Raw genomic sequence first — 271,784 nt, forward strand, 5'->3', positions numbered from 1 at the left:
CAGATCTCCCACCAAACTAATTTATGTCTCAGTGTGCTCTCAGAGGCCCTTTTGTTTATTCTGGAAGCAAACCTCCCTGAGCTTCAGTGCTTCTCCCCGTCTTGCCCGCCTTCCCCCAATCCTTCCCTGCCCCAGACTCTGAATCCCCACTGTGGCTGGCTTACCATCATTTCCCAGGAGGGCTCCTGGCCAGACTTTGAGCCTCCCCAAGTCTTCTGAAGCCTAGAGAGCATGGAGGACCTCAGGACAGTGATCTGATCCTCTACATTGTGGAATTCTACACACCACAGCTCCTGCTATCCAAGAGTGCCCTGTCAGCCACGGAATTGTTAGGAGCAAGAAGCTAAGATCAGAAAATGACAAGTCAATAGACTTGAGCATCTGTCCTTTAAAGTCTTTATAAAATGCCATAAATATCCAACCTCCAGGAAGGAAACAGGAGGCACTGGAAACAGGGATTTATGGGCAAAAATGGAATTGGCAGGCAACCTCTCAGAGAAGCAGCCTTGCTCTGTGTGTGTCCATAGACCATTGGGCTCAGGGGCAGCATGAAGCCATCCCCCAAAACCCAGAGAGTCCTCTTCCCGATGACACAGCATAAGGAGGCTTCACCCAGCAACTCCTTGTGCCAAGCGCCCTGGTGCCGGGGATGTGGCCGGGAAATCAATCGCTTGTTAGTCAAGTCCCTGCCTGTGGGAGCTCAGAATCCAAAGAAATAAATAATAGGCCAGAAAAGGAAGCGAGATCACACACTAATATGAAAGTTAATGCATGAACTTTTTACAATCCTCTCGATAAGCTTTAATTCCATTAACCTGTTCGAGCTTCCCAGGAACAGGTAAGTCTTGAAGGGCAGCTAGGAGGATCACTTTGTTGTCAGATAAAAACTGAGGCTCAGAGAGGAAATGATTTATTCTAGTTACCACCAGGATAAACTTGGGGTTTTATGAGACAGGCGTGTGCATACTCAGTTGTGTCCGCGACCCTACGGCGTTTAGCCTGCCAGGTCCCTCTGTTCAAGGGATTCTGCAGGAAAGAGTAGTGGAGTGGGCTGCCATTTCCTCCTCCTCAAGGGTATCTTCCCCACCCAGGGATCGAATCTGTGTCTCCTGCGCCTCCTGCATTGCAGGCGGATTCTTTACCGTTTGAGCTGTCGTGGAAGCCCAGGGTTACTGGGCACAAAGAAAGCTGCTTGAAGGCAGGGGACTCGGAATCGTCCAGGTCTCATCCACAGCACCTACTAGAGTGACAGTAACAACAAAAGCAATAATAATAACAAGACATAGGGCTGGCTGCCTTATGATCCTAGGGGTAAGTAGCGTGCAAGAAGGCGGAGAAGGCAGTGAAAACTGTCTCTCTCAAACCTTTCAGGACCAGAGCGTTGCTCCCTCTCCCCTAATCCTGGTCCCCGAGTCCCTCCCAGAGCCTTCGTTAGGAGGTGGGAAAAGATGTTGCCATAGGTCACCGAGGACACCATCCGTTCCCTCATTGGCCGAGGCCGAAAAAAGATCGTCCTCCCATTCGCTAGAAGGCAAACCCCGAAAAACCCATTGGCTGCCGAGTCCGCGGGCCTCCGTCGTTCTGGGGGCGGGCCGAGGTAGCTGGACTGGGAGCGGGTGTGTTGGGGGGTGGGGGGGGGCTCGCCGTTGCCCCGGTTACGCCGAGGCACGTGTGCAGTCCCGGAAGCGGCTCCGGGAAGCTGCCCAGCGCGCGCAGCCGGAGGAAGCGCAGCCCCGGTCCGGTCGGGTCGGGTCCGGCTGGGCCATGGAGCCGTTACCTGAGCCCGCGTCCGGGCCCCGACCCAGGCCCCACCGTCTTCTGCTTCTTTCCCTGCTATTGCTGCTGCTGCTGCTACTGCCGGCCCCGGAGCTGGGCCCCAGGCAGGCCCGAGCCGAGGACACCGACTGGGTTCGACTGCCCAGCAAATGCGAAGGTGAGGGGGCGGGGCCCGTGGGGAGTATCCTGCTGCGGGGCGGGGCTTGCGGAGAAGGGTTGGGGGAGGGACCGTCCCGGGCTCTGAGCGGGTCTCCACTCCTGGAGCCTCCTCTGTGCCTGGCACTGTGCTGGACGCTGGGAACGCAGGGGCGACCGAGAGATCAGGTCTCGGTGCACCTGGAGCTCAGAAATCGGTGAAAACAAGCAGTCATAGTGGGGGTGGTAGGTGCCATGAGAGAGGAGGCGCCGGGCTTTGGGGGCTGGGTGAGGAGCATCTAAATCTAGACCCTAGATGCGGGGAAAGACTTCCTCCTGGAAGCCCTGAGTGGTTAGGAGTTAGTCGAGTGAAGAGAAGCGAAGTCACAGATGCAGAGGCCTACAGGCAAAGGACAAATTTGAGGAACTGAAAAGATTCACATGACCGGTCTTGGGGGAAGAACTTGAGACGCTCCCCTTGTGCCCTGACCACAGCCGGCTGTGTGTCACCGGCCGTCTCCTCCACTAGCCGTGAGCTCCTCCAGGGCAAGGGACCTTGTCTCAGGTAGCTGTTCACACACAGGCATGAGTGAACGTGGGTGAAGCTGGGGGTGCTGTGGGTGTGTGTGGAGGAAGGAAGAGGGTCTGAGACCTAAGGGGTCACTTTAGGAGAAAAAGAACCTGGGGGAACTTGGTGAGAGAGGGAGATTTTAGGGATATGGGAAGAGAGTGAATCCCAAAGACAGAGAGGTGGAAGTGTGGCACTTGTGTGTGTGAGAGAGAAACAGAGATACGGAGGGAGAGAGATGGGGAGAGAGAGAAGCGTGCCAGCACACACACCAGCCAAGGGCCTGCCTTTTTTTTTCTCCTCTCCTTTTCTCAGTTTTGTCCTCAGACCGTTACACGCACTCCTACGTTCTGTCCTCACCTCTCTTAACCCCAGCCCCTCACCCCTGAAAGCTGGCTATAAACCAGTTGCATCCTAATTCAAAGCCTGTAGCCAGCCAGATATTTCCTGAGTGCTGGGAAGTGTGGGTGGTTTGGGAGGCATAATCCTTCCATTTGAGAGATTAAAGGTGATCTTCAGAGATGAGCTGACCTCACTGGTCAGCCTTCCAGTATGGGTTCTAGCCTGTACTTTCTCCCTCACTCTCTGGAACAGACAGTCACAGGGTTATAATGCCTTCCTTTCACTCTTCTGGCCACAGCTAAGATCTTTTGGGGATTTCACTTCCCCTTCTCATTTTCTATCTTATTCTGATGCCGAAGAGCCCTTATCGTTTCTCTTATTGTTCTCACAGCCTAAGAAGCTCACACTTCTTTTCCATAGGAGACTCATAAAAGCATAGAGCTGGCAAAAATCTTTAGATCATTCTAATCCAACCTGATTTTGTAGGTAATTGATAAAGAATAAAAGGGATGGCTTTTCAGTCACGGGATGGCTTAACCTAAGTGTATTTTTACTTTTATTTATCACTGTGACACCTTAGTTGTTAAGTGCTGACTGGCCCACAAAACCTGCCTTTGGCTTAGTAGCCTGAGTGGAAGAGGCCTTGGCAGAGGAACTGCCCAGAAAGAAGTGGGTGGATGTTCATGGGGATCTGGGGTCTATGCCATGAGTCTCCTCTAAGTCTGGTTTTGGGTGGGATCCCCAGAGGGGGTCTTGAAGAGGTAAGGTTTGGAAGAGTTGAGAAGCAAGGTTGTACTTGATGGATATAAGAGAAATGGATTGATGGGTTCCAACCCCCCGGGCCTGGCATACTACATATTGAGCACCTGGGAGAGGTGGAGCACTGGAGTCAGAAAAATGATGAGCTCGCACAGAATGCAGGACAGAAGAGGCTGGGAGCCAGGGAGGTGAGACACCCTTAGTTCATCCCAGACTCTGAGATCAATGGCTGACATTTTGGAATCTTTGTGTGTTCCAAGTTCTCCAAGCCATCTATTAATGCATATGTTATAAAATTTCACCAAGCAGGCCTGCAGGGGATTTGTTTGTTTCAGTGGTAAATTGGTTTTCTATCCAACTCTGCTGTTGTTGTTAAAACAATGCTGTTGACATTTAGCCTACAGATCATATTCCGTTCGGAGACATCAGAAGCTGCTCGATCACAAGCAGTCTCTCCGGGCAGTATTTATCAAGTATCCAGCACATACCAAGTCCCAAAATAGAGGAATAAGGAAGAAATCCAGCCCATGATCCTCACTTTGAGTGCCCTTGTAGTCTAATTGGAGAGTCACATGAGATGATCAAGGCCCTTGGTGAGAGCATGGTCCTACAGAGTCTCAGGATGAAATCAAGAGCAGGTGGGACTCATCCAGAAGGGCTTCCTGGGGGAGCAGGCTTTTAAGATGAGGTGGAGAGAAAGGACAGACAAGCCCTAAAGCCCTAGAGGGCAGCAGGCACTTCCCTAAGGCCCCAAGCAGTGCACACTTTCCGTGGTAGCACTCCTTATGCAACGGTAATTATTTGTTTACACTTCTTTCTGCTCCATTAGACTGAGTATCTGGGAGGGAGGGACCTTGTTTTCCTCTCTGTATCCCCAGGCAGTGCCTGACACAAAGGAGTTGCTTAATAACTATTTGAAGAAGAGTAAGAGGAAATGAGAAAATAAATGTACAAAAACAGTAGAAACAGGCCTGTGGGGGGAAATGGAGCAAATTAACTTGGTAGGACTAGAGAACTGGTGTTGAAATAACATATGAAATCAAGAAATAAAACAGCCATAAAAGACATCCTGGGAACAATTGGGGAATTTGAACATGAAGTGAGTATTAGATGAGATAGGAATTGTTAAATTTTCCAAGAATGGTGATTGTTTTATGATTAGTAGGGGAAGGTCCTTGTTTTCAGGAAGTGCTCGATGACTTGTTTAGGAGCAAAGATCATGATGTCTTGCAGCTTATTTTCAAAATGGTTTATCAAAAACTGTGTTTATCAAAAAAACTGTGTTTATCAAAAACTGTTGACATCTATTATTATCACATTGCTTTATATTATAAATCGGAAATAGTGGTAAATCACTGTTTGTTTTTTTTTTTTACTAATAGCTCTTTTTGTTCTCTTTTTCTTTTTAAATTTATTTTTATTCTTTTTGACTAACAACTCTTGACTGTGAGTGTAAGGTATATGGTTATTCATTGTACTCTTTCAGCTTTTCTATATATTTGAAATTCTTTTCAGTGACATAAATGATTGTGGGGGTGGGGGGCAGGAAGGGGCTGGGAGAAATGGAGGCAGTAGGATAAGGGCCCAGAGATGACAGGGGGCAGTGGATCTTGGAGCCTCCTTTCACCCACTGAACTCTACTGCTGGTCTGCCCACTGAACTCTACTGCTGGTCTGGTGCTGACTCCTTTCTCTGCCCCAAGCATCAACTCAACCCTGGAGAGGTGTCCGCTTGGGTCTGTTTTGCTGGGAGCCAGCTCCCTGCAAAGACTCAGATGCATTCAGTAGGTGGTGCTGTGTCTTCTTCCCCCAGTGTGTAAATACGTCGCTGTGGAGCTGAAGTCAGCCTTTGAGGAAACTGGCAAGACCAAGGAGGTGATCGACACAGGCTATGGCATCCTGGACCGGAAGGCCTCAGGCGTCAAATATACCAAGTCGTAAGTAGAGGAGAGGGCAAGGGGCAGCAGCCTGCTCTGCTTTGTTCCTTGAGGCATCAGCATCTTGAAGGTCCCTCTCCCTTCCCGCTAGGCAGACCCACCAAAAGGAGGCGGCTCTAACTGAGACCCAGGTTTGCCTACTGCTTCTCCCCTGAACTGATTGTATGGCCTTCCTAAATCCCCAAGTGCCTCTGGGCTTCACATTCTTCATCTGTAAAAGCAAGACTATTGGACTTCATCAGTGACTCCCAGTGATTGGAATTTATGGACCAGTCTTTAAAAATATAGGATTGCTGGGAAATTCCCTGGTGGTCCAGTGGTTAGGGCTGGACATTTTTTTACTGCCATGGCCCAGGTTCAATCCCTGGTCAGGGAACTAAGATCCTGCAAGCCGCTCAGTGCAGCCAGAAAAAACAGGCTTACCAACTTTTAATCTTGCTAGGTATAAATACTAAAAACAAACCAAAAAGCTTTTCCATCAACTATGATCATCCTTTCAAAATGAAACAATATCTCGACATCAAATATCCATACATTTTGCTTTATTTTTTTTTTTAATCTAGCTAATCATTTAACTTTATATTTAAAACAACAACAACAACTTTCTTCTCCTAGAGCTGTTAAAATTGTGTCTCTCTGGTCTGTGTTCCAGCATTTCAGAGCCCCCCCGATGACCTATCTCCCTCCCAGCTCTGCCTTCCCGTTGATGAGCCGTGCAGGTGCCGGGGTAGCAGGGCTGGAGGGCTGGACCCCTAACCCGCAGGGTGGAGGAGGGGAGCTCAGGCAGGGACTGTGTTGTGCTGCTGTCTCGGCAGGGACTTAAGGTTAATCGAAGTCACGGAGACCATTTGCAAGCGGCTCCTGGACTACAGCCTGCACAAGGAGAGGACCGGCAGCAACCGATTCGCTAAGGTTGGCTTTGTATACGCCCTTCCTCCCCGCTGGGCCCGGGCTTCAGGGCTCAGTGTGTCCCCTGGTCTGGGTGCCATCGGAAGATCATGCCCTGGGAGCTTCCCTTCTCAGCAGCTCCCTGTTCTTTATCCACTGCTGTTTTCATCCCTCCAATCCTGAGCAGCCTAACTTTTCAGTGCGGGTGGGCACATATTTGATGTCTGGGCCTGCCCCCTGGGGTCCTGCCTCAGCCTAGGACAGAAACGCTCCCAGGTGGCAGCCCCCTGGGGGCCAGAGCACTTTGTGCGGGGAGAACTCAGGATGCGCAGAACTGTGGGAGTTTAGAGGAGATGTCAGAAAACTCTTGGGGAGGGGGTGATGACTGCCATGTCCCTTCTCTGGGTCCACGGGGGCCCTACCTGGACCTCTATCATGATGCCTTTATGACATTTATTGCACTCACCATGTACATGAATGCTTCTTTCACTGGAGATGAGCTTCCTTGCAGCAAGGCCCATGTTTCCTTTTTTTTTTTTTTTCCCTTGTGCCATTTACTTTTCTATCCGCAAAAGAAAGGTGCATGAAAAAGGTGTGAAAAAATAAAGTGACTCAGTTTAAGTTCTGATCCAAAATGAGATGTGCGATGGGAAAACAGGTCCGTACAACAGCAATCATGCCCTGGCCCAGGGTTTTAAAGTCCCATCAAAAACTGGATGTCTTCCCTTTCCTCTTCTTTCCCTCTTGCCTCATCTCACACATTCTGCCTGAAGACTGTGTCACATGGATGCAGCGGCTCAGAAGTCAATACACCTGTGTGAGCTCACCACTCATACACAGAATCTACCAGCCACACAATTCCCAGGGTGTGGCTTGACAATAAACTGACAATAAGCTCTCTTCTGTGGCTGAATGATGCCAGGGCTCCTGGACATTGATAAAATGTCATCCTACCCACCTATCTCCACACCCCTCCCTGTATACCTGTTGCCATGTGTCTTTCCAAAAGGATCCAGAGGGGGCTGTGGGGGGTCTGGAGGCTCATATGTCTCTTGTCACTCCTGTAAGAGCACATGTTTCTTTATCTCTGCATCTTCTATGTCTGGTAGAAGAGCTGTCTCCCACATTTCTCCACCTAAGTACCCTTCTAGCAAAGGAGATCCTTCAGAAACCCTTGGGAAACCTAGAGGAATACTTCTAAGCCACACAAGTCCTAGGTTTTACCTTTATAATTTATATTAACATTGTACTTGGTAATATACCCATGTTTAATGTAACAATGTTTAAATTTACTTTCTAGAGCGAAAAAATTAGAAGCAGCCTGACCATGCGCTAGTAGGGGAGTGGTTAAGTAAGTTGGCCATTCAGTGGACTCTTAGGCAAACTGTACAATGAAGAATGAGGTAGTTCTTTATGAGTTGAACTAAAATCACCTCCAAAGTATAGTTGTTTAGTCACTAAGTTGTGTCCCACTCTTTTGCAACCCTATGGACTATAGCCCTCCAGGCTCCTCTGTCCATGAGATTTCCCAGGCAAGAATAGTGGAGTGTGTAGCCGTTTCCTTCTCCAGGGGATCTTCCTGACCCAGGGATGGAACCTGAGTTTCCTGCATTGGCAGGCAGATTCTTTACCACTGAGCCACCCGGGAAGCCCTCTCCAAAGGATATTATTAAGTAAAAAAATGCATGGTGCAGAATAGTGTGTATGATACATACATACAGCTGCTTGTATGGGGGTGGAGGAGAAGCTATTTTTGTGTGCGTAGTGGCTTATATCCGCATGTGTGGTCTCTGGGAGACAGAAGAAACAGGTAGTGTGTTGTCTCTGTGGAGAAGACCTAGGTGGCTGGCAGAAATAATTTCATACAGAACCAAGAGTCTTCCCTGCCTTGCCGGTGCTTCTTTCCAGCAAGGAAGGATACAAGTGGGAAGAACCAGAAGCAGGGAGAGGCCTGGACACGGGGGAGGCCACAGTGAGGGGAAAGAGACAAGGCCAGTTTATTATCCTGGAAAGGAGTATTTGCTCAAAGGGTCCCGAGAGCAACCTTTCCAAAAGGAGGAGGTGTGGGGAGGCAGGACAGGCTGTGTGTGTTGAGGGGTTGTGGGACACAGGCCTCAAAGAGGGGAGGGGAAGGTGAGGATGAGCGCGAGAAGCCAGAAAGGATCCTGACCTTGAGCGGGGTTCCCTGGGTCTCCAGCCCCACCAGGAGAGGCGCAGGGCAGGGAGGGGAAGGGTCTCTCCCTCTCACATCCCATCGCGTCTTCCAGGGCATGTCAGAGACCTTCGAGACACTACACAACCTGGTGCACAAAGGGGTCAAGGTGGTGATGGACATCCCCTACGAGCTGTGGAACGAGACCTCGGCAGAGGTGGCTGACCTCAAGAAGCAGGTAGGGGCCCCACCGCCCCCAGGGTTCGGTGGGGGCGGGTCCTCGGTTGACGAGGGCCACCGGGAGCCGGGGGACTGTGGTCAAGCCATCTCACCCCGCCTCTGGCTGCAGCCTCCTCGCCGGAGTCACAGCCACTAGCCCCGTGGGTGGCGAGACGAGGCTCAGGCTCTCCCGGGTCCTCCGGGAGGGGTCAGGGCCGGGCTTTGCCGACATGAGGCCTTGCGGTTAACAGTGCGACGTCCTGGTAGAAGAGTTTGAGGAGGTGATCGAGGACTGGTACAGGAACCACCAGGAGGAAGACCTGACTCAGTTCCTCTGCGCCAACCACGTGCTGAAGGGCAAGGACGCCAGTGAGTCCGAGGGCCCTCCCTTCCCCGCTATTGTTCGCTCCCCTTCTGGGGAGGTGGGTGAGGAGAGGATGGAAAAGAAATAAGAAATGGGGGCGTTGTAGCCTCCGTCCTCAGGGAACTGGATAGTACAGGGCGGGGTCAGGGCCTGGTGCCTCAGATGCCCCCTAGATGGGCCGGGGGGCCCACAGTGAGGCAGAGCTGGGGCCAGATCCCATCACCGCCCCCAGGGGCTCTGCAGCCCCAGCTCCTCACCCAGCCAGCCAGCCTGTTGAGGGTGTCTCTCCTCCTCCCCACAGGCTGCCTGGCAGAGCAGTGGTCTGGCAAGAAGGGGGACACAGCTGCCCTGGGAGGCAAGAAATCCAAGAAGAAGAGCAGCCGGGCCAAGGCCCTGGGCGGCGGCGGCAGCAAACAGAGGAAGGAGCTGGGCGGCCTCGAGGGAGACCCCAGCCCCGAGGAGGACGAGGGCATCCAGAAGGCTTCCCCGCTCACACACAGCGCCCCAGATGAGCTCTGAGCCTAACCTAGCGGCTCCTGCTGACCGAGAGCCTGAGCTGGGAGCCGAAGGGTCTGGGGCCCCTGGCTCCCGCAGACGGAGCAGCGCGGGGCCTCAGCGGTGCCTGCCTGGCGGGTGCCGCCTCCTGCCGTGGAAACTCCAGCCCCAGGAGAACTTGGATCAGCTGCGGGCAGCCAGGCCGGCCTCTTCCCTCTGCCCAGCGTTCCTCTCCCGACCCAGACTCCAGGCGGGCCCCGTGATCTCAGGACTGCCGAGGACTCCGGTGTGAACTCCGGTGGGCAGGTGTCGAGCTGGACCCGGGACTGGGGCTCCAGAGCCCCCCACCCCCTCGCTCCTCCAGCACCAGCTCCTCCTCTCCGCATCCCCTCTTCCTGTGGACACCTTGTGCTCTGCCCGGCCCTCCCCTGGGGCTCACAGAGTAAAAACCTTTCAGCCTTTTTCATTCAGATTTCTGAGTCCCCTTCAGCTGCTCAGAGGGGCCGGAGCCCCCTGCCACTCTTTCCTGCCCCCTGCTCCCACCTTGGGCTGAGGATGGGAGGCTGTTCCTGAAACCTGCCAGCCGTGGGGAAAGCAGGCGCAGGGAGGGCCCCGGGGCTGTGGCTGGGGTGAGGGCCGGGCCTCGGGTGTGGGGTGGGCATCGTGCCCCGGCCCTGGCCCTCAGCTGCCTGTGGTCTCCCTGAGCTGCTCAGGCCTGGAGTGCCGCCCTCTCTCCTTCCCGGCCTCCCGCCTCCCCTCTCCCCTCCTAGGCCTTCCCGTTGGTTGTGTAAAGTGAGCCCACTGACCCCACCAGCCCCAGCCCCTCCTCTCCACCTGCCTCTTGGCTTCTGGCCTCTTGGTCTTGACTCTTGTTCCCTGATGACCACACCTGACCACTCTGCGCTCCCTAGCCCTTGTGCTAGGAACCCACAGGGAAGGACGGCCAAGCCCCCAACAACACCGGTTACACCATGTTCTCTGGGAGCAGGGGACGAACAGCAAGGCTGGCCTCTGAGGAGAAGGGGTGGGAGGCACCTCCCGGTCTGTCCTGAGGGCAGAGATCGGTGGTGGCGTCAGAAGCAATAGTGGTGACGGCTGCGGGTAGTCCGTGCTTTAACCCTACAGGTTCCCCAGACTCCAGCTTCTGGCAAAAACGCTCTGGGGTCCCCTCCCCAGGGCTGGGGACAGCCAGGCCACAGAGAGTGGAGCAGACTGGAAGCTGCTGCTGCGCTGAGTCATGAGGCTTGGAACAGGCCCTGATAGGATGATTCTTTGTGGTCTAGTGACCCCCCGCCCCCAACTGCGGTGCGGAGACTGTCCCCATGTTGGAGGGGCTGTGGGCAGAGAAGCCACTCTAGACTCTGGTCCCATCCTGGACTCTGTTCTGAGTGTAGATGACTGGGGAGGGGTCAGGCATTGGAACTCAGGGCTAGGGAACCATTTGTAACCCCCTGGACTGTCTACAATTTGGTGGCCGTCTCTATTCCGCAGCTCCAGTGCTTGGCTTAATTTTGTCCCCAGAGCTTCATTGTCCTGTGAATAGGATGAGACAAAGACCAGGAGCCCAATCCCAGGCCTAGGCCGGGACTGGAGGGAGGGCAGCATGGTGACTGCTCTGCTCTTTGACCTGTGGCTGCTGGAGGATGAGTGCCCTCACCCACACCCCGCACCCCCCCACCCCCCTGTCCCCACAAGGCCAGGCATGTTGCACACTCTAGTTCTCCACCCACCCACCCACCCACCCTCCCCAGCAGGCAGCGTCTCCCTGGCTCAGCCTAGGAAAGAAAGAGCAGGATCCACTTCCCAGGTTTTCCTTTCCCTCTCCCCACCACACATACCAGCCTTTCTGAGCTTAACTATAGCCTCCCACTTTCCCACACCCCTTCTCTCCATAAGGTGAGGGGTCTGGCTGAGCTTGAGTGAACCTGATCTCAGTCCCCTTAGTAGAAACCCAATCAGAATGGTTTCTACCCTCACGTGGACCTAAAAGTCACTTGGATGCTTGTCAGACAGATGTCTGGGTGCCGCTCAGACTTGCCAGTCTGGGGATCTAGGAGTCGGCATGGCTCTTAGGAGGAGATCGGCTGGAACTCACTTCACCAGAAGGAATTTGGATGTTGTGTTAAGAGGGGCCGGGACCTCAGTGAAGCCACACTGGAAGGAAGTCTTGTCCTCAGAAACATGAATTGTCAGCACCTCAGAGAGGATGTCCGTCATCCAGAACCTCAAAGGCTAATGGACTAGCCACAAGTCCAGTTTGTTCAAGTTCAACGACAGTCAAGTCTCAGGGGATGGGGCTCTATAGGCTCAGAAGTGGCTGCATCAGGGCCCCTGTGTATTTGTTTGAAGGCACAGCTCCTAGGAGGCAGGCTCCTCTTTATTTCCAAGTCCCTGGGTGGTGTTTCCCTGCAACATCTTTTTGCAACTTAGTGGTGCTTTTCACACCTTTGACTCCCCTCTGTTAGACAGTTGTTTTAATAAAAGTTTTGTTAGAATAAGACACTTGACTGCCAGAATTCCTGCCAGAAAATGATAAATAGACAAGCCCCTGAGGTTTGGAGTTTTGAGTGGAAAGCCCTTAAATGCAGAAACTTTGTGCAGTTCACAGCTTGTCCACATGTCAGAGCAGCCCTAAATCACTTTAGTTCACAAGTACAAGCAAAATTCCTCTTCTTAGTCTTTGATCCTGAAAGAAAAGCACATTTTTTTTTCTTGAAAGATGCACAGTCCATGCCTAACTGGTTTAAGGATGGACTCTATGTACTAATCCTAGCGGCAGAGCCAGCAGAATCCCTCTTGACCATCCCCTGATGGCCTGGTTTGTACTATTAAGGAATTTCACTGGAACAATAATAATATAGTAGCCACTGTTTTTTTGAATGCATATTATAAGCACCACTCTACATGCTTTTACATAATTAACTCATTTAATGCAGCTGTGATCTACACAAGGCCATGGAGTTTTAAACACATTATTGAAGAATAATAAAATATACAAAGTACATATATCAAAATGTAGAGTTCAATGAGTTTTTATGAACTGAATACCAAAATCAACCAGCAGGAAGATCACAAAACACTATTACCAGCATCCCCACACATTCTACAAAAAGAAGAGGGATTTTGGTCTACTTTGTTCACTGCTCGATCCCCAGTGGTTAATACAGCCCCAGGCACGAGTAGCTGCTTCCCCCCAGCTCCCTGCCACCCTGCAGGGCTCATGGGATCTTAGTTCCTCCACCAGGGATGGAACCCAAGCCCTCGGCAATGAAAGCTCAGAGTCCTAACCACTGGACTGCTGGGGAATTCCCAGAGTAGCTATTTAATAAAATATCTGTTGAATGAGTGGAGCACAGAAAGTTCAAATAACTTGCCCAGACCACACATTTAGGAAGTGAGCCAACCAGGTTATGAACCCAGAAAGAATGGCTTCAGTGTCCTGTGGTACAGCCTCTGACAGAGCTTTGCAGCCACAGCTGGTTGGCTCATCCACCCTCCTGCCCTTCACCTGGCTCTCCAGAAGGCAGACCGGTTGCTGTCCAGTGGTCTATTTATGTCTTCAGAGTTTAAGGCTGGACATGCAGTTAAAAGTGAATTAACCTTCAAGTCTTTCTCCCTGTTCAAAATTTACAGTTGTGTGTATAGCTTAAAGGCAGCTCAGGGGGCTTCCCTGGTGGCTCAGTGGTAAAGAATCCGCCTGCATGTGCAGGGGAGACAGGTTCGATTCCTGATCTGGGAAGATCCCACATGCTGTGGAGCAACTAAGCCCCTGCACCACAGCTACTGAGCCTGTGCTCTGGAGCTCAGGAGCCGCAACTACTGAGCCCTCGTAATAAAGTGCTGAAGCCTGAGTCCCCTAGAGGCAGTGCTCCAGAACAAGAGAAACCACCACGGTGAGAAGGCCCTGCACTGCAACTGGAGAAAAGCCAGCAATGAAGACCCAGCGCAGCCAAAAATAAATATTATGTCTTTAAAAAGGCAGCTTGACCCTTATTGCTGCCCTCAAGGGCTGACTTCTTACAATTTCTTTAAAAGGAATCCAATTTTACTCATTCTTTCTTTAAAAGTGTATTCTTCACCTATTAAACTTCCACTAAAATGGCTGTGATTCTCTACTGGGAGCTGTAACTGCACCCGAAGATGGGAGTAGTTGACCAACTGCATCACCAGCTCCAGGGGTGGTAACATCTCCTAACATCATCACTTTTCTAAAGTAGAAAAGGTTCTCTGTCTGAAAAAAAAAAAGCAAGACACTCAAAAGCCTGGTGTTATTTTTTAATTTATATGTATTTATTTATTTGTTTTTGGCTGCATCGGGTCTTTGTTGCTGTATGTGGGCTTTCTCTAGTTGCAGGGCTCAGGCTTCTCACTGTGGTGGTTTCTCGTTTCAGAGCATGGGCTCTAAGGTGTGTAGGTTTCAGTAGCTGTGGTTCACTGGCTTAGCTGCCCAGCAGCACGTGGAATATTCCTGGACCAGGGATTGAACCCACATCCCATGAGTTGGCAGGCAGATTCTCAACCACTGGGCCAGCAGAGAAGTCCCCAGGTGTTATTTTGTTAGAACTGCTCACCAAAGTGGTCTTGGTATTTTATTATTCCTTTCATCAACATGTGACAGCACGTGCCCAGTCACCTGTTTCTGGGAGCAGTATGTTACCAGGGCTCAAACGTATGTCATTTTCACATGGGAGAGCAGCTCAGTGAGTTTCCTGGTGGTCCATAGGTAGGACTCTGAACTGCCACTGCCAAGGGCCCGGGTTCAATCCCTGGTTAGGGAACTAAGATCCCACAAGCTGCAAAAAACTAAACAACAAAACAAACAAACAGAAAATAATAATTTTAAAAAATCAAAAAAAAAAAAAAATCCAGATCAGTGAGATCAATATATTCATAAGAGATTTTACTGGAGGTTAGCACATTGATGAAATACTCATAGATGCACTAAGCTTAACAGTAATGTAGCCACCATCAATTAGTGTTACCACCCACCAATATAGGGACCAATTTTACACTTACCTGATGGGACTTTATTAAAGCAGATTGAGTCTTACATCATATATTGAAAAGGCTAAGAAAGGATCCACTGTGATAAAAATCCATTAGCAGACTTCATGTGGGCATCACAGTGGTCAATCTGGGTTGTCAACAGAGAAGATTTCTTTTCAGCAGCTTGAACTAGAGTTTGGAAATTGATATCCCTCCTCTGAACAATGAATTTCTACCTGTTCTAAATCAAAACAAAGACATCCAGAATGTCTTCCATTTGTAGTTACTGTATATAATTCCAACCCTAAGATTTTAATGTGTCCTTAAATAGGTATAGTCTTAGAGTTTGTTCCATTACAGCCATATTCCCAACCTAGAATCTCTTTTTAAACATATTATACATTTGGGGGGGATTCCCAGGTGGCTCAGTGGTAAAGAATTCACCTGTCAATGCAGGAGCCTCAAGAGGCGCAGGTTTGATCCCTGGGTCAGGAAGATCTCTGGAGGAGGAAATGGCAACCCACTCCAGTATTCTTGCCTAGAGAATCCCATTCTTATTTTCAGCTGAGTCAAACTATAAATTGGTTTATATTCTATGACTTTCCCTTCCTCGGCCCAGGGCCTCAGATTTGGGTTATCTAAAATTCACAGTGACTAACCAAGTAAAATAAAAGGCAGTTTTGATATATTTCAGTGGGCAGAGGACATGGACAAATAATTTAGCAATGAAGGACTGCAATTACTTGGTACATTTTGGTGGTAATTAAAGAAGATTACAACAATTAGGTATAATTTTCTACCCAGTGAGATATCCATGAATAATATCTTCATGTAGAGAAGCATTGAAACAAATATTTGTTTTGGGTGACAGTATCAATTAATAGAAAAATTCCATTTGGAAAATGATTCCATCATAACCATCTACATGTTCACTCTTTTGAAAAATTATGAGCGCATTTTAAATGTTCATAACATGGGGAATGATTAAACAAGTCACAGCACATCCTCTCAGTGTAGCCAAAAATGATGCTTAAGGCTCAGTAATTTATGGTCAAGAGAGGAAAGTATGCTTTTGACAGTTAAAAGTAAAAAGAAAGAAAGCAAAAAGGTCCATGAAATTTTACATGTACTCTGATCTTGACTTTTTAAAAAATGCCTCTGAATGAGAAAAAAATCAAATAATTACTAACTTCAGGACAAAAATCTTATCTTTGAAATGAAAAGTATATTTAGAAGCTATAATTTTTAATAAAGAAACTATATATTTAAAAAACCCCAAATTTACTATCAGCATCCATATTATATTTTTAAAAATTCTATTATAAACTCCCCAGTACAATGTCTTTCTAAGCATGTGGCCAAAGATCTATTTGTAGCGTGGTGTGAGCACAAGACTCCACTACCTGCAAATGGGCAGGCTCATTTGAGGTCCTTTGTGTGCTGATATTTCCTGTTGAAAGGTAAGAATGATTACATATCTTTGGGGTTCCTCCAGCTGCAGGATTATATAGATGGTAGAAGTGGGAGGGGAGTGGAGGGTCTTTCGGCTCTTTATTTCCTTGCTGTGTGCTGGCCGCTCTCTAGCTGCAGCATGTGAGCTTCTCATTGTGGCAGCTCCCCTTACTGCGGGGCACAGGCTCTGGGTGAGTGGGCTCTGGTTGTGGCTGAAGGAGGAAACAGAACAGGCTCTATCTTGAAAGCTGGACTTCATTTGGGGCCGGACTGTGGACTTTGAGCTATATGCCCAGTATCTATGGAAATGACATACCAACAGGAAAACTAGGCCCCCATCGCCTAAAAGAACACCCTAATTATCTGTGTAACCGAATAGAATCATACATTCTATTATGCTTAATGGGGTATGACCACAGGCCTATTGATAATTGTCCATTGTTAACTACCTAGGCTTAAGGCTTCTGTATCAAGGGTTAACTTTGACTGTATCTTTCTTTTTCCTTTGTTCAGACTAGTTTCAGGAAATTTGGGGGAGGTGGGTTTGGGCATGTACGCTTAGGGTATACAAGGTTTTCACAAAAACTGGTCAGGGTCCTTGGCTAAGAGGAGACTCTGCCTTGGGCCCGCTGGTGTCATAAACTGCACTCCACTGTCTGCATTGTCCTTCTGAGTGAATTTGTTTCCAGGAATGACTACAACATGGCCCAGGGGCTTAGTTGCCCTGAGGCATGTGCGGTCTTCCCAGATCAGAGATTGAACCAGTGTCCCTTGCATTGCTAGGTGGACTCTTTTCAGTATATGTGCTGCCGAAGCGAGCACTGCAAGGTGCATTCTTAATCATTAGAAGCCCCATCCTGGCTCTTTCTGAAGCCAGAAGAACAAACCCAGGTGGGGAAGGCTGTTCTTGCAGTCTTGAGGTTCCCTGGGTAGCATCATTTTTCTGGGCACCATCCATCTCAGTGCAGGGTCTTGTCCCAGGAAGAGACCTTCTGCTTTGGGAAGGAAGGGTGAATGTACACTAATCAAGGCAAAAGATCAATTTATGAAATGCCAATGAACAATGTGATAGCAAGAGCCCTGGACACTCCCAGCCCTGACCCTGGACTTCCCACTCTGTAGGCACCTCCATAGAAAGCAGTTGGTCTTTAGAAGGGCGCGTGGTGGGAGAGGAATTTTAATCAGAATGCATCTCAGGCGTTTAGAAAAGGCTTGATGCCTCACCTGCAGGATAGAGGAGCGCCTGGCCCCAGCCGGGTGGAATTGAGCCAGAACCTCTCCTGGACTCGAATGGCCGACCCAGCATTATCCCCCTTCCTTCCTTCCCTAGCTGACCAGGCCCTCCTTCAGCTGGACAGTCCTTGTTTAGATATGCTAATACCTTTTTTTCTCCCCCTGCAACGAACGGTTCAGCCCTGGGCGCTCAACTCCGCGGACTCAAGTTTCTTTCCAGCCTGGGGCGAGGGTGGAGCGGGCTTTCTCACTGCTACCCTTCTCCTGCCCCGCCTCCCCGGCCCTCCAGCGACCCGGGTTGAGTGGGCCGGGGCCTTGGGAGGGTCCTTTACCGCCGAGGGATGGTCCGGAGGGCCGGATCTTCAGGCAGGCGGGTAGGGCTCATCCAGGATTGCCAGGCCGCGCCCTCCCCGCGGCCCCGGGCCGGGAGCCCAGCAGGGGCGTGTCCGCGCGCTCACCTGCCATTGGGCAGGTGGGGCGGCCGGCGCTCCGGCAGGGGCCGCGTTATAAATGCGGCCCCTGCCGGAGCCGGTGGCGGCGGCGGCGGAGCCAGACGTGTCGAAGGATGGTGGACAGCGTGTACCGGACCCGCTCCCTGGGGGTGGCGGCTGAAGGGCTCCCGGACCAGTACGCGGACGGAGAGGCGGCGCGCGTGTGGCAGCTCTACATCGGGGACACCCGCAGCCGCACCGCGGAGTACAAGGCCTGGCTGCTCCAGCTACTGCGCCAGCACGGCTGCCAGCGGGTGCTCGACGTGGCCTGCGGCACCGGGTGAGCGCGGCGGGGCCCCGGGGCCGCAGTGAACGCGAGCGGGGCGCGGGCAGGGGACCCGGGAGAGCGGGTACCCGGGGCACCGAGCGGATGGGGTCGGCTTGGCCGGGGCAGCCGGGCCGCAGGACCACGGGCGGGCACGTCGGGGCAGCCTCCTCCGCCGTCCCGGGAGCCGGGGCTGGGGCGCGACGCCAGGGCGGGGAATGAGTGTTTGCCCAGGCAGAACGGGCAGGACGGGGCCGAGGAGACCCAAGATGAGAGCGAGGGTGTGGGCACAGCGGATGGGGAAGGCGGGTCCGCCAGGGCGGCGGCCCAAGGACCGGGCTTTGGGGCCAGCCTCACATAAGGTCGAATCTGGCTCCAGCGGCAGCGTTCACACTTAACACTTGTTCAACGGGATGTGTTTCTGCCACATCAGTTTTTAAAATCCTTACAAAACCCCGTTTGGTAAGTAGTGATAGCTATTTACAGTTGCAGAAATTTGGCCTCAGAGAGGTAAAGGTGGAACAAAGATGTGGACCCAGGTTGGCTAAGGTCTGGCTTGTGCTCTGAACCACCATCTGGCAGTTCCCTGGTGGCCTAATGGTTAGGACTCTGAGGTTTCACTGGCCAGGGCCTGGGTTCAATAGCTGGTGGGGGAACTGAGATCCTGCAAGCCTCATGGGACTGCCAAAAACAAAAAGAAAAAGACCCACCATGCTACACTACCTCCTGTGCTCCAGTTACTTAACTTGCAGGAGCTTCAGTTTCCCCATCTCTCAAATAGGGATAACACCACCTACCTTACTGGATTGCCATGAGGATTTTTTTTTTTTTAATTACTTATTTTTGCTGTACTGAGTCTTCACTGTGGGGCACAGACTTCTCTCGCTGCAGTATGTGGGATCTTAGTTTCCCTACCAGGGATCCAGCCTGGGACCCCTGCATTGGGAGTGCAGAGTCTTATCCACCGAACCATCAGGGAAGTCCCTGGATTGCCATAAGGATTAACGCACATTTGTACAATACCTGACTTGGTGCTGAGAAACAAAAAAGAAAAGTAACCACCGGGTGATAAGAAACAGATTTGCCAGGTCACTTGAGGTCAGTGGAGAGAGCCTGGGGATAGGAAACAGAGGAGTGGACTCTGAAGAGTGGAGGGGACAAGAGTGTCCAGCACAGGGCCTCCTCTTTGCCTTTCCAGGCCCCCCTGACTGCCCCTCTCTGACTGTCATTCCTGGTCCTGCCCAGAGTGGACTCCATCATGCTGGTGGAAGAGGGCTTCAATGTGACAAGTGTGGATGCCAGTGACAAGATGCTGAAGTATGCTCTCAAGGAGCGCTGGAACCGGAGGCACGATCCTGCCTTTGACAAGTGGGGTACGTGGGTCCAGCCAGGTGTCCTCAGTTCTCCCTACCCTGGGTTCCTTTATCAATTGTGGTGGGGAGCTGTTTTCCTCAAAGGAAGAAATCACTGTCATTTCCCTGAAAAGGGAGCCTTACACACCATAATGAGGGACTAGTTTTAATTATGTTTAGAGTGTCCTGTGAAAGTCGCTCAGTTCGTGTTCGACTGTTTGTGACCCCATGGACTATACAGTCCATGGAATTCTCCAGGCCAGAATACTAGAGTGGGTAGCCATTCCCTTCTCCAGGGGATCTTCCCAGCCCTGGGATTGAACCTAGGTCTCGCACATTGCAGGCAGGTTTTTTTTTTTTTTTTTATCAACTGAGCCACCAGGAAAGCCCATCTTGGACAGTGGGCAGTGTGCTGTCCGCCCAAATAAAAACCCATGAACACAGAGCCCTCCTTCCCAACCATGGCTTCCTCTCCCCTGGGCCCCTCGTCCCCTTCACCCTCCATGTCCATAATGATCTCCTCCCCCTGACTGGATGGGGAGTCCCTATGTGTGTCTTGAAGGGGAAACTGAGGCACGACTGCCCTTGGTGGAGGTGGGTGCCTCCCTGATCCCTCTTCCCCTCCCTGGCCCCCAGTCATTGAAGAAGCTAACTGGATGACTCTAGACAAAGACGTGCCCCAGCCACCAGGGGGTGGCTTCGATGCTGTCATTTGCCTTGGAAACAGTTTTGCCCACTTGCCAGACTGCAAAGGTGAGAGAGAGGGTGGCCTGGGAGTGGAACCTGCTTTGAACTATACCCTTTCCAGACCCCTGGGGAGGAGAAAGACGGGAGGGATACTGGGACTGGGGGCCCTGAGCAGACGCAGCCTCTCTGTTCCCGCCTGGTTCAGGGGACCAGAGTGAGCACCGGCTGGCCCTGAGTAACATCGCGAGCATGGTGCGGTCAGGGGGCGTGCTGGTCATTGATCACCGCAACTACGACCACATCCTCAGCACAGGTTGCGCACCTCCGGGAAAAAACATCTACTATAAGGTGGGGCCCCCTGGGCAGGGCAGGCCCGGGGCGGGAGGTGTGGTCCTGGGGTCCCGGCCTCGTGGTAGTTGCAGAGGTTGACACAGCTGCCAACACTGCCTGCAGAGTGACTTGACCAAGGACATCACGACGTCAGTGCTGACCGTGAACAACAAGGCCCACATGGTGACCCTGGATTACACGGTGCAGGTGCCGGGGACTGGCCAGAGCGGTTCTCCTGGCTTGAGGTACTGACTTGGCGAAGTGGGGGTGGGGGGCGGGGTGGGGCTGGGGGAGGGTGCCAAGACCACCAGTCCTCACGGCGGGTCCGGGGCTCTGTTGCAGTAAGTTCCGGCTCTCCTACTACCCTCACTGCCTGGCGTCCTTTACCGAGTTGCTTCGAACAGCCTTCGGGGGCAAGTGCCAGCACAGCGTCCTGGGTGACTTCAAACCTTACAAGCCGGGCCAGGCCTACATTCCCTGCTATTTCATCCACGTGCTCAAGAAGATGGCCTGAGCGAGGCCTTGGCTCCCACACTCAGCCCCAGAGCTGCCAGGCTCTGTCTGGGGAGGAGGGGACCGGTGGCTCCACTCCGAGTGCGGCCCCTTCAGTGCGGATCCTGGGGGTGTGGGGAGGGGCAGACTGCCGCTGGGCTCAGGAGGATGGAAGGCTGAACAATACAGTCTGTGCCTGTTCAGGTCCTGTTCCCCTTGTGTTCACGTCGGAAGGATGAGGCTCTGGGGTTTTGCGCCTCCACAGCCCTGCTCGTCCCCACACCGACCTTTCAGACTGCAACTCCAGCAGGGGGCAGCACACACTTTATTTTCAGGCCCAAATGGGGCTTCCCTGGTGGCTCAGATGGTGAAGAACCCGCCTGCAATGCGGGAGATTTGGGTTTTGATCCCTGGGTTGGGAAGACATCCCTGGAGAAGGGAACGGCTACCCGCTCCAGTATTCTGGCCTGGAGAATTCCGTGGACAGAGGAGTCTGGCAGGCTCCTGTGTCCAATGGGTCACAAAGAATCGGACACAACTGAGAGATTTCCACAGTTCCCACCGGGGCTTCCCTCAGGGCCTGACCCCTCCTCCTGAGCAAAGGGGCCTGAGGGTTGGAGCTGGCCCGGAGGGCGGACAGGTCCGAAGAGGGTGCGTCCTGAGCTCTCCTGGGGCTCCCGATGGCACTTAGCACCCAGGGGGTTGCCCGGAGGTAGGCAGCATTCAGGTGGGCGGGTGGTGGCGTTTGGTCTCTCAGGGCTCCGTGAGCCCCTGTGGGCAGGTCCCAGGCAGCAGGGGGCTCCTAGCAGGCGGCAAACTTGCGTTGGATGCGCTTGTACCGGAGCAGCTCGTGCTCGCTGACCGAGGGCTGCAGCCGGGCTGCGGCCTGCAGCAGGTCCTCCATGGTGAGCAGCAGGGCTGAGCTCCCGGGCTCCAGGCCTGGGGTTGACAAGGGGAGGTGAGGACAGCTGGGGCACGGATGCTGTGGTCTCTGCCCGAGCAGGGGAGCACCCTGGGTAGGCACCTTCTTGCCCGGAGTCCCCCAGGGGTCAATAGACCCTCCTCTGAAATCCAGAAGCAGGCCTCATGCCCACTAGGTTTCTGGTTGACCTCTGGGCCGGGGGAGCGGCTCACCTTCCTCCAGGTCCCGAACTCGGCGTTTGAGGGCAGCTGTCATGGCGTCGGAGCATAAGGAGTAGAGGTCGGCGCCCGTCAGCTGGGGCGGGCAGTGGTCGAGGACGTCCACCAGGCTCACAGAGGGCTCCAGCCTGAACCTGTTGTAGGGATACAGGAGAGAAAGAGTCCTACTTGGCTTCCCCGACTCCATCAGAAGGCATCTCTGACCAGCTTATTGAGGGCTTTGCACTCATATTCTATCCATCCCATGGCCCAAGCCCCTGGGGGCGGGGGAGGTCTCCCTCTAATGGGGCATACTTGCGTGTGATGGCGCTCAGAACACGGAGCTGGGAGGCGCGGTCCTCGTTCACCCCCACAAACACCAGCTTGTCAAACCTTTAGGGAGATAGGTGGGTGTCAGGGAGCCTGGCGTGAGGGTGGAGAGGCACAGACAGGGGTCGCGGGACAAGCCCAGAGGGGCCTGGTGGAAGTGAGAGGGACGGGGTGCACACCTGCCGGGCCGCAGGAGGGCGGGGTCCAGCAGGTCTGGTCTGTTGGTGGCTCCGATCACGAACACATCCTGGGTGCTGTGAAGCCCGTCCAGCTCGGCCAGGAGCTGTGACACCACCCTGTGAAGGAGGGAGTGAGAACGAGAGTGCTCGGGGCATCCTCACCCTCTCCCCTCCACCGGGTGCCCCTCTGTCTGATCGTGCCCTGTGGACCCTGCCACCCTGGCCCCCATCTCCTCAAAACCCCACACCCAACTCCACGGCCCCTTTTAGCTTCTGCTACATGATCACAGAACCAGAAGGGCAGGAACTCTTTGGGCGGCAAAGACCAGTGCAACCTGTCTCACATCCCTCCGTCTTGGACCCTAGAATCCTGGCTCAGACCCCCACCTGTCCATCACACCTCCAGAGTCTCCACTTCGCCCCCGATTTGGGGCCAAGGAGTCCAGTTCATCAAAGAAGATGATGCAGGGAGCTGCGGCCCTGGCCCGGGCAAACACTGAGGAGAGAGGGGCCCATAGGACGGGGTGGGGGTTAGATGTCAGGAGATGGGGAGGGCAACCCAGGTTGACAGCTGATCACTAGCACTTCAGGTGGAGGCCCCTCCAGGCAGGAACCTGACCTGGAGAGAGGAGGACTAGCCAGCAGCCTGAGGGCTCTTCCTCCGCCCCCACCCACTCACCTTCCCGTACATTCTCCTCGCTTTGGCCCACGTACATGTTGATGAGCTCGGGCCCTTTCACGCTGTGGGAGGTGATAGGAGAGGGTGAGACTCCTCAAGACGCAGAAACACACAACTGACCTCCTGGCCACACCTCCTACTCCCCAGCCAGTCGCAGACCCCAGTCCACCCACCCTCCTGGCCAGGCCCAGTTGCCACCTGAGGAAGGTGAGGCTGCACTCCGTGGCCACCGCCTTGGCCAGGAGGGTCTTGCCCGTGCCAGGGGGTCCGTGGAGCAGAAGGCCGGAGCGCCTTAGGCCCAGGCTGAGCAGCTCAGGGTGCTCCAGAGGAAGCTGAATCGTCTCTAGAATCTCCTTCTTCACCTCCTGTAGCCCGCCCACGTCGTGCCAGGACACCGAGGGGATCTAGGAGACGGGAAGGGCGTGGCTGGGCACCAGCTGGTGGAGGGCGCTCCGGTCCCACCCCCATGGGCCTCGAGTGTCTACCCTGGGGGCTCCGATGGCCTGGGAGTGAGCGGCCTGCAGCTGCTCCAGCGCCTGCCCGAAGTCCTCAGCCAGGAGAGGGAAGCCCGCCGCACACAGCTCCCCCTCATCCTCCTCACTCAAACCGCCGGCCCAGCTGCAAAGAGAAACCCAGGGAGGCCTGTGGAGGACCAGCCCTGAGGCCTCCTTCCCACCGCGGGCCTCACTTTCCTCCCTCCCTTTCCACCCCCCTGCCTGCGCCTCTTGCCCCTCCTGCGCCCAGCTTCTTTACCCTGAGTTCTTGATCCTGCTGCAGGCTGCCCGGCTGCTGTGGGTCAAAAGGGCATAGAGATCCCCCACCACAAAGCCCTGGGGACGCACAGGAGAGCACACGTCAGCAGGGCACAGTAGGCCGGCACCCTCGGGGGGAGGGAGGGGAGGTCCCCTGGCTGGTGCCAAGGCCCAGCGCTGAGGCCTCGGGTTTTCTACCCTCACCTGCGTGGCAGCAGGACTGCCCCCCAACAGAGAGCGCAGGGAGGCCGGCGCCCTGTCGGGGGTACTCACCGCACACCGCCGCGCCAGCTGCGCCAAGTTCACCTCTTGGCCCAGGGGGAGGTGGGCGGTGAGGGCCCGGAGGATGCTGAGCCGCTGCGCCTCCGCTAGCACGGGCACCTCCAGCTCATGGGGAAACGCCGTCTGCACGTCCGCGGGCAGGTCCTGGGCCCGGCTGGTGGTGGCCACGACCAGCAGGGGAGGGCAGCTGTGGACAGGGAGCGGGTCCTGAGGGTGGGAAGGTGGCCGGCAGCCCCTGAGTGCAGCCTCGTCCCGAGGCTGGTGCAGGAGGGTGGCTGGGGGGCAGGGATGGGAGAGGGAGATGGGAGCCCCAAAGCTTCCCAGATGGGGCATCCCCCTACACACAGGGAGCTCAATGAGGGCAGAGGCTGTGCTTCAGCGTTCCCCAAGAAACAGCCCATGGCTCAGTCAGTAAAGAATCTGCCTACAATGCAAGAGAATGCGGGTGCAATCCCTGGGTTGGGAAGATCCCCTGGAAAAGGGAATGGCAACCCACTCCAGTATTCTTGCCTGGAGAATCCCATGGACAGAGGAGCCTGGTGGGCTACAGTCCATGGGGTCGCAGAGTTGGACATGATCGAGCAACTAAGCACATATAAGAAGTAACAGGGCCCGCACCCTCCTCCCTCTGGGCACCCCATCCCCTCAGCTCAGGGCTGCCTGGAGAGCCGCCAGGTGGCTGTCTGAGAAGCCACTGAGGGAGTGGGGGAGAGTGCTGGACCCCCCTCCTTTCTCCGCTCAGCGCTGGATGCTACCTGGAGAGCGGGTCTTCATCCAGCAGGAGGTGACGCAGCGTGGCCACCACCCGGGCGTCCTCGCCTAGTCCATCACGGTCCCGGCCCAGCAGGTCCACGGCTGTCAGCAAAAGAACCACTGGCCGGCAACACCGGGCCCGGGAGAAAGTGGCCTGCAGTTTTGTCTCCACAGCACCGCTACTGTCTGCACAGAGGCTGGAGCAGGGCACCTGGGGAGGGGGTCCCGATGGGCCTGTGAGCAAGGCAAGGGGCAGGCCTGACCGGGGCAGGAGAATGGGGGGAGGGGTCAGAAGGTACAAGCCGTCTTTTAGGAGGGTGGGGACGGGGGCAGAAGGTAACACTGGCCAAGCCCTAACTCTTTTCCCTAACCACATTCCCTGGACTGCCCACCAAAACCTTGGTGTGTCCTCTTTTTAAAATTATTAATTTTATTTTTGGCTGCACTGGGTCTTCCTTGCTGTGCATGGGCTTTCTTTGCAGCGAGTGGGGGCTACTCTCTAGTTGCAGCATGCAGGTTTCTCATTGCGGTGGCTTCTCTTGTTGCAGAGCTCGGGCTCCAGGGCACGTGGGTTTCAGTAGTTGTGGTGCAGGGGCTTAGCTGCTCTGCAGCATGTGGAGTCTTCCTGGATCAGGGATCAAACTTGTGCCCCCTTCACTGGCAGACAGATTCTTAACCACCGGACCACCAAGGAAGTCCCAGAGTGTCCTTCTTGAGAGCATCTCTTGGTAGCTCAGCATCACAGCACTATGCCTGATCCACTGGCCCAATGGGCTGAAGTGGTAGAGCCTAGCTAGTGGTCAGAGGGGAGAGGGAGACTACGGGCTGCAGAGGAGATGGAGTTGGGGGTCTACTCTCTAGGACCCTCACCTTCAATAAGTGGAGCCCAAGGCGGCTGCAGGCGGCAGTGACTGCAGTGGTCTTCCCACTGCCTGGGGGGCCCCGTAGAAGGACACTGCCAGTCCCTGTCAGCAGGGCACCCCTGCAACCGGAGAACAGACGTTTGCTTCCTCCATCCTGCCCAGAAGGGAGTCCCCAGTGACACAGGCATCCTTGGGTCCAGAAAGCAGACACTCTCCTTGAGGCACCCCTCCCCGCCAGGGCCACCACTACATGGTGAGGCCGTATTTCCCATACCATCAGTGGAATTCTGGCAGGGACCTGGGGCATATTCAGCAGACTAAATTCTTTTTGTCATCAGTGAAGCCTTGGCTGTTCTGTTTGGTCTGGATTGTATGGAGGGAATTAGGGAGGGGTCTGTGACTACACGTGGGCCAGTGGCATAAGGACCTTGTCTTTCAGGGCCCAGGTGGTGAAGGTTGGGATGACTAGCGGGCTCCCCAAGGGAAGGGCAGCCTCAGAGACAAATGACCATGGGGGAAAGCCTCCCTCCACAGCTGACCTTGGAGGGCAGAGGTTACTCCAGAAAAGAAGTCTGGGAATTTGCTTATGGGCGGGACATGGGCTAGTGGCCTGGGCCCGATGGTTGGAGGGAGGCCCACCCAATCCCACCATGGCCAGGGCATCAGGCACTGCTTGTCTGGCCTGCTGCTCCTCTGGGGATGCTCCAGGCAGGCTTCTCTCACACCGAGGCTGCAGCCTCCTCACTCACCCTGGCTGGAGGCGAGGCTTCAGGGCAGCACAGAGCTCGGTCACCAAGGCCTCCAGGCCTGGAGGAGACAAGCTGCTCCAGGGAGTGGAGTCCCCTGAAGGAAGCCTTGGAACGAGGCTCAGGGTAGAACCCACCTGTGAAAGGTGGGAGGAAGCTTTAGTTTCTAGAAGTTCTTTTTGATTTACTTTATTGAAGTATGGTTGATTTACAATGTGGTGTTATTTTCTACCATACGGCACAGTGATTCAGTTATACACGTACATAAAAGTTTGCATCTACTAATCCCGAACTCCCACTCCATGCCTTCCCCAACTCCTTCCCCCTTGGCAGCCACAAGTTTGTTCTCTGGAAGTTCTTTCTGCTCCTTTCCCCAGGTCAACCCCCACCGCCAGGGCCTCACCAAGTACAAGGAGGTATGGGTGGTGTCGGCTAAGTAGGCTCTGTCTTGCCCATCTGGAGCCTCCCCAACTGTTTTCTTCACTTTAAAAAACATCTCTTGCCACCTGCAGGGAAAGAGGCCCAGTGAACCCCAGATCCAGAGCCCCCATCCACCCCTCCTTAAGGGCAAGGCGCTGCCTCAATCAGAGGTCTGCTGCAGGGACAAATGGAAGAGCAGCACAAAGAAATGCCCCCCAGATGTGGCAGAGGTGGGGAGGAAGCGGGGGATGTGGTGGTAAAGGAAAGCAGGTGGTCTTCTTTATCTCTCTGACGGGATCATACACATTTTGAGAGCAGGAGCTGTGCCTGTCCTTGGCTTCCCTCATACCAACATCACCTTGACGGTGTGTTTCTCCTGCCTACTCACCCCAACGGGAGAAGCCACTGCCGCACCAAGCAGTGACCATCTGACCGTGTTCACTAGCTTGAGAACACAGACTCTCCCTCAAATATGCACCCACCAAAAAAAAAAAAAAAAAAAGTACCACCAAGGCCACCCAAAACCTAAGAAAGAGTCCTCAGCTCTTACTCAGTCACCCACAAGATCTAATTGCAAGCAGATTCCTTCATAATGACATTTAGTGATTAATGATTCTCTATGTGGGCTGTACATTAGAATTATCTGTGAAACTTAAAAAAAAAACAAAAACCCAACATCTCTCACATACTGTGATTCTATTCAGTAGAGGAGTGGTTGCCAGAAGCAGAGGGAAGGAGGGAATGGGGAGTGACTGCTGGTGGGTGGGGGTTTCTTTCTGGGGTGAGGAAAATGTTTTGGAATTAGTGATGTTGATGGCACAACCCTGTGAATATACTAAAAGCCGCTGAATTATATACCTTAAAAGTGTGAATTTTATGGTATGTGAACTATATCTGAATTTTACAATGAACATTTTCCTTTCTTTGGGGAAAAAAAAAAAAAAAAGACTGCACAGGCTCTAGCCTCACCCTGATTCTGCTCTAATAGGTCTGGGGTGGGGCTCAGGCATTTTTATTTTTCAAAAGCTCCCAGCCATAACCAGGGCTGTGTAGTCACTGGGTAGTGTTAGAGTGAGTTAGGCTTACTTAACCTACTAAGGGGGCGAGGGTAGCAGACAGCAATTACTGGTCCAGTTTTCCAGATAGAGAGAGGAACTACTCCCATCTTTAAGCCTCAGGCAGCACGGCGATGGCAGAGCCTGGGCCTCTTTCAGGTCTAACTGGGGTACAAATTCCTTTGCTGTGTCCCACAGTCACACAGCTGCTCCCTCTGGCAGAAGAGAAGGGTGGGGGTGGGAACGCCTTCACGTGGAAGAGGAGGCATATTAGGTTAGGAACTACCACCAGAGGCGCTGACTGTGATAACTGGAACATAAGGAAAGCTGTCCCACTGGTTTTTTCTGTTTGTTTGGTTGGCTGCACTGTGTGGTTGGTGGCGTCTTAGTTCCCCAACCGAGGACTGAGCCCAGCCCTGGCAATGAAAACAGTGAGTCCTTACCACTGGACCCCCAGGGAATTCCCTGTCTTACTGCTCTTCATTATAAATAAGTGTTGTTAGCTGCTCAGGCATGTCCGACTCAGTGGGACCCCAAGGACTGTAGCTCGCCAGGCTCCTCTGTCCATGGGATTCTCCAGGCAGCAATACTGGAGTGGGCTGCCATTCCCATCTCCAAGGGAATCGAACCCATCTTCCCAACCCAGGAATCGAACCCAGATCTCCCGCATTGCAGGCAGATTCTTTCCTGTCTGAGCCACCAGGGAAGCCCATAAATAAGTGATGGGTGGGCCTACAACCTAGACTCTCAATCAAGCTGAACCACCTCAGATGCATCTGGCAGCCAGTGGAATCCAAGGAGGAAGAGCACTGGGGCAGGGAGGGGGGAGGGAGACACGCCCACCTCTCCCCCAACAATCCCCCATCCCCACCGCCCCACTCTCCGTCCATGGAGCGTGGATGGGCCACCTCAGCGAGGTGAGCCAGACCTCTGGAACATATCTGGACACTGCTGGGGGACACGGGGTTGCATTCCTGAGAGCCAGACAGCAGACAGTGGTGCTTGATCCCCGTGCCCGGCCTGGTGTGGGAGGTGGCGCAGAGGGGAGTAGGATAGGTTGCACCACCCCCAGTGGACTTCCGTGCCAGGGATCAGGGGAGCCTCCGTCCAGGGAGCCTCTTATCAAGTCCAGGCAGTTAGGGGGTACAGCACTCATCTCTGTCCTTGGACCCATCTGCCCACCCGGCCCTGCCTTTCCAAACCCACCCAGAGGTAAGAACTACGTGCTCAGCACCCAGAGGAGGGAGGCAGGTCTCCAAGGGGCCGATATGGTGGAGGTCCAGGAACAGAACTGGCTTGCTAGTCTATTTCAGGAGGGTTGAGTGCCTGTTTTCCTTTCAAAGTACAAAGGGTGGGCATTCTGCAGCTTTCCTACAGAGAGCTAGCTCATAGACAGTTGCTCTATTTAAGATGGACTTCCCAGGTGGCAGAGTGGTAAAGAATTTGCCTGCCAATGCAGGAGATGCAAGAGACATGGGTTCAATCCATGGGTCAGGAAATCCCCTGGAGCAGGAAATGGCAACCTATTCCAGTATTCTTGCCTGGAAAAGTTCATGGACAGAAGAGTCTGGTGGGCTACAGTCCAGGGGGTCACCAAGAGCCAGACACGACTGAGCACACACACGCACAAGATGTAAAACAGAAGTGGGAAGGACAGAGAGCAGCTGGGCATTCTCCACCAGGCTCCAGTTGTAAATTTGATGGGAAAGCTCAAAGAAGCACCCTGGAGCACCAAATGGAATTACACATGGCACCACCAGGCCCCTCCTCTGGGTACCACAGCCCTGAAATTGGAGAGACTGAGCACTGGCCAGAACCAAGCTCTGAATGTTGACCAAAGCTAAATTAGGTACTCCAAACAAGGCACTGCTCTCTTAGCAGAGGACCCTGGCTGGCTTGGCCTGAGACCCCGGGCATGATGGCTCTTGTGCCCAAGTTTCTGCAGAGTGGTCCCACCACCTCACTGGAAATTTCCTGGAAAGTTGGGTTAGTGTCTTCTTCCTCTAATAAATCCTTATAGGAAATCCATCTGGGGGTAGGAAGCTACACATTTTCCCCCTTCACATAAAGCCAAGCAGTCTCTGAATTCTGAATTTTTTTTGGTTGCATCATGTGGTATCTTAGTTCCCCCATCAGGGATCGAACCTGCTCACCCTGCATTGGGAGTGCAGTCTTAACCACGGGAAGTCTTTGCCTTACCATTTCATATGCAGTCTCTGCAGTCAGAATCAACAGGAGGAGGAGAAAGGTTGGCCTCCTTGTTTTGGGTCCCTGGCTCAGTTACACTCTCTTTCTCACTCTCTGTTGAGGATATGGAAAGACAGCAGGCCTCTCAAGGGCAAATCCCTTCCTCTCCTGTCTTGGGAGACAAGACTGAAAAGCATGTGCACATTCTATCCATTACAGCAGAAACCATGATGGTACTGGGGCTCCTCCGGCTCAGTGTACGGGAGGTGTGGCCCAAACAACACTGGTTGAGAATGGAAAGCAGGGCTTCCCTGATGGCTCAGTGGTAAACAATCCACCTGCCAATGCAAGAGACACGCATCTGATCCCTGGTGAGGGAAAATCCCATATGCCGTGGAGCAACTAAGCCCATGTGCTACAACTATTGAGCCCGTGCTCCAGAGCTGGGGAGCCACAACTACTGAAGTCTACATGCCCCAGAACGTGTGCTCTGCAACAAGAGAAGCCGCTGCAATGAGAAGTTAGTGCACCTTGAGAGTAGCCCCCACTTTCTCCAACTCGACAAAAGTCCACACAGTAATGAAGTCCCAGCACAGCCAAAATATAAAATAAATAAATAAACAAATAAAACTATTTTAAAAAGAATGGAAAGCAGGGGGGACTTCCCTGGAGATTCAGTGGTTAAAACGCTGAGCTTCCACTGCAAGGGCTGTGAGTTCAATCCCTGGTTGGGGGAGTTCCCCATGCCACGAGGTGCAGCCAAAAAAAAAAAAAAGAAAGTGAGGAATCCCACCTTGGACTAGGCCATTAAACCATTCTTAGTGCTTTACTATACCTAGGACCACCGATCAATTTGAGGATAAACAGCTCCCAAAGCCAGCAGGCAGTGGCTCTTAATTCTCTTTTCAGTCACACGCCTATTTGAGAACATGAAGAGAGTAGGTACCTTCTCTCCCGAAAAACATGCATGACAACAACAAAATGTTCTTATGCACAGAATTATTCCATTCAACTTGAGGACTCCTTGCACGCAGATTAAGAACCCCAGCTGCTGGAGAGTAGCCAGCTCCATACCTGGGCAGTTTCTCTGGGCTTCCTTCCAGGATCTCTACTTGCCCAACTGTTGGCACACACAGGACATCCCCTTCCTGGACTGCCCTGTAACACAGCGGTAGGCCTGGTCAGCTCACAATGGGGGTTAATGGCAGGCGCCTGACATATCCCCACATGCCCCACCCTCTCAACCGGCAGACTGTTTCTCGGGGGCCTACTGCCCACCCAGAGATCCCAAGCAGTTGTCCAGAGAACAAGCCTGACCTAGAAAGAGCTTTGGAATACGGCAGAGAGGGGATCAGAGACCAGAGAGAGGGGCAAAGCAGGATCCTGGCTTTTTGGGGGCCTCCTCAAATCAAAGTGGTTTCTCAATCTAGAATGTCTGGATTTACCCTCCTGGCCCAGATTTCTCTTGTCTGACACACCAGGAGGCTTCTAGCCACCATACTGCCTTAAACCGCGGCTTTTTAAAATCAGAGGCTTTCTGGTATCTGAATCTCAGGCCTGGGATAGGAGGAGTTCATTGAGGGTGGTGTGCTACCCTCCTGTAAGGGGGAAGCGGCTAACCTGGGTGTCTGAAAGTGCCGGTAAAGGACATGGTCATAGTTCCCATTAGTGCTGTAGTGAGGAGACGACACAATTTCGATGTGTAACTCTTTGGCAAACGGAGGCCCAGGCAGCACTGAGCAGCTTCCTTTGTCTTCAGGGGTGCTGGAGCCCTCCAAATACCTCTATGAGAGAAATAACCACCGCCTTAGAACCTTCTCCCAAGGACTCAGGCTCTGCCCAGTCTCTTAGCAACCAACACTTCTACTTCCATCCTTTATCCTTCCCATAACCACAAGGGTTGTGGGACAGAAGACCTAAGAGAGTAGAGCTGAAGACCTTTATCTTCCTTAGAAAACAGAAACCTCTCCTAATGGGCACCTGGAAGAGACTTCTGACTCTGACTTTCCTGACTCTAGCTCCAAAAAGTTCAGTGATGATAACCCTTCTGTGACACCTTTATACTGGCCCAGAGCCAGTGAAATGGTAAAGACATTTAATTCCCACCAGCCATTTGAGTGACACCAGGCAACTACTGGGAATATTAATTGGACATTAGCGAGGACACTGAATTCAGGCTCCAGTTAGAGGACATGATCTCACTGAAGCTGAAAGGGCTGGGTCAGGTGAATGAGCTCCTGTCTGAGAGCTCCAGTATTTTTCCTCCATTTAGAAGGAAAGCCACACCTGACTCCCATTCATGCATATCTTTTATCTCTTCTTGATGTCCCACAGCACTAACTAGCTATGCCAGCATTACCTAATATAACTTTCTACAGTGATAGAAATGTTCTATACTTACATGTGGCTACTCAACACTCAACATGTAACGAAAGCAATCAAACAACTGAATTTTTTACTTTACTTACTTTCAGTTGATTTAAAGAACCACCCAGGGGCTAGCAGCTTTCGTACTGGTCAGTGTAGGCCTAAATCATACATCCAGGTGCTTAATTAAATAGTAGACTATATTTGTCCCCCTGAACACAATTATCTTTTATTTTTCCCCCCACAATTATGTTCTTGAAGTAAGTTCCTTAAAGGTAGAAAGCAAAAACTCCTCTTGGATGTATTTAATCTAATATTAAAATTAAACACAAAGCACTAAGGGTAATAAAAAGCCCTTCCCTTCAAGGACAATATACAATTGAGAATTAGAGTATGTGATCATAACAAAACTATAAAATAAAAGCTTTCTGAAAGGTACAAAATGCTATAGGAAGAAGCAATGTTAAATTTGTGTGAGATTTTGCAAGGCTTTAAGAAGCAGGTGGTATCTGTAGAAGGGCCTTGAAGGAGGAGGAGGTTAACGCAATAGGAAGGAACTTGAAGTCAAGGACAGCATGAGCAAAAGATGGAGGTATGATCTTCCATACTACCCAATACAATACTGGAGGTGTGTGCATGCATTCTCAGTCATGTCCAACTTCCACCAGGCTCCTCTGTCCATTGGATTTTACAAGCAAGAATAGGAGTGGGTAGCCATTTCCTCCTCCAAGGGATCTTCCTGATCCAGGGATCAAACCCAGGCCTCCTGCATTGGCAGGTGGATTTGCTGCTACTTGGGAAGCCCAGAATGTTTGTTGGATACATTGCAACAATTTAACAAATAACTGATTAGATTTCGTAGATTACTACACATGATAATTTGGTTGTAATTCTCACCTTTCACCTGAATAGTGAAAGCCTTTCCCTTGCACCAACATGTTTTAATTGTGGAGAATGGATAAATAAGGCTAAGAGGTGTTAAGGGAAAACTCCAAGCTCTAAGGAGTAAAGGATCCAAATTTTACAGCTCTCATCTTCCAATTCAGTTAAGGCAAAGAAGAGATAAAGAGAAGGAAGCATTCCTGATCTCAGTCCTGTATCCTACCTGGATTTTGAGCTCTCCCACGTCCAGGGGATCACAGCCGAGATTAAAAGCCAGAGTGGCAGGCACGAGGGCCAGTCCGTCAGCGAGAGGCTCTCCCGGCTGCCCAGATCCGGCTCCCAGTCTTTCAGAGAGGTCCCAGCGAGGCTCTAGGACTTGGACTGTGGCCAAATGTGGCTGGGAAGTGTTCGATGACTCTCCAGCCCGGGTCACCCACACCCATTCACCCTGGAAGAGGCCGAGGCTGCGGAGACAGCTCCGGCTAACCCCCAGTGCATCTCCAGTCCCTCCCAGAACGCCCCGTAGTCGCCGGACTGTGCCAGAGGCCGCGAAGGAAGACACCACCGGCGGGAGAGGGAGCCGGCTGCTGTTCTCAGCCTCTGGACCCAGTTTGGCCCGCCCACGGAGCTCAGTCACAGCTAGCCGCGTCCCTGGACCCAGCAACCCTTGCAACGCCGGCCGCGTCTCCAGCACCCGCGGTCCGGGCACAGGCAGGGTCTCTCCGCGCCTCACTAGCAACGGCCCGACTCTCGGTCCGAGTCCGGGCCCAGATGAAGTGCCAAGCAGCGCCCAGCCCAGCGACGGGGGCCGCCGCACCGGCCGCGCCCGCACCCACGCCCCGGATCCCAGAGCCAGGAGCTGCAGCAGCGCGCGGCTAACCAGCAGCTGCGGGGGCCCCGGGCCCTGCTCTTCGGTGCCCGCGCCGGGTCCCTCCAGGGCGGCCACCAGCAGCGCCGGACCCGCCGGGCTCTCCCCTGCAGGCCTCAGCGCCAGTACTAGGCCCAGCCCTGCTGCAGGCCACGGGCCCCCGGGCGGCAGCAGCACCGTCAACGGGGGTGTCTCGGTCGGGAAGGGCTCCAGGACTCGCAAGACTGCCAGCGCCATGGTGACAGGAGACCAAAGAGCACAGAGAAGCAGGGCGCCTTCCTGAGCGTGAGAGAAAGACGTCCAGGCGACTCACACGCCGCTTCCGCTTCCGGCAGGGGCGGCCCTAGGGAAGTGGGCGGGGCGTCGGGTGCAAGGGCGTGCTCCAGGAGGGTGAGCTGCGCCTTCGATCGATCCGAAAGGTGTGCCTCGGTGGCAGTAACACAGTCACTGTGGCCGGGTAGTCTACGCACACTGCTTGTGAGACGCGTGTACAGGGATTTACCTTCCGCGCCTGCCTGGGGAGAAACGTCCGTCAACTAACCTCCCCGCCGGCATGTCCTCAACAGTTTACTGAATGATCAGTGAACGATCCTTGTGCCCTGGACCAAACTTGGCCCGCTGCTGGGAGCTGTGGGTGGAGTGTTTAGGAAGGTGTCCACTCGTGGAACTGTAGGCATTGAGGTTTGGAGGTTTGCGGGAAGGTGGCAGGAGGGAGTGGTAGGGTTATGTGTCTCAGACAGGCTTTTGGATGTGGAGCGGCTGCTGGCTAAATTACTGCAAGTGATTCATGTAGCCCTTTAGGGCTTTGGTGCTGCCACACCTGTTCCAACACATCCTACACAAAACCCACGTTCCAGTGTTTCTTGTCCTGCTTATTGTCCTGTTCATTCTGCTCCCACCAAGCTCGAAAGAAAGACAAAGCAGCTTCCCTTTCTCATCTCTCCAAAACTAGATGCTCTCTCCCCCCAATCCTTGTAGACTGGAGATCCATTCCTATTTCCACCCTAGGGAGGAGCAGACAGCAGAGCAGGCAGAAGAGAGAGATTCAAGGCTTCAGTCATGAGTACCAGACCAACAGCTTGTTTCTCATCTGGGCTGTTACTTAACAGTCCTGCCTTGTCCCCACCTCCACTGCTCTGTATAGACACCTGGACACTAGTTGGCCACACTTCCAGTTATTAACAGTATACTTGCATTTAGATTCAATGGATTGGGGGATTCCCTGGCAGTCCAGGGGTTAGGACTGAGTGCTTCCATTGCAGGGGTCACAGGTTTGATCCCTGGCCAGGAAACTAAGATCACACATGCTGCTCAGTGTGACCGAAAACTAAAAAGAATCAATGGATTGGTTGGTGGCAATCTCCTCTTTCTGGACCTTGCATTCTCTTCCTTGCCTTCTCTGCCCAACTTTCTGCTTTCCTTCATCTTGAGGCAGTCTTCTACTTTGTACATTTTACATTCCTGAAAATTTCCTGAAAATCTGAGAGGTGAATATAAGATGTACATATTGTAAGTTATTTCTATCCCTAGAAAGACAAGAAAAAATATATATATTTAATGTTTGATTATAGTTCCTGGAGGTACCTCTAGTCCTAAACCTGAAATTGCCTAGTTGTACATCTTTAAAACAGCATGCTTTCCTGATAGCTCAGTTGGTAAAGAATCCACCTGCAGTGCAGGAGACCCCGGTTTGATTCCTGGGTCGGGAAGATCCACTGGAGAAGGGATAGGCTACCCAATAAGTATTCTTGGGCTTCCCTTCTGGCTCAGCCAGTAAAGAATCCACCTGCAATGTGGGAGACCTGGATTTGATCCCTGAGTTGGGAAGATCCCCTGGAGAAGGGAGAGGCTGCCCACTCCAGTATTCTAGCCTGGAGAATTCCATGGACTGTATAGTCTGTGGGGTCCCAAAGATTTGGACTCAACTAAGTGACTTTCACTTTCAAGAATGTACTAGGTACCTGAATTCACAAGGATGAGTGTTCCCATTTCACGGAGAGAGGAGCCTGGCAGGCTACAGTTCATGGGGTCTCATAGAGTTGGACATGACTGAGTGACTAACACTTTCACACTTTCTTAGGGGTTTTCCTGGTAGCTCAGAGAGTAAAGAGTCTGCCTGTAATGTAGGAGACCCAGGTTTGATCCCTGGATCAGGAAGATCCCCTGGAGAAAGGAAATGGCAACCCACTCTAGTATTCTTGCCTGGAAAATCCCATGGAGGTTAAAAAAAAAAGAAAGAAAGAAAATCCCATGGACCAGTGGAGCCTGGCAGGCTACAGTCCATGGGGTCGCAAAGAGAAGGACACAATTGAGCAACTTCACTTTGAAACTGTTACGTGTCTCTGTCCCCTGTCTCTCAGAAGACCCAAGGACTGAGAGGATGGTGGAGTGATTCCAAAGAGAATATGTCTCCTTTACACAGTATCAGACAAGCTATGGTGTTCTTTGAGGTCTTGTGAATGGGTAAATATATCTGGTATCCTGCCTGGGTTGGCATCCACATAGATGCAAATATCCATTTACAGATAAACGTGCTTTTCTCTCAGGTTTTTCCCTGAGCAAATAATGGTTAGCATGTCGTCCACTCTGCATTACCTTGATATCATCATTAGTCAATGAAAGTCAAATAATTGCTTCTGTAAGACAGCTAGCAGCCTAGATTTGTTGCCTTTACTTCCATACCTCTTGCTCACTCTTTAACCCACTATAATCTTCCTTCCATTCTTCTGAAACTTTCCTGCAAAGATCATCTGTACCCTTTTTAAAAATAATTTTATTTGTTTATTTTTGTCTGTGCTGGGTTGTTGCTGCGTGGGTTTTCTCTAGTTGTGGCAAATAGGGGCTACTCGCTGGTTGAGAGTGCAGGCTCATTGAGGTGGCTTCTCTTGCTGCGGAGCTGTGGAGCATGGGCTCTAGGGTGTGGGTTTCAGTGGTCGCAGCTCACCGGCGTTAGTGTGGGCTCAGTAGTTGTGGGCTTAGTTGGCCCGTGGCATGTGGAATCTTCTCAGACCAGGGATTGCACTTGTGTCCCCTGCATTGGCTGGTGGATTTTTAACCACAGAGAAGCCCTGATGCTGTTCGATCTTTTTTTTTTTGCTGTTCGATCTTGATCAACCTTTCTCTGGAATTTGACATTACTGACCAATCCTCTAATACTTCCTTTGTCATTATGACACACAGTTTCCTCTCACGTCTCTGATGGCTTTCAGAAGTCATCCTGAGCTCCTCCTTTTACCACTCTCTTTGCAATCGGATTACCCACCAAATCCTGTTAGTTCTACACGTTTCCCAATGTTGTCATTTCTTCTCCATGCCTATACTGCCTTATAACACCGCTCTCCTGGGCAAGGACCATAGGCTTATTCTCGAGCCTTCCTCAGGTTCTTCATGTAGTCAACCCGCTGCTGGAGTTGACTTTCTGAAACGTTCCTCCAGCCACCTCTAGTTTGGTGTAATTTATTACATTGTATCTTAATCATAGGTTTATACAGGGCTGTGAACTTTACCAGACTGTGAACTCCTTTAGGACACTGGCTTAGGGGGAGTAAGGGATATATTTCTCGAGACGCTCAGGAATGAGGTAGCATGTCCACTGCGTTCCCAAGTGCTCGTGTCTAGCTGGTTCCCCAACCCTAGGACAGCTGCAGTAGGAACGGGGATGCCATTCTCAAAGCTGGAACAAATCCTGGATTCTCATCTCATTTCACCCCGGTCCCTTCCTGCCAGGCTTCCCCTTTGATCCTCCTCAAGCCTCCTCTAGGAAACAGGCCCTCGAGGACTCCTGGGAGCTCTCTCCAATTTTGCGTAGGCAATCAGTGTCACGTTACCCTGATGAAGAAAGGTACCCTTCATTTTAGGGCTTCTTTCCTTCAATTCGGACTGGGCGGAGTCGCAGTGGGGAAAGAGTGAGACCACTTTAGAGCGGAATGAGCTGCGAAGAATGGCCGAATCCAACGCACACCAGACGCCGAAGTGCGGCACTCGGTGCAAAGCCCGGGCTTCCCTTGACCCCCGCCTCTCACGCTAAGCTCGACCCCCTTTAGGGCGGGACCTCCCACTCCAGCCAATTCTGGGAGTCGAACCCTGGCGGTTTGTACTCTTCCTTTCCAATGAGAAAAAAAAGAAGCCGCTTGCTTCCAGCCACCAATCGGGAGAGGCGGCGCCTGGTTGTCAGGCAGGTTTGTAAGAGTTCGGGCCAATTGGAACACAGACACCGCTCGACCCGGGCGCAGCGCGCAGGCGGTGGCGAAGAGACGCCGAGCGGGCCGAGTGCGGCCGAGCAAAGCCGGAGCCGGAGCGGGGCCGCAGGAGCCGGGCAGGGTCCGGACGGGCCGAGATGCCCTATAAACTGAAGAAGGAGAAGGTGAGCGTGGTCCTTTTCCCCGCGCCTCCGCCTCGGGGGCCTGCGTGGAACTCTGGGAGGGGCCCGAGCCAGGCCCGGGACAGCCCCAGACCGACCCTCCCGTCCGGCCCCCGCAGGACTCCCGGGGGCCAGCCCTCCATCCCCGCTGCTCGTCGCACCCCCAGCCTTTGCCGCAGCTGAGAAAGCTCCCACCCTTGTCCGGGATAGAGTCCGCCCCACATGCACCTCCCTTCCTCTCTCCACCGACCCCCGGCCCAGGGTAACCTCCTCCCTCCAGATCCTGCCTCGCTCCCAGGTCACTCTCCTGCTTTTTCTCCCCCCATCACTTCCCCATCCCCCACCCGTTTGCCGTTTGGGACAGCCGCTTATTTGAGACAGCACCTCCCTCCAGAACTAGCCCCCCCTCTTCAGCTCCGCGCAGCCCCTTCTCGACCCTCCTCTTCTCACCCGTCTGGGCCTGGGCCTGGGCCTGCCTTCTCCACCGTCCCTTACAGCCACCTTCTCCCTGCCCGCCAAGCTCCTTGACCTAGAACAGCTCTGCTTTTCTCTCTCCTCCACCGAATCTGGCCTAGGCCCCTCCCTCTAGTTCTTCCTTCACACACAAACTTGTAAACCAGGACCGAGCCCTTCCTTCTGCTGATGGGACCTTGGAAGTCAGGGTGTCTGAGCTCCTTCAGTGCAGTCCCTCATGATACAGATGAGGAGACTGAGGCCTCGACCCCGGGGGCAGGGGAAGGGACTGGGCCAAGGTCACACAGCCTCCTGGAGGCCCATCTGTAGTATCAGGTCTCCTGACTTAAAGGCCTCCTCTGTACCAAAGCCTTGCTAACAGACATCAGCCCACTCCCAGGTTCATCCTGAACCAGTCACCTCTCATCATCTGGGCAGGCCCCTCCCCTTATTCCTAATTGAGGATAACCTTTGCATTTTTCCTTTTTTGGACCAGTGCTGGGTTTCTGTCTTTCCAGGACCATACTATCCTCAAATTGGGATTCTGCCCTCACAGACAGATTAGCTTTTCTTCTTACCCCACAGGCGAGCCACCCCCGGACACCCTTGCTTTTTGTCTGGTGTCCTGACACAGGCCATTTCTTGATGTTGCCTTCTTTCACCTTCCTCCTCTACCTCCGAACTGCCTTCCCATCTTCTTTATTCCTGTCTTTCTGTACCCTCTATTTCCTGCTGTTGCTGAGGTCTGACTCAGAGGTGTGGTTCCTTTGAGGTACAGACTCACACAGAGGATGCTAGGATACCAGTTCCAGCCTCCCCCAGCTTCTTCTGTTCCCCGGGGCTGGCCCCTTGTGGTGGGCGCCAGCTCTGGCCTGGTGTTCTCTTCACCCACTTTATGACCCCAGAGGTGTCTTGCTTTCCTTTGCCCTCTGATTGGCTGGATTGCTGCTTGTGCCATCTCTGACCTTATCAATTAAACTCCTTATCCTGGGGCCGATGGAGATTTGCTAGGCGGCTCTGATTCTGGATTGTCCCCGTAACCTCTCAGGGCCTGAGATTCTGACTGTTGGGTTATTAATGGTATAGAAGGCACTGTACCTCCTAGGGAGCTGAGCTGGGCAGGTTTGGGTGCCCCACCCAGGCCCCATGCCCTTGGGAAGTGTGCATGCTGAGGTGGTTTGGGCAGCTTAGCTGTAGGTGATACACACACAAGTCAGCCACACCAGGGGCTGAAGGGCTTCTACGAGAAATGTGGAGAGGGATGAAATTCAGAGGAAGCTGATGAGTTCCTTGCCAAGCTGTAGTTTGTTTTTTTGTTTTTTTAATTTTTACTTTTTGGTCATTCTGCCCAGCGTGTGGGATCTTAGTTATCCTACCAGGGATCAAACCTGAGCCTTTTGCACTGGAAGCACAGAGTGTTAACCATTGGACTGCAAGGCACGTCCCTGATCTGTAATTTTTAGTCTAATGGAACAGATATTGTCCCATCCACAGAAAGCCTTTATCTACTAGAGGACTGAGAAGAAAATTTCTTAAGACTTTCTAGGACCACAGGTGTAAGTGTTTGGTTGGGAAAGAGTATGAGAAGGATCGGGGTGCATGGGGCCAGGCACCTCTGATCCCCTTTAAGGTGTAACTTTCTACTTTTGGTTTCCAATTGCATTTGGCCTCCTTCTATGGTTGACAAGTCCTGACAATGTGGCTGGGGTTTGCCTAAGTGGGGTGGGGACAGAGAGGAGAGGGGGATGGAGGATCTGTATTGCTCATCTGTCGTTTCTTCCCTTTCTCCTTTATCTCTGCTGGTCCCATTCTTGGCCAAACCTCATGGCCTCTTTCCTGAAGCCCATTGCAAACCCTTAGTTGGGGGTGAGCCCTCCCTTCTCCCTTGGATTTGCAGAACACTTGGTAGGTTACTTATGGCCTTTTTGTGTTCCCTTGGACTGGAACTATGGACATGTCTTTTCTTCCCCCTGTGACAATAACTCAGCTCCATTTTGGTTTGGCATCTCCCTTGTATACCTTAGGCACTCAATGTATGAGTGCTGATTCAACCCTTGGGGAGATTTGCATCCCTCCTCTTCCCTCACATTCTGATCTAGGACTTCTGTCTTTTTGGTTGCTGGGTGGAGGTGTCCCCACTCCCTCCCACTTTCTTGTTCATAATAATAGTAATAACATTGACTAACATTTCATTTTTCATGTGCCAGACACTGTGCTAAAGGGAACTAGGGGGACTTCCCTGGTGGTCCGGTGGTTAAGACTGCAGGCTTCCACTGCAGGGGGTGTGGGTTCAATCCCTGGTCCGGGAACTAAGATCCTGCATGCCGTGCTGTGCAGTCAAAAAATTAAAAAATAAAAGCATTTAATAAGCAGAGGGAATCAGGTACTTTGATTGTTGGCACTTAATAGATGAGGAAACAGGCTTGGCGAGGCTAGGTAACTAGCCCATGATTGTGTAGCTAGAAAGAGCTGGGCTGGGAACACATGGTTGGCTGTAAACCACAGCGCCGTGTGGCACTGGACGGCTGGGCTGGGCTGAAGCATGTGCACTTTGCCTATTGTCCTGCAGGAGCCAGGAGCAAGGGTGGAGGCCTGGTTCCCACTGCCCACCACCCTTCAGCACACCCCCCCAAGCAGCCGGGGTCTCTCTTTGGCACATTCCCTGAGAAAGATGTCTGAGCGCTGCAGGGTGGGTGGAGGGGTACAAAAAGGAACGAGGAGCCCATGGTCAAGGAGAGAAGTGAGATGTGTGTGCACATGGGTCAGCTGTGTCCGAGAAGCCTATGACTGGGGTGTGTGCAGACGGTCGCCCCAGTGTTGCATCCTGCAGGTACCCCCCTCATCCTTTTCCTCTACACCCCTCCCTGGCCCCTTGGTGAGGGGTGAGGGTGCCCAGCCTGGTCAGGGGTCACGGAGAGGGTGCTCAGCCGCCTAGAGCACATGCATGGCTCCTTCATGACTGGAGCTGCTCCACGGCTAGGAACAGCTCCCTGCCTCCCCACCCCCAGGAAGCCTTCCCCCTGCTCCAGCCCACGCAGCGCTCGCTTCTCCCTGAAATCCTTTAGCCCCCATCGGCATAATCACTGGGTTTAACACTTCTCACTGAAGGGGCTCAGGTGCTCAGGAGTCGCAGGATCTCAGAGCTCGAAGTGGTTTCTGAGGTCCCCCAGTCCCATCTGCCTTTAAGGCTCGGGTTCCTCTTGCATCGTGCCTGGGAGGAGGCCTCAGCGCACCCCTGCTTGAGTGCTGTCAGGTGGGGAGCTGCCGCCTCCCTAGGCAGCAGGTTTCTGCAGATGCTCCAGGAGAAAAATCTTCCTCGTTTGTAGTCTCAGCCTGTCTTCCTGACACCTTAGCCGGTGCTCTTAGGGCTTCTGGATCCACGTAGAACAAGTTGCATCTTTAGTCCTCATGGCAGGCCCTTCATTTATTTGTGAGGATCACTCTAGCTCCCCCACCCACCAGGACTCCTCCCTCCCATTGTTAACTCTCCCAGTTCCTGCAGCTGTCGCTCTCAGGACATGCTTTTGAATGTACTCCCAGTATGGGTTGTATTTCCCTCCTGAACAAAACCTAGCATTTGTCTTTGTCCCTCCCAAAGTCTGAGGCTCCCGACTGAACTAGAGCCTCCAGGATGGCTCCGTCAGTGCCAAGGACAGGCACTCTGCACGGGTCTGCTAACCGGACGGCAGGTCATATGAGCTGCCATGGCAGCCACAGCACATGGATGATTTGTGTTGAGCTTGCAGTCGAACCGAAATCCCCAGGTCTTTTTCCCATTTTCCCTATCCTGTTCTCTGGGCACTTGCTTTTTTTGGCCTGGAGCATAGGAAGAGATGCTGGGCAGGCCAGGGCTCTGAGCCGGCAGCCAGGTTCCCAAGGGAGACTTCAGACTAGTGCATGCTCTTCATAGCCCTTCAGGGCCTTACCCCCATCCCTGTCCTTGTGCTTGTCCACCAAGGCCTTCTTGGGACGATCCCCAAACCTGTGTGCATCCTTGGGCCCCACTGATTATGCCAGTAGCAGTTACTAGTCTGGGTACTGTTTGTGATATCCAGAAAATGCTTCCTGGTCTTCCCAGATAGCCTCGGGGGTAGAGTGATGACCAGTCCCTCTAGCCTGAGAGCCTTAGGCCCGCTCTGCCCACTTTAGCCAGAAGCGTCTGAGCAGCTTGTTCCAGGATGCGTTTCCCTTGAGCCTCCTCGCCCTGGTTCTTACTTGACAGAGGCCCTGACTCATACACCAGTCCTGTGAGGTGAAGAAGCATGATCATGCTGTATTATTGTGTGTTGGAGTTATCTTTCTAACCAGATTCTAAACTCATTGGTGCCCTTGAGGGACTGGTCCCTCTTGGTGTACCCCAAACCCCACCCTACTCCCCCAGGTTTAAGGTATGTGCTCAGGGGTCCTGACTCATTGATTCAGTTGGATAATTGGATAAGACTGAAGGGATGTGGATAGGGCCTCCCCCTGCCTCATCAACTACTAACTCTCCATCTCCTCCTCTCAGGAGCCCCCCAAGCTTGCCAAAGGCGCAGCCAAGCCCAGCAGCTCGAGCAAGGATGGTGGAGGCGAGAGCACGGAGGAGGTAATGAACGTGGGCACTGCCCTAGTTATGCTGCAGGCAGCAGCTCCAGCTGCGTGATGGCCAGTGGGATGAGGGGTCCCTGGGGGGGGCCGGAGGTTATCGGGCAGAAGGGAAGGAGGGGCTGGCCAGACCACCCTCAGGCAGCATTTTGCTTTGGCTGCTGTGGACCAAAGACGCCCTCCAGTTTTCCTGACTCCCCAGGCATTTTTATGAAAGTCAGTTCTCTGTCTACCAAAGGGTCGAGAAATCCTTTTCTTTTAGGGCAAAAAGCTGGGGGGATACTGAGTTCTGGGGAGGAGGGGGAAGTGCACAGATGCTCAGTGGGGCGGCGAGTGACTTCAGCGTGGCTCTGGATGAGACCGGGGGTGGGGAGTGGCTAGTGTCCCTGAGTCAGGCAGGGCTGGGCCTGCTGCCCTTGGTGCTGATCAGATGGGAGCTGCCGAAGGATAGTCATGAGCAGAGGTCAGCGCAGCCTGGCAATCTAGGGCCATAAAGTAATAAATGGCAAGCTGTGCGCGCACAGGATGGGGGAGGGACTTAAGGAAGTCTGGAGTGTGTCCGTGGAAGTTTGGGAAGTGTGCTCAGTGGGATGCTTAGATGCTGAACGGCCCTGGGAGGACACCCTGGGTGTCCGTGAAACCCAGAAGCCAGCGATCCTTGTTACTGTGCTTCCCGCCTCCTGTGCTAAGCTGTTCAGAGGGATGGAGATGAACAGGAAATGGAGCTCCCTAATTCCAGGCAGGTCTTAGGGGTTGGGGTGGCAGGTGGAGAGGAGATGGACTAAAAAGTGTTTGGTTGGGCTTAACTGTGGCCCTTGATTCTTCTGGATACTCCTGGTCCCTGTCACTTCCCAAAGAGGGCCAAGCACTTTTTACACCTGCGACCATCATTTTTCGCTTCACTGGAGTGGCGGGAGGCAGCTGGGAAGGTTTGCCCCACCTTACAGAGGTGGGAGTTGAGGACCACAGAGGAGGAATTCTCCTTCCTCTGCACTTACCCTGGCATCCGGACACGTCTCTCGGCTTGTCCTTGTCACCCGGTGCTGGACAAGCAGTGGCTTGTCCCCAGATGTGTTTCCCCTACCACACTATGAAAGCAGCTGGCTTCCTCCTCTGTGTGCTGGGGCCCTTGGTTCACAGGAGGTCACCTGGAGATGCTTTTGTTGGGGGGGGGGGGGCGCCTTCTCTAGGCTCAGTTTCCCCTTCAGGAGCCATGACACATGGGACCTGCAGGGAATGTGGTCAGAGCCTGCAACTGACTCCAAAATGGTGTGAGAGACTTAGAAAAGGATTAAAATACATATTTATTTGGCTGCACGGGGTCTTAGTTGCAGCATGCAGGATCTAATTCCCTGACCAGGAATGGAACCCAAGGCCCCCTGCTTTGGGAGCAAGGAGTCTTAGTCACTGGACCACAGGGAAGTCCCAGAAACAGGATTTAAAGGAACAGAATGGAGTAGCACGGGGGCAGCTCCCACCTTCTGCCTGACCCACTCCTGCTCGTTCAGTTACTGGACAGACTGGCCATCGTTTTCTGGAAGCAGCCCTCCTGGACCACCCATCCCCATCCCCGTGCCCAGGGCATCAGGGCTTCATTTTTTTTTTTTTTTTTTGTTTGCATCAGGGCTTCTATGTCACCCCACGGCAGCGCTTAACCACAGCGGTAATGAAACAGTTCCTGGGAATTCTTTGTGTATCAGTTGTCTCCTGTGCTAGCCTGTGAGCTCCAAGAGGCTGTTGTTCACGCCAAAGGGCCTGGCATACGAGAGGCACCAGCATTTGAATGCATTCATGAGTGCGTGAGCAAGCACATCAGCTTCAAGTTAGACCTGGAAGGAGCCTGAGAGGCTAACCATCTTCTTTCATAGGTAGGGAAATGAAGGTCCAAGCAAGTTAAGAAAGAGCTGAGACTAGCTGCTGTGATTCCTCTGCTGCCCTCTGGAAAAGGAGAGTGTTGCCTTCACCTCGGCCTCTGTTTTGTGAAACGGAGCCTCACCTGTCTGAGGCAGCTGCAGGAATTCTGCTTTGTGAATCTGCAGAAATGCACGAGGGTGGTCTTAGGCAGAGGGATGGTGGAATGGTTGGGGACCAGGCCTTGAGGCCCAGGACATTAGACGCTGTTTGACATAGTCCTTCTCTTTCTCTCTCTTTTTTGGCCATGCTGCCTGGCTTATGAGATTTTAGTTCCCCAACCAGGGATTGAACCCAGGCCCTCAGCAGTGAGAGAGCAGAATCCTAACCACTGGACCACCAGGGGAGTTCCCAGGCACAGTCCTTCTCTTGCCCGTTTTTTAATCCTGAACTTTGGGCTCTTACAGTCAAACTTACCCTGTGTCAAACAGTTGCCAGTCTTTCCAGTTAATCCTAATAATAGTTCTAGCAGCCAATGTGTATTGCGTTGAGCAGGTACTTGTGTATAGTTTCCTAGGGCAGCCATAACTAGTTACCGCCAACTGGGTGGCTTAAAATAACAGACATTTACTGTCTCAGCTCTGGAGGCCGGAAGTCTGGAATCAGGTGTCAGCAGGCCACGCTCCTCTGAGGGTCTAGGGAAGACTCTCTTCCGTGCTTTTCTCTTAGCTTCTGGTGGTTTTTTTCTGTCCGTGGTGTTCCTCAGCTCATGTACTCAGTTGGGTCTGACTCTTTGCTCTCCCATGAGCTATAGCCCATTGGGTTCTTCTGTCCATGGGATTTCCCAGGCAAGAATACTAGGGTGGGTTGCCATTTCGTCCTCCAGGGGATCTTCCCGACCCAGGGATCAAACCTGCATCTCTTGCATCTCCTGCGCTGGAGGCAGATTCATTACCACTGAGGCACCTGGGAAGCCCTTGGCTTGCAGGTGCATCGATCTCTGACTCCGCCTTCACTCAGCATTCTCCCCTGTGCCTCTGTTGTTATCATTGAGTCACTCAGTCACGTCTGACTCTTTGCGACCCGTGGACTGTAGCCTACCAGGCTCCTCTGTCCATGGGATTTCCCGGGCAGGAATACTGAAGTGGATTGCCATTTCCTTCTCCAGGGGATCTTCCCAGCCCAGGGATTGAGCCCGCGTCTCCTGCGTTGGCAGGCAGATTATTACCACTGAACCTCCAGGGAAGGTGCCACTATGTCTGTGTCCAAATTTCCCTTTTAATAGGATACCAGTCATGTTGGATTTAAGGCCCACCCTAATCCAATGTGACCTCATTTTAACTTGATTACATCTGCAAAGATCCTGTTGCCAAATAAGGTCACATTCACAGATGTTGATGTGAATTTTGGGGGGACCCAGCACACTTTGACCTAGGCAGGGTGCTAATTACTTTGCATGCACTTGATCTTATAATCTTCTCATTTAATCTTTACAGCACTCCCCTGAGGGCATCTGTTATCATCCTAAGCTCCATTTTACAGACAAAACTGAGGCTGAGTGATGTTAAGTAGCTTGTACTTAGCAATAAAACAGCAGAGCTGGAATTCAACCCAGGTCTGTGTGGCTTGGGAGCCAGTCCGCCTGTGTTCTTAATGACCATCTGATAGGCTGGTGAAGAATCTTAGAATGGAAAGTAGTCTTGAGAGATCAGGTCAGACCTGCTGCAAGCCAGGGGTCTTTCCTGGTCTGTCTTTGGAGAGAGAGTTCAGTGCTGTGGACTCTTCTATGCGCTGTGCCCTGTCTTGAGTTTTGGGAGCAGGGACAAAGGGAGGCGGAAATAATCTGAGTCTCCTCCACTTCAGCCTGACACCCCTATAGACAGAGTGGCCTAAAAACATTTTTGGTCCTATCAGGCCTTTTACTGAAAAACTCCTATTGTCATCTCATTGCTCACAATTTCAAATTCCCACCCTCAGCCCTCGTGGGCTGGCCCTGCCCTCTTCGTCCAACCCCCCTAGACTTCCCACCTTCCAATGTTATGAGCCTTTAATGGCTTGTGGCCCTTATTGATGTCATCCCATTAGTCTGGGGGCTTCCCTGGTGGCTCAGATGGTAAGGAATCTGCCTGCAATGCAATGCTGGAGACCTGGGTTCAATCCCTGGGTGGGGAAGATCCCCTGGAGGAGGGCATGGTTGCCCACTCTAGTATTCTTACCTAGAGAATTCCATGGACAGAGGCAGCTGGTGGGCTACAGTCCATGGGGTTGCCAAGAGTTGGACATGACTGAGCAACTAACACGCACATTAGCCTGGACTGCTTTTTTCCCTCTCCTTTCATTCTTTTTATTTTTAAAATTTTTATTTTATTTATTTGACTGCACCGGGTCTTAATTGTGGCTTGCAGGATCTAGTTCCCTGATCAGGGATCAAACCTAGACACCCTCGTTGGGAGTGTGGAGCCTTAGCCACTGGACCACCAGGAAAGTCCCCTCTCCTTTCATTCTCTGCCTGAACCTGTGTTTATCCCTAAGAGCCAAAGCAAAAGTCACCTCTTCAGGGATGGCTTCCCTAATTCTTTAGGCCGCCTTTGTCACTCAGCCCTCTGTGTTCCCAAATCTTTTGCCGCTCTCTGGTTCTGCATTGCCCATGTGCTAATGATTGCTTCCTTGTCTGTCTTGCCAACTGAACTGTGAGCGCTTTGAGGGCAAGGGCCCTACTTTATTCCCCTTTTCATCTCTAATGCGTAGCGTGACTCGTGAATAAATGAAGGAAGGACTGCATTAAGCACAGGTGGGTAGAGCTAGCTCTTGGTGTCAGTACAGGAGAGAATACCTCTCTGATTTCCAGGGTTTTAAACTACAGTGATCTTCATTCAGCCAGTTAATTCACCGTGCAAAAGCTATAACATTAATCTTTCATTTTTCACTGATAATTTTATCTTTCATCTTTCTCCTATAATACCTTCTATAGTACTTAAATTATATTTCTATGTGCCAGTTTATGTTTAAATATATGGGTTTAATGATTACCGGTGCCTGCGTTAGGATCAGCTTGAAATGGGATTGGTTCAGAGTGGGCAAGTATGGTTGCAGTCTCCTGAGTTGTGGGTATGATGTTTCAATTCACGGCCCCATTGGATTTCTGGAGGCCTGCATCCAGGAAGGCTTCCTGAAGCTTGAATCCTGTTGTGAGTTTAGAAGTGGGAGGAGGGGACGTCCCTGGTGGTCTACAGATCAGTGAAGTTGCTCAGTCATGTCCAATTTCTTTACGACCCCATGGACTATAGCCTACCAGGCTCCTCCATCCATAGAATTTTCCAGGCAAGAGTACTGGAGTGGGTTGCCATTTCCTTCTCCAGGGGATCTTTCCAACCCAGGGATTGAACCCAGGTCTCCCACATTATAGGCAGACACTTTACTGTCTGAGCCACCAGGTGGTCTACTGGTTATGAATCTGCCTTGCGATGCAGGGGCCGCAGGTTGGATCCCTGGTAGGGGAAGTAAGATCCCACATGGCCATGGGACAATTAAGCCTGCTCCCCGCCCATGTGCCACAACGAGAGTCCGTGTCCTGCAACAAGATCCGGCACTGTGAAATAAATAAATATTAAAAAAAGGAAAAGAAATGGAAAGGAAGGCTCTTCAGGCAGAGGTGACAGCCACTGCAGAGCCTCAGGAGTGGGAGCGGGCAGGTCACCAGTGTGCCGTTGGGCAGTGTCCACCCATACTTTGACAGCTGCAGAAGGTTCTCCTGGAGACGCCCCTGCCTCTCATCTCCGGCCCAGGTCAGTGAAGGAGACATCGGATGCTAGAGCCTTTAGGAGAAAGGGTTGAGCATTAATGAGTTCCTGGCACACACCCATACTCCCTCTGACAAGTATGTTTCCTAGACCAGGACTTTGCTGGCCAGACCAGCTGTCTCTCAGTTGCTCCTTGTATCTGGGGCCTGGGAGCCAATGGTCTTTATAAAACCAGGGTGGCCCATTGGGGTGGGGACAGGGAAGGGCAGGCCAAGCTGGCTCAGCGGCTCTCTGGCCACCCCAGCCTTCAGTCCCTGAAGGAAGGGACCTCAGGCATCAACTCATTGGGTGGTTTTTTTAAAACTATGATTTTCAGCCATGCAACGTCTGTTTTCTCAAAACCTTACTTGGAGAATGTTTGGCAAACTGCTGATCTAGTCCAACCCTCTGCTCGTTAGCAGAGAAAATTGAGGTCTTGCTTTTCCCTTTTTGGGAAGAATGCCTCCTTTCTCTGGATGTCCCCTCAGTCAGAGGTTCATGCAGATGTGGGTTTCTGCATCTTATCTGGGCGGATGGAGAGAGATGTCTTATTCCTGAGTCTCACTCCTCAGCTGCCGCCGAGCCCATCACTGTCATCTCCTCAATGTTTCTCCTTCCTGCTCTGCAGGGCTTTGTTGGGAGGGTCCCCGGTGGGCACAGGAGGGGCCTGTGGGGATGGGCCTGGGCTTGGCCCCCCCATCTATCAAACAACCAGTCGTCTGCTGAATCCCTGCTAGGTGCCAGTGCTGAGGAGACCCAGAGGCATACAAACCAGCGTCCTGGCTTTAAAGGGGCTTGCTTTCTAGTGAGGGGATGACACGTACACAGCGAGCAAGAGCTGTCACTGGGCATGATCACAGAGCCAGTGGAACAGGCAAGCAGTGTCAGGAGGTCGGGGGCAGAGGGGGGACAAGCACGGCCTGGAGTGATTGGAGAAGGCTTTTTGGAAGAAGGTGGGTCTTTTCAAATATTTATTTGGCTGTGCCAGGACTTAGTTGCAGCTCTCGGGATCTTTAGTTGTGGCACGTGGAATCTAGTCCCTTGGCCAAGGATTGAACCGTGGCCCCGTGCGTTGAGAGCATAGAGTCTTAACCACTGGACCACCAGGGAAGTCCCTCTAAGGAACGTTTGAAGTGCTCGTTTCAGGGATTTCCAAGGATGGGAAATGATAAAAGTATTAATAGAGAAGATACTACTTATAGGACACTTCCATGTGCCTTATACTGTTCATTACAGCCCTGTAAGGTCAGTCCTGTCGCTATCCCCACTTTACAAATGAGGCACAGAGAGGCTGTGACCTCCTGGAGGTGGTGTTGTTGTTCAGTGGCTAAATTGTGTTCAACTCTCTGAGACCCCCTGAACTGCAGCACGCTAGGCTTCCCTGTCCTTCACCACCTCCTAGAGTTTGCTCAAATTCATGTCCATTGAGTCAGTGATGCCATCCAACCATCTCATCCTCTGTCATCCCCTTCTCCTCCTGCCCTCAATCTTTCCCAGCATCAGGGTCTTTTCCAGTGAGTCAGCTCTTTGCATCAGGTGGCCAAAATATTAGAGCTTCAGCTTCAGCATCAGTCCTTCCAATGGATATTCAGGGTTGATTTCCTTTAGGATGGACTGGTTTGATCTCCTTGCAGTCCAAGGGACTCTCAAGAATCTTCTCCAGCACAACAGTTTGAAAGCATGAGTTCATCGGTGCTCAGCCTTCTTTATGATCCAACTCTCACATCCATACATGACTACTGGAAAAACCATAGCTTTGACTAGATGGACCTTTGTCAGCAAAATGATGTCTCTGCTTTTTAATGGGCTGTCTAGATTTGTCATAGCTTTTCTTCCAAGGAGTAACCGTCTTTTAATTTCATGGCTGCAGTCCATCTGTAGTGGACTTTCTTGGAGCCCAAGAAAATAAAATCTGTCACTGTTTCCACTGTTTCCTCATCTATTTGCCATGAAGTGGTGGGACCAGATGCCATGAAATTAGTTTTTTGAATGTTGAGTTTTAAACCAGCTTTTTCACTTTCATCTTTCACCCACATCGAGAGGTTCTTTAGTTCCTCCTTGCTTTCTATCATTAGAGTGGTATCATCTGCATGTCTGAGATTGTTGATATTTCTCCTGGCAGTCTTGATTCCAGCTTGTGAGTCAATTAGCCAGGCATTTCACATGCTGTACTCTGCATATAAGTTAAATAAGTAGGGTGACAATATAGAGACCTGATGTACTCCTTTCCCAATTTGGAACCAGTCCATTGTTCCATGTCCAGTTCTAACTGTTGCTTCTTGACCTGCATACAGGTTTCTCAGGATGCAGGAAAGGCAGTCTGGTATTCCCATCTCTTGAAGAGTTTTCCATAGTTGGTTGTGATCCACACAGTCAAAGGGCTTCCTTGGTGACTCAGTTGGTAAGGAATCCACCTGCAATACTGAAGACATGGATTTGATCCCTGGGTCAGAAAGATCCCCTGGAAAAGGGCATGGCAACCCAAACTAGTATTCTTGCCTGGAGAATCCCGTGGATTGAGGAGGCTGGTGAGCTACAATCCATCGGGTCTTAAAGAGTCAGACGTGACTGAAGCAACTGAACATGTATGCATGCACACAGTCAAAGGCTTTAGTGTAGTCAGTGAAGCAGAAGTAGATATTTTGTTTTGAATTCCCTTGCTTTTTATATGAGCCAACAAATGTTGGCAATTTGATCCCTGGTTCCTCTGCCTTTTCTAAATCCAGTTTGAACATCTGGATGTTCTCGGTTCATGTATTGTTGAATCCCGGCTTGAAGTATTTTGAGCATTAACCTTCCTAGCATGTGAAATGAGCGTAATTGTATGGTAGTTTGAAGATTCTTTGACATTGCCTTTCTTTGAGATTGGAATGAAAACTGACTTTTTCCAGTCCTGTGGCCACTGCTGAGTTTTCCAAATTTACTGGCATATTGACTGTAGTACTTTCACAGCATCATCTTTTAAGATTTGAAATACATCAGCTGGAATTCCATCACCTCCACTTGCTTTGTTTGTACTAATGCTTCCTAAGGCCCACTTGACTTCACTGGACTTCGAGGATGTCCAGCTCTAGGTGAGTGGCCACACCATCGTGGTTATCTGGGTCATTAAGACCTTTTTTGTCCAGTTCTTCTGTGTATTCTTGCCACCTCTTAAGCTCTTCTGATTCAAGCTCTTCTGATTCTGTTCAGTCCTTACAGTTCTGTCCTTTATTGTGCTCATCTTTGCATGAAATGTTCCCTTGGTATCTCCAGTTTTCTTGGAGAGATCTCTAGTCTTTCCCATTCTCTTGTTTTCCTCTGTTTCTTTGCGTTACTCACTCAAGAAGGCTTTCTTATTTCTCCTTGCTGTTCTCTGGAACTCTGCACTCAGTTGGGTGTATCTTTCCCTTTCTCCTTTGCGTTTGGCTTCTCTTCTTTTCTCAGCTATTTGTAAGGCCTCCTCAGACAGCCACTTTGCCTGCTTGCATTTCTTTTTCTTGAGATGGTTTGGTCACCACCTCCTGTACGATGTTACAAACCTCCATCCATAGTTTTTCAGGCAATCTGTCTACCAGATATAATCCATTGAGTCTGTTCCTCACCTCCACTGTATAATTGTAAGGGATTTGATTTAGGTCATATCTGAATGGTCTAGTTGTTTCCCCTACTTTCTTCAACTTAAGCCTGAATTTTGCAATACGGAGTTCATGATCTGAGCCACAGTCAGCTGCAGGTCTTGTTTTTGCTGACTGTATAGAGCTTCTCCACCTACAGCTGCAAAGAATATAATCAGTCTGATTTCGGTATTGACCGTCTGTTTTTGATGGTCCTGTATTGACCGTCTGTATTGATGGTCCTGAAGGTTACCGAGCTAATAAACAGTACAGTCAGGGGTCAGACCCACGTCTTTGCTCTTGACCATCAAGCTCCGCAGATAAGGATTTGGCTGTTCCTGCAACAAAGAAACGGAGGTCTGAAGTGGGGAAAGTCCGAGGCACATCAGGCTCTGGCCCTGCTGGCCTTCTGCCTCTCTCCCCCATCCTCCACCGAGGTGTGATCCGTCCTCCACGTACAGGAAGAGAGACCCCAGACTCCGAGGAGCCTTGCACTCTCTAACCAGAATCATGCTGGCTCGGTGTAGTTCTGGCAAGTGCGGTATTTGGTGGCCGCTCTTGCCCCACTTCTTTGGGTCCCCTGGTCAGATTGGTGTCTGGGGTTCGTTTCAGGAGGAGGAGAGGGCCAGGTGGCTGAAGCGGCCGTGAGCTGCACTGGACTCACCGCCTGCCCCGGGCTGGGCCCCGCACTCGCCTCCTGCCTCTGATCCCGAGATAGGTCACAAGCTCGAGATAATTGTTTTTATAAAAAATTCAAGAGCACACAAAGCATAACGTTTGTCTTCCTCCTTGCCCCTTATTGCAGAGAATTTCATATTCTCCTGTTCTTTAAGTATAATTTAAAAAAGTTTTTTTTTTGTTTGTTTGTTTTTTGGCTATGCTACATGTGGGATCTTAGTTCCCCAACCAGGGATTGAACCCGTGGCCCCTGCAGTGGAAGGGCAGGAAGCTTGGAGTCCTGACCACTGGACCACCAGGGAATTCCGCCCATTCTTATTTTATGAAGTGCGAGTTTGTGGAGGGGGCTGCAGAGGAGGCGGGGATGGCGGTGTGAGGACAGGAGCACAGCTTTCCTGTGGAGTGGATCCCCAACCGGACGTGACCTCACTCCCATGGTCCCCCCCCAGTCTCTTCTCTGGTGGGGGCAGGGGCTGTCCTGTGGCTGAGTCTCCCCTCTCCCAGCAGGGGGTGCACTTGTGGGTGAACAGCCCTGCAGACCATGTGGGTGCGTGCTTCTGAAGATGGGCTTCATGGGGCTCTGACTCTCGTGTTCAGGAGGAAATAAAGAAATAGCTTTAGGAAATTAGCTGTCTTATAAAAGCAGTGTCAGCCTATAAAAAAAAAATTAGAAGAGTAGGAAAAAGTCATCTCTAAATCTGCCATCACAGGAGATAGTCATGAACACAGTACGCTTGGTCTTTCTCTTTCTTAACTGGGTTTTGGGTTCTGTGCATGTGTTCTAATGTAGGTGAGCTCATTTTGTATATACAGGTTTGCATTCTGCTTATTTAACTCAGCATAGGGAGCAATAGGGAGCAGTTTTCTCTCATTCTATAGTTTTAGGCTTTTTGTTTTACTTTTAATTTTTATCAATATGGTAATAGTTCAGAAAGTCAGATAGTATACTCTTTATATATGTATGTATATTTTTAATTAAAAAAAATTATCTGGCCACGTTGCATGGCATGTGGGGTCTTAGTTCCCTAACCAGGGTTTGAACCTGCGCCCCCTGCACTGGAAGCACAGTGTCTTAACCACTGGACTGCCAGGAAGTCCCAGATAGCGCTCTTGGGCTTATAATGAGCAGGGAAGCCCTGTCCCTGGTCCTTCTTGTCCTGTTGTGGCAGCCACATTCAACTCCTAACTTTTTCCTTGGAGGTTGACTTTTCTACTCCAAATAACTTTTTTACTGCTCTTTAAAAAAAGTTTTCGAGATTCAGGTATCTCTTGACTTCCTAATGTGGAAAATTAAGGCCCCAGTGTCTTACACCTCTGTGCACAATTTTCCCCTCCTCTCAAAATACTTACCATCCATTTTGGGTAAATTACTATGACTGTGTAAATATTTTTCACAGCTGAACCACGTATGATTACATTGAGTACGTAGTTTTCATAAACATAATTTTAACTCTATGATTTCCATGTATTCATTTATGTATTTGCCATTATATGACCATAAAAAGTATGTTCCTACTAAACCTTTTTTTATATTTAAGATTTTTCATTTTTAAAATTTCCACTCCCTTAAAAATTTTTTTTATTTATATGGCTGTGCTTAGTTGTGGCTTGTGGGATCTAGTTCCCTGACCAGGGATAGAACCCGGGCCCTCTGCATTAGGAGTGTGGAGTCTTAGGCACTAGACCACCAGGGAAGTCCCTATTTAGAATTTTTCTTAAACTGCATTTCTAGAAGTTAAACTGCTGAGACATGAGAAGGAATTTATTTCTTTTAACTTTTAACTAGAGAATGTCACAGATTCGGTAAATGATAAAATACCGTAATCTCCAATGTACTGCTTGATGAATTTTTACCTATATTTGTGCTATGAACCACCTCCCCGATCCAGTCAAGATACAGAATGTTTCCATTAGTCGAAAGGTTCCTCATGCACCTTCTCAGTCACTTCCCGCATCTCCCTCCCCTCCCCGACACGCACACACCACTGGCATCTCCACCCAGGCAGGCAAGCCACGGGTCTCACTTCTGTCACCATCAGTCCGTCAGTTAGCTTTGCCTCTTGAAGAACACAGGTGAGTGTTCTGAAGGCTCTTCGTGCATAGGCAGTGGGCATCACTTTGGATGACATGGCTTCTAGGCCACTCACTCCCCTCCAGGGCCACATGCCGAAGTTCCCTGTGACTCTGGCCTTGACCCCTTCAGGGCAGGAGGCAGCTGTTTGCTGCTCAGGCCTGTAGAGGCATAAATGGACTCGAGGCAGGGGGATGCTGTGGGGGGCGTGGTGGATGTGGGGCAATGGACCGGGCCGGGGGTGGGAAGCAGAGCTGGGTGAGTGGACTTCAGTGAAACGCTCCTTTGACCAGGCCCAGCCCCAGCCGCAGCCCCAGCCCCAGCCACAACCCCAGCCACCGTCATCCAACAAGCGTCCCAGCAACAGCACGCCGCCCCCCACGCAGCTCAGCAAGATCAAGTACTCGGGGGGCCCCCAGATTGTCAAGAAGGAGCGACGACAGAGCTCCTCCCGCTTCAACCTCAGCAAGAACCGGGAGCTGCAGAAGCTTCCTGCCCTGAAAGGTAGTCGGGGAAGGTCGGGGGGGCTGGGGATCAGGCCGAGGGGACAGTGGGCGTCGGCAGAATGGAAGTTTGGGGGTATTTGGGGGGGTGGATGTTTTAGAGGATGGGAGGGGGTCGCGCTGGGGTGCCAGGGGGGCGGGATGGCAGCAGGAAGGGGGAGGGGCAGGCCCTGCGGGGCGAGCGGGGCAGGGCAGTGCAGGACCACGGAGGAGGCCTGACCGTGGCCCCCTCGCCGCCCCAGACTCGCCCACCCAGGAGCGGGAGGAGCTGTTCATCCAGAAGCTGCGCCAGTGCTGCGTCCTCTTCGACTTTGTGTCAGACCCACTCAGTGACCTCAAGTTCAAGGAGGTGAAGCGGGCGGGACTCAACGAGATGGTGGAGTACATCACCCACAGCCGTGATGTCGTCACCGAGGCCATTTACCCCGAGGCCGTCACCATGGTGGGCGCTGGGGAAGGGGAAGGCGGGCGGGGCGGGGGCCCTGGAGAAGCGCAGACGGAGCCCTCACCCGGGCCCTCCCTACCCGTCAGTTTTCAGTGAACCTCTTTCGGACGCTGCCACCTTCATCGAATCCCACCGGGGCCGAGTTTGACCCCGAGGAAGATGAGCCCACCCTGGAGGCCGCCTGGCCGCATCTCCAGGTACCAGGGCAAGGGGGTCCGGGGCCTCGCTGTGGGCATTGGGGTGCTCTGAGCCCCGCAGCAAGGGGGCGCTCCCAGTCCTGGGGGAATGCCCCTAAGTGATATTCCTTTTCCCCCCCGCAGCTCGTCTATGAGTTTTTCTTACGTTTTCTCGAGTCTCCTGATTTCCAGCCAAACATAGCCAAGAAGTACATTGACCAAAAGTTTGTCCTTGCTGTGAGTCCCTGAGGTTCCTGCCTTCCCCTCCCTCCAGTCCATGAACTCTAGCCCCTCATCCCGACTCATCCCAGCTGCTTCTGCTGAATATCGGTACTGTATTGGGTTTCAGCTGTGTCTACTGCAAACTGACTCGGGGGGTGTTCAAAGAAGCTTCCAGCATAATGGCAGAAAACACAAAAGCAGCAGAGTTACTGTTCACCGCCCCGCGCCCCTCCGCGATGGGGCATGCAGGGTGCATACCCAGACATGACCTGGGGACAGCAGTAGCATAGAATCACTGTTCCCAGGGGCCTGGCCCCACGCACCCTCTTTGACCTCAGAGAACCTCTGGGCTTCCCCTGGCCAGGACCTGGGCCACCTAGCCCCGGCCTTCCCCCCCGCTGCAGCCTCACTGCCCCCTCTCCTCCTGCCTGCTCCCAGCTCCTGGACCTGTTTGACAGTGAGGACCCTAGAGAGCGGGACTTCCTCAAGACCATCTTGCATCGCATCTATGGCAAGTTTTTGGGGCTCCGGGCTTATATCCGTAGGCAGATCAACCACATCTTCTACAGGTGAGGCCAGGAGCTGGGGCTCAGGAGCAAAGCAAGCCCCCCACTAAGGTGGAGGTGGGAGAAGGGTGGTAGGCGGGACTTGCAGAAGGGCGGAGGGGTATGAGGTTATCAAGAGAGCCTCTGTTCCTCCCTCAGGTTCATCTATGAGACGGAGCATCACAATGGGATTGCTGAGCTCCTGGAGATCCTGGGCAGGTGAGAGGCAGGGCGGGGGCCCACAGGTCTGGACAAGGTCGGGCAGGGGAAACAGGTGCATTGAGCTTGGCCATGGCCCTTTGGTCCTAACAACCCTCCTTTCCCTCCCAGCATCATCAACGGCTTTGCCTTGCCCCTGAAGGAAGAGCACAAAATGTTCCTCATCCGGGTTCTTCTTCCCCTTCACAAGGTCAAGTCCCTAAGTGTCTACCACCCTCAGGTGAGCTGCCTTCCTCCTGGTGTTCACTGGCCCTGGGGGCAGAGACAAGAGGGAGGGGGAAGCATTCTGGCTGCGATGCAGCGGCAGAGGGAACAAGGGCGGCATTCCTGTCTGCCTCCCCTTCTGTTCTGAGGCCTAGGCTGTTACCGACCTCTGTGACCTTCTGAACCCTCACATCACCTCCTTTCTTCCTCAACCTCCCACAGCTGGCATACTGCGTGGTGCAGTTCCTGGAGAAGGAGAGCAGCCTCACTGAGCCGGTAACTATCCCCCTGGGCCCGGGGTCCACCTCTCCCTGTCATCAGTCCTTGCCAGTGGGTAGCTTTTGAGCAGCGCCGGAAGCAGGTGCTGAGGAGGGATGTAACCCAACAGGTGACATGGTTTCCTCTCTAAAGGAGCAGGAAAAACCTTTGTACACCCAGATCCAAGCTGGAGAAACAGCAGCACTTAGCCAAGGCCACCCAAGCTGTGCCCACCAGGGTCGGCGGGGAGAGGGCAGGAAGGCTTCCTGGAGAAGCAGGCAGGGGTTAAGGGTGAGTTTTAGTCCGGGTCCTCCTCTCCTCGCAGGTGATTGTAGGCCTCCTCAAGTTCTGGCCCAAGACCCACAGCCCCAAGGAAGTGATGTTTCTGAATGAGCTAGAGGAGATCCTGGATGTCATTGAGCCTTCAGAGTTCAGCAAAGTGATGGAGCCTCTGTTCCGCCAGCTTGCCAAGTGTGTCTCCAGCCCCCATTTCCAGGTGAGACCCAGGCCCAGAAAATCCCAGCCCCGGCCTCCAAGAAGACCGGGGCAGGGCTTCAACCTAGTGAACCATGTCCCCACTAAGTCCCGCCGGTCCCCACCAGGTGGCGGAGCGTGCCCTCTATTACTGGAACAACGAGTACATCATGAGCCTGATAAGTGACAACGCCGCCCGAGTCCTCCCCATCATGTTCCCCGCGCTCTACAGGAACTCCAAGAGCCACTGGAACAAGTAGGGAGCTGGGGTGGCACTGGGCAGTGAGGATCTGGTTTTGGAATGTGGGAGGGTGGGGGTGGACTCAAGAGCCAGTGGTCTCACCTGGTCCCTCAGTGAGCCGGGGGACTGCTCACTGCATATTAACAGGGCCGTGAGGGACTGACTGGGGAGAAAAGATACCCACGTGGGAGATCTGTGCCACCCAGCAGCAGATTAGTGGCCTCTATCGCATCTCTTCTTGAGGTCAGATATTCTGCAGCTTTGGAGAGTTAATTCCATGTTGTGAGAAGCTGATGTGATCCTCTTAGAATGTATTAAATCCCAGCATCGTAAAAAAGCTTTCCTGCTAAAAGCAAGTGCGCTGGGAGGCCATTAGTGCTGGGTGGAAGAGTGGGAAGTAATGGGGAAGAGTGGGCTCTTGGAGTGTGGGATTCAGGCAAGGATGGACAGGCAGACCCGTATTTGTAAAGGGCCTGAAATGCCAGTCTCAAGTCACATGATCTGTCCAGAGCAATGAGCTTATAGCATGCAGAGGCTGGTGGGATGGGAGGAGTCCACTGGAAAGCTCTCAGCAGAGAGTGAGTTGGGGCCCTGGCACAATAAGGGGAGTGCCTCCCTTATCTACCTTTCTTCCTGGCCACAGGACAATCCACGGGCTGATCTACAATGCCCTGAAGCTGTTTATGGAGATGAATCAGAAGCTGTTTGATGACTGCACGCAACAGTACAAGGCTGAAAAGCAGAAGTGAGCGTCTCCTGGGGGGTGTTCATCTTCCACACCCAGCCCCCCTGCTTCTCTCTCAAGCCCATCCAAATCCTGTCTTTGCTCCCACCCCAGGGGCCGGTTTCGAATGAAGGAGAGAGAAGAGATGTGGCAAAAGATTGAGGAGCTGGCCCGACTTAATCCCCAGGTGAGCTGGTTCTGCCATCGCCCTGCACCAAGAGGTCCCCGACTGGGGGGTGGGGGAGGGACGTTTGAGGAGGGCGGGGAAGCGGACAGGGTCACATACCACCCAGGTGGCTCTGGCCACTTGCCTGGCTCCTTTCCTCCCAGTATCCCATGTTCCGAGCGCCTCCCCCTCTGCCTCCCGTGTACTCGATGGAGACTGAGACCCCCACGGCAGAGGACATCCAGCTTCTGAAGAGGACGGTGGAGACAGAGGCCGTGCAGGTAGGAGCACAAAGACAAGACAGCCCTGGGAGGGAGAGGAGGCCGGAGCTGCAGAGCTGAGGACTAAGGGGAGGAAAAAGGTGGGGTTACATGGTTGTCATGCCCTGCCCTCTGCACATCCACACACAGATGCTGAAGGACATCAAGAAGGAGAAAGTGCTGCTCCGGCGGAAGTCCGAGCTGCCCCAGGACGTGTACACCATCAAGGCGCTGGAGGCGCACAAGCGGGCAGAAGAGTTCCTAACTGCCAGCCAGGAGACCCTCTGACCTCCTCGCCTCCCGCTGCAGGGCCATGGCCCACTCGGCCCTGGGACGCTGCCCCAGCCCTCCTCCACCCTCTGCTCCCCACTGGCTGACTTGGGGCAAGGCAGGGCCTCTCTGCTGTGGGAAGGGGGTGGGACGCGGCCCTGGAAGCAGGGGCACCGAGTGGCCCCTCTTCTCCCCCAAAGGTGTTCATGCCTCCCTGCGCCTAGTACAGACAGGCTGGGCACGGCGGTGCTTGGCGCTCAGATGACATGGGGATGCCTGGCCCCCTCCTGCTCCTCACCCCACAGCTACCTGAGGCTGCTCTGAGAAATACACATGGGAATAATGTGCTCCTCTTCCCCTCAGGCCCAGGTGCCCCCTCGTCGTCTCCCTCCCCGTCAAGCCTGTAGGGGGCAGCAGGAGACGATTCTCACCAAAGTTATGTCAAGCCCCACTGGCCCCTGGAATGAATTAGCCAGAGGGGAGCCAACCCCCAACAGCCCAAATAGGCCCCCAGCCCCAGAGGCGTGCAGGCTGATGGGGCTGCATTATTTCCTCTTACCCCCTGCCTGACCGAGACAGCGTGGGAGGGCAAAAGGAGAAAAGCATATAGGCTCTGGACCACAGCTGATGAATAGAGGGCCCAAAGGGACCGAGAGAAGGGGATGAACAGACACCCGACCCTATGCCCCTCTCCGATGAGCAGCAACCCTGGGATCACTGACATGGAAGGGACCACCCCGGGGCTGACTGCTTTCCTGTGCTGTTGGTCCCCAAAGCTAAGAAGAAGGAAGCAGGGAGCAGTGCTCCAAGCATGGCTCCCCCCAACACCTATTTATTTCCTTGTTTGTGTTGATGCTGGGCAGGTCCTCATTTGTCCCTTTAAGGTACCTTTGAGGGGTGAGGGGCTGGGGAGGGCCAGACCCAGGTTCCAAGGGCACAGGCAGTGCAGCTTTTGGCTGTGTACATAGGGTGCTTTATTCTCCACAGAGTGATACATGCTAAGGTGGGTTGGGCTTGGGCCGATGTCCCCATATGTACAGAACTGAATAAAGTGGGTCTCTGAGAAGAAGTCTGATTTGCCTTGATGTGGAGGGGAGCCGGGGAGGATGGAGATGGAGTGACAACCAGGGTATGTTCAGTCCTGTGCTGGTTCTGGCCTGGAATGCAGGGAGTTACGGCAGCTCTCAGGGTGGTCACTTCCAGGCAGGGGCAGCCTGCCGGGCTTGGAGGGCCTTCTGTACCACATCTTCCCACTGGGCATCTGATATCTCACGAGCCCAGGCAGGAACCCCTGGTGCAGGCAGGCTTATGCCAGCCATCGTCCTTTTCACCAGCTCTACATGTTCTGAAATCACAGGCAGAGACCAGTTAGTGGGTAGGAACGATGGGACCAGCTCCCCTCTCCATTCGTTGAATTAACTCAGAGATTCTGGACTAGTAAGGTCACTGAATTTGTCCGGTTATTCCTAAGGAAGCCTGCACATCCTCCAAGTCTAAAAGAATAGCATTTCACCTGGATTCTGAAGTCCACAGAATCTTAGATTACAAACTATTCATTTAGGAGCAGGATGTTCCTCTGAGACGTCCCTCTGTTGGCATTAGCCAGTCCCCTTCTTCCATAATTATGCCAGAGTAAAAGAATGATCTCTTTTACCTGGGTCCATGGGAATAGAGCTGTGGTTGTTCAATGCTGTAGCTCCCTGCTCATCTTCGTCCTCACTTTCTAGCGGTGGGTCCGGCAAATGAAGCCCCAGGGCCTGCATAACCAGAGAAGACAGTTCAGGGTCAGTTCTTCAGGGACTTCAGCTCCACCTGCTCAGGAACAATGCCTCCTCCACATACCTGGATCCGATCCTGGATATCAGCAACTACATCTTCTCCATCCCCCACTGGTGCTAGTTCCACCTCCTCTTGTTCAGGATCTTGGTTCAGAGGCTGGTAGGAGTAGCCAGCTGGTCCTGCCCCTGTTTCCTCTTGTTCTTCCTCTGGTTCCTCACTGCTCCAATCCCCAGTGCCTTCCGTGGGGCCCTGATGTGGCCCGAGTTCCTCAGTCTGATTGGGGAAGATACGTTCAGGACCCATGGTGTCTCCCCCTAGAACTACTGCTGCCATCGGGCAGGGGCTGCAAGAACAGGGAGGCAGGAGAACACGGATTGGATGAAATTAAATCCACCTTCAGCCTCTCAACCAGCTCCTGGTGGCCTCCTGCTAAAGTCCACAAACATTTAAACGCCTCGAGTTTCCTGCACTACATACCACCCAGCCTGTCCTGGCCCCTCACCTCTTAAACCCACTCTTATCCCTAACCGAGGCCCACCCGCCTTTCTCTGCCAATTCTTTTTTTTTTCTCTGCCAATTCTTAAATAGCAGCCCAACCGGAGGCCATGCCACCTCCCAAAAGACACCCCTTCGAGAACGTCCCCTCCCCCCAATCCACTTAGGAACTCCGGGTCGCCAAACAAGATACCTCGGACTAGGCATACCCGCCCCCTTCTCTCCCCTCCAAGGGCGTCCCCTCTGTACCGCCTGACAAACGCCCTTCGGGCCCCTGAGGCTCCCTTCAAATGGCCCGAGTTGCGGCGTTCCCCACCCGCCCCACCGATTCTCCGCACTGGTGTTTCCGCGCGCCTTACCCGCTCAGAGCCCGCGACCGAACCCGCACCTTCACTTCCGGCGAGGCAGGACGTGCGGGGGAGGGGGGGGGCGGGTGCCCAGACTTCCAGCCCCGCCCCACGCTCGTGATTGACGGGAGCTTGGACGAAGAGCCCGCCCCTTGCCCCGCCTCCACCACCTTCTCCCAGACCCAGGACTACATTACCCAGTAAAGCCCGGGATCTTTGACACGTATCTGCACATCACCTCCTCTGGCCACTGCCCACTCTTCGGCAGCTCCGGGCCCACCGGAATCCCGTGGACTACAAGTCCCGGTACGCTTCGAGCAGTCAGCTCGGACTGCACGTGCGCATCCAGCTGCCCGCCGGAAGGACACAGCCTGGCTGTGTTTATCTCGTTGGGGACGGAGTCGTCGGTTGGCGCGCAACGGGTTCTAGGCTGCAGGCAGCGCGAGGACCCGCGGCCCCGCCCCGGCCCGGCCTGGCAGGTAGCCCGGGGTGGGCTGAGGGACAAAGAAAATTGTAGGGGCTGGGGACGCCCCTGCCTAGCGCTGGGGTCTTGGGGGAGGGGCCTGAGAGTGATGCGGTGGGGGCTGGGAGGGAGCTGGGGGATGATGGGAAAGGAAAGTGTTAATTGGGAGAGAAAGGCCAGGGGAGGGTGGTGAGGGAACCGGTGGGGGACACCTGGTAGCTGCAGGAGGCCCTGAAGGAAACTGGGAAGAAGATCGAGTTATGAAGGGAACAGGGAGGCTGAGGATAATGGAAGAGAAGGGCGGGGGTGTCTGGCGTTGTGGGGGAGGGGAGGTTGGGATGACTGGAAGGCGATAGGGAGAGCGTCATATACAGGGAGGAATATCTCAGGCGGAAAGGGGTCAATGAATATTAGCTTTTTATTCCCCCTTAGTGGAAGAGCAAAAATGAAGGGCTGTCACGGTGAAGCTTGGAGTTGTAGGGGAAGGAAGAAGAAAAAAAAAAAAATGCAGAGCTCTCAGGAGATCAAGAAGGGCCAGAAACTGGGAGTGAAAATTGCACGAGAATAGGAGGGGAGGGCAGGTTCGTGAGGGGGATTGAAGATGCTTGAGAATGCGGCAGTGATGGAGGACGGGAGAGACCGGGAATTAGAGGAGCCTCTGAGACCCTGGGGGCTTGTTCTCCCTGAGCTTTTGTCTTTTTGGAGGAGAAGCCATGGGGTTTTTCCTCCACCTCTGCACTGAATCGCTTCTCTCTTGCCCTCTGAATGCTCTAACTTGATCTAGCTGAAGGGGAAGGTGGAGTCTATGAGGGAAGATGAAGGTCTCCCATTCTTAAGCCCGTCAACCTCCTTCCTATCTGTTCCCCTAAGCTCAGATCCAAGAGCTTTTGGATTGAGAACAGGAGTAAGGAGAGTGGTTTCCTGCTGGGGCTATTTCAGGTTTGGCAGAGTAGCTATTTAAAGCGTGGGGTTGGGGGTTGAGGGAGGTTGGGTAAGGGTGGAGGACTGGCAAGCCAGCTGAAGCCCATATGTCTTTCTTGCGAGGGGCCGCCATACTTGAGCTTTTTGGGTGCCTGAGGTTCTGCCTGGCGCTTCCCTCTCCAGGACTTCTTGAACAGGGAGCAGATGATCCACCCAAACCTATCAGGTGCCGTAGGAGACCTGCCTGATAGAGCCTTCAAATGTACCCATTATCACTAGGTTGGCGGGTTGTCTTTAAGAGACCATGACTTCTCATGCCTGGATCTTTTTCTTGTCCTGGCCAAGAGCATTTTTGCTTTCCTTTTCCTTTCCATTGCACACCCCTACCCCTCTCCTGTTTCAGGGACCCAAATAGGAGAAGAACTGCTAGAAACAGCTTGTTCTCTGTCACAGTGGGCAAGTTGGGCAAATGGCAAGAGGAGAGAACGCCTCCACCCCACCCCCACGCCTCAGTCCCCAGCAGACACATACCTTTCTGGCTTAAGTTCTTGGCAGGATACCAGGTACAGCTGTCAAAGGGACTCCTCGTGCCCGTGAGGGGCCCTAGATGACCCCGATGACAACTGCTCAGCTTGACAAGCGCCCCCGAAGAGGGGCTAGCCATCCATGGAGGTCCCTGTCCTGGATCAATCCCACCCCATCCTGGATCGAGGGACCGTTCCACTCTAAAAGCCTAAAAGCTTTTCTGCGTGGAGGCACTCGTGCCAGCTTTCAATGGACAGTCTGGGGCTGGCTGGGCTATTAATAGCTCTGAGTATTTTGAGATCCCTCTCCCCACCTCAGAGCACAGAGATTCTTAGAGAGGTGGCAGTAAGCAGAGCAGGGCCAGGGAGACAGGAGAACTCACTGACCTGGGAAGAGGGCTCGGAGCTCGGGCCAGGCCAGGGAACAGCATACAGCCTCCGTGGGGAGGGGCGACCATGCTGAGCCCTAGTTCAGCAGTCTGAGCTGGTAGGCAGGTCAGAGTGGCCCCACCCTTCGCTGTTGGAGAACACAGGGCCAGGGCTAGCTCCCTGACCTCGGCGGCTCCCCTGGGGCAGAGCCAGCCACCTGAGCTGCGGAGGGGTGGTGTGGGAGGGCCACCAGGGTGACGCTTACGGGCAAGGGCTAGTCCGGGCAGAGTCACGGTGAGCCAGGCAAAGGCCCCGCCTGAGGAGCCCGTGGCCCCAACTTGTGTGCAGGTAGCGGAGGCAGCAGGCCGTGCCGGGGGGGCATGTTGCTGTAACCAGAGGCCCAGGGGATGTTACGGTGGACGGTGCACCTAGAGGGCGGGCCCCGCAGGGTGAACCATGCCGCTGTGGCCGTGGGGCACCGGGTATACTCCTTCGGGGGTTACTGCTCAGGCGAAGACTATGAGACGCTGCGCCAGATTGATGTGCACATCTTCAACGCCGGTAAGCAAACTCGGGGACCGCCCCTGGGTGCCCGCATCGGGGAGGGCAGTGGGCGGTGGGTGCCCCACATCAGGGAGCGCAGGGGGTGGCTGAGTGAGGTTCGATGGTGGTTCCCCATGGCCAAAGAGGGTGGGGGAAGCCAACGTGGTTGGGGAACAGGTGGACGGCCTGAAGGGAGGCTCCCAGGGCTGAGCAGAGCTGTGCCCGCAGTGTCCTTGCGTTGGACAAAGCTGCCCCCGGTGAGGCCCGCCGCCCGCGGGCAGGCTCCCGTGGTACCCTACATGCGATATGGACACTCAACCGTCCTCATCGATGACACAGTCTTCCTTTGGGGCGGGCGGAATGACACCGAAGGGGCCTGCAATGTGCTCTATGCCTTTGACGTCAGTGAGTATGGGTCTCAAGAGTGGTTGTGTTCTGCCAGATGGTGCCTCAGGGGGCCTGGGAAGGGTGTGTGCTGAGGGGGCTGGGAGTGAGGTGCCCCCGAGTCTAGGAGGGAGGGTTAGCTTACTTACCGGGCCCACTCTCTGCCCTCTTCAGATACTCACAAGTGGTCAACACCCCGAGTGTCAGGAGCGGTTCCTGGGGCCCGGGATGGACATTCGGCTTGTGTCCTGGGCAAGACCATGTACATTTTTGGGGGCTATGAGCAGCTGGTAGGTCTGGAAGCAACCAGAGGTTTAGGGTGGGGATGAGGAGGAGGAAGGGGAATTGAAGGTGGTGGAATGGGAGGCTTTGGTTTGCTTGCAGGTTCTGAGGTGAGGGGCTTGGAGGGTGGGGGAGTGACCCCTGCCCCTCTCTTTTATTCCTTCCTTCACTTCCTTTCTCATCCCTACCAGGCTGACTGCTTTTCCAATGACATCCACAAGCTGGATACCAGCACCATGACGTGGACCCTGATCTGTACAAAGGTCTGCCCTTTTTCCTCTCTTCCAGACACCTATCCTCAATTTAAGAAACCATAGGGAGCTCAAACTGAAAGCTGACCCCTTCTCCGTGCCATCTTTGCTCCTGCCCAGGGCAACCCTGCACGCTGGAGGGACTTCCACTCGGCCACAATGCTGGGCAGTCACATGTATGTCTTTGGGGGCCGGGCCGACCGTTTTGGGCCATTCCATTCCAACAATGAGATTTACTGCAACCGCATCCGTGTCTTTGACACGAGGACTGAGGCCTGGCTGGACTGTCCACCCACCCCAGTGCTACCCGAGGGGCGCCGGAGCCACTCAGCCTGTGAGTGTCTGTTAGGTCCCCGTGAGTCCCTGTCCCCCCGAATTGCTCCCACACTATTGACACACCTCTCTCCTCCCAGTTGGCTACAACGGGGAGCTGTACATTTTTGGTGGCTATAACGCAAGGCTGAACCGGCACTTCCATGACCTCTGGAAGTTTAATCCTGGTAAAGAGCACTGCCTTTAAGGGGGAAGGAACAGGGTGCCATGGAGGTGGGGTGTAAAAGAAAAGAATAATCCTGAGTAGGTGAGGGGTGGAGTGGGGAGGATATCTGGACCAGCAAGCACTGAACCTCCATTTAAACTCCTCTTCAGTGTCGTTTACTTGGAAGAAGATTGAACCGAAGGGCAAGGGGCCATGTCCCCGCCGGCGCCAGTGCTGCTGTATTGTTGGTGACAAGATTGTCCTCTTTGGGGGCACCAGGTCAGGAGGAGAGAAGGGAGGGCTCCAGGAAGGGCCAGAGCCCTTGGGAGTCAAACGACTCCCATGGGAGATATTTGAGCAAGAGAGTCTCGTGGGTAGCCTTTGCTCCGTCCTTCATTTCTCTTTTTGATCCTACAGTCCGTCTCCAGAGGAAGGTCTGGGGGATGAATTCGACCTCATAGATCATTCTGACTTACACATTTTGGACTTCAGTAAGTACACTTATTCCCAAAGTGCTTCTGCCATCAGGGTCCCTGTCTTTGGATGGTGATATCCAGGACTGGACCCTTTCCTTGGCTTTGACCATCTCCCTCTCCCATAATTCCTCCTTTAAAGGCCCTAGTCTGAAGACTCTGTGCAAACTGGCTGTGATTCAGTACAACCTGGACCAGTCCTGTTTGCCCCATGACATCAGGTACAGTGAATGGTTGGAAGGGAGGGATTAGTTGAGGGTGAGTGGGCAGCACAGGCATGACCTGATTGACTCAGTCTAAGTGTGGAGGAGAGAGATTTTGTTCTGTAGTCTACTTGTGCAGAGGGTGCTGGACGAAAATAAAACAAAACTGTCAGCTGAATAAATTATAGCGAAAAACAATCCAGTTTTCAAACCAAGCTCAGAAGCATCACTTCCTGAGACCTGAGCTTACACAATTATTTCTGTTAACGTGCTGAAGAAGTTTGATTAAATCTTAGAACCTGAGAAAAAAGACAAGTTTAGGAGTCTCTGGATCACATCAATTCCAGAAATAAGGGCGGTTTTTTCTAGCCACTTTGAATTCTATTCTTAGGTCTAAATCAAGCACTGGAAGCTACTTTGTATATAATTGTACTCTTCTGGATCATTCTGTGACACTTTCCTCTCCTTGTATCAGTTCAGCTTAACTCCTCTTGCTGAGGTTCTGTGTGTTCAGTATTCAGTATTGATACTCAGGTGATAGAGGATACAAGGCTGAACAGGTGGGTCCCAGGTTGGCCCAGGATTGACACATGTCTTAAGTGCCTAATACCAAGTAGACTGCAGCCTTGGTATAAGGAGGTACTTGGTGAAATTTTGTAGAATGACCATTGTCAAAAAGAGAGGAACTGAATCTTAATATGGTGGGATGGGTGGGTGGGGGCTTTATGAGGATGGGAGTTGAGAACAAAACCCCGCATTCCTGGTGGGAGGAGGGGCTTCCTGGTTGGATCTGAGCAGAGGAGGAAAGGTAGGTTGGGAAGTTTCATTGAGACGTATACATAGATGGTTTTCTCCAGGTGTTGGGCGTAAGACTATCGATAGATAAACAAAAACAGGAAGTCCACAGGAGCTTGCAGGTGGATGAGTGGGTGGTAGTGGATTTGGTGGTGGGTGGGACCTGATTGTTAAACCTAACAGGGCTGTAAGGAAGAGGTGGCTGTGGGTGGCTGAACTTTAGAAAGTTGAAGGGACTGGTGTGTTCATTGCTCTGTTTGAGCAATTCTGGATTTGGGGACGGAGGCTCCCGCTTCTCTACTTTCTGCCTGTCAACTTTGGCCTTCCAGGTGGGAGCTGAATGCCATGACCACCAACAGCAATATCAGTCGCCCCATCGTCTCCTCCCATGGGTAGGAGGATGTCTCTGCCACCTTCCTTCCTGAGCCTGCTGTTGTCTTCACTGCCCCTGCCCATCTCTGCCCCTGCCCATCTCTTCCCCCGCCTGCCCCTTTGAACCTTGGACTTGGTATACCTCCGCGTGGAGTTGTTGGACTAGAGGTGTTTTCTGTGCTGTGAACTTAGTGGGGAGCTGTAGCAGGAAGGGCTAGGTCCCTTCCTCCTTGGGCCGAGGGCCCCTTCCCCTTGGTGCTCTGTCCGGTTCACCTCCCTCCAACTGCTCCTGGGTTCTGCTCTGCCCCAGGTCAGCCACAGGCTGCTGGGAAGTGACGGGAATGGGAAGGAGGGAGAAGCAAGCAGTGTGTGAGCCTCAGGAGCTTCCCCTCCCCACTCCCTTTTCCACCTGTTCCCCCCTGCTTGAGCCATGGGCATTGATTGCGAGCTGAAAGGATTTGCAGCTGTTGGCATGAAATCTCCTTCTCCCTGACCTGGGGAGGCGAGGACCAGCAGATAATCCCATCCTTCCTTGAGCTGTTGCTGTACCCTGACACTCTCAGCCAGCTCAAATTTTATACAAATGAATTAAAAATCTCCAAACGTGTGATCTCTTTTTTGTGGAATACGACAGGGATGGCAGGAGTTTACAGTGGGGGCAGGGTGCTGAGGCTCTGGCTTCTCAGCCAAGAGCATTAGGAAACCAAATACCACCACGACCTGGCCGGAGTTTCTCCGGTGTGGAGTGTAGCGCGACGTTATGTCGGTGGGTCGCCCTTTTCCGCGTAGGGAGGGTACCCCGGCCGCCCATCAGCAGCCCGCTCGGCCCCGCCCAGTGGTGGGCGGGATCTGCGCTGCTGACACCAAGCCTTCCGGAAGGGGCAGGCCGGGAGCCTCCGTGGCGGAAGTAACGACATTAGTCTTCGATACGCCGCTCAAGCCATGCCAAGAGCAAGGTCCCGTGACGGGGCGGCTGCAGGATCTCCCAGCAGGGCTCAGGATGGCGGAGAGGACGACGGGGGCCTGCAGAATGGTGAGGGCACGGTGCCGGGACGAGGGGCAGCGCTGAGGGCCGGGAGAGGGGCTCCGCGTCTGGTGCGGGCTCACCCTGAGACTGCCAAGTTGTCTGAAAGACGCAGACACCGGGAGCGCCCCCCAACGCACTAGAAAGTGGGAAGTAAGGATACTTACTGAGTAGTTTTTTAAACTTCACAGAGGGTTTTTCGCAGGGAGAAAACTTATGTTCCAAAGCAGAGTCAGAAGGGCATTGATTATTGGGGAACGCTTAGTAGGTGAAGATTCAACAAATTTCGCCGACATTATTGAACATCTGTTGTACGCTGGTATAGTTCTAGATGTTGGAGATACAACAGTGAATAAAGCAGCCCAAAACTCCTCTCATGAAGCTTACTTTTTGGGGGGTTAAAAAAAAAGCACGGAGACATAAGAAATTGCATATTTTTAAAGGATAAATTTTATGGTATGTGAATTTAGTATACTACAGTTTTTGAGAAAGGTGATTAGAGCTTTGAAGAGAAAACGGGAGGTGTTATGGTTTTAAGTAATCACAGAAGACCTCACTGAATAGATGGCATTTGAGAAACCCTGCGAAGAAGGTGAGGGAGCAAGCAATATAGCTGGTGAAAGTGTTACAGGCAGAGGCAAAGTCAGGTGCAGAGGAACTGAGATGCGAGTATACCTTCTTGCTTAGGAACTGCTTGGAGGCCAGTTGACTGGAGAGGAGTAGGAAAGATAGTAGAAGAGATCAGGGACAAAATGGAATAGGTCACATGGGATCTTCAGGCCATTACAAAGCCTGGAGCTTTTAGTCTTGAGTAAGATGGAAGCCATTGGGGAGTACTGAGTCTGTAGTAAGTGATCTAAAAATTATATATGTGGAAATGAGGTGGGAGTGATAAGATCAATTTGCCTCTTTTTTGGAAAGAAAACTATTTTATTATTTAAAGAACTTAAAGTGAAAACTTCCTGTGTCTAGGAGTTTCCTTTTTAAAAAAAACAGTTTTTATTGGAGTATAGTTGATTTACGATACTGTGTTAGTTTTAGGGGTACAGCAAAGTGAATCAGTTATACATATATCGACTTTTTTGAATTCTTTTCTGTATGGGTCATTACAGAGTATTGACTAGCGTTCCCTGTGCTATACAGTTGGTTCTTATTAGTTATCTCTTTTCTATATAATAGTTACATGTCAATCGCAGTCTGCCAATTTACCCCCTATCCCAGGTTTGCCTTTTAGGCACCTCTCCCATGGTCAGTGAACATGAACTTGGGCAAACTCAGAGAAACAGAGACAGGGAGGCCTGGCGTGCTGCAATCCATGGGGTTGTAAAGAGTCAGACACGACTTAGCGGCTGAACACCAACAACTGAGGCCGAAGTTGAGAGATAGCTTTGAAAGCAGTGAGACTGGTGGTTGGGCGAGCAGTAAGGAGGCTAGAGCACTAAGTGAGGTGAGATGTTGAGCATAAACTGAACCAGAATAAGGGTAGCTGAGCAACGAATGGAGACAAAGGTCTTTGTGGGAAAACCTGTGAAAGAGAAATTTAAAAGAGAAGGGGAGCGCTGCGGCGGCGCGCCCGGGTCCGCCGGCCAGTCCGAGTGCGCGCCCTGAGTCGCGCGCCGCTAAAAAAAAAAAAAAAGAGAAGGGGAAAAAGAAGAGACTGTGGGTTAGTCCATCTCCAGCCTTATGTGTACACCTTCCTTAGCAAGGTGAGGCTCCAGATAGCTGGGACAGTTGGGGTGTTAGGTGTCAGTGGAGCACCATTACAACCTGTGTGGCCTGGAGCCTGCAGCAATTGGTCTGAAGGGGATATTGGAAAGGGTCACTTACCTAAGGAAAGAGGATGGGGCGATGTCTCTGCAGCAGTGGCGGATGCTGAGCTGAGTTGCAGTCCCCCCTCCCCCCAACCCGCACTTTCCTTTCACAGACACGTCTCACATGTCATTTGAGGAGCTGTTGGAATTGCAGAGTCAAGTGGGGACTAAAGCCTACAAACAATTGGTAACAGGAAGCAGGACTAAGAAGCAGAGTTCTAGACCACCTGTCCCAAAAGCATGTGTTGCAGATAAGCACAGGTGAGGAGCAAGGCCTTTGCCGGGAGTTGGAGGGAAAGACACCTACTTGAGTAGGTGTCTGCTTTCTCGGGTGGCAGGTGGGAGGCCTTTAATGAGACTGGAGTTCCCTTGAGCTGTCCTTCACTCTCTCCACAGGCCTCTGGAGATGTCAGCCAAGGTCCGGGTGCCATTTTTGCGACAGGTTGTCCCCGTCAGTAAGAAGGTGAGGAGGAGGCAGTGAGCATTTTCTCAGTGAAAGGAGATGGAACTGTTGTCTTACATTCTCTGTTCTCTGCAAAGGTAGCCCGGGACCCCCGCTTTGATGATCTGTCAGGGGAGTATAATCCTGAGGTGTTCGATAAAACATATCAATTCCTAGATGACATCCGAGCCAGAGAGAAAGAGGTGAGCAGCATGGTTTGGAGAAAGAAATGGCAACCCACTCTAGTATTCTTGCCTGGAGAATCCCAGGGACGGGGGAGCCTGGTGGGCTACAGTCCACAGGGTCGCAAAGAGTCGGACACAACTGAGCAACTTCTCTCACTCACTCAGAAATAATAGTAGTAGGGAGTTGTTTATAACCATTCTCATATCCTTAATGAGACTGTGGGGTCTATGGGGTCACACAGAGTCGGACACGACTGAAGTGACTTAGCGGCAGCATGGTTTGTGGGGATTCCAGGAGGGACTGGAGCACAGGTTAGAGAGGCAGAGGGGAGCAGGGCGAATCAGTTTACTAGTTGTGTGATCACTGGCAAGATACTTAACCTCTTCACTTCAGTTGCCTTATCACAAAAAGCTAATAGTTCCATTTCATAGTGTTAATGTGAGTTAACGTATGTGAACCTCTTAGAATGATGCTTGGCACAAAGTTTCAGCTAACATGTACAGAATGCTAACCGTCATACTCATTTTCCAATGTGGAGCTGGTGAAAAAGCAGCTGAAGAAGCGCCGTTCAGGGGAGGAGCATGAGAAACTACAGCAGCTGCTTCAGCGAATGGTGAGAAGGTCAGAATATGGGGTGGGAGGTGATTCACAGTCCCTCTATTCACCTGTCTCACCCCTCTCATCTCGGCTCCTCAGGAGCAGCAAGAAATGGCACAGAAGGAGCGAAAGCGGCAGCAGGAGCTACACCTGGCCTTGAAGCAGGAGCGGCGGGCTCAGGCCCAGCAAGGCCATCGGCCATACTTCCTAAAGAAATGTGAGTGGGGCACAGCTATGACCCGCGAGTCACAGGGACAGAGGTTGGGCGGCCATAGTGACCGGATACTGTGTTGGGGTCCTGGAGCTGCCTAAGGGAGGCATGAAGGCTGGATCCCATGGTAATTTAGAGGAAAGTACACCTGGAGAAGGAAATGGCAACCCACTCCAGTATTCTTGCCTGGAGAATCCCATAGACAGAGGAGCCTGGTGGGCTACAGTCCACGGGGTCGCAAAGAGTCGGACACGACTGAGCAACTTCACTCACTCACTCAGAAATAATAGTAGTAGGGAGTTGTTTATAACCATTCTCATATCCCTAATGAGACTGTGGGCAGGGAGTGTCACTTATCTTTGCCACACCCCCTCATATGTTGGGTTGGGCACCAAGGAGGAGCTCATGGTTGAATTGAGCAAGAGTGGAGTTGTGGAAGTCAGCTTGCTTTTACACGCCAGTGAACTCCTGACGAGTCACATATCCCTGCATAGTGGTTGAGAGTTACTGACCTGGGGCAAGGGGAGGCAGGGAGACTTCATCCTTTGCTTACTGACTTTCTTTCTCCTTGTCCTCTAGCTGAGCAGCGCCAGTTGGTCCTGGCTGAGAAGTTTAAGGAGCTGAAACGAAGCAAGAAGCTAGAGAGCTTCTTGAGTCGAAAGAGGCGCCGAAATGCAGGCAAGGACAGACGGCATCTCCCTTTGAGCAAAGAGTAGTAAGGAGCCGTGCTCAGCTCTGCTGCTGCCCCAGTGAGAAGTGCATCTGTGGGGACACCTGTGGGCTTGGCCTGTTCTGGTTCTTTCCCATTCAAGGGCGAGTGTCACAGCTGCCTTGGAACTCGACTAGCTCAGAGATGACTCAAAGCCTCTTGGACTGCCTGAGGGCTGAAAAGGAAGAGCAGCTGAGCCTTCTGCCATGCCACACTTCCTCTGCTTGCATCTGGGTCATCGTCCTTGTGTCCTTCTCCCATCCTTGCCTTAATGATTCTGATATAGAAGGAAAAGGACCTTGAGGCTGGTTGAAGGCCATAGAGTCTGTGAGTGGCTCCCAGGACTGGGACTTCATGCAGGAGCCAGTTCATAAACACTTCTGTGTCTCATCTTTTTATCCTGCTGCTTTTGTGGGTGGCCTAGAACTACTGTTTCAGGGGCCACATGTGGGTGGGCAGTAAACCTAAGGGTCCTACAAAGTGGGAAGTCAGATCAAAGCCCCTTCCTCCTTCAGCCCGACAGATGACACCATCATTCAAAGAGGGACCCAATCCCACAGCTCATCTTCTTAGCTTTGGTTTTGGATGCAAGGGGAGGTAGGAGGTGGGGACAGAAAGTGTCCCTGGTGATAGGTAAGTGCAGCTGGCTCTCAGTATTGTTTGGGTGGAGAATTCATACTGCCTGTGGACTGGGATATTTTCACGCTACAAGTCAGTTTAAAGTGGTCTCTGGTTGGGAGTGCCTCCAGGTACCTGGCAGAAGCAAATGCATTCCTCTCTCTTTTTAAAATACTTACTTTGGTTGTGTTGGGTCTTAGTTGCTGTTCACAGGGTCTTTGTTTCAGCACGCAGATTCTTAGTTGCAGTATGCAGAATCTTGTTTCCTGGCCAGGTCGAACTTGGGAGAGGGGAGTCTTAGCCCCTGGATCACCAGGGAATTCCCAAAATGCATTTCTTTCTTGAGGATTGTACTTTAAACCCAGACTTCAAGGAATTCCTCCAGATAAAATTTCAAGGAATATGAGCTTACAGTGAAAACAAGGTACAAAAGGAAAAAACAAGGCATAAGTAAGAGTCATTAGGAATAACAGGCAACAGAACCAGACCAGCAAAGTCTGAGAGTTTGGAAATGTAAAATACAAAAATATAAAATGTCTTATTTATGTTCAAAGAAGAGCTATGACTGATGAAAAAATGTATCAAGACAAAATTGGTTTGATTTAAAAATTTTTTTTAATGAAAAATACACTATTTGACATTAGAAACTTCATGGTTTAGCAGCAGATCAGGCACACCTAGAGGGAAGATGAAATGGAAGTAGATGTGAGGAAGCTACATAGATGGAGCCTCAGGGACAGAGAAGTGGAAACTAAGGAAAGAGGTTAAAGAAGTTGGAGGATAGAGTGAGGAGATGTGACCCAAATCAAGAGTTCCAGAAGGAGAGAGGGTAATTTTCTATAGTTGATAATTTATAAATCCTAAGAATCAGGAAGATCAGTTAATCACAGACAGTGGAAGTTGGGAACCTAGATAAATAACAGAAACTACAGGACATGAGAAAGATTGACATCTAAGCAGCAGCTGTAGGAACTTTCTGATGGTCCAGTGTTTAGGGACACAGTCACTCCAATTCAGGGGGCATGGGTTCCATCCCTGTTCTGGGAACTAGGATCCCACGTGCTACTGGTGGGGGGAGGGGGGCAAAAAAGTAGCAAAAGGCAGCCTGAAAGGAAGAGGTGGAGTTAGAGACTAAGACTTATTGCTTGACTGCGGGGGAGAGGATGCAGTTCTGAGGGAAGAAATGCATAAAACGTGCTTCTCCAGTGGTGGTTAGATGAAGGCTGTAGCTACCAGGATGGTTGGCCTGGCCCAGAGGGAGTGAGGGAGCACTGCAGAGTCCCAGTTGTCATGTGAATCAATCCTAGTTTAATGCCAAAACCATGATTCTGGCTGATAAGAGAAAAAGACTATTGAACTACTTGGCTCACAGGAACACTAAGAAGGCTGGAGAGAAGCTCCAAAAAGGAGTGAGGGGTAAAGTCAAAGCAGTGAGAAGCACTCCAGGTCCTACTTTGGAACCAGAATCACTGAAGATGTCAGCACGGCCACCAAAGGTTCACTCCACTTCCCTCTGCTCTAGGCTGAGACATTTCCAGCTGGGGCCTCTAGTCACCTGCCTGTGAGGGGGATGCTGGGAAAGCAAGTGTCTGGTCTTTGATGTGGTGGGAGGTGAGTTCTGCCCTCTTTCTAGGTTTGTGGTGGGGTGTTTCCAAGCATGAGAAGGGGGTTCAGGTGAAGACTGGTTGAAAACTGATACATGTCCACCACAAGGCGGTATTGGCCCCCAAACCTCCAAACTGCTACATTCCCCCTTCAAGGAGGAGGCAGAGGAGATGTAGGAAAGCTCTGAGCTTCAGTTTGGGTTGGTTTGGTTGGTTTTGGGTTTTTTTTTTTTTTTTTTGGGTTTTGGTTTTTATTTAACAGCTTTGTTGAGATACAATTCACATACCATATACTTGATCCATTTAAAGTGTTAACAGTTCAGTGATTTTTAATATATTCACAGAATTGAGTGACCATCACAATTTTTTTTTAACATTTTCAACACCCCCAAAAGAAATGCCATACTTTGTAGCAGTTACTCCTCAGTTTTTCCCAATCCCCCCAACTATAGGCAACCACTAAACCACATTCTGTTTCTAGACTGGCCGACTAGGGGACAGGACTATAAATGGGATCATTATGTGGTCCTTGGTGTGCAAACCAGCTCAAGGGCTGTAAGGGTCAGGGAAGCAAAAGTCACAGCCTGGGAGTGTTTGCCCTACAGAGACGTAAAGTCCTGAGGGCAGGGAAGGCTACTGGTGCGTGGGAGTGGACAGGGGCAAGGATGAGCCACGGGAGCTGCAATTCCTTCTAACCCAGATCCTAGAGCTTCCAGGTGGAACATGTTAAGGTCCTGGGGGCCTGCAGTGGCCACAAGGGCCCTTTATCTCACCTTCCCCCATCAGCCTTAGCTCCGGAAGGCACAGTGTCCAATCAGTTCTACAAATGAGGAAAATAGATCCCTGCTTGATGATCTGCTGAAGTTGCAAGCCATCCAGCTCGTAGCGAGATGGGCTTGACTCTCCAGCCTGCCAGGTGAAAGCTCTTCTGACCACATAACCTTCCGAGAAGGCCCACCCCTGGAGTCCACTTAATTCCCTCGGCTGAGAGGGGGTGCTCAGTCCCACACAGCCTGCCATCCTCACCCAAAGGCCCCCGGCATGGCATGATTCAGCCTCAGAGCTGAGGGCTCCTGTCTCCTTTCAGCCAGGAAAGTCCCCACCCTTGGCAGACCCCTGGCAGTTAGCACACAGGCCAAGTCATCGAACTCCTGCATTTTATTCTGTGGAAAGCCCCGGCCCTACCTAGCCCTGACCCTGTCTCCAGGGCTACCGGAAGGTAGAGAAGCTCTGGGTGCTTGTGCAGGAGGCGTAGGGCACGCCCCGGGAGCGAATCTGCAGGGTGTGGAAGGTGAGGGGTGGGTTGGGGCCCAAGGAGCCTGGGTTCAGGGACTCGGTGCGAGGCTCCATGACAGTCACGGGAACCGCGTAGGACAGCATCTGGGGCCGGTCGTCCTGGCGTCTCAGCGTGCCCTTGCCCAGCAGGTGCAGGATGCAGGAGAGGACGTCAGCACTGCCGCAGGTGGACCCCCTGCCAAGGCTGCTGACCAGGCCTCTGGGAGGACACGGGCCCTTCTGCCAAGCCTCCAGCACCTGGTATGGAGGGCCGAAGGGAAAAAGGTCAGGGACGCCCAGCTTACCCCACCTCTAGCCCCCAGTCCAAGGGCAGCGAGGCCCAACCTCACTCACCTACAGGGTCCACAGTGAGCCCGACTTCACATGGGGATCCATCTCCTCCTGGAGACTGCCCCCCACCCTGCAGGGCCCCCAACTCCTCCTGGAGACTGCCCCCCAGCCAGCAAAGCCCCCTCACCCACCACCCACCCCCACCTACCAGGCAGACAAGCTGGTCAATGTGCAGCCCCTCGTCCCCGTGGGCTTTGAGGATTCGGACAATGAGGCAGTTGAGAAGGTTCCGTCTCTTCTCCAAGTTCCGGCCCTCTTCGTCCTCAGCTTTCAGGTATGTCTGAGCTGGGATGAGCCACACGTTGCCCCTCCGAGGCCTGGGTTCCTCGCTGCCATCTCGAATCTTGAGCAACCCTGAAATAAGCGCTGGTCACTTGACAGGGGTCCCCCGAGGACACTGGCCCCAGCTCAGGACACAGGCCCCAGTGCCCTAAGTACAGACCTGCTGGGGTGTCCTTTGTCTCATCAAGGTCCAGGGGGCCCCTTGAGGAAGTCAGAGGCCCAATTGCCTGATTCAGCACATCTGGAGGGAGCCCTGAGAGTGCCAGCAGACTCTCCACAGAGACCGCCTTGGGAAGAAGAGGGAAGCATCAGGGCCTCCCAGGGTGAGGGGGCAGGGAAGAGAGAGGGTGGAGAGAAGAAAAAGGACGGATAGGTCGCGAGAGCAGGGAGGTGCGGGGGAGCTGGGCCACCTTCAGCTCGTTGAAATGCAGCAGCAGCCACATCTGCAAGGTGGACACATGCAGCGTCTGGTCCCCAAACTGCAGCTCTGCCCGGCCCAGCCACGTCCACTGCAGTCGCCTTTGCGGGGCCCGCTCCAGGGCAGGGTAGCTCTGACCTGAGGAGTGTCAGGGAGGCGGCAGGAGTCGGGGGGCTGGTGAGGATGCACCATCGCTGGAGTTTTGTCCCCACTAACCTCTGCAGAGCCTGGGGTCCAGCGTGTCTGGACACTGGCTCTTGGTCTGAGCTTCCAGAGCTTGGCCTTCCTTGAGTCTGCCTCCTGGGTCAGCCTCAGGTATCTGGGAGCCCAGCCTGTGCCAGGCAGCCTGTGATCAGTGCCTCTGAGGGGTTCTCCATTTTTTTAAGGGAGACAGAGCCAGGAAGTGAGAAAGGACTGGGGCTCTCATCAAACTGGAAACAATGTCTTGAAGCTGGAGGAGGAGCTCCCTGAAGGCAAGGTCTCAGTATCACCCACCTCCTTTGCTGCTGCCCAGCCCAGATCAGCCCCCAGTGGGAAGCTGAGGTTACGATGACTGACAGGAGCCAGACAATCATCACCTTCTGGGGACCTCAGGTGCCTCTGCCTCCATCCTCCCCACCATAAAGGGAGTCCCAGGTCTTTATTTGAAGACTAGAAACAGCAACAGTCCCGGGATCTGGTGCCTTTCGCCCTACCCCTACTCCAAACCTAAGCTCCAGTCTTTTCTTCTCGAATCTACAGGCTGCCAGGCCCAGGGGCTACCGCCAAGCCCAGGCTCTTTCCCAGCATCCCATCCTCTTCCAGGTCCCCAGTTCCCTCGGCCCAGTTGCTCACGCTTGTTGTAGAAGTTGGAGTATCGGTTCAAGGTGCCCCTCAGGTAGGCAGGCAGGCAGGTTCTGGGGTTGAGTGTGTGGCAGATGGAGGCGGTGGGCCAGCAGCGTGGTGACAGGACGAGCACAGACACTTCTGGCATCGCCCCTTCGTAGTAGAGATCCTCGCTCTCGTCCTCCTCCTCCTCCTCCTCCCCTGCCACGCCAGCTGCTGCTGCCGCCGCCACGGCCCCAGCTTCCAGCTCAGCTTCCTCCCCGGTCCCTCTTTCACGCCCCCTGCCACTGGCGCTGGCATCACGGCTCACCTGAAGATGGAACACGGGGTGCCTCTAAGCCAGTCGGCTCCTTGGGTCGGTCCCAAGCCTCTCTCTGCCTTCCTCTCTGCTACTTGCTAGTTTAGTTCCCTTCCCCGCTCCCACCTGTATCTTCTTCTCTGTGTCCTCCAGCTTCAGGAGTTCCTGATCGAGCCGCTGGAGCTGGTATACGTGGAACTGGCGCTGCAGTTCCTCGGAGGTGCTCAGGCTCCGCAACATCTGCTGGGGGAGGCGGTTGGGGAAGCAGGGGCCAATCTGCTCCAGCACGGCCCCCTCCAGCCAGCTGGAGCCCACGCCCAGGAGACGGTCCGCCATGTAGTGCCTGCAACGTGCACAGCCCAGGCCGAGCCTTGGTGAGGCTGCCTGGCAGGGCCTCCCACTCAAGACTCCAGCCTGCCCAGACCCCAGCCCCCCAGGCCCCGAGGGCTTGCCTTGCCCATCATCCTGCCTCTCCCCACCTCCCGCTTCCTCAGTCCACACTCACTGGTAGTAATGCTCGAAAGTGGTGGCTATCTCCAGGCCAGAGAAGATTAGGACGGTTTCCAGGCATCGCTGCAGTTGGGCCAGCATCTCCATTCCCCGGGCCCCACCGATCCGGCTGCCCTGGATCCGCTGGTCGATGTGCCGGGCAAACTGCTCGCTCACCTGGGCAGTGGGGAGAGCACAGGAAAACTGTGAAGGAGGCGAGATCAGGTGTGTTCAGGGTGGTGTCATCGTAGTCAGAAACTGAAGGAGAGAATGGAGCTGGTGAGCGGGAGCACAGGAGGAGGGCCTGAGCAAGGAACTATGAATGGCCAGCAGCTTTCTCAACTGGTCAGCAATTTTATAAAACTCATAAAATCATTAACAACTGTGTACAAACATTAACAATACTGGGACTTCCCTGATGGTCCAATGGTTAAGACTCCCATGCTACCAATGCTGGGTTTGTCCCGCGTGCCACAACTAAGATGTAACACCCCCAAATAAATTCAACAAAATAAAGAACATTAGAAAAAATACTAACAATGATAAAAACAATTTTCATATCTAGCATGTCTAAAATCCAACAATAATTTAACACAAGACGACAAGCACACAAGGCCGCTGAGATAAAGTGAGTCACACAAATGTTCCGATTTGTGAACTTAGAGGGAAGGGACTTCATTTCTCTTCAGCTCTTATCACAGTGCCTGACACATATTAAGTGTTAGAAATGTTAGTCGGTCAGTCATGTCCAAGTCTTTGTGACCCCATGAACTGTAGCCCATAAGATTCCTCTGTCCATGGGATTCGGCAGGCAGTAACACTGCAGTGGGTTAAACACTTGTTGAATATTTTCGGAATAATAGGAATGGTGGAGGAAATTATAGTACATTCATTTGATGGACTCTATGCAAAAATCTGAGGACAAACAGCAACATGAAAATGACTTTTAATGTAAGGATCAAAAGAAAACAGAATAAAGCATTTAGCTACTCATGGGTAAAACTATGTGAAATAAAAAAAAACTATGTGAAATCAAGCACGCAAGCAGAAGCAAGTATGCAGAGATGTATTAGGATGGCACAAAGCGGGTCATTTTTTTCTTCTATCTTTGTGTGTGTGTGTGTATGAGATCTTAGTTCCTTGCCCAGGGATCAAACTTTGGCCCACAGCAGTGAAAGTACAGGGTCCTAACCATTGGGCCACCAGGGAATTCCCTTTTGTTTTTAGATTTTTGATAGCATGGTCTATACCAATACATGCCTCCTGCTAAGTGGGAATGTAGGGGGTGGGCAACTTTGAGGAGAGGAAGAGAGAGTTTGAGGGGAGAGGTCTCAGGGGAGGGGACACAGGAGGCTTACGTGGGCAGCTCTGAGGAAAGGCAGCTTCAGCAGGGCCCCAGCACAGCCATTCTGCAGGGCCAGCAAAAAGGCTGCCCGTGGCCCAAACAGCTCGGAGCTCGACTTCTGCAGATTACTGAAGTGCTCACAGTAGCGGGGCACAAAGTCATCGTCCCGCCAGCGTGAGGTCAGAAAGCTGTGAACCTGGAGGGTGGGAGGCGGCAGCGTGAAGGTGACCCAACACACCAGGGGCACAGCCCCGCCCGCCCTCCGCACGGCCCACCTGCTCCTCCACCACCGCCCGCCAGCAGCGCGTCAGGTTTCTCATGATGCTGCTGGGGAGCCCCCGGGTGGCCAGGGAGCTCCAGTCGTGGCTTCTGTTTCTGCCCTCTGTGGACACAGGGGAAGGGGCAGAGGAAGGGCAGGGTCAGCCCCTCAGCTCCTGGGTCCCCATTCAGGGCTGAGCCCAGGGGATCTTTCCGGACATGCTGCCCACAGCAACGATGCTCCCAGGTACGGGTGACACAAACCAGGAGACGAGCAGCAGGCTGGGCGTGCAGGGAGGGGACAATGAGGAAGGACAGACGCCTCCCCAACCCAGCTCCCAGCACTCACTGGGCCGAGGCGTGGCCACCGCCGCGGGGGGCGCCTCGCAGGGCTCCACGTGCACCAGCAGGTGGGTGAGGCGGCGCACCCGGGAGGAGAACGCCGCCGCGCGGCTCTGCGGGTTGTGGGCAGCCTCCCGACACTCCAGGTACTGGTCCAACAGCCAGCCCAGGGGGCTGACGCCTTCTTCATCTGGAGGCGCGGAAGAACAAGCTAAGGCAGGTTGTGTGCGCAGAGCCTGCGGGGGAGGCTGGCCTGGATGGGCGTGCAGAGGAAGAGCAGTGGACCACCGCGGGAGGGGAGGGAGCAAGGCCCCTCCTGACTGTGTGTGTGGGGTCAGCTGACACCTGGGACACATGGGAAAGGAGGCGCCCCTGGGCTGTGAGAAGCGGGGGACCTGGGGAGACTGAATAAATGCAGGTGCCAAATGGGCCAAAGGCATCACCCAGGGAAGAGCAAGAAGGGGCTGGTGAGTGGGGCTGAGCATCGGGATGGTGAATGGGCCGGGGCAGGGGAGGTTACCAGGGCAGGTGATGTTCTGCACCAGGGGGCTGACCAGGGCCTCCCAGCAGGTCTTGCCCAGCGCCTGGGCAGCCTCTTCGTCAGGGAGGAAGCGACTGGCAAAATTCTGCTCGTGGCGTAAGGCCCCGTTGAGTCTGGGGAGGGGAGGGTGTAGGAAGGTGCTGGGGCTGCAGGCCTAAGTCCGCCAGCCTGAGACTGCAGGCTACCCCTCAGGCACCCACGTGCTCGCACACCTGGAGCTCAGGTGCAGGAGCCCCCTGCGGTCCTCCGAGATGTCCTGGCTCCAAGCCTGCGCCCGGACCATGTAGAAGAGGCGCGTGTGGCGGCACAGCTGCTCCCGGAACACCGGCCAGAACGTGGGCTTGGGGCCCAGGACCTCCAACCCCCGAATGCGCGTGTCAATGCCGCCCTGCAATGCACAGAGGCCCGTTTCCACCGGCTCCACACCCTCAGGATGGGCTGGAGTGCTGGTCCAAGAACTGCAAATCACAGGGCGCAGAGCGTGGGGCCGACGCCCCCCCACCCTGTGTCTCCCAGCCCCACCTGCTGGCAGCGCTTTATGCGGATCTGGATGACGGGCCAGACGCGGCTCAGGTTCTCCAGGAGGACCACCCGGCTTGCGGAGGGCATCACATTCACCTGGTGGGGTGGAGGGCAGGTAAAGAGCACGGTCACTCTCCGGTGTGTGGATGGGAATGCGGAAGGCACCCTAGTCTGCTTCTGTCCCCTGCTGTCCCTCCTTCCCCCAGCCCTGGGATGCATGGGGTTCTGATGGAGGGGGTCCCAATGCCACCCTCACTGCTCAGGGCCTGATGCCATCACAGGGGCGCAAGATGGAGGAAACGGGGCTTTAGGGATCTGGGCAGGAGGGCGGATCCCATGAGGGGTGGCCAAACGGCACAAGGGGCCCTACCGAGTTGAGTTCCGTGTTAAGGGAGGTGGCGCTGTCGCCCCCGAACACCACCACCCTAGCCGGCATGTAGCTCAAGTCCTCGCTAGCCACCAGCAGAGCCAGCTGCCTGGGAGGGAGGAGGGCAGAGGAACCAGTCAGCACCAGATCCAGTCGTGTCCCCGCAGACACAGCCGGGGGGATCTTTTGGTCACGTTCGGGGGATGGGGGGCCCTCCCAAGACCAACAATGGGGAAGTCACAGGAAGGTGTGGGTGTGTGCTGGGCATAGGCCTGGGGCCCGCTACCTGATGAGGACGCCCTGCTGCATGTGCAGGGTGATACGGTGGGAGCCGGCGCTGCCGTTGGACTCCCAGTAGGTCTTGGGGTTGCGGTCCGTCAGCTTGCTGGCCCGGTGCGGGTTGGACGACACCTCCACCTTCTCCCAGCACTTGTCCTCCTTCATCTCCATGCTGGAGCCTGCAGGCACGCGGGAAGGGGTGATGGTCACAGCCTGGCAGGTGTGGGGGGAAAACACACGGAGGTGTGGAGACTCAGGGTGGTGAGGGCACGCGCACGAACCCTGGCACAGGTATCTGAGGAACACGTCGAAGAAGGGGATGTTGATGGGGCGGTGGGTTCGTCTGTGGTCTTCGATCTGGCCCAGCACCATCTGCAGCCGGGACACGGAGAGAAAGGGTGCAGGGAGCAGGCAGGGACATGGAGTCACATGTGGAGGAAAAACCCAGCAGCCCTGGGACGTCCTCCATGACACTGGCAGAGCAGGGTCAGCGAGCCGAGAGAGGCCGAGAACCAAAGCCCCCCAGGTTCACTAGACTCACCTGCCTTCCAACTTCAGGAACACACCCCCTTCCCCTGCCACCGCTTGGGTTTCATACTCTCACCCAGCTGTGAACCCACCAGCATCCCCTGACCTTCCCCCTGACCTGGATACAGCCTCCCAGGATGTTGGTGGTGAGCTTCCGGTAGAGGTGGGCATGCTTCTCACACTTGAACACCATGTCCCGCAGCTCCTGAGCCAGCTCCAGCTTTCCCAGGTGCTTTTCCAGGGCCTTGGAGATGGCATCCCGGGCTCCCAGCTGATTGAGCACCACGGCATAGTCCCTGCTCACGGAGGCCAGGCGGTGCAGGAAGAGGATCAGCTCCTGGAGCACCTGGGATGGGTGCGGGGGAGGTGAATAAAGGGGATGGACCACAAGGCATCTTCAGCAGTACTGACTACACCTACTGTGTGCTGGGTGCTAGGGCTACTGCAGAGAACAAAGAGTGAGGAAGTGAAGAGAGAGGGATGGGGCTTCCCAAAGAATCCACCTGTCAATGCAGGGGACAACCCCTGGTCCAGGAAGATCCCACAAGCCTGGGGACAGCTAAGCCCATGCGCCACAACTACTGAGGCCAAGCTCTAGAGCATGTGAGCTGCAACTACTGAAGTCCACACACCTACAGCTTGTGTTGCACAACAAAAGTCACCACAGTGAGAACCCCATGCACCACAACGAAGAGCAGCTCTCGCTCACCACAACTAGAGAAAGCCCATGCGCAGCAACAAAGACCCAGTGTGGTCATAAATAATACGTGGATTAATAAAAAGAAAATAAGCAGCTTGAAAACTCAGCATTAAAAAAAGACAGAGACAGGGATGGGGAGGCGTGAGGGCTGGGTGAAATTAGAGAACCCAACAAACTGCAACGGGAAAGCCAAGAGGTGCCCTGGACCTGGGGCTGTGCACCACTGACTACGCTGGCAACAGGTGCCGGGGGCATCTCTGGTTGTTTCTTCTCAGGCCCAGCTGTCCCAAGAACCAGCTGTGGCGCTGGGTTTTGAGATGCTCAGGCCCCAAGCAGAGACACCTGAGGACAAGGAGGGGGCCAAGAGGGAGCAGATGTGTGTAAGGAAGCCCACCATAGAGCTAAGACCTGGGGAGCAGCCAAAAGTGTGTGCTGCAAACATGCACTGCCTCCACGACTCTAGTTCTCTGGCCCCTTTCCAAGCCTTCAGTACCCAGGGGCGCTCCAGGGCAGAGGGCTGCCATGGTTCCCCCCCCCTCCCCCGCCTCCTTCACTCCCCTTTCCTCCACAGGCTCAGCCAAACAGGAGCCACTGAGGCTCTTCTTTGCTGTTGGACTTTTGGGGGCACCCATTTTTATTTTTTCATTTTTGGCCACGCCCCAGCATAGGGGTTCTTAGTTCCCTAACCAGAGATCTAACCGGTGCCCCTTGCAGAGAAAGCACCACAGAATTTTAACCACTAGACCACTAGGGAAGGCTCCACTGAGGCTCTTAATGTAACATAAATATAACCTTTTATGTAACAAAAGAGATGGCAAGTAAGATCACATCTGGGCTTATTTATCTAAGGAAACACAGGAAAGATACATAAATGAATACAAGTGGTTATCAAAAAGGGGCACGTGGGGGACACTGGGAAAACAGGGGACTCAGGTGGGAGTGAGAATTCTCAGTTTATACCTTGTTACACTGTTCTCATTAGTGAACTCTGTGAACAGTATGACTTTTTCTTTTTTTTTTTCAGTATGACCTTTTAAAAAAATACATATAATTCAGCTTGAAACACAAAACCCAAACCAAGAGCACAAGGCTCCATGGTGGCCTTCTGAGCCCCGCCCAGGGTGGGGTGGAGTGGAGTGGGGTGGGGCGGGGTGTCTGCCTTGCCAGAAGCTGCCTGGTCTCCCCGCTCAGCATCTCCCGGGGGCAGGGTAGGGGTACCTCTCGGTCAGTGTTTGGGGACCGCAGGCAGGCCATGCAGGCATCCATGGCTTCGTGCCAGGGGAGCAGCAGTGCCTCAGGGAAGTCCACCAGCTGCATCAGGATTCTGGGGCGTGTTGGGGGGACAGGAGGAGAGAGATGTGCAGTCAGGCTCAGAGACCCCTCTGCCCCGCCCCGCCCCGCCGCACCCCCTCACCTCAGAACGGCCAGGTGCAGGGGCTTGTTGGCAGCAGGAGTGTCGAGGCTCCGCATGAGCACAAGGAAGGGCTGGGGCTGCCGCTGCAGCTGCAGAAGAAGGGGCTTGGCCTCTCCCTGCCGGGGCCCCTCTGAGCGGAACGCTCCCTCCAGATCCAGAAAGATTTTCCCAGCTGGACCGAAACCCTCTGCCAGACGCTGCAGTGGTGTGTTGGAGCCCTGAGTTGGGGCTTCCTTTGCTACAGGAGAGGGGAAATCACAGGAGTTGGCCACTGTTAGTGACGGGAAGGGTCAGAAAAGGAGAGACACATTCATAACTCTCGTTGTCTCCTCTCTTCTCCTAAAAATGTTTTTGATTTTTTTCCCCCTAAAAGTTAGGTTTTGGGGATCTCAGAGCTCTTAATGTACTTGTAAGACAGCTTCATGACAAACTTTTTATTTTGTTTTCTTAAAAGAGCAAGGGAGGGACTTCCCTGGCAGTCTAGTTCTGTGTTTCCACTATAGAAGGCTGGGTTTGGTCTCTGGACGGGGAAATAAGATCTCAAATGTTGCGAGCTGAGGACCACCCTCCCCCCCCAAATAAAGCAGAAGAGCTTCCTATGAGCAAACAGGAGAGCATTTTCCAGAAGCATGCAATAAACTGTTTTTCCCTCCAGCAGAAAACATTCAGTGTGAGGGCTTTCAGGGCTTCAAATCTCTTGTGCTGTTTGGTCTGCCTCTCACCTTGCAGGATCTTAGCTCCCCGACCAGGGATTAAACCTAGGCCGCTGTATTGAAAGCGCCAAGTCTTAACCACTGGACCGCCAGGGAACTCCTGCAACGTTCTAACCTTACATCCTCCTTCATTCTTTGGAGGGAGCACAACCGCTGCTTCTCCATTCACTGCTAATCTCAACATTTCAGACTCTTCCTAAGGTGCCACTGGTCTCAAGATAGGATTGCACAAAACCCGGTACAGACGTCTCTCCTGGGCTAATGCCCTCAGAGAGGCCAGTATGCAGAGCTGCTGTCCGTGTGGCACCCCACCTTCCACTCTGGCTGCGTCAGCTGATTCCTGAGGCTGGGCCCAGGCTTCCAGCAGGGACGGCTGGACCGGCTGCCCTGCCAGGGCCTCGGGCCCGTACTTCCTGTAGACGCGGCAGTTGAGCAGGTCCCTGAGGGCGCTGTCGTCGAGTCGCTGCGGCAGAGCCAGTAGCAGGTCTTGGGCCAACTCTGTGGGCACAGCCAGTTCAGCCAGGATCTCGTCATCCAGAACCTGCCATCGGGGGGAGACGCTCTCGCTGCAGGCGCCTCTACCTGCCTGCAGAGGCGCTTGCCAGGGGAAGGGTTCTCTGCATGCGCCTTCTCCACCCCGAACCTCTCATGGCAGGCTCCTCCCAAACAGCTCATCAACGCCCCCCAAACATCTTAGACCCCTCCCCGGAAGCCCCTTACGCTGTCGGCCTCTGCTTCCCATCCCAAGCCTTCCACACCCCCTAACACAGTCCGACTCTACCTCCCCATCCAGGTTCTCCTGAAGGATCTGGAGAACCTCCTGACGGTCGGGGCCATCCAGCTTCTTGATGAAGAAGAGGAGCTCCCACCACTCAGCCTGGGTCAGGTGTTCACTCTCCTCAGCGTCCTCATCCTCAGGCAACACGTAGGGCACAGCATAGAGCTCGGTCATGGGCTTCCAGCGCCAGGACGGCAGGGCTGTGGAAATGGGTCACGGGGCACAGAGATGTTGCTGCCCGCCCCCTGCCGGACCACTGCTCCGAGCTGACCCCTGGCTTCCTCTCTGGGCTCACCTATACCCACGGCTCCACTGACCGCTGCCCCCTGGTACTCATCAGCAGCCTCAACCACATCCTCGATGTCTTCCTCAAAGCCCAGAATCTCCAGCATGTGCCAGTGTACCCAATAGGTGCGGCCTGTTGACTCCCACAGCACCTGGGGGAAATGGGGAAAATCGAGAGGGAAGGGGCCAAGAGCTTACCTAGTGACTGGCTATGTCATGATGAATGTGAACACACAGCCTTCAGGGTGACACCTGCCCAGGTTTGGAAAAACCTCCGAAGAGCAAAACACATGGTATACGGAGAACCCACATGAGCACGTAAAGGATGCTTTCTCTAAACGGGAACATCTTTCTTCTCTCTTATCCTTGGTGGCTTTTATTTTTTTTTTAAGTATTTATTTATTTATTTGGCTGTCTTAGTTTCAGCATGTGAGATCTTCTATCTTCACTGCGGCATGTGGCATCTTAGTTGCAGAGTGTGGGATCTAATTCCCAGACCTGGGATCAAATTGGGGCCCCCTGCATTGTGAATGTGGACTCTCAGCCACTGGGAAGTCCCTATTCTTGGTGGCTTATGCCCCTATACTTCCTCCTGGCTTTAACCACACTGTCTTATTACCAGGTTCTTTGTGGGAGTGAGTCTCCCTGACCTCAGGGTCTTCTACAAACAAATTTTCTCAGCCTTCCAAATGGCTCCTCTCTCAGTCGCTGACCCCCTTTTACCATCCCAAGCTTACTGAGGGTTTTCGCTTTGAGTAGCATGCCGGAGCCCCCAGCATGAAGCATGATGCCCCAGCTCTGCCCCACGCAGACAGACCCCCGGCGGTGGCCCTGCTCACCTGCACAGGGGGCACACCATTGTTGCTCTGCCGGAACTCGCCCTCGTCCCCCGCGCTGATCTCTTCGTAGTCATCCAGCATCCGCACTCGCATGCCCGGCTGCAGCGCATCCCGCACGTACAAGGCATAGGTGTTGCCACTTGCGAACTCAGAGCGAGGTCGAAACCTCCTTGACCTCCTGCGGGAAGGCAAGGCCTGGGCAGGTGGGAGCCCTGGGCCCTCATCCACCAGCTGGGGCTGGAAGATGGAACCGGAGGGCTGTCCCGAGGGCCCCTGTCTGCTCCAGGCCTGGTCCCAGCGCATGGCCTGCACCAGCTCTGAGATCAGCGTGCCCATGGCCATGCTGAATTCCAGCTCCAGGCGACCCCTCTCCCTACTCAGCTCCTCAGGAGTGGAGTTCGGGGCTCCTGGTTCCGCAGCAGTGTCATTCAACTGATCCAGGAGGAAGGTGACATGCAAATAGTGCTTCACCAGGGAGAAGAGCAGCCTTCCTGGGACCTGCAGGACACAAACTTTGGTCTACATTTGCCTTGTTCCAGCTTTCTCTCCACACTGTCCTCTGAGGACAGGTGCAAAGGCCTGGCCCCCAGGTTTTGTCCACAGCTCCCTCCCAACACTCCCCACAGAATACCTGTGGCAGCTGAATGCCCTCAAAAGACATCGGGTGTTCAGAGAGCGTGGCCTGTGCAAACAGTGCCAGCAGAGCACAGCGGCTGTCAAAATCCAGGTGTTTCTCAATGGCCTCTTGCTGGCTTAGTGAGAAAAGGATCTGGGTCCGGGTCCCTGGAACCCACATTCCAATCAGTAACAGCTCCTAACCTCGTCCTTCCCAGACCCCTCTTGTGGACCCTCCACTCTTAGTTCACTCCTTTTGCTGTCATGCAGCAGAATGACATGATTTGCTGATTTGCTTCAAAAGCCAAAGCTTACTTTATTATTCTACCTTATTACTACCTCATCTGCAAAAGTTTAAGTCTAAACTCTTCCTCTGCCTAGGAAAACAGTTAATAGGAGGTTCTTGAAGATTCAGTCGTCCCTTTCTGCAGAGATGCCCACACTCACCTTCCCACCTCCCTTTCTCCAATGCAAAGGGAAGGGTCACAGAATCATTTACATACTGATGAGATCAGAGGTGCCTATCATAGGGCCCTGTGAGGTGTTAAGCTGACCCAGCCCCTCTCCAGCTCCCCTTTCCTTCCCATGCTGCCCCTCACCAGCATCATGGGAGGCCAGGGCTTGAATCATCCGGCCTGCACTCCAGCGAATCTGATAATCGGGACTGCTGAGCATGTGCATGAGCAAGTCCAGGACCCTTGGGTCTTTGAAGACCCCAGTGAGGGGCTCAATGCTGGCGTAGGCACTGAGCACGTGGACAGTGTGAAGCAGAGGAGCGGGAGGAACGGTGCCCACACATTCCTCCAGCTGCCGAAGGGCCCTCTGAATCAGAGACTTCACGTCAGTTTCCATCTCCCCCAGCACGGATTTGTCCAGCGCTCCAGCCTCCCCTGCTGTCTCCTGGGAGGGCCCGATGACCTGGCCATCCTCGCCCAGCATCTTGTGGCAATTGGCATAGATTTCATCATTGGACATCCATAGCAGGATGTGCTCAGCCTTGCAGTCCACATGGTTGGAGCCCCCTTCCCCGTCATCCCCACGCCGGAGGATGAGCCAGCGAATCTGGTACTCAGGATGCCCATCATGGCCCACTCGCTGGCGGATCAGCTCGTCCGGATAAGCGTGCAAGCCGGGCCCCAGGGGCACCCTGAATTCCCGGTAACGGAGTTCCCCTACCATCTTGGCACCTGGCAACACAGGGAAAGAGAACAGGCAAGCTAGAGTAAGGGGTCAGAAAATCAAGGACATCCAGGAGTTGGGACAGCAAATGTGGCAACAGCTGTCAGGCTGTTGGGTGGGGTGAAACAGGGTCCAGGAGTTGCCTGCTCTAGCTGGGTGGGGCCAGGCCTAAGCAGAGGAATACCAGGAAGTTTGTTCTGAAAGAACTCAAAATTGGCGGGTTAAAAGGCAAGTCCAAGGCCCGGCATGCAGCATGGAGGCATGCAACATGGAGGGAGCTCGTTTGGAGCAGTGGGGAGGGGACAGTGGGGGCAGGGAAGCCTTGGAATTAAAGTGAATCCCAGGGCCCTGGACAGGCTGCAGCGGACCTGGGGAGGGGGTATGTGATGCCCAGAGGGATGTGTGTTTTGGGGTGTTGAGGATCGAGAACAAAGTGTGTATGCAAAGGGGTGGTAGTAGCTCTAATGGTTGAAGCACGAGAGAGTCTGCAGGAACAAGAGACCCCGAGATCTGGTGATGGAGCGAAAGCGCAGGGCCCGACGGGCTGGGAGGAGGGGCTGGTGGGCTGAAAGCACCCAAGGCTGGAGGCATTGGAGCATCAAGGTCGGTGGGGGCGACGTGAGGACCCGAAAAGTGTGCACATGAGACCTGGTGGGTGAGGGGCACGCGGTTTGGGGGACCAGGATGGAAGGCCGAAGCAGCCAGGGGCGCGCGGCAAGGTATGGGGAGGGAGGGGGGAGGGGGCCAGGCCAGAGAAACCAGAATCCCGAGGCGCGGCGGGATAGGGGACTCGAAGCCCGGGGGTGGGGGGCTGGGGGGCTGGGGGTGAGTGGGCGGAAGAAAACCCTGGCTCGGGGCGGGGGGCCGCGGCGGGGCTCGGGCCACCTCAGAAGTCGATGGGGGTCCCAGTGCGTGGCCTGTCCTTCGCCGAGCTAGGAACGCGGCACAGACGATGGCGGCGGCGCCGGCGGAGATTTGGGCTCCGCCTGGGCCCCCCGAAGGGGTCGAGGCGGAGAGGCGGGAGGGGGCGTGTCTTCGCAGGTCTGGAGGCCGCAGGGGGCGTGGCGCGCGGGCCCGAGCGCCCGGGCGGCCGTCAGCGCCCCGCCCGCGCGCAGGTCCGCGGCCTCCCGGGCCCGGCAGGGCGGGGCCCGTCCCCCACCCGCGGCTCTGCCCGCCCGCCTCTGGGAGCCCCGCCGCCCGCCCGCTCCGAGCCGCCGCTCATTTCCGCCCAGCCCGGCGGAACACTGGGGGCCCCAGGGGAGCGCCGGGGCGGAGCCGCCAGTGCCACCTCGGCGACGCACGGCGCCTCCTCTCCGGCGCCGCCCTTTCCTCTTCCTTTTGGCCCCCCTCCTCCTGCCACCGGAAGTACCTGCCCCTCTAACCAAAGTCAGACCTGGAGACAACTTTGGAGGTCATTTACTCCCCCTCCGTGACGTATAGAGGGATCGAGGCCAGGGGGCGGCGGGAAGTGAGGGGGGGGAACGGCCCCAGTTGTCGCCCCATATTTTCCTTTCTCCTCCCCCAACGGTTGTTTACTTCCGTCCCCTCCAACACTTGTCCAGTAATGTACTATCCTCCCCAGAAAAACCAGAAATAGATTTAAAAAAGAATGGGGGCCATTTTATTAGAGTCCAGGAATATCAGCTTTGGGCAGCAGCTGAGGGAAGCTTCACGTAACTCTTCATGGGGGGCAGCGGCCGGATCTTTCGGCCTGCCCAGCCCCCCTTGCGGTGCCATAGCCCACTGTTCGGCCTCTTTCCCAGCCAGCGGTTCCGCCCAGCCTTGCCGATGACCCGTTTGTTGTGATCAACGTTGGAGACTCGGCCCACTGTGGCTGTGCACGTCTCCAGCACCTGATGGAGAGAGCAAATGGAAGGGAAAGCACCATGCGGGGAAACAGCCTGACACGTTGAGGGCAGGGGCCCTGGGGAACTTCTCAAACCCAAAGAAAAAAGGGGAGAAGATACGGGAAAAGTACAACATAACTGAACCCGAATGCAGGTCCTACAGTAGTTGAGAATGAAAGGCACTGTTCCCTACTGCCAGCCTGACAAGGCACACCTGGTCACATGGCAGAAAAGGACAGACCTAGCTCCAGGCACTTCCCAACATAAAACACCTGGGAGCTATCCTGGACAGGTAAGGTACATTCCAAAGATTCCTCCTGTACTGACTCCTCCCACCTGCACTCCCCCCCAACCCACCACGCACCTGCATCTGCCTCTTAGAGGGTAGCTGGATAATGGCTGTCCCGTTCACCTTCCGTAGCAGCACACCACAGGTCCCTGGGGAAGGGAAGAAACAGTTGCGACCCTCCACAGAGCAGGAGGTGGGGGCAGATTTTCCAGGGCCACCACCCCACACACTGCCCTTGCTTTCCCTTTGAGGGGCAGAAACACTGAAGCAGGAGGCATGTGTGGTTTTAGGTCAAAAACACAACCACCTCTTCAGCCTTGTTTTTCCCTCTTTTTTCTCTGCCACTGGACAAGATGTGGGCTCATGGGTTCAGAAAGCTGCAACCTCAAGTACCGCCTGGCCTTTCAAACTGTAAGATCTCAACGAGTTCCTTTCTTCCTACCTGCGGCTCGGATATACTGGGCCCCGCGGCCTGGCTCACTCTCCACGTTGTTGATGAGGGTCCCCACTGGCAAGGCCCCAAGAGGATGGGCGTCCCCTTCCCGAGCAGCAACTAAAAGACAGAATTTCGTCAGCACCAGCACCCTTGAGCCTCTCAGCCCACGCACACCTGGTGGCCATCACTCACCTGCCATTCGGCCTATGTGGTCCGAGTTCAAGATGGTATCTCCAGCCTTCATGTTTTCTGTGGCAATGATCCAGCGTTTCCGGTTGCCCCCAGCAACCAGAGCTATGTCTGCTGACCTGTGCAGAGTGAGGGACAGGTAAGCAAACCACCTAGGCAGCCTCACATCTCCTGAAAAGCCACAGACCACTCAGCCACCCACACCACCACTTCACATCCCAAACTTGCCTACAGGGATCATAGCGGACAGAGATGACCTTCTCCTCAAAGGGTCCTGGCTTGGATTCCTGCTCTGGCCGGAACCGCAGAAAGTCAATCATTCGATAACGCTGCTTGTGGCCCCCGCCAATACCATGCACCTGGATACGGCCTGTGGTCAGGATAGCACAGGATCATGAGTGGGTCAGATGAGTCAGTTCCCAGCACTGGGAACAGACACATCCTAGGCAGAGGGCAGTGCTTTCCCAACATTAGGACACAAGCAGAAAATGATGAAAATTTGCATAGCACAATGGGGTACGTGGGAGTGAACACCCACGTGGAACTTCGTAAAAACACAATTACAGGGGGTGCTTCCCTGCTGGCTCAGTGGTAAAGAAGCTGCCTGCCAATGCAGGAGACAGAGGTTTGAACCCTGGTCTGGGAAGATGCCACATGCTATGGGGCAACTAAGCCTGTATGCCACAACTTGAGCCTGTGCTCTAGTGCCTGGGAGCTGCAAGTGCTGAGCCCACATGCTTCAACTACTGACACTTGAGCGCCCTAGAGCCGGTGCTCCACAAGAGAAGCCAAGTAGCCCCAGCTTGCCACAAGCAGACAGAAATCCTGAGCAGCAACAAAGAGCCAGTACAGCCAAAAATAATTTTTGAAGGGTGTGCAGGAAAATGTCATGGAACTTCCTGAGTATGTCCAGTTTTCTTCCATTACCTATCTTTAGGAGCACAGGCTATTTATGTTGTTTTACATTCTATTCTCTCACTCTTACACACATACTACATGCGTAAGAGGAGTCCAACAAATGCTTTCTAATTACATTCCTCTGCCTGTATCAAAATACAGGCCAAGGGTCCTACCATGTTTTTGCTCTTTACTGCTGAAATCTTCTTGCCGTTGTTCTTACCTGTGTGGTTTCGGCCCCCAGACTTCCTCATCTTTACTGGCATAGTGGTATACTTTGTACGACTCTTCCAGGACACAAACTTAGCGCTAAGGGCCACAGAGGTAAGGACTGGGCGGCAGGGAAGCAACATCGACGCAGAGGGCAGCTGAAGGAGGACATTGTTTGTCACCTAGAAATAAACAGAAATTTTTTTCACTTGAAAGCTAATTGAAGGAGAAGCCTCAGAGAACCAAGGGAGAAGGGACAAAGTTTAGCTTGTGGCTTCCTTCCTCCTGGAAGCGTCCCAGACCAGCTACCCCCAAACTCCACCCTTCACAGCCTGCACAAATACCAGTTCAGAATGCTTATCTAGGTGCATGTGTGTTGATCATCTCTCCTCATCTGATCCTCTCACCTCTGAAGTATTTCTTCAATGGAATTTTCTCCCCTTGGTGCATCTTCTTCCAAATTTGCCTCAAAACTCTCCTCTAAGAAACTTTTCCTTCCTTAAACAACTACCTTCTTCAGTGCTGGTTAATTCCTATATATCTGTGTACCACCATCAGCACCAATGCCTTCTACCCCTTTTGCTGCATGTTTCTGAGAATTTTCCAAACATGAATGGAAGGGAGAGATCACTTATGTCTTGTTCCCTGCTGTTTTCTCAGCATTTCACACAGTAGGTTGGTTTGGTTTTGAATTTGAAGTACACAGCTGCCAAACTCTACCATCAGTCTGAAAGGTCCAGAGAGCGTAAGGCTAACTTTCCTGTAATCACTAGTTACCCATGTCAACAAACTGGCACTTGCCATCTATCTCTACAAGGATTAAATCATGTGCTGCTGTAGCTGCTGACCTCCAACACCTCCTGATGGAGCTCAGGATGGAGAGCAGAAGTGAGGCACCTGGGTTCCCAAACACCTGGCACGACAGATTTTCAGATAGTTAGATATTCTCGGGAGCTGATTTTTATGAGTCCAATTCTTTTATCTCCTCTTATCGAGAAAAACACTAAAATTCTTCATGGTGACAACTGTTTCTCGTGACTAGTAGAAGCTTCACGAAACCAGCAGAAACATTTAAAAAAATGTGCTTGATTGCAGCCCACTCACCCTTTACCAAAATCACATACATACTGTCCTTCCCTTCTACCTCTCTGGAGCAGTTTCTCAGAGCTATCTGAGGTGCTATCTCCTGGGCTGCAGTCCTCATATTTCCCCAAATAAAACAACTTTCATACCATGCATTTTTTAAGTCGACACCCACTAGGAACTTCGTGATATCTTTATGTTAGTCTCCAATTCTCGGTTATCTTGACCTTAATTTCATAATTTCAGTAGTAACTCATTCTTAATGGTTATAATAATGGTTAAGGGTCCGGGCTTTGAAGCCAGACTGCCTAGCTCCAGTGGTTGGTGTATCACCTTGGACTACTGATGTATTCTCACATATAAACTGGGACTGAAAATAACTGTAACTGGTTGAAAGGAATTCACTTATTTAAAACATCTATTATGCTTGGCTTATAAGAAAACAATAAATGTAAGTTACTGAAACTTGTTCTTTTGTCTACAAAATCACTTTCACCTTCAATATCTCGTTTAAGGACTCCAGTGACCCTGTGAGATAGCAACACTTAGAAAGGAGAAAGCTGAGACTGAGTGACTTATTAAGGGTCACGGGCCGATGTGACTCCTAATCAGACTCTCATCTCCCACCTCGATTCTCCTGGAGACCCCTCTCCGACAGCCGGAGTGGGAACAACTACCTTCCCGGGTAAGATGGATTACCTGGGCGGCCGGGAGCACGCTTGGGCCGGGGATGGCGGCAATCCGGGGGGTCAGGCTCAGTGAGCCAAGAGCGCGGGTCACTGCCCGCAGGGCCATGAGTTTGGCCAGACTCGGGCGTGCTCAGCACGCCACCATCACCTTTAGCCTGGCGCCTGGCGCTGCTGGATGACGCTAACAGGTCCCCGTGCCGTCGCTCCAACATGACGTAAAAAGAGGCGGGCCGAGAACCCGACAAAAAGCTAGACACACATCTCCTTTCTTCCCTGAACATAGTATAACCAATGCCGGAGCGACTCTTGGGTCGCGTGACTAGGGGACAGGTCCCGCCCCTCGGAGCCGTCAAAACAATTGCCTCGAGCGGCAGCCATGATAGATTTAAAGGGGCAGTACCGGCAGAAGCGGCAGCCAGACCAAGAAGCTGCGGGTGAGTCTTTGAGGGTACCTCTGGGGCTGAGAGTTGAGGTCCCGCTAACTCTTTGCTGCACTCCCGGAAATATGAACAAATAAGCCCCTCCGACTGAACTCACAGAACTCCAGACTCAAAAACTCCGCCCCCCGCGATTCTTCCCGCCCCTCGGCATCCGGACAGACGGACAGACGGCCTGCCCCGCCCCCTGCGCTACCGACTGACTCTGTAACCTCGGGATTGTCAGGCCCCAGGTCTTTGCCCGCGACGTGGACCTCGGTCGCCCACCCGCATCTTCTGCCGTCACCTCGGCCCATTTCTCTCTATCCACACCCTGGGCCTCGGGGCAGGTCGACAGCCTGGGACACTTCTCCACCGCAGTCCCAGGCCCGGGAGATCAACTCCCAGCGCCGCGTTTCCCTGCGATCCCGCAGCCGCTCAGCGGACCTGCCATTCTTCCCAGCATCATCGGGCTTCTGGGAGGCACTCTAAGGTGACTCCTCTCAGAGTCTGTTAGTGTGTGGTCATGATAGACACAAAGCCATAGAAGTGACTGGGCGAGGAGTGACCAGGTCTTCCTTCTCCCCCGTTCCCAGACACGCCCCTTGCCGCAGGTCTCAAGATTCAATCTCACTCCCTTCTTGGGAGAAAATAGCTCCCCAGGCTTGGCCTGGGAGGTTGGCTTGGGGAAGGAGGAGGGACGTTGGTCGTCTTTGAAGACCTGTAGGCAACGGAGGGAGGGCGTTTGTCCTGGGTGGGGCTCCATGCCAGGTCCTCTGGGTGGCTGTGAAGTGGTGAGGGAAGGGGTGGGAACGCTGGACTTCTGGACTTTGGGCAGGGCAGATCCTTCTGAGTCCCTGGCTGCTTGAACAGAGTTTCTTCCGGGCTCCTGCCTGAACGCCACAACCAAGGGCTCTATACAGGTAAGAAGACTTCAAAGATGAGAAGCAAGGCCCTTTTGAGGAAGTAGGAAGACAGCCTGGAAGAAACATAGCTGACCAGGCATGGAGATGCTGGGCTTAGCCCCGCGAGTGACTCAGCCTGAACACCTTGAGCCTCTAGGCCCCTCTCATCTATGATGAAAGCCCACTCTTTTTTGTCTCCCTCGCTTTCTTGATTTAACTTTGAAACTTATTCCTTCCCCTCTTTGCACTGCAGTATTTTCTGCATAGCTTCTGCCTGCTTTAACTCCATTCCCTTTGCAGCTCTGTCGGATACCCTCTGTGTTCTCTGTGGTGCTCTCTTTCCTTTCGTGATTCCTTTTCCTAACCCAAACTCTCTCTTCTCCAGCTCCTTTTTTAAAATTGTGTTGATTCTAAATCCTGCTGCTACTTCTCTGCACCTTTGTTCTTTCTACAGTTTTTCTTCTTTCAAGTCAATTCCTCTCCTCTGTCTTTCCCACAACCTTGGCTTTGTGTCTAGAGTCATTACAGGCTGTCTGCTCACTGGTCACTCTCCCTCCAATTAAACTTCAGGGTCCCCCCACCCCCACCCCTGCAATGGTCTCTTGTCCCTTCACTTGGATCCCTACTGCCCTCTAATCAAGGCGCACAGCCACTCTTTCCTAATCTTTACCCCAGCCGAACTCTGTTGTTTCTCTGTAGCCCAGGCAAGGTCCCCCGGCCAGGATGTCGGGCCTGGTGTTGGGACAGCGGGATGAGCCTGCAGGGCACCGGCTCAGCCAGGAGGAGATCCTGGGGAGCACTCGTCTGGTGAGCCAGGGGCTGGAAGCCCTCCACAGTGAACACCAGGCTGTGCTGCAAAGCCTCTCCCAGACCATTGAGTGTCTGCAGCAGGGCGGCCATGAAGAAGGCCTGGTGCATGAGAAGGCGCGGCAGCTGCGCCGTTCCATGGAAAACATCGAGCTGGGGCTGAGTGAAGCCCAGGTGAGCGGGAGGAGGTGGTGCCAAGTGGCCCTGGGTAGATGGAGGAGCAGTTGTCTCATGGGAGCTTTGGGGTCATTTGGGATCCATTTGTCCTAGCAGCTTGGCTTCATTCACCCGATAAATATGTATTAAGTCTCTACCACGTGCCAGACACTACTCTCCAGACACATCACTGAACAAGAACAACCATAAGTCTTGGCCATCTTGCAGCTTACATTCTAGCTGGGAGAGGCAGGCTTTAGACAAATAAATAAATGACTCAGTATGCCAGAGTGATAATCATTAAGGGCAAAAGGATAAAAATCAAGCAAGGAAGGGGGTTGGGGTGTATGGGGAGAGGATGCAGTTTTAGATAGGGTGGCCAATAGGAGCCTCACTGAAAAGGTGTCATTTGAGCAAAGATTTGAAGACGAGGGAATGAGTCACACAATTAATGGGGGAAGAACATCCGAAGTACTGTGCGAAGGCCCCGACCTGGAGCCTTTCCGATGAGTTCAGTGAAAGGCCCGAGTGGCTGCTGGACTGTGAATATGGGGAAGCAAAATAGAAAATGAAGTTGAAGAGCCAGCTGGGGTGGGAGCAGATCACGTGGAACTGTAGGCCATCATAAGGACTCGGCTTTTACTTTGAGTGAGATGGAAGCTATTGGAAGTGTTGACCGGAGGAGTGATGTGGTCTAACATTTTGACAAGATTGTCATTTGGCTGCAGGGTTGAGAACAGACCCTAGGGGAACAGGGGCAGAAAGGAGACCAGTGAGGAGGCAATTACCGTAATCCCGGTGGGAATTGATAGTGGCTTGGCCCAGGCTGGCCCTGGAAGTGGTGAGAAATTCGATTTCAGGGTATATTTGGAAGGTAGACTCACTACCCCACCCTCCCTCCGGGTCTTGCCGGCTCCCCTCCCGCCTACCCTTCAACTCTCCTAGCCGGAGCCCAGCGCTCACAGGATGTGCCCACCTAGGTGATGCTGGCTTTGGCCAACCACCTGAGCACAGTGGAGTCGGAGAAACAGAAGCTGCGGGCGCAGGTCCGGCGGCTCTGCCAGGAGAACCAGTGGCTCCGGGACGAGCTGGCCGGCACCCAGCAGCGGCTGCAGCGCAGCGAACAGGCCGTGGCTCAGCTGGAGGAGGAGAAGAAGCACCTGGAGTTCCTGGGGCAGCTGCGGCAGTACGACGAGGATGGGCACTCTGCGGTGAGCACGCGCGGGCAAGCTGGGCTCGCCACGCGCACAGGCAGTGGCTGCTGCATCCTCTGGAGGACCAGCAGCCCTGCCCGACTGGCCCCCACCTGGCAGAATTCAGGTCCTGACCCCAACTCCAGAGGACAGCAAGGGAGAAGCCAGTCACTCGTTCAGTCAACATTTGATTAAATGACTGCTATGTGACAGGCGCACTCTGCTGGGGGTGCAACAGTGAACAGGACAAAGTTCCTGCTCCCATAATAATAGATTTTTGGCATTTGGACAATTCCAATTTAGAATCCTAAGCGCTGTAGGTAGGGAAAACCCAGCCCAGTCGAGCAAGTCCTGAAATTTTCTGTCGAAATGTGTGGAATTTAACCTTCACGCAGCAGGCAGTTATATTTCTCTGTGCCTTAGGCAAGGCAAGATGTGTGTCAGATAGATCTAAGAAGCTACAAAACAGAGTTCCTGCCTTCTCGAGCTTATAATGTAGCTGTAGGAACAAGGCTTACATGTGAGAACACGTATGAGACAAGACAAATCAGCCAGTGCCCAGTGCTGAAGGAGAGGTTCAGGCAGCATGGGAGGAATCCCAAGGAGATAGGTTTGTAGGGGCTGGGATGGACTGAAAGATTCACAGTGGAGGCAGGGTACAGGGATGGGTAAGATTTAGGTTGGATTATTTTATTTAACTGGATTAGGAATTGGGGTGGATTTTGATGGTCTATGAGGGAGAAGGGGGAGCTCTCTAGACCAGATGTGTGTGTGTGTGTGTGTGTGTGTGTGAGAGAGAGAGAGAGAGAGAGATAAGGCACCAGGGCTGGAAAGGTGGCCTGACCCAGGGACAGTGGGATGATTTGACAGTGGGTCACCCTGGTGAAGCTGGGCAGGAGGGTTGGGAGTGTTTGTATAAGGCTCCAGTGCTTGTTGGGGCGAAGCGTTTTTGCCTAGTGTGAAAGTACGTTGACAGTGAGAACTGGGCATCATGTCCAGAGCAAGCGGTGGCAGATGATGGACACCAGGCAGAGCTAGACACTCCAGGTACGTGTCAATAAGATAGGACACACCCCTGCCCGCAGGAGAGACCGGACAGACATGTAATCAGTGTAAACACATGGGGATCAATGCAGGACTATAATTACCAGAGTCGAGGGAGAAAGAGATGGCGGTGAAGGTACTGAGGATGGAAACTCTCTGGATATGAAGGAATGGAAAGTCATGAGATTTTTGGCTGAAGCATCTCTTGTTTGTTTGGGTTTTTTTTGTTGTTGTTGTTTTGGTTTTGGCTGCACTGCATGGCTTGGAGGATTTTAGTTCCCCAACCAGGGATCAACCTGCGCCCCCCTCCAGCGGAAGCTCAGAGTCTTAACCACTGGACTACCAGAGAAACCCCCATCTTTGTTTTTTTTATGAACAAGAGAGACCTAGGCTTGGCAGGACAGATGCTGGCCTTCCCAGGGGCAGGGACAGCGACAGGGGATTTGTCCTAGACCTCACCTATCAATGATGTCACGGTTTAGAGGTGGCTTGAAGAGGCTGCCAGGGCTATCTCATCTCAGACATGCTGCTGCTTCCCTTCCAGGAGGAGAAGGAAGGTGATGCCTCCAAGGATTCCCTGGATGACCTCTTCCCCAACGAGGAGGAAGAGGACCCCAGCAATGGCTGTGAGTCTGCCTCTGGAGTTGGAGGGTGAAGTGGGGGCAGCAGGGGTCTGGTGAACAAGGATGGTCACCGTCCAGGAATGGGTTCTCCACTGCCTCAGGAGATGGGCTAGGGACCAGCACTTTGATTCCCTCAGCTTTCCCCTTATTCATCAACATTTATTAAGCACGTAGCCCATGCTAGGCACTGTGCTGGGCACCAGGGAGTCCAAGATGAGAATGACATGGGTCTTGCTGGTAAGGAGCTCGCTCAAGACTGGGAGAGTGCCCCTGGAGTGAAGAGCATGAGCTCCTCAAGGGAAAGGACCAGGTCTTTCTTACCTTTGTATCCCTGGTGCAGACCCTTCCTCAGGATTTCTGAGTAGTTTTTTTTTTTAATTGTGCTGGGTCTTTGTCGTTGTGTGCCGGCTTTCCCTAGTTGTGGCCAGTCAGGGCTACTCTTCGTTGTGGTGCTTGGACTTCTCATTGCAGTGGCGTCTCTCGGTGCTGAGCACAGGCTTTAGGCACATGGTCTTCAGTGCTTGCAGCACTCAGGCTTTAGAGTGAGGGCTCAGTTGTTGTGGGGCATGGACTTAGTTGCCCTGTGGCATGTGGAATCTTCTCAGACCAGGGATTGAACACGTGTCCCCTGCACTGGCAGCCAGACTGTCATCCAGTGTACCACCAGGGAAGTCCATTGAGTAGTTTGTTGAATGAATGCATGACTGAGTGAACAAATGGGATTGTGATGGGCAAAGAGGCGAGCAGAGGAGTAGCAGTTGAGGGACTTCCCTGGCGGTCCAGTGCCTAGGACTCTGAGCTTTCACTGCTGTGGGCCTAGGTTTGATCCCTGGCTGGGGAACTAAGATCCTGCAAGCTGTGGTGCAGCCAATAAAAATTTAAGAAAAGAGTAGCAGTGAGGCAGGTCTCTCGGCAGGCAGGGAGCCTGGTGGGGATTGGTCACAGGCAGGGAGAGAGACTTGAGTGGGGAGGGGCGGGCGAACAGCGGAGGGAGAACTGGCGTCATCTGAGGGAGTCTCTGTCATCTTCTGCAACGGGGGTAGTGTCCCGTGGCCAGGGCGCCCAGCACAGCGGCTATGAGATCCCGGCGAGGCTGCGGACACTACATAACCTGGTGATCCAGTACGCAGCCCAGGGTCGCTACGAGGTGGCCGTGCCGCTCTGCAAGCAGGCGCTGGAGGACCTGGAGCGCACGTCTGGCCGCGGCCACCCCGACGTGGCCACCATGCTCAACATCCTGGCTCTGGTGTATCGGTGAGTGCTACGTCCTCTCAGGAGCCTGCCTCCAGGTGTGGTCCCACCTTGATCCGCCTCTGGCTCTCATTCCTCCTCTCCACAGGGTACCTCTTCTCCCCCGCACCAGGGGGCTTCCTTGTCTCATGTTTTTCCACCTGAGCCCTTGACCTCAGAATCCTCACCCCTCAGGCTTTTGGCTGCTCCCGTGTCTCCTCTGGGGAGGGTCTTTTTCTCTGTTTCTGTCTCCTGTGTCCTGTGCCTTTGGCCTGCTCCGGGCATGGCCACTCTCTGGGGGTGGCGGTGAGCCCCTCTCATTGCTCCCACCAGGCTTCCTGTCTCCTCATGGCGGGGCCCAGTCCCTAAATGTACCTTAGCTATCCTGAAGGGAAGGAAGTAAGGAGATGGCTCAGGGGCAGAGTTTGAGCTAACCCCTTGTCGCTTTTGTCCTCTTACAGGGACCAGAATAAGTACAAGGAAGCGGCCCTCCTGCTCAATGACGCCCTCAGCATCCGGGAGAGCACCCTGGGCCGGGACCACCCTGCCGTCAGTATTCCTTGCCCTCCTTGCCCTGTCTTCCTCTGCTTGTCCGTCTGCTGCCCTCAGCCCACTCCCAGGGGTTCTCAGGAGGGAGGCGTGAGGACTCCTTTCTCCTACTGTCCACCCATCCCAGTGGTTCTCAGCTCTCTCAGACCCAATATCTTATTTTTTAAACAAATTTTAGTTGCAGTATAGTTGCTTTACAGTGTCGTGTTAGTTTCTGCTGTACAAAGGCATGAATCAGCCATATGTATACATATGTCCCCCTCCCTCTTGAGGCTCCTCCCCACCCCTTTAGGTCATTACAGAATATACAGCCGAGTTCCCTGTGATGACTCCTTCTTATAATGAATATTTTCCTGAAATTTAATTCATATAATGTAATCTACCTACCTGTATAATTTCCTCAAAAGTTGGATGATACTCTATTAATATAAGAGAGAAACAAGGAAAGTAACTTATAATAAGATAGATAATACTTTACAGTAAAGCGAAAATACAGTAACAGTTGAGTACAGCAATGTTAGAAGACATAGTAGTCTGATATACAATGAATGAAAAAATTTAGATGTGAAAGTCGCTCAGTCGTGTCTGACTCTTTGTGATCCCATGGCCTATGCAGTCCATGGAATTCTCCAGGCCAGAATACTGGAGTGGGTAGCCTTTCCCTTCTCCAGGGGATCTTCCCAACCCAGGGATCGAACCCAGGTCTCCCGCATTGCAGGCGGATTCTTTACCAGCTGAGCCACAAGAGAAGCCCTTTAGATGTAGAAGAAGTAAAACTAGTAAGTCTTTTTATGTAAAAGTATGTACTAGGAATGTGAAGTCAAGTGGGCCTTAGAAAGCATCACTGTGAACAAAGCTAGTGGAGGTGATGGAATTCCAGTTGAGCTATTTCAAATCCTAAGAGATGATGCTGTTAAAATGCTGCACTCAATATGCCAGCAAATTTGGAAAACTCAGCAGTGGCCGCAGGACTGGAAAAGGTCAGTTTTCATTCCAATCCCAAAGAAAGGCAATGTCAAAGAATGTTCAGAGTACTGCATAAGTGCTCTCATCTCACACGCTAGCAAATAATGCTCAAAATTCTCTAAGCCTGGCTTCAACAGTACGTAAACCGAGAACTTCTAGATGTTCAAGCTGGATTTAGAAAAGGCAGAGGAACCAGAAATCAAATCACAACATCCATTGGATCATAGAAAAAGCAAGAGAGTTCCAGAAAAACATCTACTTCTGCTTTAGTAACCATGCCAAAGCTTTTGACTGTGTGGATCACAACAAACTATGGAAAATTCTTTAAGAGATGGGAAAACCAGACCACCTTACCTGCCTCCTGAGAAATCTGTATGCAGGTCAAGAAGCAATAGTTAGAACCAGACATGGAACAACGGACTGGTTCCAGATTGGGAAAGGAGTACATCAAGGCTGTATATTGTCACCCTGCTTATTTAACTTCTATGCAGAGTACATCATGCAAAATGCTGGGCTGGATGAAGCACAAGCTGGAATCAAAAGACTGCCGGGAGAAATATCAATAACCTCAGATATGCAGATGACACCACCCTTATGGCAGAAAGTGAAGAAGAACTAAAGAGCCTCTTGATGAAAGTGAAAGAGGAGAGTGAAAAAACTGGCTTAAAACTCAACATTCAAAAAACGAAGATCATGGCATCTGGTCCCATCACTTCATGGCAAATAGATGGGGAAACAATGGGAAAAGTGAGAGACTTTATTTTCTTGGACTGCAAAATCACTGAAGATGGTGACTGGAGCCATGAAATTAAAAGATGCTTGCTCCTTGGAAGAAAAACTATGACCAACCTAGACAGCATATTTAAAAATAGAGACATTACTTTGCCAACAAAGGTCTGTCTAGTCAAAGCTATGGTTTTTCCAGGAGTCATACATGGATGTGAGAGTTGGAATGTAAAGAAAACTGAGTCCGGAGGAATTGATGCTTTTTTTGGAATTGATGCTTTTGAACTGTTGTGTTGAAGACTCTTGAGAGTCCCTTGGACTGCAAGGAGATCCAACCAGTCAATCCTAAAGGAAATTAGTCCTGAATATTCATTGGAAGGACTTATGCTAAAGCTGAAACTCCAATACTTTGGCCACCTGATGAGAAGAATCATTGGAAAAGACCCTGATGCTGGGAAAGATTGATGGCAGGAGGAGAAGGGAATGACAGAGGATGAGACGGTTGGATGGCATCACCGACTCGATGGACATGAGTTTGAGCAAGCTCTGGGAGTTGGTGATGGACAAGGAAGTCTGGTATGCTGCAGTCCATGGTGTCACAAAGAATCAGACATGACTGAGTGACTGAACTGAACTGAACTGATGTACTAGGAAAAGGACAGAGCAGGAGTTCCCTGGTGGTCCAGTGGTTAGGATTCCATGCTTTCACTGCCAAGGGCCTGGGTTCAATCCTTGTTCAGGGAACTAAGACCGCACAAACTGCATGGTACACCCAAGGTAATAATAATAGTAATATCGACAATAATAATAAATAAATTTTTAAAGTTTAAAATGACAGAGCAGAAATATTGGCATATATAAGATTAAAATCCAGTGTTAGATTAAGTAATAATAGACCAGATTTCTTTGTGATAAGAGAAAGAGAAATAACTTTAAGTAGGGTCAACATGTAAAACAAATGGTAGATGTGTCAAAGGGGAGAAGACGAGAAATAAGGTATTTTTGAAAATGAGCTGGCTGGAAAAGAATTCCCTGTGTTATGACATGTGATAGGCAAGGATGATGTGTCTCAGGAAACATAACTCCTGACTTGATATCCCACCAAGTGTCAAAGCTTATATTTCGTGTTTGAGTGTCTGGCAGAACAATCAAAAGTTGCCTGAGCTGTCCCATACAGATACCACATCTGTAGCATACCTGCTTCCCCAAAGGTATTACTGCCCATAGTCTTTATGGCAACCAAAGGAAACCCCGCCTCCAGAAATGTCTAAAACTCTCCTTAGAGGGTGAGACTACCCCTGTGGAGAGCCTCAGAGCCTTGGGGGGGTCAGCACTTTCCTCTCCCCGAAAGCACCTGTGGCTCGGGTGGCAGAGTCCATTTGTCTGGGAGTTGGGCAGCATGGGGCCCTGCTGGTCCAGGCCCTTTGTCTGATGGGGACAGGTCTGTCTTCCTAGGTGGCGGCCACACTCAACAACCTGGCTGTGCTCTATGGGAAGAGGGGCAAATACAAGGAGGCAGAGCCGCTGTGCCAGCGGGCGCTGGAGATTCGAGAAAAGGTGCCTCTGCCCTCCGCCCGTTCTTCCCTGTTGTGATGACCCCTCCTACCCCATCTCTCTTCTGATCTACCCTTTTCCCTTCACTTCTTTTTGACTCACCCTCCGTCTCTCCGTTCCCTGTTCCTTCATTCCCTTCCCCTGCTCCCTGCATGGGTGCATGAGCGCGCGCGCGCACACACACACACACACATAGTCACAGCCATCTGTCTCTCCTTTGCACCACTCCAGGTCCTGGGTACCAACCACCCGGATGTGGCAAAGCAGCTGAACAACCTGGCCCTGTTGTGCCAAAACCAGGGCAAGTATGAGGCTGTGGAACGCTATTACCGGCGGGCACTGGCCATTTATGAGGGGCAGCTGGGGCCGGACAACCCTAACGTAGCCCGGACCAAGAACAACCTGGTAAGGGAGGGAGGGGCAGAGGCAGTGGGAGGAGGGCAGGGAGTGCACCGTAGTCTGGTACACGGGCCTCATCGCCTTTGTGCCCAGCCCGGGGGCTGCCTGTGGGTACTGAGGGGTCTGCTCCCTTCCGTGGGAAGGCAGAAGTTCCGTAGCCTCTCTGGAGTGGAGTGGGAACACCCTGGACCCTGCAGCTGGACAAGGAGTGGGTGAGGAAGATCTCTGGGGAGAGTCCTAAAGAGACCAAGAAGTAGAAATGCCAGTCCTGGCTGAGAGTTGGTCTCCACCTCTTGCTCCCGTGTTTTTGCCTTCCCCCAGGCTTCCTGTTACCTGAAACAAGGCAAGTATGCTGAAGCAGAGACTCTCTACAAGGAGATCCTGACGCGTGCCCATGTGCAGGAGTTTGGCTCTGTGGATGGTGAGTGGTGAGGGCCTGGGTGGGGCGCTGCAGGGAAGAAAGGAAATGCAGACCAAAGACTGGTGAGGGGAGGGTTGGCCACAGTGGTTCCAGGGGGAGCCAGACCCCTTTAGTCCAGCGCTACTGGCCTCTGGGTCCTGGCTCCCCCTTAGTTCCAGCTCTGTTCTCTAACCTCGCCACCCCATCCCGTGTATCACCCCTAGATGACCATAAGCCCATCTGGATGCATGCAGAGGAGCGGGAAGAAATGAGCAAAGTGAGTTAGGGGCCCAGCCTGAGGAGCCGGGGACTCTCGGGGCCTCTGACTTTTCCTGCACCAGCCCTAGCTGCACGGCGCCTTCCCACACCCAGCCTGCACCCCAGCCCTCTGCCAGCTTGTACCCCAGCATCTCTGTACCTTCACCTCTGGCTTTCCCTCCCCCTCTGTCCTCCTGCAGAGCCGGCACCGTGAGGGCAGCACACCCTACGCCGAGTATGGAGGCTGGTACAAGGCCTGCAAAGTGAGCAGGTGAGAGAGAAGCCGGCATGGGCGTGTGGGCTCCGACGCCCTCCATCGACCCCAGATCCCCACTCCTGGCCCTTCCCCTGCTTCCCGGGGACCTCCCCTCAGCCTTGGCTCTGCTTCCTCTCTCTCCTGCTTGCTTCCTGAGTCCATCTTCTCTTCCTTCCCTGGTCGTCCCCTACTGCAGCCCCACAGTGAACACGACCTTGAGGAACCTCGGAGCTCTGTACAGGCGCCAGGGAAAGCTGGAGGCAGCTGAGACCCTGGAGGAATGTGCCCTGCGCTCCCGGAAACAGGTCAGGAACCAGGAGGGGAAGGAGGTCTGGAGGCAGGGCCCGGGGGGCAGGAGTGGGGCCACTGAGGCTGCTTGTGAGTCGCTGAAGAGTAAACGGAGAGGCTGAGGAGGAAGACGGGAGAGGCTGGTGAGACACTCTTGTGGTTGTGGCTGTTTTTAAGTGTGTTCTTACCCCTCACCTGCCCTTTGTGGTTAGGACTCCAAGTTCAAGGTTCACTTCACTAAATGGAACTATTAACAGGGAAAGACCGCCTTTTGACAATGTGAAGAATCTTGTGAGGAGAGGCATGGGCACTGTGGGTGAACAGGCTGCAGTTGAGAGAAGCTCTGAATCAAGAGTTTCTCAAATCACGAGTCTTGACTCACTGGGTCCTAAAATCAATTCATTGTGGGCCTTGGCTAAAGATAGATGTGTATCTCTGACACATTGAAAATAGAAAAGGTGAGTGTCTCCTTTCCAGTATGTGTGTAGTCAGAAATCACAAGGAAAACTCTTTCTTTTGTTGTGGCTGGTAGGGAGAAAAAGTTTATTAAAGTCCCACCCTGAAGAGTTCAGAAAGGGAAGTCCCGGTTCCTTCTTTTCCTTCCAGGGCACTGACCCGATCAGCCAGACCAAGGTGGCCGAGCTGCTTGGGGAGGGTGACAGTGGAAGGGCCCCCCACGAGGGCCTGGGGGGCAGCGTGAAGTTTGAGGGAGGTGACGATGCCTCGGTGGCTGTGGAGTGGTCAGGGGTAAGTCTGATTATCGCCCCTTGAACTCTCCTGCTTCTCCTTCTGGTGGTGACGAGAGGCTCTGAGCCCACAGGATAGGAGCGCACCTTGTCCTTATCTGAATCCAGCTAGCCCATCCCTCTCGGGAGCCTCTCTGCAAGCCAGCTGTTGACCAGGCTGGGCTTCTGGGGAAGGGGGAGGTGTCCAGAATCAATGGCAGGAATAGGCTCAGAGCTCAATCTCCCTGGGATCCCCTTAGCCTCTGTTCCCCATCCCTCTCTGCCAGGATGGCAGTGGGGCACTGCAGAGGAGCGGCTCTCTGGGCAAGATCCGAGATGTGCTTCGTAGAAGCAGCGAACTCCTGGTGAGGAAGCTCCAGGGGTCTGAGCCCCGGCCTTCCAGGTACACACTGAGATTGAGATCTGGCAAAGTAGGCAGGGCCCTGGAGAAGTGTCTTGGGAGAGAAACATGGAGGACGTCAGTAGGATGGCCATGGAGAGAGGGTGGGAAAAATAGTGCCCTGGTGCGGGGACAATAGCTAAGCAGATGCTGGGGACTGAGGAAGACGAGTGTGTGTGTGTGGTGGGGAGGTCAGATGGTGAGGAGGCAGTGATATGAGTATGTGTGGTGGTACCCAAGTGTCCCAAGCTTCAGGGCCACCCATGGGAAGAGAAGAGGCCTCAGTTCTTTCTTTTCCATCGTAGCAGCAACATGAAGCGGGCAGCCTCCTTGAACTATCTGAACCAGCCCAGTGCAGCGCCGCTCCAGGTGAGAGCAGTGCTCGTTCAGAGTACGTGGGTGAGAAAGGACAGACAAACCCAGTGGGAAGAGGGGGGTCACCTGGGATGAAGACCCTCTCAGGGAATTGGAGGTGGGCAGATAGGAATCAGGCCGACAACTTGTTGGGGGTGGTGACCCCAAGGGACACTTTTGGGCCAGAGATACCAGAAATAAATTAATCAGGAGGGGAACAGGAATTGATGTTCTCTTAATGGGTACTTTAGAATTATGAATAATTAAGGAATGATTTGGGGCTTCAGTGGTAAAGAATCCACCTGCAATGCCCGAGCCACAGGAAATGTGGGTTCGATCCCTGGGTCAGGAAGATCCCCTGGAGGAGGAAATAGCAACCCACTCCAGTATTCTTGCCTGGAAAATTCCATGGACAGAGGAGCCCTGGTAGGCTACAGTCCAGGGGGTTGCAAAGAGTCAGACACAACTGAACGACTGAGCATGCACGCACACAGGGAATGATTCGGCAATAGTAATTGCTCTCCCCCTATAGCCACCACACTCCTCACCTTGCAGAGTCAGCAGTAGATGAGAAGGAAAAAGGGGGGGGGGAAAGTATTACCTCATCTCCATTTGAGAAAACACAGCAATGATATTTTAATGAGAAGTGACCACATTCAAAGTATATCCGCATATTCATGTGGTTCTTCCAGGTATATTCTCCACCAGATCTTGGCCTTCTGGGAAGTCCTAGCAGAGGTAGCACAAGCCCTAGAGCTTGAGGTTGAGATTCCAGACTCCGTCCTAGGTCCTGAGAGAGACCGTAGCCATGAGATGGACAGACTCCAAGGGACAGTCTTCGGGAAGCTGGGGCCTATGGGCTGATGGCTGGGTGTTGTCTGTTTCAGGTCTCCCGGGGTCTCAGTGCCAGCAGCATGGACCTCTCTTCAAGCAGCTGACATTCAGCTCACGCCCCACGTCTGCTGGGTCCCCCCACAGCCCTCACAGCATTCCCTGTTGCTCCTGGCTCTTCCAGCCCCAAGGTGGGACAGTGAAGGGGGAGCAGTTAACCCGAAGATTGCTGCTGCCCTTAGGGTCTCAGCCCCCTCCTCAGGAATCCCCTTCAGGAAGGACCCTTAGGACATCCTCCCCCCACCCTGTGGTCCTCTAGAGTAGCTAGCTCTACTACTAGGGCCCCCAAAGTGGGTAAGAAGCAGGTACGCACCTCAGAGATGCAGCCTGCTGCTGGCTTTTCTGTCAGAGGGCTTGGGGCTGGCCAGCCAACCTGCCTTGCCCTGGGCTGTCTTGTTCCCTCTGCTGCCTCACTTCAGGTCCATGTATTTCACTTTTCTTAAATAAAAGAATCAGGTAACCATTGAGCCACTTGAGTTCTGATGGAGAGGGCAGGAAGCAAGGATTGCGTCGGGGCCCTTCACAGAAGGGTGCAGGGTAGTGATGGATGGGGCAGCAGGAGGAATGTTGCTTCTTGGGTCTCTCCTCTCTTCCTTTCCCTGTTTGTATCCTCTCCAGCAGGGCCTACAGGAAGGCATCTGGGGGAAGGGGGAGGCCCACAACCCAAGGAGAAGGTGCTGTGGACTGGCTTGTCAGGGACATGTGGCGGCCATGTGGCAGGACCCTGGAGTCCTGGCGCCACTGCTCCCGGCCTGTGAGGCCCTCTGTGGCGGCCCCTCCTCCTCCCAGCTGCTTGGGGGAAGGGAGGTCTAAGAAGGCCTGGGGGGCTCTCCTGAGCCAGAGGGGGATGAGGCACTTACTATCCATCCCCTCTCAGCAGATCCTGGAGGCCCAGCAGCAGCTGGGGCCCATCTTCTAAAGCTTGACTCCTCCTGACCCGCCTCCTACACCCCTTGCTGCTTTCACAACAAAGAAAGAATGTGGGGGTGGTGGCGCTGGGGGGTGGGGGTGCCTGGAACAAGGGCGGTACTGGGCCTCCCCACAGCTGGAGACTTGGCCATGCCCTGACACGGCCCAGACCGCTGGAGATGGACTTGGGATGAATTTGTCAGTTTAACAGCCTTCAGTCCGCGGTTCAGAGAGCCCCGTCTCTCTCTACCTTTGGGTTCCGATTGGTCCAGAGCCAAACCAGACACTCACCATGCACTGGACCCCAGGCTACCTCTCTCCTGGGGCTCCACGGTAGCTCTGGGTTACCTTGCCTGGGGACACCAAGGACACCATTCTGTTCTAGATCTTCCTCCAGATATCAGGTTGCTGCAAAGTGAGCCAGAGCCCACCCATTCCCCTCCCACCAGAGAATTTGGGGGAACTATTGGCCAGAGCCCTCAGGAAAGCCTAGAACCAACCGTCTTCCCCAGGAGCCACGGAATCACGAAAGTCCCTTTAGGTCCCGAGTCCCTGCACACGAGGTGGTAGGCGCAGCATCCGCTCCCCGACCTCGCTCAGGTCCCCACACTCCCCCGGGCCTCCTCCACACCATCCACTCTCCATCTCCAGACCCCTCCCCCAACTACGAGCTCCTCCCCACCACGGCGGGGAGGGGGCGTCGAGGGGGCGGGGCGCCGCGCGGCGCCCAGGAGAGGAGGGGGCGTCGCGGGGCGGGGCTTGACGGCGGCGGCGGCGCGTTAGGACTCTGAGATACGGGGCGCGCGCAGCTCTAGCTCGGGACGCCTCCGGCTCGGGCTCGGGCTCGGGCTCCGGCTGCGGCTGCTGCAGCTGCGCCCGCGCTCCGGTGCGCTCGGCCTCCTGGGCCCGCCGGGGATCGCTGACCGCGAGCCCGCCGTGCGCCCGCGCGCTCCCTTCCCCGAGCCCGCCGCGATGGGAGCCGCGCGCGGAGCCCCGAGCAGCCCCTGCCGGCTGCCTCTGCTCAGCGTCCTGCTGCTGCCGCTGCTGGGCGGTGAGTCCCGGCGAGCTGGGGGAGCGCGGGAGCCCCGAGGGCCGAAGAGGGCACCGGGGAGGTGGGCTAGGGCGGAGGAGACACCGTGCGTGGGTCAGGGGCTCGCTGGGGTTGGGGGGGCGAGGTCCTGGCCGCCGGGAGGTGGCGAAGCCCCCGCGCAGTCGGCCGGGGCCCCTCTCGCCCCGCGCCCGCGAGGACGCGTTTCCAGCCTCCCCAGAGTTTTCCCGGCCTGAGCCGAGAGTTTGCTCGGGAACTGCCGGGAGTTGCCGACTCCCGGGCTCCAGTGTCGCGTTTCTCTGCGGGGGAGAAACGACTACCTCCCACTTAGGGGGTGCAGCGCGGTGGCTGGCGGTGGGGGAGACGGGGTCTCCCCGGCAGGCTGAGACTAGGTGAGGGAGGCCGGCCCGGGGCTGGATGCGGGACCGACCTGCGGTGCGCCGAGCGCACGGAGCTTTGTTACCTACGCCGGCCCGACGCTCCCGGCTTCCCTCCTCTAAGTTCCTGGGCCAGGCTGGATCCCGGACCGCCCCGATGGTGAGGGCGGAAGAAGGGAAGAGTGAGGGGCCGTCCCATCTCCAGCTCGTGGGCCCGAGCCCTGAGCCCACTCCCGGCAGGAGTCGGATCTGGGAGCTAAGAGTCCCGGGCTGTCTCGGTGACTAATGTGTGAAGGCCGCTGCCAAAATCGGGCATGGCCGGCCTGCAAAGGTGCGGACGGGGTTGGTTCTGTCTCCTTCCTCAATTCTCATTCTCTCTCTCCCCAGCAAGGAAAGAAACTCTTTCTTTCTACAGGCAGAAAGGCCAAAAAAATAGTTCATTCTGGCTTCTTGGAGGGCCTCAGGCTTTTGATGAGGGTGTGGCCCCTATCTCTAGGGCCGACTGGACCCGACCCGCTTCTCCCCCGTCCCCACCCCCGCCTTTATTTCCTGACTTGGTCACACCTGAGAGTCATCACTGAGGTGTTGAAGTGCTTCGGAGGAAAGCGCCAAGCTGCCCGCACACCCCCAAACGCTCTGGACTGGAAGTATGCCTCCCTGCCCCGTCCGGTCCCCCACCCTTACAAAACCCAAAATCCTTGGCGATGATCCTCGCAGCAGCCCTCTCTGGGGAGACTGTGCCCAGGAGACCTGGTCTCAGCTTATCACTTTCCTGGGAGGCTGGAGCTGGGGGTGGGCGGGTAGAGAATTGCCTTTGCTGAGGTCTCCCTGGCCTGCCAGCTGTTGAGGGGGTTTAGTGATGATGGAATTAACATCTCCCCCACCCCGGGTTGTAAAAGGAGAGGTAAGAACAAGTTCCCTGAGTTAGTAGGAGGTGTTCCTTGAGCTGCCCTGTGTTCTTCTGCTGCCCTATGTTCCTTCTGCCCTGTGGAGTGGTCATGCTCATGGCAGAACCCACATCTGCTCCCAGAGGAAGTAGGGAAGTTTTTTGCACAGCCAGGATGGGAGTGGGGGGGTGGGGTGGGGTGCCCAGCCATATGGGCTGGCAGCCGGAGCTCACAAGCTTCCTAGGTCTTCCTAGGCTGTTGGGGTTTTGGTGTGTGGGGTGCCGGATAGGGCTGCCTCCACTGCTGAAGTTTCTAGAGTTCTGGGGGAGATTCTGGTGGAGACAGGGCTCACATTCAACAAATGCTAAATTCCTTCCGTGAGAAGACAACCCTGATGTTAATCAATGTTAATCCGGTGACGGGTGTTTAGCGGAGGGAGGGGTCCTGGTGGGGGGAGTTAGGGCAGGCTGCCGGCTGGGGACTGGAGGTCTGGAATCTCCTCTGGGGGTGGGGAGATGTCTTGTGCTCAACAAAGGAACATTTTAATGAGAGCCTTAAATCAGTTCCACCAAATGTGTCTTGGTGTGGAACCTGCCCGTGTGCTGTAAACAGTTTCGGCCGAGGCTGAGGCGCCTGCTGTCTGTCTTCTGGTGAAACCCAGGGGGCTCAATCTACCCCTGGACAGCATGACTTCAGGGGGCAATGATTTTTTTTTTTTTAAATAGATTACAGTAGGTTTTTCCATCTCATTGTTAAATTGTGTAATTAGCTGGAGAGGTAGTGAGACCCCACTGTTAATAAAGTAAGAATAAGGGACCTAGGTTGGCTAGGTTTGTGGATTAGGCCATTTTGAAGTTTGGGTAATTATGCTGTAAAGGCTGAGGAACTTTGCAAACTTTGAGATCCCCATTGTGATAAATATGGTGGAGGAGGAGGAGGAAAGGACTTGATGTTTGAAACCTGGGAATCTTCTCCCCACCATCGGAATGGTCGGTTGCGGTCATTACCCATCCCTGTTCCCACCCTGGTCTCTGGGTTCTTTCTTCCAGGCTCTTGTTTCTTTGGAGAGATTGAGTTGTTACGTCCTGAGATTATGCAGCCTGTAATTCAGGCCATTTGTCAGTGACGGGCTTTTCTCAGATGTTGGGATGTATGGCGGGCGGGCACGGGTAATCTCTGCCCATCGATTGCCAAAGGATCTAGTCAGACTCCTGGCATTCAGAGCAGGGTTGAGTGGTAGAGAGGGCCTACGCCGTGGGGATGAAGTGTTTGGCAGAACGGCAACTCGGATCCTTTGACAGGCCCTGTGGCCCTGGCAGGCTTCTTGACCTCACAGTTTGCCTCCTCTCTGAAGGAACTTACTTCCTGGAGTTGTGCTGAGGATTAAATGTAATGAAGTATATAAAGGGCCCCTTTCTTGTGCTTCCCTCTCCTGTGGTGTGCTGCCAGCATACCTTTCCAGCTTTACAGTCACCCCCAACAATAAACATTTTCCACTCACCGGAGCCCTCTGTTCCAGCCCAGCTAGTCTCTTTCCCATCCCCAAAAACACCCGGGGGTTTGCAGACCTTGCTCTCCTCTCTGGCCCATCTGGTATGTGCCCATCCCCACCTCCACTTCCTCCCCGAAGCTGTCCCCCCATCTCTCCTGCTAGAAGGTGGATGCTTGGAGAACCTCTGGACCCTTAGTCCATCTTCCATATTTTTGCCCCCCTTGGGTTTTTAACTTACTGAAGGAATTTACTTACTGTAGAATTCATTGCCATATCTTATTTATAATAGATCCTTATCTAGGTTTATTAAAAAGTGGGTGAAGCTCTTGGGTACAGGACGGAGTGACCATTGGCGGAGGTAAGCAGCCCCTTTTCCTGCTGGGCTGTGTGCTGGGGGGCGGTGTTTGTGTCCTTTCCCCTCTTCCCTGGGTTGGGGTTGCTTGCCCTACTGTGACCCAGCTAAGACACCTGATAGATCTTCCTTCCCTGTCTCTGGGCTCTCTGTTCTTTGTGGCAGTTTTCTAAGTTTTGATGGCAGGGTTTTTCTCCATGAGTTCTGGGTTTGGGCATCCACCTCTACGTAGGAAACTGACCTGCCTGGAAAGGCCACAGCTCAACCCCTGTGAGCTCTGTGGGGGCTTAGGTTATCTACAACTTTGCCACTCAAAACAAAGTCCACACAGAAGTGGCATTAGCATTCTCTGGGGGCATGAATCAGAGTCCCAATGTGCATTTTTAAAAAATTTTATTTATTTTATATTGATCTGGACCAAGGTCTCAGTTGTGGCCACTCCTCAACCGTCATTGTGGTGTGTGGGGCCTTTCATTTGCAGCAAGCGAACCCTTAGTTGCAGCATGTGGGATCTCGTTCCCTGCCCAGGGATGGAACCCGGGCCCCCTGCGTTGGGAGCACGGAGTCTTAGCCATGGACCACAGGGAAGCCCCTCAGTCTGCATTTTAACAAGCTCCCAGGGGACCGCACCGAAGGTTCTAGGAGTCTACCCTCAGCATCCCTCCTTGCATAGAAACTCAAGCGACAGAGCCTTCCTATTGCAACAGTACAAAGCATGGGCCCAGATCTTGCACAGTATTTAAAGACTGACCTTAAGTAACTTTTAGTTCATGTGAACACTCTCCAGCATGGTGTGTACACTTAAGAATGACCTCCCTTCGGGTTGAATTTGAATTAGGTTTTGCCAGGACATTTGTCCATTAAAGGTGTGACTCCGGAGGGTTTGCAACACTAAGTGTGAAGTTCAGTTCCTCGGGGAGCCTCAGCGCCTCAGCTTTTCCTAGAGGAGCATGTGTAATGTTTTACAAGAGCCGGTGGAGAAATCGGATTTGTTCATCAGGAGTTTGGTCCGTAGAGGACTTTTCAGGAACGCGTATGGTTCACAAAGGGAGGCAGTGTCTCTGCTAGGCTGTAACAGTCATAGTTGTTAAAAGTTTTGGAGGATTTCATATTTTGGAGTGAGGCGGGTTGCGTGTGTGTGTTTAAGCCAGGGGCAGCTTCTGTGAAGGAGAGTGGCCAGTTCAGACTCTAATATTTGAGCCAAGAGCAGTGTGGGGACAGGGCTTCAGTCTCTGGTGAGTCCCTGATGGAAGAAAGGGTCATTAAACGGGATTGGGTATCCTTGGCCTGCGTCCCTGAGCCTCCCTCGGCTCTCCCCAACCTCAGTACATACCTCTCTGCTCTGTGGCCCTGGCGGAGCCACGTGGTGGGGCCATGGGCAAGGGCGCTGGCCTTGCCCACAAGCTGCCGGTTCATCTCTCTCCCTCTCTCGTTGAGTCCTGTGCTGCCCCCCTCCCCCAACTGTCTGGCCCTTTGTCCCGAGGGTGTGGGGGTTCTGCCATGGTGGCTGAGGGCGAGTCCTGCCTTGGGGTTCTCTGAGTTCACTGCTCAGCACGCTGTCAGCCCTGCCGAGCCCCCTGGCACTTTGGTGGAGCTGGCTGGCGCAGGAGCTGCTCCAGCTAATCAGTGGTTTGAGGAAGCCCTCTGTAATATGTCACTTTTTCCATCCTCTTTTCTTCTCGGAGTTCAGGCCATTTCCCTCCCAGTAATGCTACACTGTGGGGCAGCTGTGGGGCAGGGAGGAAGCCGCGTGGAAAGGGCTGACCTATGCGGGCGCCTTCCCCCTTCTTGCAGCTCGGTTTGGAGTCCCCGAGCTCTTGTGTTCCTGCGTGCCTTAACTCCGAGTGAACGCACAGGTGAGTTGCACGCAGTCTGCCAGGTCCCAGGTCTGCAACCTGCAGACTCCAGGTCCCCTGCGAGAAGCTTAGACCCTGATGCACCAGACTTGCACCTGCTGGCTTAGGTGTGTAGGTAACTTCTGCTAACTGGGTCCTGAGTCATGGGGGTGGGGATTGGGAATCACATGTTAAGAAGATGGGTATTTGTGTGTGTTTCTCCAAAATGCAGTCCAGAGACCATTGGGGAATATAGTGGGAGGGCAGGTAACCAGAGGTACTGGTTAAAATTTAGTTGACTGAACCTTACTGCAGGTCTGTCCATCAGAATCGTTGGGGGAGGAGCCAGAACATGTAGTTTATTTTCTCATTTGTTAGATTACATTAAAAAAAAAAAAAAAATCTTTCGGCAACACTGAGCAGCAGATGGGATCCTAATTCCCTGACCAGGGATCAAACCCTTGCCCCCCTGCAATGGAAGCCCAGGGTCTTAACCACTGGACCTTCAGGGAACAGGGATGTCTCCTACGTTGTGTTTTTTGAGTAACCAGTCCAGTCCCATAGCTCAAGTCTCAGAAGGAAATTGCATTTTAAAAGAGCTTTCCAGGAGATTCTTACCTAAACTCAAGTTTGAGAACCAGTGCATAGCCACAAGGAGAATTTGTCAGTCTAAAGTGGAGGGGGGGGACTTCCCTGGTGGTGGTCCAGTGGCTAAGACTCTGCACTCCCAATGCTGGGGGCCCTGGTTACGAGATCCCACATGCTGCAACTAAGAGTTTGAACGCCACAACTAAAGATCCTGCAACTAAGACCTGGCGCATCCAAATAAATAAATATTAAAAACAAAATAAAGTGGAAGTGTGGTGATAAAAAAGAGGTTGGTATTAATGCTGAGGGACTTAGGATGGGCTCAGTTCAGTTTCGGGGTGTCTTCTATGGAGCTGTCTCAGGTGGGGTAGGAGGCAGGAAGGAGACAAGATGATGAAAATCAGATGAAGTATGAGAGACTACACTTGGTCAAGTGCTCAATAGATGGAATAACGTTCCAGAGTGTGTAGGAAGGTGAGTTCACCATGCAGAAGCAAATGGGGGAGTGGGAGGGCTTCAGAGAGGAGAGAGGATTGACTTTGCTGGTAGCTGTAGTCTGCGGTGACCGATCAGAGTGATGGAAAGACATTGATTGGATCAGGCGTCTGAAAACGTGGGTGATTCTCTGCTAATATCACACGTGGTTAAAGGAAGAGAAGTGATACCCATGGCCCATTGCTGCCTGCCAGTGCAGGAGACATAAGAGGTGCAGGTGCGATCCCTGGGTTGGGAAGATCCCCTGGAGAAGGAAATGGCAACCCACTCCAGTATTCTTGCCTGGAGGATTCCATGGACAGAGGAGCCTGGCGGGCTACAGTCCATGGGGTCTCACAGAGTCAGAAACAACTACTGAGTGACTGAACACACAGCACACACATGACCGTGGTGAGCTGGTTATTTAACCTTTCCAAGCTTTAGTTACGCATGTGCAAAATGCAAATGATGCTGACGCCTGCCTTGCCTGCCTGGAAGTTAGGGGGTAGCGCTCCTGGCTGTGATGGTGGTTGACTTGGGGAAGCAGCCCCTCTGGTCATCCCTGCTGTCTCTTCCCAGAGACGGTCCTAACCTTTTGTCTCCCTTTAAGGTGTCGGCCTTTCTTTCCAGTCCCCATCTCTAGAGTGGCCTGAGAGGGCTCAACCTAGTCACTCTTGAACAACAGCTGTAGAAATAGTTTTTTCATTCTTGGGCAGATTTTCTAAATGGGTCTCCATATTCCAGCAGCAGGTCAGAGATGTGGGCACAGCCCCTTTGCGTTCCCTAGTGGGAACTCTTCCTCCCCATATTCCAGTAGTGGATTCTCTCCAGGGTGGCCAGAGCTGGTCTACTTTAGACTGCACCATCTCCCTTGGCCTGCTGAATTCCTTCCAGGGAGTAAACTGCACTGCTTGTGGACAAGGCAGACTTTTATAATACCCAGGGGAGGGCTTTTATCATCGCAGGATGGTGTCGGGGTTTCCCCAGGCAGTTACTCTGTCTAACTTGTGGGAACTTCTATGAGAACCATGCGGGAGGTTCCTGAGGGGTTGTGTGGTCTCCCTGTGGGGGGAGGTTACGGTGGCCACAGTGGGCACTGCCTCTGCTCCCGGAGACACACTGGCTCTCTTTTGTCCCCTCCTTGGGTTGGTGGTGGTTTGGGGGGGCAATGAAGAGAATGCTTGTCTGCTCTTGGGACTGCTGGGGTGTCCTAGCAGCTAGCTCATAAGGTGCCTTTGTGCAGATTAGAAATAGATGCCCTTCCTCCAAGTGACTGCAGCCCGGCACCAGGATGCAGGGCTTTGGCTAGTGGAGCACAGGCAGTGTTTCGGTATTAACCCCCTTGACTGCGCCTTTGAGCAGTGCACAACCTGTAACGTCGTACATGCCTGTCCCATTGAAGAAAGAGTCTTGCAACAAGTCCTTCTTTGCTTCCCAGTTGGTGGGCCAAGCTGATTTTGGTGACTTCTGTTTTAACAATATGTTTCAGATGAGCCCTTTTCACTACAGTTCTCCCGCCTCCTGTGGTGGTGGGGTGGGGCACTGCTACTCAGAACATACAATAGGAGAAGCCCGGGAGGCTGAGCCCGCAACACTGTGCCCACTCCACAGTATATGTTTGCGGCTGCTGCGGTCTCAGCCTGTTTCTGGGATCCTTTCTCCGCTGGAGGATTTTGCTGCCTTGCAGCCTTCTAGCCTGATGTGATAGTTGATGTAAAAGGCTGGCTGTCTTTGGGGAAGAAATGCTGCTGAGTTGATTTCTCATTTCATTAAGGAGCTCCATGCTTATCTTTCTTTTTATGTCCTCTGTCCCGGGGGATCCCGGGGCCTCCCACAGCCCCAGGTAAAGTATGTGGGCATTTCTGATTGAGAAGAATTCCTGCAGTCGAAGTGGTATCACTTTATTTGCAAAGATGGACCCTCGGTCTTGCTGGGCTTAAGTTCTGGGTCCCTGGGGGTGTTCCCCCTCCTAGGCTGAGACAGTTGTTAGGAGCACCAGGGTGGCACCTAGCAGGTGTGGACCCTGTTCCACATTTGCCCCAGATTGCTCGTGTGACCTTGGGCACATCCCACCTACCTCTCTGGCCTCAACTTGACAAGCCCTTGCCAGACCTTGCCGTGGTGACCTTTGAAGCCAGCACAGCCTTGCCATCCACCACCCGCCTTGTGCTTCTGCCGCACAGCATAGAATTGTCCTCCTTGCCCTTGGTGTTGGGAGAGCGCTTTCATCCGAGGGTTGCGTTTTATTCAGGAGTGTCTAGTGCGTGGGCACCGATGCGTCTAGACTCGATCGACTGGAATTAGGGTGTAATTGCCTGGGTGCCAAAGGGAATGAGAGGTTTGGGGAGGGAGTTCTTATGAGAAAAAAAAAAAAAGCGAGAGTTTTTAATCTGAGTATGGGAAGGCAGCAGTCCTTACCCTGGTTGTCTCAGTATTTGAGGAATAAGTGTCTGGGTGGGGGGCCGCTTTTCTTTTGCCGACGGGGAGGACAACTGGAAGGAGGCTTGGAGCTGGGGAGAGGGGTGGGGTATGCTTTCAGAGAGCCCCCGTGTGTGATAACCAATGGCTGTACCCAGTTCTGCAGTTTACAGAATGCTTTCACCCACGCTGACAGTCCATCCTATCAAGAAGGCTCAGAGCCAGGATGAGGGTTATTGGGTTTTTGTTTGTTTCTGAAAGAGTGGAGGTGGGAGGCATTTGACAAGTAAAGAAACTGAGGCACAAAACATGATCCGCTCAGGACTGCAGAGCTGATAAGTAATAGAGCTGTTTCCAGGCTCTCATATGTCCTCGTGTGAACCTCATCACTGGAGGCTATGAAATGCTGCGCATGTGCCTTGGAACCAGGTAAATATTGGGGAGTGGATTTTGCAGCCAGGATAACTCTCTGGGTAGGTTTAGAGGCAGTTCTGCTAGAATCAGAGGGAGTGTGTCAATAACATAAACCTAGTTCTGGGTACCTGGGGGTGTCCCCCCCTCAAGGCTGAGACACTTGCTAGGAACACCAGGGTGGCACCTGGGAGGTGTGGACCCTGCTCCACATTTGCCCCAGATTGTTCGTGTGACCTCAGGCACGTCCCACCTACCTCTCTGGCCTCAACTTGAGAAGCCCTTGCCAAACAGTGAGAGCTGTTGGGTCACAGCATTCAGGATTGCTGGTGTCCCCCCCGCCCCTTTTTGACTACAAAACAGCCAGGTTAAAGTGTTCTTTTAAAAAAAAAAATATTTAGTTTTGGCTGCACTAGGTCTTTGTTGCTGCATGCAGGCTTTCTCTAGTTACAGAGATCCGGGACTACTCTCTAGTTTCCGTGCATAGGCTTCTCGTCGCAATGACTTCTCTTGTGGAGCCTAGGCTCTGGGGAGCGCAGGCTTCAATAGTTGCAGTGTGTGTGCTCAGTAGTTGTGGCTCTAGGACTCGAGAGCGCAGGCTCAGTAGTCATGGTACATGGGCTTAGTTGCCCCATGGCATGTGGGATTTTCCTGGACCAGGGATCGAACTGGTGTACCCTGCATTGCAGGGCGGATTCTTAACCACTGGACCACCAGGGAAGCCCCAGGTTAAAGTTTTCAATGACCCATTCAGAGATTTGTATACACCTTAAAGTTTTGAGAGTCATGATCAGACTGTATGTATTCTGGAAGTCCAAAACGGTGTGCCTGCCTCCCCAGGATTTGAGCTTTTCTCATGAACCCAGGAGTCCTGAGTTGCTTCCTCCTGGTGCTTCTGGAAGGTCACGGGCAGTTACAGGCCCTGGCTTGCAGCTGTGCTGCCACATTCCAGACTGGCATGCCTGCTGAGAGCTGCATACTGGGTTATGCTGCGGCGGAGACCACGTAGGTGGTAACAATCATCTCTGCTCTGAGTTTACCGCCTCTAACGTCTTTAGTATGGAAAGATGTGCCTGTGCCCCGCACGTGGTAGGGAAATGATGGATGTAGATTTCCCTTTTGTTTCTGACTTTGGATGCAAGTCTTTGAATTCTTGAGAGGTTTCAGAAGAGGTTGGACAATGACCTCTGACACCCTGGGAGACGGAAGTCCTTTGGAGCCAGGTGTATCTTGCTTTGACCGCGCTTGGCCATCTTGCTGAGTTTGTTCTTCTGCTTCTGAAGCCCTCAACTTACGTGCTGTCACGGAGGGTGCAAAGGACACTTCGGTGTTCTGATTCTGTTATAGCTCATCTATTTAAAAAAAGCAAAAAACCCACAAGGCTGAGCTGTCTCCTGGCTAGGAGAAGAAAGAGTCTCCTTCAAGCTGGCGGTTCCATAGAGAGGTAATGAGCCTGGATGGCATTTGTGATCCCAAGTTCACTTCCAGCCACCTGAATGACAAAACACATCACAGACAAAGAAAACAGTTGTCTTACAGTCTTGGGGGTCCGCGGGTGGGGTGGGGGGGTCAGGAAATGCTGTTGGTCTTGGAGCTCCAGCTACAAAGAGCAAAATCATTCTATCTGGTTAATTTAGCAGGTTAAACCGATTGTTAAAGTGACCAATTTAAAAAATGCCCAACTTGCCAGCAGCTTTGCCTTCTGTAATCTGGGCTCCTCCTCCACCCTCCGGGTTCGGGCCTGGTGCTGGAGGAGCTTGGGAAGGAGAGGGGAATGTTGTGCCCTGGAACAGCCCTGGGGGACTGGAGGGAGGATCTCTTGTCTTCTCTTTACCGCCACCCCCTTTCTGAAAACGCCTTAAAACAAAAGGCTTTTATTTAGTAAACACGCACACTGCACCCAGCCCCCGATGTAGTGTCCTGAGTGGCTTGGTGTCACGGGGGATGGATGGGGAGTTCGCCCCTTTATTTCTGTGTGAGAGGCTGGGGTGCTTCTCAGCCTCCGTACTTTTTACCTTTGTTTCGAAGGCCTTTTGAAGATGGGCTCCGAGGTCCTGCTGAGCCAGCCTGCTCTGTCTCCTTAGAGTCTCTACTTGAGCCTCCCCCTGAGACTCACTTTCCCACCCGCACCTCCCCCCGCCCCTCAAGTCTGCCAGTGGCGACCCAGAAAGGCGGCAGGAGAGCCTGGGCCCAGCCCGGCCTAGGCTAGGATGGCACCTCCCTCCGTCCCCTTCCCACCCGGCTGGGATCAAAGCCGCCTCCTTGGGGAGCGGGGAAATGCCTCTCCCAATAGCCCCACCAGTGAGTAAACAGCCAGGGCCTCTTGCAGCTTTTGAAGCGCAGGGCTTCGGGCCGGGAGGAATGCAGAACATTTCATTTTAGGAGTGGACTTAGGTTTCCAGCGCTCTGGGTATTTGCAAATTTGAAACAAATGCCCTCATTTAGCAGCAGGCAGGCTGGGCAGTAAACGGGGGTTGTTGAACGGCGTTTATGACGGTCACAGGTATTTGTGGGAAGAGGGACCCCAGCAGGTTTGGGAGAGGACAGAGAGTTTATGGTTAGGTGGGTTGTCCAGAGGCCCCAGCCAGGTCTCGGCTGGAGGGTTGTTGTTAGGTGGGCTTCACCATAAAAAGCATTGCTGCCTCCTGCCCCCCAGGAAGTATCTCCTTCTGGCAGACAAAGGGGCTGGGGATAGTGTTTATCCCCCAGGGCTGATGCGCAGGGCCTTGCCCCTCTCACTTGGCTGCCAAAGTATCAGATTTCCAATGAACCTCTCCTTCTCCTACTCCCAGAGCTTGAAAGGCTCATTAAATGTGCTTTATGTATAACAAGTTGGCTGAGGGCTCCCCTGCCGCCCCCCCCTCCATTTCCAGCCAGTTTTGTGAGGAAGGAGCTAGGGAAACCTGTTTTCCTTTTGTTGTTTCCGGAAGTAGGATCTGCGAAGATGAAATTGCAAAAAACCCTGATTTTAGGAGTCAGCCGAGAAAGTGTTGTTTGCCCTTGATGGGCAGCTTCACCAAGGCTGGTTTGTCTGAGGCCTGGCTGTCCCCCCCAACCCCCTCCAACCGCACGCCCCAACTCCCAGGGAAATTCAGAAATGTGTCCAGGCACCAAGTTCTGGCTTCATAGCTTGCTCCCTGAGAGACCTTAGAGAGTTCACGTCGCCTCTCTGAGCCTCAATTTCTTCTTTTGTAAGATGGGGATGGTAATACCGATGCCATTTGAGTTCTCCTGAGAGTTAAGTGAGATAGTACTGAATTTCATGAACTCTGAGATGCTCTCTCTCCCTCTCCCCAATTTCACTTCTTTCAGATTGGGTGGTAAGATAATTAGGTAATGTTCCCTTTTGGTAGAACTTAAATAATGGTGCGTCTCAAAATCAGTGACATCTTTGAAGTTCAGTGTATGGGAAGGACTTTGTCCCGTAGTAGATACTTGATAAAAGGTAGTTAGAATGGGATAGGGGTGATTTAGTTATAGACCTGCTTTTGCTTCCTGACTATTAGTAACTTTAAATAGAAACTGTTTTCTTTTTAGCCTGGTGCATAAAACTAAGACTGCTTAAGGCAGAAAGCCTAGTGGTAGGTAATGTGGGAGGGAGTGGTTGGGGGACTTCTAAATCCTTTAAAAAGCAAAAGAGATCTTGAAGAGGAGGTAGCCATCCCTAAGAGGGCAGTCTATTGTGGAAAGAAAATACCTCTCTGATGGTTGAGTCTCCATTTACTTACTTAGCCGCATGACATGGCAAACAGAGATCCCAGTTCCCTAACCAGGGATCAAACCCGGCCCCAGGGAAGTGAAAGCATAGAGTCCCAACCCCTGGACCACCAGATAATTTCCTTAGAGTCTCCATTGAAAAAGGCTGAGTTGGGAATTCCCTAGCTGTCCAGTGGTTGGGACTCTGCTGTCACAGCTAGAGCCTGGGTTCGATCTCAGGTCAGGGAACTAAGATCCCACAAATTGAGTGGTCCAAAAAAAAAAAAGACATAAAAATGCTGAGCTATTACCTGGGTGGAGACTCACTCCAGGAATGGATTGTCTGGTAGGCAAACCAAGATAGAGCGAGAAGAGGGTAATGAACAAGCCCAGGATGTGGAGAAGCACCAGAGAGGAGGGACTCAGTAAATACCAGGTGCTCAGAGGATGGTGGGCGGGGGGGGGGGGGGGGGCTTCCCTGGTGGCTTAGATGGTAAAGAATCTGCCTGCAACGTGGGAGACCCGGGTTCAGTCCCTGGGTGGGGAAGATCCCCTGGAGGAGGGCACGGCAACCCCACTCCAGTATTCTGGCCTGGAGAATCCCAGGGACAGAGGAGCCTGGCGGGCTGCAGTCCATGGGGACGCCCAGGGTCAGACACGACTGAGCAACCAGCACAGAGATGGGACCTGAGTGGGGCAGGCGAGGGACCCGCGGGGGTGGTAGCGTGGGCTTCCCCGCCCCGCAGCACAGCTCCAGGGGGTTGATCGAAGCTGTGTGGAGACAGCTGGCACTCATCATTCTGCTTTGTGCTACCCAAGCGTGGAGGGTGTGTGTGCGCGCGCGCCAGTCCCGCTCAGGACACACGTGGCCTGAAGGCTGGGGAGTTCTTTCTTTGCCGGATCCTGCTTCATCTGATGGTGGGGTGGATTGGCTGTCGAGTTGGGGTTTGGATGGCACAGGACAAGAGCAAGATAGGTACCTTTGGTATGTGTTAGTGGATGTCTAGAGCAAAGCCTTTTCTCTTTCTTTTTTTAAAAAAATAGATTGCTGCGTAGATATATGTTTTAGACACTCCACCTTATAGGGGTTTCAGAACGTGTTCTTTCTGTGTGGTTGCCTAGAATTTTAACCCTTGGTGGGTGTGCCCAGTTGGGAAAGGGGCTGATTAAAGGCTCGCCTGGAAGAGGAGAACTCAAAAAGTTCCAGGGTCTAGGGACCCAGCGTCTCCATGGAGTAAGGGCTCTTCTTCTTTGGGAAGTGTTCTTTATTTTTTGGCTGTGCTGTCTTCGTTGTTGGGAGCGGCGGCTACTCTAGCTGTGGTTTGCGGGCTTCTCACTGCCATGGCTCCTCTTGTTGTGGTCCCCGGGAGCTAGGCATGCTTCAGCACACGGGCTTAGTTGCTCCCCGGCATGTGGGATCTTCCCAGACTGGGGATCCAGTCCCCTGCATTGGCAGGCAGATTCTTAACCACTGGACCACCTGGGAAGTCTGTTTGGGGAATTATTCAAGGCACATCATCTGTGCCTTGAATTATCAAAAGGGCATTGAGGTTAAGATAATTTCAGTGCTCTCTGTCAGGGCATTTTTAATGATAAAAAAGCATGTTTTTATAAAACTCTGAAATTCAACATGACTTTTCTTCTGGGGAGGCTGATCTCCCCATCTTCTGTCCTGGGAGGGGTGGTTCTTTTCAAACCAGGTCAGCAGATTCTTTGAAACCCTTTTTGAGTCTCAGTCACCCAGACCAATACCTGTAACCAGTTGTCCAGTTTGAGAAGCCTCGAGAGGACTTGCGTAGACCTCCATGGGGCTCCTGCCAGCTGCTGGCCTTGGGGGTGATGGCTGTGGCAGCTGATTTAACAAGCTGCCTGTTCTGGGCCAGGCCACTGCCTCAGCCATGGAGAGAGGTGTTGATCAGGCTGACGGGGCAGCAAATCCCCCTGAGCCCCAGGTTGGAAGTAAATTAGTTAAACGTTGCTCTTAGGCTCCGGACAAATTGCTTTCAGTTTTTGCTGCCAAAAGAGAACTCTGAAAACAGGGTGTAAATTGGGTTATTTACACTGTCTCTGTTTTTGTTGCTTCCATGAAGTCCGAGGAGGAGGGCGCTGGTCCAAGGGAGCTTTTCAGGTTCTTCTGGTACCTGGCATCAGGTGAAAAGGGGGTGGGCGTGTGTGTGGGGGTGAAGTGCCCTTGAATGCAGGAAGTGTGGTGACCGGACAGGCCTTTGAGGTGCCTGGGACCAGCCCCTTTCGTTAGATCAAAGAAATACCTTTTGTTTTTCCGCTCACACTTTCCTCTGCCCTGGAGCCAGAGTCGTAAAGAGGTGGAGTTGTGAGGGTCTGCATCTGGTGGTTTGGATGGTGGGTGAGGTGCGGGGTGGGGGTGGGGGGCAGGCGGTGGGGAGGGGGGTCTTCCCTCCGGCTGAACACTTCCTGGATCCTGCTCCCAGACCTGGCGTGTGCAGGGATCTGCCTGGTCTAGCCTGGGCACCCCGGGGTCTTGTAGGGCCCTGTCTGAGCTGGGCTCTAAGCTGGAGAAACCAGCCGCACAAAGGTGGATTTCACTCCAGGCTAAGTGTTTTGTGCTGAATCATTTGCATTCATTAAATGTAGTGAAGGGTGAGTGATATTTAAGGCAACGGGTGATGGGTTTGCTGGAGGCTGCTGCCTTCGAGGCTCATTAAGAATTCTTGGGGCCAGGGAGAGGATGGGTGCTGCTCATTCAAAGCTTACTTAACTTCTGACTGCCTTGGGCAGAGGCCAGCAGCTAAAATATGAAAAATGTTTGCCCAGGAGCCCCCAGAGCCTGGCCAGACTGCCCTGGCCAAAGACAACACACACTTACAATTCATTATTTAGCCTCCTGTGAGTTTGCTCTTGTCTCTTCCTCCCCTGGGACCTGGCTTAGTTGGGGGCACAAGCAGGGCCAGGAAGGCTCCTATAAATTTTCGGGGGAAGCCTGGCCTAAAGCAAGTGCTGTCTGCATTTACCCCACCTGCCCCTGTCCCCTGCTGATGGACTGTAAGCTGTCTCTGAGGGTTTGCTCTGGTAAACCAGGCCACCATAAATATCCTTGTATCTATGCCCTTATGCTCATATACTTGAAGGATAACTTCCCAGAAGTGGAGTTGCTCTGTCAAAAGATTAGAACTATATCAAAGTTAGGTACACCATTCTTTATGTATGTTATTTTTCTGGGGAGGAAGTTTATAGCTCTCATCAAACTTCTGAATCACTGGCTGGGTAAAATCACACAGGTTAACATGTGAAAACTGGCAAGCATGATTCAAAAGTGAGGCATTGCTAGGGTGACTGAGAATTTATCATCCAACCTGGGGCATTATTCGTGATTATGCCCAGACAACCCTCAGAAGCCAGGGTTGTTCCAGGTAACTTGGGAGGGTGGCAGCCCAGTGCCCCCACGATCTTTTTCCCTTATCTCTGGGATGACCTCTCTTCTACACTGTGGTGGTCTGAATGACCTGCTCCTTTTTATTTTCCATTCTATCAGCTGTGTTCTTTTTGTTTCTCCCAAACAAAATGCTGAGCTTGGTAGGATAGGTCCAGTCCCTGACCTTTGTTTTCCCAGATGCTCAGTGGTTGTTCAAGTTATTCTTGGATTCCCAAAACCAGAATCTGAGCCCTGGAAGCAGTGTTCCTAGTCTGCAGGATGAAAGTGATAATATCCACCTCATAGAGACATGCATGCTAAGTTGCTTCAGTTGCGTCCAGCTCTTTGCAACCCCGTGGACCGTAGCCCGTCAGGCTCCTCTGTCCATGGGTTTCTCCAGGCAAGAACATTGGAGTGGGTTGCCTTGCCCTCCTCCAGGGGATCTTCCCGATCCAGAGATTGAACCCATGTCTCTTCTGTCCCCTGCATTGTCGGGCAGGTTCTTTACCACTAGCATCACCTGGGAAGCTATGACAAGGGGTTAATGAAGGAAAGTTTGTTTAGGGGCATTGCAATGTAGCCTTTATTCCTGGGAGGCAAGCTTCAGGGGCAGGCATGTTTTCATATGTTGTCACTCTTTATTGACGTATACTTTATTGATGTATTGAGCACTGCCAGCTGTCTAGATTGGTTTTTTCCCCCATTTCTCCAATTATTACCATCGCCTTAATTGCCCTTGTATCTGTTCCCTCCCCTTATATCTCATTGTCCATGACTTTGTTATTAAGGTCTTGCCATTCCTCCCTTGGAATACTGCTGGAAAAGTGAGTTTTCGATGGCAGGATCCTTTTTTTTTCCTTCTCAAAAATATCAAAAAGACATGCACTTTATGAACCTTGAGATGGAAACATCCGATGAGAAGCGCCAGACTAAGATAAAAAGGAAGCTGAATGAGAAGGGGGAAGAAGTAAAAAGAAGACTGGCTGAGGTAATGCAGGAGTATGAGGAGGCAAAGCATGTGATAGCATGTACACCATCATGTGTAAAATACAGAGCGAGATGGAAGCTGCTAAATAGCACAGGGAGCCCAGCTCAGTGCTCTGTGATGACCTAGAGGGCGGGAGGGGTCGGGGGGGAGGCTCATGAGGGAGGGAATATATATATGCATATAACTGATTCCCACTGTTGTACAGGAGAAAGTAACGCAACATTGTAAGGCAGTTATATTCCAATAATTAAAAAATGAATTAAAAAAAAAAACCCCTCAGGTCACTGAAAAAAAAAATGCAATGGCAGAATGCAGTTTCCAGTATACCCTTTAAGGAGCTGAATCAGCAATAGTTAATCTAATCAATATCATGCAGTTGAGATGCTCTCAGAATCAGAGGAAAATGGACAGTGAGATGAAAATGATGAAAAAAATGTGATAATTAGGTAAACAGACTCAAGATTTTAAAAAGTAGTAAAGGATAAAAGTGCTGCTCAGTCGTGTCTGACTCTTTGTGACCGCATGGACTGTAGCCCACCAGGCTCCTCTGTCCGTGGGATTTCCCAGGCAAGAGTATTGGAGCGGGTTGCCCTTGCCTTCTCCAGGGGATCTTCCTGACCCAGGGATCAAACCTGTGTCTTCTGCATTGACAGGTGGATTCTTTACCACTGAGTTACCTGGGAAGCCCCAAACAAAGGAGATACAAGTAGAATTAAAAAGCATATTCTAAGAGGTAAATAAGACACAGTAAATACAACAAAGGAAGAATTCTAGTATTAAAACATAAACCAGACTAAAGCAAAGACAAATATATCAGTTAGTATGATAAATTTCAGTGAAATATGTCTCCCACGGAGATAAGACAAGATTGAGTTAGGAAGGTTTCATGTTCTTTACATGAGACAAACCTAAAATGTGGACAGAGTTCATTTCATTATAACTTGAGGCCAGTAGCTTAATTTATTTCATTTATTATTTAGGAAATAATTTAAGGCTATTTCTTCTGAGTACAGCTTTGAAATGAATAAATTTGGAATGAAAAAAATATAGAATTGGTAAGTTCCATTGCTTTAGAAAAAAACAAAGAAACAAAACTTAGGCAAATCCAGTCAAGAAAAGGTCAATAGCAAAGCAAGAAAAGAAAAAGAAGCCTTAACCTCATCCTTAGCCTCAAACAATTTCTTGAGTACATACCAGGTACCTGGTAGATTTTGGAGACTTAGAGCAGGTAATGAGATGGAGCTTACTGTTCAGTGGGGAGAACTCACTAAAACGTGTACTGATAATTCCAGTTGGAATAATTGCCATGGAAAAGATTTTTTTAAGTTGTCAAGGGTTACCACGTTCAGTGCAATGCTGAGAAATCGATGCTGGGAAAATAAAAGTTATTGAAATGTATTCAGGAGCCAATAGGGTGATTGACTAGACAGTAACTATTAAAAACAGCTGACACTATTTATAAAATAGATAACTAATAAGGACCTAGTGTATAGCACAGGGAACTCATACTCCGTAATGGCCTATATGGGAAAAGAATCTAAAAAAAAGAGTGGATATATGCGTAAGTGATCCACTTTGCTGTATAACAGAAACTAACAACATTGTAAATCAATTACACTCCAATAAGAATTTTTAAAAAATAATCGAAAGATAGAAAACAAAAACCTTCCACCAAGATGTTGTATCAGACAGCCTTGAGGGGAAATTTCAAAAGACACAGAGGAAAATAGAGCCTTGTAGTGCTTTGCAGGCTGTCACAGAGCCAGGGAACAGATGGACAGCTATTCCATACGTGTCACAAAGTTGGTATGACCTTGCTCCTAAATGCTGGCTAACAGCACAGAAGAGGGACATGCACTACTTAGAAATACTGGTGCGAAAGTCTAAAAAAAATACTGGCAAATTAAATCTAATACTATTTTTAAAATAATGTGTCATAAACAATTAGGATTTACTCCCAAAATGCATGGATGTTTTAATCTCGTGTAATTCATCAAAATAAGAAGTCAGAGGACTCACACACGTATCTCCATCTTTGGCTGTATGGAGAGCTAAGATGCAAAAATAACATTAGATATAAATTAACATCTGCTCTTATTTTTTAAAATTTCAAGCCACAGCATATTTGAAAATGAAATTATAATGCTGTTCTCTTTTAAAGTCACTAAGTTAAAATAGTAAAGTCTCTACCATTTAACATGATTCTGGAAACTGGAGCTGAAATAATACTGTAAGAAAACAAAAGTTGGACTTTTCTGGTGGTCCAGTGGTTAAGGATCCACCTGCCAATGCAGGGAACACAGGTTTGATCCCTGCTCAGGGGAGCTGCCACAATGAGAAGCCCAGGCACCCCCAACTAGTGTGTGGCCCCTGCTTGCCATAAGGAGCCCTTGTGCAGCAAGGAAGACCCATGTAGCCATAAATAAATAAAACAGAAGTCAAAGTAAAGTTAATGTCTTTTGCTGGTGGTGTCAGTTTTTTATATGTGAAACCCAGTTATCAACTGAAAGCCATTAGAACAGTAAGAGGGTTGAGTCATTTGGCAAAACTACACAAAACTCAGAAATTTCACTGCTTATCAGCGAGTAACCTTTTACAAAATAAAACGGAAACATTTACCCCATTCACAAAATCGGCAACAACAAGAAAACCTGCAAGAGAGTGAGGCATAGGGATTTCCCTGCCAGTCCGGTGGTTAGGACTCGGTGCTTCTGCTGCAGGGCGTACAGGTTTGATCCTTGGTGAGGGACCTAAGATCCTGCAGGCTGTGAGGCTTTTTCAAGAAGAAAAAATAAACAGGCCTAAAGCGATAGAATGGAAACTGTTTTTTGAAGGAGTCAGTAAATATCACCCTTCTCTCCTCTGAACTGGAAACCAGTGGATGCAGGGAGGAAGGAAAGACAGAGAGGAATTGGAGAGAAGGAAGTCCCTGCATCACCTTTATTACAGATAAAGGTGAGCTTGAGGAACAAGGTTATAATCTGAAGAGGATTGTCTGGTTCATCCCTGAATTAGGGGGTGTGTGTGTGTGTGTGTAGGCTATGTGTATAAAATGTGTCCTGTCTGCGGGGGGTCTGTTCCCCGCCCCCCACCCTAAGGGGATATCTCAGCAAACATGCTGAGACATCACCCCTCCCTGGGACCTGTGAGAGAAGGTGGAGTGAGGCTGCGGTGGTGCCCCCTCCACTGAAATGGGGAGCGGTTATTCCTCCTCAAAACTCCCTTTGCTGTCTGAACTCACCCGGGTTTAACTGTTGGAGCCCCTGGACATCCGGGGGTGTGGGTGCCTGGAATGTGGCTCTTCCTTCTGAGGGAAAGACACAGCTGTCGGCTCTTCCCGCTTCCACCTTCACTAACCACGCTGCTGCTTCAGGGATGCTCCCAGGACACCTGGAGAACAGAGAGGATTTTCCCCAAAGGCTCTCAAATGAATTAAAACAGGACAGCATTTAAATGAATTCCAAGGCAGCCTCTGCACCCCATCCACTTCCTATCTGTTTTCCAGCCCAAGTCATGCACAGACCCATCTTCTTCTGAAAAGTTAAAGAAAAGAACGGGAACCTTCACTGCTCTGTCCACTGTTGTATTCTCTAAGACTTGGAACAATGCCTGGCACTTAGTAGGTACTCGGTCACTTAATGATCATTCTCAGAGGGGGAAAGTGTGACAGGTAATGCAGAAAGGGCCTCGTATTAATGAGCTTATTGATTACAAATTAATGAGAAAAATATAGCGATAAAAATAAACAAGGAAAAAGGTAGACAAGGAAGTGCAGTAGAAAATTCGGCTAACCAGTAAACAAGATTGTTTTATGTTGTTAAGGACAGACTAAATGTCTTAAGTGACTTGCAGAATAAAACATGCTATTATTTTAGGACTCTCAAATTGGCAAAGAATATCAGTGTTGGTAAGGAAGCATAGATGGGCACAACCTTTTTAAAGAGCAGTTTGTCATTTATCAAAACCCTGAAATTGTATTCTCTGTGGTCCAGGGGCAGTTCTGTTTCTAGAAACATTCTCATTACCAAGGTGCATAGGTGCCTATGCAGAGAGGTTCGGTGGGGGCGTTGTTTATAATGGCAAAACAGTTACAACGATCTGAATGTCCACAATTAGATTAGGGTGTTAGACAAACAGATTATAATACACGTGGTTGAATAATACGCATGGTTGAAATGAATGGGCTAGAACCATGCGAACAGACATGGAAAGATACTTGTGGTTAATTGCAGAGCAAAAAAGCCGTTTGCAGAATAGCAGGTGTTGTGGGTTGAATGGTGTCTCCTAAAAGGATATGATTAAGTCCTAACCCCTGGCCCCTGTGACCGTGGCCTTATTTGGAAATAGGGTCTTTGCAGATGTGCTTAAGTTGAGAGACGTCATTCAGATCGGCTCTAATCCTACGTGACTGGTGACATTCTTATAAGAAGGGAAGAGATGGAGACATGCACAGAGGCCAGAAGGTTCCCTGACGGTGGAGACAGGAATTGGAGTGGTGCGGCTCCATGCCAGGTCTTCCCTGATGGCTCAACGGGTTAAGAATCTGCCTGCCATGCCAGAGACATAGGTTCGATCCCTGGGTTGGGAAGATCCCCAGGAGGAGGAAATGGCAACTCATTCTGGCATCTTTGCCTGAAAAATCCCATGGACAGAGGTGTCTGCCGAGATACAGTCCATGGGGTCGCAAAGAGTTGGACATGACTGAGTGAGCGGAGAGAGATCTCCAAGCCCAGCTATTCCAAGGATAGCCTGCACCCACCAGAAGCTGGGAGAGAGGCCTGGAACAGACTCTTCGAGAACCTCCAGAAGGAACCAAGCTTTCCAACACCTTGATTTCGCACTTCTGGCCTCCAGAGCTGAGGGAGAATAAGCTTCCATTGTTTTAAGCTACCCAGCTGTGGTAATTTGTTATAGCAGCCCTGGGAAGCTAACAGAACAGGTATGGCATTATCCCGTAATGCCTTCTGTGAATGTGTCTGCTGCTCTCTCCGTGACAAAGAGCTTCTTCAGTCCATTTTCTACCCTAACAACCACTTCCTCGGAAACAGGGAGGGACTCACTGTGTTGGTGATTTTTTTTGTTTTTTTTTTTCTGTCAGGGGACAGCCTGAGCCAGGTAGATTTGTATTTCACCTCCTTTGTCTACTCCACCCCTGACAAACCAGTGTCCTAGTAGCCTTTAGCTACGCCCCGCACCCCACCCCCACTCCATCATCCCTTAAACTCTGAGCATCCTCAGTTGCCTCAAGCTCATGCTTTGTCTTTTGCGTCTTTTTCTATTTGCCAAGGCCCCCTTCCTTCTTAAAACCTTGTTGTTATTGAGCAGAGCCATGTGGGATCTTGGTTCCCTGACCAGGGACTGAACCTTTGGCCCTTGGGGTGGAAGCTCAAAGTCTTAACCGCTGGACCACCAGGGAAATCCCTTAAAATCTTGTTTTGAGGAGGCTTCTTCCAAGGCGCTTCTCTGCATCCCCCTTTTACTCTCACTCTGAGTTAAAAGCTTGCCTTGTGCACCTACCTATCACACTGTGTGATAACATGGGTAAGCCTGGTGTTTAGGATAGGTTTTTCCTTTGAGCCAGACAACAGGAGATTGGAATCTTGTGTTTGTCATGGACTTGCTGTGTGACCTTGAGCAAGTGACTTTAGCTTTCTGTGCCTTGGTTTCCTCATCTGCAGAATGGGGATCATAGTACCTACCTCATTGGGTGGTCGTAAGCATTAACAGTGGTTAAAGCTCTTGGAACAGTGCCTGGCACATGGTACGTGGTCAGTGAGCCCTCACTGTTATTGTAATTATACGTTTACTTGTCTGACTCCCCCACTAAACAGAGATATTTAAAGGCAGTAATTGTGTTTTTCTCTCTCCATCCCCAGCGTCTTGCAGAGTACTTGGCCCATGGTAGGTGCTAAATAAGTGTTTGTTGAATTAATAATGATAATTAATGTAATTGCCGACCAGGATCCCAGACTGGGCTTTGACCTCCACTCTGCTGGTTCCACATTATGCAGGGGCCAGTGGGTGTTTCCTGAGCATCTCCAGTGGGCAAGGCAACCACAGTGGAGGCGGTGGAAGAGTGGATGACCAGCTCCTGACCTCAGGGAGCTGACAATCTAGTGGGGAAAGCAGTGGAAGCTTATGAAATGTTAACAGCATTAGGTCTTTTTTTTTTTTTTTTAGCGTTAGGTCTTAATAACCATTTGTGGGAGCAACAGAAGAATGTACATTCAGAGTTCACTGTTTCAGTCCTTGTTTTCCAAATTCCTTTCAGAGTTTCTTTTTAATAGTGAAATGTAGACCTGGAGGCTTTGTCAGGTTCAGATGTGATTTTTTTTTTTTCAGATATACTTTCCTCAGTAGGCACATAACCTTTGGTTGTCTCTCTGGAATTAGCAGCCATCAGTAATCATTGCCAGATCCATTATTTCATTGGGGGGGCTGTAAAATGGTGATATTCTATTTCTCTATGGAGACTTATTTGAAGATCAGTTGCCCCTCGTTAACTGTTTGGTTACCATGAGATATAGCTGTTCAAGAAAGGGAAAGTAAATGCTTCTTGACCAGTGTTTAACAAGTTGATTTTCTAGCATTCTTCAAAGGTGTCATTTTGGTCTCTTTAGAGAAAAGTTTTTTTAAAATTTTATGGTTTGGCATTACTGGGGTCTTTAAACCTTGTTTATTAGAGTATAGTTGATTTACAATATTGTGTTAGTTTCAGAATTACAGCAAAGTGAGTCAGTTATACATATATCCCTTGTTTTTAAGGTTCTTTTCCCGTATAGGTCATTACAGAGTATTGAGTAGATTTCCCTGTGCTATACAGGAAGTTCTCATTAATTATCTATTTTATATATAGTAGTGTGTATATTGGAGAAGGCAATGGCACCCCACTCCAGTACTCTTGCCTGGAAAATCCCATGGAAGGAGGAGCCTGGTAGGCTGCGGTCATGGGGTCGCTAAGAGTCGGACACTACTGAGTGACTTCACTTTCACTTTTCACTTTCACACACTGGAGAAGGAAATGGCAACCCACTCCAGTGTTCTTGCTTGGAGAATCCCAGGGACGGGGGCGCCTGGTGGGCTGATGTCTGTGGGGTCGCACAGGGTCGGACACGACTGAAGCGAATTAGCAGTGTGTATATGTCAGCCACGATTGCCCAGTTTATCTCTCCCCTTGGGCTCTCTCTTTTTTTTTTAACATCATTGTGAATTCATAGATTTTAAACTCATCCGATGTGTTAAGCGACTTCCCTAGTGATTCAGACAGTACAGAATCTGCCTGCAATGCAGGAAACTCAGGTTCAATCCCTGGGTCTGGAAGATCCCCTGGAGAAGGGAATGGCAAGCCACTCCAACATTCTTGCCTGGAGAATTTCATGGACAGGGGAACCTGGCCGGCTATAGTCCATGAGATCCCAAAAACTCAGACACGACTGACTGACTAACACACACATCACCCACAATGTGTTAAGGCCATGTGGTTTTTAACCCTTATGGATGCTTAAATGGCCCTTGTTTGCCTCACAGGACCCTCCTCAAGCTGGCCCTGATGTGACCATCAAGATGGCCTTTTGATGTGACCCTGCTTTGTCTTTGCTCATTTCCTTGTGTGATAAAATGCTCCAAGTTCATCCTGCACATTTCCTGCCCAGACCTGGAATCAGAACTTCCCTAAGGAGGAAGGGCATGAACTTTTTAGTGTATCAGTACAATAGTAGCAAGCCGCTTTCCAGAAGGACAATATAATTTACACTGTCCGGAATTCACTGGTACCCCAGTTGCTAAGACTCCATGCTCCCAATGCAGAGACCCTGGGTTCAGTCCCTGATCAGGGAACTAGATCCTGCAATGAAGAGTTTGCATGCCACAGCTAAGACCTGATGCAGCCAAATAAACAGATAAAAACTTAACACTCCTACCAGCAAAGCACAAGGACCGTTTTCTCCATCTACTCCACCAGTGTTAAGTGTTATTTTAAAAACTTGGAATTCGCTTGATAGGGCAGTATGATTAGCATTTCTTACTTGCATTTGTGTTTTTAATTTGCATTAATTCGGTTACTGGTACATTGGAACATTTTCTTATATTTATTAATCATTTATATCTGTTTTGAGAAAACATGCTATTTTGACCACATCACTATTAGAATTTTAGTGGTTGAGATTGATTTGTAACTGTGCATCAAGACCAGCGACCCCTCTTCTGTCCATTGCTAGAAACCATTTTCCTAATTGGTCGTTTGCCATTGAGAATTGTTTACAACCTCTATTTTATGGAGTCAGATATTTTCCTTCATAAAGCAAAGAATTTTCCAGTCCACCCTCATTGGGGCCTAATGGGATCAGAAAGCTGAACCCTAAGAGTTTACCTCCAGGCATTAGTTGGCGTCTAAACATTGACTGTGCTATCCTTACCTCACTACAGTCGGGTCCCTCGAGGCCAGAGGCCTGTCTCGTTCCAGCACGGTCTGGATCCGTTTACACTGAGACAAACTTGTTCTGACTGTCCTTCCTGTGAAGGTGGGAAGTGACTGAAGTGATGAGCCACTGCTAATCCGAGCACTGCCTGAGGGTTCCCAGGGTAGCCGGCCATAGAGCGGTCCCAGCAGTCGGCGGCTGCCCACCCCGTGGAGCCCCGCTGAAGTGACCAGCTCCGTTGGGCAGCTGTGGGACGAAGCTTCAGACCTCAGGATCTGTTCAGAAACCTCTTACCCAGATGGCAGAGACTGAGTGGGTAGCTCTTAGCAACTCCATATGGTCTGCATGAGAGAGATGCCAAGGCCTACCCTGGGTAAGAGATGGTTGTCATGGAACGGAGTTCCTCAAAGATCTTGAACATAATAATCGCAAGCAATAATGGCTAAGAGCCCAAACTCACATGATACTTAAGTTAATACGTGCCAGGCACTGTTCCAAACACGCTACATTGGTTAACATGTGAATTTACTTTTCGCAAGCCTAGGAGGTAGATACTGTTATTAGCACCATTTTATAGCTGCAGAAATGGAGACACCGAGAGGATAAACAGCTTGCCCAAGGTCATACACTCGGTAAGTGGGGGAGGAGAACTGAAGTCAGACAGTCTGACTCCAGACTCTGAGCTCTTGTCACATCTCCATCCTGCCTGTACCCGATGGGCCAGGGGTCTTAAAGTCATGCAGCTCTTCAGACTTCCCAGAGGGCATTTCGTCCCTGCAGGATAAGGAGCAGCTGGCTTTACAGATGGGGAAACTGAGGCCTGAAGAACATAGTGACTTGCTCAGAGCTGCCTGTGCAAGTCAGATGCAGGTCTTCTGTAGGTTCACTCATTTGGCATCCAAGTCAAACTTCTTGAACCTCCTAGGAATAGAATTGCCCTTAGACAGGTATTGTACAAACAGCAGTTGCCTTTTCCCTTTGAGAGGGCCCACATCTCTGGGTCTGGTGAACAGAGGGGTCTTACTCAGGACTTTCCTGGACTCTTGAGGACCGCAGTAGGTGTTGCTCTTGGGGTCTCATTGTCTGAGCCTGGGCTGGCCATTTCTGGAAGTTGACTTCTTTGCCCTTGCGTGAGGAGCAGCCAGCTGAGTTCCAAGAGGAGCAGGATGCTGGGTCTGGAGTTCTGGAAAAGTCGAGTGGGAAGTGCCCCACGGTCTTCTTGCTCCTGGCCTAATGGCTCAGACCATTTTTAGATGTCAGGAAGTGTAACAGTATGGTACATTTATCTTGATGAATAATGGAAGAGCCTAGGGAAGGTACTGTACTTTTCCTGGTGAATTATTTACCAGGAGCCTCTAATTTGAGGCTCTCCATTTTAAGTGGTCTGGATCGGGAGTACCTAGAGCCCCTCTCCCCCACCCCTCCCAAGTACAGGTTAGCTGTAACCTTTGGTGTCTAGTGTTATACTGGGCAGCCCTGTGACCTGTCGCCAGAGACTCTGAGTTTGGAGTCCCTGTGGCTTCTGGGTTGGCTGGCAGGAGGGGCTGGGGAAGAACTCCCTACTGGAGATGCCTGGTGAGGGGTTTCCCTTGCCTGGAGGAGGCTGGGGTCAGTGTGGGGCTGGAGGCTGCTCTGCAGGTGTGGAGAATCCTTTGTGTGCTTACGTGTGTGTGCGCGCGCATACATACATGCTCCGTGTCTGTCTTTTTCTTGTCTCTCTCTCTGGGTCTCTCCAGGACTGTTACCTGCCTCTGTCTCTGAGTTTGTCCGTGTCTCTACCTGTTGATCCGGGGCTCTCTCTGTGTCTCTCTCTTCCCCACTGCCCTCCCTCCCCACTCTCTTCCTTTCTCTACCATCTCTCCCTTCCCCCCTTTCTCTGTCTCTTTCTCCCTCCAGCCCCCCTTTTCCTCTTCTCCCTGTCTTCGCCCTTTTCTCCATCGGCGTCTGTTTCTCTCCCTCTCTCTCTGCGTGACTGTAGAGGCCTGTGAGAGGCACCTCCTAGGATGGAGGGACAGCCAGTTCCAGACTTAAGTGAAGCCAGATCTTGGTGCCTTCCAGACCCTGACTTAAAGATCGACAGAGTAGGCATAAAATAAACTTTAGGTCTTTGTCATTTTTTTGGCTATCCAGTTATTGCATCAGCCACTCTTAGGGGCTTTTTTTCTTCTTCTAGCTATTTGTGTGTACTTTATGTTTTATAACATCCCCGCCCCCGAAAGTCAGTTATCCCCAGGCTTTAAGCATCTGGTAATGAGTTGCAAGTTTTTGGTGCTTTTAAAAATAACTTACAAGGAATAGTTTCTGTCCCTTATTCTTCAGATTCTATTTTCCTCATCTGTTGTTACTGATTTGGGGATTAAAATACATCTTCTGCCATCTTTAGCCAGAATGCTTTTTCGAAACAGCTGATTTTTCAAAAGTGACTTTTTTTTTTTTCTGGTTATTGTCGTTAAAAAAAAAAAAAAAAGAAGCAAATCATCAGTGATGCAGTTAAGAAAGAAAAGAATACAATTGGGTTTTACCTTATTAGAGAGTTTAGATTTTAAGCCATAAAGTGAAGTTTATAAGGAGTCAAGGAAGTGTCTGATGCTTTGATTCTAATTAAGTAGCTGGCCTGCCTTCTCCTTTCTGTTCTGTCCCTTGATCTCCACCCTCCCCCAACTGGGCAAGACTCAATTGAGTGATGCTGGAGCTGTGACCCCAGCTACAGTAGTTGATCCTTGGCATGAGATAGCTTTCCCCGTCGACATTTCCCTGGCCACGCGTGGTAGCTGAGGGGTTGAGGGGAGAGCTTGGATGGCTGCAGCGGATCTGTCCTCAGAAGGGGCCACTGCGAAATCCCACCCCTACACCCTCCGCAGCAGCCTAGAGGCCTGGAGGGCACCGTCGCCTCTTTTTTTGAATTGTCCTGCACTTAAATTTTTTTTTTAGCTTATTTTTATATCTGGCTGCGCTGGGTCTTCGTTGGTACTCAAGGGCTTTTTCTCGTTGTGGCGAGCAGGGGCTCCTCTCTAGTTGCGGTGCGCGGCCTTCTCATTGTGGTACCTTCTCTTGTTGTGGAGCACAGGCTCTAGGCTCACGGGCCTCAGCAGTTGCGGTTCTCGGACTCTAGAGCACAGACTCAGTAGTTGTGGCGCATGGGCTTAATTGCTGCTTGTCATGTGGGATCTTCCCGGACCAGAGAGCGAACCCATGTCTTCTGTGTTGGCAGGCAGATGTTTTTAACCACTGGACCACCAGGGAAGTCTGCACAGTTGCTTCCTGAAGCCAGTGGCTCTCCCAAGCCACCTCCTTCAGTCTGGGTTCTTCTCTTTGTGTTTCAGGTGATGCTTTAAGCCTGGAGCATCTGTTTTCCTGGAGAGAAGGGTGGGTTTCCAGAAGCAGCTGCTGGTCGGACAGGTGGAGAAGGAAAGAAAGGAAGGCTGGGGGAAGGGCACTTGGAGGACGATGTCGGGCCGCCTTGGTCTCCGGCACATGTGTTTGGCATCGCCGCGTGTCAGCGGCTGTGTGGCAAATGCAGCCCATCGCCGCAGGCCCTGCGTGGCTCCTGCTTTCCACATCACACATAGCAGAGCGATTTCCTCACATTCCCCACTCTTGTCTGCTCCGGGAAGTGGTTTGCAGAGCACTTCTAAATATAAAAGTATGAGACTGCCTCCCTCTCTTATCCCTTTGAAACCAGCTGAAGGCCAGCCTCTTTAGTCACATTTTGGGTTTGGGGGGAGGAGGATGGAGGGGCAGGGAGAAGCTGGCGGAGTGTGTGTGCCTGATGCGTGTTTTCCCGGGCTCTGCTGGTCCCCAGATGCGTGGGGGGAGCCGCGCAGGGCTGGTTCCACGGGGCACATGGAGAGAGGAGAGTGGAGGCTCAAAGACTGCCTTTCAAACTGTGGGCAGGTATGTTCAGCCACTTACTTGTTTTAAAATTTTTCATTTTCTTCTTCCTTCCCCATACCCAACAGTATGTTATTCTCCTGGGAAAAAACAGCAGGATGTAGGCGATGGCCACAGGGAAAGCACTTTAGAACGGAGTGCTGAAGGGAATAAAATGAGAAGCAGAGTGAGAGATAATGCGTTTATATAGGTTAAAAATAGCCACATGCAAAGCAAAATCGCATCTGACCAGAGCACGTACAAAGAGAGGATTTACATTAAACAGGACGGAGTGGTAGTTGGAGGTGGCCTTGGGTAAAAGGGAATAAAGTGAAAGAAATGAAGAGCAGCCAGAGTGGTAACGCGAAAAGAACACAGGGTTGTCCCTGGTGGTCCAGTGGTTAAGACTTCACCTTCCGGTGCACGAGGTGTGGTTGGGGTGCTCAGATCCCATGTGTCTCCTGGCCAAAAAACCGGGACATAAAACAACAGAGACGATAGTGTAATAAATTCAATGGAGACTTAAAAAAAAATGGTCCACACCCAAAAAAAAAAGCACACAGACATGGGAGTCAGACAGATCTGGGGGCACGTCTCCCCCCACCGTCACTGGGATAGCTTTGACCCCAGTTTCCGCCTCTGTGAAGTGAGGCTGGTCTCAGTGGAGGGTTCTTTGGATGAGAAATAATGTGTCTATGAAATAAGGGCCGACCAGAGCAGACAGACTAGCTAAGGCCGTGCCGACCAATGGAACTTTTTGCAGAGACAGAAGTCTGACATCTGTGCTGATCAGTATGGTGGCCACTAGCCACATGTTGCTCCTGAGCACTTAGAATGTGACTGGTGGGGTGGAGGAAATGAGTTTTCAGTTTCGTTTCATTTTAATTAAGTTACATTTGAATAGCTGCATGTGGCTAGTGGCTGCCATATTGGCCAGAACAGGTCGAAGGGATGTTTTAAGTTCTTTAAGAGGTAGGGAGGGGACTTCCCTGGTGGTCCAGTGGCTAAGACTCCGAGCTCCCAGTGCAGGGGGCCCAAGGTTTGATTCCTGTTCAGGGAACTAGATCCCCCATGCCATAACTAAGACCTGGCACAGCCAAATTAAATAAATATTAAAAAAAAAAAAAAAAGAGGATTTTCCCTCATTAGTGGAGTTGAGATCACTCCACCTAAAAGACAAGGACTCATTTTCTCCCCTGATGGGGAATTTGGGGTGTATGCTCATTGCCTTAGAGATGGTTAAAAAGAGCTCAGAAAACTGAATCTCCCAGAGTTTTCCGAACCTGTCTTGAAAATAAATAGATGAAGTCAGGTCCAACTAATCCCATAGTAGTGGTCCCCAGGCTGTCCTCTGCTTTGACAGGAAAGGCTCTGAGAAACTCATGCCCAGGCCCACCCTGGCACTGTTCTCACTGTGGTGCCCCTGGGCCCCTCCCCACTACACCTGGGAGGTAGACCGGCTTGGGGCCTGGGTCTCAACCCCACCCCTGGCCCCAATAAATGGCTGTGGAGCCTGCATTGAGTCCTTTTCCATCTTCCCTGGAGGATGAGCGCTAGACCCCTTGTTCCCTCTGGGGTCCCTGAGCACCCCGGCTGAGCATCCCTGAGGTCTTCCTGGGGCCGAGCTCCAGCTTCCTTTCCCAGGCTCTTGGTCCAGCGGCCCCCTTGCCTGCCTGCAGTGTCTGTCATTTCCATAGTCCACTCTCTGGTGTCTTCAGGAGACAGCTGGCTGCAGTCTCTCTCTCTCTCCTTGGGGCTGAGGATGAACATGGAGGGTGCAGAGGACCCCTGGTTCCCCCTGGTGGTTCTGTCCCCCTCTCAAGCCCCCACTGCTCACCAAGCCTTTGGACTCCCCAGGGATCACCTTGCCCAAGGGAGTTTAATCTGGGGTCCATAGTTCCCTAGAACCTCTGGGATTTCGTACTTCTCTGAGAACTATGCAGCCTTTTGTGGGTTTGTACCTAATATGGTTTTTATTTGAATATCCTTGGGGTCAGAAAAGAATCACGAAAACCGGGTGAGGAAACTGAGGCCCAGAAAGGATAATTAAGTTGGCCAGGATTGGATCACGGTAGATGCAGAACAAGATTTCAGGTCAGGTAACTTTTTTTTTTTTTTTATTAGTCTGCTTTGGGATCTTTGGTTGTCCCCTGTGAACTTTTAGCTGTGGCATGTGGGATCTAGTTCCCTGACTAGGGATTGAATCCAGGCGCCCTATATGGGGAACACAGAGTCTTAGCCACTGGACCACCAGGGAAGTCCCCAGATAGACTCCTAAGTGCCTTCGTCTCCCTGTAAATGCGTGTATGGTATTTGCTGTGTGGCCCAGGCCCTCTGGAAGGGCACAGGGTACCATATTGGGCATGGATGTCTCCCCCCAACTCCTGGAGCTTGCAGTCTAGCTTGGGAAATACAGCTCTTGGTCACAGCACGGGCGGGTGTCTCGGGGGTGCTACAGGCAGTGAGCTCTCAGTGCAAGGGGCATGGCCGAGGCAGAGGCCAGATCTCCTGGGGAGGCAGATTGCAAGCCAGGCCACGGGAATTGCAGCAGCTTGTTAGCAGTAATGCTGGTCCCCGGTTTGTAGCCCCCAGCTGCCTCTGACCACACACCTGCCATTTATAGCATTACTCTTAATCCTCCCGGGGCTGGCTCTACATGTGGTGCGTGGGCTTTGGGGGCTGGCTGTGCAGCTGGAGGCCGGGGAGGGGGCAGGAAGGGGACTCTGACCAGCCAGCCCTTTGTTTCTGGTGACTGCCTCTTTTGGGCTCAGCACAGCGAATCCAGGACTAGGTCTTGGTGACTGTCCAGTCACATCCTCTCAATTCTGTAATATTTACAGGTAATAGAACTACCTGGTGTGTGTTGGGGGTGGCCACTGGCCAGGGTCACTCTACCTGTCAGGGGTTGTATTGAGACTAGAACCCAGGTCTCTGCACCCTATGTTCCTTCTTCCTGATCACACTGCCTCACTGGCTTGGTTTTTAATTCATTGCTGCTTCCTTGGAGACATCACAGCCGTTTAAGGGTTCCTAAGGGTGAGAGATATGTCCTAGATATGGTCCCCTCGGCCCCAGCAGAAGAGGAGTTGGTGCTAGGGTCTCATGGCCTGGCTGCTGGCTGGGGAACTGCTGCTGCTTTTTCCAAGGTAAATAAATTTAGCCACACCAGATCTTAGTTTTGATAGGTGGGATCTGATTCCCTGACCAAGGATCTAATCAGGGGCCCCTGCACTGGGAGTCTGGAGTCTTAGTCCCTGAACCACCACGGAAGTCCCTGGGGAGCTTCTCAAACCACATCTCCCAACTGCTGTATCTGCCCCTCTGGGTTCAGATGCACGGGACACTGGACATGAAGACCTACTTGTGCTTTTAGAGATTCATCTTTCCGCTCCAGGGCCTCAGAGGAACAGGCAGGGGAGGACTGAGGTGTGATTTTCATCTAAGGTAGAAGCGCTGGCCCGCTGGGTTTTTTCTGCCCTAATCCCTGGTGATTTTGTTCCGTTTCTCTAATCCGGATGTGGGAGCCTCTCCAGATATTTACAGTTAAATCCCAGGACAGGAAAACTCAGCTGGGTCCCTGGCTCCGCTCCCTCCTGCGTTGCTCCGAGCAAGGGCTGTGATGGCCTGTGGAGGGCTGTGGGGCTGCTGGCGAACCTGTTTTTTTGTAGACGCTGGGGAGATGGGACGGGGCTGAAACCCTGTGCTCTGCCTCTGGGTCTTGGAGTCAACTGTGATGGATCCTCAGCGACCCTCTGAGCCCTGAGGTTCTAGGGCGTGTCCTCAAACGGGGTTGCTGGTGCTGAAACCACTTGTGGGTATTGGTGGTGGTGGAGGGGGAGACTCCAGACCCCCCAGATTCACAAACCCCACTGCAGTGTTATGTGTTCCTGCTGGCCCTGGGGGAACTGGGAAGATGACTGGGACTGCTGCAAGTAACTTGTTCCTGTAGAGACTGATTCCTAAATCCCCTCCCCCCACAGTGACCCATGCCTATGAGCCATGGGCCCTGGGAGTAGCCTGGAGTAGCTAAAAGTACATCAGTGAGACCCCTCAAATCCAAGGGTCTGGGTGCATTGGCCCCTCAGGAAGGAGGAGTGGGGTAGAGATCTTGGTACCCCTGGGGCCTCTCCCTTGGTGCCCTTAGGGTTTCTGGATGGAGGGGACCTGTGGGCAGGGCTGTCCTCCTGTGGGTGAAGGGGCCTGGGGACTGCTCTCTTTCCTGGCATGGAGCCCTTGTGCCCCTTGGGTTGAGGGCTGCCTCTCCTGGCCTGTGTCCTGATGCTGTCGCCTCAGGTGGGGCACAGGAAGTTGGCAGACATCTCCCTTGGGTCCATATGGCACAATATGAACTTCCTTGGCTAGGGCTCTCTAGGCCCCCTGGGAGGATGTCCCCCAGGAATGTGGGGCCTGGAGGCAGGGACCGAGTCTTGGGTGTGGAGGGGTCACAGTCGTGATCACACGCACCCCTGTGCAAGATGCCTGGGCCAGGGCCAGCCTGGGTCATGTTGGTGCCTCTGCCTGGTCCCAAGACGGCTGTGTGAAGGATGGCACTTCTTATTAGGAGGGAGAGAAGGTAGATGGAGTCCCCTGGTATTAGGTTTGGTGGGTTCTAGTGTTTCCCTAGTGGCTCAGACAGTAAAGAATCTGCCTGCAATGCAGAAGGCCCAGATTGGATTCCTGGGTCAGGAAGATCCCCTGGGGGAGGGCATGGCAACCCACTCCAGTATTCTTGCCTGGAGAATCCCATGGAGAGAGGAGCCTAGTGGGCTACAGTCCTTAGGGTCGCACAGAGTTGGACATGACTGAAGCAACCGAGCACGCTCAAAGGACCTCTAGAGTCTGGGGATGTCTTTTCGAGACCAGGAGGACTAGCCCCTGGGAGATGGGTCATTGAGTGGCCCAGATGGATCCTTGGACCGAAGTAGCTGAAATTACTTCAGAGCAGAAAAACTTCCTGCTGCTCTCTGCTCTTCATAAAATCATGTTTACGCATATGTGTGCGCACTCATGCACACGTATACACACATGGGTCGACTGGGCCTGGGGCCCAGAGAGCAGCGAGGAGGGCAGGCACCAAACCAGACGCTTGCTGGGGGGTGGGGAGCCGGAGTTGGGCCACTGCCCACCCAGCCCTTTCTCGAGGGGCTAGGGCCAGGGCCCAGGCAGAGTGAGTGTCTGCATATAGATGGCTGTTGGGGAGCCAAGGAAATGGCTTGGAAAATGTCCTTATTGGGTATTTGCAGCTCCAGCTTCTTTGGGGTCGTGCCTGGTGTGGGCAGATGGCTCTGTCTGCCGGTTTTGTTGGTGGGGGGCAGGGTGTTCTTGAGCCCGCCCTGTGCCCTCCGGGCACTCTGGGCCATGCTATGAGCTTTTCATTTATGAACCCACTTAGTCTCAAGCAGCCTGGGTGGTAGGAGTGGGGTTCTCGTTTCATGGCAAGGGAGAGGGTCCAGAGAGGCCAGTGGAGGTGGTGTTGCTAGGGAGTCGAAGCTGCTCTGCTGAGCGGCTGCCTCAAGGGTCACGTGGGCCAGATATTTCCCTTCTACACCCAGGGTCTGCGTGTAGAAGGTGGGGTACACGGAGGGCTAGGCTGTGAAAGGGGGGCAGCTTTGGGAGGCCCAGGACTGGTGCGCTTCCCTCACGGACTTTCTCCAGACCGCAGCGCTGGGGTATCCTCAAGTCAGGGTTGTGCTGGGGACTGTACCACCTCGATCCCCCCAAAGCCTTCCTCCTCTGTCGTTCAGCCGAAGACTTCAAAGAACTCCTACTTCCCAGCTCCTCCTTGGTCTGCCCGTTTCCCCCCAGACAAAAGACCAGACCAGCACCTCCTGCAGACAGTGAGATGGCCGGACTGGGCGCCCCTTGCAGTGTCTTCTAGGTGAAGTGGGTGTCAAGGCTCCGGGCCAGTCTCCAGTGTGGGGAGCCCAGTGGCCGGGATGTGGGCTCAGAGCAGGGGCCAGGGTCTTAGAGGAGGCCTTGTGGCTGCCCTCCCTGCCTTCTGTAACATCTGAAGCCTGCCCCCGCCAAGCAGTAACCAGGACCTGCTGTGAGCTGACGTCAGGGCACAGGGCCCCTCGGGGCCAGCTTTGATGTTCCCCAGGCCCTGTCGAGGGGGCGCGGGGGGCTCTGAGTGGCAGTCTGGGAATGCAGTATCTCACCACAGCTCCGCCAGCGCCAGGAGGGGACAGGATGCTGGAGGGAGGCTGAACTGGGGTCCCTCTGAGTCATGCCATCTCCTCTCCCAACTCGGGTTTCTGTGGCAAGGGGTCTGTGCTTCCTGCAACCTCGCAGCCCCTTTCCTTCCACCCTGCCCGCCCCGCCCTCACCTGATGATCTGTTCAGAACTTCCCTGCAGTGGCGGCTGCTTCCCATCTGGGGTCTGGGTGGGCATTGGGCCTTGCATGGGGGGAGCTTTATAACATCCCTAGAGCTTGCATCTTTGGGCAGGAAGCGTCATGATGGTTAGGATGACGGTAGCTGCCTGCTGAGTGGGCTCATCCAAGGCATTGCACAAGAAATTGCTGCATTTGCGAGTCACGAGAGGGTGAGAGAAAGCTGGGGTTCCCACTGTGTTCCTTGCGCAAGGTCAGGCACACCGAGTGTGGATCTGACTCAGACCCTTATAACTAACCTCCTGTGGGTGGGCAAGCCTCCGGGTCCCCACTGTGTCTGGAGAGGCCGAGAAGGGGAGCAGGGGTCGTCTACCCCTGGAGGCAGATAAACTCTCTTTGTCTCTGATGAGCGTCTGTAGTTCTGGGTTGAAGGTTCCCAGATTTGAATGCACAGAGGCCTGCTGGGGCCTCTGCCCGAGGCTGCCCATCTGTGTCAGGAGTGGGTGTTGGGAAGTGTTCCGGATGCTTCTGTGCCTGCCAGCTCTCGCCCCGCACTCCTTTGAGGTTCCCTCCATTCAGCCGGTGTTCACTGAGCACCTTTGTGAGCCTGGTGTTATCTGCGGGAGGTGTGTCTCTCTCTGTACCTGGCTGCAGGGAGTGAGACCCATTCTGGGCTCAGCTATTTCCGGGACTGGTTTTGAGTTCTTGGGCGGGGCTGGGAAGAGTGTGGTGTGGGTATGGAGTCGGGCTCCTTGGGTCACGGTCCCAGCTCTGCCACAAATGAGCTATTTGATCTTGAGCAAATCCCTTCATCTCTCTGGACCTCAGTTGACTCAACCAGCTTGCTTAGGGAGGGCAGGGACCGCACTCCAGTGCAGTGTTTGGAAGCGAGTGGGGGTGTTTGGGTTGTGAGGGTGACTGGGGGCAGCTTTGCTGACTGGCACAGTGGATGGGATAGCCCAGCGTGGTGGAGAATTATCCCATCCAGTGAGCCAGCAGGAACCTGCTGAGAAGTATTGGGGGAGCGCCCAGCCCCTTTCAGCGCCGTGTGTCTTGCACGCTGGTCCCTTTAGAATGTTGGGAGATAGGCAAGGGGTATAGCTCAGGGGTAGAGCATTTGACTGCAGATCAAGAATGTTGGGAGATGGCCCAGCATCAGGGGCAGCCCCTCCTCTGGACCTAGCCCTGGGGGATCCTGGACTTGTCTTGATGCTCACTTTTTTTTTTTTTTAATATTTTTATTTATTTGGCTGTTCTGGGTCTTAGCTGAGGCAGGCAGGATCCATTTCCCTGACCAGAGATGGAACCCAGGCCCTCCAGATTGGGAGGGCAGAGTCCCAAGGACCACCGGGGAAGTCTCCTTGACACTGACTTTATGAGGAGACTGGTTCTTGTGGCCTAAAGAACCACTCCCCCTGCCGTGCCCAGGGACTTGGAAGGAAGCTCCAGTGGTTTGGGAAGGGGCATGCAGGACTCCATTAGTCTCTCCCTTCTTGCCCTTGCCGGGCCCGGTTTGGCCAGAGGCAGAGCCTGCTTCTTCACGTAGCAGCCCCAGGCGGCCTGTTTCCCCTCCCTGGAAGGGTGGCACATCCCGCCCTGTGCCATCACCCACCCTTCCCCGCCCCCCGCAGCGGGTGTTCCGGGCCCCGAAGCTCCGGGCCCCAGCTGGGCGCCCACGCAGGCCAGGAACAAAGCCCCGTGTGTTATTCCTGTGCGGCAACCGTGCCACCTGCCCGGCCCTGCCCTCCGCCTCCTTCGCCCATCTGCTGCTCTGCCCAGGCCCTTCACCCGCCCCTTTGTTTGGTTCCACCTTTGGTTGCAGGGCCCCTTTCTATGAGGGTGCTGGTCCCGGCCAGAGCTGGAGGGGGAAACCTGGGACCACTTAGCTCACCTCTCAGTTAGCCCAGAAGAGCCAGCCTTGGACACAGATGGACCCCTGGGAGTGGAGAGTAGGAGGTGGGGTGGCCCCGGCATGTCGTGGGGAATAACACCAGATCCAGAGAATACTGGCTTCTCCTGTGATGGGACGGGTTCTCCCAGAGACGCCCCTGGGAAATGCTGGACTGCGGAGCGTCTCTGGGTGGGATTCAGAGCTCCCCCTTCTGACCTGTGGCCACCTCTGATGCTGGACCCTCAGAGGGTGTGTGAGAGCCAGTAATCCTTCTGAGAAGCTCTTTGGATCATGATTTAGCTCTGCTCTGTGACCTGGGTTCTGAAGATGGCAGGCAGGGTTGCTTGTTAATGTTCCCCACTCGGTCCAGCATCTCCTGTGATCTGATCCCATAGCTCCGAACTCTTTTTCCTCTCGGGAGGGTCCTATGTAGTATTAACCCCCTCCCTCCTCCAGCCTTGGGGCTCCCTCCCACTTCAGCATTCTAGAGACACCGACTGCCCACATCATTCATGAGTTTTGCCTTTGTCCTGTGTCCCCCCTCCAGACCAGCCCCCTGGAGGGTACTGCGTCTTTGTTTCCCGCGGAGTACCCAGCACAGTGTAAACGTTCCTCAGTAAACAGTTGGGGTCTCATGATCCTTCTCACTTGCACTTGTTGGACGCCTCCTGTGTACAGGGCGATGGGCGGCCTGTGTTAGGACCATGGCTGTAGCTCCCCATGACCCTGTCTTTCCCGTGTTCCCCACCCGCAGGTGCCCAGGCGGCCGTTGTCTTCATCAAGGAGCCGTCCTCTCAGGACGCGCTGCAGGGGCGCCGGGCGCTGCTCCGCTGTGAGGTTGAGGCCCCGGGCCCAGTGCACGTGTTCTGGCTGCTGGACGGGGCCCCCGTCCAGGACACCGAGCGGCGCTTCACCCAGGGCAGCAGCCTGAGCTTCGCGGCTGTGGACCGGCTGCAGGACTCGGGAGCCTTCCAGTGCGTGGCTCGGGATGAGGTCACCGGAGAAGAGGCCCGCAGCGCCAATGCCTCCTTCAACATCAAATGTGAGAGCCGGGGGGCTAGGTCTGCCCCCGCGAGACCCTCAGTTCCTGAACCCTGCGGGGGGACCCCCTCCTTTGCCGCAGCACCTCCCATCTCCAGTTGAACGGGGCAGGGAGAATGCAACTGAGGTCAGCTCTCTGCTTGTATGGACAGGAGGAAGTTGAAAGTTTTCATTTTTCCAAGGGTTATTTTTTTCCCCCTTCAAGTCTTGGACCCGGTGATCTGCTGGATAGTTTTGCAAATGGCAGGAACCGTGAGGCAGGGTGGCCCCGTGTTGCTTGGCCCCCGAGCCTCCAGGTTCCGGCCTTTCCTGCTTGTCTTCCTTTCCCTCTGTGCTCCCTCCCTTGCTCTGCCCTGCGCCCCTCACATTGCAACCTTGGCCTCCGCTCCAGGGCTTGAGACCGGTCCCGTGGTCCTGAAGCATCCGGCCTCGGAAGCTGTGATCCAGCCCCTGACCCAGGTCACGCTGCGTTGTCACATCGACGGGCACCCTCGGTAAGGAGACTTTGGGGAGGGGAGGGAAAGGGTGATTATTCTTGACTGGCAGACCTGTCTCCCCCAACTGGGGGCTCTGCCACCACCCTGCCCACATGCTGTTCCACCCTGGGCCCTGGTCACTGGAGAAGGGGCAGCCTTGTGCCATGGAGCGATCCTGGGAGCTGGGAAATCTAGGATCTCTGCCAGATTCTGCCCCCGGGGTGGTGTGCCTCTGTGCAAGTCACCGTCCCTCTCCAGGCCTCAGTTTCCCCATGTGTAAACTGAGGGGTCTAGCCCTGACTGGTTTTGCATCCTTCCTACCGGCCACTTGAGAACACCCCCTCCCCCACCCCCGGCTGCTGACCCGCTCGGGCCCCCGCAGGCCCACCTACCAGTGGTTCCGAGATGGGAGCGCCCTCTCTGACGGTCAGAGCAACCACACGGTCAGCAGCAAGGAGCGAAACCTGACTCTCCGGCTGGCCGGCCCTGAGCACAGCGGCGTCTACTCCTGCTGTGCCCATAATGCCTTTGGCCAGGCCTGCAGCAGCCAGAACTTCACCTTGAGCATCGCTGGTGAGCCCCGGGGGGTGGGGGGTGGGGAGCTGGGGACGGGGAAGGGGTCTGCCCACCTCGCCTGCTCACGTGTCCGTGCCTCCCCCACCCCAGATGAGAGCTTTGCCAGGGTGGTCCTGGCACCCCAGGATGTGGTGGTGGCAAGGAATGAGGAGGCCATGTTCCACTGTCAGTTCTCAGCCCAGCCTCCCCCGAGCCTGCAGTGGGTCTTTGAGGATGAGACCGCCATCACTAACCGCAGCCGGTAAGATGTTAAAAGTTGTGTGTGCATGCATGCTCAGTCGTGTCCAACTCTGCGACACTGTGGACTATAGCCCTCCAGGCTCCTCTGTCTGTGGAATTTTCCAGGCAAGAATACTGGAGTGGGTTGCCGAACTCTCCTCCAGGGGATCTTCCCAGCCCAGGGTTTGAACCCACATCTCTTATGTCTCCTGCACTGGCAGGTGGATTCTTTATAGGTTGTTCTTTAAAGGATCTTAAAGAACCTCTAAAAGGGAGTGAGGTTCTTATCACAGGTATCCTAGATCTATGCGTGGAATAACCTCAGCTTTCCAGCAGGTGGCAGTAGAATGTCTTCCTGTTACAAAGTGAGCCCAACAAAGGGACCCGTCTGTCTCCAGAAGGTCCTCTTTTCCCAGTTCCCGCAGACACAGTGTGTGAGCCCGCGGTGACTCGTGCCTCCCCCACTTCTGCCCGCATGGGTCTTTTGGGATGGGGGTCAGTGGAGGGACACGGGGAACCTGGGTGATCACATTGTGGACAAGAAGGTCCCACAAGGTAAAGACACCTTACACACACACACACACACACAGAGTTACTTTTTGGAAGAAGCAAACATTTAGGTCCCAGGTGGTAAAGACACCTCACACACACACACACACTTTTTGGAAGAAGCAAACATTTAGGTCCCAGATGGTAAAGACACCTTACACACACACACACACACACACACTTTTTGGAAGAAGCAAACATGTCCAGAAGTTGCTGGGAGGTGTCAGGCCCCCCACAGGGACACTTCTGTCCTCATCCAGGCCCTAGAGAGCAGAGAGCGCCTTGGTGGTGCCAGGCGTGGCTGTGGTCCTTGGAGGTGTGGCTCCCCAGGCTGGGGGCGGGGATCCCACTCGGCTGCAGCCCTGAGGACGTCACCTGTGGTCTGTCTGGTACAGCTGAGGGGCTTCCGATGCTGGAGCTTCTGCTCTACCAGCAGGCTTATCTCGACTCCCTGGGAAGGTGGCCCCCGTCTCCACAGGTGCACGTCGACTCCTTGATTCCTCTCAGTCACACCGCTGCTGCCTGGCTGCCCCAAAGCCGCGTCTCTTGTAGTTAAAATACACACTCCCCACATACATGAACAAATGCATGCACGCCATGCACGCACATGCACACACATGCACGGTGTGTCGGCTTCCTTTTCTCTGCCCTGTTCCTGGCCGATTCTTTCCTGCGTAGCTGGCCTGCACAGGACGGGGTTCCACTGGCTCCCTTCTGGGGCGAGGCCCCTGGGCCACTCCTTGCCAACATCAGTCTCTCCCCTCCTCAGCCCCCCACACCTCCGCAGAGCCACGGTGTTTGCCAACGGGTCCCTGCAGCTGACCCAGGTCCGGCCGCGCAATGCAGGGGTCTACCGCTGCATAGGCCAGGGCCAGAGGGGCCCTCCCGTCGTCCTGGAGGCCACGCTCCACCTGGCAGGTGAGTCTGAGGGTCTGGGGTGCCGAGGTGGGGGCTGCCTTCAGCGTTGTTGGCCATGTAGAGGTTTAGGTTCATGTTTCCTATTCAGAGCAGCTTGGAGGGCGGAGGGAGGAAGAAGATGCCTGGGATCGGAAGAGGAGGTGCTGAGGGTCCTGGGGAAGGCTGGTGCTGGGAACGGGGAAGTGCGCTACGGAGAACATCAGGTGTCCTGGACCCCGTGGTAACCCAGCTGTCTGCTCCTGTCCCTACAGAGATCGAAGACATGCCACCATTTGAGCCACGGGTGTTCACGGCCGGGAGCGAGGAGCGTGTGGCCTGCCCACCCCCCCAGGGTCTACCGGAGCCCAGTGTGTGGTGGGAGCACGCAGGAGCCCGGCTGCCCGCCCACGGCAGGGTCTACCAGCAGGGCCACGAGCTGGTGTTTGCCAGCACTGCCGAGAGTGATGCTGGTGTCTACACCTGCCACGCGGCCAACCTGGCCGGTCAGCGGCGACAGGATGTCAACATCACCGTGGCCAGTAAGCACCTGTGTCCTGAAGGGCGAGGAGGGGAGGAGCCCAGGTCCCAGGGAGTCTTGGGCTCTGGCTGTGATGATGCTCAGAGTCACCCCTGGAGCTCTCCTGAGGTACCCCTTCAGCTTGAGCCCTGCTGGCTTGGGAACCATTCCTCTGCTGGACGGTGATATTGGAGTGGAGGGTGGTGAGCCAGACACAGAGGTTGGGGTGACAGCCCTCCCTGAAAGTGGTCCTCTGGCTGCAGTGGACAGGGCATGGGAGCGGGAGTCTAGAGACCCGGGTCGCTCTGTCCCCAGTCCACAAGGTGACCATGATAGAGAGTCATCTGCTTTGCTAGGGCTCAGTTTCCTCATCTATTAAAATAGAGCTGATAACGCATTACCTCCCTTACAGGATGGTCAGAAAGATCAGTGAAGCAGATAAAAAAGACTTCTTTTCCTTATTGGGAAGGTGATATGGACAGTTATAGGTTGTAATCACTTTATTTGTTGTTATACTCGCTAAATCTCTACAAAGAACTGACTTTCCAGTGAGTCACAACCACGACCTGGAGAAGGTGTAGCATTGTGCCGTGGAGCGATCCTGGGAGCTGGGAAATCTAGAATCTCAGCCAGATTCCGCTTTGAAACCTGCAACGCCACATCATAAAGAGATGCAAGGGATGGGAGGACTGTTTACAGGCTTCTTTGTACATAGTCTGCTCCACCAAGTCAGAGGATGAGAAGTCCTTGCAGGGACTGAGCCTCAGCGCAACATTTTCAAAAGATGACTCTGGCTGTTCCAAGAAGACTAGATTGTTAGGGACAAGACTCTAAACAGGAAAGCAGTTAATAGATGACTGTAATTATCTTGGGGAGATATTGAAGGGACTTGAGCAGAGGTGATAGCGGTGGAGGCAAGAGGTGGTGAAGTTCAGATACATTTTATTTCTTAAAAAAATTATTTATTTGGCTGTACTGGGTCACAGTTGTGACACGCTAGATATTCAGTCTCTGTTGTGGCATGTGGGATCTAGTTCCCTGATCAGGGGTTGAACTTGGGCCCCCTGCATTGGGAGCATGGAGTCTTAGCCACTGGACCACCAGGGAAGTCCTGGGATACATTTTAGAGCTGAGGTAGATGGGGTTTGTGTAGAACGAATGTGATTGGGTGGGGTGGTAGGGAAAGCCGTAGAGAGAGAAGTCGGCTAAGTTTTTGGCCTATACAATTGACTGGATAGCAGTGCTGTTTACCGAGAGGAAACTAGGATGAGCGGGTTTGGGGAGAAATCAAGCATTCTCTTTTGCCTCAAGTGCCTGTTAGATATCCAGCTGGAGACGCCAATAGGATTTGCAGGTCTGAGGTTCATGGGGGAGGTCAGGAGCCAGGCTCTAGGTTTGGGACTCATCTACTTGGATAGTATTGAAGCCCATGAACTGGCCATTGTTCCAGGGAGTATTTAACCAAAACAGAACAGAAATTCGAGGACAGAGCCTTGGAGGGTTCTGGTATAAGAAAGCAAGGATTCTGGAACCATGCAGACCAGAGTTTTCAATCCTCTATCATGCATTAGAAGTCATTATTTCTTTGAACCGCTGTCTTCTTATCTGTAAAATGGATACAGAAATGCATACCTCAGGGGTTTGTTGTGGCCCTGAACTAAGATAATGTAAGGAAGGTTCTCATACCTGGGCCTTCACTAAGGGGTCATGCAGTTATCACTGGAGCAGATAGGGTTTCTAAACTCAGGGCCTGGGGGAGGTGGGTAATTAGAATTTCCTAGGATTGGATCCATGGGGTTTGGGGACTTGTTGATCAACCTTCTGTTTCCTCCTTGTCCCTCTAAGCGGTGCCCACGTGGCTGGAGAAGCCCCAGGACAGCCAGCTGGAGGAGGGCAAGCCAGGCTATTTGCATTGCCTGACCCAGGCCACACCCAAACCCACAGTTTTCTGGTACAGAAACCAGATGCTCATCTCCGAGGTGAGGATGAGGGTTGCTGCTGGGGGGCTGGGGCCATGGAGTCCTCTGTGCTCAGCTCCCCGGTGCACTTTCCCCCGAGGCAGCCCCAGGGAGAGGCTGGTGGGGGGCAGGTGGAGACCCGCTCCTGGGCACATCTCCTGTGCTGCAGGACTCGCGGTTTGAGGTCTTCAAGAATGGGACCCTGCGCATCAACAGTGTGGAGGTGTACGACGGGACCTGGTACCGCTGCGTGAGCAGTACGCCCGCCGGCAGCATCGAGGCCCAGGCCCGCGTCCAAGTGCTGGGTGAGCTGGCGCCCGGCCCGGCGGGCAGGAGAGGACCGGGGAGGGAACCGTGGGGTCCAGGATCTTCAGGCCTGCCGCCTCAACCCCTCCCCTTTCCCGCTCCTGAAACAGAAAAGCTCAAGTTCACACCACCACCGCGGCCACAGCAGTGCATGGAGTTCGACAAGGAGGCCACGGTGCCCTGCTCAGCCACGGGCCGAGAGAAGCCCACTATTAAGTGGGTCCGGGCAGGTGGGTACCCTGTGGGTGTGGGGTGGGGGGTGGGCAGACGTGTGCCTGTCTCAGGCACAGCTGAGTGCCTGGTACTGCGGGACAGACAAGAAAGGTAGGGGCCACTTTATAGTCCAGTTAGAAGAAGAAAGCCAGACACAAAAGAGGTCAGGTTACAGCATTAGACAATGCATAGGATCATTCAAGGCACCAAGTGATTGGATTGGTCCAGACAGGACCGTAAAGTCCTCCCTTTCCAAAACAGTCATCCTTTCCAACATAAAAGTAATCCTTTAGAAAACTTTGGGAAAAAATAATGCATAATCCTACCATCAATCATCTCTGGGTGTGTACCGTTTTCTATGTACATCTTTGTGTTTTTACATAGCAGTTTTACTGTACATCTAATTTTCACTTACTACACTTCCATGACTAAGTCATGCTTACTATAGAAATGGACGATGCAGATAACTGTATGTAATTTTATCTTTTTTTTTTTCTTAACATTATCAAGCATTTCCCCATGTTTTTATACATAAACATTGGACCATTGGTTTTGATGATTACCATAATATTCTAATAGTTGGATTCACTGTAATTTACTTAAGTATTCACTAAATGTCTGACATTTGGGTTGTTAGCCATCCTCCCTCCCTTTCTCCTTCCCTCTCACTGTTTCTGTCACTCCTTTTTTTATTGCTGCAATAAACATCTTTATGGTGAGGTTTTTTCTGGATTTGGGTTTATTTCCTTTGGGAAAGATTCCCAGAAATGGAATAATTATGTATAAAAGGGTAGGCACATTTTTACAACCCTTGATGTGAATGGCCAAATTGTTTTTTAAAGGGCTTTTACGTTCCCATTAATAGTGAGAGTTAGAGAGTGAGGTTATCAATTCTGAGAAGCAAGTGGGCCCTCTCTGCTCAGGTGTCTGGGGGAGCATTCTGTGGGGGATGAGGCTCAAAATGGGCAGGACAGTGGCAAAGAGCAGGACTATTTGCTAGGAGTAGGGAGTGACAGGCAGTGATGGTGAGAACAGGGCAAATTCCACGCCATTCCAGTTTGGTGGAAGTGGAGAGTTAGACAGGGCAATAAGAAGGAGGCAGGGTTGGAAAATTAGAAAAAGAGTGAGTAACAGGGACTCCCGACCCCTGGTTCAGGAGTTTGGACCTTGTCTATGGGTAGGCTGGAGCAATGGCATGTTTTCAAGTGAAGGTGAGTGACTGAAGGCATTGCTGACTGCCATGGGACTCTGGTCCAGCCCATCATTCCCCCGTATTTCCCCTGCAGATGGGAGCAGCCTCCCAGAGTGGGTGACAGACAATGCCGGGACCTTGCACTTCTCCCGGGTGACCCGTGACGATGCTGGCAACTACACCTGCATCGCCTCCAACGGGCTGCAGGGCCAGATCCGCGCCCACGTCCAGCTCACTGTGGCAGGTGCGACCATGCCGAGCGCGGGGGCTGGGGCCGCGGCCTGCACCCCGCCAGCCCCATTGCTCACTGTTCCCTGCCCCTCGTCGGGCTCTTCCCATCCAGTGTTCATCACCTTCAAGGTGGAGCCGGAGCGCACGACGGTGTACCAGGGCCACACAGCCCTGCTGCGGTGCGAGGCCCAGGGGGACCCCAAGCCACTCATTCAGTGGAAGGGCAAGGATCGCATATTGGACCCCACCAAGCTGGGACCCAGGTAGGCTGTCTCCTCCTCCCCACCCCGCTGCCTCCCCTGCGGCTCAGGCTCCCGGGAGCCGGCCAGGTGGGCAACGCCGGGGCTTCTCTCCCGGCAGGATGCACATCTTCCAGAACGGCTCCCTGGTGATCCACGACGTGGCCCCCGAGGACTCGGGCCGCTACACCTGCATCGCAGGCAACAGCTGCAACATCAAGCACACGGAGGCCCCCCTCTACGTCGTGGGTATGGGGCCCGCAGGGCTGTCTCGCACGGGAAGTGGGGGGCCCGATTTCTTTCTCATCCTTGTTCTCATTAGCCCCGTACTGCAAAAGGCACTGGAACCGGTTTTTGCGACGGGGGGCGGGGATTCAGCGACGGGGGCGGGGATTCAGCAGGGTCCCCTCCTGGGGCCACCACACAGTCAGTCTCAGGTTCCTTGCCCTGACCTGGGCTGTTATTTACATCTTCCACAGCTGGGGTGTGTGAGCCTGTGGCAGTGGGGGGTGCTTTTGTCTTTAGATGCTTCCTCCCAGGTCTGTCCTCGTGGTCCTGGGTGGGTGGGGAGAGGGTGAGGCCAGGCTGCAGCAGCATGCGGTTCCTTTGCCCTGGAGACCCAGAGGGTGAAAGGTGAAAGGCCTGAGTAGGGCCTGGGACTCGGGATTTGGGCCTGCCTGACCTCTCCTGATGCCTAGCTCTTCAGGGCGGTATTTCCTCTTTTTTTTTTCCTGTTAAGATGGGAGTGGTTTGAACAAGAGGCTTTCAGACTTTTTTGGTTCAGCTGCAGAACAGATTTTCTAAATTTTTTTTTTTTTTTTTACTTTATCTGGCTGTGCCAAGTCTTAGTTGCAGCATGTGGGACCGAGTTCCATGACCAGGATGGGAACCTGGGCCTCCTGCATTTGAGAGTGCAGAGTCTTAGCCCCTGAACCACCAGGGAAATCCCAGAACTGGTTTTTTAGACAGGATTTTCCGTGGAACTTTAAATGGGTAAAGTGAAGTGGTGGCCTCTTGGTTGAGGCCTCTGGGTGTGTGTGCAAACTGGGGGATCCTGCATGGCCTCCCGCCTTGGGCCTTTCTCCCGCCTGGCATCTCTTTCTCCATGGCACCCAAGGCCACTGAAAGCCTGTAGACTAGACGATTCCTTCTGGAAAAGTGTTTCTTGAACCTGTTCTGTGCTGGGTGATGGCTGGGGTTCTAAACCAGAAGTTCCCATGTGCAGCTCAAGATTTCAAGTCACTAAGGAAGCTTGTTAACAATGGTGTGGATTTGTGATGGGGCCGACTGTGGTGTGCTTCTGATGCGTGGTCCGGGCTTGTGTCTGGGTGCAGAACCAGTCTGGAAACCACTCAAATCCTGCAGAGCTCCCTCTGGCCTCATGGGCCCCCAGGAACTGGCCCTTGTTGAAGCCAGTGATGGGGGTGACCCTCCCCGGGCGCTCCGGCCTGGACAGAGCATCAAGTAGTCCGGGAGGCTGTTGAATGTGTGCAGTGGAGAGCGGCGGTAGAGCAGTGTGGCTGGATTTGCTCTAGTGGCCCCTGCCCACACCTGTGTCTCTCTCAGACAAGCCGGTGCTGGAGGAATCCGAGGGCCCGGGCAGCCCTCCCCCCTACAAGATGATCCAGACCATCGGGCTGTCGGTGGGCGCCGCTGTGGCTTACATCATCGCCGTGCTGGGCCTCATGTTCTACTGCAAGAAGCGCTGCAAGGCCAAGCGGCTTCAGAAGCAGCCGGAGGGCGAGGAGCCAGAGATGGAGTGCCTCAACGGTGAGGGGCCCTGGAGGAGGGAGGCGGTGCCTCCCGCAGGTGCTAAGCGCCCTCCCGTGGCCGTGGAGGAAAGTGCAGCAGTTGGAGCCAAAGCAGAGCCGCACCCACCCCCTTCCCCCGCTCAAGCCCCGCCCCCAGGTTGGCCGATTCCCAGGGCCTCCGCTTCTGGGCAGGCTGGCTCAAGTCTTCCTCATTGGATTCTCGGGCTAGCTTCCTGTGTTTCCGTGCCTTTTCCCTGCAGTTCTAAACCACAGGCATAATTTCAGTATAGGGCTTCCCTGGTGGCTCAGCTGGTAAAAGAATCCACCTGCAATGCAGGAGACCCCGGTTTGATTTCTGGGTTGGGAAGATCCCCTGGAGAAGGGATAGGCTACCTGCTCCAATATTCTTGGTCTTCCCTGGTGGCTCAGCTGGTAAAGAATCCGCCTGTAATGCGGGAGACCTGGGTTCGATACCTGGGTTGGGAAGATACCCTGGAAAAGGGAACGGCTACCCACTCCAGTATTCTGGCCTGGAGAATTCCATGGACTGTATAGTCCATGGGGTTACCAAGAGTCGGACACAACTGAGCGACTTTCACTTCCAGCCCCGACCCCTCCACCCGCCCCCTGGAGTTGGCTGATTCCCAGGGCCTCCACTTCTGAGCAACCTGGCTCATATGCGTTAGTGTTTCTTTGCATAGCTTGTCTCTCCCTCCGCTAGTCTTGAGTTTCCCGGGGTGGGGTGGGGGGCTCTGTCTGCCTGTTTCCCTCCTCCTACTCTTCCTCTCCTCCACTGGGAGCCCCCTAGGGACACGGCTGGGTCTCCCCTTTCACTTTAGGGGTTCAGGAGCAGGACTGGGGTTTCCCTTGTTGTGATTGTCCCTTTGTGCCTGTTTAGAGCTTTGCGTCTAGAAGACCCTAGGAAAGCAAAAACCCTTATGTCACCAGGCTGTCCAGGGACCAGTGACTCAGCTGAGACTGGTGCTGTCTCTTTTCAAAGGCTGTAACCGGCTATGTCAATAAGTGGTCAGACCCTAAGGGGTGCTGGGCTCCCTCGCCCCAGCCCCTTCAGTTCATTGACCGGATTGTGTGTGCACTTTGTGTAGATCGCTAGGATTGGACCCCTTTGGAAGTGGGAGATTGTGGCAAAGAATTGCATTCCCCATGGTGGCTAGTCTCATCCTCACTCCCCCTCGCCCCCTCTTGCCAGGCGGGCCTCTGCAGAACGGACAGCCCTCGGCTGAGATCCAGGAGGAGGTGGCCTTGACCAGCTTGGGCTCCGCCTCCGCCGCCACCAGCAAGCGCCACAGCGCGAGTGACAAGCTGCACTTCCCGCGGGCCAGCCTGCAGCCCATCACCACGCTGGGTGTGTTGCCATGGCCGCCATCACCCCCTCCTTAACTACAGGCTCCAGGTCTGTCTTCAGGCTGCACCAGGGGCTGGTGCCTCTGGAGCCCCTGAAGCCCAGAACCTCAGAAACAGAGGGAGTATCAGGGTGACCTGGCCCAGTGGGTCCCCCGTGTGCCCGTTGTCCACACCTCACCCCCGAGATTTTTGTCATTCCTGTGTATTATTCACTTGATGTTTTCTTTAGTTTGACTTTCTCTCACCTTTAAAAAAAATTGAGCTCTGTTGACTCGATGGACATGAGTCTGAGCAAACTCCGGGAGATAGTAAAGGACAGGGAAGCCTGGAGTACTGCAGTCCATGAGGTCGCAAAGAGCCAGACACGACTGAGTGACTGAACAGAAACAACAAGCTTAGTTGTAGGAAAAACTGTGAGAAGTTATGGATCTGTGTTTTATGAGTGTAGGTTCAAGTATAGAAGTAAGACGTGTTAACGGTGAATCACTTAAAATTCTCATACAGACAGCCTTCTAGAAAATACTGTTAATCTGACCCCTTTATTTCACTGTTAGAGACTGCCAATCCCAGGAAAGAGGGGGAAGTGGTTCGCTCAGAGTTACACACAGGGCCGGGGCCACTGCCCGGTCTAGCTGGGCAGGAGCAGAGAGACGCCCCCGCGTGTGACCCCGGCCAGGTGCCTCCCAGGTCAGGGGCATCCTCAGCTGGCTGACTCAGTCCTGTGCCCACAGGCAAGAGCGAGTTTGGGGAGGTGTTCCTGGCGAAGGCGCAGGGCTTGGAGGAAGGATTGCCTGAGACCCTGGTGCTCGTGAAGAGCCTACAGAGCCGGGACGAGCAGCAGCAGCTGGACTTCCGGAGGGAGTTCGAGATGTTTGGGAAGCTGAACCACGCCAATGTGGTGCGGCTGCTGGGGCTGTGCCGCGAGGCTGAGCCCCACTACATGGTGCTGGAGTATGTGGACCTGGTATGCTGCTGGGGCGCCCTGGCAGTCTCGGGCGGGGGCAGTGCCCTGACGTGGGGGGGTGGAGGGCACCGATGGGAGCCTGCTGTCGCCACCGTGAGATGTTCAGCCTCCTGTTCCCCCAATTCCGACCCCGCCTTTCCTTAACCCTCACCCCGTTTCCCATCTGCTGGCCCCCTGTCTGGGGTTTGCTTCCAGTTTTCTTCCAGCTTCTTCCTCAGCCCAATGGCATGGATGCCTTCCAGGCCCTTTTCCCTGACTCTGGTTTTCTTTGCTTTGTCATTTTTCACTCTCCCCAGGGCCTGTCAGCCCTTGAGAATAAACATAAGGAGAACCTGGCTTTCCTTCTTTCCCTGCAGCCGGTGCCCCTGGAGGGACAGTGTTCGCTTAGCCACCGGCCTTCTCTTTCTCCCCGCTGGTGCTGCCCAGCCCTGCCCCTCACTCTTCAGTCCCAGGCTCACTGGGTCTAGTCCCCTTGGTCCTCAAAAACGGCTGTGTGGCAGACTGTCCAGCTTGGGTGCAGGAAGGGCAATGTGTGACCCTTGTCCTTCCACGAACAAGGGCTTACGAGCGCTCTGTGCGTGTTTCTGCTGCGAGGGTCCTGTCTTTGTTATGTCTGGAGGACAAGGCTTTCCTGTCTGGGGTCTGTGAAGACCGCAGGTCAGGGGCTGTTTTCCTCTTGGCGCTCTCGGGGCAGGGGCATCCCTTCCTGCCCATCTGGGGGCTACCCCCAGGGCAGCAATGACTGTCCTCCTCCCTTTCTGACCGGGAGCTTCTAGGACAGCGGTCCCCAACCTCCGGGATCTGATGCCTGATGATCTGAGGTGGAGCTGATGTAACCGTGGTAGAAAGAAAGTGCATGATAAACGTAATGTGCTTGAATCCATCTGAAACCATCCCCTCCCAGTCTGTGGGAAAACTTGTCTTCCACAAAACTGGTCCCTAGTGCCAAAAAGCCTGGGGACCACTGTTCTAGGAGACGCTTCCTGTAGGTTTTAGTTGCCACTGGACTCTCCCCATGGGGGGGGCGTCTGGGTTGAGGGTCGGGCATTCAGGTCGGGGGTCCTCCACCCCCTCCCCCTGGGCAGGCACCCTGTGAGCACCCGCTGAGTTGGATTTTGGGGGGACACTTCCTGGGCTGTGATCTGACAGAGATGCTGGGTTTTTTGCTCAGGGAGATCTTAAACAGTTCCTGAGGATTTCCAAGAGCAAGGATGAGAAGTTGAAGTCGCAGCCCCTCAGCACAAAGCAGAAGGTGAGGGTGGTGGGGGTGGAGTGGGGGGTCGGGAGCCGGGCAGTCCTCTAGCAGGTGCCCTGGTCGGGCGCTGCCCGCGGGCCAGGCCCCCGGGTGAGCACTCGGGGATCACGGTGATCCTCCGGAATGGCGACACTTCCCTGCGGTGGGTAAAGACACCGAGGCTGAGACGGATTGAGTGACCGGTCGGAGCCTGTGAGCCGCCCTATGTGGCCCCACTGCCCTCGTGTAGAAGCGCCACCCTTGGCCCCGGGCCGTTGGAGCAGGACGCCTGCAGAGGGCGCTGAGCTGAAGGGGCAGCCGGCAGCCCGGGCGTCTCAGGGCAGCGGGGCTGGGCGCGGCCCTGAGCGTGTTCCCTCATCCCCCCGGGGTGTGGACGGGCTGCCAGGGTTTCACCGCCTGTGGTTTTCACGCTTTTGCTCTCACTCGGGCTGTGGGCTGCCCAGCCTTTCCTTCCGGTTCTCCTCCTGCCTCTGGCACAGAGCCCTGGCCGGGGCCCCGTGGAGACACAGACCTGGGCTGAAACAGTGAAGAAGGGACCGCTTCCTATGGGCCCCTGTCTGCCTCGGACCATGCCTTCTGTGCCCAGCTCCCCCTGCCCGCCGCCTCCTCCCCTCCCCCTCCCTGCTTTCATGTGACCAGGTATCCTGTGTCCACAGTGACAGTGATGTCACCACATAAGCAAGCAAAGCTCAGGGCAGGGAGGCAGACTGCTGGGCCTCCTTTCCGGGTGACTGTTCCCGGCCTGGAGGCTGACCCGGGTCATGGCAAGGTGTGGCTGGTTGATCAGGCAGGGGGGTGGGGGGATCCCTGGCTGCCCTCCATCTCTCTGCAGGAGCAGCTCTGTGACCTTCAGGCTGACCTTTTTCCATCACAGGTGAATTTGCTGAGGCCCAGACAAGGCCAGTGAGCTGGCCTCCTGACGTGATGCCCCTGCCTCCGTCTCTGAGAAGCCACAGGACAGTTTGTAGTGGTTGGAGATGGGAAACCACAGGACAGGATGGCTCTCGCCAGCTGGGTGGGATGTCAGGACCCCAGAGCTCACAAACCAGAGCATGCAGGGAACCAATGAATCATCACTGGGCCAGTCACGGTGCTCAGGGCCCTTGGGGATCCAAAATTGAGACCACGGGACGTCCTTGGGCATAAGGATCTGGGGGGAGAGCTTGGGTAAATGAGTGCAGCACATGCTTTACAGACTTCAGATAAGATACGAAAAGTCAGCAAGAGACATAAAGAGTGTCATTAGAGACATAAGAGACCTTGAAGGTGTCCATGTCCTTTAGGTGGACAGACAGTGTGAACAAAGAAAGCCATTCAAATTCAAGTCTTCAGGATAAGAAGTAGGTGAGTGGTGGGAGAAGAGGAGACTAGGTATGTTGTTGTGGCTGAGACAGGGGCGTAGGCAAGGGACAGGAAGTCAGTTATTTCCTTCACGTGACCCGAGGGACTCTGGCTGAAATCATCACCACCTTTGCTGAAGATCTCTTGCACACTTTGTTGCCCGAGCATCTTGAACTTGATGGGGAAACTTCAATAAGTTGGTTTCCACACTCTCCGAGGACAGTGTTCTGCATTGAGTGGTGGGGGAAGGACGAAAAACTGTAAATTTCTGGATCATACCTCAGACTTAGGGCAGAATCTTTGCAAGTGGGATCTGAAGACCTAAAGTTTTTAAATAAGCTCTCCAGCTGATTCTTAAGCTAATTAAGGTCTAAGGAGCCCTGGGATAGGACAGTGGCTTGAAATGGTTTTGCTTAGAGTCTCCTATAAGAAATGCGTTTTATATCATGGCCCAGCACATGCCCCTCCCTCACACATAGACACTTAAAGCTAGAATTAAGCTTTCACAACACTGTATTTGATGCTGTTAATATTTCTTATCCTATATTTATTTATTTATTTTTTCATTTATTTTTATTAGTTGGAGGCTAATTACTTTACACTATATTTATTTTTAACACACTAAATTGGCTTTGAGAACTATATGGGTTTTCTTTTAAAAAGATTATTTGTTTTGGGCTAAGCTGGGTCTTTGTTGCTGCACGTGGGCTTTCTTTAGTTGCAGAGAGTGGGGACCATTCTCTAGTTGCAGTGCCTGGGCTTCTTGTGGTGGCCTCTCTTGTCCTGGAACACAGGCTCTGGGCTCTTCGGTTTCAGTAGTTGCAGCATGCGAGCTCAGTGGTTGAGCCTTGCTGACTCTAGGGTGTGTAGGTTTCAGTAACTGACAGCAGGGCTTAATAGTTGTGGTACATAGGCTTAGTTGCTCTACCGCATGTGGAATCTTCCCAGAGCAGCGATCGAACCTGGGTCCTCTGCATTGGCAGGCAGATTCCCATCCACTGCCCTAGCAGGGCTTCCCTGGTAGCCCAGCTGGTAAAGAATCCTCCTACAATGCAGGAGACCCCTGGGTTGGGAAGATCCCCTGGAGAAGGGATAGGCTACCCACTCCAGTATTCATGGGCTTCCCTCGTGGCTTTACCATCTGATGGTAAACAATCCACCTGCGATGCGGGAGACCTGGGTTTGATCCCTGGGTTGGAAAGATCCCATGGAGGAGGGCATGGCAACCCACTCCAGTATTCTTGCCTGGAGAATCCCTGTGGACAGAGGGGCCTGGCTGGGGCTACAAAAGAGTCGCAAAAGAGTCAGACACAACTGAATGACTAAGCACAGCCCAGCACTAGCAGGGAAGGTCCCATGTGGGTTTTGACTGGTAGTTTGAAAAACTTCCTTTGGGGGATTCTGTGAAAATGAAAATCCTTAAGAAAGACACATTAAACCTTGTAGATGCTTTCTTGTGCTAATAATGTGGTGAGCCGCTGTGCCACTTTATGTTTCTAGGGTCCTTCCTGGGGGGGACGGAGGGAGAACACGATCAGGTTTTAAAGGGAGGCGGAGTGGTAGGCAGGCTGCTTCTTGGTCAGCTAGAGCTGGAACGAGAGTGCCATGCTTGGTATGGGTGAGCTGGTGGGAGTCCCAGGAGGATTCCTGGTCAGCAGTGGAGGAGATCAAAGATGTGCGGGGACTTCCCTGGTGGTCCAGTGGCTGAGACTCCTCACTCCCAATGCGGGGGGCCCAGGTTTGATCCCTGGTCGGGGAACTAGATCCCCACGTGCTGAAACTGAGCTAAGAGTTCACATGCCGTAACTAAATTTCCCGCATACTGCAACTGAGACCCTAAATAAATACATAAAATATTTTTAAAAAGAACATACGATGGCCCTAGGTATTGGCATGGTTATAGGTGATGCTTGTTAGAGTTGATAAGGTGAAGGGAGCTTTGAAGTCTGAGCACTATAACCTGTGATTTCTTCGTGGATCACCTGCAGACTAATGACGGGGCAGGAGCAGTCTAGTACACCTGCTGCCCACTTTTGCTTTAAGCAGTCAGAAGCTGGATGGGAAGCCCCGGCTGTCTGGGAAGACCCCGGAAGTGTCACAGGGGCTTGGCCAGAACTCGGGCAAGCCCCCTGGGTATACAAGTTGGAAGGAAGGGTGGGTCTGGTCTTTACCAAAGTGCAAGTCTTTGTAACAGTGTTTGAAGATTAATCCCGTGGCCATCCGATGGCGGCTCGCCCAGCAATAAGAAAACACTTATTTGGCTGGGGTTAACAGAATTCCCTTTTACTATCCTCGCTTAGCCAGTATTTCCAGAAGCACTGCTTGTCTGGAAAGATAGCAAGTTAGTCGCCGAGCCAAGTTCTCTCTCTTCTGCTCCCATGACTCGCAGTAGATTGAGGAGCTTGTGAGCCAGAGCAGAGAGGGCAGGCTGAGGAGGAGGGCGCGTCCGTTGAGAGCTCGTGACAAAAGCCTTTGCTGCTGTTTACCGACAACCAGGCAAGGCTGGACGGTGCCCTGGGGTTCTGACGCCTGAAGTGGGGTGTCCGTTTCTGAGGCCTCTTTACCACCAGTGGTACTTGAGGCTTTCTGAGGATGACAGCCTGGCAGCCGGAGCTCTTGGGGGGAACATGGTCTCTGCTTTTCCTTGGAGATACCCTGCCAGGCCCTGTACCCGAGAGGGCTCAGTCATCCTGGTGGACCCATTGACCTGACCTCTCCTCACTGGCTCACACAGTCATTTGGAAGCTCTCCAGAGATTTTGTGGCTTCACCTTAAACAAAAATTACTGTTATTTTCATTTGTCGGCACCTGCTGTTAGTAGTGGCACACAGCATGTGGGATCTCTACTTGTGGCCTGCAAACTCTTAGTTGTGGCATGTGGGATCTAGTTCCCTGGCCAGGGATTGAACTCAGGCGCCCTGCCTTGGGAGTGTGGAGTCCTGGCCGCTGGACCACCAGGGAAGTCCCGTGGCTTCCCTTTTGATAAAGAAAATGCACCAGGAAGATGAGCTTTCGTGCTTGTGGCCCGAGTTCAGCCCATCTGCACATGCAGTGTCGGTCGGTATATTGGATCTTTAGCGTGTCCAGGCTGGTGGTGGTTCGGGTCAGCACTGCCTAATAGAACTTCCCTCGGTGGTGGAAACGTCCCATACCTGTGCTATCCAGTGCGGAAGGCGCCAGCCCCCTGTGGGGTTATTGAGCACTTAGGATGTGGCTAGAGAGATTGAGGAACTGAATTTTTACATTATTAAGCTTTTATTAACTTAAGTAGTAGGGAGCTACTGTTTTGGACAGCTGAGGTATAGATCATTTTTGTTTGTTTGTTAAAATGTTTGTTTATTTTATTGGACTGAGTCCTAGCTGCAGCACCTGTGATCTTCAGGTGTGGCATGTGTTATTTTTAGTTGCTAGTTGTGACACATGGACTCTTTGTTCAAGCATATTGGATCTAGTTCCCTGACCAGGGATCAAACCTGAGTCCCCTGCATTGGGAGCACAGAGTCTTAGCCACTGCACCACCAGGGATGTCCCTGTTGTTTTTTTAAACATTTTTTGACTGAGACCCACAGTAGCAAAAAAAAAAAAAAAAAAAAGCGCTTTTTTTTTTTAACATCACAATGCAACACAGACATGTATATATATGAAGAAGTTTCCATGAATGATATTGACCCTTACTGAGTGTGATGCTCTTTGATATTTTCAATTCCCCCCAAAAAAATGCTGATGAAGATTCACTAAGTGGGTTTTGTGACCTGCTAATAGGTTGTGACCACAGTTAGCAAACCTCTAGTGGGGGCAGCGAAGCCTGCAGGGATCTCAGACTGAGATCTGCTTTTAGAGTGACCCTGCTGCCCGTGTGTTCGGATTTGGATCCTCTGTCTGCCCCGCAGTGACCCTGAGAGCCAGGCCAGTGAAGCTGCTCAGGGTCAGCCTGGGATGCCGAGGGGCCAGTCCACAGGCAGCACCCCCTGCTCACCTCACTGATGGCAGACCGCCGTTCCTGGGCCCCCTGCCCGATGAGGTGACCCAGGAGGGCCAGGCCTTGGCATCAGCCCGGACTGGGGGCAAAGCTGAGGAGCCCCCCTCACAGGGACCAGGGGTAAGGGTGGGAGCAGCCCCTCGACCACTCACATTCACTTTTGCTCCCTTTTGAACTTCAGGGACAAAGAGTCACACTAAACATAATCAGACAATATCGGGTGCGTCCAGGGTGGTATGGCTGTGTATGCGTGCCTATTCAGTCGTGTTAGTCGTGTCCGACTCTTTGAGACCTCATGGACTGTAGCCCACCCCATGGACTGTAGCCCACCCCATGGACTGTAGCCCACACCATGGACTGTCCATTTAGCCTGGTAGACAGAAAATCACATGGACAGAAAATCCTCTGTCCATGGGATTTTCTAGGCAAGAATACTGGAGTGGGTTGCCATTTCCTCCTTCGGGGCATCTTCCTGACCCAGGGGTCAAACCTATGTCTCCTGCGCCCCCTGTATTGCAGGCAGATTCCTCAGCTGAGCCACCCAAGGAGCCCTGGTATGGCCATAGACAGCCTGGGTTAGTCTGTGACGTATTCTCACTGGTCCACACACAGGCTGCTTTTGTTTCTGTGTTATTTTTTATGTGGCCTGTGTGTGTGTGTGTTTGGTGAAACTTCATTTTGATATTTCAAACTTAAAAGACTATAATAAGGTTCAAAGAACTTCTGCAGACCCTTTATCCAGATTCAATTGTTTATTTTGCCTAGTTTGCTTTATTAGTCTCTATCTATGTATATTATTATCTTTATGCATTTTTCTGAACCATTGGAGATAAGCTGGAGGCTGACTTTTGACCTTTTACAATCAGATATATGGCAAATGATACCTTGTTGGGTCTAATTAGTATTTTCTTGATCACCGATGATACTGGTCATTGGCCATGTTCTCTGTTTTTCTTATGGCTGGATTGCGCGGCATGTAGGATTGTAGTTCCCCTATCATGGATCGAACCCGTGCCCCGCTGCGGTAGAAGTGTGGAGTTCTAACCTCTGGACTGCCAGGGAACTCCCCGGCCACGTTCTTCTGCTCGTCTTTTTGTGATCACATATGTGGTGGGTGGCTACTCCCTTATGGATGAGCAGAGTGTGTCTGTGCCGGAAGAGACACACCGCTGGCCAGTAAATTACCTGCCACGGGGACCTCTTTGCATTTCCGTTGCCTTGTTTTTATTTGCAGGGAGATGCTGCATGTTCTCTGTGTCCCTCAGTGTTGCTCCCGAGGTTTAGATACGGTGACAGAGTCGAAGGGGCCGTTGGTCTTTACAAGCACTCCCTGGTGCTCTGACGTTACCTTTGTTTGGCATGGCTTTCCTTCCCCCTAGGTGATGGCACCCTTCTGCAGGTCCAGTTCTTACCTCCTAGACTGCCTTCTCACCAGGAGCCCAGTCTTGCCATCCCTGTTCTATTCCATCAGCACTCCGTTGTATGACATTCAGTAGATGCTCAATTAATATGCATTCAGTGCATTGATGTATATTTTAAAAATATTAATATATCTTAATTATAATTGCATTTAGTATGTTATATTATGGGCTTCCCCAGTGGCTCAGTGGGTAAAGAATCTGCCTGCAATGCAGGAGACACAGGAGATGTGGGTTCGATCCCCCAGATTGGGAAGATCCCCTGGAGAATGGCAACCCACTCTAGTATTCTTGCCTAGCGTGGACAGAGGAGCCTGGCAGGCTGCAATCCAGAGGGTCGCAGAGTTGGATACCACTAAAGTGACTAAGTAACTAAACACAGCACAGCAAGTAATGTATTATATATACTACAATGGACATGGCTCAAACATTTAAAAAAGGTAGCAGCAAAAAATCTCCCCAACTCTCTTACATTCTATTTATTTCTACACTTTGGAAAATAATTTTGCATTATTTTATAATGCTGAAGCTACTGACAGTCCCCATGCAAGGTATCTTAGAGAAACTCATGCGTGTATACACTCATAAGAGCATTCATAGCAGCAGTGTTCTCAATAGCCAAAATTTGTGTGGGAGGTGGGGGTGGAAACACAAATGTCCTCTGGCCCTAGAAAGAATAAATTTTGGGGACTTCCCTGGTGCTCCAGAGGCTGAGACTCTGAGCTCCTAATGTTAGGGGGCCAGGGTTTGATCCCTGGTGGGGGAACTAGATCCCACAAGCTGCAGCTAAAAGAGTTTGTATGCTGCAACTAAAGGTCCCATGTGTGGCAACTAAGACCCAATGCAACCAAATAAATAAATAGATATTTTAAAAATAGACTTTAAAAAAAAGAACAAATAAGTTATGATATATTTATGATGAAAAACAACTCAGTACAATGATATCCCAAAAAAGGGTGACTCTCCCAATGTTAAGTGAAAGAATCAAGGCACAAAAAAGATACACATTTTTGTGTGCTTCCAGCTTTATCTGATTCTAAAACAGGCAAAACTGAATTGTATTGTTGAGGAACATATGTGTAAGTGGTAAAACTATGAAGAACAGCCAAGAAATTATTATCTCAGAAGGATGGTGATTACCTCTTGAGAAGAGGGGAGAATTCGTGATGCGGAAGGAGTCAGTGGGTATTTTCAGGGGGGGGCAGGTTGCCTAGCATTGATGATTTTTTTTTTTTTTTAACTTGATGACTGTTACCTGAGTGTGGGCGTTATAATTATTCATGAAAGTAGACATATATTTAGTGAACTTTTCTATATGTAGTTCACAACAAAAAATAGAAACGGAGTTTCCCTACTTTCTCTTTCCAGCCTGCCGTCCCCCTTCTCAGAGGCACCCAGTTGGTGTATGCATGTAGGTGTATCTACTTTCACTTATACACAAATTTTATACACATAAATGATTGTTTTTTAATATTATAGTTTTTTTTTTCCATTCAGCAGCTGGTTACCGTGTGCTCTTGCCGCCCCGTCTGCCACTCACGTAGTCTAGCACCTGCTGTGCGTGGGGGGAGCACTTCATTTCATTAAATTCAGTTCTTCCAAGGACCCGGGAGGCAGGTCCTTTTATGAGAAGGAAACAGGCTATTGGGCCTCTGCTCTGGGGCTTCGTAAGCATCGCATTAGCGGCCCTGAGACCCCACCAGGGCAGTGTCAAGGGCAGCCCCCGAAGCCCCCGGCCCTGGGCTGCTCTGACGGCCCCTGTCTCCTTCCAGGTGGCCCTGTGCACCCAGGTGGCCCTGGGCATGGAGCATCTGTCCAACAACCGCTTTGTGCACAAGGACCTGGCCGCTCGCAACTGCCTGGTCAGCGCTCAGAGACAGGTGAAGGTGTCGGCCCTGGGGCTCAGCAAGGACGTGTACAACAGGTAGGGGGCGTTGCAGGGGGCTGGCGAGGGGCAGAGGGCAGACACAGCTGGGCTGGGGGAGGGGCTCAGTCCAAAGCTGGAGGGCCTGGGGGAGGGGGGCCCAGACCCCTCCCACCCTCTCCCAAGCCTGCAGAGGCACCCCAGCCAGTAGACCTCAGCTCCCTGACCTTACGCTTTTCTCTAGTGATAAAAAATTATACATCTTTAAAAAGAATAACTAGTCAAACTTTATAACAGTTTCTATATAATTTAACTATTCATAGGGTTCCCTCTGTTACTTCCTGAATTCAGTCATTATTGTTTTTAAGCCTAAGACTTAAAGCTCAGCACCCACAGCCAGAGATCACTCTGGAATACACGCTACATAGTGCCTCCGGGAACCCCCCGACACCCCAAGTCATCCCAGCTCTGACTCACCACGGTTCGTCTGGCTGTTACTTTAGTCATGGTTGGTTTATCACCAGTAAAGCTCCTTAAAATTTCTTTCCACTTAACACATGCATTTTTCACACTTTTAAACTAATAAAGTACGTATGATTAGAAACTTTTTAAAAATACTGATATTTCGGCAAAGTCTGATTCTTAAGGGAATTTTTTAACCATCAGACCCCAGACGGATGCCTCTAGATTTCATCTGGTGTGTGTATGCTCCTACCCCTTGCTGAACAAAAATGTTTCCAATTTCCCAGAATGCCTTGATACAGGAAATTTGGGCTCCAGCCCGGGTGTGAGACCCAGATCCTTGGGGTGAGGCTGAGGTCCCAGACTCTGCCCTTCTCCCCACCCCACTGCCTCTGTGTCCTTCTGTCCCGCAGTGAGTACTACCACTTCCGCCAGGCCTGGGTGCCCCTGCGCTGGATGCCCCCCGAGGCCATCCTGGAGGGTGACTTCTCCACCAAGTCTGATGTCTGGGCTTTTGGCGTGCTGATGTGGGAGGTGTTCACCCACGGGGAAATGCCCCACGGCGGGCAGGCAGACGACGAGGTGCTGGCAGGTAGGGAGTGGAGAGCTTACTCGGGGTCCTGGGGCCAGTTCAGTCTGCCTCCCCTCGGGGCTGGTGTCTGCAGGTGTATGGATGTGGCCATTCCCCTTGTGAGATTTCCAACACACATTCATACCACTTGGTAAATAGCCCTTGTCCTTGTCGTCGTCACTCTAGCCACTCTGATGCCTGCCCATTGACTCCACTTCAGCCCCCGTGCACTGGCTGCTTCTTGCGCAGCGTGGACCCTGCCCCCGCCCGTCAGTGGGAACTGGCACCAGGGAAGGCCCTTCCCTTCAGTTGCAAGATACTTGCCAAGAACTGCTTGAATCTTTTCTCACCCGCACTGTCCGGTGCCCCTGAGTCTCCCTCTCGTGGCCACCTTTGGGAACTGCAGGCTCTGCAGGGTGTTGGCATGCATGCATGCTCAGTCACGTCCAGCTCTTTGGGACCCCATGGGCTGTAGCCCGCCAGGCTTCTCTGTCCATGGAATTGTCCTAGGCAAGAATGCTGGAGCGGGTTACCATTTCCTACTCCAGGGGATCTTCCCAACCCAAGGGTCAAACCCGTGTCTCCCTACATAGGCAGGTGGATTCTTGACCCTTGAACCACCTGGAAAGCCCACCGAGTATTGGACAGGTGGTTAAATATTTTGACTACCCCTCTTCCCATCTTTCTGCAGATTTGCAGGCTGGGAAGGCCAGACTCCCGCAGCCTGAGGGCTGCCCTTCCAAGCTCTACCGGCTGATGCAGCGGTGCTGGGCCCTCAGCCCCAAGGATCGGCCCTCCTTCAGTGAGATCGCCAACACCCTGGGAGACAGCCCCGCTGACAGCAAGCCGTGAGGAGGGAGCCCAGGCAGGCTGTGCCTCAGGATGGCGTGGGCAGGGGAGGACTTCCTGGGGGGTGCCCGCAGCATGAGGGGCTAGATCCCAGTCCTCCTGGGCCCCAGGGGCCCCGCCCTGGCACCCCAGGCACTGCTGAGGACTGGCAGGGCCTGGGCTTTCTTCCTCTTCCCCACCTTCAGCTCTTCGGAGAGGCTGATTCGTACCCAGACTGGGTAGCTGGGGCCTTGGTCTGGGCGGCTTTCTCTGCCACCCGTACCCCCGTCAGGGACAGTGTGGGTGCCTCAGGTAACCCCAATTTCTGGCCTGGGTCTCCTTCCCTTGTCCAGGTCCAGTTCTGCCACCCACCTGCCAACTTCATGCCGGCGGGGTGAGGGTGTGTGGTACTGGGCTGCGGGTGAGCTGGCTTCAAGGGAGTTCCTTAATATACTCAAGTCCTGGGTGGTTCTGGCTCCCAGGACCCACTTCGGGGTCTGCACTTGGATTGTGGAGGACAAGGCCAGCGAGTCCTCCCCCATGGACACGTGGACTCTGACCCAGCCCCAACCCAGCCCCGCGTCTCCTCCCCCACTTTCTCTCCTTTCCTCATCCTAAGTGCCTGGCAGATGAAGGAGTTTTCAGGAGCTTTTGACACTATATAACCCGCCCTTTTTTGTATGCACCATGGGCGGCTTTTGTATGTAATTGCAGCGCAGGGTGGGAGGGCATGGAAGATGGGGGTTGGTCCTGGAGGAGACAGGATGGTGGCCCCCCCTGCCTCACACCTTTATTGTTGTTGTTTGTTTGTTTTGGGTTTTTTGTTTTTTTTTTTTTTTTACACTCGCTGCTCTCAATAAAGAAGCCTTTTTTACAACCTGCTTCTGAGGCTCACTCCCTACCGTTGTCCATAAATGATGTACCTCCTTCCCCCCCAACACATCAGAAGGAACCGTGTGCCTTCTCGGAGTCTGGCGTGGGGGTGCTAGGGCATGGATACCTGGAAGACACTGGTTCTGGTCTCTGCTTTGTGGAGCAGTTGGAAACTTTTTTGGGGGGGTCATGCTGCTCAGCTTTTGGATCTTAATTCCCAGGTCAAAGAATTGAACCCGGGCTATGGCAGTGAAAAAGTGGAGTCCTAACCACTCAACCACCAATTCTCTCAAGGAGCAGTTGAGAATGTGGGCTCAGAGGAGGCGAGGCCATCTCATTCCTCTGATCCTGTGTTGCTTTCTGATGCCAACTAATTATTCTCTGCTGGCTGACCACGTACTCACATTCAGGTGGTGAGTGTAGACGTGTGAGGAGGGCACTAGTGAGGGTGGGATAGGAGGAGTTAATGATACCTTCAGGTCTCTGAATCCCTTCAAGACTCTAGGAAGGTGATGAAGGAGACAGGACTGAGCCAAGATGCACTTAATGCCTCACTGCTCCAGAGCTTTCAGCCTCAGCTGGTTTGATTCCTGGCTCTTCATTGCCCAGACCTCTCATGTCATCAGTTACCCTCTCCCAGATTGGAGCTTCAGCATGGTTTCTCATTCAAAAGAAATGAGTCCTGACCTCTGGAATTGTTCTGGTTCCTGCTGTTCCTCACCAGATTTTTCAGTAATGAACAGCTGGGACTTCCCTGGTGATCCAGTGGCTTAAGACTCCACAGTCCCAATGTAGGTTCGCTCCCTGGTCAGGGAAGTAGATCCTATATGCCACAACTAAGACCTGGCACATCTGAATAAATAAAAAAATGTTTTTAAAAAGAATAGGTAATATTTATTAAATACTTGTTTTGTACCAGTCACTTTGCTAAGCACTTAATATGCATTATCTCATATTGAATTTGTTTGACCACTCTGTTAGCCAGATGTTATTGTCCCATGTTCACACATTTGGAAGGCAAGGTAGTTTCCGTGAGGTCACCCACTCTTGTGAATATACAGTGTGGTATATCCTCGTGTGTTGTAGTGAAAAAATCAGAGCAATTTATCTAGAACTGTGTTTTTCAAACTGTAGGTTGCAACCAGCATTAAAAAAAAAAAAGAAATGTAGTAAAAAACTGTCAGAGTACATTGTATACCTTATGGGTAAGTATTGTTTTACAGAATTTTGTGTGTTTTATTTGGTATGTGTTTGGGTGTGTTCGCTTATGTCTCAGTTATTGCAGTGGTGCTTCTGCATAAAAAACCCCACATCTCACAAGAATGATCTATTTTCCTCACTCACAGTCTGCAAGGTGGTGAGGTTTGCTTGGTCTTGACTGGACTTAGCTGCATTCACCCAGGCTTGGCACCAGGTTGTAGGTCTGGCTTGGGTCTACTCTCCTGGCCCCATGCCATGCTCTCATGCAGGAGCAGGGGCACAAGAAGTCCCATCAGATCATGCCAGCACATTTATTTATTTATTTGTTTTTGGCTGTGCTGGGTCTTCGTAGCTACGCTCAGGCTTTCTCTAGTTGTGGCAAGTGGGGACTGCTCTCTAGCCTTGGTGCATGGGCATTGTGGTGGCTCCTCTTGTTGCAGAGCATGGGCTCTAAAGTGTGAGCTCAGTAGTTGTGGTGCTTGGGCTTAGTTGCTCCAAGACATGTGGAATCTTCCTGGACCAGGGATCAAACTTTAGTCCCCTGCGTTGGCAGGCAGATTCTTAACCACTGGACCCCTGGAGAGGTCCCATGCTAGCACATTTAAAAAGTGTAAGTCTCTTAACATTTTACCAGCCAAAGCAAGTCACAAGTCCAAACCCAACACCAGCACCAGAAAGGATGTGGATATCTCATTCCAACACAAGTGTGAAAAGTGGGTGCAATAATTGATTTCACCCCAGTTTGCAATGTTAAAAATTATCTCCTGTGGTTGAAATTCTGGGAAGGCAGTACTCTAGAAGGTCATTCATCACTTGAGCCTCTTCTAACCTGGTCGTCTTTGACTGCTCTACAGCCGCTAACACAGCTGGTTACGCCCGCCTTTTTGGGGTGCTTCATCATTGTATCATGCAGGATATTTCAGTGTAGGGTGTGGGCTCTCTAGTCGTGGTGTGCAGGCTCAGTAAATATGGCACCCTCGGGCTTAGTTGCCCCACGGCATGTAGGATCTTAGTTGCCTGACCTGGGATTGAACCCACATCCCGGCATTGCAGGCTGGATTCTTAACCACTGGACCACCAGGAAGCCCCCACATCTGCCTTTTTGAACTCTGCTGTCTTGCCTTTGGTGATGGTACCCCATGTACACTTTCTCTAACCAGGCCTTCTACAGCCCTGGCTGTGGCTTCCCTCTTCTGCCTGCTTCAGGGATGGCTGTTCTCCTGGTTTCTGTCCTTGGCCTTCCTCTCTCTACATTCTCAGCCTCAGGAATCTCCTCTTACCTCGTGTGGCTTTAATTGGCCCTCCAGTGTGGACAGTTCCCAACGCTTTAGCTTCAATTCCAGCCTTTACCTCAAGCTTCAGACTCAAACTCCCTTTTTTCTAACAGGGCATTTCTCTCTACCTGTTTCCGTGGGCCCAAACTGAACTTAACCTCTCTCTCAAACCTGTTCCTCCAGCCAAGTTGCCTGTTTCCATTGTCGGTACCATGGTTTATAGAGGAGTCATCCTTACTTAGAATCTCAACCCATCGTGAGCCCTCTTTGAGCTCTCCATGCAGCTCATCACCAAGATCCATTTATTCTGTCTATACTCTGTTTCTGCCTTTGCTTAGTTTTAAGGGAAAACTTTTTTTGCATAAAAGTGATACTGAGGACTTACCTGGTGGTCCAGTGGCTAAGACTCTGTGCTCCCAGTGCAGGGGCCCTGGGTTCCATCCCTGGTCAGGGATCTAGATCCTGCATGCTGCAACTAAAGATACCACATGCTGCAGCTAAAAGATCCCAAGTGCCACAACTAAGACCCGGGACAGCCAAATAAAAAAATTTTTTTAAGTAATGTGATCATGGAAGAAGTCAAGTGGTACAGATGTGTATAAAGCAAAAAACACATTCCTCTAGTCCCCAAAGCCCACTTTCCAGTGGTAAGCACGATGAGTGTTTGCAGCGTGGCTGTCCTGACTTTTCCTGGGGACACTGACTCATGACCTTTTCATTCCCACTGACACTGCCATTGAGACCTCTTTTCTTCTATGTGAAGTTAAGAATCCCTGTGTAAAGGTTAATCCCTAATGCAAACAATTTTATTTATTGGCTGCGCTGGGTCTTCGCTGCTTCGTGCAGGCTTTCTTTAATTGCCATCAGTGAGGGCTGCTCTTCCTTGCAGTGTACAGGTTTTCTCATTGTGGTGGCCTTTCTTGTTACAGAGCACAAGCTCTCGAGCGCACCAGCTTCAGTAATTGTGGCCTGCAGGCTTTAGAGCGCAGCTTCAGTATTTGCGGCGCACGGGCTTATTTGCTCCACTATATGTGGAATATTCCCAGACCAGGGATCAAACCTGTGTCCCCTGCACTGGCGGGCAGATTCTTATCTACTGCACTACCAGGGAAATCTGAAAACAATTTTTTCCCCCATCTTATTTATTTGGCTGTGCTGGGTCTTGGTTGCTCAGTTGTGGCATGTAGAATCTGGTTCCCTGACCAGGGATGGAGCCGGGGCCCTTGTGTTGGGAGGTCGGAGTCTTACCTGCTGGGCCACCAGGGAAGTTCCATGAAAATAGTTTTAGAGTGTTAGCAATTTTTCTTTTTCTTTTGTGATAGCAATTTCTTTAAAGCAATCTTAAGTTTGTTCTGATTTTATTTGGGTGATAAAAATCGGAAGAAAGAAAGGTCAGGTAGGAATGGCATAGAATGAGGGGAGCTGCCTGGAATCTTGATGCCCTTCTGGAGGTCCTTCATGGTCTGGATGGACAGGGGGCTACTGCGGTCGAGGCCTTATCGGAGAGGCACCAAACTCACATTCCAGGGAGGCCAGGAACGGGACTTATCTGAGTTCAGTGGGCTGTGCGGAGTCTGTGGGGAACCTGAGAGCAAACGCCTCTTCTATGGCCATCATTCAGCTGCCCTCCAGCCTGTTGTGCTCTTGTGGTCATGTAGGTCCAGCGTTGCTAAAAATTTCAATTTTTTTTAGAAAGGCTGTATGTTCAGATTTTTATGTAAAATATCCTGATTTGAAAATATTCTGTGGTTGAAACAAAACACACTTATGAACCAGTTTTTTTTTTTAAATCATGTGTTTGTCTTTTTTAAATTTGACTACACCAGTTCTCAGTTGCAGTAGACAGGATATTTGATCTTCTTTGTAGCATGTGGTATCTAGTTCCCTGACTAGGGATCAAACCCAGGCCCCCTGCACTGGGAGTGTGGCATCTTAGCCACTGAACCACCAGGAAGGTCCCTGAACCAGTTTTCACTTTGGCTTTATCCAATAATCAGCAGTTTTGTTTCCTGAACCTGCAGTAATGTGGTGTGGGTGGAGGACTACTCCCTCCTCCCCCTTGCCCCCCCAGCTCTCGATACAAAGGGTCATGAAGATGAAGCCATGGCAAGCAGGCGCAGGAGCTGTGGCACTAATACTGGTGATGCCACTAACACTGGGGTTGGGTGAAATGGGGGACCCATAAACCTGTGAAGGGAAGCCGAGCATGCTCCTTGTGGACCCCCTTCGCTGTGGACAAGGCAGACAGCTGTGGTTCTCTGCTGAGAACCCTTCATGTGTTCTCAAACAGAAAAGTATTTAGAAGCCAGGTGAGAATGAATCCCGATGGCTGTGGTTGTAAGACTGTGAAGCTCAAGACAAATCCCAAGCAGCCATTTGTGGCCCCTGAAGCCTGTCTGGAACCTATTTATCTATTTGACCTGTTCTTCCTCTTGAGCTAACACATTCCATATGTTTAACTACCTGTTGTGTGGAGTAAATTAGGAAAAGAGGAGGAAAAAACTCCTTAAAAAACTATTAGGAAAGGGGGATGAGGAGGGCTCCTAATTCCTGTATTTGGGGTTTAATGAACAAGCTGTGTTTTTAGTTATGTTTGTGCATGTATGTATGTATACATACACATGATATCTCACAAATCTTGAACATACTTAATTTCAGTATTATTCAAAGTCCTTGGATTGCAATTCACAGTAAGATATGCAGTTGACATTGTCATCTAGTACACACACATTGAACCATATGAAATCAACAGTATCCCACCCTCGACCTATAAAATGGCAACTTTATATTGTTCAAACTAAAAATAATGCAAAGAGAAGTAAACAAGAATATTTACTCTTGGTTTTTTTTTGTGAGACCCATTAAATTAATAATAATTTACATGCTGGATGCAGTATACTAAATATACTTATCACTACTACTTGATTCACCACCGACTGCTTTATTTAATCTTTACAGTAATTTTAAGGTGGGAATCATCACTCTCTCCCAATCGCCTTAAACATAAGGTGATTACCTCACCACTTGGACCACCACTGCACTTTAATCTGTATCTTATCTCATCTTTATTAAGAACCTTGAGGCATGGGTACCAACAGTGAAGTCATGTGGAGTTTGGGGAGGTCAAACACTTATTTCCAGGAGCAGGGCTAGGAAGAGGCAACTTTCAGATTTCAATAATTTCTGTAATAGTGAAGTTCAAGTCACTTTCACTGCCTTGTAGTTAAGAACCAGACCCAGACTGTAAACCTGGGTTTTGCAGCACTCCAGTCTAACTCCGCCCCGCCCCCCACCATGGGCTTTTCATGGTTTTCAAGAGAAGGGTGTGTGTGTGTGTGTGTGTGTGTTGCACTGTGTGTGCGCGTGGTGTGTGTGTTGCACTGTGCGTGTTGCAGTGTGTGTGTGCCGCGCGTGTGCGCACTTGCTTAAACTTTGTTGGTGTGTGTGTTGCACTGTGTGTCTTGCAGTGTCTGTGTGTGTGTGTGTGCCGCGCGTGTGTGCACTTGCTTGCTTTCTGCCCCTCTACACTTTTTCCCAGGCCTCTGCACTGGCTGGGGGTGGGCTTTATCCCTGGGACCACCCCCTCCCCCAGTCCAGCCCGCAGCTGGAAGTCTTCACAGATCTTCATCTCTCCTCCCCGCCCCCATTGGCGACCGGGAGGCCGACTGTCTCCCCGGGTCTTTTCCAGATGTACGTCTGCCAAAGATCCCCGCCCCCCGCAACCAGTATAGAGAATGATGAATGAGGAGAGGGGAGCCGTCCTGGTGGGAAAGTGTCGTCTCCTTGAAAAGAGAGGGAAAGGGAAAGGAAGTGGCTGGGGGGAGGGGAATCGGTGGAGCCGAGAGGCCGCGCGGCGCGACAAGTCTGGACAGCGGGGACCCAAGCCTCCTCTGCTCGGCCAGTAACGTTGACTCCCTCAGGAAGGCTTGGGGAAGTGCTCTAATCCCTGCACTCCCTGGGAATTTGGGCTGCATATAATTTACTGCAATCCACACAATCCACTCAGGGACTATCCCAGTGTTGGTTGGCTTCCAGCCCTTGCAGCGCCGAGTTCCCAACGCGGCTCCCTCTCCGCAAGACTGCGCTTCAGTGCTCTTCCAGGCTTCCTCTCTGCAGGTTCCTCCCAATTCTCTCTACCATTCTCTGGCCAGGGGGGCGGAGTCGTACCTCCTCTCCTGTTCCTTTAAGAGGCGTCGGCTCCTCCCCTTTTGGAGTCGCCGTCTGACGCGGGATGACAGCAGCGAGTTCGGTATGTCTATGCAAATAAGCGCCCCCTGTGGGCCAATGGGGAGCGGAGGTGCCGGAACCGCGGACCAATGGGGCGGGGGTGCAGGGGCTCACCATATAAGGAGCGGCCTCGCCATAAAAGGAAACATTGTATCTCTTTATATGGGGGGAAGGGTCGGGGGATCCCTCGCCGCCAGCGCGTGGTCCCGGCCCCCTCCACCCGCCGTCTCGGCCGCGGCCGGCAGCCCCTGCCCCCCGGGGGACGCTGACGGCCGCCGGGCGCGCCGCCCTAGCGTACGGACAGGGGGCGCTCCGCGCGGCCTGGGGCAACCCGGGCCACAGGGGCAGGAAAGTGAGGGCCCAGGTCGGCCCGGGCGTGCAGGGGCCCCGGGTTCGCAGCGGTAGCGGCGGCAGCGATAGCGGCATTAGCAGCAGCGGGAGCACCGGGTTGAGCCGGGAAGCCGATGGCGGCGGCGGCGGCGGCTCCGATTCCTCGCTGACTGCCCGTCCGCCCTCCTGTATTGAGCGCCATGTTACCGAGCCAAGCTGGGGCCGCGGCGGCGCTGGGCCGGGGCTCAGCCCTGGGGGGCAGCCTGAACCGGACGCCGACGGGGCGGCCGGGCGGTGGAGGCGGCGGGACTAGAGGGGCTAACGGGGGCCGGGTCCCCGGGAACGGCGCAGGGCTCGGGCCGGGCCGCCTTGAGCGGGAGGCTGCAGCAGCAGCGACAACCACCCCGGCGCCCACCGCGGGGGCCCTCTACAGCGGCAGCGAGGGTGACTCGGAGTCGGGCGAAGAGGAAGAGCTGGGCGCCGAGCGGCGCGGCCTGAAGCGGAGCCTGAGCGAGATGGAGCTCGGTGTGGTGGTCGGTGGGCCTGAGGCGGCGGCGGCGGCCACGGGGGGCTACGGGCCAGTGAGCGGCGCGGTGAGCGGGGCCAAGCCGGGTAAGAAGACTCGGGGCCGCGTGAAGATCAAGATGGAGTTCATCGACAACAAGCTGCGGCGCTACACGACCTTCAGCAAGAGGAAGACGGGCATCATGAAGAAGGTACCGGGCTGGGAGGCTGGCCGGCCAACGGGAGCCCGGGAGGGTGGGGACGCGCAAGGGGAGCCCGGGAGGAAGGCAGAGCCGAGGCGGAGGTGAGAGGCGGCGAGTCCGCAGGAGGTGTGTGGGAGGGGTTGACTGTTGCCCCGGGAGGGTGAAAGGGGAGGGGCCGCCAGGGAAATGTGGGGAGAGGGGAGATGCCGCGAAGGTCCGGAAAAGCGAGGAAAGGCGCCGAGGTGGGAGTGACGGGCGCGAGAGAGGAACCGGGCCCTTGCAGAGCGGAGGAGTGAAGAGTGGTGATGGAAGGCTGCGGGGCTCCCGGGGAGGTGGTGAATGAGACCGAGGGGTCAGTAGGTCCAGTGCTCTCTGGTGTTCCGGGGAAGGCGCCGGAAGAGCGGGGAACAGATGAGAAGGTATGGGGAAGAGGAGGCTGGATCTGTATAACAACAATGAGCGAACATGTGTGGGAGGAAGGTGGGCATCGCTAGAGTGGTGCTGGTTGGAAGGACGGGCAGGGCTGATGACCGAATGGGGCTCAAGAGCCCCAGTTAAGGGAGCAGGGCAGGAAAACGGATGCTGCCCTGAGCATCAGAAACCAAGTCCTGCGATGACCATGGGTCTTCGTGCATCTACTGGAAGCCGGCACACTCCCTGCAGGACAGGCCTCAGAACCATTTGCCCTTGACATAAGTGGGATTTCCAGCCCTAGGGAAAAAATCGGTGCACGGAGTTTGGGGAGAAGGTTTGCAGAGGTACCTAGCAATGCCTCCTCTTCTAGCTGATTATCCAGTGAAAAGAATGAGGAAAGGAGTAGTCTTTGGGCTATAGAAGATAAGGGAAGGGATGCAAGCAGAGGAACTGGGAAACAAGAAGCTTGAACTCTGGAAACGTTGGCCGGTGTTTATATCCATCCCATATAGAAACCAAGGCTGCTTCCAGTGGGTTGTGGAACTTTATTGGGAGTGAGGATGCCACCTATGAGGCCAAGGGGCCTCCTTGAAGGCCCCTTCCTGGCTTTATGGCAGGGTCAATTCAGTCGCTCAATGTCTGACTCTTTGTGACCCCCATGGACTGCAGCACACCAGGCTTCCCTGTCCATCACCAACTCTCGGAGCTTGCTCAAACTCGTGCCCATCGAGTCGGTATTATGGCAGGGTAGTAGTTGCTAATCTAGCTGCTATCTCCCATCACTCCAGACACTGTTGCCTCAAGACAAAGAAAGTGAAAAGGGGGAGCAGAGTCTTATAGAGCAGGACAAAATGGCAACAGGTTAGTGCCTGTGCAGTTTCTGGAAAGAAATATGGGACATTTCGAGTTTAGGTGGCTCCTTATCCCTGACATCTATGTGATACTCAGTGTAGTAGCGACTTCATCCTGGTCCCTGTGACGGTGAGGAGGTGGTGGGAGCCATCTCTTCGTGAGGCTCTGGCACCAAGCTGTAGTGAGGAGCAGCTCCCTGGGCCACTCTGTGTCTGCTGAGGTTATATGCTTTGTCACCAGGAGCTGTGACTATTTGCTTGGGGTCTCTGCTGGTCAGTGGGGCTGTTCCTCAAAGGAGGGGCATGGGGTTTTTCTACTCTTCAGCTAACCTTCAGATATCCTTCAGACAGGACCCCCTTAGAGTCACTGGAGAGGAAGGTCATTATGGGAGTGGGAACTTGAGATCATAGTGTACTTCCCTCTCTTTCCTACTAGCCAAGGAAGGTAGCGATTAAACATTTTGCTGTTCTACCCATCTCCTCCCCCCTACCCCCAGGCCTATGAGCTGTCCACGCTGACAGGGACACAGGTGCTGTTGCTGGTGGCCAGTGAGACAGGCCATGTGTATACCTTTGCCACCCGCAAACTGCAGCCCATGATCACCAGTGAGACTGGCAAGGCACTGATTCAGACCTGCCTCAACTCGCCAGACTCTCCACCCCGCTCAGACCCCACCACAGACCAGAGAATGAGTGCCACCGGCTTTGAAGAGACAGACCTCACCTACCAGGTGTCGGAGTCCGACAGCAGTGGGGAGACCAAGGTGTGTTTGGGTCTCCTGTCTGAGGGGATGGAAGGGGAAGGACCTGACCAGCAGAGAAGGGAAGAAGGGGTCTCTCTCCCTTGGCCTGGACAGGTGGATAGGTGCCTACTGATGTGGAGTGGAGCCGGGTTAGTGCCCCGCATCTTAAGGTACAGGTGTCCATCCTCGCTATCCTGACAGGAGGCCGGCCCCCTAGATAAGCGGGCGGCCTCCGTGCCCATATAAGGCCGGCTCCGGCTCCACGCCGGCCTCCCGCCTGCAGCCCGCCTGCCTGGCAGGGCTCTTGCATTCCTCCCGCCAGCTGTCTCCCTGCTGGGGGCGGGGGCGTCGCTTAGCCCTGCCCTCCTGGCTGACTGGGTCGCCCGGGAATAGGAAGGGAGCACTTATGGGTTCCAGGGTCCTGGGAAGCCAGCACTGTCAGCAGGCCGGCTGATTGGCTACGCTGGTGACTACCTTACTAGCCAGCCGCCTGCCTCTTCAGGATGTCCGGGCCTGCGCACGTTAGGGAGTGTATTCACTCGGCTGTTAGGGATGCCGGCCCTGGTTACGCCTCCCCCTTCCTTTTCCCGGTTAGGAGCGGGGCGGGGCTTCCTCCCCTTACTGCGCTGGGGAGCTCCACCTTCCGGGTGGCTCTTCACGAACTGGCCAATCGGAGGAAGCGGCACTGTTTGCCTTAGCAACGCCTCCGCCAATCAGGGGCTTGGAGCTCCACTGTTTCGCCAACGTCCCGCGCTGACCCACCTCCAGGGTCTGAACCCCCCTCAGTTCTCTGGGCTTGGTTCTCATCTCGTGGCTTTCTCCTTCTTCTAAGAACAAAGGCTCCCTGAGGGGAGAGTCAGTGTTCTAGACTCCCCAATCTTTTAGTGGTAGGGTTAGTTTATTCCCAGGACATTTTGCTGAATGAATAGTCTTTGGTGCTTCATTGCCAGACCCCTCAAGATCGCTCTCAAACCCTAAGTTCCCTGAAAAACTGAAAAACCTATCTCAGAAGCAGGATCTGGGAAAGGCTCACCACTCCATCTTTACTCTGGGTGTAGGATACACTGAAGCCGGCGTTTACCGTCACCAACCTGCCGGGTACCACCTCCACCATCCAGACAGCACCCAGCACCTCTACCACCATGCAAGTCAGCAGCGGCCCCTCCTTTCCCATCACCAACTACCTGGCACCAGTGTCTGCTAGCGTCAGCCCCAGCGCTGTCAGCAGTGCCAACGGGACTGTGCTGAAGAGTACAGGCAGCGGCCCCGTTTCCTCTGGAGGCCTCATGCAGCTGCCTACCAGCTTCACCCTCATGCCCGGTGAGTCACAAGGGGCAAACTGAGCATGCTAAGAGTGGGTTTAGGGCTGGTGCAAGAAGAAGGTCTTTTTTTACTCAGAAGGAGGGTGGACAGGGGCCAGAGCCTGAGAGAAGCCTCTTATGTCCCATTGGTAGGCATGCCTCTCCCCGCTGGGACTTGAACTGTCCTTGTCAGTAAATTTCCACCATACACTCGGGTCTTGCCTAGCAAGCCCAGCTCTGTGCCCCCACTGCCACAGGGACAGCAGACATTCTACCACTTCCCTACCTTGACTGGAAGGCAGACTGTGTCCTTGATGGATGAGTGCCTGCTCCTGTGTCAATCAAAGAGGGGAGAGGCAGGGTCTGGGGCAGGAGAAAGAGGGAAGGGAAAGAACAGAGTATAGAAGCCCCTGGAGATAAGATTCTGGACCTCAGGGGCCTCTTTGGCTCTCAGGAAGGACAGTGATGGGAGTTGGGGGTAGAATGTCAGCCCCTTGGGCCTGGGGGTGTTTGAGGGTGCTTGGTGAAGGTGGTGGGTAGGTAGGACAGAGCACGAGTAAGTCTCTGTGTCTTATAGGTGGGGCAGTGGCCCAGCAGGTCCCAGTGCAGGCCATTCAGGTGCACCAGGCCCCACAGCAAGCGTCTCCCTCTCGCGACAGCAGCACAGACCTCACGCAGACCTCCTCCAGCGGGACAGGTATAGCTTGAAACTCTGTCACCTCCCTGCCCTGCCTCATTCATGAGTCCTAGCAGCAGGTGCCCAGGATTATCCATCCTGTAACTAAGGTCAGGATGTGACCTTTCTTAATGTGGAGACTGAGGCTTTTGGGTTAACTAACCCTTTCCGTAATCCTTATGAGAAAGTCAGGTGAGGATGGCTGGTTTTGAATCCTGCCCTGCAGTGGGGCTGTGAATTTCAGGAAGAAATTGGGGACCATTGAGGTCACTCTCCATCTCACTCAGGTGAAAAGCCTAAGGCCCTGAAAGAAGTTCCTTTCCCACAGACACACATTTGCTCAGTTGCCAGGAAGTATTTACAGAGCACTTGTCTCCTTGTGGGAGGGTATCCTAGCTTTTGAGTAATCATAAGTCCCCCCATGTCTCTAGTCATTTTAGAAATGATGAGACACTTTCAAAATAAAATTACTTTTAAGTTTTTGTTAATCGCAACCCTGTTACACAAAGTGTGGTCTGTGGAAGGAGGACCATCATCACCTGGGAGCTTGATAGAAATGCAGACTCTCAAGCCTCACCCCAAACATACTCAATCAGAATCTGCACTTTTAACAAGATCCCCCAGTGACTGTACACACATTTAACACTGGAGAAGTGCTTGTTTAAAAGCTGGTTCTGTTAGCCTCATGTTGAGGAAGAGGGAGGAGGAGTAAGAACGGATGAGAAATGGGGTGGAGGTTCTCTCTCAGAGAAGAGTATCTGAATCTCCTTGGCTTGGGTCAGTCATTATAATCTGTTTTTCCCAGGGCCTTGGGGTCTTGGAACAAAGCAGATAGATAATCGAATAAAATGATGTGATAGGATACACTGAAAGGTTGGTGCGGTTGTGTTCAAGCAAAAAATAAGGCTTTTCTCAGTCGATGACAGGAAACAGAGGAAGAAGCTTTGTCTAGGTTTTGACCTGGGAAATGGCAGGAGGGCTCTGGAGGCCTGGGGTTCCTGGGGGTGGGATGGGGGCTCTCAGTCAGCACCAGTGCCGACCTCCCTGATGTGTGTCTGTGTTTGCCAGTGACGTTGCCTGCCACCATCATGACGTCATCTGTGCCCACAACTGTGGGCGGCCACATGATGTACCCCAGCCCCCATGCGGTGATGTATGCGCCCACCTCGGGCCTGGCTGATGGCAGCCTCACTGTGCTCAATGCCTTCTCCCAGGCGCCATCCACCATGCAGGTGTCCCACAGCCAGGTCCAGGAGCAAGGTGAGTCAGGGGCAGGGCTGCAGAAAGGAGGACCATTTCCTCCCACACACACACACACACACACATACACACACTCACACACTCACATGTCTCCCTTCAACTCACATGCACACGCTCACACATACCCAAACCAGATGTTCACACATTTATCTATATGTATACACACACAGATGCTTGCACACACACTCGAACACCCACACTCACATGCACACTTGACACATTTGGACACTCACCCTTGGGCACTTACATCTGAGACTCACCTAGTCAACTTGTGCACTTACCATCACACCTCCAAGATCTGGAAGTTTCTCTTGAGCAAGTGATTTGAGTCTCTCCTGTGGTTATCTCGTGCAGGTGGCGTCCCCCAGGTGTTCCTCACAGCACCATCTGGGACAGTGCAGATCCCAGTTTCCGCAGTTCAGCTTCACCAGGTAGGTGGGGGCACCTTCCATTCCAGCCAGCCAGCCTCTTCTTTATCTTGACTTGGGGTATTTCATTACGGGGTGGTCCAAGCCAAGATCCTTAGCCGGGAGGCCCGTCTATTTTCCTGGTCAGGCCTGGGTGGTGGGCAGGCGGGCAGGCGGGCAGGCAGCGGGTAGCCTGCGCTGGCCAGTCAGTTCCAGCCCCCCACCTCCTCCTTACACACCCCCTTCCCTCCAGATGGCTGTGATAGGGCAGCAGGCCGGGAGCAGCAGCAACCTCACCGAATTACAGGTGGTGAACCTGGACGCCGCCCACAGCACCAAGAGTGACTGATCCGCCCTGCCGCCCTGGACAGATGGCCCAAGGGACGGCGCCACTTATTTATTGTTGCCTTTTCACGTTTTCTTTACACACATGTTGACGGGCCGCAGGAGGGAGGCGGGGAGGAGCGTGGGCAGCCACAGGACTGAGCCCTCTCACTCCAGCCAAAGAAACGGGCCAGCCTGCCCTCCACCCCGGCCTCCCGCCCCCTGCCCCGCTCTAGCTCCGCCTCCCATTTCTGTTGATGGTGGGGCTGCCCTCCCTCCTCAGACTCCCCTTGCCAGCTTGGCTCCATGTTTGCCATGAGTATTAGCTTACCCGATGGGACCGTGCCCCCCCCACCACCACACACACAGGTCTCTGTGGGACTAGGCACTGGGTCCCCCTGAGGAAGCAGCCGGAGGGGCCTCTCCCCAGTCTCCTTGCTGACCTCACGTCAGCACCGTGTCTGCCACAGGCTGGGTCAGAAGAGCCCGCCCCCTGCCCCTCAGGGAGCCAGCTGGGGAGATGGGGCTTCTTCCCTCAAGCCGTGCCCGTGGCCCCTACAGCTCCTGAGCAGTGGGGCCTGTGCGCCAGCACAGCAGATTCCCAGGGCGACCTGCCCTGCCCTGCCCTGCCGCTCCATTCGGAACTCCAGGGGCTGCTGGCTTGGAGGGAACCACCCGTGTTCCCTCTCCCCCTGTCTTCCCCCCTCTCCTCCCAGCTGCTTTACTTAAAGTTGATTTTGAACTTTTTATTTGAGGAGACGAAGTGAAAACAAATCTATAAATATATATTTTTAAAATATTTAACTTTTTTTTATGGCGTTTTTTTCGTCCCCCTCCCTGCCCAAGCTCCCCTTCCCTGGGGAGCCCTGAGGCTCCCCGGAACTGGCTGGGCCTCTGGGGACAGAGCCACCCCATGAGCTTGGGGCTCGCCAGTGTGGGGGGGGAGATTGCCCGGTCCTGGGTTGTTTCCAGGAGAAAACCGGGGGAGGGGCCCTCAGGCCATGCCCCAACGGGGTGGGGAGGGTGACCCACAGCTCTGGGCCTCTTTTTGCCCTTCAGGGCTGTTGCTAGGGAGAGGGAAGAGGGAGACCAAATGTGGGTGGGGGGTGGGAGGGTGTCAGAGGCAACTGACTTCATTTGTGCCACACGCATGGGCATTGCAGCCTTGCGCGCCCCCAGGCCTGCAGCTGCCTGGGGCCCAAGTTGCAGTGAGCAGGGTGGGGTCTGGGAGGGGGCGAGAGGCAGGATTGGGGGGCAGAAGAATTGGGAGCAGCTCTTGGGCTGAGTGTGGGGTTAGGGGAGCCAGAAATGGCAGCTCTCCCAGGGAGTGAGCAGCTACTGTAACTTTTTAAAATTAAGACAAAAAGCCTTGAAGAAAATGACTTTATTTTTCTAAGTGTAACCTCAGTATTTATGTAATTTGTACAGGGGCCGTGCCCCACCCCCTCTGCCCCCTTTGGGGTAGATCTTGAGGGTGGGCCAACATAGGGGGAGGGTCTTTTACCCTGTGTCAGAGCCTACCTTCACCACCTGTATCAGAGAGGGAGCTTTTTCAGAACAGGGCAGTGGGGGGGTGGGTGGAATTTTATTAACCCCTTAGGTCTGCCTTGAGTAGAAATAAGCCTGCTTCTGTGATTAGGTGAAGGGGTGGGGGAAGTTTTTACACACAGCCTAGTTAACATGGGGATGATTTGCCGACATGTTTGAGAACCTCCGGACCTCTAACCTCCTTTGCTGTCTTGCCCCAGTTTGGGGTGCCAAGATGGAAGCCATCTTTCTGGCTTTCCCCAGAAGATAGCAGGGGGCTTATGGGTGGCTTACAGATTGGGGCATGGCAAATCAGGGGTCAGAGAGTGGGGGAGCTTGGGACTCAGGTCTGCAACTGCCCAGCCCCTTTTCTCTACTCTTGTTTTCACTCCACCATCACTCACTCACTCCCCTCTCCCTCACACTGGGGAGGAGACCTTGATGAATTCCTCCTCTCCTTCCCACAAAAGACAGACCCAGTGAGTGAATCAGGCAAAGTGCTTATAATGTGTGTCGTGTGAGCGTGGCCTTGGGAGAACATGCGTGCGTCAAGGATGAGGTGGCATTTTTATGTGCAGCGACCCTTGGTGTTTCCCTTCCTTGGTGGCTCTGGGGTGTGTGTGTGTGTGTGTGTGTGTGTGTGTGTGCCTGAGTGAATGTGTGTGTGCGAATGTGGGGTGTGTATGTTAGTGGTTTCTACTTCCCCTGGGATGCTGACCCAGGAATAGTGGACATGGTCACAGTCCTATGTACAGAGCTTTCTTTTGTATTAAGAAAAAAATACTCTTTCAATAAATGTATCATTTTTGTGCACAGACTGTGGGGTCTTTGCCTTTCTTTTCCCATATTGGAGGGAGGGAGGGAGGTATGAACGCAAACCTTCTGAGAAACAAGAGTCTATTTAATGAAATGCAAAGGGGTGCTTTTGGGCTGTTGAACTCTACTGATTTGACTTAAGGAACACATCGGGGGTGATGGTTAGGGCCTTTATCTTCAGCCCCAGCTGTGCTAGGTCCTTAGGTCAACACAGAGAGAAGCAATTTTAATTAATAGGAAAAAGAACGCAACCAATCCAAAGCCTTGGGTTTGGGAAACTCACGGCCACGTGACCTAGAGCAAACTAAGAGGACAGCCCTAGGATGGGAGTGTGCATTTTCGTGGGAGACGAAGAAAGCAGACCCAGTAAAGGGCAAGGAGGGCTTCAAAGCCGATATTGGGACGGAAAGGGCGGCCTACGGCTGCGGAAAAAGGGGCCACGCTACCACGTCCCCGAGGCTCCCCTTGCAGCGCGCCCCCAGACAGGTATACTACGCATGCTCCGTCTGCGCACGGTGCCGCCGCGCTCGCTGTGGGCCGCGTTGGGACCCGTAGCCGCCCGGGCGTGAGCGCGCTGGCGGCGTGACCCGGAAGGGAGCCGCGGAGGAGGCGGGGCCAGCACTGCGGGACCGGCGCCGGGCCCCAGCGAGGGCCGAGCCGGGAGGTGGGAGGTGAGAGGAGAGTTCTGCGCCCTCCCCGCTCCTGCCCCGTCCCTTCCCCGTCCCTTTCCCTGTTCCTTGGCCACTCTCCGTGGCGCTGACGGCAGGAGCCAGGTCTTGCCGAGATTCGCTCGGTCGGTCCGGTCAGCCTCCTCCGACCGCGCCCCCCCACCTCCTCAGCCCCCCAAGCCAGTTCTCGCGGCGGGTGCCCGCCTCCCCCGCCGCCCCTGCTGGCTTGCAAGCTCGGCCCTGACTTGCCACCTACGCTTACCTGCTGTCTCATCCCCGCAACCAAGACCTCGCCTCCGCATCTCAGTTTATTGCTCCTGTTCTCCAGCCCTTCCTCTGCCCCCATTTAGGCCTTTCCGATTGTGTTACTTCATCCTGCTCATCAGTTGTCCATCGCACATCACTTGGTTACCTCCCTGTCTTGCTCTCCTCCCCACCCCCCAACCCCCCGCATGCTATCTGGACCCCTACCCCCTTTGAGAGCCACATCCCGTCTTTCCCCTCTTCTTCACGCCTTTCTTCTACTCTCATCCTCTATCCATGTAACCCAACATGACCCCTGCTCTGATCACCATTTCTTCATTTGGGTTTGCTGTCCGTTCTTATCCTCACCATTCCCTGTTGCCCCCACGCTGCTTCACATCTTTCCCTGAACTCTAACATAGCCGTCACTCCGCACCTACTTATAATCTTCTTCTGACACATTAGCGTTCTACTTATCTGGGGACTGCTCCTACCATCTCCCTCACTAAGAATAGTAGTATTAGATTCTGTTTACTGAGCACTCTCACTGTATGCTAGAGGCTGTTCTGAATGGTTTATATATGTGATCTTAGTAAGTTTTTATGACAGTTTTGTAAGTTGGGTTTAAATATTATTATCTCGCAGAGGAGAAAACTGAGGCTTAGAGATTGAGTGACTTGTCCAAAAGTACGCATATAAGAAGTGAAGGAGCCGGAATTCAGAGTCCCATTTGTCTGAATCTGTACTGTATTGCCTCTCTCAATACCTCTACTGTCTCCTGACCTCATTCCCTACCCTTCAACTCCATGATTATTACCTACACCTAGATCCACTTGACTTAGACTTTTACCATACATACAGCATAAGGGCAGGGTGGGACTTGGTTTTTTCCCTCCCATAATTTTATTTGGATCCCTAGTCCCCTCTCCCTTTCCCAATGTTCTCATATCTTTTTCTCATCCAGTCATCTGCCTCCTTTAGTCTCTCTTCTTAATATCTGCCACAACCCACCCCTTTATACCCACATTCCAGCTTTAACCTGTCATTTATGCTCCCTGTCCTGCTCCTTCCCCCATCCTGACTTTCCTGACTTGTTCTGGCCCCACTGTCTCACAGGCTGCTGTCCTACCTGCTCACCCATGTCATCCTTCTAAGTCCTGATTTGTACCCCTCAGCCACCCTCCTGTTCTGCCCAAATTGTCCTGATTAATCATCCACTGTTTTTGTTATCTTACTTTCTCTTCTTCTCCTCCTCTCTTGTAATTTCTTCCGTTTTGGAAACCTTTTCATTTCCTTCTATCGCTGTTTTTCACTTCGTTCTCCTTCTCTTACAAATCCCAAAGTGTGTTTAGGTTATTTATTCCATCCTATTCTTGGCCTTTTCTCTTTGGCCTCCAAATTCCATGCAGCCTACCAATCACCCCCCACCCTGTGTGCGCCTCAAGGTTCCACCCCCTTCACATAGGTTTTTCTCTTTCCCACAGTGCCTCTGTTTCTCTCCTTGTGTGTCCCAGGAAGTCAGGATGGTGGGAGAACGGCGCACTGGGGACCTCATGGTGCCCTTGGGGCCCCGGCTACAGGCATATCCCGAAGAGCTCCTTCGACAGCGGCCTGGGCAGGATGGGCATCCTGAATACCTGATCCGATGGAGTGTCCTGAGGTGTGGGGAAGTGGGCAGAGTGGGTGTGGAGGAGGGCAAGGCAGAGCACATCCTCATGTGGCTGTCAGCCCCCGAGGTCTATGCCAGCTGCCCCATGCTGTTAGGGGAACGGGCGTTGTCTAAGGGACCTCAGCACGAGACAGCTGGGGGTTCAGCAAGCTTTCCCCGAGACCCAGGCGGTCTGGATGACGTGGCCATGGGAGAGATGGAGGCCGACGTGCGGGCACTGGTGCGCAGGGCTGCCCGACAGCTGGCAGAAGGTGGGACCTCGAGCCTCACGGCCGCTGTGCTCCACACCATTCACGTGCTCAGCGCCTATGCCAGCATCGGACCCCTCACCGGGGTCTTCAGGGAGACGGGCGCCCTGGACCTACTCATGCACATGTTGTGCAACCCTGAGCCTCAGATCCGTCGGAGTGCCGGCAAGATGCTGCAGGCCCTGGCAGCCCACGATGCTGGTGAGAGACAGCCATGGGAAGAAGGGAGCCTCTGGAGAGAATGGGGCCACAGGAGTAAGAACAGGAAGAGGAGGGGTTTCCCAGCTCTGTAAGAGCACCTAGTATTTGGTAGACATCAATTTAATTGCAAAGGGAAAATGTAGATTAATAAGCCATCACAGGTGCAGAAACAGGATAGAATGATAGCACCTGGTTTAGCTGTCTGTCCTCAGGGAAGTAGCAGAGAAGAAATGAGAATAAGTTTATGTGTTCTGGTTGAAGATTTGTTAGTTGGTTGTGAAATCACTTTCGTAGGTTATAACCAACATTTTTAAAAAATGTGAAACATCAGCTCAGAGCACTTAGTAGTGTAAGTTTTGTAGCATGAGATGTATGTTTCAGTTTCACATAGTTTACACTCGTGTCAGGTGACTGTGTGAAATGTGTCTGTTCCTCGGAGTCTCAGTCACAAAGAAGTTTGAAAGCCTCTGGGGTGGAGGATAGACAGTCTGGGGGCAGGTGATGTGGGGAGGCGTAGTGGGGATTGAGGAGAAGATCTGGGTCCGGTGTGCATTACAGGGAGTCGGGCTCACGTCCTTCTGTCACTGAGCCAACAAGACGGCATCGAGCAGCACATGGATTTTGACAGCCGCTATACTTTGCTGGAACTGTTCGCAGAGACCACGTCTTCCGAGGAGCACTGCATGGCCTTTGAGGGCATTCACCTGCCTCAGGTACCCTTGCAGCTGTGGGGGAAAGGCTGTGTACGAGGGCCAGGGCATGATTTCTGAAAATGTAGTTCAGGACTGCACCAGCACCAGGGCAGCCTGGGGAACCTACTAAAATGAAGGTTCATATTATCCTCCCCACACCGAGTCTCTGAGATGAGAACCCAGGAGTCTGTTTTAAGGCATTCCTTGGGTGTTTCTTATGTAAGTCACCGTTTGGGAACTGCAGGTGTGGGGATGAGGCCTTTATCCTTTTCTGGAGAGTCTGATGTCGAGGGAAAGGAGAGGGGTGGGAGCTGGGAGAAGAGGAAGTTACACCATGGACTGTGTCCTCCAGATCCCAGGAAAACTGCTCTTCTCCCTGGTGAAACGCTACCTGTGTGTCACTTCCCTGCTGGATCAGCTGAATAACAGTCCAGAGCAGGGGGCTGGAGACCGAGGCTCCCCAACCTCGAGGGAGGATTTGGGCCGGGAGAAGAGCCGGGGACAGCGGGAGCTGGAGTTCAGTATGGCTGTGGGCAACCTTATCTCGGAGCTGGTGCGGAGCATGGGCTGGGCCCGGAACCTCAGCCAACAGGGCACGTTGCCACCCCGGCCGACCCGGTCCATCTTTCAGCCCAGCATTTCAAGCCCCAGCCTTTTACTCCCCACCATCGTTGCGACCCCCAGGAGGCAAGGGCGGGCCTTCCGCCAGCGTGCTGAATTCTCCAGCCTTAGTGGCTACGGTGAGTATGTGCAGCAGACCCTGCAGCCGGGGATGCGAGTGCGGATGCTGGATGACTACGAAGAGATCAGCGCCGGGGACGAGGGCGAGTTCCGGCAGAGCAACAATGGCGTGCCCCCTGTGCAGGTGAGCAGGGCCACCACCGGGGGTCCGTCTGCGTGGGGCAGAGCTGGGGCATCATGCTTCATGCTGGGGGCTCTGGCCGGCCACCCAGGGAGAATACCCCCAGAGAACCGGAATGCTTTCAAGAGGATCAGTGATGGAGAGGGGGCTCTTGGAGGGCGGGGAAAATCTGGCAGGAGTGGGTGGGCTGTGAGGTCAAGGAGAAACTCCCTTGACCAGGAGCAGAACTGGTCTATCCAGATATCCCCACCCCTGGCAGTGGAGTGGGCTCGGAGGGACTGTGGGAGCAGAGGCCTTCCGGGTTAGGAGGAGAGGAGAAGCAGGGCATGCCTTGGTTGGGAAAGGGAGCCTTGTGTGTTGGAGATTTCCCAGGCCTAGCCTGGCGTGCCCCTGAGTGCTGCATGCCCCAAGCCTGGGTCTGGCCATCCACTCCAGCTTGCCCAGCGCGGGGTTCTCAGGGCTGAGCCCTCTCTCATCTTCTCTGTGTCTCCCTTTGTCCACACCAGGTCTTCTGGCAGTCGACAGGCCGTACCTACTGGGTGCACTGGCACATGCTGGAGATCCTGGGTCCTGAGGAGACTGCTGAGGACACGGCTTCAGTGGCTGCAGAGAAGGGGGCGGGGGCTGCTGTGTTGGGCACAGGTGAGCCAGGGAGGGGACAAGGACACTGTGTCTGAACAGAGGAGGAGCAGGCAGAATGCAGCCCTCTCAGGACCAGGAGCTGCCCCAGATGTTCAGGAATCCATTCAGTCCCCCGGCAGAGGCTGAGGCCCCCCGTGCCTGTCTCCCCAGCACTCCCCTCCTGGGACTGGAAGCCAGTGGACGGGCTCTGCTCTTTGCCATACCTCCAGCCCGAGCCTCAGAGGAATGAGGAACCGGGTTACCTGACCCAGGCTGAGTGGTGGGAGCTGCTCTTCTTCATCAAGAAGTTGGATGTATGTGAGCAGCAGCCAATATTCCAGAGACTTCGGGAGAACCTGGATGAGGTATTACAGACTGGAGATGCCTGATGGGGGTTGGGGTGGGGTTAGAGTTGGGATTCTCTAAGGTAGTTCACCCTGTGGGACTGCCTAGGGGAGGGTGGAGTGAATTTAGAGAGCTTAGAGGTTAGAGAGCCAAGGAATCCTTCCCTGGGGATGAGGCAAAGGCTGGGAGGCCCTAGGATGCAGGAAGTGTGCACGGGGCGCCAGCGTGAGGTGGCCCACCTCCTGCTACTGTCCCCATACCCTTGGTGTCGGCTCCTTCCTGAAGTATAAGCCTTTCTGTTGGCAGATCCTGGATGAGAAGGCCCTGGGTGAAATGTCTGTCTCCGTGGCCATGGCAGAGGGTCTGCTGCAGGTTCTCAGGAATCGGTTTGAGGGCAGCACCCTCAGTGACCTGCTCAACTCCCAGATCTACACCAAGTACGGGCTGCAGCCCGACGCTCTAAGTGGCTCGTCACAAAGCCACTCCAGTACCCTGGATCCTGAAGAGGAGTCGAAGTCAGAGGCCACCTTCTTAGAGGAGGAGACTGAGTCCCCCAAAGTGAAGGCCGAGCCCCTCAAGGCAGAGGCAGAGCCGGTCAAGGGAAAAACTGAGCCGCCCATGGCACAGAGCGATTCGCAGCTGTTCAACCAGCTTCTGGTGACTGAGGGGATGGCTCTGCCCCCCGGGATGAAGGAGGCAGCCAGTGGTGAGTCAGGTGCTGGGAGGGGAGGGCAGAGAGGTGGGAGTAAGTCCTGGGTCCCCCCCCCAGAGAAGTGGGTCGTCAGGGGAGGGCATGCCGTGGAGCGAGATCACTTCTGCATGAGAAAGTGCATTGGAAGCGTGTATCCATTTTCCTTCCTTGGACCTCGATTATGTACAGTCCTTGCTGCCTTTCTTCAGTCTCCCTGGAAAAAGAGGGTCCGTTTTCTAGAATATCGTCATCTTCGTTGCCTGACTATTAAATCCCTCACACAGAGTTCGGAGCATTCTGGATGCAAGCTACAGTAGTGAACAGGGTGTTCAAACGTCAGTAGGATAATTGGGCTTGGCCGTTAGAGAGTTCCGAGGTGAAGATGCCACAGTTTTGTTTTTTTTTTAAGCCACCGCCTTTCTGTCACGACTTTCAGAAATGATTAGAGCCTTGCGGGGTCCTGGGCCACGCAGCTCTCTGGACCAGTACGTGGCAGCAGTCGTGGCCACCGTGCAGATCTCCAGCTTGGACACCAGTCTGCAGCTCTCAGCACTCTGCGCTCTCTCCCAGGCCGTGGAGGAGGTCACAGAGCGAGACCACCCTCTGGTCCGTCCCGACAGATTCCTGAGGTTAGAACCCTGTGGAGGGAAGTGGGAGTTATGGTTTAAGCTGTCAGTTGGGGGAGGATAGTGGTAGGGAGGAAAGGAGCTAGGAGATCAAGAGTTAGAAAGGCTGGGGGAAAGAAGGGTCAGCTTGAGGTGTAACTGAGTAGGAAGGTGGACTATATGGTGGTTAATATTCTTGGAGCACTTGTTCCGTGCCAGGCTCTTGTGCTTAAAGTTTTATAAGCATTCTCTCTTTAAATCCTCCCATCTCCAGAGGAAAACCTGATGCTATTCTTATCCACTGTGTGGGTCAGGGACTGAGGCTTAGAGAATTTAAGTAACTCGCCCAATATGACAGATAATAGAATCAGGATTCAAATCGAGGTCCTTTTGGCTTTTGAGTATTTTTTTTTTTCTCTCTGTCTACTTTCTTCCTATTAAATTGAAAAATAATTAATGAATTAATTTGGCTGCCTCAGATCTTAGTTGTGTCACTCAGGGTCTTCGTTGCATCATGCAGGATCTTTCATGTGCAGTACATGGACTCTCTAGTTGTGGTACACAGACTCAGTAGTTGTGGTCTGCAGGCTTAAAGCCCCTTGGCATGTGGGATCTTAGTTCTCCGACCAGGGATCGAACCCACATCCCCTGCATTGCAAGGCAAATACTTAACCACTGGACCACCAGGGAAGTCCCCTAAATTTTTTAAAAAATACTTCTTAGTTACAAGTAGTACACCATTACATTCTTATTTTAAAAGATCCAGAGAATGAAAAGTCAGAGTTCCATTTTACTGCTGTTGTCACACATCTCAGCACGTATCCTTCAGACCTTCTAGAGGCTTATATCTGTTAGTGTGTCTTCTGCATTTGAGTTTTAGTATATGTGATCACCCTCTGCCTGTTTCTGCAGCTTTCTGCCTGCACGCAGTGTGTCTGCATGCAGTATGTCCGTCCGCGTGGTGCTGCCTCGTTTTCACTGCTGCCTTGGACTCTGCAATGTGATTATATCCAAATTCAAATGTAGCCTTATTTTGTAAAATTTTATTTTGTTGAAGGATATAGTTGATTTACAATGTTATGTGAATTTCTGCTGTACAGTATAGTGATTCATTTGTGTATTCTTTTTCAGATTCTTTTCCATTATCTTTTATTAGAGGATACTGAGTATGGTTTCCTGTGCTATCCAGTAGGAGTTTGTTGTTTATCCATCCTATGTATAATAGCTGGCAGCTGCTACTCCCAAACTCCCTGTCCGTCCCTCTCCCACCCTCCTCCCCCATTCGGCAACTACAAGTCTGTTCTCTCACACACAGTGTTCTAAGGGATCTATTTTTCCTCACATCTGCCAGCACTGGCTATTATCATTTTCAAAAACCTATCAGGTTGACAAAATTTTGAAGTGATTGGTATCTTTTTGTCTTTAATTTCTTGAGAAGTTAGGCATATTTGCATGCGCTTCTTGTATTCTCCTATAAATATTCTTATCCGTTGCCCATTTTCTTCTTGGGTCTTTGTCTTTTTTTTATTGATTTGCAGACATTCTGGATATTAATTCATTATTTCTGTTCCAAATATTGTCTCTTCTATAATCATATTTTCTTTATTTTCTGAATATAAGATAATACATATGATTCCTATAAGAAAATGAAAATTATGAGAATAACAATCATCTGAAAAGCCTCTATGCAGAGATAGTCACTGTTAACATTTTAGTAAACATCCTTACATATTTCTTTGTTTATTCATGTACATCACCTCTGGATATTAACTTGTTTGCAGTAAATCAGGGCTCCAGAGAGGGGGCTATATATTTAAAATACGTTTGGTTCACATTGTAGTCCTCGTAAGGCCCATGAGAGAAGATGGAAAGCAGCTCTGCCCCGGGAGGGACCACGAGTGCTCTGGCCACTGGTCCCCCTCAGCACTGGGTGGGGTTATGGCTCTGTGGGGCCCCGGATCCCTGCACCTCCAGGCCTTGAAACCCCAGAACAAACCTTGTTGTCCAACACAAGAGGCAGGAGTAAACAGAACCTTCTCAGTGCTTTTATTTGCGTTATTTCTCAGGATTTGTCTTTTTGTCCTCCATTCCTTCCTAGTTCCCAGACCAACTTCATCTCTGCCCCAGGGCAGAAAAATGTTAGTCCAGCTTATTTCCCCTTGAGACGCTCACTGTGACCCAAGGATTCTGCAGGCACTGCTTCCTTCCCTTCAGATCTGCGTTTTCACCTGACCCTTTCTGTAGCTTAGGTGCCCAGGGTCTTAACTTGGGGCTAGTATCTTTTATTATGTTGAACTTTTAGATTTTCATGCTGCTGTCTTTTTCAACTTTTTTTTTAATGGTTTCTAGGTTTGAAGAGGGTCTATTCCATTTTAGGACTATAAAAATATTTCCTATACTTCCTAAAAATATCTGTGACTTTACTTTTCACATACATTTTAAAATCTGTTTGCAGTCTATTTTTGCAAGTGGAGTGAAGCAGAGCTCCAGCCTTCCTTTTTTCAGATGGATAGCCACATGTCTCTGCCTCATGTTTTGCATGGTCCTTGCTGTCCTCACTGGCTGAGATGCTGCCCTTATCTCTCTTCTAATCTGTTTGGCTATGCTGTATTTCCAGAGTTTTAATCATTATAAGTTTTATTTTGATAAGTAGTAGGCAAGTCTACAGTTATTTCTTTCCAACCAGTCCTTGACTATTCTTGCCTATTTTATTTTCTCTTTCTGTGCCTAAATCTGTCATTTTTTTCCCTCTTGATTTTAGTTATATTTTACATCAGGTTGCATCATCTGGTGTGCAACAATAATGAAATAGCTTATTCATAATAGAAATAAAAATATTTCAATACAAGTCTTTGTCAGCATAAGGCTGAGGGCAAGAGTATCTGCAGGCTACCATACTCTTATGCACTTGTCGGCTTGTCATTTTTTTTTTTAAGATCTTTTGTAGACCAGTTGAAACATTTTTCTCTTGGTAAGGGCATTTTGTTTATTTATTTATTTTGGCTGTGCTGGATCTTAGTTGCTGTGCAGACTTTTGTCTTTGGCCAGCAGCTGCTACTCTGTAGTTGTGCATGGGATTCTCATTGCAGTGGCTTCTCTTTGTGGAGCACAGGTTTTGGGGCACACGGGCTTCAGTAGTGGCAGCTCCCAGGCTCTAGAACATGAGTTCAATAGTTGTGACTCACAGGCTTAGTTGCTGCACAACCTGTGGGATCTTCCCAGATCAGGGATTGAACCCGTGTCTCCTGCTGTTGGCAGGTGAATTCTTTACCACTGAGCCACCAAGGAAACCCTGCCCTTTTTTAAAACAAAAACAAAAACACCTTTTGGGCATTTTGATTTTAACATTATGGTGAATTTGTAGATTTATTTGAAAAGATGAGCCAGAGCTCATCACCCTTTTGCTATATTGCCTACTCGATGAGGAGAAGAGCTGAGACAGACTGCAGAGGAGCAGGCAGCAGGAGGGAGCCTGAGGCGGGGATGGTAGGATGGAGAGGGTGAGGGGGGATGGACTGCATCTTTGTGGACAGGCTTGGACGGGCAGTCAGGCGAGACTCTTGGGATGGGAAACCCTGATGTCTCTTCTCTCTCAGGGAGAAGCTGGTGAAGACGCTGGTGGAGCTGCTGACCAACCAGGTGGGAGAGAAGATGGTGGTGGTGCTGGCTCTGCGGCTCCTTTACCTGCTCATGACCAAGCACGAGTGGCGCCCGCTCTTCGCCAGGGAGGGCGGCATCTACGCTGTGCTGGTCTGCATGCAAGAGTACAAGACTTCCGTCCTGGTGCAGCAGGCGGGGCTGGCGGTGAGTGGGCCGGGCCTGGCGGTAGAGTGATGACCAGGGTGGGTAGGTCAGGGGTGGGCTCTGCTGGTCTTGAGGAGGTTCTCTGATAATTCAAACAAGGAGGAGACATTGGGATGGAGGAGATCCAGCTGGACAGTCCAGGAGACAAAACGCCTGTGTGGAGGCAGGGAGAAAGGTGTTTCTGAGAATGACTCCCAGGTTTAAAGTTGAGCAGCAGGGGTGGATGGGGTGGTCTTTCACTAGTGGGGAACTCTGAAAGAGGAAGCGATGTGCAGAGAAAGTCAAGTTGAATTTTTACGTATGTTGACTTTTCCAAGGATTTTTACTAACAACCTAGTGCCTGATTAAAGTCACAATTTTTAGATGTGACAGTAATTTTTAGCCATTTTATCTGAGTGGTCCCAGAACACAGAAAGTACCTCCTCACCAGATGTGGGTAAAGCCAAGCCAGCATTGCATTGCAGCCTTGCCAACCCTGGGCCCAGGGAGTGGGGAGAGGAGGCCCTTGTTTAGGGAGGAAGATTCAGCTTTCTGAGTGCTGCAGACAGAGGAGCAGGCTGGTGGGGAGGCCTGGCCAGTGTGTGCTCCGTTTAACCTGAGGCTCCCTGAGGGGACAGGCAGGCCTTGTCCAGAGCAGTTCTGAGCATGGATGCCAGCAGTCCAGTGGACTGGAGCACAGGTGCTCTTGGGGCAGTCTGTGCCTGGGGGAGGCCAGCAGGCTCTTCCTTTATGGGGCCAACCTGCTGCTGCTTCTCCCCAGATCAGCCAAGCATTCTGAGTCCAGACCAGGTCTGCTCAAAGAATTCCCTGATCCTTTCAAAGTGCATGACCAAATGCTTCTGAACTCAAATTCTTGCCCTATAACAGAATTGCATCAGTTTGTTTATAACTTAAGATGTCCAGAATTCAGCTTGGAGCGGGGAAGGTAGTGTAGCCAAAGGGAGAAAACTTCATTATGAGGTGGCATTTGCTTGATGGGTCCAGCCCTCACCAGGGGATCGTCCTGAGGAGTAAGCTCTCCTTTCCTCCATCCCAATGAGATTTCCTCTCCAGAGTCAGCCCTTTCACCAGCCAAGACCTTCTCCACTCTGATGGTTTAGTGTTCATCCTAATTTCAGTTTCTCTGAGAACCAGCCAACGCATTTGCATGTTCCAAGTATTTTTTCCTGTAATTCTAGCCTCACTCTGCCTGTGAGGCAACCCAAGTAGCCTCATCCAGGCAGGCTGGATACTGGCTTTGGCGGCCTGGGGACGGGGGCGGGAGTGTTGGCATACAGGTGGTAGAGACAGTGGGGGAGAGCCTGAGGTTGCATGGAGTGGGGTGGGGTGCAGAGTTTGAGGAGAAGGGGGACTCAGAGCTTCCGTGGTTGGGATCAGGCATTAGAGGAACTCCAGAGAGGTAGGATGACTAGGAGGACAAGAAGTTACAGAACTCTGAGGGAGAGGTTTTTTAAAGGGAGGAGCGACCGAATGAGATGGAAGGTGGCTTCAAGCAAAGTCTTGAATACGCATTGAGGCTGTGAAAGGGCTCCGTCCGGAGGGGATGCTGCGAATGGGTGGCCACCCACCTCTGCATGGCCGAGCTTCAGTCCTGGCAGAGAGAAGCTGTGTGCTCACGTTACCCTGGAGCCTTGGGTTTTCTGGCTGGCTTTCTTTTCTTTTTTTTTAAAAAAGCCTTTGATGTCCCATCACTGCCTCTTTCATTTCTATTTGCAAACAACTCAGCTGCCCCAGAGTTTGAGGTCTAGAATGCAGCCCGGCTCTCTCCCCTCTTCTGCACAGAGGCCGTGCCCACTCCTGACTCTGTCTCCACACCCCCTGCTCAGGCGCTGAAGATGCTGGCCATCGCCAGCTCCTCGGAGATCCCCACGTTTGTCACTGGCCAAGATTCCGTCCACCCTTTGTTTGACGCCCAGATGACCAGGGAGATCTTCGCCAGCATCGACTCGGCCACCCGCCCGGACTCCGAGAGCCTGCTCCTCACTGTCCCTGCTGCCGTGGTCCTGATGCTGAACACAGAGGGGTCAGGATCTCCCCTCCCGAATGCCAGACTCCTGTTAAGCCCCACGCCCTGCCGCTCCCCTGCCCCGGGCTCATGTGCTCTGCAGAAGCTCCCTTCCCACTGTCACCTCTGGATGAAATGCCCTGGCCCTCTCGGGGTGGTGCTAGAAGAGAGGCCAAGTGGTTGAGGGTAGGGAGGTTCCAGAGATCAGAGACCCCTGTCCTTCTTTCCTGGGGTTGGGAGGAGTGACCTGAGGTCAAGAGACCAGGTGTCTGTCCTCAGAGGGACCCCTGGAACCCCTCTGTCCCCAGCCACAGGGCTCCTCCCTTTCTGCTAGCTCTCTGCTTCCTTCTCATTCATTCTCTTTCAATTTCTTCCCGGGACACCTCCCTCCTCCCAGCTGCTCCTCCGCGGTGAGAAACGGCCTCCTCCTGCTCAACCTACTTTTGTGCAACCACCACACTCTGGGAGACCAGATCATCACCCGTGAGCTGAGAGACACCTTGTTTAGACACTCAGGCATAGCACCGGGGACAGAACCCATGCCCACCACCCGCACCATCCTCATGATGCTTCTCAATCGCTACTCGGAGCCACCTGGCAGCCCCGAGCCTGCAGGTACCGTTGTGGAGGTAGTGGGTGTACTGAGGAGCTGGTCCCCGCCCGTGGCCAGGAGGACTCAGGTTTACACCCTAGTTCCTTGCTGAAAAGACACGATGACCCTTCAGGAAATGAATGAGGGCTTTCGTGCTCAAGTTAGGTCTCAAGGAGGACTTCCTGACCGGGAGGAGAGGGGACTTTTAGAATAGGTGCAGGGAGATTGGTCTTCTCTGTATGGCTTTAAACATAAAAGGACTTTCATCTGTCTGGGCTGGGTGCGGTCCACTCTTCCTGGTCACTGCAAGGTTGGTTGAAATGACTTCTAGAGAGGCCTTTGGTAGAGGAATTGTAACTTGTGATACAGAAGTTTGTGACTTAGAATGTGAAATATTGATACCGTAGGGAAGAAACGCTCTGTATTCAACGCACAAGTGAAACCTGGAAGTATGGGGGCAAATTGAAATAGGCACTGTATCTTTTAGTCTGTACCTCTGAAGCCACCATGCTCGGTAGTATAGGGGACGTGACTATAATAGCTAGTATTTGTTGGCTTGTGTAGTACCATAGCTCACATTTAGTAATCAGAGAGAGTAGTGGGACCGTATGAAGTAACACTGTGCTGTTTAACTTGACAGCGTTTGCCATACTGATTTTTTTTTTTTCCAGATATAGCTAGATATATATTCAGTCTACTGACTCAATGGACATGGGTTTGAGCAAACTCTGGGAGTTGGTGAAGGACAGGGAAGCCTGGCAGACTGCAGTCCATGGGGTTGCAAAGAGTAGGATGTGACTTAGTGACTGAACAACAACAGAGATATATATTTGCGGCCAGAAAAAGAAGTCCGCCACTGTTGAGTAGAAACAGTCGATGTCCTCACAGTGGGGGAAAGTTCGGGGGTGGTTTTCTGTATCTGCTCATCTCAGTCTGACCAGCTCGTGTGACTCTTCTTCATACCTGTATTTTTCCCTCCCGTGTGTCTGGGCAGCAGCACCGGAGACCCTCAGTGCCCAGGGCCAGGAGGGGTCCCCTGAGCTGCTGATCCGATCCCTGGTGGGGGGCCCGTCTGCAGAACTCCTCCTGGACTTGGAGCGCGTGCTGTGCCGAGAGGGCGGCCCGGGGGGCGCCGTGAAGCCCCTCCTCAAGCGCCTCCAGCAGGAGAGCCAGCCCTTCCTCCTGTTCCTGTGGACTCTGGACGCCCCCGGGCCCAATAAAACCCTGCTGTTGACGGCGCTGAGGTGAGAGGCTGGGCTGGGGTGGGGGGCCCCCGTGTGTCGGGAGCGAGGGCAGCTGGCAACTGCAGGGGCTTCACTTTTTGCCACCCCTCGCCAGGGTCATGACCCAGCTGCTGGATCACACTGAGGCCATGGTCCTCCCCTGGCACGAGGTCTTGGAGCCCTGCCTCAACTGTCTGAGTGGCCCCGGCAGTGACTCTGAGGTACCCGAGCCCTGGCCAGGGTGGGCAGGCAGGCAGCCCAGAGGCACCAGCTGCTGGGTGAGGCCCCGGGGGGCACAGCACAGCCTGCCTGGATGGGCCGGGACACTGGGAGGGAGTGGAGGAAGGAGGCCAGAACCGAGGCCTTCTCACTGCGCCTGAATTTTAGATTCTGGGTTTGGGAGAAGCCCACGTTCCCCAGTCCATGCAGTCCTTACTCTCTGCCTTTGGCGGGGGAGGCGGGGCGTGTGCCCTGTGGGGAGAGGCTCAGGCACTGAGGCTGGTGCCAGAAATAGGCTGGTCCTGGCAGGAGGAAGCCTGCAGAGCGGTGCCCCAGCTCTGCCCCTCACCCCTGGGTCCTCACCCCAGCATTCTGTGCCAGCCTGTCTTTGGTACTCTGCTCTCAAGTTCTCCGAGATCTCAGCCACCGCACCCCACATCTAAGGCCACCCCCAGCCCGCCCTTTGCATCCCCATGTTAATCTCGGCGTCTCTGGGCCAGATTGTCCAGGAGCTGCTGTGCTTCCTGTATCGCCTGGCCTCCACGCACAAGGACTACGCGGTGGTGCTCTGCTGCCTGGGAGCCAAAGACGCCCTCACCAAGGTCCTGGAGAAGCACTCGGCTCAGCTGCTGCTGGCCTGCGAGCTGCGGGACCTGGTGACAGAGTGTGAGCAGCACGCCCAGCTCTACAGCAACCTCACCTCCAGCATCCTGGCGGGCTGCATTCAGGTGAGGAGCCTGCGGGTCCAGGCTGAGGGAGGCGGCAGCCGGGGGACGGGGCCTCACCGTGTCCCTCTGGCACAAGTGGTGGCAGATCGAGGGCCCTTGTTCCCCAGCCCTTAGCCCACGTGGTTCTATTCTGCCAGGATTCTGGAGAACGGGGCTGAGTGCTCTGTCGCCTCCTGACTCTTTCTCCACGTGTGTCTCCGTGTGCCTGCCCCCTCCCCACACCCTTTCTCTCCGTGTCCCGGCTGCAGATGGTGCTGGGCCAGATCGAAGACCACAGACGAACCCACCGCCCCATCAACATCCCCTTCTTCGACGTGTTCCTTAGGCATCTCTGCCAGGGTTCGTGCCCTCATCTGCTTCCTCCTGCGGCCACCCCAGCCTCTGCTCCCCCTTCCCTTCCTGCTCCCTTGTCCCCTTTCTGTCTTCTCTCTCAACTAACCAGGCTTCCCGCGGGCCCACAGGTTCCAGCGTGGAAGTGAAAGAGGACAAGTGCTGGGAGAAGGTGGAGGTGTCGTCCAACCCGCACCGGGCCAGCAAGCTGACGGATCGCAACCCGAAGACCTACTGGGAGTCCAACGGCAGCACCGGCTCCCACTTCATCACCCTCCACATGCACCGTGGTGTTCTCGTGAGGTGTGAGCACGCCCGTGTCCACCTGTCCGTGCACATGGATATTCTGACACGCCCCAGTACACGTCCTCAAAGAATTACCTACATACACACAACGCCGACTTACGCCCTGTGCCTGAGGGGCCTCAGACTCGTTTCGTGAAGTGAACAGACACGCGTGTCGGCCTGATCTCCCAGAGCACAGTGTAGACCTCCCCTCTCCCCCCGAGCCTGCTCCCTCCACCAGACACACGTCGCCGCCCTGTGCTTTGATCGAGGTAGAGCAGCAGCTCCCCCACTCCCCGTGTGGGCGTTGGTTTGCTGTGTGCTCTGCGCCAGGTACCCTGCGAGGGCCTGGAGCCTCACCAACAGTGAGATGAGGGGCCTGTCTGCGGGGATCTGACAGTCTTACTGGGGAGCCAGGCTGGAAGAGCAGCAAGAGAGAGTGAGAAAAAAGTGATAGTTGACAGGCGTGCTGGATCCTGATGCCACCTGAGATCTCAGAGGAGGCTGCAAACAGAGGCTGAGTGGGTTAAGTTTGTGGTAGAAGTTGGCTGGGTAGAGAGAGGCCAACAGATATGGGGACAGCATCTGTGCAGGATGGAAGCAAGAAACAATGATGTACTGGGGGGAACTTGGAAGTAATTGTGCTTGGCTGGGATGAAGGGTCTGTGTAGTGAAGTGGCAGGAGAGGAAGCTGGAAAAGGAGGAAGAATCGGTTGAGTTTTATTCTGAAATTTGAGGAGCCACTGAAGGATTTCAAGAGGGGAAAAGACAAAAGTAGGTTTTTTTATTTAGAGAACTCTGGCAGTTACGTGAATTTGGCTGGCAGGCCGGGACAGAGTTGGAAGGTTTACTGAGTGGTGAACGTTCAGCGAGGCGGCGGGAACGGGAATAGACAGCGAGGAGGCGGAGGACGAGGAGAGCTTGAGAGGTGATCTGCGGTACCTGCCGCTGGCTGGATGAGGGAGACGTCACGTGTGCTAGTTGGATAGCTGGATGGGTGCCAGTTCTCTTTCCCAGGAGAGAAGTGGGAGGAGGAGCAGGTTTCTGCGGACAGATGACCGATCCGTGTGGGCACGTGGGCCTGGAGGTGCCTGTGGGCGCGGCATGGACCTGTCTGTTGGATGCGCGGCTTGCAAGCTCAGGAGAGCGGTCTAGGGTAGAGACGTGAATTTGGAGTCCTTCGGCTGTTAACTTTCAGCTGAAACCATGGGTTTACGTGAAATCACTTTGGGGGAAGGTAAAGGGAAAAGCAGGGAGCCTGGGGAAGACCAACGCTTAAGAAGAGGACAGGAGTCTGAAGAGGATGTGCTGGGCGGAAATCGTTTTGCACCCAGATCAGGGCCCTTGGTTCTGATTGAGTCCTTTCTCTCCCAGGCAGCTGACTCTTCTGGTGGCCAGTGAGGACTCGAGTTACATGCCGGCCCGGGTGGTGGTGTTTGGGGGTGACAACGCCAGCTGCATCAACACGGAGCTCAATACGGTGGGGACCCCATGCCTGCTTCCCCTTACTCTCCATCCTTCTGTTGGTCCCGGGGGCCTCATCAGATGGACCCAGTGCCTGTGAAGCTCCCACATCCCTTCCTCCCGGGCAGGCACTGCTTTGTGAGCCGAGAAAGTGGAATCAGGGTGGTGGAGGTGCATAGATCCATAGGCACGGGATGGGAGAGTTAAGGGGCACACACTGTCACAAACTTGGTTGCTGTCAGCAGTCTTCCGGCTCCACTCCTGTCTCTTCCTCCTCTTTCCACCCCGCCAGGTGAACGTGATGCCCTCTGCCAGCCGGGTGGTCCTCCTGGAGAACCTGAGCCGCGTCTGGCCTGTCATCCAGATCCGCATAAAGCGCTGCCAGCAGGTGGGGCTGGGGGACTGGGGGGCACAGGGTCCAGGAGGAAGCAAAGGCTCTCCCTAGCAGCTGGTTCTCCAGTGTTCGGGGGCCAGGCTTAGATCAAGGGTCCTCCTCAGTCTGCTGGCCGTGTGTGGCCCAGGAGCCTGCTGAGTTCCAGAGAGGCTGGAGTGCCTCCAGGGAGCCGAGGGCATGAGAACTGTGCCCCTTGCAGGGCGGCATCGACACCCGGGTTCGGGGTGTGGAGGTCCTCGGCCCCAAGCCCACTTTCTGGCCGCTGTTCCGAGAGCAGCTGTGTCGCCGTACATGTCTCTTCTACACCATTCGGGCCCAAGCCTGGAGCCGGGACATCGCGGAGGACCGCAAGCGCCTCCTCCAGCTCTGTCCCAGGTAGGTGGGCAGGGAGTGGTGGATGGCTAAGGGAGCAGGGTGCAGCCAAGGAGATACTGTTAGTCGGGGGAGAGGGGAGCAGAGTCTCAAAGATCAAGCAGCAGCTGGAGGAGGGAACAGAGCAGAGACCAGAAGTGTGTGGTGGAGGGGGAGCAGGGTGAAGGACCAGCTCATCTCGGGGTGATTGAGAGTTGAGCACAGGTGGGTGGAGGCCTGAGGAAGTCTTTAATCCTTGACCAGACACTCTTTGTCCCCAGACTGAACAGGGTTTTGCGTCACGAGCAGAATTTTGCAGATCGCTTCCTCCCTGATGAAGAGGCCGCCCAAGCGCTGGGCAAGACCTGCTGGGAGGCCCTGGTCAGCCCCCTGGTGCAGAACATCACCTGCCCGGGTAACCGCCCCCACCCTGGCCCCACTAACCCGCTCCTTGTAATTATCCCCAGGGCTGACCTGAGTTAATGCTCTTGGCTCTCTTGGTTCCTGTCTCTATCCCCGAAGGCCTGTCACCTCAATGTCCTCTCCTCCCTGCCCCAGGGACTGCTCCCTGGGACTCTGGTGTTTGAATCCTCCCCAGCCCAACACTGTCCCCAGGTCCCCAGGCTCCAGCGGAAGCAGACCTTGGTGAGGGGAGGACTGGGGCCCTGCCAGCCCCAAATCCTTTTCATGCAGTCGCTTCCCCTCTCTCCTCCTCCCGGGCTCTCCATTCTATCGCCCATGGAGGCCTGTTCCTGACCTGTCTTCTTGTAGATGCGGAAGGTGTGAGCTCCCTGGGGTGGCTGCTGGATCAGTACCTAGAGCAGAGGGAGAGCTCTCGGAGCCCCCGGAGTCGAGCCGCATCCTTTGCCTCTCGTGTGCGTCGCCTTTGCCACTTGCTGGTGCACGTGGATCCTCCTCCCGGACCTTCTCCTGAGCCATCCGCCCGGCCCCGTGAGTCCCCGCCGTGGCCGGTTGAGTTAAGAATCCAGGCAGCGGTGCTGTCTGGTTCCTCTCTCCTGCGTTTTACTCTTCCTTCCTGCTTTGCCACGGGCCTTCCCGGGGCTGAGTTCCCCGGTCGCTGGGACTCACCCAGTGGCTGAGACGAGCCTGTTCCTTTGCCCTCTGTGTCCGCAGCCAGCAAGAGCAGTAAGGGTCGGGACTGGAGCCCTGGGCCTTCCCCCGTTCTTCCAAGCAGCAGCTTGAGGAACATAACGCAGTGCTGGCTGAGCGTGGTACAGGAGCAGGTAGGCAGCGGGGCTGAGGTCGGGGCAGGGCCGGGGCTGCTGGGCGGCTCCTGGGCTGCGATTTCCCATCTCCTCAGGTCAGCACATTCCTGGCTTCAGCCTGGAGGGCCCCGGACTTCGTGCCCCGCTACTGTAAACTCTACGAGCGCTTGCAGAGGGCAGGCTTGGAGCTCTTTGGGCCCCGGGCGGCCTTCACTCTGGCCCTGCACAGCGGCTTCTCTGGTGCCTTGCTGCAGCAGTCTTTCCTCACTGCTGCCCACGTGAGTGCTGGGCCCAGCAGCCTCCCAGGCCCCTTCTGCCCTGCCCTTTCACCTCCTTCCTCCCCCAACCCCGCCCCCCACAAACTCTGCTCCCTCTTCATGGTTTGCTGCTGCCCTTTCCATTGCCCCCAGATGAGTGAGCAGTTCGCCCGGCACATTGACCAGCAGATCCAGAGTGGCCTGATGGGTGGAACCCCTGGAGTTGAAGTACTGGGGCGGCTCCAGTGGCACCTGGAGCCCATCATGGTCCTCTCTGGCCTGGAGCTTGCCACAACTTTTGAGCACTTCTACCAGTGAGTGCGGGTCTGGAGAGGCAGGGTGTGCGAGGCCTAGAGTGAGTCTTAGAGGGAAGGCAAGGGAGGTGCAGTGGGGAGGCGAGGTTAAGATGCAGAGATGGCTGTGGCTCTGGTGTGGAGGATGAGGCAGGCTGCAATGGGGGGACCTATATTCTGGAGCGGGAGGCCCTGCTGAGCGCCCACATTGAGGCTCGGCTGGGCTGTGCACGCTGCAGGCACTACATGGCGGACCGTCTTCTGAGCTTGGGCTCAAGCTGGCTGGAGGGGGCCGTGCTGGAGCAGATCGGCCTTTGTTTCCCCAACCGCCTCCCCCAGCAGATGTTGCGGAGCCTGAGCACCTCGGAGGAGCTGCAGCGCCAGTTCCACGTATACCAGCTCCAGCAGCTGGACAAGCTGTTCTTGGAGCAGGAGGACGAGGAGGAACAGGGCCTGGAAGAAGAGGAGGTAAGAGCAAGGGAAAGAGTAGGGGAATAGGCGAGCAGGAGAATCTGGACCAAAGAAGGGAGCCCAAGAGCCCTTGGAATCCTTCTGTCTCTCAGGAGGAAGAGGAGGAAGAGGAGGCCGAGAAAGAGCTCTTTATCGAAGATCCAAGTCCAACAGTCTCTGTACTGGTCCTGTCACCACGCTGCTGGCCCGTCTCCCCTCTCTGCTACCTGTACCATCCCAGAAAGTGCCTTCCCACAGAATTCTGTGATGCTCTTGACCGCTTCTCCAGTTTCTACAACCAGAGTGAGGAGATAGGGACAGGCAATTGGAGATTGGGGTGAGATTTGGGGTGGCATCTCAGAGAGGAAGCGGAGAGAGGATCTTTGGACAGGAATGCGTAGATAGGAAGAAAAGTGGTTTCTAGATAGAACCATCCCTAGGGAATGATGAAGTGTGGGTTAGATCTTCATTAATTTCTCTCATTTTCTTCACCTTTGTATGAACTTGCTCTGTTTTTCCTTTTTTAACTCGAAGTTGTATGCTTATTTAATTTTTAGTCTTTTCAGATTTCTGGTTTTCAAATGAAAGTATTTAAGGCTGTTTTATTTCCTATCAACATTGCTTTAGCTGCATTCAGTAAGGTCTTGGTTTTGTGTGTTTTTTTTAAAGAGTCTTTTTTTTTAAATTGAGGTAGAATTAGTATTCAATGAAGTACACAAATCTTAATTATAGCTTAATGAAATTTATATCCATATGCCCTCCTGTAAGCAGTGCCCCCGCCTGATCAAGATATGGAACATTGCCAGCCTAGCAAAAGGCTTCCTCCTTCATGTCCCCTTTCTAGTCAGTATCTTCTTCCAGGAGAAATTACTATTCTCCCTTTTATCATCGTAGGTTTCCGCCTTTAATTTAAACATCATATAGATGGAATCATAGAGTATGTATTCTGCGGTGTCTGATTTCTCTCACTGGATGTAATGTCTGTGGGAGTTTTTCAGGTTGGCAGTTAAACATCATTACTTTGTTCTTTTGCATTGCTGATTCATGTTCCATTGCATGAATTATGGATATTTGGGATGTCACATAAGTTTTTATCATGTAGTACTTGATTATTGTTTAGTTACAAGAATTTTCTAATTTCCATTTTATTTCTTTGATTTATTAGTTTTCTGGAAGTATATATTTTTAAGTTTCCAAACTTTTTTTTTTTTTTGCTTAGTCATCTTTTGGTTTAGATTTTAACCTTCATTCCCTGTGGCCAAAGAAAGTGATTTCTGTGATTCTGAATCTTTGCATTTAGTGAGACTTATTTCATGGCCTAGTAGGTGATCAGATTTTATAAGTGTTCTGTGTGTGATTAAGAAGAATGTGTACTCTTCAACTGTTGGATATAGGATTCTATATATTCCTCTAAATTGACCTTGTTAATTGTGTTGTGCAAATCTGTATCCTTACTCATGTTTGTTTGCTTGATTTATTACTTACAGAAGTTTGCTAAAATTTACCATTACAATAGTGAAGTTTTAAACTTCTAGTCATGTCAGTTTTACCTTATGTATTTTTTGACTACATTATCAGATACAAGGTTAAAATCATTTAACAGTAGATAATAATAGATAGAACTTTATATAGCAATAATAATAGAACTCTCTGCAATGATGGAAAAGTTCTTTTCTGTGCTGTCAAAAATGACAGCCATTCATGTCTACTGAGCACCTGAAATGGGACTAGTGTGACTGAGGAACTCAGTATTTAATTTTATGTACTTTAGAGTTTAATGTTAAATAGCCACATGTGGTAAGTGGCTACCACATAGTAGACTATGTAGATTTAGAATCTTCATGGTCATTTAAGCCTTATTGTAATGAAATGACCATCTTTCTTTCTAGTGAAGTTTTTTCTCTTAAGGTCTGTTTTTATCTGGTATTAATTGTATACCAGCTTTCTTTGATTGGTATCTTTCTAGTATGTCTATTTCTATCCTTTTACTGTTTTCCTTTCGATTGGTCATTATTTTAGGTCTCTTTTATTGTGGTAAAATATGACTTAGCATAGTTTGCCATTTTAGCCATTTTAAGTATAAAATTCAGTTGTCCTTTTACTTGAAAATTCTTTTATTTGGAAATAATTTGAAATTTACAGAAAAAATTGTAATAATATAACAAGCACTCATAAACTCTGTTCTCTTTAAATTTGTTTTAGGCTGCACTGGATCTTTGCTGCCGTGCACAGGCTTTCTCTAGTTGCAGTGAGTAGGGTCTGCTCTCTAGTTGCGGTATGCAGGCTACTCATTGTGGTGGCTCTTCTCATTGTGAAGCAGAGGCTCTAGGCAGTAGGGCTTCAGTAGTTGCCATGCGTGGGCTCAGTAGTTATGGCTTGTTTGCCCCATGACATATGGAATCTTCCCAGACCAGGGGTCGAACCCGTGTACTCTGCATTGACAGGCAGATGCTCAATCACTGGACCATCAGGGAAGTCCTCATATACTCTTCATCCACGTTTACCTGTTGTTAACGTTTTGCTCCATTTGCTTTTTCTATTTGCTCTTTGTGCACATATACATATCTATAAATGTCTATGTATGTGTGTGTGTGTATACTTTTTTCATGAACCATTGCTTATATGTTGGCTCTTTGCCCCTAAATAATATACATTTCCTAAGAATAAAATGTTCTTTTATGAAACCACTCATTTATTACTTTCAAATATTTTACATTCATATAATACTTTTAATCTAGTTTCCATATTCCAGTTTTGTCGATTACTCCATAATGTCGTTTTTTTTTTTTCAGTCCTGGAGAGAGAGGATCCAGTTCAGGAACACCTGTTGCATTTAGTTGTCGTATCTCTAGTCTCCTTTAATCTGGAGCAGTTCCACAGGCTTTCTTTATTTTTTAAGATATTGACACCTTGGGAGATATAATCCTTTAAAATTTTCTAATTCCTCCTTTTAAGCTTATGTATTTCTGGATTCAAGTTACACATTCCTGGCCAGAGTACTAAGTGATGTTACATCTTCCAAGGATATTATACATGGAAACACAGGATTACCATCTGCTCCTTGTTTGTAATGTTAATTTTGATAGCCTGGTCAAGAGGTAGTTTGATTTCTCCACTGTACAGTTAATATTTTTTCCCTTGCTACTATTAATAAGCAATCTGTTGGCAGTATACTTTAAAGCATGCCAGTATTCTACTCTCATCAGAATTTCCCCTAGTAGCATTTTATGATTTTTTTTAGCCACCCATGCGGCTTGCGGAGTCTTAGTTCCCCAACCAGGGATTGAACTGGGCCTGGCAGTGGAATCAGTAAGTCCTAACCACTGGACCTCCAGGGAATTCCTCATTATACTTTTAACTTTGACTTCCTTTTATATTTTAGACATGTGTCTTTATTTAAAATATTAATACCTAGAACCTGTTTTCTTTTTTTTTTAGAACCTGTTTTCTAATCAACCTAAAATCTCTTTTTGAATTATCAATTCAAATAGACAAATTCAAACTAGACAATCAATTTTTGTCTAGCTATTATAAGTAATGACGTTTGACTTTAATTTTTGGTTTACTTTTCTTATAATTTTAAACTTTAGTTATTTAATATATACAGGTATATGTAAAACATACAGTTAAAGCAAGAAAGTTAAGTAGAACACTAACAGATGTGATTCTGCCCTGGGTTTGTGTGCATTCTATTATTTTGGATTTTTAAAATTCCTTTTTGTCTCTGTCAGTTTTGGAAGTTATGCATTCTGTGTCTGTAGTTGATTGCTCTTATATTTTTAATGTACGTTTAACTTGTTAATGTCACCTCCCATCTCCCTGAAAAATGGAAGGACCATAGAAAATCTTAATTCCAGTCTGATCCCCATCTTGTACCTTTGTTTCTCTCCCAGCTGGTGATTATTGTTATTGTTTTATTCAGTTCGGATTTGCCATCTTACCAGTTGCTTTAGTCACCATTCCTTTTGTACCTTGATCCTCCTTTCCAAATTCAGTTTTCCGCCTAAAGTACATTATTTAGAGGTTTCTTAATTGATGAAATATTGCTAGAAAACTTTTTATCAGTTTTTATTTTAGAATGGCTTATTTTCATCTTCATTTAGAAAATCTTTTTATTGTGAGAAATTTTGACATACCAAAAAGTAGACAGAATAAACTTCAGTGTGTCAATATGTATTAGTTCATGGCCAATTTTGCTTCACCTGTACCCCACCCACTTTCCCCACCCCTCAGATAAAGACTCCTTTTAAACGCCAGGATTCTATAATTATCAAACTTATAGAAATTAGTAGTAGTTCCTAATATCAGATATACAGTCAGTATTCATATTTCCTTAATTATCTTGAGCTTTTTAGAGTTTTTTGTGGGTTTTTTGGGCCTATTGAGGATCCAGATAAAGCCCACATTTTACATTTGATGAGTTATATCTCTCATCTCCCTCAGTGTATAGATCCCTGCCTCAGTTCTCCTCCCCTCCTGCAGTTGTTTGTGGAGGACACTGGGTGGTTGTCCAAGCAGAGTTGTCCACAGGCTGGATTGTGTTTGCCTGGTGTCCTCTAGCACGGTCCTCTGTCTCTTCCTCTCCTGAAGACCGATATTTAGGTGTTCAGATGTAGGAGCTTATTTAGATTCTGGGTTGATTTTCTCAGGCAAGGACATGTCTTAGGCGGTATTGTGTACTTCCTTCAGGAGGTTTTCTTTCTGTGTGATGTTAAAGTGGATTTCAGCATTGTCTGTCCAATCTATACATTATACATAATTTCCCATCAGCTGTTCACGAGACATTCATTCTCATTCCCATTAGGGTTAGGAGCTAGTGACATTCTGCTTTTGTCATCCTCTCTCCATGTGTTAGCCAGGAGGCTCTATCTATAGAGAGAACCTTTCTCTCATCAGCTTTTTGGTTACCTTGAGGGTCCATTTATACAGGAAAGGCTTGATTCTCTTTTCCTCTCCCTCTTTTTTAACCACTTTTCAAAATAATGTATTGGTTCTCTAGCTTCATCCAAAGATGACCCATGAGGTCTTTGAAAAATAAAAGATGTCATTATGACCTCATGGCTTTTAAAATATTTCATGTTTTTCAGTCCATCACAGGTGGGTTTTTTTGTTTGTTTGTTTGTTTTTTGACGTTCACATTGTCCCATCTTGGGCCAGAGAGCACCTCTCAGTCTGGTTCCTTTTGATACCCTCTCCTCGTGACAGCATCCTTGCTTTCTAGTCTGAGCAAACACCCCAGGCTCACAGCGGGCAGCAGAGACTCAGCCTAGTAGATCTCCAAAACTATCAAGGTCTCTGGGAGCAAAGCCCAGCTCTTCTCTCTGGTGTTTCTGCTGTGGAGCTCACCTGGCACCGGGCTGGGCACAGGGTGGGGCACAGGCTGCCCTGAGGCAGACACAGAGGGGCTGTGCTCGGGACGCTGGATGATGTGCGTGTGTGTGTGTGTGTGAGAGTGTGTGAGTGTGAGTGCTGGGCCCTGCTCCCCACGTGTGCATGTGTGTGTGTGAGTGCTGGGCCCTGCTCCCCACGTGTGCAAGTGTGAGTGTGTGTGTGCGTGAGTGTGAGTGCTGGGCCCTGCTCCCCACGTGTGCAAGTGTGAGTGTGTGTGTGCGTGAGTGTGAGTGCTGGGCCCTGCTCCCCACGTGTGCGTGTGAGTGTGTGTGTGCGTGAGTGTGAGTGCTGGGCCCTGCTCCCCACAGAGACTAGCGGAGCCTGGTGAATGCTCCACGCTCGACTCAGCCCTGACCCCTCGTTTCCCCTGCTGTCTCCACTTCTTCCCTCGACACTCTCTCCCAGGTCAGAACCATCCGGTCCTGGACGTGGGGCCACACCGGCGACTGCAGTGGACGTGGCTGGGCCGGGCGGAGCTGCAGTTCGGGGACCAGACGCTGCATGTGTCCACCGTGCAGATGTGGCTGCTGCTGCATTTCAATCAGACGGAGGTGCCTCAGCTCCTCGGCCTCTCTGTCTCCTCCTCCAGTTCGTCTGTCACTGTTTTCCTCCACGCTGCCTGTCCCACCTTCTGTCCCTCCTCTCCTTTTCCTTTGCCTTGACTGTCTGCTCCTGACTGGCCCTGATTCTCCCTCCCAGGAGGTGTCAGTAGAGGCTTTGCTGAAGAAGTCTGACCTCAGCCCCGAGCTGCTGCTCCAGGCCCTCCTACCCCTCACCTCTGACAGCGGCCCTTTGACCCTACAGGAGGGTCAGGACTTCCCACCTAGGGGTAGGTCCGAGGTGGTCGGGCCGGGCTGAGCCTCTGCTCCCAGGGGGTGGGCTCTCCGGGTGGGGAGGTACAGGGGATGAGAACGGAGTCCCCTTTGCCCTCACTCGTCTGTCCCTTCCCCTCTTGGGGCGCTGACTGGGAGCGGGTTCCAGGTGTGCTGCGTCTCCGGGAGCCTGGGCTCCGGCCCCGCGGGGAGGCCCTGTGGCTGCTGCCTCCCCAGACATACCTGAACGTGGAGAAGGATGAAGGCCGGACCCTGGAGCAGAAGAGGAACCTCCTGAACTGTCTTCTTGTCCGTATTCTCAAAGCGCACGGGGAGAAGGGCCTCCACATTGACCAGCTGGTTTGTCTGGTAGGCACAGGGGACCCTGATGGTGGGGGAAGGGGGAGGGAGTCGTGCTTGGGGGTGGGCTGGGGGGCAGGTATCATCACGGGGAAGGTGGGTGACATTCCCATCTGGGTTTTCTATTCCTGATGGGAAGTTAGATGGTGGAGACCAGACATGAGTGCTGACCGTGTGCCAGGCTCTATTCTAAAAAGTTTCCATGATTAAGTCATTTAACCAACACAGAAATACTATGAGATTGGTGGTGTTGGTATTACTACTATTATTATTATCCCCATTTAACAGATAAGAAAAATGGGGCATGAGTTAGTAACTGATTCACAGTCAGGCAGCTGGTAAGTGGCAGATCTGGGCACTGATCCCAGGCAGGCTGGCTGCTCTGGGTAACCGTGGCCCATGTGTTTCCTCACTTCCCATCCAGGTTCTGGAGGCCTGGCACAAGGGTCCAAATCCCCCTGGAAGCCTGGGCCGCGCCATTGCCGGGGGTGTGGCCTGTACCAGCACGGATGTCCTCTCTTGCATTCTTCACCTCCTGGGCCAGGGCTATGTGGAACGGCGGGATGACTGGCCCCAGATCCTCACGTACGCCACTCCGGAGCCCTCGGGGCCCTGCCGGGGCCAGGCAGAGATTCCTTTCTTTGGCAGCCAGACCTCTGAGACCTCCAAGATGAGGTAGCCACTGCTAGCCCCGTCCCTCTGCTGCAGGGCCCCCCAGGATGGATGGCACCACAGTGACACGGGAGGGGTCACAGTGCCAAAGCCAGGCTACCAGAACAAAGACATGTCATTTCTTTCTTTGTCTAGTGCCATTTTCCCTGCCCCTGATATTAGTCCTCACCCCCACTCCCAGCGCCATCACCCCCTTCTTTGCTTCCTTCCCAGGCAGGGGCCTTGCTCTCCCTAGACTCCTAAAGACAGCCCTTAGGTAGGAGTCCAAGACTCAAAAACTCCTTTCTGGATGTCTCATTCTAAGCAGAATTGAAATACTGGGCAGACACATATTGAGTACTAACTATGCACTCTGCTTAGTGAAATATACAAATTCTATGAATAGTTTTCAGGAAGTCTGTTCTCCAGAGGAATTTGCCATAGGATTCTGCTAGCTAGCTGGCACCCTAAAGCTCTTTACCTCAGTTCCAGTGCACCGGGAGTTGTTCTTCTTTTATGCCTACTGTTCATATCATGTGTAAATACAAATTTTCCAGAGTCATCTTTCTCAAACTTTCACTCGCACACATTTTCAAGTTCACTAGAGCTCCCTGTGACACTTAGGCTGCTGGTCCACAGACCACACATTGAGGAATAAGGCTGTAGACTCTCTCTCACTAGACACGCTGGGAGAATTTGGGGAGGGACCTGCAGTACAATTGTCCCATCAGTTAGCACCGTGACCCCTGCCCACTAGATCCCAGTACTGCTTCAGTCACGTGACCGCCAGCCCCACCCCCACATACAAATGCTCCTGTGGAGGCTGTGCTCTGATGGTGGGGTGGTGGTCCTCAGGCTGGCTCAGCAAGTGTGGATGGAGATGCGCAAGTGGGGACCAGGGAGCCAGGCTGGGGTCCAGCCAGCGGGTTAGATAAGCAGGGCGGTGAGACTGACCGCTGACCCCTCTCTCCCTCAAGCCCAGAAGCTGTGGCTGCCCTGGCTTCCCTCCAGCTGCCTGCGGGCCGCACCATGAGCCCCCAGGAGGTGGAAGGGTTGATGGAGCAGACGGTGCGGCAGGTGCAGGAGACGTTGAACCTGGAGCCCGACGTGGCACAGCACCTCCTGGCTCATTCCCACTGGGGCGCCGAGCAGCTGCTGCAGAGCTACAGCGACGACCCCGAGCCGCTGCTGCTGGCAGCCGGGCTGTGCGTGCCCCAGGCCCAGGCCGCCCCCGCGCGCCCTGACCACTGCCCCGTGTGCGTCAGCCCCCTGGCGCCTGACCACGACTTGCCCGCCCTCTGCTGCCGGCACTACTGCTGTAAGGTGAGGCTCTCCTCCCCCCAGCACCACAATCGGGCAAGGCCACTTCCGGTCCTGGGCGATGTTGGATGAGTCTCTTAGTCCCTCTTAAGCTGGTTTTGTCATCGGTAAGTGGTGCTTTGACAGTGCAGGGTGGCTGTTAGGATCTGGTGGTATGTGTCTGTGGTTCTTAACATTTTGCTGCATATTGTGCTCATTGGGAACTTTTAAAAAATCCCAGTGCTCAAAGTATGCCCCAGACCAATTAAATGAGAATCTCGAGAGGTGAAACAAGAGCTCCTCAGGGGATTCTAGTGTTCAGCCAAATTTGAGAACAATAGATAATACATACACATGTACAGAATCAAAGCACTAGCACTTTGTAAATGAGAAGTGTTTGGAAATTGGTGATGACTATGTTTATGCTTTTCTTATCACCACCAAAGGTTTTTTTATTCCAAAACGTCATCACTACTTTTATCTGTACACGTTCACTTAATATAAAAATTAGAAGGAATGGTTTAAAACGAAAAACAGCACAAAAGCAGAGGGAAGTCCAGGAAGTCAGGCTGCCGCGAAGCTGAGTGGAGAAGACTAGCTGGGGAGGGAGCACCCTTGGGGTGGCGAGGGCTGAGGCAGGAAGCCGGGTGCTGAGTGCCTGTCTCCCCTGCCCCTGCCTCACAGCTTGTAGGACCAGAGCCCACACCCATCCACTTAGCAGGATGAGCGCCCTTGTTGCCATGAATTCTAGCCGCCTATCTCAGCAGCGCCGCCCCAGTGGTGGGTGACCTGGGCCGTGTGCGTTTGCATGTGTGTGTACTTGTACTTTTTCTCCTTCCCTTTTGCTCAGCTTCAAGTTACTCTTCTCACATAGTTGCCTCTGCCCCCCTGTTCCCAGGTTCTTAATTATTCCCTTTACACTTCCACTTTTTTGTTCAACTAATGCTTGTCATGGACTTCCTGCGTGCACAGTGGTGGGTGCTGCGTGAGGGAGTGGGGAGACCTCGGCCGACAAGGACCCGAGAGCTAATAATAACCACAGCTAATATTTATGTGGGCCTCATTCTGGGCCATTGTGCTGTTTTACAAGCATTGTCTCGTTTAATTCCTGGAAGGTGAGCACAGTGGTGGGACAGCGGAAGGAGAGATTTGGGAGGCAGACGGGAGCCTAGTTAGTTGGGTTGGCAGACAAGGGCCTTTATGGGAAGCCCTGGTGGGTTTCGAGCAGAAATACAATAAGATCTGATTTCCAGTTTTGAAAAAATCACTTGGTATGGAGAAAAGGTTTGGACCGAACAAGAGTGGAAGCAGGGACACTGGTTCAGAGATTTGTACAAAGAGGCAAGAGGTGTTGGCTGCTGACCCTAGGGACAGTGAAGGGGTGGACAGATTGGGACATGTGTGGGGTAGAGCTGACAGGGTTGTGGCTGAGGACAAGGGCATCAAGACAGCTCCTGGGGTTTTGACCTGAGCATCTGGCAGGAGGAGTTGGGGGAACTGTTAGGCCTGGGGTTGGGGTGCAGGGCAGATTTTTGAGGGGAAATTCCATCCATTTTGGCCAAGAAAAGTTTGAGCTGCTTTGTTGGACACCTGTGTGGGACTGGCAAGCAGACAGTGGATTTTTGAATTTGGAAATAAGTGCAGAGGCCTGGCTGGCATCACCCAGGGGGAGAGGAGTGAGCCCAGGGCACTGAGCGTGGGGCAGCCCCACCCTGTAGAGACAGAGACAGGGAGCTGAGCAACAGGGTTCAGCAAAGCAGGCTGAATCCAGCCCAGCAGAGGAGCCAGTGGCGGAGTGCAGGAGCCAATGACGGGGGAAGCCTTGGGGCCTGGAGCAGTGGGAGACAGCTTCCCGGGTTGAGGCTTGAGTGGCCGAGGGCAGGAGAGCCCAGGCATTCCGTGTGGCTGGGCAGTGGGGACAGTGGAGGCCAAGGGTAAGCCCCAAGCAGAGAGGCTCCTCGCGGGCATGGAGCAGATTCCAAACTGAGACGCTGGCCGTCGTCCTGCAGGGCAGTGCTCCCACCCCACAGCTATCAGGCCCCGAGGGCCTGTGTGCCTGGGTGTCTGTATGTGGAAAAGGATTTTGCATTGTACTTCGCAGCTTATCTGGGCTTGTTTCACTATAGGAAGGGGTTGGTTTTGTTTAGCACTTTGAGTGAAAATAGTTCAGTAAAGCACTTATTTATCATGGAGAGTCCTCATGGAACCACCTGGGGACTCTCCTGGGGTTTGGATCCATCATTTGGGGAAGCTCGGCAGTAGGCAGTGTGAGGAAGAGGGTCCTTAATGGAGTCTTTTGGAGGCTCAGGTGCTCATGGAGGTAGCTGGTGTCTTCAGGAGGGATGAGGGAAGGAACAGTTGAGAGGGGAGGGGATGATGAGAGCTGATACTGGGGGGAGGGGATGATGAGAGCTGATACTGGGGGGAGGCGATGATGAGGGCTGATGTTGGGGGAGGAGATGATGAGGGCTGATGAGGGGAGGGTATGATGAGGACTGATGGGGGTGATGATGAGGGCTGATGGGGGGAGGGGATGATGAGGCGGGAGGGGATGATGAGGGCTGATGTTGGGATGGAGGGGATGATGGAGTTGTTGGGGAGGGGATGAGGGCTGATGTTGGGGGGGAGGGGATGATGTGGGCTGATGTTGGGGGGGAGGGGATGATGAGGGCTGATGTTGAGGGGGGAGGGGATGAGGGCTGATGTTGCAGGGGAGGGGATGATGAGGGCTGATGTTGGGGGCGAGGGGATGATGGCCTGGGTTGCGGTACGGCAGTGACGTGAGAGCAGGAGAAGGATTTATGAGTTGTGACAGCTCCAGCACTGGTGACTGGGAATAGGGTGGCTGATCAGGATTTACGGGTGCAGTGGAGGAGGCTGAGTCTGGGGAGGTGGGGGCATGGAGACAGGCCTGAAGTAAGAAGTTGAGCCAGATGAGGTCGCAGCTATAGCACAGTGGGCCCCGGCCATCCCCCGAGGCCTTCTTTCTCTCTGACCTTGCTCTCTCCAAGTCTTTCTCAGAACTTGAATCTTCTTTTTCTTGATTCTCTCTTACCCATCCCAACAATAATTTTAATTACCACGGCTTGCACACCTCAAAGTGAACTGTAATCGGGGCCAATCAGGAAAACCTCTGGAGGCCAGAAAGGTTAGGGTCAGTGTTGAGGCTGACATAGCAGCAGGTCTGTCTCTGGCCTTGCCCGTGTCGGGGAGGGGTCCTGCTCCTGCGCTGTCCCTGAGCGGCCGCTCCTGTGTCCCTCCCAGTCTTGCTGGAATGAATATCTCACAACGCGAATTGAACAGAACCTCGTGCTGAACTGCACCTGCCCCATTGCCGACTGTCCGGCCCAGCCCACGGGGGCCTTCATCCGTGCCATTGTCTCCTCACCAGAGGTCATCTCCAAGGTACCCCACTCTGCCTTGAGAGGCTCAGGGGCACAGCCCCAGGGAGCGGGGGGGCCCGGAGGTGTGGTGTCAGAGAGCCAGGCCCTCACCTCGTGGCCCCTGCATCCCCACAGTACGAGAAGGCCCTCCTGCGTGGCTACGTGGAGAGCTGCGCCAACCTGACCTGGTGCACCAACCCCCAGGGCTGCGACCGCATCCTCTGCCGCCAGGGCCTGGGCTGTGGGACCGCCTGCTCCAAGTGCGGCTGGGCCTCCTGCTTCAGCTGTAGCTTCCCTGAGGTGGGGGCCCACCCTGGCTCTGCCCCTCCCTGCCCCCCCACCCCATGGACCCTGCCCTCTCTGCACCAACCCGTCGACAGTAAGGACTCGGCTGTGCCCTCGCTGCCCCCTCCTCCTCTAGGCACACTACCCTGCCAGCTGCGGCCACATGTCTCAGTGGGTGGATGATGGCGGCTACTACGATGGCATGAGCGTGGAGGCCCAGAGCAAGCATCTGACCAAGCTCATCTCCAAGCGCTGCCCCAGCTGTCAGGCTCCCATTGAGAAGAATGAGGGGTGTCTGCAGTAAGAGGGGGTACTGTGGGTGGCGGCAGGGTGGGAGACCTGGCAGAAGGAAGGGGCAGTGGACGGACCAGAAAGCTCAGGAACCACGGGGAGGTCCTCAACTACCTCCTCGCACCTTCCAGAGTGATTCCAGTGTTCTTCCCCCCACTTTTAAGCCTGCATGTATGGGGGGATTTGGAAGCCAGGGTGTGGTTAGTAGGGATTAGTGAAGTTAAGGAGACTTAAGAGGGCGTGGGAGGGGCCAGCAGTGTGTCCAGGCCCTGGCATTCCTGGTAGGGCCCTGGCCTGAGGTAGGAATTCTGACCAGCTACCCTCCTCTACAGCATGACCTGTGCCAAATGCAATCATGGATTCTGCTGGCGCTGCCTCAAGTCCTGGAAGCCAAATCACAAAGACTATTACAACTGCTCTGCCATGGTAAGGGGCTGGTGCCCAGAGAAGGCAGGCAGAAACCCCAGGGCGGGCAGGGTGGGATGCTGCTTCCGGGCCTGGGCACAGACAGCTCCATGTCCCAAGCAGCTGGAGAGGTGGAACAAGGCTCGGTGGAGAGAAGACTGAAGGCCCCGGGGCCTACAGGTGCTGGGAGTTCCGTCCTGGGAAGGTCTGTGCAAAGAGACCTTCAGCCCCAGAGTTGGCCGTCCCATGCCGGGAGGGGGCGGCTACAGAGAGACTGTGGCGGGCTGGGCGCTCCCAGGAGGCCCAGGGCAGAGAAGAGCAAGGACTCTTGAGTCAGGGCCTGGCTTCACTGTGTAGTCAGCCTGCCAGGCCTCAGCACCCTCATCTCACAGTTACGAGAAATGAATGAAGGAATCTGGGTAGAGCAGCAGCAGGCCTCCGTGAATGGTGGCTGGTCTGAGGGGTAACCTCATCTCGTCCCGCCGATCACCCAACAGCCCTCTTGACATGTCTTCACCAGGTAAGCAAAGCTGCGCGCCAGGAGAAGCGCTTCCAGGACTACAACGAGAGGTGTACTTTCCATCACCAGGCCCGGGTGAGCAGGGAGGAGACGGTGGGGTGGGCACAGAGGTCAGAGGGCTGGGCTGGATGGCCAGGCACTCTTCTGAGGGGTGGGGCTGCACCCCTCCGGCGCTGACGGCCGCCTCTCTGCACAGGACTTTGCTGTAAACTTGCGGAACCGTGTGTCTGCCATCCACGAGGTGCCCCCGCCCAAATCCTTCACCTTCCTCAGTGATGCCTGCCGGGGTCTCGAGCAGGCACGAAAGGTTGTGTGGGGTGGGCTGGGCAGAGGGTGGACGGGAAGAGGGGGAGGGTGGGAGGCAGCCTCAGCAGGAGCATGCCGGGGCCCCGCAGGTGCTGGCCTACGCCTGCGTGTACAGCTTCTACAACCAGGACACAGAGCACATGGACGTGGTGGAGCAGCAGATCGAGGCCCTGGAGCTGCACACCAACGCCCTGCAGATCCTCCTGGGTGAGCCTCCGTCCCCCTAGCACCTACCCCCAACGTACAGATGGGCGGGTGACCCGGCCCCAGCCGCCCACCTTCACTCTGGCCCCTGGAGCTTCCTGTTCCTTGTAGCCTTGTTACCATCAAGTTCCACCCCGCAGGTCCACGGTACACACCCCCACCCGACCTTGGCTTTGATTACGGCCTGTCCCCACCTCTAGGCTGTGAGCCCTGGTAGATGTGGGGAGCGCATGGTAGGCGTCTGTGGGAGGAAGGGAAGAAGGGAGGGAGCCCCGCGCCCTGCCCCCTCTGCAGAGGAAACGCTGCTGCACTGCAGAGACCTGGCCTCCTCGCTGCGCCTCCTGCGGGCTGAGCACCTCAACACCGGCCTGGAGCTGCTGCGGCGGATCCAGGAGCGGCTGCTGGCCATCCTGCAGCACTCTACCCAGGTAGCCGCCCGCCCACCCGGCCTTCCTGCCCTGACTTGGCACCGCCTGCCACAGCCCCCAGCACCCTGGGGGGATCCTGACGGAAAGGATTCGAGGGCACATGGACCCAGCCTGTATCCCAGCTCCCAGCCCTGCCACTCTGTCACCTGGCCTTTCCTACAAAATGAAGGAGGTAGTTAGCCCAGGTTAAGGGTATCTGGCCAGGTGCTTGCTCTCCAGAACTCACTTGAGGAACTTTTTCAGAAGATTCTTCCCGGATTTAGAATCCTAGGAGTTGGGGGCCAAAGGGCAGGGATCCACCAGAGTAAGGGAGCTGAGGTTCTTTCCGGCTCCCATACACTGATGTTAAATCTCAACTAGGAATCCCGCCCTCAGGGAGCTTATGGACTGGTCCATAACTTGGGCAGAAAAGGCATGATCACACAATGGTAAGGGTAGGTGGTGCCTCACCGCTGTATCCTGGGTCGCTGAAGACCACCTGTCGTGTTACGCAGTCAATGGCTCACGGAGCGCAGTGCTGGGGTTGGTGGGGGGGCATTCCTGGCTCTTGGCCCTCAGGGGACACCAGGTAAAGGAAGGCTGGGTGCCAGGGCCCAGTCTGCTGCTCCCCACAATGTCCCGTCTCCTTGCCAGGATTTCCGGGTTGGTCTCCAGAGTCCATCATCCGAGTCCCGGGAGGCGAAAGGACCCAACGTGCCTGGCAGTCAGTGAGTGGCGGGGACCCCACCACGGGGGGTGCGTGTGCGCCGTGGCCCTGAGGTTGAGTGTGTGCCCTCCCAGGCCCCAGGGCTCCTCGGGACTGGAGGTGGAGGAGGACGAGGATGAGGACGAGGACGAGGACGACGTGCCCGAGTGGCAGCAGGACGAATTTGAGGAGGAGCTGGACAATGACAGCTTCTCCTACGATGAGGAGTCTGAGAACCTGGACCGAGAGACTTTCTTCTTCGGCGACGAGGAGGACGATGATGAGGGCTACGACTGAGGGGGCAGGATGCAGGGAGCGCTGGGGTCACAGGGGTCAGGCATGCACCACTGTCCCCTCACATGGGGGCAGGTGGTTACCAGTGTCTGGCCCCATCTTCTGTTCACTGAATAAACTTCTTTTTTCATATACTTCTCTGGAAGCAGACCAGACAGTTTCCTCAAAGGGCCACTTCAGCTCCCCCTGCCATCATACACAGCCAATCCTCCTCCTCCTTTGCTGTTGAGTGTCCAGATGTCCATCCTCAAAGCCCACAGCAGACCAGAGTGACTTACGTTAATAAAGGGAAATAAATGTCCATGGTACTCGGCCCACAAGCCTCAGACCCAGCACAGGGACAGGAAGGAATGGTCACCCCACAATCGGCTTCATCTAAACTTTTGAATGTTGCTGCAGGGAGCTTGAGCATGTTAGAAAGTCTCCTCCTCTTGGGGGCCTGTAGACCTTTAAAGGTCTCTACATCTTGAAGTTGAGGGGGGTGTTAGGATATTATTGAGAACTGGACCTTCCTCTACCCACAGTGTGACATAATGTCAGAATTGTATACATGCCATGAATCAGTATTGGGGCTAAGAGCCAGGAGCCGAGTCTGGGGTCAGGAGAATTTAATAAAAATGGGTGAAAAAAAACAAAACAAAACTGGGGTGAAGTCAAGCAGTTGGGTCAGGAGAGGCAGACACCTGCTCAGGAGGATACAACTCAAAGTACCGATCCAGCAGGGCCTCCACCTCTGCTTCCTCATAGTCCCACACAAGGAACCTGGAGCCATCAGCTGCTCCCCGGATCATGGCTGAGAGCACTGGGAAGGAGGAGGTGGGTGAAGGTGGCTCCCCCCAACTTCCATACTCTCCTCCCCTCCCACACTGCCCATTGCCCTTCCCTTCCCATCCCTTTCTGGGGTGGGCATTGAGCTCAGAGCCCCCCAAGGAAGGAGAGGAGGGCCGGAACCCAGGAGAGCTGGGAAAGGAGCCCAGGGCTGGGGGTGCTCACCTCGGCCAGACTGGGGGCGAAACAGGCACAGCACTGGTTTGTGGAGGGCCACTGCCCGGCCCAGCTCGTAGCCTACCCCCAGAGAGGGCTGGGTCACTTCTGCCACGACCACTGGGAAGAAAGGAGACCAGGCTCACCCTCGGGCTTATGAGGGACACACGACACAGTCTGGCTGTGGGGAGGAGGGAACTTAGGGAGTCCCTTGGAGGCGGGGAGCCAGGCAGGTCCAGGGGATCCAGGACTCCAGGGGAGTGTGCAGGCAGGACGGGGCCACTCACCATCTGCCTGCTGCAGCCAGGCCAGGTCCCGATCATGGATGAGCCTGTCGCCTCCAGCAGCCTCTTCCCCTGTGGTTGAGGGAAAGCTGGTCAGGGGCCCACCCTGGTCTTCAGTTCCTCTCCTCTGCCCTAGACACCCCCAGGTCCACCTTGCTCAGGGAAGGGGAGGGGACAGAGAGATGGCCTCCACCCAACACTAGGATTCCATGAATTAAGGAAATGGAAGAGCCTGCAAGGAAAATGCAGCCCTGTGCAGGGGGGTGGAATGTGATCAACGACACAAGTGATACAGGTGAGATGTAGGGACTCACCGTGGGTCAATGATCAGAGGTGGAGAGGAGGAGGAATCGGATCCCAGGTGGGGACAGGCAGGAGGAGCAAGAGGATGGCCCGTGCAAGGAACCTAGGGCCCCAGAGGCTCTCAGGCTTTGGTGGGTGTGAGAACCACCTGAGAACCTGATCAACTACAAAGACTCAGGTATCGATGAGCCTGGGCCGCTGACTGAGCTCTCCAGGTGATTCTCATTCCCAGCCGAGTTTGAGAATCACTGCCTGAAAGCAGTGTAACCAGTGGGAGGTGGTGTGAAAGCAGGATATCCTGGGGTCACAGGGCCAGGATCCCAGCTTTCCAGCTTGATTCACTGGGAGCATGAGGGTCACACGCCCCAGATCAGAGCAGAATAACTGGAGAGCTCATTAAAAATGGACTCAAAGGTTTTATCCCAGGATCTGCATTTTTAACAAGCTCCCTCAGAACTGTTGAGCACAGGCCCTTCCCAAGGCACCAGCAACTCCGTGATGCATCTTTTTAAAGAGGATGCCCCAGGGACTTCCCTGGTGACCCAGTCGGTAAGAATCCACCTGCCAATGCAGAGTACATGGATTCCATCCCTGAGCAGAGCAGATTCCACATGCCTGCTGCGGAGCAACTAAGCCTGCAGGCCACAACTACTGAACCCAGGCTCCTCAACAAAAGAAGTCACTGCATTGAGAAGCCCGTGCGCAGCAATGAAGACCCAAGGCAGTCAAAAGTTAAATAGGTCTCTGAGAATTGCATTGGGTCCTACAGATCCTGGCTCTGTCCCCTGGGAGGGAAAAGGGGGACAGACTTGAGGTTTCATGAGAAGTGTGAGTTTTGGCATCATTTCCAAAGTAGAAAACCAGCCAGGATCCGGGACTACCTCTCCGCAGGAGCAGGAGGATCAGAGGGCCTGAGAGAGATGGTGTTCTTGGGACCTGGGGTCTGTCGGGTCAGGGAGGGCCGGTACCTTCACGTCAAAGGAAAGCTCTGTGCTAGGTGGGAGAGATCAGAGGCCAGCGCGGCCCACTCACATCCTGCTCCTACAAAAGCCTCCGGAAGGAGCCCAAGAAGTTCTCCACGAAAGACCCAAAGGTCAAGATGAATGCGGGGAAAGATGAATGGGAAAGACCCAAAAGTCAACTGAATGCGGGGAGTGGGCTCCCAGGTCGGACGCACGCGGTCTGAGCCCCGCACCGCAGTTCTTGGGCAGATGGGCCTGCCTGCGCCCTCCCCGCCGCCCGCGCCACGAGCTCCGCCTCCCTCACCGCTCTCGTCCAGCTCGGCGGCCGCCACATGCTCGGTGAGCACCACCCCGAAGCGCCGCAGGCGAGACACGATGCGCACGTACAGCTCCCGGTCCTCGCGTCCGCCGCGGATGCTCCCGCAGAAGTACAGGGAGAGACTGCCCGGCTCTCCGCGATCCAGGGTTCCAGCAGCCGCCGCCATCCCGGCCGCCACAGGCCCCGCCCGCTCCCCTTGGCCCCGCCCCTGCACGTGACCCGCCCCGCCCCCGCCTCTCGGGGTCTGGTTCCGAGTGTCCACACCTGTGAAATGGAAACGTCAGCCGTAGCCACTTGTAGGAACCCAGCGCCTCCTGGACTTAACTCGCCACCTCATCCACTCCTCCCCACCTTTGCCACAGCCAACTCCATTCTCCCAGCTCCTCAGGTCCCAAACCTTGGAGTCATTTTGACTCTTTCCTTTCCATCAAACCCTACGTGCAATCTGCGGGCAACTCCTGTGGGTTCTCCCTTCCAAATATTAAAAAACTCTGAAACCCACCTGCTGGGGGCCCAACCTGGGGTCGCACCCCAGTGCCAGTGCAGACACGGGTTGCAGTGAAGAAAAGGGCTGTGATTACTGCAGGTGCCAAACAGGGAATTCAGGGCAGGGGTCCTCAAAATAAACTTCCCAGTGGGATCCAGGAAACCATTTTTAAAGAGGTGAGAGAGGGGAGTCTAAGGGTGTCACAGAGGTTAAAGTACTTATGGGTCTGTGGGCCACGTGTTCGTGGTCTTCAGGTTGTTAATTTCTTCCATTTGGTGGTGGTTTGCGCTTCTGCAAAACGACTCAGAAAGCAGGCAGGCACTATTATCTGGGTACTTCAGAAAGAAGCTAAACCAGAGGATATGTGAGAGGGTCTAGCCTGAGAGGACCCGTAAGGTCCTGGGTGGGCGGGAAACACACCCACCACCTCCACTGACGCCCCCTCCTCCAAACCTCCACCACCTCTCTCAGCCTCTCCACAGTCGACCCCCTTTCCTGCTACACAGTCTGGTCTCCAGCAGGGGGAACTGTAAACCCAGAAGTTAGGTCATGACCTCCCTCAGCCAAACCTCCAAAGGCTCCCATCTCACTTGGGGTAAAACCCCAAACCCCCTCAGGGGCTCAGCAGCCCCACAAGACCTGGTGCCGCTCTCACCTCTCATCCCAGCTCCTTTAGCCTCAGCGTCTGTCCACAGCCATGCTGCCTCTTCCTCAAGCTGGGCATGTTCTTGCCTCAGATCCTTGGCATTTGCTGTCCTCCGGAGCCCTTTTCTTTCAAGTGCTCCCTGGTCACTCCCTCTCCTCCTCCAAGCCTGTTCAGGTTACCTTCCCTGATACCCTCTTCCATGTGACAGCCTCCCATCTCCACTACCCTCTTCTGCCTGGTCTTTTTTCCTTTCAGTTCTGTCACTCAGTCATGTCCGACTTTTTGCAACCCCATGAACTGCAGCACACCAGGCTTCCCTGTCCATCTCACTACCATATAATTGATTAATTTTGTTGCATGTCTTTCTACGGTCAGTGGAATGTAAGTCCCTGGGAGGGCAGGCGTTTTTCTCTGTTTTGTTTACTGCTGTATCCCCAGCTTCTAGAGCTGTGCCTGGCCTCTAGGAAACACTCATCAGAAATTTATTGAATGAATGAGCAGATTAAATGAGCAGCTGATTTGGTAGCACTTTGTAATCTGCTCAGCCCTAAGGTAATCTGATGGAAGCAGGGTCTGCAGGGAACCAGGCAAACACACCATGGTTCACTGATACACTGCTGAGCTTATGGCTTTATGGCTCATGGCTTTATGTTTCTAATGAAAATTACACAAATTTAAGACAAAAATTTCAAAAGGAATGAGAGAGTTCCCGGTGGAAAGTGAGACCCCAATCTCATTTCTCAGAGGAGAACATCATTGGTGGTTTCCTCTGAATTCCTCCACTTTATGAAATACCCACACATAGAGTGACAGAGCAGACACGGTAACCATTTTTAAAAGGCAAAGACACAGGGACCTTCCTGGTGGTCCAGTGGTTAAGACTCTCCCAACACCGGTGGCCTGGGTTCGACCCCTGGTCATGGAACTAGATCCGACATGCCCAAACTAAAGATCCCGCATGCTGCAGGAAAGATCCTTCATGTCACAATTAAGACTCAGCACAGCCAAATAAGTAAATAAATCTCTAAAAAGACACCATAAAGAATATTTTTAAATAAAATACTTTAAAAAATACACAAAGAGAAGGAAAAGAAATCTTAGGCTACCTCTGGCCTCTGATGGGCTCAGTGCCTAAGACAAGACCATGGGGAAACGTGTGCACAGCTTGGCACCAGTGCTCACAGCACCTTCTCACACACGGTCACATGCACCCTGAGGAGGCGGGCCCCAGGGGCCAGAGACCTTGAGGGCGCCCTCCTCACCCTCAGTCACACTGTCCTGCGGTTCTCACCTCCCAGGAGGAGCACGTGCACATAGAGACACAGGGCATCTTGCTTCTGCCTCTGTGTCCTCAAGAAAAGAGGCCAGCCTCCATCTCCTCAGGGCCCACACTTCTGAGGGGCCTGGCATCCCTGTTCCACTTCAGGCTGAAGGAGAAAGAGGAGAGGGATATCTTGTCTGTTTCTCCAGATGGGAAACAAGGCCCTGCGACTTGTTCTGTGTCCACCATTGAGGTGGTCAGGATGCAGAGCCGGCCTTGGCTGGCAGCTCAGATCCTCGGCTCAGTGCAAAGGCCTGAGCTGGAGGGCCGGGGCACAGTGATGGGGCTCTGAGTGATGAGCCACGGTGGTGTGCGGGTCCATGTATCCAACTTATGTCCTCGTATCAGGAACAGAAGACTACCCAGTGCGTGACCGCATTTAGATGACATGTCCAGAAAGGGCGTATTTAGAAAAACAGAAAGCAGATCATGGAGGGCTGGGCTGGGAGTGGGAGTTGGCTGCAGGGAGAGTTTATCAGAATTACCCCAATAATTGATAAATCAAATGGGAAAAAAATTGTAAGGATATAGAACATTTGAAAACTAAAACTATAACAAATGGCTTGCTCAGTTCAGTTCAGTCACTCAGTCGTGTCCAACTCTTTGCGACCCCACGAACTGTAGCATGCCAGGCCTCCCTGTCCATTGCCAACTCCCAGAGCTTGCTCAAACTCATGTCCATCAAGTTGGTGATGCCATCCAACCATCTCATCCTCTGTCATCCCCTTCTCTTCCCACCTTCAATCTTTCCCAGCATCAGGGTCTTTTCAAATGAATCAGTTCTTCAAATCAGGTGGCCAGAGTATTGAAGTTTCAGCTTCAGCATCAGTCCTTCCAGTGAATATTCAGGACTGATTTCCTTTAGGATGGACTGGTTGGATCTTGCTTGCTAACAAGTATCAATTATTGGGATAATTTTGTTAAACCCTCCCTTTGACAGTGAATTTAAAATATTTTTCCTATAATTTTAACTATTTTTACTTTGTATTCTGAGACTAGTAGGTGAATACAAGTTCTGAGTGGTATCCTTTTTTGTCCTTATAAAATGACCCACTTTATAAAATTCTTTTGGACTCATATTTTTACATCTTTTGTTCAACCTTTCTGTATTCCAAATGCATCTTTAGTAAGCAGCTTATATTTACATTTTTAAAAAGCTGATGGTCTGTTAATTAATGAACTTCATTCATTCTTATTTATTGTGATTACTTACAGGTTTGGAAGTTTTTCCTATTATCTTCTTTTGTCCTTTATATTTAGTATACTTTCCCCTTGCTTCTTTTGTTTGTCATGCTTTCTCTTAAGTGGATTATTTTTTAAATATTTCAGTCACTGAAGAAGGCTTGTAGCTTCTTCCTGCATTGCATTTTCTTTGTTTTTATAATTCCATTAATTTATTTATTTTTGGCTGTGCTGGGTCTTTATTGCTTCTCGGGCTTCCCTCTAGTTGCAGCAATCAGAGGCTACTCTCCAGTTGCAGCGCTCAGGCTTCTGGCTGCTGTGGCTTCTGTCATGGAGCATGGGCTCTAGGTGAGCAGGCTTCAGTAGTCGTGGCACATGGGCTCGGTCGTTGCAGCTCCCAGGTTCTAGAGCATAGGCTCAATAGTTGCTCTGCACTGGGCTTAGTTGCTCCTCGGCATGTAGGATCTTCCCAGATCAAGGATCAAATCCATGTCTCCTGCACTGTCAGGCAGATCCTTCATGCCTGAGCCACCAGGGAAGTCCCTTAAGTGGATTTTTAAAGCTGAGAGATAATTGACATGTAACATTCTGTTAGTTTCAGGTATATAATGATATGATACACCTCTGTATTTTGACCTACTCCATTTCCTACCTGGGCCGGTTCACCCCTCCTTAGGCAACCTGGTGGTCCCCCGCTCCCGGGAGGTCACCATATTGATGCCGAACTTAGTGCGGACACCCGATCAGCATAGCGCACTGCAGCCCGGAACTCCTGAGCTCAAGCAATCCTCCAGCCTCAGCCTCCCAAGTAGCTGGGATTACAGGCACACACCACCGTGCCCGGCACACCTCTGTATTTTTAAATGATCACCACAATAAGTTTAGTTCATGCCCATTACCAACCACACATAGTCACACATTTATTTATCGTGTTGAGAGCTCTTAAGATCTATTCTCTTCAGTTTAGTTCAGTCGCCCAATCGTGTCTGACTCTTTGCGACCCCATAGACTGCAGCATGCCAGGCTTCCTTGTCCATCACCAACTCCTGGAGCTTGCTCAAACTCATGTCCATCGAGCCAGTGACGCCATCCAACCATTTAGTCCTCTATCGTCCCCTTCTCTTCCTGCCTTCAATCTTTCCCAGCATCAGGTCTTTTCCAACGAGTCAGTTCTTTGCATCAGGTGGCCAAAGTATTGGAGCTTCAGCTTCAGCATCAGTCTTTCCAATGAATATTCAGGACTGATTTCCTCTAGGATTGACTGGTTTGATCTTGCAGTCCAAGGGACTCTCAAGAGTCTTCTCCAACACTACAGTTCAAAAGAATCAATTCTTCAGCGCTCAGCTTTCTTTATGGTCCAACTCTCACATCCATACATGACTGCTGGAAAAACCATAGCTTTGACTATATGGACCTTTGTCAGCAAAGTAATGTCCAACTTTAGCAAATTTCAAGTATATAATACAGTTTGTTAATAATAGTCACCATTAACAGGACTTAGTCATCTTATTACTGGAAGTTTCTACCTTTTGACCACCTCAACTCACTTCATCCACCACCACACCCCACTTCTGAAAGTGAAAGTGAAGTTATTCAGTTGTGTCCTACTCTTTGCGACCCTTTGGACTGTAGCCTGCCAGGCTCCTCCATCTGTGGGATTTTCCAGGCAAGAATACTGGAGGGGTTGCCATTTCCTTCTTCAGGAGATCTTCCAGGCCCAGGGATCAAACTCAGGTCTCCCACATTGCAGGCAGACTCTTTAATGTCTGAGCCATCAGGGAATCCCTCCACTTCTGGTAACTACCAATCTTTTCTCCGTTATCTATGATGTCATTTTTTTTTTCAGGTTTCACATATAAGTGATAGGATACAATATTTGTGCTTTTCTGTCTGACTTAGTTCACTTAGTTTAATGCCTTCAAATTCCATCCATGTTGCTGGGACTGGCTGGATTTCTTTTTTTGTTTGAATAATATTCCATGTCTCTCTCTCTCTCTCTCTCTCTCACACACACACACACACAGACACACACACACACACACATCTTTACCAACAGTTCACAAGGGTTCCCTTTTCTTCATATCCTCACCAACACTGGTTATTTCTTGTGTTTTAATTAATTATTTTTTTGTCTGCACTGCACGTCCTGCGGTATCTTAGTTCCGTGTCCAGGAACTGATCCCAGGTCCATGGCAGTGAAAGTGCAGGGTTCTAACCACTGGACTTCTACGAACTCCCTCTTGTCTTTTTGATAACACCCATCCCGACAAGTGTGAGGTAGCATCTCATTGCGGTTTTGGTTTACATTTCCCTGAGTTGGCGGCAATCAGGGGCTATTCTCTAGTTGCTGTGCTTGGGCTTCTGTTGTCTGTGGCTTTTCCTGTTGCAGAGCAGGGGCTCTAGGTGAGCAGGCTTCAGCAGCTGTGGCATGGGCTCAGCAATCGCAGTTCCCAGGTTCTAGAGCACAGGTTCAATAGTTGCTCTGCACAGGCTTAATCGCTCCTCGACATGTTAGGCACCTTTTCACATACATGTTGGCCATTTACATGTCTTCTTTGGAAAAATGTCTATTCAAATCCTCTGCCCAAGGAAACCAGGTCTGAAAGAGACACGTGCACCCCAATGTTCATCGCAGCACTGTTTATAATAGCCAGGACATGGAAGCAACCTAGATGCCCATCAGCAGATGAATGGATAAGGAAGCTGTGGTACATATACACCATGGAATTTTACTCAGCCGTCAAAAAGAATTCATTTGAACCAGTCCTAATGAGATGGATGAAACTGGAGCCCCTTATACAGAGTGAAGTAAGCCAGAAAGATAAAGAACATTACAGCATACTAACACATATATATGGAATTTAGAAAGATGGTAACGATAACCCTATATGCAAAACAGAAAAAGAGACACAGAAATACAGAACAGACTTTTGAACTCTGTGGGAGAAGGTGAGGGTGGGATGTTTCAAAAGAACAGCATGTATACTATCTATGGTGAAACAGATCACCAGCCCAGGTGGGATGCATGAGACAAGTGCTCGGGCCTGGTGCACTGGGAAGACCCAGAGGAATCGGGTGGAGAGGGAGGTGGGAGGGGGGATCGGGATGGGGAATAAGTGTAAATCTATGGCTGATTCATATCAATGTATGACAAAACCCACTGAAATGTTGTGAAGTAATTAGCCTCCAACTAATAAAAAAATTAAAAAAAAAATTAAAACTCTCAAAAAAAAAAATCCTCTGCCCACTTTTCAATTCAATTAATTAATTAATTGGCTGCACTGGGTCTTCATTACTGCACACGGGCTTTCTTTAGTTGCGGTGCGTTGGGGCTGTTCTTCCTTGCAGTGCAGGGGCTTCTCCTTGCTGTGGCTTTTTTTGTTGCAGAGCACAGGCTCTAGGGCGCTTGGGCCCAGGAGTTGTGGCACGTGGGTTTAGTTGTCCGCAGCATGTGGAATCTTCTGGGACCAGGGATTGAACCTGTGTACCCTGCATTGGGCAGGTGGATTTTAAACCACTGAACCACCAGGGAAGTCTCCTCTACCCATTTTTAAATTGGACTTTTAAAAGTTGTATGAATTGTGCATATTTTTTAGATATCAGCCCCTCATCAGATACATGATTTGCAGTATTTTCTCCCACTTCGTAGACTGCCTTTTCATCTTGTTGATGGTTTCCTTTGCTGTATGTTGAAAAGTCAAAGTGTTAGCTGCTCAGTTGTGTCTGACTCTTTGTAACCCCATAGACTTCTGTAGCCCACCAGGCTCTTCTGTTCATGGTATTCTCCAGGCAAGAATACTGCAGTGGGTAGCCATTCCCTTCTCCAGGGGCTCTTCCTGACCCAGGGATCGAACCCTGGTCTCCCGCATTGCAGGCAAATTCTTTACCATCTGACCCATCAGTGAAGCAAGTCAAAAAAACCTGAGGGGATACATAAAACAATGACGGCTGAACATTGGCCACCAGGCAGCCTAGGACAGTGATTCCTGAAAGATGGAAACAAGCCAGGTGGAGGACTGCCCGTGGGGTTTCCAGGCTGCAGGCAGGAGGGATCCAGGCTAAGCTGGATCCTTGAGCTGAGGAAACAGAGTGGGGAGTCCAGGGAGTCCAAGGCAGCTAGTCTGCAGGACAGAGCACAGGATAGGAGATAGTTCTGGAATTTCAGAGGGTTCTCCATGAAAGTGAACTGAGGACCGATCAGCACATGTGTGTGAGGAAGCTATCTGAGGTGGGAAAAGAACCAGAAAGGAGCAGAGCGAAAAAACTTCAGAGCTCACACAAGCTAGATATCATGCCTTTCCCTCCAGCTGGCCTGGAAAACCTCATCATACGTGGTGCACTGGGTAAATGATACCAAAGGGTTTGCCTCAAGTGGGGAAAATTAGGCCCAGACTAGACGCTGCTCAGTTCCCTCCTAACAAAGACGTAAAAAGTAAGCCTTGAATGGATCATATTAGGTAAATTAATCGCACCCCAGAACAAAGCTCAACAATTTTACTGAAGCACAAAACTATCCAGGACCCCATAAGGTAAAATTAGCAATATTTGGCACCCCCAAAAAATTATGGAATGGAAAGGAGCAGAAAAATATGACCTACAGTGCAAAGAAACATCAACTGAAGTGGATTCAGAAATTATTTATCAAATAATAAATTCTTACACAAGTATATTAAAAGAGTTATTATAACTATTCTATAAGTTTAAGAAGTTAGAAGGAAAATTACACATGGGAAAAAATTTAAAAGACCCAGATGGAACTTCTAGAGATATAAACTACAGTTAAAAAAATACATTGGATGGGATTCAAATCAGATTAGATGCCACAAAAGCAAAGATTAAGAAACTTGAATAAGTAACAGTGGAAGCTATCCAAAATGAAACACAGTGAGAGAAAGCACTGAGAAAAAAATGGACAAAGCATCAGTGAGCTGCAGGACAACTTCAAGCAGCCTAGTAGACAGGGTGTTGCAGTCCCTGAAGGAAAGAGAAGAGCAGAAAAAATATTTGAGTAAATCATGGCCAGAAAATTTCCAAACTTGATGAAAACTATAAATCCACATTTACAAGAAGCTCAACAAACTCCAAGTGCAAGAAACTACACCAAGGTACATCATCAAACAGCTTAAAACTAGTGATCAAGAGAAACTTGTAAAAGTAGCCAGGGTAGAAAACATTACACACAGAACAGCAAAGACAAGGATAACTGCAGATCTTTTATCAGAAGCAATGCAAGCTAGAAGACAGCACAGCAACACTTCTAAAATACTAATAAAGCTTGGACTTCCCTGGTGGTCCAGTGATTAAGACTTCACACTGCCATTGCAGGGGCCGCAGGTTCCCTGGTCAGGGAACTAAGATCTTACATGCAGTGCAGCAAAAAAAAAAAATTTTTTTTAAATAAAAAATTTAAAAACCTTAAAAAGAAAAAAAAGTCAACCTAGAGTTCTAATCTAATACTCTGAATAGACTGTGTCTTATCTCTGCTTAAAATTCTTCAGTGATTTCTTCTCAAAAGGTCTGGGTCTCCTGGACACTGAGTCTGGGACAGGGATGCTCATGCAGCAGGCTTATGGGAAGTGCTCTGAGATCAACATCTGAGGAGGGGTGAAGGAAGAAGCACTGGGCAGAGGAGACGCTGAGCTTTGATGCGGCCTCAACAGATGCCTTGCCTCATCCTATGGGGGGTTTATAAATGGGATATCCCTTCAGAGCTGCCCTGAGGTGGGGTGAGGGGGCCAGGCCTTTGTAGTCACAGCTCTATCATCGACTGGCTATGGGATATCCCCCAGAAGGGCACGTGATCTTGGGCATGTCAACTCTCTTGGTCTAGGGCAATTCTAGAGAGGGAGTGAGCTGTGAGAGCTGGTCTTCAGCACCCCAGGCAGCCAGGGAAGTGAGTCCCTGGATTCTGAAGGGGGATCTGGATGGCTCATCACATTATCCAGTTTTCAAAAACTAAGTGGAGAGGAAGCAATCTCCTTAGCCCAGCACACAAAGCCCTTCATTCACGACCTGGCACAAGGGCACCCCCAGCTCACCACATGCTGTCTTCTCAGCCTGGAAGTCCCTCCCACCCTTTGCCCTGGCCCCACTCATCAGTTGAAAAATCCCTACATATTCTTCAAATTACAGTTGAGTGCACCTCCTCCAAGAAGCCTCCTGTGACTACTCTTGCAGATTCAAAGACCCTTCTTCCCAGCATGGAGGTTAGGAGCACAGACCCTGCGATCAGGGTTTGAATTTCAGCTCTGCCACTTGTTAGCTGTGTGTGTGTGTAACTTAAGGCAAATTACTCCACCTCTCTGCATCTTAGTTTAGTTAGTATAAAATGGGCATAACAACACAGACCTAGAGAACACAGGTGGGAAAGGATGAAATGGGAGATTGAGGTTGACATATACACACTGTTGACACTATGCATAAAATAAATAACTCATGAGAACCTACTGTATAACACAGGGAATGCTACTCAGTGCTCTGTGGTGACCTAAATGGGAAGGGAATCCAGAGAATAGACCATATATGTGTATATTACAGCTGATTCACTTTGCTATACAGAAGAAACTAACACAGCATTATAAAGCAACTATACTCCAATAAAAAGTAATTTAAGGACTCCCTAGTGGTCCTGTGGTTAAGAATCCTCCTGCCAATGCAGGGGACACTGGTTCAATCCCTGGTCTGGGAAGATTCCACATGCCAGGGGGCAACTAAACCCATGTGCCACAACTACTGAAGCCCACTCACTCTAGAGCCCGTGCTCTGCAAACAAGAGAAGCCATAGCAGTGAGAAGCCAGCATATCGCAACTAGAGAGTAGCCCCTGCTTGCTGCAACTAGAAAAAGCCCATGTAGCAACAAAGACCCAACACAGCCAAGTTAATTAATTAAAGCTAATTTATAAAATAAAATAGGTATAACAATAGTATGCTACCTCAAAGGGTTGTTATGAAGGTTAAATGAATTAACATGTGAAAATTCAGAACAGTGTCTGGCAGGAATAAATCATTACTGTTATTATTATTATTATTGTCATCATGATTGTTGAAATTAGTGTGCATTTGTTGAGGACAAGAGGGATGGAAGGAAGGGAACTGAGAGAGACAAAATGCAAAGTATGTTCAGGGAATGTTGAGTAATTCAGTATTTCCAGAAGGGTATCACTAGCTTCTCTAGGCTCATATTGAGAAGAATGTTTTATGTCACGGTAAGGAGTGTGCATTCCATTTGGTGAGAAAAACAAAGAGAGTTTGTCAACAGATGGGAGAAAGGGTCAAAGAAAGAAAGAGCCAGGTTGAGCCAGGAGGTAGGAAGGTGAGAGTTATAGGTGAGGGATGGTGTTAGAAGAAGAGGGGAGGGGATTTATGAGAGGATGGGTACAGGCGAGGGGAAATGAATTGAGGAAGGTAATATGAATGTATGGAAGATGTCGTGGGAGAATCAGTTGAGGAGTGATAGGCACACGCTGGGAGTGGAGAAGATAAAGGGTGATGGAGACAGGTGAGGTTTGTGGGGACAGGTAAAGAGCGACAGGGCACTGCTAGGGGATGGAGGTCAAGTGAATGGCAGAGGCCAGTGAGAAGAACCTAGGAGCCGGAGCAGTTCCATCTGAGACAGAGTCGTAGAGTCGCAGGAGTGGAGAAAGGAGCAGAGTGGAATGTGATGTCAGAGCAAGGACGATGATGTAAGAGCCGGGGCGGTGAGGAGGTGATGTCAGGGCTGGTGCTGATGCTGGCGGCGCAGTGCATTGTGGGCAGCTCCCCGCTCTGCTGCTGCCGCCGCTGTCGCCCGAGAAGGATCGGGGCCGGGCCGGACCGGGCCGGGATGGTCCCGGTCGGGAGGCCGCCGCCACCGCCGCCCGAGGGAGCGGGCCACCCAGTGCCGCACTGAGCCGCCTCCGTCCCCGCTCCGCCCCGGCCCCGGGGGATGCGCCGCCCCGAGCCGCTGCCTCCGCCGCCGCAGCCGCAGCCGCAGCGGGCACAGAGCAGGTGAGGCGAGGCGAGGCGAGGCGGGGCGGGGCGCGGCCGGCGGGCCGGGCGGGGGTCGGGGAGGGGGCTCCTTCTGGGGACCCATCGGGCCTCGGCCTGGCTCAGCTCCCAGTGCAGCCTTCTCCAGCTCCCCCTCCCTGTGCCGGCTCTGTCTCCGTCTCCACCCGAGCTGGGACGCTGGCCTACACAGCCTGGGCCGCATCCCGAGGCCTGGAACGGCGCCCTGCCCCCCGCATTACCCACCCTCTCCGGCCTGTCCTCCCGGGGTGCTGCTCCTCGCCGCTCCGCCAGTCCCAGTCCCTGTGGCTTCACTCTCCTGGCATCCCTGACAGTCCTCTCCGCTGTCTTCATAACCTCTCTCCCTTGTCCTCAGTCCCTCCATTCCTCCTAGCAGCCTCCTTACCTACTTCCTCACCCCTCAACTGTGCCCAGGAGCCCCTCTCAGAGTCCTGTCCCCTCCTCACCTGTCATGCTTATCCCCCACCTGTCTCTATCCGATGTACCCCCTCCTTTGGTCCTGTCTCCCCTTGTCCCTTCCATTCCCCTCTGCCCCCTTCCACACCTCTCTTCACCTGTTCCCATTACTGCTCACCGATCCCCCACACTTCTCTTTACCCGGACTCCCACATTCTACACACACCTGGCTTACACCTTGCACAGGTGCACACCAACACCTATATGTGCATATGCCATGATGAGCTCCCAACCACCTGGGTACACCCCCCACCACACACACACACACACACACACACATCATTGGTCCCACTCTCTCATACACACAGTCGCTGACAGATACTCATAAAACCTCCTCCACAAGCCCTCTCTCACAACACATCTATGCCGCTACACACCAAAGGGTCCTGAGGGGGCAATCATGGGGCAGCCAAGTTCCTTGTGTTGGTCATCCCACCCTAGCCTGGGCTGAGTGCAGTCCTCTGAGGCAGAGAGTGGGGAGGCTGGCAGGCAGGGAGAGGCAGGGAACCTTCATTTATCCACTTGCCTCCACTCCACCTTTTCCCACCTCACCTGTTCCATCTTTGCTTGCTCATCTATAGAATGGGATCAGGACTCACATCGTCCTCTTCGGTCTGTAAAATCCACCATCACAGGACTCGGAGGGCCCACCAGAGGTCACCCTGCTTAATTCCTCAAGGCTCCCTCCCTCCTGGTTCAATTGCTTCTTCAATCTTGGCCTCCACCTGTCTCCTCCACCTTTATTCTAGATTGCCCCATCCCTCCCCCTCCTGCCATTGCCCCCATTGCCCTCTGAATTCCTGATGCCCCATTTGCCACTTGGCAGAAGGAAGGTAGAAGCCTATTTGATATCCCCACAGTCCTGACACTCTGAAGTTGCGTGGATTGGAGGAAACAGTCAGCTGAGTCATTTGGCAGAAAAAGAGTGGCAATGTTCCTCTCCCTGTAGATCCCTCATGGCACACCATGACCTGTTGAAGATGGTTTCCCCGCCTTCACTATCCCATGCTGCCTGGATGGCCTGGATGGCCAGACACAGGAGGCCTGGGCAATGAGCCCACCCCAAGTAAACTGAGGCTCACGGAGTTCCTGCCCCATCCGCAGGTATCTGAGGCACTTCCCTCCTCTCCACCTCCCCCACCATACCTTGCCTGAGGAACTTGCTTCCATCTGTGACTGTCCAGGGTCACCGGGAGGGCAGAGCTGTGTGCTTATGAGAAGTGTAGAGGGAAAGAAGAGAGGAAAAGATCCATTCCTGTACTGGGCTGGCAGAGATCTCAAAAAGCCATCTCTTTTGGCCCCTGTCTATACAGAGGCACCTCACCCACTGGCAGACACAAAAGTACATATAAGCACACATGGATACAGATGTACACAAAGACACACACACAGAAAGATACACAAAGACATGAACACACTCATGGACACACGCATGCGCACCAGTGACATTTCCCTGGGTAACACTGGCTGGCTTTCCCAGCCCTCACACCCCTCCCGATATCCAACTTCTACCTATCCAAAGGTGACAAGAGCTGTGTTCCTTCCTGAGCTGATAGAGAAAAGCATGGGCAGAGGCTCTCTCGTCCACTGTCCATCCAGACCCCCGGCTACCCGGTATTCCTCCTGCCTTCTCTTAGACTGCTTCCACTTCCCCACTCCCCCCCAGTTTAGCCCTCTCTCTCCCTCTGAGTGACCACAGGGCTGCCTTACCTCTAAAATCCACATCTTGAGTCCATCGCCTGACGTTCATCCCATCGCTCACATCCTTGCTTCTCACCCCCCATGGCCGTGGCCGTGGTTTGGGCTCAGCTCTGAGAATGGTGGCAGACTTCTCACTCAGCACCATCCTCAAGGGGCTGTTGGGTAGCACCTCATTTTCAGATGATCACCTCTCCCACAGTTGATTAGAGTGCTCTGTCATTGTGGTGTGGGTCTTCCCTGGGTCACCCTTTGGTCAGCAAGTCTCCCCTTTCAATGAGCCTTAGATGCACAGTTTCCTGGGCACGGTGTGGCATGGAAAATGTGTGGGTGTGGGGACCACAGATCCGATCCCCATGCTGGTCCTTCTTGGCTCCGGTCTCCCTGCCCAAGCACCCATTCCAGTCTTGTGCCTTCCTCAGTTAGCAAGTCTTCCCCATATTCGTTAGCATCTGTCTCTTTGGGAAACGCTTTCCCCACAGCCTATTCACACATCATTTTCCTGTCCTTTTCCCATCACATGTGTGTCCCCATTGCTGGTTTTCACATCTCCAGGTTATAGTTTGCATCTCTTTCCCCCTGAACGGCATTTGTGAACTTCCACCTGGGTTTTTACACAATGCTTCCCTCAGTGACCCCTGGAGCACCTACCCAGTGGGCCAGGGAAAGATGCCAGCCAGGGGAACGGAAGTCGCCTCTTCCATATCTGCAAGTGGGTCCCGGGTCTTAGCCTGCTTCCCTCACAGTCCCTCCCCACTCCCCAGGTAGATGGCCCCCTCAGGGCAGGCCCTGCGGACACCCCTCCCTCCGGCTGGCGAATGCAGTGCCTAGCGGCCGCTCTTAAGGACGAAACCAACATGAGTGGGGGAGGGGAGCAGGCCGACATCCTGCCGGCCAACTACGTGGTCAAGGATCGCTGGAAGGTGGTGAGTGAGTGACCCGGCGAGGCAGAGGGAGGGGAGCGGGGCGGTGGAAGGGGAGGGCCTGGAGACCTGTTAAAGCAGGTGCCTGCGGCGGCCCTACCCTGAGAGGGAGGTGCCCCTGAGTTCATTTGCACATGGCTTGCAGGTCGTTCTTTTGCCTACACTTGTGGACCATCGCTTTCTCCCGGTGCCCCCGTCTCCAACCCCGCCGTCTCTCACCCCTTTCCCCGCTAGGTCATGTTGGTTGGGCCCAGCCTGAAACTACTCTTGGTTGGATGTCGGAGCGGGAGCTGCAGAGCTCTGGGAGGGGAGGAGGATGGGATGGGGGAGGGGGCTCTTTCTCTGTTGGACCTTGGAGAAGGGCAGTGAGTGAGCCCCTCCTCTTCCGCAGAGGACAGAAAAGCCTGGGTTCGGGGAAAGAGGCCCTGCAGGCGGCTCCCACCGCATCCGCACTCCATCTTCTCCATCCACCCTCCTCCCCTCACGGCTTCCTGCGGCAGGTGCAACATGCCGAGACTCCATCTCCCAGCGTGCCTTGCTCCTCCAGCCCGGGACTTCAGGCTGCTCAGCCTGCTGGGAATTGTAGTCCGAGCCTCCTCAGGGCTTTGGGCCTCGGATGGGAGGGAGACGCGTGAGGGTCGAGGCAAAGGCAGTGCAGTGTATGCTGAATGGGACCTACTGTAGAAATACTGATTTGTTGTTGTTGTTGTTGTTGGTAACGCGGGAATCTTAGTTCCCCAACGAGGGATCGAACCTTGCCCCCCGGCAGTGGAAGCACAGTCCTAACCACTGGACAGAGGGTGGGGGCTCAACTCACCAGAGGTGCAGGGTTGAAAGGAGAGTGGGGCGTCCTGATTGCCCTGCAGGTTACCATGGCAACAGCCACCCCGTGGCAGGTTCGCCAGTAGCCCAGGGAGAGGGGCAAAAGCTGCAGCACATTGTCAGAGATGTCAGAGATGTCAGAGAAGGGAGCAGGAGAAGCCAGAGAGCAAGGGAATGGCTTGTCTGTGTCCCAGAGGGGGCTTCCTGAGAGGGAAAGGGAGGGGACAGAAATCAGGAGAGGAGGATATCCAGGGCAGGAATCAAAGGAATGAGGGTCTGGCAAAGTGAGGAGTGTTCCTCCAAGACCCCACTCCCACCAGGTCCTGCTCAGGGTAGTTTCTGGCAGATTGGGGGCAGGAGGACTTTTGCACTGAAGAGGTGAGAAGAGGCTGCTCGCCAGCATGATGAGTTTGGGTTAGAACTTCCCTGTGCTTTTTGAGGGAGGGGGTGGGAGATGAGTGGGGAGAGACGTGGCAGAGGTCGGGTTGGGGGACAGGGAGCGAGACCTCAGTCTTTACAGGGTGAACTCTCTTTCCCCTCACTCCCTCCCTGGGCCCTGGAGAAGTAGACAGGGTGGGGTGCCAGATGCACCCCCCTCAGCCAGCCTCCACGAGGGCCAGGAGTGAGGCACAGCTCAGGAACCAAGAACAGCCACTCAGATGGTCTACGCCAGGAGAAAAGGAGGGTCCATGGCACTAGGTGGAGTATTTTAAAATGACAGCTTTCTTCTTGAGGGGTGCCTCTCTGAATCAGAATAAAAAACTATAATAACAATAAAAACTTAGCGTTTATTTTGAGCACGTACTGTGGCCGGGCAATGTGTAAAGTCCCTTACATGCCTGATCTCAACAACCTATGGGATAGATACCATTATTATTCCCATTTCGCAGGTATGGAAACTGAGACACAAAGATGAGCTAACTTGCCAGGTTCCCATGACTGGCTGGTGAAACCAGGTCTGTCTGATTGCTGGTGCAACAGTCACAGAACTGTGCCATTCATTTCCCAAGAATAAATCTCTCCAAGAATTAAGATCACAGAGTCGAGGGAGAATTGTGACCTATTGTAGTCCCACTCTCATTTTACAGAAGGAGAAAAGCAGAAACTCATCCTGGGTCACCCAGAGCTGGGCCAAGAAACCAGGTTTCCTTTTTCCTAAGTGAATGCTGGTCCTATTGTGTCCTATTGTATCGAGGTCCTTCAGCAGTGGAGGGGCTCCTGAGAAAATGTAGGAGGGAAGGAACAAGGTCTAGTTGTGAGAATGTTCTTGTTACTGGGCGTGGGCAAAGCTGTTCTGGGACTTTTGTGGGGCTTGGGCAGTCAGTTTTGCCTCCAACTGGCCTCTTCAAAAATAATAAAGTACTAAAAATTGCAATTGTGTGATTGCACTTCTATAATAAGGAATAAATTAATATTATATCATAAAAATTTTATCTAAAAAGTTCATTTATTCCCCTTCTGACTTTAAAAGAAATTAGAACATTTTCATGGCCTTCTAAAAGTATTATTAGGGAACTAGCCTCTGTGCCCAGTGTACTCTCCTGCCCCCAGAGGTTCTGTAATGGGTGGGTAGGGGTGAGTAGGGAACTAAGAGAGGAGAAAAACTGGAAGTGGAGGTGGTAGAGAAATACCCTTTGGTGTCCTGGGAAATTCGGGAATAGATGTCAGAAATGTCTTGAGTGCCCCGAGCCCTCCTTACCATCTCTAGCAAGGATTTTGGAACCCGGCAAATCTGGGCTTGAATCTCAGCACTCATACTGTTAATGCCAGTATGGTCAACAGTTCCTACAAAATTGCAGTTAAGAGCATGGGTTCTGCATTAGATTGTATGTGCTAAGTCACTTTAGTCATGTCAGACTCTTAGCGATCCTATGGATCGTAGCCCGCCAGGCTCCTCTGTTCTTGGGGTTCTCCAGGCAAGAATACTGGAGTGGGTTGCCATGTCCTCCTCCAGGGGACCTACCCAACCCAGGGATCAAACCCAGGTCTCTTGCATTGGCAAGCAGTTCTTTACCATTCCCTGGATTTAAATGAAACCTGGCTTTGCCACTTACTAGCAGTGTGAACTGGGGCAAGGTACTTAACTCTCTGTGCCTTAGTTTTCCTTTTGTGCAAAATGACAACTCCTGTGAGTTGTCGGGAGCCTCTGGGAATGAGCTGAGATGAAATCTGTGAGTCTGGAGCAGACAGAACCCAAGGGTAGTGGTCGTACCCTCTCCCTTGCCCTTTCCTCCATGTTGCCACAAAGAAAACCATAAAGGAATCTAGAAGATACTAGAATCTCCCCTGAGTTTAACGTTCCTCAGAAGACCTGCCATGGGCTCCCTTGAGCCTGTCTCTGTCTCCTCCTGTTCAAAATTCTTCTAGAAGCCTGACTTTACCTTTTATCTCAAGCAGAGAGGGACCCTGGTGTCTCCCTGTTCTTCCTCCATCCTCTTTCTTGGGCACAAGAACCCAACCAGCCTTCCACTTGTCTTCTCAATCTTCCCTGCATCCTCCTCTCTCTTTCTAGAATGTTAACCACTGTGACCTGCTGGGAACTCCCAGTCCTCAGCTCTGCCCTGCCCCCTTTCCTCTGCCGTTCCCATGTTTCAACCACCATTAAACATTTATTGGGCATGTGAGTGCTGAGTAAATGCTACAGGGAGGGTTCGGAGATGCGGGAGGCTCAGAGTCAGGAGTTTACAGGCTGGATGACCAGAGCAGCTTCCATCCCATCGTGAGTAAGCCCAGCTGCGGCTGGTGTGTTACAAGCCACTTACAATCCAGCAGGCCAGGAGAAAGGGCTCAGGAAGAGAGCAGGCTATCTGTGATGGATGGGCTTCCTTGGGAGGCGAGAATGGAACTGTACAGCTTTCTTTCTTTTTTCTTTTTTCCTAGTGAGGCATTTTATTTGCCTGGATGTGTTACAACCCTAGAAAAGGAATCTCAGGATTTTCCCTCCTGTGTTTTTTTGTCCTGCTTCCTCACATTTCATGATGCCAGTTGGGGTTATCAGTACAATGAAATCACACTGATGGAGCGGGAACAGGTTATTCTGCCATTTTTCTAGATCTTTGAGTTGCTCCTCAAACCTGGGGCTAATCCCCCTACACTTGCTTAGTCTACCTATGACGTTCACAACAATTTTGCTAGTTCTGTGAGCACTGATGATGTCAGGCTCACCAATCTAACCATGCTTCACCGTCACAGTTAGAAACTGGATGATGACTCTAGAGCATAGCCTGGTAGGAACCTGGCATTTGCCTCTCTTTTTGTTGTTGTTGATGCTCTTGAGAGCATCAGCCAGAACGTTCATGCTTATCATTTTGGTGGCATGGAAAGATGGCAGTAACACATGTGCATCTTTCTTAAACCAAATAAGTCCCCGCTTAGAGCTCAGCCCCTTCTCCCCTGTTCCCCCATCATTGCCAGCAGCACCCTCACTCTCCAAGAGCCCTGGGCCCCTGACTTGAAATGACTTTTAATCCCGCCCCCTAACTCAGCTTTGCTCATCTCCCCTGGCCAATTCTTTCTCTCTCACAGTTCTCCCCTCTGTCTTTTCTCACTCCCTGCCTGGCGATGCTGGAGGTGGGGGTGGGGGGCACCCAGAGGGTCAGAGATCCACTGCAGTGCTCCCTGGGAACAGACAGATTTTCTCCAAACTTCCATCCCTACCATGTTCCCTGGGAGAGGAGACTCACCCTGGTTTTGGGCATCCGACCTCGGGCCTCAGGAGTGACGTGGGCAGAGAACACCCTTTGCTGAGTCCCCACCCCCAGACACTCTCCTCTAGATGCTCTCTGCCCCTGGTGTCATCTTTCAGGAGACTGCCAACCCCAGAAAGGGCTGGTCTCCCTGGGGGACCCACCTGAAACTGCGAGGTTCTGGAAATTAGTTTTGCTTCTGGATGGAGGCTGCTCAGTCTTGGTGGGGGATGGGGGGAGCGTGGTATTTATGTCCTTTAAATGGCTCACAACAGCCCATTATCTCTTCAGAATCCTGCATGGGTTTGTCTCCATGTCTCTGTGGAGTCTCAGGTCTCATAACTTTCCCCTCTGCCCACGTGATGTGTGGCCCTGTGTGTGTGTGTGTGGGGTGGGGGGGCGGTGGTTGCTGAGCTGTCTGTCTCTAGCACTAGGAGAGGAGGTGGGAGCACTGGTGGGTGGGGGATCATCTCCTCTAAGGACACTGAAGGATGTGAGCCAGCAGTGGGTTGGGTGGAGAGCTACTCAGCCTGATCCCCATGCCCCCTCTTCCCCTCTCCCCTGTCTCTGTAGCTCAAAAAGATCGGGGGCGGGGGCTTTGGTGAGATCTACGAGGCCATGGACCTGCTGACCAGGGAGAATGTGGCCCTCAAGGTGGAGTCAGCCCAGCAACCCAAGCAGGTCCTCAAGATGGAGGTGGCCGTGCTCAAAAAGCTGCAAGGTGTGGGTTCAGGGCAGGAGGGCAGGGGAGGGGTGAAGGAGCCCGGGGCCGATAGGTGATGGGCGAGGGGCTCTGGGACCCGAGTCTAAGAACCACGATGGGCTTAAGGTGCAGGGGGAGGTGGGAGAAGTGTTCAGGGCCCAGGGCCGGGGGACCAGGAATCAAGAGCGCCCCAGGGGCCCACCTTAGGGTTGGAAGTAGGGAAGAAGGAGTGGGAGTTGGGAGACCCCTGTCTGTGCCCCTCAGGGAAAGACCACGTGTGCAGGTTCATCGGCTGTGGCCGGAACGAGAAGTTCAACTACGTGGTGATGCAGCTCCAGGTGAGCCCCACAGCCCATCCTCCCTCCTCTCTCCCCCAGGAGATCTGGCGGGGACGTCTGGGGTAGGATGGAGACGGTGGACTCCGGAGGAGCGGGGACTGGGCACAAGCCTTAGGGGGGTGGCGAGGCTGGGAAGAGTGTCACGGTGGCGGTGGACAGCTGGATGGCAGCTGAGCAGGGCCCCACCCTCACCGCAGGGCCGGAACCTGGCTGACCTGCGCCGCAGTCAGCCACGGGGCACCTTCACGCTGAGCACCACGCTGAGGCTGGGCAAGCAGATCCTGGAGTCCATCGAGGCCATCCACTCCGTGGGCTTCCTGCACCGCGACATCAAGCCGGTGAGGGTGGGCCCCTCCTCCGAAGCTCCCCCCACCTTCTCTCCTTCCCCGGGTCCCCTGTTTCTTCTCCAGAGCAGTGGTTGGGGCGGGGACAGCTTCTTCTGCCTGTCGCCTCCTCCTGCTCTCCATCCCCAGCACCACCTCCTCCTCTCCCCTGCCTCCCAGGAGCACCTCTGCCCACCCTTGGCCATGCCCGTGGCCTCCCCTCTCTTCTCTCCTCTTCCCTTTTCTCACCCCTGACCTGAATAATCCTTGAACCGGGAAAGGTGAAGGGGTTGGGGAAAGATGGAGGGATTGAGGAAGAGGACCTCGGGGCTGGGGTTTGGGAAGAGATTCCAAGTAGCTAATTTTGTGACATCTTGGATCTTGGTGCTGGGGAAAACACCTCCGATTTAAAGTGGTGAGGGACTTGCCTTGTGGTCCAGTGGCTAAGACTCTCCACTCCCAATTCAGGGGGCCCGGGTTCGATCCCTGGGCAGGGAACTAGATTCCACGTGCTGCAACTAAGGCCCAAATAAAATAACAAATTAAAAAACAAAAAAAGTGAAAACAGGCCCAGAAAGGTTGGTTGAGTGGCCCAAAGTCACACAGCAAGGACAATGCTGGCCGCCTGGTGCAGCAGAGCAGAACGGCTACACTAGGCCACATGGTCCTGCCGGGAGTCCCGGGGGCGCCGAGCCAGGCGGGCCTCGGCTGGGTCACCTCTTGCTGTGTGATCTGGGAGAAGCCCCCAGCTGGCCTTCAGTTTCCTCCTCTCTAAAGTGACGATAATCACACCTGCCCCTCAGATGAGGGTCCGTGACCTGCTGTACATGGTGGTTCTCGTGTGAGTGTGAGGGGGGTGGAGGGACCCTCACCAGAGCTGTTTCTGGAGTCTCCTGAGGTGGGCCAGGTGGGAGCTCACAGGTGGCCTCACAGCTGCTGTCTCCCCCCAGTCAAACTTTGCCATGGGCAGGCTGCCCTCCACCTACCGAAAGTGCTACATGTTGGATTTCGGGCTGGCCCGGCAGTACACCAACACCACGGGGGACGTCCGGCCTGTGAGTACTGCCGCTCACTGGAATCCTGGTGTCCTCGCCCCCACCGCCTGATCTGGGGACCCTTCCCAGCCTTTCCTGAAGCTGCCTAGACGGGCCTGGCCTCAGTGTAACTCAGCGCTGAATTCACACGCGGCCCGTTCCCTCTCCCCGTTGGCCTGAGTGCTGGCCACTTCCACGCCCTGTGGTGTCTACCCGCTCCCGTCAAGGACAGACGAGCAGGGGCATCAAGCAGGGGCAGGAGGCAGGTTTAGGACTGGGCTTGTGTGTCAGGGTGCTCTTGACCCACGTGATCCGGAGTGGAGGTGCGGTTGGGGGCGGAGGGGGAGGCCGGCAGGGCTAGAGTGGGCTGAGGAGGCTTGGTAAGCAGGGTTGAGATCACGGTCAGGGCGGCTGGTGACATTCCTGGTGGTGTCCTCCCCTCTGCAGCCTCGGAATGTGGCCGGGTTTCGGGGGACCGTTCGCTATGCCTCGGTCAATGCCCACAAGAACCGGGTGAGTGGCTGGGCCGGGACTGGGGGAGGTAAGACAGTACGGGCACTGGTCATGGGTAGGGTGTGCGGCTGTTGGCGGGGTGGAGGGGAGCCCGAGACAGGGGCTGGAAGCTGCCCCTCCAGAGACCCCGGAGGAGGGCTCCCCTGGTGTCTCCCCTTGATGTCACCTTCTTCCTTACTTGGGGGATCCCCTCCTCTCTGTCCGCACCACGAATCTCTGGAGGAGGAGAAAACTCACACAGAAGTTTTGACTGAGGGGTCCTGTGTGTTGATGGGTCAGGAGTGGAGCCATGGCTTCAGGGAGACCCTAGCTCTGCCCACAGGCACCCTGACTGGGGTCCCTCAGTGAAGGGTCAGCCCCCACCCCCAGGGAAGGACCTGAGAGCCGTGGGTGACCCCCCTCCGCACCCCCACCCCCAGGAGATGGGCCGCCACGATGACCTGTGGTCCCTTTTCTACATGCTGGTGGAGTTTGCAGTGGGTCAGCTGCCTTGGAGGAAGATCAAGGACAAGGTGAGGCCAGTACAGCTGGGCCTGGGGGTGGCGAGGGTGTGGAGGGCAGCCGGGGCTCCATCTCCTGGTGCCCCCTTGCCTCCAGGAGCAGGTAGGGATGATCAAGGAAAAGTATGAGCACCGGATGCTGCTGAAGCACATGCCCTCCGAGTTCCACCTCTTCCTGGACCACATCGCCAGCCTCGACTACTTCACGAAGCCCGATTACCAGGTGGGAGCCTGCCGCCCGCTCCTGCACCCCCTTCTCTGTGGGTGACCGTCTCCAGCACCATCTATCCTGCTGAGGCCCCACGCCCCTGCCGGCTTGGTCCCGAGCACCTCCCCTGCTCGTCCAACTGCACGAAGGAAACTGTTCTCTGCTCTTGTAAACAGCAGTCGAAGCTCCGATTTATCAAGAGCTCACCCTGCTTCTCAGCGCTTTTCCTGCCTTAATTCATTTAAGCTTTAAAACAAGCCTTTGGCGATATCGCGTGTTCTTCATGCTATTATTCCAGCACTTAATCATTAATGAAACCAAGTGCTTTCGAGGACTTTACATCGAAACTCTGTAGGTGACCAAGTGGGATGATTGTCCCCATTTCACAGATGAGGAAACTGAGGCCTGGCAGCCTGGTGAGGAGCAGGGCAGGACTCGGGCACACTTGCCTCCAAGTCCAGTGCTCTTTACAAGGTGCCCTCACCACACTCGTATGGGGCCTGCTGACACTGACCAAAGAATGGGGGAAACAGTGTTCTGCCAGGATCCGCTGTGTGCCAGGCATGGCCACACCCCTCGGGAGCACGGAGAGTGTCAGGCCCACAGTGGGTCCACAGTAAAGGGGGTCCTGCTAGCAGAGAGAACCAGGAGAGAGAGCTAAGTCAGAGTGGGAACGTCTGGGGGACTGCCACCTCCTAAACCCAGAGACCCGGTTGTTGGCAGAGATCCCTTACTTGGGTAGTCGAGAGACCATGCCCTTTAGTCCTAACTGAGCCTCATGAGGTCCCCCAGACCACACAGCTTCCAGCACACCCTGAGCTGGGCCCTGCAGCTGGCTGCTAGAAATGTAGAGGCGGCAGGCAGGCCTGTGAATGGTTCAAACTGAGGCTGTGTGGGCGAGGAAATCAGGGAAGGCTTCAGGTGGGAGAGAATGGTGGGCCGGGCACTGCAGGCAGACAAAGCATTCTGTGCAGAGGTATGACCCCAGGTGGTAGGTTTGGGAAACTACTGCTGCTGCTGCGTCCGCTGAGCCGGTGGCGATGGCAGAGGAGGCTGGGGACAGGAATGAGGGGGACACATCTCCAAGGGCTAGTGTCCAGCCAGGGGGGAGCTGAAGTCCAGACAATAATTTGCATGCTGATTTGCATATGGTGTGCATGTTTTCATTTAAAATCAATGTGCCCTTCTCCTTCCAATGCCCTCTCTTGGCCCTTCCCTGTCCTGGAAGGCCCCTGTCTTCCCCTCTGCAACCCCAGCACCTGCCCCCTCCTCCTGGCTAGCCCCTGGGGTCACCGCTCTGTCCTCCCGCCACCCCCGCCCCCTGCAGTTGATCATGTCAGTGTTTGAGAACAGCATGAAGGAGCGGGGCATTGCCGAGAACGAGGCCTTTGACTGGGAGAAGGCGGGCAATGACGCCCTCCTGTCCACGAGCACCTCCACCCCGCCCCAGCAGAACACGCGGCAGACAGCAGCCATGTTTGGGTGAGTCTCGGGAGGGGCGATGGCCCTGTGGGGGGGCAGACAACCCCTGCTCCCAGGTGTCACCTGGGAAGCCAGCCCTCTCCTCCTCTTCCTACCTGGACACACACCTGGCTGTCTCGCCTGTTCTCGGTGCTCAGAAGCGGGGCTCTTGAATCCCAGGAAGTCCTACCACATCTCCACCTTCAATGTGGGGATGCTATGGACATCCCTATTTGGAGTTCTTGACCTTCCTGGGGAGCAGGGAGCCCTGAGTGAGGTTCCCCGGGGGCCCACAGTTTGGTAATCACACGTGGCCAGGTCTTGAACCCCAGCTTTGGGCCCTGTAGGGCTCAGAGAAGAAACTTGCAGCCCCTGACCTCAAAATGTTGAGTCGAGGATGTTTGTAATCGATGAGTCGGCGAACTCAGATCCAAGTGAAAAGCACAAAGACTGAGTGGCCCAGGGAGGAGCCAGAGTGAGAAGGTCTCCCCCCGCCTCACCGTCCCAGGAGCGAGCCAGGGGACCCGCTAGGGAGACTCGGCAGGACTTGCCGGCACACGTGGTGCCAGTTCTGTGACGACGTTGCTCAAGGAACTCCAAAGTGATTCTTTCTTTAGACCCATTTCCTAGTCTGAAGGGCTTCCCAGGTGGTGCTAGTAGCAAAGAAACTCGCTTGCCCACGGGTTTGTCCCTGGGTTGGGAAGATCCCCTGGAGAAGGAAATGGCAACCCACTCCAGTATTCTTGCCTGGAGAATCCCGTGGACAGAGGAGCCTGATGGGCTACAGCCCATGGGGTCACATGGAGTCAGACATGACTGATGTGACTTAGCAGCGTGTATGCCCAGTCTCGAGGAATCAGGCCAGCAAACTGCAGTAGGGAGCTGGCAGGTCTGTGAAGCAGCGAATCTCCTAAATAAACAGAGCCAGGTGGTGCTGTAGCCCGCCTCCAAGTCTCTGCCCACCGGAGCCACCTGAGGGTCTACAAACCAGAGATGGAGATAGGCCTATGGACGCCCCCAACCTGCCGGACCTCTCCTGTGCCCCCGCCCACAGGTGGTGGGTGGTCTCCAGGGCTAGAGGAGAGGGCAGCCCCCTGCCAGCCTTGCCCACGGCCCCCTCCTGGCCTCCACAGGGTGGTCAACGTGACGCCAGTGCCTGGTGACCTGCTCCGGGAGAACACCGAGGACGTGCTGCAGGGCGAGCACCTGAGTGACCAGGAGAATGCACCCCCGATCCTGCCTGGACGGCCCCCCGAGGGGCTGGGTCCCAGCCCCCACCTCATCCCCCACCCTGGGGGTCCTGAGGCTGAAGTCTGGGAGGAAACGGATGTCAACCGGAACAAACTCCGGATCAACATTGGAAAAGTAACTGCAGCCGGGGAGGACGACGTGGGTGGCCTTCTCCCCCTCCCCCCTTGCTCCCCACCCGTGGGTCCCTCTCCCCAGCCACCTGCCTGCTCGCCCTGCCTGCTTGGCCTGGCGCCTTCCTGGGATCACTGGCACCCAGTGCTCGGACCGCCCGCTCCCTCCTTCGCCCCGAGAAAACCACAGCCCCACAGCCGCCTGTCAGCCCCAGCTCAAGGGACTCCCCTCTCCTGCAGACCCCCGCTGTGGTGGAGGAGGAGCAGAGCCGCGGTGTGGGGGTCCCCAGCTCCCCAGTGCGGGCTCCCCCAGACTCGCCGACAACCCCTGTCCGTTCTCTGCGCTACCGGAGGGTCAACAGCCCCGAGTCCGAGAGGCTGTCCACGGCGGACGGGCGGGTGGAACTGCATGACAGGAGGTGGGTCTGGAGCCAGGGGGATGGTCCAGAGTCCCTGGTCCCCCCTACCCCATCAGCTTCTCACAGCTGGTCTGGAGGAAGGGCAGTTTCCAGGCAGATGCGGGGGACCCTGGAAGGGTTACGAAGTTTATGCTTGGTCCTGGGGACTCAGTTAGCATCAGTGACTAGCCCTGGAGAGGGGGTGGGGGTATAGAGGGCCCAGCTCAGGCCACGAAGGGGCGTGGGGTGGGGGGCAGGCATAGGAGGAGGTGAAGGCTGAGATGGTAGGTGGGCGTGCTTCCAGAACCTCTTTCCCTAGGGGCTAATTACAGAGGCCTCAGAGCAACTGGGGAAGCTTCCTCCAGCTCCGGGGGAGGGGCCTGGAGAAGATTCAGCTGGTGTTGAGGGGGGTTTTGAGGAGGAGACAGACCATGCTTTGGGGGTCAGGGCTTGGGAGTCTGAATGGCAGGGAGGGAGGAGGGACCTGGTTGATGTGAGGGAGTGTTGGGAGAGTTGAGAGCCAACGTGAGCCTTTAGGATGTGGGATGAGAGTGGCTGGTGGAGCTCGCTGGCCCACGGCTGCCAGGGACCAGGGCGGGATCCTCATCTGGTGGGTGGGACCACCTCGGGTGGCAGAGATGACCCCACCTCCCTTGGCCCAGCCTCGGGGTAGGGGGTCCTGTCCACACCCATGTCTCCTCCTGCCCCATCTCAGCCACCATCCCCCCTCTGGATTCTGCCCCAAACTGCCCTCCACCTCCGGGATGGGCACAGTGCCCCTCTGGGGTACTCAAGACAGGGCAGCCCTGTGCCAATCCCTCTGGTGACCCCAGGACGGAGGGACGAAGGCCCTGTCCTGAGGGAGCCATCAGCCCTCACACACACACTCATATCCACACACACTCACCACACTCACACTCTCACAGGTTGAATCCCCTGGACAGAAGACCACATTTTCCTCCCGGTCCCCCAGAGGGTTCAGGAAACAGGGAGGAGTGAGGAAGGGCAGTTTGGAAGGGAGATGAGTGGAGGAGGAAGGTGGGAAATGCCCTGAGCAAAGACAGTCCTGGAGAGCACCTTGGTCTGGCCCGGAGTGAACCCTTGTTTCAGGAGAGGAGAGGGTCAAGGGGAGATTTTCTGGAAGGGAAGGGGCAGGATCTCAAGCAGGGCAGAGAATCTGGGGGCTCTGGGGCACGTGGGAGCAGGAGAGTGTATGAAGCAGATGGGATCAGGGTGTGCCCCTCCCTGCTTTCTTCGATCCCCCCCCCCAACTCCATCTTCAGCCTCTCTCTCCCTCTGGCCCCCTCTCTCCTTCATGTCCATCAAAACAAGCCATGCTCTTGGGAAAGCAAGTGACATCAGCCACTTAAATGGTAGGGTGAATTTAAGACCCGGGTGACCTCCCTTTGTTTTTTTTTTAAAGTTTATGAACAAATCGATAAAAATGCTGTGCAGATTAGTGTTGGCGGGGCCCACATAGGCCAGGGTGGGAGGATGCTGAGAAAGGCCGACAGGAGGCTTTGATCTGCACCCCTCCCCTCACAGGCTTGATGCTGGGGGGAGGACGGCAGTCAGGCCCCTGCCCACAGCCTGAGTGTGAGTGAGTTCTCTGCGGTTCTCAGCAGGGCACCCTGGAATGTGGGGGAGGACAGTTCTTCCTTGTGTAGCATCCGGCATCTTCCTCATGTAGCATTCCTGAGGAATATCCTCACCTTGGGGCCAGTAAACCTCAGTTGAGAACCTCAGCAAGTCACGTGAGATTCACAGCACAGGTTAAGATAACAACGAAAGAGATGTCCCCAGGTAGAATCAGTGTCCCAGAGGCAAAAGCCAGAGGGGACCCAACCCCTGCCTGGCAGAACTCACCGCCTCCTGGGGAGACAGACTCATAAACACACACGTGCTGTGACGTGAGGGGACACAGGCAAGCCCTGGGAGGGCAAACTAGTCCCCCCAGGGCAAACTAGCCCCCCATCAATGCAGGCGGGAACAGCTCCCTATAGGAAGTGACACTGAGCTGGTGTGGACAGCATAGGGTGGAAGGGCAGGCCGTGCGGGAGGAGCGGCATTTATAAAGGCACAGAGGTGTGAAAAATTTAGGAAAAAGCAGGTGATTTTGAGATGGGTCTGGCTAGGGTAAATGGGAAACAGGGCCTCTGTCTGGCTGCCAGGGCCCTTGAATGCCAGACTAAGGCATGTGGGCTTTGTCCTGGGCTGGTGGGGGGTGGGTGCGGTCACTGGAGTTTGTTGGAGGTGGTGAAACCAGCCAGGTAGGCCTGAAGGGTGATGGTAAGAGGCCAGAAAACCATCAGCATACTCGAGGGCCAGGTGGGTGTGTTTGTCTTGGGCACATCAGGTGCAAGCCTGGAGGGGGTGGAAGCCCTGGCTGGGCAAGCATCAAGTTATCTTTAGGAAGATCCAAATTTCTGGGAATGGTCTGGAGGACAGTGTTCCTTGAGCCCAAGAATTTTACTTACTGCGTGTTTAGATTCCTGGAACATAGTAAGCATTCAAAAATGTGTGTTGAATGAATGCATGAGCTCTTTGCAAGGACTGAGGTTGCAGGGTGATAACCCAGGAGGTGGCTGAGCCTGGCCCGGGGTAGGAGAAGGACAGAGCCAGGAGGTCCCAGGCATAGAGCTCCACCTCGGGCTCCTTGGGGATCCAGAGAGGCCGGGCACTGAGCCCCACGTGGGGTGGCTTTGCAGGTCACGGATGGATCTGCCTGGCTCACCGTCGCGCCAAGCCTGCTCCTCGCAGCCGGCCCAGATGCTGTCAGTGGACACAGGCCACGCCGACCGGCAGGCCAGCGGCCGCATGGACGTGTCAGCCTCCGTTGAGCAGGAGGCCCTGAGCAACGCCTTCCGCTCGGTGCCACTGGCCGAGGAGGAGGACTTCGACAGCAAAGAGTGGGTCATCATCGACAAGGAGACGGAGCTGAAGGACTTCCCCCCTGGGGCTGAGCCCAGCACGTCGGGCACCACGGACGAGGAGCCCGAGGAGCTGCGGCCACTGCCTGAGGAGGCTGAGGAGCGGCGGCGGCCAGGGCCAGAGCCCGCCGTCCGGCCCCGGGGACGCGGCATGCACACGCTGGCCGAGGAGGACCTGCGGCTGACACCTGCCCAGCCCCTGCCACCCCAGCTGAGCCAGGCCGATGGCCGGTCAGAGACATCACAGCCCCCTACACCTGGCAGCCCTTCCCACTCGCCCCTGCACTCTGGACCCCGCCCCCGACGGAGAGAGTCGGATCCCACGGGCCCGCAGAGACAGGTAAGGCTGGGCTCGCACCCCACTCCCCATCCCCAATGCCCACAGTCCTGGCGTGCAGCTGAGAGTGCTCCTGTGTGCTCCCCGGGGGCTGCCGGCTAGCACCCAATGGTTGCAGCCGTGATGAAGGGAGACAGGTTTAAGGGTCTGCAAGAATGATTGTGGTGGGCAGGGTTCTGAGTCGAGTCTCGCTTTCTGGGCAGCGTCAGCCAGGTGACAAAACAGGAGAAAGACCTCCTAGAGCATGGGGACAGGGTATGCAAAGGCCCAGAGGTGGCAATCAGAAACACTGATCGGCTTGTTGCAGCAGATGAGGCTGCTAGCTGGGTCCCAGGGCCCCGTCCGGGAGGGCTTTGGCCTTGGGGCTGGATTCTGAAGGCTTGGTGAGCCACCGAGGACAGAGGAGCCTGGTGGGCTGCAGTTCATGGGGTCGCACAGAGTCGGACACGACGGAAGCAACTTATCACGGCACAGCACGGCAGGCTTTTAAGCAGGGGTGTGATATGATGACACTGATACTTTTGAAGGATCCCTCTGGGTGCTGTGTGGAAAATAGACTGAAGGGGCACAAACCTATCAATAGGAAGGCCACATGGCAGGCGCCAGCAGAAGAGCGCCCTGGTGGTGTGGAGCAGGGTGGGGACTCTGGATAAGGGGCAGGGTGGATGGAGCCTGGGGGTGTTGGGGAGAGGACCGAGGGAGTCGCCGCTGACACCCGGCGTTCTGGGTGGGCAGTGGTGCCGTCACTGAGTGGTTTTAAAGAGAGCATCAACTCAGATTTGGATGCAGTGACCTCATGGTACCTGGGGGATGTCCACTGTGGAGGCACTGGGGTTCAGGAGAGAGATCTCAGTGAGAGATATGGATTTGGGGATCTCGGAGTCCACAGGAGTGGGTGGTGTCACTCAAGAGGACTATGTGGAGTGAGGAGAGCCCAGGGTGAAGGCAGAGCTGGGAAACATTCACACCTTGAAAAAGAGTGAGATGAAGGGGCGAGAGCCTGGAACACCTGGGGAGAGGGCTCCCGGGGAGTCGAGAAAGAGCTTGCTGAAGGGGGGTGAGGGCAGCGGGGGGCGTCCTGTGGTCAGAGCAGGCTCTGTGCCGAGGGTGAACTCTGAGAGCCAGGATGTCGGGCAGTGATGGGGAGGAAAGGAGCCCGGGCGGGGGGACCCTAAACCGGGCACAGGGGCTGGCATGTCGGGAGCCCTGGGAGGACCCGGTCAGGTTGCCGTGGCGCCTTCTCATGTGGGAGTACTGAGGGCTGAGACAGGATGGGCAGAGAGGGGTCTGGTGGTGGCTGCATCATAAATGCTGGGGTGAGGGGTCGCAGCACGTCTCATGGTATTCTGGTTATTTTTTTTTTTTTGGCAAATATGGGGTGTCCAAACAAGCAGAAGGCCCCTGGCCTGCTTGGATTTCTCTGTGTGGTGCAGAGACTGACCTCTGACCCAGGAAGTGGCTCCACCACTCACCCTGGGTGCTGACTGGGGTCCATGTCCCCTCAGAGGACTGGGGAGAGCCAAGGAAGTGATGCTGGAGGGCTCAGGGCCTGTGTGCGTTCCACTCGACTGTCCCGTGGGGGGCCTGCACGTGGAAGGCTCTGGGAGATGCCGGGTGCCAGGCCAGTTCCACTGAGCACTCAGGTCAGGAGGCCTGGCCGGGAGACCCTGGTGCCCGGAGAAGGCAGCTCCAGACAGGACTGTCTTCAGGCCCCCTCCCGGTGTGTAGAAGAGAGTCTCTAACCTGAGATCCTGAGACTGTACGTCCTGGCCTTGTCCTGGGTGCTGGAAAACTGGAGGCTCAAAAAATGGGGACCATGAGCTCCCACCCTGAGAGGTCCTAGCCAGCCTGAGTTGGAGGCTCAGCCAGGCAGGGTTTGGGCAGCATGGCTATGTTGCTGACCTGGGCTCTGTTCCCACCAGAACCAGCACTGGGTCAGCAGGAGGAGGAGCAGGATCCGTCTGGGCTCCCTTGATCCCCTCTCATTTATTCATCCCCTCATCTTTCCACACCTACTGCGCCTCTGTGTCAGAGACCAGAGGCATCAGAGATCAGACACACAACAGGCTAGGCCCCCAGGAGGTGCAGAGCCTAGGAAGGGGGACAGAGGGCGATGGTGTGTGTGGGGTGGAGAGAAAGCCCAGAATTAAAGTCAAGAGGCCGAGTTCAGGACCTGGGCCCTTCCAGTCTCTTCCTGGTGACTGTAGGCCAGGGGGGTCTCAGAGTTATGCAGCTGAGCCGTCTGGGAGGTTTTTCTCACCTTCAGATGCCTGCCCTGGTCCTAGGAGTCAGCCTCACGTTGGGGAATTCCAGCCAAGGGGGTGAGATTTGGGGGAGCAGATGCAGGCCTGCTGTACGGTCAGTCTTGGGCTCAGGTCCTGCTGGTGACAAGGGTGGGCACTGCCCGTCTCGGCAAGCAATGAGTCGTGCGAGTCTGGATGGGGTGTTAGGTTGCGTGGGCCTTGGTTCCCCACAGTGCAGACACGAGCTTGGGCCGCATCCTACAGCCACGTATGAGCTTTTCTGTGTCAGCTTACCCAAGAGTGTGCAGTGATGTGTGGGTGTGTCCATGTGTCCGCGTACACACATGTGGGTGCACCTTCAGAGTGTCTGTAGAGCGTGTGGTGCGTGGAGAACCCCGGACGTCTACAGTGTCCCAGCTGGCGGGGTAGTCACCACAGTGATGGTTCTAATGAGAATAAACAACGGCACTGCTCCTGAGCTTCTGTATTTTTCCCATGGAATCCTCACAACGACACAGTGCAGAGGCCACCCCCGTTTACAGGGTGAGGAAGCTGAGGCTCAGAGGAGCTAAGTGTGGAGCCCAGGGTCACCAGCTGCTAAGGGGTAGAAGTGGGATTTGAATCCAGGCAGCTGGCTCCAGGGCTGTGCTCGGAGCTACACAGTCTGAGGGCTGTGTGTTTAAGAGCAGATCAGGGGCTTCCCTGGCAGTCCAGTGGTTAGGAATGTTCACTGCCAAGGATGCAAGTTTGATCCCTGGTTGGGGAACTAAGATCCCACAAGCCATGCAGTGCAGACAAAAAAAAAAAAAAGACAAAGCTGAATCTGGGACTTCCCAGGTGGTCTAGTGGTTAAGACTCTGTGCTCCCACTTCAGGGGGCGCAGGTTCTGTCTCTGGTTGGGGAACTAAGAACCCACAAGCCATGTGACCAAAGAAAAAAAGAGAGGGTGGGGAGCAAACAGACCAGAGACAGCAGATGGTTTGTGCAGGGTCAAAAAGAGCCTTTGTGGTGTGTGGATGTGTGAGTGTGTTGCGTGTGCACACATGTGTGCGCCCGCTGGCTGGGCCATGGCAGCAGGTGTGCCTGTGGGCATGTTGGTGTGTGCGGTGGTGTCTCTGTGTGTGTCTGGGTGTGAGCACACGGGGCAGGACGTTTTGTCCAGTGTTTCAGTGCAGCAGGATGAAGCCTAGCCCTTCCTTCGCCGAGGGCAGGGGAAGAGAGAGGAACGGACTGGCATACTTTTTTCCTTTCTTTTGGTCTGGAAAGAGTCTTGAGCCTGGGTGAGGGCTCCCTCCACACCTGACTGCACATGGAATCACAGTTTGTGGAACTCCCTGCATCCTGTAACATACCTAGATTAAGTGGCTCAGGGCAGGCAGGAAGTCCCTGTAGGGATCCCACCCTACCACCTTTGTGCAAGGAAGAGTCCCAGCTCCGTCTGCTCGGGATCTGATGTGTGAACTTCCTCCTAAAAGCAATCTTTAAAGATAGGAACACTTGCTCGTCTGTCACCTACCCCCGTGGGGAGCAAGGACAAGGATAATGTGGAACCAGGCAGTCCTAGAGTATCTGTTGTTCTTTGGCGTGCATACCATGACACTTGAATTTTTTTTTTTCTTACACACACCTAGATTTCTCCTCTCTGGAATTCACCGTGCAAATCAGAAGTGGCCGGGAAAGCTAGGCCAGAGGGGAGGGCAGTGGACAGAGTGTGGGATCTAGGGGAGGGATGTTTACCCTCCCTTACCAGTTGTCTCTGGCTGATAACCCAGCGGGTCAACATTTCCTGAGGACATGGACATTTGTTTGGCAGCCCCTAGAGCATTTCCCTGCCACGTGTGCAAGGGGCTGGGGGACAAAGATGAATCAGGCTCACAGGCAAGGGGGTGGAGACGGTGTTTACACTCAAGAGCCACAGGGAGATAACGGTGGGCTCTTGTCTGCTCAGAATGGAGCCAGCCTGCCAGGAAATCTGCGGTGGCTTCACAGGTGTGACACTTCAGCTGGGCACGGAGGACAGGGAGGTGGCCACAGGTGGTGCCTGGCCTGAAAGGGCAGGACGTGCTGGAACTAAGTCCCTTTGGCTGCTGACCAAACCCTGCCTGAGGTGCTGAACTGGAGCCTCCCACATGTGCTTTGAGAAGGGTGTGAGCAACGGTGGGTTCCGCTGGCCCTCGGTATCCCCACGTGGGCCCTGGTCAGACAGGGCCTCAGTGCAGACAGCACTAGTTCAGAAGGATCCTAGACTTGGCCACGAAGAAGCAGGAGGGGAAAATATGGTGAGGGCAGTGAGTGTTAAGACGAGCCTACAAAATATGCTTTCTTCTCCTTTCCGTGCTGGGTCCCTAGACGCACCCCCTTCAGTGGCCCAGGGGCGCCCTCCTCAGCCCTCTAGCAGCTGGCCCAGCCAGTCCTCACTGCTATGTAAACTGGCCTCGGTCCCAGGAAGAGGTTGGGGTCAGGATGGGCAAGGCCTGATGACAGCCAAGTCATCGTTCCTGTCCCCACATGCCTGGGACACGGAGCCCATTTCCCTTTTCCCTCTGAGGGTATGAGGGCAGCAGGGCATGGGTGGCCAGGCGAGGCAGCCAAGCCCTGCCATATCTCTGAACTTTAGAGAGGACAGGGAAAAGCTGCCTGGGAGAAATTACTTCAACTGGCTCCTCCACCCCCCAATCCTCTAAACTCTTTCTGCATTCTTGAGAGTGATAAATAACTCGCATGACACAGCGTTTACACCATGGCCAGCACTATTCTAAGGGCTTTGCATATTATAACACCTAATCCTCATAAGAGTCTTAGGAAACCACAGTTACCCCCATTTTACAGATGAGAAAGCTGAGTCATGAAGAAGTAAAGTAACTTGCTTTAGGTCACCCAGGTATTAAGTGGTGGAGTTGGAATTCAAATGTGTAGTCGGACTTCAGAGTCCTTCCCTTCTGCCACCTCCTCACTGAGACAGTAAGCGTGGGGGCAGGGCTGACGTTGCCGAGGGCACTCAGCTGGTGTTCGCGCGACTGCATGAAGGGCACAGAGTCCAGCTGGGGAGACAGATGGTGCACAGATGCCAATACATTTTAGAGCGGTCTTTCTAGGGTGAGGGGGCAGGATTTCCCCAGCCCAGAGGGAACTCCAAGCTATATAGAGCTAAGCCAGGAAGGCTTCCTGGAGAAGGTGAGTGAGCAAGGTCTCTGGGAGGAGACCATGGTGTGAGGAGGAGGTGGGGGAAGGGCGTTGGAGGCCGGAGCCTAGGTGGTGAGGCAGAACGGGCCGTCTGGACCCTGCCCACCTGCCCGTGACGCCGGCGCCGCAGGGGCTGTCAGCGGTGGGTGGCCCCCCGAGACGGAGCTGTCAATCGAGTCTGTGCCTGACACCTCTTTTCCCTCCACTCTTTTGGTCTCTTTCAGTTGGAGGAGGACAGACTCTCGGGGCACTCCCTCCCGCGGTACAGCCCCCTGCGACGACTGGCGTCCTCCGTGTTCTCCTCCTCCACGCTGGAGACCGAGCATTACCCTCACCCTGGCGGCAGCGGCTCCTCCGGTTCCCTCATTCAGCGCAGCCGCTCGGCGGAGAGCAGCCCCGTGCGGGCGCCCCACCGGCGCCACGCGCCCCTGGCCGCCGGCAACCACAGACTCGTGCCCTCGGTGCTCCGCATCTCGCGGTCACAGCTGCAGCAGGTGTGGGCCCGCTTCACCCACAAGACCTAGGCTGGGCCCCCCCCCCTCCTGGAGGGGGCAGGTGGGGGGGGGGGGGGGGGAGCAGGCAGAGACCGTGGTTCCTTCCCAGGACGCAATAATCACACACTCATACACCCTGACCCTCCCTGTCATGCAATACAGCCCCTATAATGTTGGCCCAAGGTACTGTAACCCCCCACCCCTCACCCCCTCCATCAACTCCCTCTGCTTGGTGCCAGCCAAATGGTGCAGGGAGGGGTGGGGCTGTTGGTGCAGTTTCTGGGACAGGACAGGGGCCCTGGGCTGGAGCCACCAGTGGGTCCAGAGTCCGGTGGAAACCAAGGTGTCAGGGAGAGGCGTGCTGGGTCACAGTCAGTCTGGGACGGCGCTTATGCTGTTTAATCCGTGATCTCTTGGCATGGCTGGGCATGGTCCACCCTTGGGGAGGGGGTGCCAAGAGACGGTCCCTTTTGGTATGCTGTGTGTCTGTCTCTCTGGGCAGGGCAAGGTGTGTGGCCCTGTGTATGAGATAGGGGCCTGGCCAGCCAGCTTTGGGGTTTGGTGGGAAAGTGCCTCTGTACTCAGTGACGTGGGAGGAAGTGGCCCTGTGACCCAGTGAGCCCTTCCCAGGCCACGGTCACGGAGGACAGTGCCCTGCCCTCCTGCATCTCAACCCAGGAGTCCTGGAGCTCAGCCCACTGTAGGCTGCCCCTCCCCTGGGGCATCTGTTGCCTGGCCCAGCTCCTTAGGAGCTGGGGAGGGACGCACAGGGAGGGGTTTGGGGTCTGCCCCTCAAAGTGAGCTGGGGCCTCAGGGTGATGCACCCTGCCTAGTAGCAGTGGCAGAGAGGGTGGTTGTTAAGGATGAGGTGAGTGAGACCTGTGAGCTCAGGACAAATTCCAGACAGCAGCAGTCCCACCACTGCCCCTCTTAGAGGGTGACTCCTTCCAGTGGGTGCTCAGCCAAGCTTTTTGGTCCCCAGGGGCGCTGGTGAAGACAGAACACCTGGTAGGCTGATGAGAGGGGGATCGGGAGGCAGGAGGGGGATCAGGATGTCAGACTGCTCTTTCTGCCTGTTTCTCAGCACCCAACCTGTCACTGCAGGGACCCCAAGGTCCTGTGTCTTCATTCCTGCTCATGTCATCCAGCACCTCTGTTTCCCTGGGGAATGGGGCAGTGGTGAAGATGGCTCCAGGATGGGCAGTACCAGTACAGGAAGGGAAGGGGAGGAGGAGGCCTGAAGGTCCGCAGAATGTTTATTGCAGTAAGGTTGCCTCTGTGTGTGTGCTTGTGTGCTGGTACGCTTGTGAGTATGAGTGTGGTTATGTATGAGAATGTGTGCATGTGGCAGGGTTGCCATGGATAGATGCTCAGGCTGTGCACTGCACAATTTTAGGGAGTGCCAGTTACACAGACCCTGATGTGAATGGCACCCACTGAAGTTGCCCAGTGCTGCAGCTCTGTGTGGGTGGGTGTGTATGAGTGTGAGTGTGTGTGTCTCTTAGGGAATCAGAAAGATGTTTGTGTAATCCTTGGTAGTTTCCTATGTACCTACTATCATCCTGACTCCTCTTTCTCCCTCCTTCTTCACTTGATGTCTGCTTCCCTCCGAACTCATCTCCCTTCATCTCCTGTCTCTGGTTCAAGCAGAGGCCTCAGGGCCCCTGCCTCAACCTAGGGGTGCCACAGTTGGTGAACAGCGCCCTGAGCCAAACTATTCTCATAGGTGGCTCATCCATGTGGGCTAAGCCCATACCCACCTCCCTCCTTTCTCCAAAAGGATAGCTTAAGGATAGCTGGGCCAAGAGCACCCTCCCCATTTGGAAATGAAAGCCAAACTGGGACCCACCTCCATCCTGACTGCTCATTTTTGAACCTCCCCAGGTCCAAGACTCTGTTGCCCTCTGGGCTGTTTTCGGTGGCTCTGTGCCCTGTGATGGCAGAAGGCAGAGGAGGGGTCAGGGTAGACCCTTCAGGAAAAGAGAGAAAAATCAAAGCACAAAGTTGGGGGGTGGGATGGCCAGTAGCCCTACTCCCCGCCTTCTGGCACTGCCTGCCTCCCTCCCCGCTCTCCTCTGGCCCTCTTTCCACCCTCTCTGGCGGCAGGGGCTGAAATGAAGGGGAGTCTGTCCACCAGCCACCCCACAATCAGCAGCAGTGGGGGCAGGGCCCCCGCTATCTGGGATTAGATGAAACCAAGCCCTCTGTTATCCGGCATTTCCTTCCAGAGGGTTCTACTACCTGACCCTGAGCACAGCTCCCACACCGTGACCAGGACCCTGCGGTACTCTAAGATCCCAAAGTGCCTTGTGACCTATCAAAGATGACGGCACTAGCTTCAGCCTCGATTTAGCATCAGACATGTATTACAGCTTCCCTGGTAGCTTAGCTGGTAAAGAATCGGTCTGCAATGCAGGAGACCTGGGTTCGATCCCCGCATTGGGAAGATCCCCTGGCGAAGGGAAAGGCTACCCACTCCAGTGTTCTGGCCTGGAGAATTCCATGGACTGTACAGTCCATGGGGTCACAAAGAGTCGGACACAACTGAGCAACTTTCACTTTCACTTCTTCAGTGTTTCCAAAGGTTTTGGAGGTGGGGAATCCTGTTTAGCATTCCCAAAGTAGCTGAATTTTCAAATGCACCCCCCCACCGAACTGATTATTGTGGGAAAGAGTGTGTCCTTTAAAGATCATGACTCAAAACATTTTGTCCTTTGCGGGACATCTTTTTATATGCCCTCCGTAGTGGAGGAGAAACTGTCTTATAAGCCATAAAGCTCTGAGCTAATAGGAAGTGGTCTTGATATTATTACCTTTTGAGGGTAGCTCTGACTTTTGGAACATTTAAGGTTATTTGAAGCCACGTGTGTTGGAGCAAGTTCATGTGGAGCTCAGCAGACCCCTGTGTGGTTTGGAGTCCAGTTGTCTGTCTCTAGGTCCTGGGCTGGGTAGGGAAGTTGTGAGCCTGAAGTGTTGTCAAGCTCTTTTTTCTTAAGGGTTTCCCAAGGAAGATGCCAGAGTGTTTCAAGAAAAGATACCCTGCCTGGGGAAAACACATAGCCTCCCCGAGGTCAGCTTTGAAAAAGAGCAGCACTCTTTATTGTATTGGAAGATGCTATTTTTGTACTTTAAAGTCACACCCTGCATGTAGTGGTGGCTTCCAATTATTAATTATTTTATTTTATTTAACAGTCACTGGCACACAGAGCTTGTCATGTGCCAGGCAGTGATCTAAGCACTTTACAAAAATAACTCATTTAATCCTCATAATAGCCTAGGAAGTAGATCCCAGTATTATCTGCATTAAATGGATTAATCAGAATATCTAATTTACAAAAGCATATTAACCGCCCCTCGCCCCCCCTGCCGCCGCCAATGCCGAATAACTGAGGACTTGTTTGATAGGAGTTTTAAAGCGTTTCAGTCTGTGTATCGGTCTGTTTATTATTTACTGTCCTTACTGGTTGGCCCCTCCTTGCTCTACTGAGGAAGAAGGAAGTTACTTATGAATCAGACTCTCCTTCCTTCTCCATCCCACCTGGACATGGGATGGAGTTGGGGGTGGTTGGGTGGTCACTCCAGAGACCCCCAACCGCTCAGTCCCACATGGCCCCAAGCATACCCATAGCAGCTCTGGGGATTAGGTGGGTGGAGTGAGCATTCCAGTGAGAAAGCAGGTGTTCAAAATCCTGTCCTCAGTGGTATCGGTGGGATGCCCGGGGTCAGGCTCACAGGCAGGGCAGATACTGACTCTCATACCACTGACGATGGAGATTGGAGATGAGTGTCATCAATTCAACGCATGTCAACAGGAGCCAAGCAGTGTCAGGGAGAGGGCACTTGTGGGGACTGTGGTAAACAAAGGGACCCCCACCATCCTCAGCTCAACCAACTGTTGCCAGGATCTTCCACCTTTAACGTGAAATCTCACTCTTTTTAAATATTGGCTTCTAATTTTTAAAAAAACAACGTTTTAAAGAAAAATCACTGTGTGAACTAAACAAAACTGGTTTACGAGCAGAGACCCTGAACTCAGTTTGCAACCTCTCTGAGCAAACTCCCTGAGCCCCTGAGGATCCCCCTACCCCCCATCTGTCCAAGGCTGTAAGCACTCACGTGGGCGGGCTTCTTAAGAACAGGCAGCTCATGGCCAGTGGGGATGTGTGGTGTGTGCTGTGTGTACATGTCAGTGAGCTCATGGTGTGTATGCCTAAGTGTGTGTGTGGGCCAGTGGGTTTGTTCATGTTAAGTGGGGTCCTCCTCAAAGGACCAGTATTTTCTCTGTAGGACAGGATCCTAGGTCAGTGAAAAATGCACTAGTAAATTCTCAGTAATGAATAGACACCCCCACCCACTTAAGGCAGCTTGGGTCACAGCAATAACCAGTCAACACTCACCACAACCTCTAGCATCCCAGTCCCAGCCATCTCCTTTGTAATTACAGTTGTGGGGAAAAAAGGAATGGCCCTGCCCAGCATAAGGAGGAATGGTGGAATCTCTGAGCCATGCTGGTACATTAACCCTTGCTCCCCCAGCCAGGAGGGGCAGGCCCCTTCAATCCCAGGAAAAGCTGTGTTCTTCTTTGTGGGGAGTCCCAGGACCCTCCTTTGCTATTTCTCCTCTGCCCTGTTTAGGTCTCCTTTTCTGGGGAGGGTGGTGCTGTCTGCCCAGGCAGTGGTTGGGATGCCTGGGCCACTGGGTGAGCAGAGGAGCTGTGGCAGTGTGTCTATATTGGGTGATCAGAGGAGAGGACCATGCTTAGGGAGGCTCTGGGGGTCACTGGCTGTGGAAGCATAGAGAACGCCATATCCCCTGCTGTCCTCGGGTTGATTTGGCACCTGAGGATGGAAGCATAGACCTCTAAGGAAAGCCTGAACACCACCCCACCCCACCCCCAAACTCTACTGGATTCCACCCCATAGGGCAGGAATCAGCCCACCCCCATGGGCAGTCATTGGTAACAAGGAGCGTGGCAGATCACTCTCCTTAAGTTGGGGGGCACGTCCCCAAAGTTTGCATTATTCCTATTAGGGACAGAGGTGCCCCCAGGACTGGTGGGGTCAGCCTCTGAAAATTTTAAAGCATCCTTCTCCCTAAGGGAGAGGCTCCTAGACTGAGGACCACAACCCTCAAACATCCCCAATGGTTTCCCACACCACCCAGTGGGCTTCCCAGTTTAGGGAGCCCCTGGGCCTGAACAGCGACCCCAGCCCCCAAGTGAAGAGTTGAGAAGCCGTGGGGAGGAGGGGCAATGAAGCCCAAAGGACTATGGAAACCTTCTGAGACCTCCGCTTCCACTTGGTTCCGCCGTGCGTCCCACCACCTACCCTCCCTTCTACCGGCACAGGCTGTGGGGGTGCGGGGTCTGGGGTTCACCTTGCCACGATTAACAGGCTCTCTCTCTCTCTGCTACACACACACACCCCCGTAGCTGCGCGCACACTTCATGCACTCTCCGGACAGCAAACTAGCGGCCCGGCCCAGGAGAGCACGAGGATCGTGTTTCCGGGCCCCTCTGGCAGGTTTATCTCTGTATCGGGACCCCCATCCCCTACATTCCCTTCTGTCCCCGCTCCCGCGGCCGTTGCACCACGAATGTACGTTCCAGTCTTTTTAACTAGCTGCTACGCGGCGTGACCAGGCGACGGCCCGGCCTCCGAGCCCCCCAGCTGGAGCCACGCCGCTCACGTCGCCAGAGTAACCCTCCCGGGCGCCCCCGGGCGTCAGCCTCTGCTCCCCGCCCCCGCCGAGCTGCCTGCTGCTAAAATCCTCCCCGGGTTCTCGTCCCCCAGCCGCCCACCGCCTCCCACCCCGCCCCGCGCTAAGGTTGAGTTGGCTCCCCTCCGCCGGCTCTGGGCCGCCGGGTCCCCGGCCCGGGGCGGGTCGGGCCGGGTGTGAAGCCTCGCCCCTCCGTGCTCCAGGGCAGGGTGCTGACTATGGCGGGGAGGGGGAGCTGGCCAATTCCCGGGCTTCAAGAGCCTGGGTCGCCCACAACGGATTCCTGTTACCTCACCGCCTACAGGGCTGCCCCCTCCCCTCCCTGCCCCAAATAAATTGGCCTTGCAGTTGGATGCCAAAGAGCCCAGAGTTGAGGGGGAGCCAAGCTTTGAGCCTAGGTCTCTCAGAGCCACCCAACACCCCCTTTTTGGCCCCAACCCCAGCCTCCGTGTCTCCTGCCTCACCCAACTTACACCACAGAGGGCCCTGGGGGTCCCCAAACATGCCCCACTTCCAACTCTTCTCTCTCCCCATCCCCGCAAATAAAACTCAGGGACCAACATCTGCTTCCTTTGCACTTGCTCCGTCGACTCCTTCCCCACCCCCTACCCCCAGCCACTTGGAGGGGCTTCGGTGGGAGAGGAGTGGGGTTCCCGGCCCTTGTGGCTGTCAGTATTGAACGAGTGGAGGGCTGGCCCCTGCCCCGCTGGGAGGTTTGTCTGGTGGGATGCGGGAAGCTAGGCCTGAGGGCCCAACGCAGCCTTTTCCCTCCAGGGGCCCGAGGAGCCCCCTCCCAGCGTTGGGAGACAGGGATGGGAAGGGGGTTGGCGAGAGGATCCTCCTGGAGGTCCCGAATCCCAACCTGTTTATTCCTGGG

At 53.1% G+C, this 271,784-nt stretch overlaps 14 protein-coding genes and 2 long non-coding RNA genes across 35 annotated transcripts in view; 9 read left to right on the forward strand and 7 right to left on the reverse strand.

Annotated features, from left to right (window-relative positions):
- Positions 1-1,299: 1,299 nt before the first annotated feature.
- Positions 1,300-10,100, forward strand: CNPY3 (canopy FGF signaling regulator 3). 3 transcript variants are annotated; one of them, XM_043907497.1, is made up of 7 exons: positions 1,909-1,933; positions 5,393-5,516; positions 6,169-6,235; positions 6,332-6,428; positions 8,672-8,794; positions 9,027-9,144; positions 9,441-10,100. In XM_043907497.1, exons 2-7 carry the CDS (start codon positions 5,471-5,473, stop codon positions 9,656-9,658), a joined length of 669 nt encoding a protein of 222 aa, XP_043763432.1. In that variant the 5' UTR covers positions 1,909-1,933; positions 5,393-5,470; the 3' UTR covers positions 9,659-10,100. The 3 variants fall into 3 exon arrangements, with proteins under 3 accessions (XP_043763431.1, XP_043763432.1, XP_043763433.1); XM_043907498.1 differs by lacking the exon at positions 1,909-1,933 and adding an exon at positions 2,374-2,476; XM_043907496.1 differs by lacking the exon at positions 6,169-6,235 and having other exon boundaries at positions 1,300-1,933.
- Positions 10,101-17,641: 7,541 nt separating this feature from the next.
- Positions 17,642-21,125, forward strand: GNMT (glycine N-methyltransferase). The gene is made up of 6 exons (XM_043907503.1): positions 17,642-18,076; positions 19,307-19,434; positions 20,050-20,166; positions 20,306-20,448; positions 20,554-20,675; positions 20,773-21,125. The coding sequence occupies exons 1-6, from the start codon at positions 17,871-17,873 to the stop codon at positions 20,942-20,944; spliced, it is 888 nt and encodes a 295-aa protein (XP_043763438.1). The 5' UTR covers positions 17,642-17,870; the 3' UTR covers positions 20,945-21,125.
- A 104-nt stretch (positions 21,126-21,229) lies between these two features.
- PEX6 (peroxisomal biogenesis factor 6) lies at positions 21,230-34,728 on the reverse strand. The gene is made up of 17 exons (XM_043907494.1): positions 33,760-34,728; positions 31,908-32,071; positions 31,362-31,445; positions 27,029-27,131; positions 26,629-26,762; positions 25,887-25,998; positions 25,019-25,227; positions 24,255-24,450; positions 23,983-24,059; positions 23,715-23,847; positions 23,428-23,633; positions 23,230-23,291; positions 22,938-23,046; positions 22,551-22,667; positions 22,357-22,434; positions 22,057-22,196; positions 21,230-21,861 (listed from the first exon to the last, which is right to left on the reverse strand). Exons 1-17 carry the CDS (start codon positions 34,639-34,641, stop codon positions 21,725-21,727), a joined length of 2,943 nt encoding a protein of 980 aa, XP_043763429.1. The 5' UTR covers positions 34,642-34,728; the 3' UTR covers positions 21,230-21,724.
- Positions 34,729-38,611: 3,883 nt separating this feature from the next.
- Positions 38,612-61,552, forward strand: PPP2R5D (protein phosphatase 2 regulatory subunit B'delta). Its single transcript, XM_043907495.1, has 16 exons — positions 38,612-38,767; positions 43,725-43,802; positions 56,070-56,280; positions 56,522-56,721; positions 56,811-56,921; positions 57,045-57,137; positions 57,561-57,691; positions 57,827-57,886; positions 57,998-58,106; positions 58,313-58,366; positions 58,674-58,844; positions 58,951-59,078; positions 59,707-59,808; positions 59,902-59,974; positions 60,118-60,234; positions 60,364-61,552. Exons 1-16 carry the CDS (start codon positions 38,741-38,743, stop codon positions 60,499-60,501), a joined length of 1,803 nt encoding a protein of 600 aa, XP_043763430.1. The 5' UTR covers positions 38,612-38,740; the 3' UTR covers positions 60,502-61,552.
- MEA1 (male-enhanced antigen 1) lies at positions 61,434-65,218 on the reverse strand. Of its 3 annotated transcripts, none has more exons than XM_043907505.1 (4): positions 65,020-65,218; positions 62,326-62,605; positions 62,138-62,240; positions 61,434-61,828 (listed from the first exon to the last, which is right to left on the reverse strand). In XM_043907505.1, the coding sequence occupies exons 2-4, from the start codon at positions 62,593-62,595 to the stop codon at positions 61,677-61,679; spliced, it is 525 nt and encodes a 174-aa protein (XP_043763440.1). In that variant the 5' UTR covers positions 62,596-62,605; positions 65,020-65,218; the 3' UTR covers positions 61,434-61,676. The 3 variants fall into 3 exon arrangements, with proteins under 3 accessions (XP_043763440.1, XP_043763439.1, XP_043763441.1); XM_043907504.1 differs by lacking the exon at positions 65,020-65,218 and adding an exon at positions 63,117-63,250; XM_043907506.1 differs by lacking the exon at positions 65,020-65,218 and adding an exon at positions 63,007-63,116.
- KLHDC3 (kelch domain containing 3) lies at positions 63,324-75,316 on the forward strand. 3 transcript variants are annotated; one of them, XM_043907501.1, is made up of 15 exons: positions 63,324-63,583; positions 65,730-65,942; positions 66,153-66,329; positions 66,483-66,598; positions 66,782-66,853; positions 66,962-67,175; positions 67,255-67,341; positions 67,490-67,598; positions 67,737-67,810; positions 72,111-72,258; positions 72,394-72,460; positions 72,538-72,642; positions 73,164-73,238; positions 73,322-73,439; positions 74,013-74,941. In XM_043907501.1, exons 2-15 carry the CDS (start codon positions 65,789-65,791, stop codon positions 74,147-74,149), a joined length of 1,653 nt encoding a protein of 550 aa, XP_043763436.1. In that variant the 5' UTR covers positions 63,324-63,583; positions 65,730-65,788; the 3' UTR covers positions 74,150-74,941. The 3 variants fall into 3 exon arrangements, with proteins under 3 accessions (XP_043763436.1, XP_043763434.1, XP_043763435.1); XM_043907499.1 differs by lacking the exons at positions 72,111-72,258; positions 72,394-72,460; positions 72,538-72,642; ... (1 more) ...; positions 73,322-73,439; positions 74,013-74,941 and adding exons at positions 67,935-68,013; positions 69,120-69,769; XM_043907500.1 differs by lacking the exons at positions 63,324-63,583; positions 65,730-65,942; positions 66,153-66,329; ... (4 more) ...; positions 67,490-67,598; positions 67,737-67,810 and adding an exon at positions 69,228-70,195 and having other exon boundaries at positions 74,013-75,316.
- A 1,288-nt stretch (positions 75,317-76,604) lies between these two features.
- Positions 76,605-92,182, reverse strand: CUL7 (cullin 7). Its single transcript, XM_043907493.1, has 26 exons — positions 91,893-92,182; positions 90,428-91,015; positions 89,845-89,996; positions 89,214-89,711; positions 88,385-88,526; positions 88,093-88,289; positions 87,624-87,852; positions 86,599-86,836; positions 86,403-86,508; positions 84,603-84,830; positions 84,238-84,328; positions 83,964-84,135; positions 83,681-83,786; positions 83,311-83,406; positions 83,001-83,176; positions 82,768-82,901; positions 82,255-82,437; positions 81,923-82,029; positions 81,661-81,843; positions 80,319-80,479; positions 79,940-80,156; positions 79,525-79,825; positions 78,683-78,828; positions 78,433-78,559; positions 78,139-78,344; positions 76,605-77,897 (listed from the first exon to the last, which is right to left on the reverse strand). The coding sequence occupies exons 2-26, from the start codon at positions 91,005-91,007 to the stop codon at positions 77,574-77,576; spliced, it is 5,100 nt and encodes a 1,699-aa protein (XP_043763428.1). The 5' UTR covers positions 91,008-91,015; positions 91,893-92,182; the 3' UTR covers positions 76,605-77,573.
- A 423-nt stretch (positions 92,183-92,605) lies between these two features.
- MRPL2 (mitochondrial ribosomal protein L2) lies at positions 92,606-96,848 on the reverse strand. Its single transcript, XM_043907514.1, has 7 exons — positions 96,658-96,848; positions 94,889-95,057; positions 93,997-94,138; positions 93,772-93,887; positions 93,586-93,696; positions 93,219-93,292; positions 92,606-92,860 (listed from the first exon to the last, which is right to left on the reverse strand). Exons 1-7 carry the CDS (start codon positions 96,751-96,753, stop codon positions 92,648-92,650), a joined length of 921 nt encoding a protein of 306 aa, XP_043763449.1. The 5' UTR covers positions 96,754-96,848; the 3' UTR covers positions 92,606-92,647.
- Positions 96,849-96,998: 150 nt separating this feature from the next.
- On the forward strand, positions 96,999-111,254 carry KLC4 (kinesin light chain 4). 4 transcript variants are annotated; one of them, XM_043907513.1, is made up of 17 exons: positions 97,088-97,556; positions 97,902-97,986; positions 98,668-98,949; positions 99,912-100,142; positions 101,713-101,794; positions 102,835-103,045; positions 103,483-103,570; positions 106,718-106,819; positions 107,048-107,221; positions 107,537-107,636; positions 107,840-107,892; positions 108,074-108,144; positions 108,326-108,434; positions 109,024-109,164; positions 109,430-109,545; positions 109,851-109,911; positions 110,784-111,254. In XM_043907513.1, exons 3-17 carry the CDS (start codon positions 98,692-98,694, stop codon positions 110,832-110,834), a joined length of 1,848 nt encoding a protein of 615 aa, XP_043763448.1. In that variant the 5' UTR covers positions 97,088-97,556; positions 97,902-97,986; positions 98,668-98,691; the 3' UTR covers positions 110,835-111,254. The 4 variants fall into 4 exon arrangements, with proteins under 4 accessions (XP_043763445.1, XP_043763448.1, XP_043763444.1 ...); XM_043907509.1 differs by having other exon boundaries at positions 97,091-97,556; positions 109,848-109,911; XM_043907510.1 differs by lacking the exons at positions 97,088-97,556; positions 97,902-97,986 and adding an exon at positions 96,999-97,081 and having other exon boundaries at positions 109,848-109,911.
- LOC122697099 lies at positions 111,100-113,358 on the reverse strand. 2 transcript variants are annotated; one of them, XR_006341994.1, is made up of 3 exons: positions 113,212-113,358; positions 111,988-112,049; positions 111,100-111,225 (listed from the first exon to the last, which is right to left on the reverse strand). It is a non-coding gene; the product is annotated as an uncharacterized LOC122697099 (long non-coding RNA). The 2 variants fall into 2 exon arrangements; XR_006341995.1 differs by lacking the exon at positions 113,212-113,358 and adding an exon at positions 112,197-112,449.
- PTK7 (protein tyrosine kinase 7 (inactive)) lies at positions 112,463-175,256 on the forward strand. Its single transcript, XM_043907508.1, has 20 exons — positions 112,463-112,747; positions 150,918-151,205; positions 151,596-151,698; positions 152,063-152,253; positions 152,347-152,497; positions 153,794-153,942; positions 154,194-154,460; positions 156,284-156,417; positions 156,566-156,701; positions 156,813-156,932; positions 158,202-158,351; positions 158,451-158,601; positions 158,699-158,826; positions 160,144-160,347; positions 161,539-161,694; positions 162,425-162,657; positions 163,829-163,909; positions 172,423-172,574; positions 173,390-173,568; positions 174,239-175,256. The coding sequence occupies exons 1-20, from the start codon at positions 112,669-112,671 to the stop codon at positions 174,397-174,399; spliced, it is 3,213 nt and encodes a 1,070-aa protein (XP_043763443.1). The 5' UTR covers positions 112,463-112,668; the 3' UTR covers positions 174,400-175,256.
- Positions 175,257-182,091: 6,835 nt separating this feature from the next.
- On the forward strand, positions 182,092-191,306 carry SRF (serum response factor). Its single transcript, XM_043907515.1, has 7 exons — positions 182,092-182,995; positions 184,749-185,015; positions 186,053-186,314; positions 186,873-186,992; positions 188,040-188,231; positions 188,586-188,662; positions 188,892-191,306. Exons 1-7 carry the CDS (start codon positions 182,480-182,482, stop codon positions 188,985-188,987), a joined length of 1,530 nt encoding a protein of 509 aa, XP_043763450.1. The 5' UTR covers positions 182,092-182,479; the 3' UTR covers positions 188,988-191,306.
- Positions 191,307-191,679: 373 nt separating this feature from the next.
- On the forward strand, positions 191,680-227,219 carry CUL9 (cullin 9). 6 transcript variants are annotated; one of them, XM_043907518.1, is made up of 41 exons: positions 191,680-191,791; positions 193,731-194,334; positions 194,893-195,047; positions 195,379-195,891; positions 196,395-196,530; positions 196,681-196,874; positions 197,161-197,560; positions 197,982-198,174; positions 201,747-201,954; positions 203,781-203,977; positions 204,357-204,574; positions 205,546-205,795; positions 205,890-205,995; positions 206,494-206,721; positions 206,970-207,060; positions 207,183-207,354; positions 208,711-208,816; positions 209,093-209,188; positions 209,394-209,569; positions 209,827-209,960; positions 210,317-210,496; positions 210,680-210,789; positions 210,867-211,049; positions 211,182-211,342; positions 211,561-211,789; positions 211,885-212,074; positions 217,568-217,713; positions 217,862-217,991; positions 218,144-218,343; positions 218,759-219,009; positions 219,963-220,308; positions 223,549-223,689; positions 223,803-223,967; positions 224,089-224,252; positions 224,576-224,669; positions 225,169-225,243; positions 225,365-225,475; positions 225,564-225,681; positions 225,973-226,106; positions 226,740-226,813; positions 226,887-227,219. In XM_043907518.1, exons 2-41 carry the CDS (start codon positions 193,740-193,742, stop codon positions 227,086-227,088), a joined length of 7,572 nt encoding a protein of 2,523 aa, XP_043763453.1. In that variant the 5' UTR covers positions 191,680-191,791; positions 193,731-193,739; the 3' UTR covers positions 227,089-227,219. The 6 variants fall into 6 exon arrangements, with proteins under 6 accessions (XP_043763453.1, XP_043763451.1, XP_043763454.1 ...); XM_043907516.1 differs by lacking the exon at positions 191,680-191,791 and adding an exon at positions 191,830-191,976; XM_043907519.1 differs by lacking the exon at positions 191,680-191,791 and adding an exon at positions 191,830-191,976 and having other exon boundaries at positions 205,549-205,795.
- On the reverse strand, positions 225,832-234,399 carry LOC122697104. The gene is made up of 3 exons (XR_006341996.1): positions 234,240-234,399; positions 231,296-231,301; positions 225,832-225,844 (listed from the first exon to the last, which is right to left on the reverse strand). It is a non-coding gene; the product is annotated as an uncharacterized LOC122697104 (long non-coding RNA).
- DNPH1 (2'-deoxynucleoside 5'-phosphate N-hydrolase 1) lies at positions 227,679-230,136 on the reverse strand. Its single transcript, XM_043907528.1, has 4 exons — positions 229,923-230,136; positions 228,357-228,425; positions 228,079-228,189; positions 227,679-227,887 (listed from the first exon to the last, which is right to left on the reverse strand). Exons 1-4 carry the CDS (start codon positions 230,101-230,103, stop codon positions 227,739-227,741), a joined length of 510 nt encoding a protein of 169 aa, XP_043763463.1. The 5' UTR covers positions 230,104-230,136; the 3' UTR covers positions 227,679-227,738.
- A 6,932-nt stretch (positions 234,400-241,331) lies between the features above and the next one.
- TTBK1 (tau tubulin kinase 1) overlaps positions 241,332-271,784 on the forward strand; it is a 41,597-nt gene continuing 11,144 nt past the window's right edge. Inside the window, exons 1-15 of one of the 5 annotated variants that reach the window (XM_043907523.1) lie at positions 241,332-241,560; positions 242,984-243,138; positions 244,497-244,658; positions 249,737-249,884; positions 250,131-250,204; positions 250,402-250,542; positions 251,478-251,582; positions 252,009-252,074; positions 252,494-252,586; positions 252,672-252,797; positions 254,110-254,264; positions 255,377-255,608; positions 255,845-256,023; positions 258,711-259,272; positions 264,920-265,189. In XM_043907523.1, the coding sequence (XP_043763458.1) occupies positions 243,040-243,138; positions 244,497-244,658; positions 249,737-249,884; positions 250,131-250,204; positions 250,402-250,542; positions 251,478-251,582; positions 252,009-252,074; positions 252,494-252,586; positions 252,672-252,797; positions 254,110-254,264; positions 255,377-255,608; positions 255,845-256,023; positions 258,711-259,272; positions 264,920-265,189 (2,412 nt within the window). In that variant the 5' untranslated portion in view covers positions 241,332-241,560; positions 242,984-243,039. The remainder of the gene's footprint in view (positions 241,561-242,983; positions 243,139-244,496; positions 244,659-249,736; positions 249,885-250,130; positions 250,205-250,401; positions 250,543-251,477; positions 251,583-252,008; positions 252,075-252,493; positions 252,587-252,671; positions 252,798-254,109; positions 254,265-255,376; positions 255,609-255,844; positions 256,024-258,710; positions 259,273-264,919; positions 265,190-271,784) is intronic. The other 4 variants (XM_043907526.1, XM_043907524.1, XM_043907525.1 and 1 more) reach the window with 4 other exon arrangements.

This window comes from Cervus elaphus, chromosome 7 (genome assembly GCF_910594005.1).
Source record: "Cervus elaphus chromosome 7, mCerEla1.1, whole genome shotgun sequence".
Classification (NCBI taxonomy): domain Eukaryota; kingdom Metazoa; phylum Chordata; class Mammalia; order Artiodactyla; family Cervidae; genus Cervus; species Cervus elaphus.

Excerpts from the sequence above, each read along its gene's own strand:
- KLHDC3 (XM_043907501.1), top strand. The coding sequence starts at position 65,789 with ATGTTACGGTGGACGGTGCACCTAGAGGGCGGGCCCCGCAGGGTGAAC. Across the intron at positions 67,811-72,110 it reads CTTACACATTTTGGACTTCA|ACACGTCTCACATGTCATTT; the intron begins GTAAGTACACTT and ends TTCCTTTCACAG. Across the intron at positions 73,239-73,321 it reads AGCAGCTGCTTCAGCGAATG|GAGCAGCAAGAAATGGCACA; the intron begins GTGAGAAGGTCA and ends TCGGCTCCTCAG.
- CUL7 (XM_043907493.1), bottom strand. The coding sequence starts at position 91,007 with ATGGTAGGGGAACTCCGTTACCGGGAATTCAGGGTGCCCCTGGGGCCC. Across the intron at positions 88,527-89,213 it reads ATGGTGTGCCCCCTGTGCAG|GTGCTGTGGGAGTCAACAGG; the intron begins GTGAGCAGGGCC and ends CATTTCCCCCAG. Across the intron at positions 82,030-82,254 it reads GGTGGCCACGCCTCGGCCCA|AGGGCAGAAACAGAAGCCAC; the intron begins GTGAGTGCTGGG and ends CTGTGTCCACAG.
- PPP2R5D (XM_043907495.1), top strand. The coding sequence starts at position 38,741 with ATGCCCTATAAACTGAAGAAGGAGAAG. Across the intron at positions 57,887-57,997 it reads CTCCTGGAGATCCTGGGCAG|CATCATCAACGGCTTTGCCT; the intron begins GTGAGAGGCAGG and ends TTTCCCTCCCAG. Across the intron at positions 59,975-60,117 it reads TGGCCCGACTTAATCCCCAG|TATCCCATGTTCCGAGCGCC; the intron begins GTGAGCTGGTTC and ends CTTTCCTCCCAG.
- KLC4 (XM_043907510.1), top strand. The coding sequence starts at position 98,692 with ATGTCGGGCCTGGTGTTGGGACAGCGGGATGAGCCTGCAGGGCACCGG. Across the intron at positions 98,950-99,911 it reads TGGGGCTGAGTGAAGCCCAG|GTGATGCTGGCTTTGGCCAA; the intron begins GTGAGCGGGAGG and ends GTGCCCACCTAG. Across the intron at positions 107,893-108,073 it reads AGCGGGAAGAAATGAGCAAA|AGCCGGCACCGTGAGGGCAG; the intron begins GTGAGTTAGGGG and ends GTCCTCCTGCAG.
- MRPL2 (XM_043907514.1), bottom strand. The coding sequence starts at position 96,753 with ATGGCCCTGCGGGCAGTGACCCGCGCTCTTGGCTCACTGAGCCTGACC. Across the intron at positions 93,293-93,585 it reads CCAGTATATCCGAGCCGCAG|GGACCTGTGGTGTGCTGCTA; the intron begins GTAGGAAGAAAG and ends TCCCTTCCCCAG. Across the intron at positions 92,861-93,218 it reads CCTCTAAGAGGCAGATGCAG|GTGCTGGAGACGTGCACAGC; the intron begins GTGCGTGGTGGG and ends TCTCTCCATCAG.
- CNPY3 (XM_043907496.1), top strand. The coding sequence starts at position 1,300 with ATGATCCTAGGGGTAAGTAGCGTGCAAGAAGGCGGAGAAGGCAGTGAA. Across the intron at positions 6,429-8,671 it reads GCAGCAACCGATTCGCTAAG|GGCATGTCAGAGACCTTCGA; the intron begins GTTGGCTTTGTA and ends CGCGTCTTCCAG. Across the intron at positions 9,145-9,440 it reads GCTGAAGGGCAAGGACGCCA|GCTGCCTGGCAGAGCAGTGG; the intron begins GTGAGTCCGAGG and ends TCCTCCCCACAG.
- SRF (XM_043907515.1), top strand. The coding sequence starts at position 182,480 with ATGTTACCGAGCCAAGCTGGGGCCGCGGCGGCGCTGGGCCGGGGCTCA. Across the intron at positions 182,996-184,748 it reads AGACGGGCATCATGAAGAAG|GCCTATGAGCTGTCCACGCT; the intron begins GTACCGGGCTGG and ends CCCTACCCCCAG. Across the intron at positions 186,993-188,039 it reads GACCTCCTCCAGCGGGACAG|TGACGTTGCCTGCCACCATC; the intron begins GTATAGCTTGAA and ends TGTGTTTGCCAG.
- PTK7 (XM_043907508.1), top strand. The coding sequence starts at position 112,669 with ATGGGAGCCGCGCGCGGAGCCCCGAGCAGCCCCTGCCGGCTGCCTCTG. Across the intron at positions 161,695-162,424 it reads GCAGCCCATCACCACGCTGG|GCAAGAGCGAGTTTGGGGAG; the intron begins GTGTGTTGCCAT and ends CTGTGCCCACAG. Across the intron at positions 173,569-174,238 it reads AGACGACGAGGTGCTGGCAG|ATTTGCAGGCTGGGAAGGCC; the intron begins GTAGGGAGTGGA and ends ATCTTTCTGCAG.
- DNPH1 (XM_043907528.1), bottom strand. The coding sequence starts at position 230,103 with ATGGCGGCGGCTGCTGGAACCCTGGATCGCGGAGAGCCGGGCAGTCTC. Across the intron at positions 228,426-229,922 it reads CGCCGAGCTGGACGAGAGCG|GGGAAGAGGCTGCTGGAGGC; the intron begins GTGAGGGAGGCG and ends CCTCAACCACAG. Across the intron at positions 228,190-228,356 it reads CTGGCTGCAGCAGGCAGATG|TGGTCGTGGCAGAAGTGACC; the intron begins GTGAGTGGCCCC and ends CTTTCTTCCCAG.
- MEA1 (XM_043907505.1), bottom strand. The coding sequence starts at position 62,595 with ATGGCAGCAGTAGTTCTAGGGGGAGACACCATGGGTCCTGAACGTATC. Across the intron at positions 62,241-62,325 it reads ATATCCAGGATCGGATCCAG|GCCCTGGGGCTTCATTTGCC; the intron begins GTATGTGGAGGA and ends CTGGTTATGCAG. Across the intron at positions 61,829-62,137 it reads CTCTATTCCCATGGACCCAG|AACATGTAGAGCTGGTGAAA; the intron begins GTAAAAGAGATC and ends CTGTGATTTCAG.
- PEX6 (XM_043907494.1), bottom strand. The coding sequence starts at position 34,641 with ATGGCGCTGGCAGTCTTGCGAGTCCTGGAGCCCTTCCCGACCGAGACA. Across the intron at positions 32,072-33,759 it reads TGGGAGAGCTCAAAATCCAG|AGGTATTTGGAGGGCTCCAG; the intron begins GTAGGATACAGG and ends TTTCTCTCATAG. Across the intron at positions 23,634-23,714 it reads AGGCCATCGGAGCCCCCAGG|ATCCCCTCGGTGTCCTGGCA; the intron begins GTAGACACTCGA and ends CCCGTCTCCTAG.
- GNMT (XM_043907503.1), top strand. The coding sequence starts at position 17,871 with ATGGTGGACAGCGTGTACCGGACCCGCTCCCTGGGGGTGGCGGCTGAA. Across the intron at positions 18,077-19,306 it reads GACGTGGCCTGCGGCACCGG|AGTGGACTCCATCATGCTGG; the intron begins GTGAGCGCGGCG and ends GGTCCTGCCCAG. Across the intron at positions 19,435-20,049 it reads TCCTGCCTTTGACAAGTGGG|TCATTGAAGAAGCTAACTGG; the intron begins GTACGTGGGTCC and ends CCTGGCCCCCAG.
- CUL9 (XM_043907518.1), top strand. The coding sequence starts at position 193,740 with ATGGTGGGAGAACGGCGCACTGGGGACCTCATGGTGCCCTTGGGGCCC. Across the intron at positions 220,309-223,548 it reads GCCGGCACTACTGCTGTAAG|TCTTGCTGGAATGAATATCT; the intron begins GTGAGGCTCTCC and ends TGTCCCTCCCAG. Across the intron at positions 226,107-226,739 it reads TCCTGCAGCACTCTACCCAG|GATTTCCGGGTTGGTCTCCA; the intron begins GTAGCCGCCCGC and ends TCTCCTTGCCAG.